Here is a 288358-nt window from a genome sequence, read left to right on the forward strand (position 1 = left end):
CTCAGATTAATAGTTTAAATCAATTTACTCAATGTCAATTTGTGTCATCCTGGTTTTGTTGGTAGCGCTCTTGCCTCTGAGTCAGAAGGTTTGTGGGTTCAAGCCCCACTTAGTGCTGGAAGTGTGCTGGATTGTCAGAGGTGCCATCCTTATGATGAGATGTTAAACTAAGTTCTCAGCTGCCTATTCAGGAGGATGTTAAAGATCCTGGGGTACTAGTTGAAAAAAGAAGATTGCTTCTCCTGGTGTCCTGACCAAAAAATCACCAAATAAAATTGATCACGCACTCCATGACTGTTTGAGGACATTGTTGAGTGCAAATTGGCTGATACATTTCCCACAAAGAACACCCGGTTACACTAGTTTACACTGTATCCTGTGAAGTGCTTTGAGAATGCTTAATATCTCAATGAGGTGATAATGTGCTATATCAAATGTAAGGACTATTATTAAGACAGTAGAACAAGAGGGCATAGGATTAGAGTTGAAAAGGGCAATTTCAGGACAGATAGAAGGAAGTTTTTCTTTACACAGAAGGTAATTAATGATGAATAGGCAGCCAGGTTGGGTGATAGAGACTAAGGCACTGGACACAATTAAAAAAAGCAGCTTAATGCTGTTTCTTGAAAAAGGGTTGGTATTCCGGAAGGGTGAGATCACATGGGCCAAAAGGTCTTCTTCATCCCAAATAATCTTGTGATCTTGTGAATCCAAAATAACATTTTGAAAGAATCATGCTCTGAATGAAGATGGTATTAGCTTATTGAAAAATATTGATAGCAAGAAGCTGTAGCTAACTGGAAATCTGGATTAAATTAACAAGATAATGAACAAACTAAACAAAGTCAAATGGACAAACAATAGCTTAGAAAATGGCCACAAACATGTCTGCACAGAGTGGAGTGGAGTTCTGTTGCCTGCAGGGAGTTTCCTTCAGACCTGATTCACTTGGTAAGAATTTCTGTTAAGGCCGTATTCAAATGTTCATGGATAATTGGAAACATGCAAATAAGAGGCTGTAAAGCGGCCCTGAATATCAATGTGTGCAGGCGGGTTATCCAAATATATCTAATGCAGTTGAGCTATGTCAATAGAAATTAACCGGTTCCAGAAATTTTAAAAATGGAATGTGCTATAAGCAGGTATGCTCCAATGCCCTCTTCACCTGTCTCCCTAGCTACACTACCCACAAATTACAACTTATTCAGACCTCCGCCACCTGTTTTCTGCATATGATCACCTCCTTCTTCCCCCTGACTTGGCAACAGGCTCTGACACTGTTATGCTGCCTCATGTGAAGGGCACTATATAAATGCTTGTTGTTGTATGCTGTTATTTAGGCACCTGAAGACTCTAATGTTTGCTGCTTACTTGGAGATTGCATCGTTGATTGTTGTTCAAGTGAGGAGAGCTAAACTTCTTCTGACATTCTCCCGGGCTGTAAAGGCCCTTACTTTTAGCGTTAACTGGCATTAGACATTGATCACTGCAGGGCATGCATGACATTCATTTCAGTGACTGTTCTGCTCTGAAGTGCATTATAGCAGAAATCTGATAAAATCCATTTCTATTTCCCAACACAAATGTTCATCTGATCTGAAATTTATGAAATGTGTTTAAACATTAACTTGGATTTCAGCAAACAAGAGGCTTTTTACCTCATAAATATGCACCTGAATGCTGATGCAAGTGTAAATGTATTGCATATTGGGAAGGATTATGATGAGCAGATCACTTGTGAAATGACAAGCAGAAGCACTCACAGTTTTACCGCTTGTGAGTAATGTTATCTGTGCAATGTTGATTTGTTTTATGCAATCCACTCTGTTTGGATGTGTGTTCTTTTATTAGATGACTGGGCATAATTACACTTGAAGCAAATAGATCGTCAGCGACCTTGAACAAGTCAAGAACTGACTGATGAGGCAGCAAATAATGTGAGCCTATCATTTAATTTTTTATTGTCTCATTAACATTTATGTCTTCTTGGAAAATGGGAAGAAACATATCTGGTTACAGTTAGACACAAGGTACAACAGCTATTAGAGTTACATTAGCTACATATCATTACAAATGCATGATTTCCATTACATACAGGAAGCCTGTAGATAGACAGTGCTGTGCCTTCAAGCTTGGCACCAACTACTACTCATTTTAATGAAAATCACTTTTTGTTTTCATTTTTTCCCATCACTTTTTAAAGAAAATATATTATCTCTAATATATTTTCTAATGGAATGCCATAAACAGGCAGGAAAGACACATTCACTGAGGCAGTAGATGTAATTTTAAATATATATGTATATAAACTCCTTCATTTTTTTTACTTGTTTTCTTCAATACATTTCCATTCTGTGCTCATGAACATGATGGATAGATGGATGAATAGTTGTCCTGGCTAAAAACGCAACAAATATATGGAATTCAAAATGCCATTTAGACTGGCAATTCTAACTCTCTAATTCAAAGATATTTTGCTTTCATGGAATCATGCAGTACATCACAGAGATAGGGCCTTTGGCCCATCAAGTGTACACTGTTTTTTTCTCCCTATGAGACACCTAGCCTAATCCCATTCTCTTACTCACTTTCCATACCCTATAATCATGGATTCTTTTACTCTCTCTTTCCTCTCCTCTCCACTCTCTCCTCTCCAGATTTGTTTGGATGAAGAAGGAAGGCCCTTCGGGCCATTTGATCTCATTACAGCATCAAACTGTTTATTAAATGATCCCAGTGTCCTGACCTCCCTTCCTGGTATCCTGTCCCAATTACTAATTATCCTCAGAAAAAATGAAATAAACCTCATTCTCCCATTCTTATTCTCCAGGCTGCTCCATGTCTCCCACCCGACCCGCCATACCATCGGTGGCCAGGATTTCAGCCTCTCTGCCCCCATACTCTGGAACTCCATCCCACAATCCCTTCTCCTCGCTTCCTCCCTTAAAAACTTTGAGATGTCCTCCCGACATGAAAGGTGATATACAAATGTAAATTTGTATTATATTGTACCAGGTATAGCCAGTAGAACATTAAATTACTGGGAAATTTCAAATTATGTCAATGTCAAATTAGTTGGTTTCAGGACCTCACATGAAATATAAAAGCTGCTTGAAATAACCAGGCAGATTACCAGGCCCAACATTTCACTTGGTCTAAGCCTATAAACCTGTGAAACTAATTTGTCTTAAAAATTATCGATCCCTTAATTGTAGAAAATTCTTAAATTCTGTGTTAATTTTTCATAGAAAGTACAGCTCAGAAACAGTCCATTCAGCCCATCCAGTCTGGCGAGTGCTTATACTCCACACAAGTGCCCATCCTAGATCCAAGTTTTGAAGTTGGGTTTCTACAGTTCTTATAAAGAATGAATTTTTGACTTGACCGAATTTTCCACTATTCTACGTCATCTTAAATTTTAAGATAAAATAACCCCACAGGTGCCATTTTGGGTCTCACGTGTGTTAAATTAAAACCATTTAGCAGCCAAAGCAACATTCCACACATTCTTGTTTGCAGTACCATTAACTCAAACAGCAAGTACAATTCAGCCCTGGTGGTCCAAGGAAAACAAAATTCAATAATTCAGAAAATGTATCTACATCTCCATTGAGTCATACTGTCAGACCCTATTACACTGATTTACCAGCTGTTCTCCCATTCAGTTCATCATTGTGATTTTACACAGCAGTCTATCCATTTTGCAAAACATCATCCTTAGTGATCCAGCCAGTGAAGCAGTGCTAACGCCTGCATTCCACAATGATTGCAATGTGCTTTGTAGAGCAGGCAAGGTTACTTCTCGTGTAATGACAAGGCATGTATGGAGTTGCTGATTCCTACTGACATCCGCAATGTCACTGAATCTGAATCAGGTAGAAATAAGGCCTTGGCTCAGCAATTAATCTTGGCCGGCCCATGTTTTAACAGCCATAATATTATTTCCATCTCTTAATAGGTTAAAAGCAAAGTTTCTGTGAACAAGTGGGAAAACATGTATAGTGTGGAGATGCTCTTACAAACTGACAAAGACAACATTTCTTAAGTGCTAGTTGTTTACAATTTACCATATGGGGATGTGAGCTCAAAGTATTGACCTGAAAATACAGACAGTACATGGGGAGAACTGCACTATCAGCCTTCAGATAAGAGATTAGGACTGAAGTACCATTTGCTGTTTCTGTGATTGTTTAAAGATCCCATGACCTTTAGAATATTTGTCCTCTGCCAAACAATCCTCCAGATAAATTGATCATTCTTCGCATGGCTGTTTGTGAGACTTTAATATCACAAATAACTGTTGTTTGCTTACAAAACAGTCACTACATTTGATAGTAAATACTTGTGAAACAAATAATTGTTTGAGAGACAAGTAACTTCAATGCAGCAGCCAATTTGAACACATCAATTTCCCACAAACAGCCATGAATTGAAAGTTTATTTCTTTTATTTGGGGGATTGCTGGTTGGGATACAGGAATTTCCCTTCTCTTTTTGAATAGTTCCATGAAATCTTTAACATCCACCTGAACAGTTGACATCAATTTAATGTTTCATCAAAAGGACAGCACCTCCAACAATACTGCACAAGAATATCAGCCTGGACCCAAAAACTTGAACCCACAACCTGGGTATTTAGGAGGGTCTGTAGAAGATGTAGCATGACTAGTCTTTTCTCGTACTCTTCTTTTTATAAATATCAAAGATATTTTTGTAGCAAACCGAGTCACTTCCCAGCGTGAAGAGTTATATAAATGCAAGTTGTTGTTGTTGATTTTGTTGTACATCCTTGTGTCCATAGCACCATTCAGACATTTCTACTATTCCTAATGAGTTTCATATAAGGACCTGGATAAATTTTTGCATATCTTTATCTCAAAGGCACGTGCCAAAACTTGCCACACTTTCGGTCAGCTTTCCCCTTCCCAGCCTCTTCAGTTCTCATCCCAACTTGGTGCTCAGGCAGCAGTGTGAAGCGCTTTGACACATCCTCCTGACGTGAAAGTGCTATATAAATTGTATTGTGATCTATTTCCTTGCTTCACAATGTTTATTGAATGCAAAAATGTCATGTGGCATTTTAAACCATTATTCACTAGCACATCTATTTTCACTTCTCTAATGGGTGTATTTTTCATCTTCATGCCAGGAGGACACCTCAAGGCAATCATGGCTTGGCATCCAAGCTGGGGGTAGGAGCCTAGGCAGATGGGAAGGGTAAGACAACCAAAATTTATGCCTATTACCGAAAGCCAATGCCATAGCTTGAACTATCAGCTGAACTTGTTGGACTATGTAAACTGCATTCAAAGCACAATGGGTACAGGGTCCCTTACATGGTAAGGGATAGATGCTCACCTGATAAAATAAGGCAGTACATTGAAATTCAACCTATTCTTATCCTTTAGAAAGATTATGTCTTAAAATTTAGTAATGGATGGAATTGTGGAAAATTCTTAAATTCAGTCTTCATTTTAGAAGATTTTTTGTGCAATTCTTAAACAGAACCAGTTTCTAAATTAAGAGTCTTTTTAAGAATTTTCTACGACTGAGGTTAAATTTTAAGGCAAAAAGTCTTCCATGCTAAAACCTGGATGGAATTTTGGGCCTTATATTTCTGTAAAGCAGATTGCTTATAGAATCATAGAATCATAGAATTAAACAGCATCGAAGAAGGCCATTCGGCCCATCATGTCTGTCCTGGCCCTTTAAAAAGAGCTATCCAATTCATTCCAACTCCCTCGCTTTCTCCAGCCCTGCAAACTTGTCCTCCCCAAATAAGTATCTACTCTCTTAAAAGTTTTTATGGAATCAGCTTCCACCACCATTTCAGGCAAGGCATTCCAGAACGGAAACAACTCGCTATGGAAAAAAATTCTCCTCACCTCCCCTCTGTTTCTTTTAACAATTATTTTAAATCAGTGCCCTTGGGTTACTGACCCACCCACCAGTGGAAATATTTTCTCCTTGTTCACCATATTGAATCCCTCATAATTTTGAAATCTTCTATTAAGTCTTCTCTTAACCTTCTCTGCTCCAAGGAGAATAATCCTAGCTTCTCTAGCCTCTCCTGATAACTGAAGTCCCTCATCACTGGTGCCATCCTGGTAAATCTCTTTTGCACCTCTCCGATGCCTTGACATCCTTCTTAAAGTGTAGCACCCAGAACTGAACACAGTACTCCAGCTGAGGCCTAAACAATGTTTTATAAAGCTTGATGAAGGTTATATTATCTTTCAAGGGGGATAAAGATAGATTATCTATAAAAGAGGAATTTGCATATGAATGGGGAAAAGGTAATAAATAGAACTGAATTGACTGCTCTTTCAAAGAGCCAACTAACTCACAATGGACTGAATGGCCTTCTTCAATGCAATGAATGTAATTCTGTAGAGTATTGATTAGAGCACTCGCAAGCAAGAAGACCCGGGTTTGATTCCTGGGCAGGTCAAAACCTTAGGCAAGTTTCCTTACTCCATGTGCTTTTTTACCCATCAATAGGTAGAAAACCAGTTGTTGTTCGATTGCAGATCGCCTTTTGAGGTCATAATCCCTTAAAAAAAATTGGGTACTCAATCCATGACTGTTTGTGGGATACTGCTTTGTGCAAGTGGCTGCTGTCTTAAGCCTACAAAATATGCAGCCAATTCACTTTACAATATATTCTGTGAAGCGCTTTGATATGTCCCAACGGCATGTTAAGGTGCTATATTAAATGCAAGAATTATTATTATTAAATGTCTGTAGTTCTAGGTGTCTGCCACAGTCTTGTATGAACTGTCATACTGCTTAAAGTGATAATAATCCTTGCTATAATGATGATTTATATAACCTCATCTCCTGTCCTTCACTGTTCAATGAAGGTTGGAGATTTACAACATTAGAAGACCCCGTTGAGTCTTTTTAATATCCAAAGAACTACAGCCACATTGTTACAGATGAAATATTACCATCAAATAACGTTTCATCAAACTGAATAAATACTAATTACCAAATGGGACCACTTATTTTGGTGGGAAAATTACAGATAACAACCCAGTTAATAATTGTATCATGTTTACATTCCTGTCAGAATAAGAATTATTGATCTAGGGGATTCTTTGGTTGGATGTGTATGTGTGTCAATTGTAAAATAAAGGCATTGACACATGTGGAATTAGAATAATTGCACCAAGGAACTTTAGCTTTAAGAAAGGAGCTTTGTTCTTCTCATCTGCCTGTGATGAAACTTGAGTTCCAGAGGTCTCAGGTATAATGCCTATTACTGAGATTGAGGAGAGGTTGGGGAGCTCTATTTTGTTGGAAGGATTAGATGTGACAGCCAAATTGAACTCAAAACCTAAAATTCTGCAATAAAACTGGACTTGGGAGTCTGCTAATATCCCAGTGACAAAGTGCACATTGTGATATAGTACTTGGTTACACACATTCCCAAGAGAGCATTGCATGTTTGTCTAATGTATTCTAATGAATTTAGCAGGACCACACAGAACTTTAATAGCAGAGCTGGGCAATTTAGTTTACAATGAAGCCAAGTTATGCATCTTCATCACTAGCATATTTATCCTGCATTGAAAGTCAATTCTCAATGCAGTTTGGTGGATAATTTCAAAACCTAGTAAAATTCTCGTTGCTGCAGTAGGGATGCTGGCTGTAATGAAATCTACTACACAGTCGCTCAAGGCATGACAAGGTCAGTGCGAAGTTTAAAAACTGTCCCCCATTTTTTTACACATGGTTTTAATGGTTTAAGATGGTCATGCTTTTTTTGTTGTATTATGTAACCCCAGAGCATTATTTTGCAAGGACTGCTAGAGATACCCTGGTGCTATGAATAGTTAGATGATAATTAATAAAGTGATAAAATAATGAATAATCCTTGCATTTAATATAACTCATTTTACATCAGGAGCATGCCCCAAAGCACTTCACAGGATTTACTGTAAAGTGTGGTGACTTTATTTGATAGGTGAGCAAGGCAGCAAAGTTGCACAAAGCAAACATGAAATGAATGATCAGGTTTATTTTGGGGTATTGTAGTGAGAAACACCATTCTCTTTTTCAAACGTGCTTTGGGATCTTTAACATCCCCCTGAAAATCTAGACAAGACCTTGGTTTAACATCTCATCGAAAGAACGGGTAATGTTGGTAAAGAATTTGAGTCCTGGTATTCAAAAACAATTCTTAGTGTTAAGACCATGTTTTGAAATTGAAGGCTGTCCAGAATTTTTAAGAATTGCAGAAAACTGGCTTCTAAATTAAGATTTATTTCATCCATTACTAGAATTGGAGATAGGGCAGACTATCATAGCACTATTCAATGTAGCACTATGCCAATTATAGGGCAGTTATGATGTCACAGCATAAAAAATACTTTATTGTGAGATAGGGGTAGTAAGTTAGAAGTTAAAGATCCCATGACATTATTACAGAAGGGAGTTTCTTTAGGGGTCCTAACCAGCAATCCTCCAGATTAAATTGGTCATTCATTTCATGACTATTTGTGACACACTGTTGTGCAAATCAGCTAATGAATTAGTCTACAAACACGCAGTCACTACATTTTACTGTGAATCCCGTGAAGTGTTTTGATGACTTCAAGGATTATTATTTTATTATTACGCTTGGTGGGAGAGCAGAATTATTGATGATAACTTGTGCCATGGAAAGCTATGAAATTATCTCTCCTGCTGATAACAAGCTGAAATAATGTTTTTGCTGCAATATTATTCAAGACTACACTTACTTAACATTAGATTGATCTGGACTGTGAAGGTGCTCTCATGCTAATCACACTCACTGCTGTCCTAACCTCATTAGTGCTTTGGAAAACATTTCATGATCAACTCAACCGAAAGCTTGAATTTGTTACATTGCAAAAGTGCACAAGAGATTGTACATTATTCCTTTCTAATGATGCCTATCCACCTGCAAATTAAACATTTTACCTCAAAATAAAGAAAGAAAATGATTGCAATGTTCCCATTACATATTTGGGTGTAAAAGGTAATTCTTCATAATAGATTCATGAGCTGAATCTATTTCCTGGCTAACAATATCCGGATAAATTGGTCATTCTCCACTTGGCTGTTTGTGGGATATTGCTAAATGCAATATTGACTTCAGCCTAGGTCTCCACATACAATATAATTTACATTCATGTAGTGAATTTCACATTGGGAGGACATTTCAAAGCGCCTGACAATGCTGCCTGGGTAGCCGAGCAAATGTGTAATAACAATCTACGGTAAATACTACAAAGCGCTTTGAGACATTTTGATCTTATAGTCACTATGCTAAATGCAAAAATCATAATATATTTTTTAAAAATTAGGAAGAAATTTCATCTGGAACTAGTTGTACTCTTTTTTTAAGCATTTCAGAGCATCCAGAATTTGGTAAATTGTAAAATTCGGAGAGAGAAGGTGCAAAACGGAGGGGTTTAGGGAGAGAGATCCAGAGAGCAGGGGTAAGTTGGTTAACGGCTTGCCCACAATGGTGGGCGGAGGGGACATTAGAATGTGGAGCAGGCCACATGATGTGGAGGAAAATATTAATTGATTATTGTGGAAGATGAACATAAGTCTGTTTATGCCAACATTCCATAAACCATGTAAGATGACATGCGTAAAGCAAACGAATGCCCTCAGTTCATTCTAGATATCATCACTACTTTTCAATCAGCAGTATTGCGTCCTTACATGCCTCACAGATCTCAAAACAATCAATATTAAGTGATAATCCCTGAACGGTAATGGGAACTAATGGTTTGACCAAACACTTATTCAAACATTTTTACTTATTCCTTGATGTGTAGCTAACTGAGGTGACAGGAAAATGGCCCTCGAGTGCATAGGTACATGGAAAATAACAAGGCAGGAGCTGACAATAAAAAAATATCAGATCAAAAACGAACGAGGGCTGGAATGCAATGAAATAACTGGACCATTAAAAGAAGTGAAAATAGACAAATGGTAACAATAAAACATGACAAGGAATAGGCTTCACTGCACCAAATGAGTCCCTACATTAAATGATTTTGCTTCAAATTAGAACAGATAAACTGTCATCTTACTATCATCAGCGGTGGCAGCCCAGACTTGGAGTTTGTTGCAATCTGGCAATTGGCCAGAGATCCCCTGCTCCTTTGACCTCATTCCCACCCAGCTGCTGACCTCCCAAATGCCTTTACTCCCCCTACTGGTGGACACAGTTAACCTGTCCTTCTCCCCCAGCACCGTCCTTCTCCCCCTCATCATCCAACTCCTCAAAACACCCAACATTGATCTGTCAAACTTCCCCAACTCGACCCAACTGTTCTTACTTTCTAAAGACTGAGAGATCCACATGTGTATGGTGCCTACGCTAGGAATTTCCCTATCCTTGGAATAGAGTAAGCACTTTCTCCCTGCAGAGAGATACACCTGCTTACCCAATTCTAGAAAGTATTATATTTAGGTTGGCAACAGCTAAGACTTGGGGACCCCAGGATACGGGTACTGCTGGAATGTAATCAACGTAAGTGACTTGCTACTGTATATACTGCCACTATCTGAATAGCCTCCCACTGTATCCAACCAGAATCAAAGTACATGACTTTGGCTTTCATGGTTACAGGACTCAGTGACTGGTTTGCCCTCTATGTCCGATGACAAGTCAGGTGGACTGATCTGTCGATCAGCTTTGAAATACTGTACATCGGACCTGCATGGCTCAAAAACTAGACAACCGAGTCTACCACAGTCTTGATGCTGATATTCTATTGTCAAGCTTGTCATGACGTCCCAAAGTGCTGGATATTCAGGGATTAGGATCTGAGTAGAGAGGAGGGTTGGGATCAGGGAGGGTGGAGGGCAGAGAGGGTAGGAGAGTGGCCGAAGGCGCAGACAAAGAGGAGGGTCTGGAGGCATGCCTTGAAGGAGACCAGGAAGGAAGCAAGATGAAGGGAATGTGGGATGGAATTCCAAAGGGTGGGGTTAAAGAGGCTGAAGGCTTGACCGCCGATGGTAGGGCAAGCCGGGCGGTGGACATGGAGCAGGCTGGAGCCTGCTGAGTAGAGGGAGCATACAGGTTGATAAGGGTTAGCAGGTTGGAGAGGTAGAAGGAGGCAAGGCCATGGAGGGCCTTGAAAGTGAGGACGAGAATTTACTTTAAAATAGAGGACTTTACTTTGTTGGTTCATTTGTAATGAGTATTTAGCCTTTTGGTTCCTGGAATTTCTTCGATGGTAAATGGGTTGTTAGAGGCACAGTAGTTTCTGTTGACGTGATATTTGTTACCTTCCCCCAGAGATGGATTTAACATTTTCTCTGACATTTTAGAAATGCTCAATTTCTTATTCTTAGCATTTACTTTTCTCCAATGTCATTATACAATTTTTCTTGAAAATGTTGCACCCCATAAATGAATATAAGATTTTCCAATTGTTTATTAGTCCATACATTAATACATAAATGGCATTTATCTAAGATCAGATATGAAATCCAATTATAAGCCACTTTGTTTTACTATTAACAAAAACAGAAGTCACTAGGAACACTCAGCAGGTCAGGCAGCATCTATGCAGAAAAGAAAGGAGTCAATGTTTCGGGTCCATGACCCTTTGTCAGAACTGGGGCATGTTCACACCATAACAGCTCACCTTCCCCCTCTTCTGTGACTATTACCATATCATCTGGGTCCCAGACACACCTTTCTCTCACACTACTCACACTAATAAGGTCAGTACAATTTCCAACCAGTGAACATTCAGATTTGCTTGTCTACCACAATTGATAAATTTATGGTCAATCATATAATTATACTCAAGATCACCAGAGCAGAAATTTAGTCTTTTTTTCAGAGCGTTATTAATTTCACATAATCATGATAAAAAATGTAATTGGTCCTTATTTATGTGTGAGCTGCTGACCAATGTTGCTTTACTCTATGAATTCCATCAATTTAGACTGTTTTAAGACCAGCGATATTTTATGGTTGCTCGCTGTTGGCACAAGCACGTTACGGGCTGATGTCGAAGGAATTAACATGGTGATTGGACAGCAGGTACAATGGGTAACATGATCCTTTCACTAAACCATTCTCTCTTTTAAGAAAGATATGATGATGTAGAAAACCTGAAGCTTACCAAGAATATTAACTACCTCAGGTGACCACCCCATTGCCACCTTTAGCCACTGTTTCATCTTTATGAATTCTGAATGCTCACTGCTTAATGGCTTCAGACTTGAGAGAGGCTTGGACATTGCTTTATGACTCACCTACTCCATTGATCAGCATTTATTACAGAAAGGGAAACCTCAACCTTCAAAGAACTGTTGCAGTTTATTCGTCTCATATTGGAATAATGAGCACACTAATTGTTGTAAACCTACCATATTTCCACTTTTAAAATGTTTGTGGTGGCGAAGTGATGGGACAATTGGTTTATCGCCACTATTTATTGTTAATGTGGCAACATTTTTATATCTGTGTAATAACTTGTAATTGTTTATACCCTCCTTAAGAGGAAGATTCTCCTGCTTGTGAGATGTTGCTGTGTGCAAATGGGCTGCTGCATTTGTCAACAAATATACAGTCAGTACACTTCACAGTAAATCCTTTGAAGCACTTTGAGATGTCCTCCTGACGTGAAAGGGCAAATACTAAATACAAGGATTATTGCATATTTAAGAATGCAAATTCTATCAATCTGTTAATGTTTTCCTTTCTGATGTCTTCACAAAAGCAAATAATTATAACATTTTTGATTAGGAGCTTCTCTCCTCTGATCCAACTTATCATAAAGCTTTATCAGTCCCAAGTCCACAAACAAATAAAATGTTATTTCCCAGGTGTTTCATCATTCGTACTGCAGCCTTGCATCAATGAAATGCACCTCCCCTTAATAATAAAATAATCCTTGCACTTGATATAGCGCTTTTCACGTCAGGAGGACGTCCCAAAGCGCTTCATAGAACACACTGTAAAGTGAATTGACTGTATATTTGTGGGCGAACGCGGCAGCCAATTGCGCACAGCAATGTCCCACAAACAGTTGTAGATTGAAAATGACCAATTTATTATTGTTTTTGGTTTTGGAGGGATTATTATTAGGCTCTGTGTGGAGTAAGGAAACCTGCCCAAGGTTTCGCCCTCTGCCTGGAATTGAACTCAGGTCTCTCGCTTGCAAAGCGAGTGCTCTAACCACTGAGCTACAGGACTCCACAACTCCCCTTGCATAACGTGTGGGTGCAGTGACCTTGTTGAGCTGCCTTAATTACAAACATGAGGTTGACAACAATAATAATAATAATAATCCTTGCATTTGATATAGTGCTTTTCACGTCTTCTAGATTTCCCAAAGCGCTTCACAGAAAATACTGTAAAGTGAATTGACTGTATATTTGTGGGCGAACGCGGCAGCCAATTGCGCACAGCAATGTTCCACAAACAGTCGTGGATTGAAGTGACCAATTTATTATTGTTTTGTTTTGGAGGGATTATTATTAGGTGTGTGGAGTAAGGAAACTTGCCCAAGGTTTCGCCCTGCCTGGAATTGAACTCAGGTCTCTCACTTGCAAAGCGAGTGCTCTAACCACTGAGCTACAGGAATCCACAACAAGCCAACAATTGACATATCTATTCAACAGTTATGCATCAGGCATCAAGTCTTTTCTTGTATTTTGTACAGGAGTGCAAGTGGAGTGTTGGAAAAGCCCTCCTGGATACTGGGAGAACAACAAACAACAACAACAAAATTATATTTGTATAGCGCCATTCACGTCGGGAGGATGTCCCAAGCATTCAAAGCTCAACAAACTTAATTTTGATAATGAGCTGCTGACGGGAAAGAAAATATTTAGCATAAGAAGGAAACTAAGTTTCTTGGATGCTGTTTTGATAATGTTGGAGATGTAGAAATTGAGATTGAAATCACAGGTGCTAGTGAGACTAGGAAAGTTGATCAATGAATAAGATTGAAAGTGGAACCATCAAGGAAAAAGAATGGCATAAATATTGGTTAGGCTTGCGAGATGAAAAGATGAGAAGATGAAATTATCTTATCTTAGCATTATCACTGGCCTTTGAGTAACTGCACACAAGATAGAAACTATTGTTTTCTTAAACCTATCAATATTCAATGGTTTTCAAGTAGTTGTAAACTGTTACATTTGGAGTTTTAAAAATAATGACTATTTTTGAGTAAAATAGTGTCTCTACTCATTCAAATAAAGTTCCATCCAATGTAATTTATGTGTATGAATAAGCTCAATTCTCCTTCCACTCGTGTGCTATATCTGTTACCCATGATTAGAAGAATTCCATCAGGCCTTACTTTGATTGCCAAAGACAGATTCTGACATCTTTCAGACTTACACTAAGTCAATTCTGTACACAAAAGGTAAATGTGAACTTCCCGCGCTTGAAGTTGAAGCTAATTTATAGTCAAAAGAAGCCTAGATGCTTTAGAGATGTTAATGAAAAGAAGATGTCTCACCTTCTGTGTGTGATAAAAATAAATGGGAGCCAGCTACTATAAAACACTGTGTACAGCACTTATGGATTCCTGTGTTTCTCATTATTTTTTTAAAACTTTGCCCCTCTTCCTTTTTCTTACTCTTCCCCTTCATCTTCATCCGCTTTGAGATGTCTTCCCAAAGTGAACAGAATATATATATGTAAATTGTATTGCATCCAACCTGAAGTTCATGCTTTTCTTACAAACAAACATTTGCAGTAATTCAAAGTAAACTAAAATGAACTCATGCAATCATAATAAAGCGCGATAATTGTATTGGCTTTATACAGCACATTTCTCTCAGCTTGATTCATGGTGAACAGAGCTTTAGTTAAGTAATAAGGCATGATAATAGATTTTGGTAATAAGGACCTTTTTGTTTAATTTGTAATCCGCATTATCTCTCTTATTCATATCTTTCCTTTGCTGATTGCCTGGATCTCTCACAGGAAGGTATAATTGACAAAAAAGCTGGGCAGAAATACAATTTTCCTCAGCTACTGCAGCCATGGTAACCAATAGTGGAGGATTGACTGCAACCAGGGGTCAAAGTCCAACACCATGAATCCATTTTCTCACATTTTACTGTTCAGAACATTATGGGGGGAGGAGGGGGGGGGGGCGTGGTGCGAAGGATCTGTGTCTAGTCCACCACCATCCTCACCACCACATGGACCACCAATGTGATCCCTTCAGTTGTTAGAGAAACACAGAGAACAATGATAGAGTCTGCACTGACTGGAGGCAGTTAACTTTTCCACTTGTAAATTTATATTGTGTTATCAAATGCATGTTTTTTTATTTAAAAACGCTGCAGGTAAAGAGAAAGGAAGCAACTACATTCTGGATGATAACCATAACATTCCACTGGGTTTCAGACACCAGCAAATGCTCACTGTTGGTGACCTATTGACACCAATTTACCAACATCTTAAGTTGAATATGTTTCAGAATCCTTCCAACAATCTATCTCTGGAATTTCCATGTGTTGGTGGGATACATGGAAATCTCACCTTGGCTTGGATACGCTCTTGAGCAGGGTGATGGGTTTCCACATGTGTCAGACACTTGGCTGACCCCCCCACAAAAAAATATTTTTTAAGACTTGAACTTACACATTGAAATTAGGTTGTTATATGGAAAGGATTGCCAAGAAAAAAATTACAGCAAACAAAATAATTGATTTTATGTAATGCCCAAGTTGGACTAATAGCAAGTTATTTCATTTTGGAGGGCCTGGACTCAGAGGAGGCAGTACAAAGAGCTCAACAGTGTGTGCTCCTTGGACAGATCATTGGTATTTGAAATTCAATAAGGTTAAATGCAAAACACTTCATATAGCAACCAATAATAGGAGGCATATTTACTCCATCTGCATCTGACCCAAAGGAGCAGTGAAAAGGGATCCAGCAGTATTAGTTGACTGCTTGCTCATCATGTTAAACAATGCGAGACAGCAATAAACAAGGCCAAATTATTGTGGGCTGTCCAGTCCTGAATAACAGTATGGAGAGCAAGAAGGTTGACCCCTCATTTTATAGGGAGGAATGAGCTATAAGAACATTTGGATAAGCTAATATTCTTCAGCCTTGAAAAGAAATGTCTCAGAGGAGATCTTATAAGATGCTAAATAAGATTGAGAAGGTAAACCGAGAGCAACACATTCGGGTTTGACAGGAGCACTCAGGTTCAGGGTTCTGAACAGCAATTTTTCGCAAGTCCCTACGTACATTTTTCACATGGAGGATAATCAACATATAAAGTAGGCTAACAGGAATAGTGGTTGAGGCCAGGAGACTGGATTCATTTTAAAAACAATTCATCCTAAAATGAAATGATGATAGGTAAAGTATTCTGGAAGAATGTGATCAAATGGACTGAAAGATCATCTTCATCTCAACCTCTCTTGTGATCCTGTGTATCAGAGGGGTGATATTTTGCCTTCAAAGTGCTCCGGGATGCTACCCCATGTGAAGGCTGCTATATAAATGCAAGTCGTCGTTGTTGTTTTATTTCTCCTAGTATTAAATTGACCTGTTAAAAATGCATGCATGTTAAGGGTGAATACATTTTCTTACACTCCACCTTCATTATAAAGCTCTCATTGTGTTATAATAATAATAATAATCCTTGCATTTGATATCGCACTTTTCACATCTTCCAGACGTCTCAAAGCGCTTCACAGAATAGACTGTAAATTGAATTGACCGTATATTTGTGGGTGAAATGCGGCAGTCAATTGCGCACAGCAGTGTCCCACAAAGTCGTGGATTGAAAATGACCAATTTATTATTGTTTTTGTTTTGGAGGGATTATTATTAGGCGTGTGGAGTAAGGAAACTTGCCCAAGGTTTCGCTCTGCCTGGAATTGAACCCAGGTCTCTCACTTGCAAAGCGAGTGCTCTAACCACTGAGCTACAGGACTCCACTTTGGAAAGGTTATCTTTGAAAAAGGCTATTGCATTATGCCTTCTAACTTTATTATCTATCTTGAGAAACTCCATATCACACAGACTTCATTATGTACATAAAATATTTGGCTTTGGAGACTGCTTTTAAACAAATGAAATCTTTCTCTTTAAAATCCTTGGGCTTTGATTTTATTAGTGTGTAAAAAATTATTAGTGTGTAATAATTGCTCTGTGTGTAGGAATAGGTTAGATAGTCAGAAATACAAATAGAAACTTTGGTGACTTTTTGGTCTCCCGATCAATATTCGCTCTCTGAATAATAAATACATCTGATGATCGCCTCCACACTTTACAGTAAATCTTGTGAAGCACTTTGTTACTTGCTCCTGACATGAAAGACGTTATATCTAATGCAAGGAGAATACTATTATTTGATGCATATTCAATGTTCAGTTATTTGACATTAGCTTTATTCACATTATAGTCTAGGAACAAGCTTTGATGGCTTACTTGTTTGTGGTTAAATCAGGAAAAAAATTCCTCTAAAATATTGATATTAATCAGCATGAACAGACGGTACTCCTGATCAGTCAAACTCTTGCTTTATATGTGTCAACAAGTATCAACTATAATTAGATGGTTATTGACAGGCTATGACTAATTAACTATGTTGAACTAATAGCACTTCTCAATAACAAGCTAACTTATACACTAACAGTGGTGCTGTCATTGTTGTAATGTGTTGGAAACGTTTGTATTAATTTGTTTACTTGCTATGTATGCTCTGTATCGAAATGCATATACGGTTCGAGAAGACATCATAATAACCTGACGCTCCAGTGCACTGCTCGGGGAGCGCTGCATTGTTGGAGGTGCTGTCCTATAGATGACATGTTGGACCAAGGTCCCTTCTGCCTGTTCAAGTGGACATTAAAAATCCCACGGCATTACTTGGAAAGAGAAGGGAGTTTCTCCTGTTGTCCGGGTTAACACTCCCTCTAATAAAATTGGTGATTCACTTCATGCTGTTTGTGGGATATTGCTGCGCATAAATTGTTTACTGTGATCACCTGCAACAGATACAGTCGCTACACTTTACAGTATATCCTGTATAGCGTTTTGAGACATTCTCCCAATGTGATAGGCGGGGTCTCAAATTTAGGGATCGTTATCTTATTCTATCATTTGCTTTTAATGTCACTAGAACAAAATTGAATGTTGCTTTTCTCTCATTTTGGCAACATGTATTAACTAAGAGAGGCTTAAGGTCCAAAATTCTGTCTACTCTTGATTTCTAAGACCATTTTATCTTAACATTTGAGATGCTATGGAATTGTGGAACATTCTTATGCTAACTTTTAACTTTGGAGACAGTTTTATGCAGTTCTTAAATTTTCATCCAAAGTGCTCTTACAGGCGGAGACTAGCTGAAAATTTGGACCTTTTAGAGCTGGCCAGGTTGTACGGCAGCTGTGCAGAGTTATAAGACACAATAGTGGAGATTCCTCTGTGCACTTATTTTTAGTAACAACGTTAAAGTGCATAAAATGAGGTAAAGTGTTGGTCTCTCAGAAGGCATTCCACTGCAAAACCAACCAAATAAAATCTTTAGTGAAAATAGTGAGAACTAATTCATTTTGCTTAAACAAAAACAAAAAAGGGGTGTTAATAATGCAGCTGTTAATATTAACACATCTTTTTCCATTTTGTTGCAATCTCCCCTCTGTTTTGCATCATTAACACCACTTTGATCTATCATTCCCTGTCCTCTACCCCATTTTCTCCTTTGTGTTCCTTGCCCTGCCTCCCCCCTCTCTGTTAGCCCTTAAAAACCTCTCCCTGCCTAGTTCTGACAAAGGGTTGTGGACCCAAAACATTGACTCACTTTTGTTTCTCCATAGATGCTGCCTGACCTGCTGAGTGTTCCCAGCGACTTCTGTTTTTGTTTCAGATTTCCAGCATCTGCAGAATTTTGCATTTTGTTTCCATTTTGCTTAAAGCCTAGTTGAAGACTATTTACAAGGAATTTGTGCAATGCAAACCTGAGAAAGTCACATCAACAGCATTGTTGGAGGTGCAATTTTTGGTCAGAGGTGGCTTCGATATAACAATGAGATAAAGTCAATTTTTTGTAGGGTCAGCTGTGCTAGCGGATTCCAGAATGTGTGTTTGAGTACCACTGGAGTTTACCAGCTAAAACACATATCTAGGGGCAGTTAGGCGGAGAAAAGAACAGGCCAGTGTTCCTGAACAAAGGGAATGGTTGGGCCAGTATGTTTGAAGGAGGTTGACAGGGTAAAACAGTTACGTGGATAATAATAATAATCTTTATCCTTGCATTTGATATAGCTAGCGTCTTATCACATCTTTGAGAAGTTTCACAGCGCTTCACAGAATATACTGTAAAATGAATTGACTGTATACTATATCAAATGCAAGGATTATTATTATTATTATTTTTGTTGGCGAAACGTGGCATCAATTCCACACAGCAGTGTCCCACAAACAGTTGTGGATTGAGTGACCAAATGGTTATTATTATTTTTGAAGCAATTATTACCCTCAGAAAAGCAATCCGCCAACTAACAACAAGGTTCCTATTTATTGCTTGGTAAACAGAAGTGTGTTGAGTAAGGAAATTTGCCCAAAGTTTCTTCCTGCTGGGAATCAAACCCAGGTCCTCTCGTTTGCGAGGCGGGTGCTCTAACCACTAAACTACAGGACAACAGAACTTTCTAAATCGTAGGAATTTTCAACTCCATTCCAATGCCTTATATTATGAGCAGGAATACTCCAATAGGGAATCATATGGAAATCTATCTGGTTGAAATACGGGACTCTTTGTTTTATATTGAGGAACCTAGGTGGAGTAGTCTCAGCAAATCTCGGATTGAGGGAAGTTCTGGCAGTTTTTGTTACTAAATTCAACTTGAGTATCGGGCACAGTTGGTTTCAAACAAAGCAGTTTGTTGAGATGTTTCTTATAAAAAAAAAGGCCAAATGCCCCTTGTGGGATGTAATCTCAGCAGTATAGAAGATCAAACCGATTTCAAAAGGTTCCGCTTTGTATGTGGTTAACAAATCAATTTCAATCAAGAAAATACCAAGTTGCTAGCAGCCCTGCTGGATTGTTACTGGTGTTTAAAGCTTCCCAACAAGGCTAGAATCCAACTCTACTCGTCACCAAGAAAATACAAAATGAAGATTATCACTAGGACAAAAAAGGAGCAGAGTAGAAGAATGGCTTTATTGTTATTATCCTAAGGGTTTCTAGAATATGGAACATGTTCCTCCAAATGGCTGTTGAAATTGAGTGAATGGCTATTCCACTCTCAGTCTAATTTGAATACTCTTAACCATGGTGACTTCGATATAACAATGCGATAAAGTAAATTTTTTGTAGTGTCAGCTGGGTGTCTGACATGTGTTTGCTAGACGTGTCGGATGTGTCAGACACCCAGCTGACCCTACAAAAATGGGCTTGATCCCATTGTTATATCAAAGCCACCTCTGACCAAAAATACATAATACTGTTAATGTGACTTTCTCAGCTTTGCATTGCACAAGTTCCTTGTAAATATTCTTCAACAAGGCTTTAAGTATTGGGGAATTGGAAAAACATTTGGGAAAAGATGAATATGGGCGGGAAAAGAGCAGGGGAATAGGAGTAGCGCAGAAAGCTCCTTTGGGAAAATTAGCAGAGACTCAATAGTCTGAATGATCTTCTGTGCTATAAACATTGCATGAAAGATTATGCCAACCACTGTGTGTTTGAAGAGAAAACCTCACCATGTTGTATTAGGTTACTCAGATAACAATCCTACAGGTTGCCAATAGCAAAATTAACACTCCTAAAACTTACTCTTTTCCAAATGCTCAAGTAAAATGCAGCCTTGCCAAGAGAATGGGAAGCCATATGATAAGACATCCATCACCAATGATAGTATTAATTATTTCAGTGGTTTTTTATGTAAAAATAATGCTTAACCCACATTCTCCAGACTCCTATCACAGCCTTGGCTTTAAATTATTTGCAGATTGTAGCTTTGAAAACATTACTTTCCTTCTATATTCACCATCTATCCAGAGCATCAGAAGCCTGAACGTCCATCCAGTCTTACCCTTATTGATTATTTTATATACATATTAGCTATAGTTTTACTACATTGAAATCTTATTGCAAAGGAAGTGCAGCTGTGTTTTTACGACAGTATTATACAGTTTACATTTGTAAAGTGTCTTTCATGTTGGGAGGACATCTCCATACCACAGCTGGCTGGAAGCTGATGGGTGTGGGAAGGGGAAGGATGCCCGAAAGCCTATGAGAGAGGTACCTCTTGTAGTGATGGAATCTCTTTACTGCCTTTATTCAGCTGTACACACACTAACACTGCATTGTATTTCTCTTCTAGCAAATTGGGAAGTCTTCCCGACATAAAAGGTACGATATAAATGAAATTTATTGTTGTTAGTAGTAGTTGTCAACAAGACCGAGGACCTCATGTTTAGCTCCTATCAGCCCCTCCACACCTCAGGCACTGGCAGCATCACCATCCATGGATGCACACTCCACCTCACAGATCCAGTCCAGAACCTTGGCATCTTGTTTGACCCTCAAAAAGGACAATTTTACCCCACATTCATGCCATGACTCGTTCTGCCTTTCCCAACCTCTACCACTGCCTCTTCCCTCAGGCCACTGAAACCCTCATCCATGCATTATTACATCTAGGCTCGACAACGCCAAACCTCCCTGCTTGTTGGCCTTCCCAATTGTCAGCCTCCACAAGCTGCAGATTATCCAGAACTCTGGAGTTCGTGTCCTCTTCCGCACCAGGCTCCGTGACCCCATCACACCCACCCTCACCCGGCTCAACTAGCTCCCCATCCTACAGTTCAAAATCCTCGTCCTCAACTTCAAGGCCCTTCATGGCCTTGTTCCTTCCTACCTCTGTGACCTGCTCACCCCATATCAACCTGTCCACTCCCTCTGCCTAGCAGGCTCCGGCCTGCTCCACTTTCCCCCACTGGTCCACCCCACCATCACCTTCAGCCTTTCTGCTCCCACCCTTTGGAACTCCATCCCACAGGCCCTTTGCCTCCCTCTCTCCTTTGCCTCCTTCAAGGCATGTCTCAAGACCCTCCTCTTGGACCACGCCTTCGGTCACCCTCCTACCCCTACCCTCCCTGCCTTCCACCCACCCCTGATCCCAACCTCCTACTTGGGTCCAAATCCTGACTGTCCAGCACTTTCGGATGTCCTCCCGACACGAAAGGCGCGATACAAATGTAATTTGTTGTTGTTGTTCTGCTTCTAAACTAATGCTTGTCACTCTTTAATTCAAATCAGTTAGAAATAGTAGTTTTGCTCCCGATCTTCAGCACTAGCTGGTGGTTAATGAGAAGCTGCGAAGAGACAATGCTTTTGCTCCATTCTTATCAGCTTTCTTTTCGTCAGAACTAATGAAAATTCAGGAACAGATCAAGTATCTGTAAGTCTTCAACATTTCTTTTCTTATCAATAAAAAAAACTAGTTTTATTTTTTTAAATGGCCCAAGTGACAAAAAATGACTTTTCAGTTTTATTTATTTTTAAAATTCAATGTATTGATACAACATCTCAGATAATATATTAAGTATCTAATATCTAAGAATAGTAGAGCTAAGCACTTCCACCTACCTAAGTACCTTTCACTTTGTGTTTGTAGCTATCACCTAGTGTGTGATTCTGGTATCACAGGTGCTGGGCTATAATACAAGGAGACTGCATTAATCTGAAGGCTGCAGTGTCTCCACCACCAGAGAACAGTCATATCACAGCAGGCAGGGTGAAGAGAACAAGAAAGCAATCAGACCAGGATTTTTGAGCTGGTAACCTTAGCTTTGAAGTTGCTGATAAGATAATAATTAAAGATAGTTGTGCCCCGTGGTTTTATGGTTTTCAATTGCAGTCTTTAATCCCTCCCTGCATGGAAACAAATTCGAGATGTTAGCGGATTAGAGGTCTTAAAGTATTGTTATCAACTTGCAAAATCTCTTGCAAGACAGAAATTGCACGGGCCAATTCAGGATTCAGAATCTAACACTTTGCTCTTGGAAAACGTACTCATTCTCATAACAACAACTTTATCCTTGGACAGTTGGCAGTTTACACTATACTGTAATGTTTTAGTGCTATTGATTGGCACAAAAGAGGCATTGGGCCTCTGAATTCATTTTAAATTTAATATTAAGTATATGTTGTACCTATTAGGTAACTATAATTTGGTTTAATCAGGTCAGATTGGTATTATATGTTCAGTAACTATAGTTTGGTATTTTAAAAAATTGCATAGGCTGACCCTATCTTGTACATAATTCTTCAGTGAGAGAGGAACCTTTGAAAATGAATCTACACCTGCCTGCATTCAGAGTCTTATTTCTTATTTCTTTTGCACTTAAATCTCATTCATCATAAAGTACCTTTTCAGGAATGAAGCTTTAAATAGAGGACACCATAATCACATTTATGTTAATTTATGATAATAGAAACAACAGGGAAAATAAAGTTTGAGGTCTGCTAAGCTGTTCGCTTCCACAAAGCTGACTTTCTATATCGATTATTATCACTGTTATTTTTGCTTGTGGCAGTGGTTCTGTGGATGAACTATTTCATCGCACAATTGCATTCGCACCGTTGAAATAAAATGCTGCTGAAGACAATACATAGAATTGCCGTGCATAAATGTGAAATGTGTTTTTTAATCCCTGCTGGTAAACAGAATCATAATTCACTTGTGCATTTGTCACCTCCCTGTTATTCAGATCTGTCCAGCGCCTTGAGAAGTCCTCCCGACATGAAAGACGTTATATAAATGTAATTTTGTATTCTATTGTATTTCCTCACTCATAGACGAAAGCTAGCCTTTGAGCATTCTTTGAATACCATAACTTCGACACATTAATTAATCATACTACAATTATATCTAGACATTTGTCCTCTGTAAGTGATAGCTCTTAACCGGTGTGAAATCTGAACCTCCAGAGTCTTAGCTTGTACAATTGTTTTGTCTTATAATAATAATAATCCTTGCATTTGATATAGCGCCTTATCACGTCTTCAAGACGTCTCAAAGCGCTTCACAGATATACTGTAACTGAATTGACTGTATATTTTGTAGGCAAAATGCAACAGGCAATTGCACACAGCAGTGTCCCAGGGATTATTAGCCCTGGAAAAGTGGTCTGCCAATCGACTGACAACCGGGATCCTAATTTCTGCTTGTTAAACAGAGGCATGTGGAGTAAGGAAACTTGCCCTACATTTCGCCCTGCTGGGAAATGAACCCAGGTCTCCCACTTGCAAGGTGAGTGCTCTCACCACTAACAACAACAACAAAATTACAATTGTAAAGCGCCTTTCACGTTGGGAGGTTGTCCCAAGGCACTGAACAGTCGGGGATCAGGACCTGAGCATGGGGAGACAGGGTTGAGGTGAGGGAGGGCAGAGAGGTAGGAGGGCGGTTGAAGGCATGGTCGAGAAAGAGGGTCTTGAGACGTGCCTTGAAGGAGTGTGCATTCGAGAACGAGATGATATTGGAGGCACTCTGAGATGCTACGTCACACGAAGGACACTTTATAATTGTAAGTTGTTTTTGCTGATGCCGATGATATATTTTGTTTGGTTGCATTTTTCATCTCCATCAAGTGCTGCTAAATTGCAATCTGATAAATGGAGCTCTAAAGCTGCACTTCACTGAGGTACAGTCAAATGAGTTAGCACAACCATCTCTCCCATTTGTCTAATGCAACCAGTGGCCACTTTCTTTAGCCCTGCTGGTTTATTGACTCACTTTTCAGGGTGTCATTGACATGCCTCAGAGTTTAGTGGGAGTCTACACGTGAGCCCACAGAAATATACACTTAGAAATTCTACACACATCAACAAACCCTTACTCAGAGACCACTTTTATATAATAATAATATAATAATAATCCTTGCATTTGATATAGCGCCTTATCACGCCTTTGAGACATCGCAAAGCGCTTCACAGAATATATTGTAAAGTGAATTAACTGTATGTTTTGTGGGCGAAATGCGGCAGCCAATTGTGCACATCAGTGTCCCAGAAATAGTTGTGGATTGAGTGACCAAATTGTTATTTATTTTTTATTCTTCTTTTGAATGGGTTATTAACCCTGGAAAAGCGATCCGCCAATCAACTAAAAACCATAAAAAGGCCACTTTGGTCCAGTCCCCTGAGCGGTTGCTGAAAACAGGTTTAACTGTATTTAATACAATGAAAGGAATTGACAGGTTAGAGAGTGGATGATTCTTCCCTTTGGTAGAGGGAACCTTTCCAAGGGGTCTTAACTTTAGATTCAGAATTAAGTCAGCGAGACATGAGGTTAGGAACATTTTTTCATATGGGGGATGTGAAGACATGGAATGTTTTGCCTCAGAAAGTTGTAGAGGTGCAATCAATAGATATTTGGGCAGAATAGATTAAAGGGCGGAGCATTGAGATTAAAAAATATTAAACATGTAGAACAGGCTCGTTGGGCTGAATGCATCCTGAAAGAAGAGGGAGAGGGAGTGCAGGAGGAGACGGAGTTTGAGAGATTGGAGTGACCGTCAAAGGAGGAGGAGAGGGAATGTGGAAGGAGGGAAGGGGAGTGTGAGAGGAGGAAGGATTGGTAAACTAGAGAGTGAGAGAATGTGGAAAGACAAGAGGTAGTTTAGATAAGGAATAAAGGAGGGAGAAAAGGGGAGGATAGCAAGTATGTGAATGGCTGACTAAGAGTGAAGAAAAGATGAAGGAGTGACTGTATGAGAGGGAAGTGACTGTGAATCAGACACAATAAGAGAGGTAAAAGATAGAGAGAAAGAGTGACTCAGTGAGAGGGAAGAGAACACGTGTGATTGAGCATGATCGCACTCCTCTCCTCAGTGTTCACATTGCTCTTCATGAGGTACACTGTAAATTCAAGTTGTGTTTTGTTCTTCATATGAAAAAGAACCAGTGTAATAAACAATGTTGAAAACATAGACTTCCAGAGAAAGACTGTCAAGAGAGAGGGACAGATAGTGATGCACACAAAAACTGTGTGAAACACACATAGGGAACAAACCCACAGGAAGATATAATAATAATAATCCTTGCATTTGATATACCACTTTTCATGTCTTCTAGACGTCTCAAAGTGCTTCACAGAATAGACTGTAAAGTAAATTGACTGTATATTTGTGAGCGAAAGATGTGATATGGATGGAGATTTTCCTTGATCAGTTGAATGTCTAACACATGCAGAAACCCATCACCATGCTTAAGAGTATCCAAACCAAATGTGAATTCCATGCATCCCACCTACACATGGAAATTCCAGAGATATTTATTGGAATGTGTACTCTCTCTGTGTAGGGATGCATCCTGCTTTCTCAATCCATAAACTATTAGGCACAGGTTGACAAGAGCCAAGGCTTGGGGCCCCCAGGGTGTATATTGGGGTACTGTTGGAGTCTAACCAGCTAAAACCGCATAGTTTGCCATTGATAGGGAATGATTGGGAGGGAGGAAAAAATGGAAAGAAAGCTATGTAGACATATGAACACAAACTGAAGACAGAGATGTCTTCACAAATTACACTGATGTTTGTTCCCAGCTCAATTTCTGCCACCCATCCTGGTATAGACAGCTTTATGAGTTACAGTACATTAGCATTCATAAAGTACCACAGTAAGGTAATCATTAAAATAGTAGATGAGTATAATTTAGGTCAATTTTTGAATGGTTGACTTAATTCACTGCTAGTACTAATTCAAGATTTTACATAATAGAATTCACAACACTTTTCACACAGCTGATAAGTTTAATAAAGTAGCATGAGGTGTTCAAACCACCCACTTAATCTCTTGTAATTTCCTTGAATATTAACTTATGTTTCCGAAGCGGTGGGGATGGCAACAAGGAACCCTGATTTAAGCTGTTTAGCCTTTCTCTTCTTAAACTCAAATTTAATTTCACACAATGGACAAATTCATGTTTGAGAAAACTGTTTGAGTCTTTGTTGATATCTAATACTTTACTCTTCTGACCTTCTTGCGTAAAGTAACCCTCCATCTCCCATTACAGTGAACATTTCAAATTATAGTGAACAAAACTAGCAATGTCAGACCATCCCTCCCTATGCCACTGTTTAATCAGAGGAAACAGATCAGAGTTAGACTATTATAGATGTATGAAAAAGAGTGCAGAGAATGAGTTCTGCAGTCAGAGACAGACTGAGAGATAAAACCAACAGCCTGGCGTAAAAAGGATTAACATCAAGCTGTGCTACAAGCTTTTGTTTATGCTTGAAACCCTGGAGTGATTTGCTGTGAACCATGCTGTTTACATTTTCGGGCTTCTTGATTGACATTGTGTGTTTGCTTGTGTTTGCTATTTTCAATGTGATAACAAAATAAAGGCTGCTAACTCCTTTTTGCTTCTGAAATGGCTCTAACACCAACAAAATATTGAGTCAATAATAAAACAAACATTGTAAAGCAATGGTGCAAATGACCGAAGTGCACACACTAAACAGCATTCAACAAACAGCAAGGTTTTAAATTTAAGTAAGGCAAACTTTGAAGGGATGAGAAATTAATTGATCGCAGTAAACTGGGGTAATCTGTTAATGGGTAAAGCCAAAGACAAACAGTGGGAAGTATTAAAAGTCATATTTGGTGCAATACCAAACCAACACATACCCCTAAACTGCAAAAACTCCACTTCTGTAGTTAAGTAACCATGGTCTGCAAACGTTTTTTAAAATATATTAAGAGAAAGATTGGTAAAGGGGAATGTGGGCCCATTGAAGACAGATGTAGGTGGGACTAAAATAATAATATTATTTTTTATAATAATATAATAATATAATATAATAGACAATATGGACATGACAGACTTGTTAAATGAATACTTTGCATCCGTTTTCACAGTAGAGGAAGAGGATGAAATGCCAGCGGTACAGGAGAACCTAAAAAGAAATCAAAGAGAAGTATTTAATGGATTTAATATAAATTTTAAAATGGTAATGGAGAAATAATGAGACTAAAGAAAGACAAATCTCTAGCACCTGATGGTTTCCACCCCAGGGAATTAAAAGAATTAGGGGAGGAAATTGGAGATGTCTTACTCATAATTTTCCAAGCTCTCTATATTCGGGAATTGTGGCCTTGGATTGGAAAATTGAGAATGTCACTCCATTATTTAATCTCTCATCAGGGACAAAGTAACTGAGCACTTGGATAAGTATGAATTAGTCAAAGAGAGTCGGCGTGGATTTGTGAAGGGTAGGTCATGTCTGACAAATCTAATTGAATTTTTGGAGGAGGTCACTAACATAGTGGATACGAGAGTGTCTACGGATGTCGTTTACATGGAGTTTCAGAAGGCATTTGAGGTTATTAGCAAAAATCAAAGTGCATGGAATCGGAGGAGGTTTGGTAATTGCTTGGGAGGCAGGAAACAAAGAGTAGGAATAGGGGAAAGCTCTCTGATTGGCGGTACGTGACAAGTGGGGTCCCCCAGGGGTCTGTCCTGGGGCCTCAGCTTTTCACCGCATACGTATATGACTTGGATGAAGGAAAAGAGTTTTATATCCAAATTTGCAGACGACACATTGTTAGGAGTCACAGTAAATTGTGTCGATGGGAGCAGGAAGTTACGAAGGGACTTGGATAGATTAAGTGAGTGGGAAAAATTGTGGCAGATGGAGTTCAATGTGGGGAAGTGCGAGGTCATCCACTATGAATCCAAAAAAGACAAAACAGAATATTCACTAATGGTGAGAAACTGAAAACTGTGGAGGAGCAAAAGGATTTGGGTGTCCATGTATGCAAATCACTATAAACTAGCTCACAGGTACAAAAAGTTATCAAAAAGGCTAATGGAATGTTGGCCTTTATATTAAGGAGGTTGGAATATAAAGGAAAGGAAATAATGATTCAGCTGTATAGAGCCTCGGTCAAACCCCATCTGGAGTACTGCATTCAGTTATGGGCATCTCACCTCAAGAAGGATATATTAGCTGTGGTACAGATTCACCAAAATGAAACTAGGCTTAAAAGGTTGAATTATGAGGACAGGTTGCATAAACTTGGTCTGTATCCCCCTGAGTTTAGAAGGTTGAGGGAGATCTGATTGAGGTGTTAAAAATAATAAAGGGATTTGATAGCATAGCTACGGCAAAACTATTTCCTTTGGCTGGGAATCCAAAACAAGGAGCATATTCCGAAAATTAGAGCTAAGCTGTTTAAGAGTGAAATCAGGAAGATTTTTTCACACAAAGAGTCGGGGAAATCTGGAACTTTCTCCCCAGAAAAGGTTGTGGATGCTGGATCCATTAAAATTTTCAAGATTGAGGTGGATAGATTTTTGTCAGGTAGGATATCAAGGGTTATGAGGCAAAGTCGGGGAAATAGAGTTCAGTTACAAATCAGCCATGATCTTATAGAATGGTGGAACAAGCTGGAGGGGCTGAATGTCCTACTTCTGTTCCTATGTTTCTAATTTAGTTCTGCTGTCAGCTTGGCACATTTGGCACTTTTCTCACCTCTGCTGCAGAAGGTTGTGGGTTCTAAGCCACACACTAGCACATGAGTTCATAGTCCAAGCTCGGGGAGCACTGCATTGCCCTTTGGACCAGATTTGAACGTGAAGCCTGTTCAAGAAGAAAATTAAACATCGCAAAAAAATCTCGCCCACAAATATACAGTCAATTCACTTTACAGTCTATTCTGTAAAGCGCTTTGAGATGTCTAGAAGATGTGAAAAGCACTATATCAAATGCAAGGGTTATTATTATTATTAAAACGCCATTTGAAAGAGCTTGAAGTTTCTACTCGTGATCTAGCAAATCTTCCAGGATAAATTGACCATTCATTTAATAATTGGTTCTGAGAATTGGTGGTCATATTAGCATACAAATACAATCACAACATTTGCCAGCAATTAGTTGTAAAGTAATTTGGACGTTAAGGATGCTTTATCAAATACAAGAATTGTTATTCAAACCAATTAAACGCAAATACCAATTTAAGCCGATTCAGATCTATAATAGCTCAACAGTCTAATTGAGTCTAAAGCCACAGGAGCATTTGTAATTCAAGAAAATGGTGATGAGCATTTTAAAACCAGAGTTGAATACTCAGTGCTTTAACAATTGCAAAGTTCCAGAAATTTTAATGTGAGCAGAGTAGTAATAACTCCGACACTCACAATTGAGCTTCAGGAGTTATTAAAGATATTTTATTGGTGATTTCTATTTTGGGTTACATTCATGGATACGATTATGTATTGCTTGCAGCAGTAGAGTGGATGGGTGTAGAAAACCAGATGTCCAAAATGGCACTGGCGAGAAGAGAGTGTTGTGCTTATGTAACTAAGCATGTGCAGAGCTCTCCTGCGGGGTGCTGAATCCTGGTTTGTTCTTTCATGTTGTTCAAGAGCTACAGGATGGACTGTAGCTAAGGACTGGAACAGGTTGTCAGGAAGATGGTTGAGGCCAAGTCACTGGACTGGTTTTAAAAATAGCTTGGTGCTGTGATGGGAGTGCTGTAGAGGGATAATCTAGAGCAATGGGCTTTCTTCAGTCAAACCAATCTTGTGATCTTGTGACCTCAAATTTAATTTTATACTTTACTTTTCACATTGTTAATAAACTGGCCAATTAAATGATTCTTGTGAGCAGGATTTTCATTCCAGTCCATACCGAAGAGAGGTGAATGTTCATTTAACTACGAATTTGTATTTGTATTCCAGTTTGGGGCTTCTGATTTCTATCCTCCAAGCCAATTTGAAATCTAAAGATGAGGATTGCAGAGCCGAACACTCAAAATTCTTACCTAAAGCGTTTTGAGACATTGTGATATGATACAGTGCTATACAAAAGCAATTTATTTCTCTCTTCACATTCTTTGCCCTAGGTAATAACAAAAGAGAAGAAGAAAAGATTTTTAAAAAAGAAATCTGCGATTTAATCTCGGAACAAATTGACCTTTATTCCGGTCCTAATGGCTCAGTTGCACCGATTTCTCGTGCATTTTCATGTCTCTCATACGTTACTTTCCAGTGCCTTGGGACGTCCTCCCAACGTGAAAGGCGCTATACAAATGTAATTTTGTTGTTGTTGTTGTTACAGCAATAGCTTTAGCATCCCTTACTTTTGATGACTCCACTGTTAATCCTTCATTCATTGACATGTTTGGCCTCACTGTCATTTCTGATTTCAACTGGCACTCCCAAATATATTTATTGCTACAATTGCCTCAAAAATATTGATTTCCTTTTCTGAGGAACATTTTCTTTCCCCTCAGCATCCCTAAATGGTCTAAGTCTCAAGGCTGTCCAAACTAAAAATACCACTGCTGCCATATCTGGGGGAGAATAATCCTGGACCCGGTACAAGATAAAGTATGTTGTTCAACAGATGCTTCTTCTCTGAACTGCAGCTGCAACCTTTCTCTTTGTCTTTAGTCACAAGCTTTCTTGTCTTTCTCTCAATGCTATCATGATCATCTGAATGTCCTTTTTGATTTCTTCTATGCTCCATATACTCTGCGTCTATTACATCAACTTGTTCCTTACTGTAGATTTGTTTGAGATGTCAATGTGAAATGTAAAATTATTGTTATTGAATTTCTTCATAATCTATGTGCTGACATCTTCACATGTTGGAAGTTCTGGAGCCAAAATGAGTGAATTAAGAATTTGGATATATTTTTATTTGTGAAAAATGATGTGAAAAACACTTATTCTGGAACTTCTATAATATTTCTTTCTTACCCATTATTTAAGAGATCAATAAGAAACGTTAGGCAAGTTTCCTTACTCCACACGCCTCTGTTTACCTAGCAGTAAGTAGGAACCCAGTTTTAGTCAATTGACAGATCACTTTTCTGGGGGTAATAATCCCTTCAAAAAATAATAATTTGGATGCTCAATCACCGATTGTTTGTAGGACACTGCTGTGCACAATTGGCTGCCGCGTTTCACCCATAAATTATACAGTCAATTCAATTTGTAGTACATCCTGTGAAACGTTTTGAGATGTATCAAAAACATGATAATCCTTGCATTTGATATATATCAAATGCAAGGATTATTATTAATGAGATGTTTGAGACATCTTTGAGACATCTCGAAGGTTTGATAAGGCTCTATATCAAATACAAGGATTATTATTGTAATAGTCTGTAACAGGGTATACAGTCAATTCACTTTACAGTATATTCTGTGAAGCACTTTGGGATGTCTAGAAGACGTGAAAAGCGCTATATCAAATGCAAGGATTATTATTATTATTATTTACAGCTAATTTAGCTAATACAAAATATTTGCGTTTCTCTTGCTATTTTTTGCTATCTACTTTTATATTGTTACTTTACTTCAACTAGTGCCTCTAAAACTACATTTTATGGGACGTAGACCCCATTTTCCCCCTATATTACTTAAAGACTTTTAAAATATTTTGGTTTGGTGTCCCAAGTTATTTTTGACCTCCTTATTTAGCCAGTTGGGTTTTGATCTTACAAATCTTATCTTTTCCCTCATAAGAATGTGTTTTTGTAGCAAGTGAATCTTCTGGCCTTTCATCCCAGAAAGCTGTTTCCATTTTAATTTAAAATTCCTCACAGTCCAGAAAAGCCATTTACAGTCTTATGCGAATGAAGTCAGTATCTATTTCAGTAGAGATATGTGCTGCTTATTGTTTATATAATTTAGAACATTTCCAAGGATTACATATTTCTCTCATCACTCCAACAAGTCAAAGAAATTTTCATTTTCATGCAGAAAGAAATTCAATCATCATAAACTAATCAATAACATTATGAAGTAAAACACAATGAGCAAACTGTGGCCCTTGCCAACCAGTGCCTAACATGCTCTGGAATTAAGTAAGCAGAGTAAATCTTTCCAGGAAGAGAGTGCGCATTCCATTCCAGTTACGGAAATTTCTGGTTTGGATACTCTTAATACTCATAATTACGATTTTAAATACCCGACTGACTAAAAAGTTAAAATGTCATAAATTTTGACACTATTTTTCACAGTTCTTAAAAAGGAACCGCTTCCAAATTAAAGCTGGATTTTCCCTAATTCTGTGGAATGTTTAATTTGTGGACTGAACTACTAAACCAGGTGAAATTTCAAACTCTCTGGTTGGCATTCAATTCAATTTTAATGTGATTTCCAAACGTTAAAGCAATTCTATTCTTCAAAGCGATTAGCAACGTAGCCTCAACATGCTCAACCTCATTTCACTAACAAGTGATGAACTGCCACGCAGCACAGTAGCTTCTGCTGGTTCCATGGTTATGGAATCGGCTTTTCTCGTTTTGTGTTTTGTTACATTCTTATAGTAATAATTGTTACACTTGACATAGCCTCTTATCATATTATCAATACATCTCAAAGCACTTCACTGAAATTTCTGTATCCAGTAGTGACTGTGTGTTTGTAGAAGATTATGTGAGCTAATTTGTTCACAGCAATGAAGCCATGAAGTGAATAACCAATTTTATCTGAAGGATTGTTGGCCAGAAGAAACTCTCTTCTCTTTTTGAATAATGCTACGGGTTCTTTATCGTTCACGTGCACAGGCTGCCAGGAACTCGGTTTTAATGTCTCATTCAAACTATGGCACCTCTATCAATGGAGTGCTCTCCCAGCAATGGCAGTCTCGACTATGAGTTCAAAATCTTAATGTGGGGCTTTGCACCATACCTTTTAATTCAGGAGTAAGAGTGCTACCAACTCTCATTGTCCCTTCTATCCTCCTCTTGATTGGAAGAAACAATGAGGGGTCAAGAAGTCAGTGAATGCAGGTAAAATGGAAACCATTTCTAAAACCAAAGCGATTTTAGAAACATTTGCAGAGTTTAGGTTAAAGGTCTCTTGTAAAACATGCTCAGTTTCAATATAACAAAAATAATGTTTACATTTGATAATAGTGCATTTTACATCGGGAGGACGTCTCAAAGTGCTTCATAATGGAGTCCTGTAGCTCAGTGGTTAGAGCACTCGTTTTGCAACCTGAGTTCAATTCCAGGCAGGGCGAAACCTTGGGCAAGTTTCCAAACTCCACACGCCTAATAATAATCCCTCCAAAACAAAACAATAATAAATTGGTCACTTCAATCCACGACTGTTTGTGGGACATTGCTGTGCGCAATTGGCTGCCGCGTTCGCCCACAAATATACAGTCAATTCACTTTACAGTGTGTTCTGTGAAGCGCTTTGGGACGTCTTCCCGACGTGAAAAGCGCTATATCAAATGCAAGGATTATTATTAAGGATTATTGTTATCATAATACCGATAGCTTCTTGCTGTGAACATGAATTGCATTGTTCCATGTTGTAAAATATTTTGTTATGAAGTTTTTTAAAGACAAAATAGTCAAATTATAGAGGACATGGGACCATAAAGAGGTGCAACAGCATTTTATCTAAAAGCATCTGTGAAATGGAGCATCTTGCACACTGGGTTTGACAATTTTTACAGGTATGCTTCGAGTACAAAGTAATTTAATGTGACTTGAAAAGATTCTTCAAAGAAGGAATCATTGTTTTATGGTGAAGCAAACTGTACAGACTGTCATTAGGTATAAGAGCAACATCTAAAAAAATGCCAGACTACATCAAGGCTTTAGAAGGATAAAAATGGAATATGCCATCAAAGTAATTCTATTATTTTGAGTGCAAGGAAAAAGCATTCATCAGTTCAGGCGTATAATGTCTTGATCCTGGAAACTGAGTCTTACAAAAAATTCTGATGTTATTTTGTGGTTTTAAGTTGTAATTACTTTTGTTTTCAATTTTTGTCTTTTTGCTCGACTGTGCAGTATTTGATGTTACTTGCTTGCCTACCATTAAATTCCATCACTGCAAGGTAAGAGTATCTATAATATGATGTTACCAAGGTGCTCGGCCTCAAAATCGTTTGTAGAAAAATTCCTCATACATCATAGGGGTGAATCATCAGCACTTTATTTCCATTAAATCACATCTACACTTGTTCACACTGTGCATGAACAGAATACGACCTTGTTTATCTCCTATTTGTTCAATACACTGGAGTGCAAGGAGAGAGAGAAAATGTATCTCATCCAAACATGCCAGATTGCTTATTATGTTATCAGTTTCACATTCAGATGTTCTGTGACCTGCTCCACGGAACATTCTGCATTTTACCATTCTGTTTACCTGCTGACATTTTCAGTCAGGAATGGGAAAAGAAGCTCTAAGAAATGATTGGACTGAAATTGTGTTTTAGTTGAAAAGTACAGCTGGCCTGTCAAACCATTAATGTAGATTTGTTTGCTAGTCCAGGACATACGCAAAAAGGGATGACAGAAAATATTTTTCATGCAAATCTTCATTATCATAATCAGATCTTTCTTTAGCAATTTAAATTATTTTAGTACCTGAATTTCAATAATTTAGTGCAAAAGATCTGAGCTGCCAATAGGTATTCCAAGTTACTTATTTAATAAAATAAAAAGATTAATGTGTTCCTGTTCAGGCTGATGTTAAAGATCTCATGGCACTAATTGAAAAAAGAAGGGAATTTTTCCTGGTGTCCTGGCCCACAATCCCCTAAATAAAATTGGCCATTCACTCCATGGCTGTTTATTGGTACATTTATGTGCACAAATTTGCTGCCGTGTTTCAACAAAGTAAACTGTCACTGCACTGCAGGGTAAATCATGTGAAGTGCTTTTGAGACATACTCACAATGTGCATATACTTGTTACATAAATCACTGGGTACAGTGTATTTTGTTGCGATTTACTGTACAAATTACAATAAATTTTTGCAAAAAAAGTCTAAAACTTAATAATAATAATTCTTGCATTTGATATAGCGAGTCATCACGTCTTCAAGACGTCTCAAAGCGCTTCACAGAATATACTGTAAAGTGAATTGACTGTATATTTTGTGGGCGAAACACAAATCTTGTTTGAAAAGTGCAATCTTGAAGAGATGATTAAAGTTCTTGGGCAATCCTTGTTAATATTAATAACATTAAAAGACTAACATTGATTAGTGCAACTCTTTGCAAATACTTTGCTTTGCAAATGCAGGCTTCCCCTCAGCCCTCAGTGAAGGCAGTTGGTAACAGTAAGTGAAAATCAAGTTCCCTTTCTGAACGCACTGCTGTTTGAAATTTTATTGCTATGTTTTAAGCAATAAAAAACAAGTTTAAGAAAAATATTAGCACAGTAAGGGCATATGATCCAGTCCCCAAATATGCTCTCTATAGTGATAAATAGCATGTGTATAAGCTTCTAAGAAGCACCATGAAGAAAACACCGTTGGTACTTCAGTTGAAAGGTAATGTATTAGGAGAAGTCTTAGCAGTTCTGTAGGCCTTCCAAATGTGGTTTCTGTTTGCAGCCTGAACTCAGAAAAAGTAAAAAAAAAGTTTGCAATGCTCTGGAGATTACTTTGGAAATGGGTTCAGCTTTTGAAACAAGATACACACTGCCAATAAAATCTCATTTGTGAGTGTTGGATATCATTTAAAGATGGTAAATCTAAACACTACCTGACAAGGTTGTAGCAGTGAATCAGACATTGTAACACATAATCCATATTGATGTGGTTAATTTATTGCAAACAGGATGGATTGAGGTCTCCCATGATATACATGGAACAATGAATGGATAGGTTGGAATTACAAGGCACTAATCAGACTAAAGCTTCAAACAGCATCATCAGTGGTTGAGTTCAATGACTGTGAGGTAAAGATTGAGACATTCTGTTATAGATTATCACATTAAATCTATTATGAAACACCAATTATTTCCGGTCATTCCTACAGACTCTCTGGGGACACAAGCGATTGATTGCTTTCATGATTTGAAAAATATTAATGCCATCTTAGACATTGGGAAAGCCAGTATACATTGGTTAGGCCTCAGATGGAGTATTGTGTCCAATTCTGGGCACCACACTTTAGGAAGGATATTAAGGCCTTGGAGAGGGAGCAGAGGAGATTTATCAGAATGGTACCAGGGATGAGGGACTTTAGTTATGTGGAGAGACTAGAGAAGCTGGGATTGTCTCCTTACAACAACAACAACAACAATTTGAACTTATATAGCGCCCTTCATGCAGGACAGCATCTCAGAATGCTTACCAATGGCGGAGCCTGACTACGAGCCAGGGGCGGGGAGGTGACCGTAAACACGGTCGAAAAGGAAGGTTTTAACGTGGGACTTGAAAAAGGGGACAGAGGGGCTAAGGCGGAGGGATTGAGAGTGTTCCAAAGTTTCGGGTTGTAGTGGCTGAAAGTGCAACCTCCAATGGTGGAGCGGAGGGTGCAAGAGACAAGCAGGAGGTCGGTGCCAGTTGAGCGGAGGTGTTATGTGGTGGATTGCGGAGTGAGGAGGTCAGAGAGGTAGGAAGGTGCCAGGGGTTGAAGTGATTTGAACATGAAAGTGAGGATCTTGAAATCGAGCAGAGAAGGTTAAGGGGAGAATTAATAGAGGTGTTCAAAATTATGAGGGATTTTGATAGAGCAGATAGGGAGAAACTGTTTCCATTGGCAGGTGGGGTGATAACCCAGAAACATAGATTTAAGATAATTGGCAAAAGAACCAGAGGAGAAATGGGGAGAATTTACGGTCTGGAATGCACTGTCTGAAAGGGTGGTGGAAACAGCTTCAATAACTTTCAAAAGGGAATTGGATAAGTACTTGAAAAGGAAAAAAGGTTGGGATGATATGGGGAAGGAGCGGAGAGTGGGACAGATTGTGTAGCTCTTCCAAAGAGCCGGCAGAGGCACGATGGGCTGAATGGCCTATTTCTGTGCTGTAATATTCTATGACTCCAAACCAATAAAATCTGATTTTTCTTTGTAACAGTCACAAAAGGACTCCTAAAGAATAATCCCAAGAGCAAGATTATTCAACTCAAGTCACAGATGTGGTAAAAAGAAACAGCTTTTATGGTTAAATAAAAGTTGGAACTAGGGATATAGCATTAGTGACAAAGATAGTCTGTTTAGTTGAAAATGTCACATGGAGGATTTTTATCCTGGCCCAGACACAGAAATGTTATCATTGGAATCAAGCTTCTTCTCAGCTTACAGACAAAACCTGTGCGTCTGGCAACTCCCCCGAGTGAAAGGAGTGTTGTGATTGTAAATAGGTGACAATGGCGTTATCTAATCCTTGTCTGAAATGCTATGATCAATGAACAGTTGGGTACCAGAGTTTGCTGCAGAATCAAGCATTCAATTCTCTTGTTCTATCGACTGAGGTGTTTTGGACTCAAAGTTTGATATCTGTTTGCCTCTAGTCATGATTCTGTTTAATTACTACAGATAAATACTTTCAATCTGATCTGTTCGTCATATTCCCACACATAGGAATGAATGAGGGAAGAAAGAAGTTTCCCTGACCATTTCACAAGTTTCAAGCTTAAAATTGCATTGTGGAAGATCCTCCTATAGCTCAGCTGTTAAGTGCACGATTCGGTGTGGTATTGAGCAATAGTCCCTGGTTTGATCCCCAAGGTAGGCCTGTTGGATAATCTCAGCCAGAGTAATTCAGAAATAATTTTAATGTTAGGTTTGTCAACCTCTATGATTGGGGTGAAAAATGCGACATGTGATGCGAGGCTCAAATTTATTGACAAATATCCTTTTGATTATTTGAAATGATTAAGAAATTTGGCAATTTGTTTCAAATTGGTTGCTTAAAGACTGTTTAGTAATCACAGATTTCCATGCCGTTCAGTGCAATTCCTACAATTATTATAAATATCTCTAAACAAATACTTTTGTGTACTTTACTCTTCTCCATACCAACCCCAACCAAAAAAAATTCCCACAGAGTTCAAATCGAAAAATAGATTTCCAAATTTGTGAAGCTTTCATTTTCAAACTTACTTGGCACACTGCTTGGAAAGTGAACAACTTTTAACAGTGAGCAGGTGTTGCTCATTGGAGGTTGCAAACACTGGTAGCAAACAGGATGATTGGGCAGATAATGTATAATCGTACACAGAGTCAGTCAAACAACTTTGCATTTAGCCAAGATATTGAGGGGAAGCCTCTGAAGTATTAGTCTTGTTACATTTCTATGTATGTTGCCATCGGTTTTGCTTACAGGGGTCCAGATATCTTAGGTCCAACTCCAAGTCTTTCAAACTGAATTTGTGAGGCTTAGCAGGTCTGATGCATGGAAAACAAAGTGTCATCAATTTCTGCACAATTAAATTATTGGCTCACTGATAATACCCTGTAGATCCTGGAAATAAACTGAGCATTTTCACATGCCCTATTCATGTTTGATAGAAACACAGCGACAGTCTATTTCCACTGATGAGCAAATCAATAACAAAACAACAGCAACAATTTGACAATTTGCATTTATATAGCAAAGAAACAGGAGTATAGCAACAGTGCAGAGCTCGGCACTGAGCCAGGGAGAGGGGTGAGGTGACCATAGATATTATAAATATAAAAAAGAAAGGTATTCAATTGTGATCTGAAGATGGGGAACGAGGAGGCGAGGTGGAGTGTGGAGAGATTGAGTGAGAGAGTTCCAGAGTTTCGGCATGTAGTGAAAGCACAGGCGCTGATAGTGGATCAGAGGGGACGGGAGGAAGCCAGCCAAGCAGAGGAGTAATGAAGTGGGGGGTAAGCAAATTAGAGAAGTAGGGAAGTGCTAGGGCATGAAGCAATTTGTAAGCACATCAAATTTGTAAGCAAGACGGCACAAATTGAGCATTACCACCAGAAGAAAGAACCAGAATGTTAGAAGATTTTTTGCAGTGAGAATGCTTCAACAAAGATCATTGTTTCAGACAAGTTCACAACAACATTTAAAAGGCAATCGATTAAACACTTAAATAACCTTAAAGGATGTGAGGAAAGAGAAGCTGAAATGGGAGTGGATAGCCCCAGTTGATGAGTTAATACTGGCACAGAAATGATGTGCTGATGGCCCTCTTATGCACTATAACTATCCTCTTTGACTCCCTAAACGGGGGGAGAAGGGGGAGAGATAAGCTGGGTCTCCTTTGAGCTGAACTGGTTCCAAGGTGATGTGCTTGGCAATAGAATACAGGAGCTAGCTAACTCTCTGTGGTGGTTTCAGTAGTCAAGTTCCTGAGCCAGGTGGGTCTACAGTATTCCAGGCAACTGCTACGATACCTTAGCCAGACTAGCTTATCAGTAGGAATTAGAGAAGCAGACCACCCAGCTCTTGTTAACCTTCTACATCAAAGCCCTGAAGGCCGGCCAGTGCTCTAATGGCAGGCTATTCAGTTTAACCTGGTTACATTTCAGGTAAAACTGAATAGTCTGCCATTGAGTGTGTGTCTTTCTGGTGAGTGTGTCTCTCTGGGTCTCTGAGTATGTGTGTCTCTCTGGGTCTCTGAGTATGTGTGTCTCTCTGGGTCTCTGAGTGTGTGTCTCTCTCTATGTCTGTGAGTGTGTGTGTGTCTCTCTCTGGGTCTCTTGAGTGCTTGTGTCGCTCTCTGGGTCTCTGTGTCTGTGAGCGGTGCTGGCCCTGACAGGCAGGAGATGGTGAGCTCCTGTATTCTTGCTGGTGTGTATCCCCGCAAAAAAAAATGTCCACCCAGTTTTTGTTCAAGAAGCAATTAATTTTTTTTGCAACAATCTAATATGTGTTATTTCCTTAAGTTTAGTTTTTATCAATAAAGTGAAAAATGTAGCAGTACAATGTATCTCAATAGCACCAATCGACCCCTGCAATTTCCCCACAAAATTTAGCAAAGACCTCCACAATTCCCTGCAAGATTTGCTAAGCACTCCGCAATTTTTGCAAATATGTCTGCACTTTTCTATTGGCCCAGCTTATGAGCAATGGTTGGACAAGCTAGGGCTTTTCAGTCTTAAAAGGAGATATCTCAGAGGGGGCCTTATGGTGGTATACAAGATTTTATGTAATAATAATTATTGCATCGGCCATCACAAGTTTTATCTCTTTGTTTGATATATTCTCATTTTCATAGACTTCTCATTGTTAAAAGCTGAAAATGTTGTCTCTTGGTAATCTTTCCAGAATCAATTGCACGATCACTGTATGCGAAGATAATTGATAACATTTTAGAAGAAATAGCCATCCTCTTGTCAAAATTATAATAAACGCAATTATGATATATATAATGTTAATTCTAATACTTGCTTTATTAACAAACTATTTTCTATTTCAACAATTCTTTTTACATTACCTTTGACGTTTTTTGTCCTGAGCTATTAGTTCCATATTCTGGTATTGATCTTGGTGATCACTAATAAAACATACAGGGTTTGGAAAGCTTTTATTGAAATTACATGGAAAATTCATTTCCTCATCACAATTTAGACTTGGCTAAACTACTAATAGTCTGCATTAATCCCGCGGACTTTAACGGTTAAAATGTACAAAATGTTTCCCTAATTTTATTGTGCTGTGAACATTTATAGTGTAGGTCTATAAAGGCAGGAATGGGACATTATGGGAGAAAGTTAAAGCCAACACGACAAATCAATTAGCAAAGGTTTTTCTTTGAAAAATACCCTACAAGGCTGCAGTGTAAACTCAATGCCCAGACAAACACTAAACAAATAAATGGCAGCCATAGTAACAACACAGATCTTTTTTTTAGGAATTATCCTAGAGGACATTAAAAGCTTCATTGTTACGCACAAGGAAGATCTAGAAATGGCATTGTAGTGCTGGAACTCATCCAACCATTTGTAGTTTGTAGTACAACAGAGGATGTAAACATGATATAAAATACGACTGAAAAGTCAACATGGGGGCAAAAAGAAAACTTTCATTGTGTTTCATGCAGTGCAACAGCTTGGGGAAACATGAATTCAGTTGTGCTGTGGTAAACCTTAAAAAGTAAAACAGTTAAAATTGATAAAGTTATCATGAAAAATTACATTTAAGGATGCTACGTTATAAAATGCATAATTGAGCTGCACGTGAAGGTGTGTGGTTATTGTAGTTTCAGTACATCTTAATTCAGTTTAATACCTGGTTTTATCTCAAGTTAGAAAGAAACACAGAAGAGTGAGCTTCGTAAAAGCCGTCACATAGCCTCCCGAACACACAATTCGCTGAGATGCTCAAAAGCCAAGCTTGTGTCATCTGCAATTTCGTTCCTTCTAATATTTGCAAATAATATTTGACAAACTATTACAATAGAGATACACAGCGCTAAAGCAACAGGTTCACAAGACACCGTTTACAACCCTATAGTTGGGTAGATACACCGAGGCAGACTGCGCAACTGTGATGACAGGTAATGAAGACAATAGTCACAGTGTCCCATTGTGTGTGTGTGTGTTTTCATTGTACAGGAAGAGATTAATGTACATAGACTTTAGGTTAATGCCCTTACGCACATTTACAGACTATTCACAAAACATGAAAACATTACATGAAAATACTGCGTAGAAAGGCTGATTTTATGGATATCTTGCAGCCCCTGTACATTTCTACAACACACAAAACAAAACTACTCAGATAATGATTGTAATAATTTCCTTAAGGGAGGATTGCTTTAGTTCTTCTTACTGGACAAAGGAGCAGCCGTTCAAAGTTCAGTCTATATTACAGCAGAAGCAGTCTTAGTTTCTTCGAACACCGTCTGTTTCCATGATTATCACTGCATAGTTCCCTGTTTGAATTATTGCAGTACTTTATTATTATTTTCAGTTTGGTCATGTTCATTCCTGCACAGAGGCAGTTCAGTAAGGAGCGAATAGGACTGGGGTGTGTGTTGCTCGTATAGGTCCAGGTGCTGGTCGGAGGAGGGCTGGAGGGAGGCCTGCTGTTTGGAAAAAGGTGGCTGCCGGGCTAGGGCGCAAAGTGAACTGTGAATTTGCAGCCACGGCGGCAGCAGCAGCAGCAGCAGCAGCCAGAGGGTTGGGTAAAATCCGAGCTGTCAGTGGCTTCGCAAATTCCTTCTGAAATGCCAGTTTTACCTGCAAAAAAAGCACAATGAAGCAAATTTGTCCGTACAATTCAAGGGTTTCCCTACAATATTCATTACCGGCATCACAAGAGAATTGTCAGCACAGAGATGTGCTGTTATATATTTTGCATGATTTGTGTCATTTTAAATTCTTGGGTCATCCTCCCGACGTGAAAAGTGTTATATCAATGTAAATTGTATCGTATGTCATTTTAAAAAAGATTTGTATTTTGCACAATATACACAAACAAATCAATCATCATTCAATCCTCCAGAAGTTATCCCTAACCTGTTCAGTTCTCTGGTCAGGCTACACTAGGGGCACTGTGTATAATTTTGTTCAATAATAAAAAGAATACTTTACATTTGATATAGCAACTTTCATGTTGGGAGGACATCTTAAAATGCTCATTCTTTCTCAGGTCTCATTCTTTCATCTGCATGTTCAGATAGACACTGAAGATCCCAGGGCAATATTTGAAAAGAGAACGGAGTTTCTCACTATGTCATGGCAACCAATTCCCCAGATAATTTGGTCAATCACATTGGGGATATTTGTGGATATTGCTGGGCACACATTGGCTGCCACATTCACCCAAAATATATATAGTAACTACATTTTACAGTATATCCTGTAGAGCTCTTTGATATGCCCTCTTGATCTGAAAGGTACAATATCAAATGTAAGGATTATTTATTATTTAACAACTTTGACCATACCAGTCTTATCAGGTGCACCTGCCTGTACAAATTCTCACTCCACGTTTACATTTCCTAATGGCAGATTTTTTAAAAGAAGGATGACTGATATCCAAAACAAATAAAACAAATTGTGCAATTATTTGTGTGATGTTAAATAATGTAGCATGTATCACACCTGCTACACACTGCTGCATAATCCAGTAATAATGTGATGAACAATTTATAAACTTCACAGCTTTTATCAAAACATAATTACACTACAATAATCAAATCAACCCTTTGAAGGGATTTATTACATGACCTGTGACTTCAGAGCTGTTTATTCATGCACACTCCTTAGCAAAGAGGTTAAGATATGTTTAATCCTTAGACTGTCAGGAGGTCTGGGAAAACTCTACAGAAACTCCTGTCTCCAGGGGCCTGTACATTTTCAGTTTGTGTGTTAACATGCTTAAGCAATGGTAACAGCTGGGTCCTGTAGCTCAGTGGTTAGAGTGCTTGCCTCACAAGCAAGAGGTCTGGGTTTGATTCCCAACAGGGCGAAATGTTGGGCAAGTTTCCTTACTCCACACGTCTCTGTTTACCTAGCAGGAAGTAGGAACTCAATTGTTAGTCGACTGACAGATCACTTTTCTGGGGGTAATAATTCCTTTAAAAAACGTAATAATAATAAATTGGTAACTTCAATCCACGACTGTTTTTGTAGGACACTATTGTGCGCAATTTGCTGCCTCGTTTCGCCCACAAAATATACAGTCAAATTCACTTTACAATCTATTCTGTGAAGCGCTTTGAGACATCTCGAAGACGTGATCAAGGGCTATATCAAATGCAAGGATTATTATTATTATTATTAATAATATTACAGCAATGAAGCTTTATAAAGGACCAAAAAAAGCACAATTACTATATTAACTTGAACCCACTCAAATATAAAAGAACATCATTTTAACCTAAAATAAAATTTGAAAAATTTATATTTTCTTTTACTTTATTCCTGGTCTGTCTCTTTGTCCTCTGTAAGCTTTTTTTTCTTCTTACACTACTTCTTTCTACCTTCTCTAGCCTTACCTATGACCAGGATACACTGAATGGAAAGCTAAAAAAGATTGATGATTGACAGGTATGAATCCCAAATGCAACTTTATCAATCTGTAGCATGACTTTAGGAAGTGGAGACCACGAATGAAGATACTGGTTGACTCAACAGTGAACTCATCCATGGCTCGTCAAGGGATAAATGGCTTGTATACACTTCACTTCTTGTTGTGCTTTCTAGAATCCCAGAACAAAATACATTGCATTAATCAATTGGTTACATAAAGCCCCCGTTGGAATTATCAAAAGGCTGTTTACAATGACAACCAATGTGCAAGCATGCAACATTTTACAACAGAATTACATTGAAACAGAGATGCCATTATGATCACTTGAGAACAGCAGGGTTTTTCCTTCACCGAAAAGCAGTTGATGCTCAAATTTAGTGCCGAATATTCATGAAAATAGTTTGTTCCATTATCTTCCTATGATATGTTTCACCGTTCTATAATTATTATGTTTTCTCTTCCCCAACTCTCCCTCTAGCCTTCCTCCCCTTAAGATAATGACTCATGCTGTGCTCTGTTTCACAGGTTAGCAGCAGGTACCTCTCCCGTGCGAGGAGTCTTCCTGTTCTGGCATCCAGTCCCTGATAACTGTACTCATTCCTGTCTTCACACAGTCTCCACACACATACTCTTCCAGCAATGTTTCCTTGATAGTGATCAGGTGCAGGGACTCGGACTGATTTTGCCTTCTAGAGCCCAGCAGGACTGAGGGCAAATAACTGTTTGATTCACCACTATCCTAGCTAAGATCAAGTAACTCAAGAGAGATCATTGATTTCCTGTAGAGTCCTGTGAAGTCCCGTAGCTCATGGTTAGAGCACTCACCTCGCAAGCGAGAGACCTGGGTCCGATTCCTGACAGGGTAAAATGTTGAGCAAGTTTCCTTACTCCATCCGCCTCTGTTTACCTAGCAGTAAGTAGGAACCCTGTTTGTTAGTTGATTGGCAGATTGCTTTTTCTATTAAATATAATAATAATAAATTGGTCACTTCAATCCATGACTCTTTGTGGGACACTGCTGTGTGTAATTGGCTGCCGTGTTTTGCCTACAAAATATACAGTCAATTTACTTTACAGTATATTGTGTGAAGCGCTTTGAGATGTTTTGAAGACGTGATAAGGCACTATATTAAATGCAAGAATGAACATGGGAGTTTACAAGTGTATGGTACAGTGTCACATTACATATTTAGCCACTGAGCTTTCAGGGATTACTTGCTTAATTCCAACAACAGTTCATGTTTGGAAGTAATAAAGGCAATGCTGCTGAACTAAAAAATGTTCTCAACCACAGGGTTTGGACAAAAGAGGATTGGGGAACTTTTGATGATTTTTTAAATTGAAGGAGGTCAATATTTATGTATTTTGTTGCTATAAAATATAGTGAGTCACATACAAATAAAGCAAACAGAAAAAAAAGTCTTCTGTGTTGAAGAAAAGTCATAATATTATAATCAATAGAGGCCACATCCAGGCAATACTCAATTGGAATATTCACAACATTGCCTGGCTCTTACAGAGGCGACCCAAATGTCTACAGCCACGACCTTGAAGGATAAAGATTGTCCAATAGATAGGTAGAGATTCAAGTTAACTATTTCTGTTAGCTGTTAATCATGCTGCCCTTCACTCTTAAATGTATCTTGTCAAATTTTCTATCTCAAACTGCTCCCAGTCTAAGGCGGTTGAGTCTATTGCTTTGCAGATGCATTGAATAGAGTTTTGTAACATCAAAAGGGCAAGAGAGGTCATCCTGCTTTCATTATGTCAAACTATTGGTGAACTTGACTAACTTCACTGAACAATTGCTGCTGTGTTCAAGCCCATATATTGAAAGCAGCCATATCAGCAAAGGAAATAATACAATACTTTGGTAAATTTCCAATGTAGGAATAGAAAAGGCAGTCAGCGGAGGAGTTGGGCAGAGTGTAAACCCATTTTCATCACTTTGCTGAAAAAAAGCCTGCTATTACCATTGTGTCATCATCATTATTGGGTCAATATTGTAACATTTCTTAAAGAACTTCTTAATTATGATCTACTATTGGAGTAGGGTTCCCTTGAGTTGGAATGCCATTTGGAGCTATTTCCAGTTGAACGGAAGGAATTTGCCCTTGGATTTCTTAATCCTGGAATCATGTTTAAATTAAGAAATCCTGCAAATTTGACCCCTGTACTGTTTTCTCAGCAGCTATGCAAAATCATCTTGCATTAGATTTTTGCCAGCTATTACAACATGAACATATGCATCTCTCTGTCAGCCTGGAGCAGGCACTGAATATGCAACATACCTTTCCCATTATGAGTTTTGGTATAAGTGCCTGAGCTGTGTTGATCATGCATGCGCTTACCGCAAGTGCATTGGTACCCCGTTGGAGTTTGTTGTACGGGCTGTATTTAGGTTTAGGAGGTTTTCCTGCAGCTCGGTCCTTGTGTCTTCGACTGCTTATGTGCTGTGTTGAAATAAACAGATCAAGAAACTTAATACAGATAAAATTCGCATTGGTCTGATAAGTGCACAGCAACAGTAGAGCCTTTCAGAGGCCATTTCGAAGGATAATCCATTGTCTTAGAACTAACCTGTTTTAGTTGTGTTTCAGAATTGACATGCACATCACAGATTTCACAGTGAAATGTCTTATTCTGCAGACCAGTAGTAATTCCCTTGTTAGTGGATACTTTGCCTTTAACGCCCGGTCTGGGGAATGCTTTAATGGGGCCCCCACCATTTTGAGCTTCCAGCATTGTTTTGTGCTTAGATCCTGTAGAAAAAGCATGGAACACATTACAAAATTGGAACCTAGCTGCAAGCATTGAAACAGAGCAATGCAAAGAGCCCTTACAGAGTACTGAATCCTCTGATTTGCTTTGGGGGTTATATAAATTTGTTATGCCAACTACACAAACAGAAATTTACAACCTTCTTTCAGCTGTTAAACATACAATATTTTGGTAACCCTACAAATTGAAGAACCAACCCAACACCAAAGTTCAACTGCTTTTCCTGTGCCACATCTCAATTGAGTTTTTCATCTCAATTGTAGTGCTGTTCCACAAATGCAAAACTATAACTAAAAGCATGAAATATACAATACATTGATAGATAGCCAGCTACTTTACAACAAGACAGCCCCAACCACTCAGATAGAGAACGCAAATGAGACATGCTGGCATATCATCCTGTCTCTTATGTCTGCTAGTCTTTTGTTCCAATGCAATGATTAACGGAGAGGTCACCTGCGACACTTCACAATCAAGAGAATGTCATGTGGTACATGAAAATCTTAAGGGATGCAGAAAATAATATGTACATAGGATAGAGGTGGGGGAAAGGAAGAGGAAACCTGTTCATTATTTGAATTGAGAAGCACCTGAGGCTAAACCACCAGCAAAACCAATGGATGAAAAGGAAGAAAGGCACCAAATAGAAATGAGTTTGGATAGTCTAAATTCAGTTACTAGGTGGCAAGGGGGCATCTCATTATCAGCTGTCCTAATTGAAGGTTTCACATCATGATAGGGCGTTATATCAAGTGCGATTTATTATGTAAATTGAGAAAAGCATTTGCCTGACATGACAGCGAAAAAGTCCTCAGGTTTGTTGCTTAAGAATTCCTTGCTCAAAGACATGTCTCTGACTAGCTGTAGCCTAATTTCTATAAAAAGGTCACACATATGTTGGTGAAGTTCTTAGGTAAAGATACAATGGGGAAAATATTACAGTGGAGAAATCAGTGGTCTGAGATGCTATGCTGAATAAAGAGTACTATATAAATGCAAATTGTTGGTTTTCTTAAAGGGATTCTTTTACAGGCATTCCTATTGATGGAAATTCTGCTCCAGAGGTAGATCACCTGCAAACTGCATGTTAAAGCAATAACAATAACAGCAACTGGCATTTATATAGAGTTCTTCTTGCAGAATGGCCTCTTAGAGCGCTGTACAGTGGCAGGGTTGGATGTTGAGCAAAGGGAAAGGGAGAGGTGGCCAGAGGTAAGTCTTAAGGAAGGATTTAAAGATAGATAATTGTGGTGAAATGCAGGGATTGAGGCACGGAGTTCCAGGGGTATAGTGGCTAAAGGCAATGATGGCACAGAAGGGTCGTTGGCCTAAGTGAAGAGGCTGGGCAGAGGAGTGGGGTACGAGCAAGTCAGAGAAGTTGGGAGGTGCTAGGAAACAAAGGGATTTGTATGTGAATAGGAGGATCTTGAAGTGTATCCATTTGGAGCTGGGGAATCAGTGGAGCCTGGAGAGGATTGGAGTGATGGGCATGTGGCGTGTGGTCTGGGTGAAGATACGGGCATCCGTGCCATGACCTGCTCTGCCTTCCCCCACCTCCACAACATTGCCCGACTCTGCCACTGTCTCACACCGCAGGCTGCCAAAACCCTCATACACGAATTCATAACATCCAGGCTTGACTATGCAAATTCCCTGCTTGTCGGCCTCCCCAACTCCTCCCTCCATAGGCTGCAGATCATCAACTCTGCAGCCGGTTTCCTCTTCCGCACCAGGCTCCATGACCCTATCACCCCCATCCTCGACTCCATTGGCTTCCCATTACACAGAGGTTACAGTTCAAGATCCTGGTCCTCAGCTTCAGAGCCCTCCATGGCCTTGCTCCCCCCCTACCTCTGCAACCTCCTAACTCCCTACCAACCTGCCTGTTCCCTCCGCTCAACGGGCTCTGGTCTGCTTCAAGTCTCCCGCCTTGCTCGCCCCACCATTGGTGGGCAGGCCTTCCCCCACTCTGCTCCCACCCTCTGGAACTGCATACCACAGTCCCTATGCCTTGTCCCTTCCCTTGCCTCCATCAAGACCCGCCTCAAGACCCTCCTCTTCGTCCGTGCCTTTGATCACCCTCCTTGTCCCCTGCCTTCCACCCTCCCTGATCCCAACCCCAAGCTCGGGTCCAAAATGCTGATTGTCCCACACCTTGTGACGTCCTTCCTCCTGACATGAAAGGCGCTATACAAATGTAATTTTGTTGTTGTTTTGGGGAACAAATAAAACAAATTACTTTTTGATTCTTAGAAAAGAAGCACTTACATCATACAATATATTTTATAATCAAACAAAGAAAACAAAACATTAGACTGTGTGTCTGACTGTCCTAGAACCACAGAACCATATAAATTTATAGCATAGAAGAAGGCCATTCGGTCCATGTGTCTCTGCTGGCTCTTTTAGTACCAATCCTTGCAGTTCCCTTTACCTGCCATTTCTCTTAAGCCTGTATCTTACTCATTTTTAAGGTACTTATCTAGTCCCCTTTTGAAGGCTAATATGATCTTAAACTCAACCACTGCTCACAGCAGGCCATTCCATATTTCTAACTGCTCTGAAAAAAATCCCATTTGCTCATTTGCTAGCTATCTAAAACTGATGACAATGTGATAAGGCACTACATAAAATGCAATTATTTGTTATTAAATCTCTCTGCTTCTTATTGCGTTTCTTTTTCCTCTGGCTGGTTATCTGGTCTTAATGGCTGTCTTTCTCACTTTCTGTGTATAATAATCCTGGAGGCGAAGAACAACCCCAGGCTTCTGTTTTCTACCACATCCCGACTCCTCCGTCCCCCCCGCCACACCGCGCAGGTCATCTCCTCCAACCTTCACTGCGAGGAGATGCTGGATTACCTTGAATCCAAAATCAAGGGAAATCGCTCCGCAGTCACTTCCCCTCCAACCTCCACCCACCCCCCACCCCCTCCCTCCCACACTCCGACTCCTACCCATCCTCCCCTACACACTTTCGTACCCGTTTCCCCACCCTCTGTCACCAAACTCATCCTATCCCTGAAACCCACCACCTGCTCCCTTGACCCCATCCCCACTCCACTCCTTATCTCCCAGCTCCACCTCCTTGCCCCACATATCACAGAAATCATCAACCTGTCCCTCTCCTCTGGCTCTGTTACCATTCCCTTAAAAACTGCCACCATCACTCCCACTTTGAAAAAATCCTCCCTTGATGCGTCGCAGCTATCAAGCTACCGGCCCATCTCCAACCTCCCCTTCCTGTCCAAGGTCCTGGAACGAGTTGTCGCCTCCCAGCTGCGCTCTTTCCTCCCCACCCATTCATTATTCGAACCCCTTCAGTCAGGTTTCCGTGCTGCCCATAGCACAGAAACTGCCCTGGTCAAGGTCACGAATGACATCCTGACCATCTGCGACCAGGACTCCCTCTGCCTCCTCGTCCTCCTCGACCTATCGGCAGCATTTGATACGGTCGACCACGCTATCCTCCTCCACCGCTTGTCCTCCCACCTCAACCTTCAAGGCCCTGTCCTTGAGTGGTTTACGTCGTACCTCTCCCACTGTCTTCATTTTGTTTCCACGAACGGCTTTTCCTCCGGCCCCCGCACTGTCTCGTGCGGTGTCCCTCAGGGCTCTGTCCTCGGTCCCCTCCTCTTCACCCTCTATATGCTCCCCCTCGGTGACATCATCCGCAGACATGGGGTTAACTTCCACATGTATGCGGATGACACCCAACTCTACCTTTCCTCCTCTACCCTCAACTCCACGACCACCGATGTCCTGACAGCCTGCCTGTCCGACATCGAGTCCTGGAAGAGAGACAACTTTCTTTAGCTCAACGTGCGTAAAACTGAGGCCCTCCTGATTGGCTCACGTCAGCGCCTCCGCACCTCAGGCGCTGACAGCATCAGCATCCAAGGCTGCACTCTCCATCACCTCCGGAACATCGCCAGACTACGGCACTACCTCACCCCTCACGCTGCTGAAACTCTGGTCCACACCTTTATCACCTCAAGGTTGAACTTTGGGAACTCTCTCCTCGCCGGCCTTCCCGGCACCTCCCTCCACAAGCTGCAGGTCATTCAGAACTCTGCAGCTCGTGTACTGTCCCGCACCATGCTTCGCCACCACATCACTCCCACCCTCGCTCGCCTCCACTGGCTCCCCATCCCCCAGAGGATCGAATTCAAGATCCTCATCCTCACCTACAAGGCCATTCACGGCCTTGCTCCCTCCTACCTCTCTGACCTACTATCCCCCTACTTACCTGCTCGTACCCTCCGTTCCTCTGGCTCCGGTCTGCTCCACATCCCCCGCCCCAACCGCCCTACCATCGGTGGCCGGGCCTTTAGCCTCTCAGCCCCCAGGCTCTGGAACTCCATCCCCCAGTGCCTTCGCCGCCTCCTCCCTTTCCTCCTTCAAGGCTGGTCTCAAGACCTTTCTCTTTGACTGTGCCTTCAGCTCCCCTCTCGACTCTCTACCCCCTCCTCGCCCCCTCCCTTCCCTCCCCTCACCCTGACCATTTCCCCCCTGCTCGGGTCCTGACCCAACTGTACAGCGCCTTGGGACGTCCTCCCGACGTGAAAGGCACTCTATAAATGGAATCTTGTTGTTGTTGCTGTTGCTTGCATCTGATATATGCCTTATCACGTCTTTGAGACGTTTTGAAGTGCTTCACAGAATAAACTGCAAAGTGAATTGACTGTATATTTTGTGGGCAAAACGTATGTCTCAGCCACAAAATGAATGTCTCTCTCTGTTGACACGCATTCCCCAACGTAAAAGGCATTATATAATTATAAATTATATTGTGTTGCCTGTCTATGTCTTTATGGGTATCTCTCTCACTCTGACTTCTCTTCTCTGACTCGCTCTGTCTTTCTGTTTCGGCCTTTCTGTTTCTGCCTTTTCCAAACTTAATGCATTTTCCTGTTCATTCCTCTCACGTGGCTCTATCTTACAGCAGGGTGCTTTTGTCTCAATGATTGCAACTCTCAATCTATTCATGGGATTTGAACATGATGGCTATAATGAATGAAAATTGGCAAAACAAAACTCTGCCTCAGGTACGCAAAATAAAAATTCAGATGAGAAAGTAAAGCATCTGGAGAATACAGGCTCCTAATCACGATCCAGTATTTGTTGTGGGTTTGTGGGTGACCGCTTGTGTGAGCACTCAGTCAGACTTGGCTATGATGGTTTCCACAGAGGAAAAACCTACCAACACTCATTTTCTGAGCTAGCACCTGAAGGAAATCAGGTATTGGGAACGTATCTCGGGAAAGGGAGATCCGGGTCGACATTCCTTCAGATAAAATTGAACATTAATTTCATGGCTTTTTTTGTGACATTGGTGTGTGCAAATCGAGCAGGTACGTTGGGCAGTGAGGGTGGGGTGGGAGATTGCTGCTATTATCTATAGAACTAAAGTCCAAAATGAGTCCATATCTTCAGGAGGAACAATCTAGGTAAACATCTTTGGGTGTATGTATTGACTGCCACTCCAAACCCAGGCTCCCATCTATTTCCCCCACTTTTATCCTTTTTCCTTCTGTTCACTTTTTTTCTCTCTCTTTGAATTTTCACATGTTGCTTTACTACCCTGGAAATTTAGATACAAATGTAAATATGACATGTCCTGGCTAATATTTCGTCATTATTTTGTCTGTCGTGGTTAGAGCACTCGCTTTGCAAGTGAGAGACCTGAGTTCAATTCCCTGCAGGGCGAAACCCTGGGCAAGTTTCCTTACTCCACACACCTAATAATAATCCCTCCAAAAAAAAATAATAAAACATTGGTCATTTTCAATCTACGACTGTTTGTGGGACATTGCTGTGCCCAATTGGCTGCCGCGTTTGCCCACAAATATACAGTCAATTCACTTTACAGTGTGTTCTGTGAAGTGCTTTGGGACGTCCACCCGACTTGAAAAGCGCTATATCAAATGCAAGGATTATTATTATTATTATCCAGACTCACTTCAATATTTCAGATTAATGGATCTTATTTATGTCACTTTGCTGGAGTAGATTGCCTGCCACATTTACTGATAGCACAACAGTCACATTAACTATTTTTCGTTGAGCACATTTAGATGTTCAATGATATTTATTAGTAACAGACGGATGGACACAAGGAAAGATGGGTGAGCGGGCAGGCAGACGGACAGAGAGACTTGTTTGATAGCACTCGCCTCTAGGTCAGAAGGCTGTGGATTCAAGCCCCCTGTTGGGACTTTGAGCTCACAATCTGGGCTGACACTCCAGTGCAGTGCTGAGTGAGTGCTGAGGAAGGCAGTGTCTTTCAGATGAGATCCCATCTGCCTTTTCACGTAGATGCTAAAGATCCTATGGCACTATTTGTAAAGAGAAATTAGTTTCTCCTGGTATTCTGGCCAACAATATCTGAGACCAGGGGTATCCAACCAGTCGCTCGCTGCTCGGTGGAGTCTCGTGTAAAAAATAAGAAGGAGCAATATTTAACCCAGTTTAAACAAAAATGTTTATATTTTTATTTCCAGATGCATAAAATACTTTATGCAATTGACTTCATTTTCAATTGGACTAAATATTTTCCCAGTTCTTTTATTCCTTCCTCATGCTCGAGACCACTACCTAGCAGAGATTGACTGACTGGAGATCCCTGCCCTAAGCAAATTGTTCATTCAATTCATGGTTGTTGGTTGGACATTGCTAGGTGTAAATTGGCTGCCAGTACACTTCATAACAACTCCTTATGAAGTTTTTAAACATTTCAACATTATAAGCTCCATATCAAACGCAACAGCAACTTGTATTTATATAGCGCCCTTCATGTCGGATTGGGTCTCAGAGTAATCAACTGCAAGAATTATTACTATATTTTTTTGGAAGTAAGGCACATGGAAAAAAACACAAGCAAATGGAATTTAAAGATCTGCCATGAATTCAGAAGATGGGCTGAATAGCCTCCTCAGAAGGGAAAAATATGAAGGAAACATACACACCTCAGCAATGGTCATTTGGTTTGCAATGCTTTCAATCACACTGATACTTTGTCATATACTTGCAGCCACGACTGTCATCTATATGTTAAACACTGAATTATCATGCGCTGCATTCCTCATTCTCTCTCTCCCTCTCAAGGCCTTGTCACAATCTCTTTACAGGAGACTAAGGAAGCACAGGATTCTTATTTTAAGGACTATTGCTCAATGAGAGAAATCTGTTCAGAGACAGATAATTATAGATTTGCTGAAAATTGAATTTGCATGTCTCACCACTGTTGTGTGCTTCCAATTGTGAGGCTGAATTGACAGCCACCTTGCACAGAGAACAGTACAGCAGCCGTTTTGCCTTTTCTTCTTCTGTCTCCTTGGGAAGCGATGTGTTGCAGCTACTTGACGTGAAAGACTTCTCTGCCCCAGGGGTAGTTGGGGTAGTTTCTGTTGTCACACTATCACTTGCTGCCACCGTTGTCACTTTTGATATTGTTGCTGTCCCTTGAGTACTCTCTGGAGTAAAACAAAAAGAGGCATAAAAAAAGGATGGAAAAAATATCTGATAAACTGCGTGCCTCACAACACCAACATATGCAGTAAACCAGGGGACACGAGAATAAGATAGCGACCGGGATCTAAAAGAGAATTTAGGAGGAACTATTTCACACAGCTGGTAATGTGTGAAGTAGTAGTCGAACCAGATAGTATAGATGTGTTTAAGAGGAAGCTAGATATACACATGAGGGAGAGGGGAACAGAAGGGTTTGGGGGCAAGGAGTGGGTGGAGACTCATGTGGAATGTAAACACCGTCACTGACTGGTTGGGCTGAATGGCCTGTTTCTGTACTGTATATGCAAATCTATGTGCAAGATGGTATCAATGCTATCAAAGGAGTTCAGGCACCATAGGGAACAGTCAATTTTGATTTGGACACAATAGGCCATTCTTCTCATATTTACATGAAATTATATGAAAGAAGGTAACTAAACTGATGGATATAACTGATCTAATGGATGAAATTAACTGGATTATTATATTGCATTTGATAAAGTTCATATGCGAGACTTAATAAGCTGAGATGCCATTTTCTATCTTGGCAAATGATAAGACAGGTTTCATTGAAATCAACTGAAAAGAGTTTCTCATCATAATAATAATCTTTGCATTTGATATAGCATCTTACCACATCTTCAAGACATCTCAAAGCGCTTCACAGAATATACTATAATGTGAATTGACTGTATATTTTGTGGGCGAAATGCAGCAGCCAACTATGCAGCAGTGAAGGAATTATTACCCCTGGAAAAGTAATCCGCCAATCAACTAACATCCGGGTTCCTATTTACTGCTGGGTAAACAGAGGTGTGTGGAGTATGGAAATTTGCTCAACATTTCGCCCTGCCGCTTATCGAACCCAGGTCTCTCACTTGCGAGGCGAATGCTCTAAACACTGAGCTATAGGACTCAATTGAAACTGCCACCCAACCCCACTCCCACCCTCATGCATCTATGTATCTCCCACCTCAGACTGAACTCCCACTTTGTCTCTGTAAAACGTTCTGAGAAATTGAGCACTTTTTCTTTTCCAATTTTTAAGAATAAAACCATGAATAATTATGGCCAGCTGACTTTAAAAAACCTGTTTATTTTAGCGGAAATGAGTAACTTTGAAATTGATGGAGTCTTTCATTAGATAAAACTACAAATTGTGTGTATTGTCATTTTTTTGGGGAAAAAAACAATTTCTTGTAATGTGCCATTTGAAAGCTATTCTTTTTTTACCTCTGCACTGGTCCTTCAAAATGTGTCATTGATTTTCTTCCACGCCCCCCATGACTTTTTAGTCTTCAATTCTTCTTTCAGGTTATCTTTACAAATGTAATCAGAGAAAAGTGACTGATAGCAATTCACGCTGCTGATAGCCTTTTGGTGTCTGCCCCAATGTAAGGGCAAATGGAAAGTAGCAGACATGTTCTCTTGTCTTGACCAGTTTGGGAGTAAAAAACAGCTGAATGTCAGTTTCCTGCAGAAGTAAAATCACTGCATGCTTTTTCATCCAGGAACAAGTCAAGTCTTCCACTCCAGATCTCGGAATCATCATCCTTTGTAATATTCCCAGCATGTGGTGCTGAAAATTCATAGCTCTCTGCTTGCACAAACTATTTCCATATGATTCACAAAGGCCCTGCGATAGTATTTTGCTCTCACAAAAAGACAAAATTCCACTTATTTCTTTTGATTTCAAAGGGCACAATGGAATCACCAGTCTCGCTGTATATATTAATATTCAAGCCTTTCCATACAAGAGCTTTTTACAGAATAAAGTTTCGATAGTGATGAGTTGCTGAGTGATAAATTATTAATTTGACACAAACTATCATAAATAAAAACTTGACAAACCTAAGAACAGCCACCAAAGGGTTTGAGGAGAGAGTAAGATTATTACTGACATAGCTCAACAGAAGCTCTCAGGGCAGGGAGTCACCAGAGCCTAAAATGTAGCTTTTCATCATGTAGATGAGAGAGAGAGGTTCTGTGTTAAATTGGGAGGCACTTCATTCAGGAAGTTACACCTGAAGCCGTATGCTCCGATTATAGTACACGGCAACCAAGATGAAATATGGCAGATATCAGAGAAAGACTGGCTGATATCTAAAGAGTATTCAGCTATTTTAATGCCAGCTAGAATTAATGTTTGGCCTCCATATATCTTCCCTTTCTGGATCTCTCTTAAACTGATGCCTTTGAAGCTAGGGAAGCCAACTGATGAGTGCACAGGAGGATTTATTATTGATACCAACAATCACAGCAGTGCTATTACTGCTAATGTGGCAGAGGGCAGACGGTGTTGGGAAGTTGTGCATCAGCCCTGGCTTCAATTGTGTTCTGAGGAAGAGGTTAACTCCAGATCGAATATTGGCAGTCTTTATATTTAACTTAGAACAAAATGGAAATGGTATTCATTATGACTTACTCCTTTGGCCTGATACAATGACACTGAGTGCTTAATTATCAATTTTACACAAATTACCATGAATAAAATCTTGGCAAACTATGAGCATCGAGGACACCACTTCCTCTAACATGGCTTTCACAGGGGAGTTGTCAATTGCTCTTTATTAAAGCCACAAATAACTCAACCCTTTTGATTTGAAGCAATGATTAATATATATAATACTAATCCTTACATTTGGTATAGCGCCTTATCACATCAGAAGGATGTCTCAAAGCGCTTCACAGGAATTATTGTGAAATGGAGTGACTGTCTATTTGTAGACAAACGTAGCAGCACAATTACAAACAACAATGTCCTACAAACAGCCAAGATATGAGTGACCAATTTTATTTGGAGGATTGTTGGCCAGGACACAGAGAGAAACTCCTTTCTCTTTTTGAATGGTGTCAAACGATCACATCAAACTCATATGTAATCATTTTACACTTTTGAGAACTGTTATCCACTTAATAACTGTTGAGGAATGAAAACTGTTGCAGATGTTTTGTTTGATAATTTGGGAAAGCACTTTCTGGCTTTCTGACAGTGTAAAATAAACACCAAAGAGTTAAAAAGAAGCTAGGAGTTCACAGGCAGCTTTGCAACTGATCATAACTGATCTATTATGGATATGGATATGGAAGCAGTGCCGACAAGAGATCATCACACAAAATACGAATTTGCTGCAGTACAGGGGACCTCATTAAAACATGGTGTTCTGGTTCAATTGATCAGAGAATGCTACATTTCTCTCTTTTTCTCTGCCTTTCTTTCTCTCTCGCTCCGAGTCTCTTTCTTTTGAACTCTCCCTCTGACTAAATTTCTGTGTGATTCTGACATTTTATCTCTGTTGTTGATTTTCTATATCTCTATGTCACTGACTTTATCTCCCTCTTTCTCACCCATTCTGATTTTCTAAATCAATTTATTTCTATATCTCTCTATATCTCTCTAAATTTCAGTCTCTGAGTCTCTTTTGTCTGATTCTTTCATACACATTTATTCTGCCTCTCCTTCCCCATTTATAAATTCTATCCTTTATTTATAAAATTTGCTCAGTGACATTGTTGTATCACACTAGTTCTGTTACCTAAAATGGGGACCTGAGAATCTCACGCGTATGTACAACTAAAAATGTTTTTTTGACGGCATTGTACTTCCATACCGAAGCCCAATGCCAATAAATGGACATGCAGATCCGGCTTGCATTCTCCTCTAGATCTTTAATAATGTTAACATTTGCCTTAATCATTAAAGTCAGTTACACCATATTAAAAGTTATACCAGACATATAATGGCAGCTTGGATTTAAAGAAGTCTCAAAGCACCTAACTAATTGGGAAGAAATTCCACTTGGGTCTAGATTTACCCCATGTATAGATATTTTCGAATGTCCAGCATTTTATACAAATAATAATAGTCTAGCATTTGATATAGTGCCTTATCAGGTCTTCGAGTCATCTCAAAGCGCTTCACAGAATAAACTGTAAAGTGAATTGACTGTACATTTTGTGGGTGGAACACAGCAGCCAATTGTGAACAGCAGTGTCCCACAAACAGTTGTGGATTGAGTGACCAAATTATTATTAATATTTTTTTCAAAAGGTTTATTACCCCTGGAAAGCGATCCTCCAATTGACTAACAACCGGGTTCCTAGTTACTGCGAGGTAAACAGGTGATTGGAGTAAGGAAACTTGCTTGATGTTTCACCCTGCCTGGAAATCAAACCCAGGTCCTTTCGCTTGTGAGATGAGTGCTCTAACCACTGAGCTACAGGACTCCACAACTTGCCAAGAATTTTGGCAAATTCTTAAGTTCAGCCTTAGTTTGAAGCAGGTTATCTGTAAACTAATTTAAGAACGACAGAAGGACTGTTCGCACTAAGGTGACTCATGCTTTGTATTTGTATGATGTTTTAACTTCCTTCATGGTGCAGTGAGTAAGGTATTCATATCTCAAAGAATACTGTACAATATGCACACTGCAGGGAGTGAACAATGAAGACAGAAAAAAATGAAGACTCAATGACTTCAAAGTTAAGACTGAATTCAGCAACTTGCCATATTCCATATGTTCTAAAATGCTAGATAGAGCAAATCTATACTCAGGTGGGATTTCTCCCCATTTGGATGTCCTCCTGACGTGAAAGGCACTTTACAAATATAATTTTGTATTGTATCCTTCATGCAGGGTAATAATAATAATCCTTGCATTTGATATAGCATCTTATCATGTTGTTGAGACATCTCAAAGTGCTTCACAGAATATGCTGTAATAATAATAATCCTTGCATTTCATATAGCATCTTATCATGTCTTCGAGACATCTCAAAGCTCCCCACAAGTTATGTTGTAAAGTGAGTTGACTGTATATTTTGTGGGTGAAAATAGTAGTATCTCAGAGCACTGAGCAGAGAGCAAGCAGTAGAACAAAATCATAAGAGCAGAAGATATGGGGTGAAAATATCATATCTATATTTAAAAATATATTTAGCTACTGTAAAGTGATAAAACCAAAGACGCTACATATATTCTTTTTGTGATATATTTATGAAGCTTTTTAAGGATCAAATGGATTTGTATTCAACCTTGCCAGTGTTCATTTTGTACAGTATTCTTTTGAATAGCTTTTTCATCTTCTCACTGCACCATAAAGGGAGTTCAAGCAACATACAAATACAAAGCATAAGTCACCTTAGTGTGAACAGATTGTGTAGCACGGGATACTGCTTTCCCATTGTGTGCCAGGCTGCTATAATAACAAACTTAGTTTCTAGGAGCTCCCTAGGTATTAGTGACAGGGCAGCACGGAAACCTATGCGACAACCTCCATCTGTGACACAAGGACAAATAAATCTAAGCCCCCAGAATCGATGGAGGGTAACATTTTATTCTGAGAATAGTCTTGGTATAATATCTAGTTATACAGTTAAAATCCTTGGCATTGGAACTAGGTCAATGGGTTTAAAGCCCTGTTTAAAGTGTACGTGATGCACTGATGTCGACCTCAAGATCCTTACATTCGTGTTCAAACCCATTCGCTCCCTGGCACCTACCTACCTCCCTACCTCCTCACTCCCCAATCCACCACCTGGTGCCTTCGCTCGACTGACACCGGCCTCCTGCTCGTACTTCGCACCCTCTGCCCCACCATTGGAGTTTGCACTTTCAGCCACTACACCCCAAAACTCTGGAACACTCTCCCTCAATCCCTCTACCTTGCCCCCTCTCTTCCCTCTTTCAACTCCTACCTGAAAACTTTCCTCTTCAACCATGCTTACGCCTACCTCCCACCTCTCATCGGCTCGAAGTCAGGCTCTGCCCATGTTAAGCGCTCTGAGACGCTACCCTGCATGGAAGGTGCTATATAAGTGCAAGTTGTTGTTGTTGAAAAGTTACACAGCGAGCACCATTGGCAGGCATTCATTCATGATATATAATTACTGGATTCATAGACAAATCTTAACATGTGCATTTCGCAAACTTCACAAATTGCATTTAAAGGAGTATTTCAAGCAACACGTTACAATTTTTTTTGAACAAGTTCACTGAGTTGCCCAAAATGTGTTTTTTTTTGTTTACGCTTTATTGTAACAAAATAAGAGTAGTTCTGAAGGTTTGCAATGTATTCATAAATCTTACAGTGCTTACTGTCATCAGCTACTTTTCATCTGAGCGATCACGCTCAAAACAGACATCTGTTAATGTGCCAGCACCTTGCACTCCCTGCTGCCTCCTCTCTTTGATGCAGCAGCAATTGCAAAGTGTCACTATATCATCCAGCAAATTTTGCATACATCTATTCACACATGAGAGCACACTTGATGTGATATATCATCGCCATCTTCATCTGTCCTTCAGCAAAAATCAAGTTCAGCACCTCAGCCCATCTCCTAGTCCCGTTTCCCCACACTCTTAGTCTAGTTGTTGCATAGAACTCTGAGTTTGGTTTGGCTGCTCCTAAGCATGCGTCAGACACCCAGCTGACCCCCACAAAATTGTCTAGTCAAATATGGCACTGTCCAGCAATAACAATAATGCAGTCCAAAATGCTGATTGGGCTAACAGCTCATTGGTAAAAATCTTCATATCCATTCTGGTGCCCTCAATAACCAATAATGAAAGGTTTGCAGGTCATTATGTAATCCTTCTTATTGCTTAATTACGTTTCTATGTTCTTGTACATGATTAGCCCATGAGCTATGAGCCCAACCCATATGTTGAACTCCAATGTCAATCTGTGGTGCAATGAGTAATCTAAAGATGGACATGACTGTTTAGAAGTCTTAAGTCCTCACTTTAAATGATGGCAAAACTAGCAACCCTCTCTGCAAAGAGATGGACTGTTGTTTGACAAAATGTATTGAGACAACCATCTTCTTTATTTTATTTTTGCAGGATCAATTAGAGCATATTTTACTACATATAATTATTAATTGTACACTATTTATTAATTCATTACTATAACATAACACAGCAACAGGCTGTTCATATGCATGGTGCCAGTTAAGCACTCTGGGAGCTCCCTGCGTGAGAGGTCCTATATAAATGCAAGCTATATAAATCCTCACACTCGTGTTCAAATCCTTTCACTCTCTGGCACCTCCCTACCTTTCTAACCTCCTCACTGTCCACTCCACCTCTCGGAGTCTCATTGCTCATCTCCGCTGGACTGGCACCGGTCTCCTGCTCGTCCCTGGCACCCTCTGCTTCACCATTGGAGGTAGTGCTTTCAGCCACTACGCCCCAAAACTCTGGAACACTCTCCCTCAATCCTTCCGCCTTGCCCCCTCTCTCCCCTTTTTCAAGTCCTGCCTGAAAACCTTCCTCTTCTTCTGGCCACCTCCCCCTTCCCCCTGGCTCAGAGTCAGGCTCCACCACTGTTAAGCGCTTTGAGACGCTACACTCCGTGTAGGGCGCTATATAATGCAAATTGTTGTTGTTTTCATTATTCGGTCCATCTAGTCTGTGCTCATGTTTATACTCCACATGAACCTCCACATCACATACCTACACCCATACCTATACCCATTATCTTTTCTCTCATGCAGTGGAGTATCATTGCTCATCAGAGCAGAGCATCTCATAATGAAACTTTGACACAAACCTACCCTCTTTCTCACGTGTACCTTGTTACTCTAGTTGAAGAAAGGAAATTCCAATCAAAACTAGTAGGGCCAGTCTTTCCCCCAAACAGTTCACCTGGGTTGAAAGTATGGTGCCAGTTTTAATAACTTTAGTATCCCTGGAGGCGCATTAGTTAAAAAATAAAATAATAACAACCTTCGTATTTGATATAACCTCTTTTACATTGTGAGGATATCACAAAGAGCTTCACAGATTTTGCTGTAAAGTATAGTGACTGTATATTTTGTAGGTAAGCACGGCAGCCAGTTTACTCAGCAATGTCAGGTAAGCAAGCAGCTATGAAGTGATTGATCAATTTTATCTGGGGAATTGTTGGCCAAGACACCAGAAGAAACTCATTTCTCTTTTCAAATAGCGCCATGGGATCTTTAATATCCACTTGAACAGGGGACCAGGACCTCGGTTTAACTTCTCAACTGAAGAATGGCATCTTACAATGCAAAACCTCCCCCAGCACTCTATTAGTGATACGATCATCCCTGGAGGCAATGACTACGGTAAACTGACTTAGTTTATCATTTCTTTCTGAAGACAGCAGGGTTAATAATTTATCCAAAGGGTGGCTGAAGGCATGGTAGAAGAAGAAGGTCTTCAGACGGGACTTGAAGGAGACAAGAGAGCGGGTGAGACAGAGGGATTGCGGGATAGAATGTGGGGGCAGAGATGCTGAATGCCTGATCACCAATGGTGGGTCGCGAAGTGTGGGCTGGTAAGTGCGGGTGACCTGAAGCATGCCAGTGTTTGCCGAGTGGAGGGAGCGGACAGGCTGATATGGGGTTATGAGGTTGGAGAGGTAGGGGGGAGCAAGACCCTGGAAGGCCTTGAAGGTAAGAATGAGGGTTTTGTACTCGATTCTCTGAGGAATGGGGAGCCAGTGAAACCGGGCAAGAATGGGGGTGATAGGTTCCCGAGCCTGATGCGGGAGAGGGCATGAGTTGCAGCTTGTGGAGGGAAGAGTTGGGAAGTCCAGTGAGCAGGCAGTTGGCGTAGTCAAGCCAGGACATAATGAAAGCATTGATCAGGGTCTTGGTGGCCTGCGGTGAAAGGCAGTGGCGGAGACGGGCAATGTTGTGGAGGTGTGGAAAGGCGGAACGGATCACGGCATGAATGTAGGGTTTGAAGGATAGCTGAGGGTCGAAAAGAACACCAAGGTTTCAGTTTGGCTCGGTGAGGTGAAGAGTGCAGCCATGAATGTTGATAGTGTCACCGGCTGATGTTAGGAGGCGCTGCCAGGAACCAAGCAGGAGGGCCTCTATCCTGCCAACATTGAGCTGGACATCAACATTGTCCAAGACTTGATGTCAGACAGACAATCAGTCAGGATATCAACAGTCCTGGAGTCGAGGGTGGAGGTAGCGAGGTAGAGTTGGGTGTCATCCGCATACATGTGAAAATTGACCCCATGCCTGCGGATGACATCACTGAGCGGGAATCTGTATAGATTGAAGAGGAGGGGACAGAGGACAGAGCCCTGAGGGATGTCACACGTGGCAGTGCGGGGGCTAGAGGAGAAGCCGTTGGTGGCCACGAACTGCAGGCGGTGGGAAAGGTAGGATTGGAACCAGGCAAGAACAGAACCATTGAGGTGGAGGTGAGCGTTCAGGTGGTGGTGAAGAATAGAGTGGTCAACAGTATCGAAAGCGTCCAAGAGGTCGAGAAGGACGAGGAGACAGAGACAACCCTTGTCGTAGGTGGACAAAATGTCATTTGTCACTTTGACCGGGGCTGTGAGCAGCACAAAACCCAGATTGGACGGGTTCATGGAGGGAATGCAGAGAAGCGACGACTCATTCCATGACCTTTGATAGCAGAGCAGAGATGGGTCAAGTTGAGGTTTCGGATTGGCTTAGTGAAGTAAAAACATGTGGAGGGAGGAATGGAAGGGGAGCAGATGGTGGGGGGGTGGGGTGCCGGTAGAGGGGCTAGAGGCGGCAGAGTGGATCCCCTCGACTTTGAACTCGAGGGATTCCATCATCTCCTCGCATTTAGGTGTTGGAGGAGAGGATGGCAGAGGCATGGGAGGGTGGACAGAGGAGTTGGTTTATGGTAGAAAAGAGGAGTCTGGGATTGTCCTTAGCTTCCAAAATGATTTTGGAATAAAAGAGTGATTTAGCTGAGGTGAGGGCAGAGCGGTAGGTCTTGGTATAGACCTGCCAAATCTGATGGTGAACCGTTAATTTGGATTTGCGCTAGGTTCATTTGGCGGAGCCACCTGTGATTTGAGGGAGCGGAGGCGGGTAGTGTACCAGGGGAATTTGTGTGAGTAGGAGGCGGTACTGGAAATGATGGGGACAAGAGTGTCAAGGATGGCTGAGAGGGAGTTGTTTAGGAGGTTGATTAAGGTCATTGCAGGAGGAGGGTCAGAAGGGTAGCAGTTCAGATGCCTCCAGGGCAGCGTAGAGGGCATGGAGGGAGATATTTCTCCAGGGGCGATAGGAGATGCACATGGAGTGGGTGGTATGGAAGGGGATGGAGGAGTTAAGGGAGATGAATTAGTGATCTGAAATGTCTTTGTCAGTGATGGTAACATCAGAGATGGTAAGGCCCCGGGTGATCACCTGGTCTAACAGGTGGCCATGGATGTGAGTGGCAGAGTTCATGTGGAGGGAGGGGTTGTGAAAGGAAAGGAGGGAGGAGAAGTCAGCAGATGTGGAGCAAGAGGGGGTGAAGTGGAGGTTAAAGTCATCCAAGATGATGAGGCGTTCAGTCCTATTAGCTTTCGTTTATTGATATTATTAACTATATTTCAGATAGTGCAAAGTGATATTTAGCACCAAGCAGTCAGCACTTATATAATAGTTTACCTGTCTTCTGAAAATTCTTATTGTGATATGGGAAGCAACTGTGATGTATGTATCGGTGCAATAAACCCTTTAATTACGCCCAGTTAACCGCGTATAAAGTTTCAAAATGTTTCCTTTTTAGGCAGAGATTGACATGCGTGGGAGGAATTTGGTGGTGCAAGATGTAGCTTACAAAGGGGTGGTCTGGGAGGATGAGAGCTGTAGGATGGTCACTCGCTTATAAAATCCGGGTTCACACAATAAATCAGCTTGATTGTGGGAAGTGTTCTGAGACATCCTCTCGATAGGAAAGGTGCAACATGAATGTAAAATTGACGTATGTTACAGCCTTGCAAAACCCCTTGCCCACACATCGTTGCTAAGTTTGTCCACCTTATTGGGCTCACTGACTACCTTGTCAGAGGGCTACTTGGATGCCAGGCTATGATTAATTGTGCCTCTTCCTATTTGCTGTTCTCGGCAGTGAGGGCCATCCATGGAATATTTCTACATCACTGAACCAGCTCAAAGCAAAATGTACATTTCCTTTTACTCTTTAACCGCTTGGTTCCCAGAATTTCTCTCCCTTTCTCTGCAAATAAGTTGTTGTAATAATAGTAATAATCCTTACATTTACTATAGCGCAGTGTGGCCAACCTGTGGCCCACGGGCTGTCAAGAAACAGCCTCCGTGAACATTCACAGTCTAGGTAAGAGTTAAGGTAAGTCTAGGTAAGTCTGCGTAGGATTGGTAATGTGGTTTCAGTTTTTTCTTGATTGAATATTTCTTGATTTATGGCACAACAAGAAATATTCAATCAAAAAAATTCATTTTGTTGGCCAGCCATAAAGGTTGTCACTTTTCAAATCAGGAGGATGTCCCAAAGAGCTTTACACAGCATTCGGTAAAATGTAGTGACTGTTTTTTCTACGAGAGAAGCTGTGACAAAAGAGCAAATGAGCAGGAAAAGTGCAAATTTGCTGTAAGCTTAAGTCTTCACGAATACACAACAAAGCAGATGGAAGATAGTTTCCACCTGAGCAATTTTATCGAGAAGAGGCTTTTAGAGGATTGTGCCAAATACCCCCAGATTAACATGATGTTCAGTGCCTGAATTGAATATTGTGAGGAAACCATATATTTGTGTAAAGTCAGATTAAAACAAAATGCCCTTTTAAATCACTCTCCCTCAGATAAATAGCTGACAATGCACCTTTTCATTTCCTGAATAATCCATACAGAACAGCTATTGTGACACCCGCACTTACTTTAATCCTTATGGAAAATTCAATCCATTTTCATTACTTCATTTAATTAATGCAATCAGTTCCGAGCGAAGCCTCACAATGAATGCTGTCCATCATCTCCCTGCTTCCGACGAGGAGTAAGAATAAGAGCCCTGATGTTACACTTTCATGTCTGTAGAAAGGGCCTTTGTATTTCAATTCCTACCGCATTACAGTACTCTCCAGAGAGCCATCCAATCTATGTGTTCCTAATTATCTGCACAAAGTACAGCCACTCGCATTTAAAATTCCACTGAAATCCTTAATGTCTTAAATTGTCAGAGATTTAAGAAGTTATTTTGAGGTTCAAAGTTTCGGAAGTCTTATTAATTGTGATTAATTTTCGTCTAATTTCCAGCTACAAATCTAGACTTTCATGCACATGTTTTGTTTCCTTATCTGGCTCATGCTACTGTTACAAAGTCTAGAGCTGGATTATATAGTCATACAAACATAAAAACGTTAACATTACTGATCCCTCTCCACGAGAAAGAATGGCTGGTGACATCAAATCTTTTATCAGTAAGGGAAATCCCATTAAATCATACCGACTAGTGAGACATAAGATCCCAACCAAACTTGCCTTGAAACTGAAGCCTCGCAACTTGTTGTGACGTATCGGGGTTTTCTGCAAAAAACGAATTTACATCACAAGGCATTTTTCCAGTGGCGGGCAGCAGTAACATTAGTGATATATTTTTGAACGCCATAGTTCTACTTCTGCAGAATCAGAGGACGTTCTTTTTTTAAGAAATCTAGGTTCTTCATAGTCAATTACAGTCTGTTGTAGAATTTTAGGAGTAAAAAGTGCAGTAAATGATGCGATATTACATTAGAAACTAGTAGCATTTATCATCCTCTGAAACCATCAAATACTCTCACTGTTACAAGACATAAAACAATTCTTTAAAGCCTGGAAGTGCCAAGTGACAGGAAGGGAAACTTGGAGCAGTTATAAATGTAAACACACCTGTCACAAAATATAAATAGGAAAGCTGGGAACAAATGGCAAAGTAAATGTTTATGAAAAGTAAATATTTGAGAGTGTGATCAAGGGTGTAACATGCTCTGGGGGAACAAATATTTGTATAACATTTGCTCTCTTGTGGTTCACGGCATAATTCAAATTCTTTCAAGCAGCTCCAGCTTTCTAATTTATTAATTTACTCCCGGCCACATGCTAGAATCTGGATAACGTCGTTTTGTTTTAACAAGTAAAAGAAAGTCAAAAAGCACAGTTTTCAGATTATTGGCAAAAATGGCTCCTTGTTCTGTTGTTTTCAAGTTCCTCACACTTGCTTTTAAATGGCACCTCCTTACCTCTCCGACCTGCTTAACCCCCAACGAACAACCCGCTGCCTCCGCTTGACTGGCTCCAGCCTTCTGCAACTCAGCCTGGCTCCATTCCACCATTGGGTGGTCGCACTTTCAACCACTGCACCCCGAAACTTTGGAACACTCTTCCTCTATCCCTCCACCTTGCCCCTTCCTTTTCTGAAGACCTTCCTATTGGACCGTGCCTACGATCACCTCCCCCTTCCTCCATCTTGGCGTCGCACTTCGTCACTGACAAGCGCTCTGGGACTCTAACGTGCGTGAGGGGCACTAAATAAATGCAAGTGGTCGCTGTTGAAAATCCTTTTTTTAACACCAGAGTCTTGTCATTCTGTGCTTACCAGGATTACGGACAGCCCTGATGAAGTAATGGAAGTAGCTATAGTGGATAGAGCTATAGTGGATGTGACTTTAGGGGATGTAGCTATAGTGAATGTAGCTGCATCTTATGGATAAAGAGTTCTGTGATTCAAATCGCAGTCAGTCCATGCTGAGTTTGCTGGGCTCATTTGGGATTGCACGGGGATGTTAAATTGACCACAGTCTTCCCAGACTTCAGGAGGAAAAAAAACAGCCAGAGTTCCTGCTGTTGGTGCTTTGCAAATTCCTCTGCTCGTTGTGTGTGGCAAACAGATGGGGAGAGGTTAGGCTTAGCTGGGATAACCACTGAGACACCCTCTATGGTTGAGTGGCTTGCCGATGCTCATGCGAAGGCTCAGACATGACAACTTTGTCAGGGTATAGGGTAGTCAGTAGCTGTGGAAACCACACCCCGGAAAGAAGAGGCCAGACCAGAAGGAGAGAGGCATGTGCAAATGGGGAGAAAATTAGAAAAATATTTGAACCAATTTTTTTTGTATAAAGGGAGAAGAAACTTTCCAGGATTTGGTGCTATATCAAATGCAAGGATTAGTATTATTATAACAGGGTGCATCCATCCAGGGGGCACACTTCATTGAAACAGAGTCCTGTAGCTTAATGCACTTGCCTCGCAAGTGAGAGGACCTACGTTTGATTCCCAGGCAGAGCAAAACATTGGGTAAGTTTCCTTACCCCACATGTCTCTGTCTGCCTAGCAGTAAGTAGGAAACCGGTTGTTAGTTGCTTGGCGGATTGCTTTTCCAGAGGTAATAATCCCTTCAAAATTAAAAAAAAATTTGGTCGCTCAATCCACAACTATATCAAATGCAAGTATTATTAGGATTATTATTACAAATGGAAATTTCCATCATATATGGAGCTCCGATTAGTTTGATTTGTTTATTCTTAAGCATGGTGATGGGGTTCTGTTTGTGTCAGATACCCGGCCAAAAGAAAATCCCACAAACTGCCACCTCCAGTGGTGATAAGACTTGGTGGCAAACTCTGCTGTCACAATAGTAATGTCATTAGATTAGATTATATCCTTGCATTGCCTTATTACAGTGGAATAGTGCCTTATTACATCACTGAGACATCTCAAAGCGCTTTACAGAACATCCTGTAAAGTCGATTGACTGTGTTTCGTGGGTGAACCAAAAAAAAGTGTTGTTATATTAAAGTGCTGCTGGCAAAGGCAGAGAACAGGGCTGTTATCAATAGCAGTACTGTCAAATAAATTAGGTATTAATCTAGGTAATACATAAACATTTAATGTTACTTTAAATAATTATGACTTGTGGTTTAAATTGTATATGTTTTCAATTGTTTATTTCAGTGAGCGTTTGTAACTTGTGCGAGATAATAGTAACTACTCAATGAAATAGGTTTCCACTTTACACCTAATGACCATGTAATAATGCTCACATGTCCTGCATGTGCAAGTTGTTAATGGATTTGAGGCAGAATCAGAGCAACTGCAGAGCTATAAATGGGTGCGGAGTTAATCACTCTGACAGCTTTCCAGAGTAAAGTTCCCCACCTTTGGTTTTGTTCAGAGCTGTGAAGCAGGAGGTTCATATCAGGCTAAGACAATCACTTCATGCAAATATCTTGCAGGTTTAAACTGAATTAAAAGTCATTAGAATGAGTCAGGCAGGCAATTTAATTTAGTTTAATTTAAGACCTTGCAGCACATAAATTGACACGGGGGACAGTCCTCAGTGTTAACCCGTATGGGGATGATATTCACACATAGCTTCAAGCACTGCTGTGACAAACAATTACAGACTCGAGTAGTTTGAAATATAGCCAAGGTTCCTGGTCACTCACAGCACAGGTCAGCTGCAATGCAAATATTGTTGTTCCATTAGTGGATGACTGAGACCCATCTGACATTTCCATTTGCCAAACTGCTATTTGTTATAGACCTATTGAAATATTTTTGTGGTTACTTTGAGAAAAAAATATTAAGTTAGTTCCATAGTTTTTAATTAATTACGTTGTTCAAACAGAAACAAAATCATAAGTGCCACAGTGTTACCCAGCCTCCTATTTTCTCATTGGCTAACCAACCCGGGCTGGGAAGAGTGGGAGGCATATTTTGCAATGATTTAGGCAACACAAGGCTATTTCAGGATTTGGAAGGAAGAAATATTAATTATGTACAAAAAATATAAATTTTACAGTTTACCGCATAGAATGTGTCTTATAGCTTTCAATTGAACTGTTACACAAAACTTTTCAAATCTGCAAATCTTCACCCACAAAATATAGTCAATTCAATTTACAGTATATTCTGTGAAGGCTTTGAGACGTCTTGAAGATGTTTTAAGGCCCTATATCAAATGCAAGGATGATTAATCGGCAGTTTCCTAAGAATTTTTCCACAAATGATTCCAGGCTAAAATAACCATTTACATGTTAAAACATCATAACAAAGAAATTCATGATCAACACACATTGGTCTCAACAAATGAAACAGAGTGTTACAATGAATTTCTAAAAATAACCTTTTTTNCTAAATTCGTGGCAAGTTACCATATACAGTAAATCTCATCTGGAAACATCCGTTTCTAAATACAGTTATCACAGAAGCTAACTTGAGGAATACAAACGTGAATCCATCATTTCACTACTGGTGTGAAAGGCAATTGAGAATGTGCTGGTGAGACATGGAACGTACCAGAGATATCAAAAAATGTCTTTATTCAAAATTATCCTTACATTTGATATAGTGCCTTTCTTGATATCTCGTCAAGATATCTCAAAGTAGGATATACTGTAAAGTGGAGTGACTGTGTATCAAATGAGGTAGTCAATTCGCACATAGCAATGTAAAAGCCATGAAATGAATGACCAATTTTATCTGTTGGCCAGGACACCAAACAAAACTCCCTTCTGTTTTCGAGTAGTACCTTGGGATCATTAATGTCCATCTGAAAAGGTAAACTGGGCCTCGGGTTAATGATTCATCTGAACAGCACCACCAACACAGTTCCTACCATTGCATCGGAGTGTCAGCCTAGCCTATGTGAGCTCAAAGTCCCAATGTGGGGCTTGAACCTACAGTATTCTGATTCACAGGTGGGAATACTACCAACTGAATTAATTTACTGTGTTAAAAAAAAATTGAAATATACCCAGAGCTTAGCTGAGTACAGTTTGCCAACAGTTGGCAATGAAAACTGCTTGTCAGCAAACATATTGGTTCTCAGTGTCACTTGTATATGGGAATATATGCCCTAGGACACTACTAACCTGCACAAGAATATAAGTCGGATTCATAATGTGTGCTTGTGAATCGGGTAACAATGATATCTGAGCTTATGCCCAATTGCAACAATGAGAATTTCACCCAGTGACCATTAATAATACTAATCCTTACATCTGATATCACGCCTTTTTCATTAAACTTACTGTTGTAAAACGAAGTGTATTTTTAGGCAAATATGGCAGCCAATTTGTGCATAGCAGTGTCCCACTAATAGTCATGAAATGACTAGTCAATTTATTTGGGGGAAGAGTGACCAGAACACTAAGAGAAACTCTTATTTTTTCAAATAGTAACATGGATAATGCCACTTGACCAGGCAGACAAGACTCAGTTTTGTGTCTTATCAAAAGACAGCACCTCCGACAATGCAACTCTAACGCAACACTGCTCTAGACTGTCAGCCTATACTACGAGTCCATAGTCCTGATCAGAGGCTTGAATCCATAACCTACAAACCTAAAGTATGCAACTGAGCCAAGTTGACATCATTATGAGTGTTAGTGAAAAACACTCTCACATCACACATTAAAACTTTAAATGTGCCAACAGGAATTGAGTATCAATTTGAGTCTTCACAAGTCAGAACTGCTGCAGGGTTGTGGACCTGAAATGTTGACTCACTTTCCTTTCTCCCTAGATGCTGCCTGACCTGCTGAATGTTCCCAACGACTTCTGTTTTTGTTTCAGATTTCTAGCAACTGGAGTATTTTGCGTTTTGTTTACAAATTCATCTGTTCATTGTAAAAATCTGCTTCTCGTACAAACTAATGGTAATGATCATTATCTATAGAGATTGCTTTAACTCAGAAATCCAACTTAATACCAGCCTATGCCTATTTCTTACATAAACAAGGTGAGAACATCTATCCATTTGGAAGCAGTAAAGAAATGCTGTTTATTTCTCTTGACGAACCCTTCTCACCACCTAAGTATCCTAAAGTATCCCAACAGTGGAAAAAGGACAAGAATTCTTAAATCCAAAGGGAGAGACAATTTCAAGTTCATATGAGAAGAGGAACATTCTTTAAGACACCCACTCAATGGTCAGGGAATCCAAAAACTGAAGCTGTGTGCACCAAAGAAGTGGAATTGTTTGTCATCCCTTCAGCTGGTTGGTTAAATAACGGAATAAAAGGATATTCAAATGCAGAAGCTTGTCATACTTATGGGAATGGCCAACCCTGAAGGTAACATGGAGCCAAATAATCCCACACAGACAGTGTAGTAGAATCCACTGATGTATGTCTAAGGAAAGACACACAACAAGCGAAAAATAGACAAAATGTAATCAATGAAGTGGTATTCATTAAGGTGGCTAACTAGGCCAAACCTTATCTTCAAAAAAAAACTATATTACTGTACATAATAAACTACTTGAAATGACATCTCAAAAACATCTTGAGTTGCAAATAAAGAAACATTTTATTTTCCTCTTCCTTTCTTTCCTCCCGAAAACAATCATGTGGGAGATTAAGGAACACGGGAATTCATAGGACCTTGAGCTGACAAGATACAAAATGTACAGAGGAATAGTTGCTTCTCTAAGATGTGGACAAAGTGCTGCTGGACAGATTGCTCTGAGAGTTAAACCCTTGCGAACAAATGTTTGAATTTGGAGCAGAGATGAGGCATTAACTGTTAAAGGGACAATCTTCTGAGGCAAAAAACTGAGTGAACACTCTACGTCAACTGCTGGTGAGAAGTGAAGTCCTTATGGACTGAGAAGAGGGACTGAAACTATAGAAGGCAATGGAACAAGATATAAATAGTGACCTACTACAAAACCAGAGGAGCAAGCCAAGGACAAATTAAAGGAAGATTTGGATAATATGGTTGCAGAGACATACACTGTCTGTTATCCTTCAGAACAGAGGTATGTAATCAACAGAGGCTGTCCGGGAGATGAAAGGAGACTTATTAATCAAGTAATGGAAGAGAGGCAGCATTATAAGTACAATATATGATCAGTGGCCCCCATTATAAACTGTACATGGAGAGGAAGTAAGGAACAGACAGTTTGAAGTTGGAAAGGATGAGTTAACTGCAAAATTAGGAGAAATAAAAGCACAACACAGGCAGCGCTGAATAGTTCGGAAGGATGACATCTGTAGAAAAGAAAGTTATAGACTGTGGAGACCAATTAAAATGGCAATCAAAAGCTTACGGGCAGACAAACCTAAACATAGAAATAATGATATATTCTCCGCAGGAAAGAAAAACTGAAAATGTGAAGAAATAACAGTCAAGAGTTTTAAAAGGCAGGAAATGTAACTAGAGGGTGTAAATTTGGGTAATCATATAAAGTACACAAACTGAGGAAGAAGAAAAGCAAAATTCAAATGGTCTAAACAGCAAGAAGAAAAATGGAGGAGGGATATGCAACTGAAGATATAAATGATGTTACGATAATCAAGCCATATGGGAAATAAGTACACTCACCCTCTAAATCCAGATAGTGAACAGGAAAAACAGCAGCACAGCTCCTCTCTTGGCCCGGATGACAGCCAGGTTTGTGAGATCTGTGGGGATCAAACGGCCAGAGGACGAAAGGAAAGTAACCCAACTTATCTCAATGACAAGTAGTTTGACTTGGGAGGAATCATCCCTCCCTTAAGTATGCAATGCCAGTTTGATAATAGTGTTTAGATTTAGAAAATTACCCAAAGAACAGGCAGGCTTGTCAAGATCACCACATGGCACCAACATTGACAACATATAGGAAGTGAAGAAAGCTTGGGTTTTCTTTGTTACAACCATTGTATTCCAAAGGCTAAATGATCCAGAATAAGCGAAACAGTGTTACCCTGGACAAGAACAGGAGGGACCAGGTCAATCTTGGAGTTAAGTCAAATCAATAAGGCACTGACATCTTCCATTGAGCTGTTTAAATAATCTGGTTCAACCAGAAAGCTTATAGACCCAATATATCTCCACAGCAATTTTTCATGCTGATTAGACAGGAAACTTGAGGACAGAGTTTTCTAAGTAAAATGATCAATTCAAACTCTGAAGACCAAGTAGAAATAGTTGAATAGGCATATATGGAGCAGGAAATGCTGTTTTATCACTCAAGCCAAAGGAGGACAAGAATCCACAGAAAAAGCAATAAACAGTTTTCTTGAAGGGACTGAATGAGTTACAATAAGCATCAGCCTTGGTGCCATTCATTGAGTTTGTTAATGAGACTGGAGCTGTAAATAACGTGACATGAAAAGCAGATTAAGAGGCAATGAGAAATGAGAGGGATCATCTCATTCACAGAGAGAGATAGACAAGATAGAGCTGGAATGTAGGCCAGAGATTCTGAAAAGGAAACTAAAGCAAAGCAAAATGTCCTCTGCAAGGACAGGCTGATGAATGTTTTTTCTCAGACTGATAGCCCCTCAAGGTTAACTTGGAATTAGAATATCACTTCCCAGATAAGCAACGTATTCAGCCATTAAGCTATCTAAGAGTACAATGTATGCCTCCAGGAAGAGCGGAAGCAGGCAAATTTTAGACATGGTGCTTGAAGATGTTTCCCACTATGTGGTCTCAGCTTGGTTCAGTTGGTAGTACTCTTGAGTCAGAAGATTATGGGTTCAAGTCATACATCAGGACTTTCGAATCATATAGTTTAGACTGACACGACAGTTCAGTACTGGGTGAGTGCTGTATCATTGGAGGTATCATCTTTCAGTTGAGACATTAAACTGAGGCCCAATCTGCCTGTTAAAGTGGACACTATAGATCCCTTGGAATTATTTGAAAAGAAAAGAGAATTCTCCCAGTGGCCAACAATTCCACAGATGAAATTGATATTCACTTTATGGCTGCTTCAGGGACATCATTGTGTGCAAATTGGCAGCTAGGTTCACCTGTAAATAGAGTCACTATAATTTACAGTAGATCTTGTAAAGCACTTTGAGACATCTCAACAATGTGATAAGGAGCTATATCAAATGCAAGGATTATTATTACCCAAGCTAGCAACATTGAAGGCTTCATTATTTATCAATGAAGCAGTATTTCAAAGACCTTTTAAAAATTTAAAATATTTTAAATATGGAAACAAACATGTTCAGGAACACTGCAATTTTTACACATCAGGAGATAAACAAACTGCTGCTTTACCTATTATTCTCCTAATATTCACTTATCTGACAGTAACTTGAGATGTGCCCATCTCATTCCATATCTCACAACTGAAGCAGCTGAAACCTTTGTCCATGCCTTCGTCACTTCCTGGCTGGACTATTCCAATGTTCTCCTCTCTGGTCTCCTCAGCTCCACCATATACAAAATCCAATTAATTCAAAATTATGCCGCCTGGATACTCACACACACGAACCTCTGTACCCGCATCAAACCAGTCCTTGCCAGGCTCCACTGACTCCCAATCACCAAACGGAGGGATTTCAAGATCCTCTCACTCATTTTCAAATCCCTTCATGCCCTCGTACCCCTCTACCTATCCGACCTGCTTAGCCTCCACTCCACCACCCGCTGCCTCCGCTCGACTGGCTCCGACCTCCTGTTTGGCCCTCGTGCCCGCCGTTCCATCATTGTTGGCCGTGCCTTCAGCCACTACGCCCCGAAACTCTGGAACTCTCTCCCTCCATCCCTCCGCCTTGTCCCCTCCCTCCCTCCCCACCTTCATATCCCGCCTTCCTTGTTGATCATGCTTACAATCACCACCCACCTCCCTCTCCGCCTGGATCATTGTCAACTTCCGCCACTGTGAAGTGCTCGGGAGGTTACCCCGCGTGAAGTGCACTATATAAATGCAAGTTGTTGTTGTAATGCTAGATAATATCAAGATATATTTGATCCTGCTAGGTGGAATTTATACAGAAATGGCATTATTTAAAGGATTATTAGCAGCATGTGATAATTCAATGTATTGAGGATCATTATACTCCTTATTGAAGGGGTACTGTCTTATCTCAATTTGAATCAAGGCAGTATCCCATGAATAAGGCCAGAGAGTCCATTTTTCACACTCACAGTTGACAACAGAGACCTTCAGGTCCAACTGAAAGACTGTATTCAGTGCTTGAGTATTATCTTTGCTAAATTCAATTCAGGATAACAGTGCCCAGGACTTTTCAGTTAAGTTTTGGGCACTACCATCATTGTGAAACTGAGGGTATTTAAAAATACATTTTAAATAAGGAACAGTTTTTCTTTTGAAATACTGCAATTTTCAACCCGAGAACGTAAAATAGAAAAGGGGACAGTGACACAAGACCATGATGGTGAAGGGTAAGAATGGAATTCCTTAAGGTTAATAGTGAAACTTACAATGACTAACAATGCTGTAAAAAAATCAGTAGTTGTAGTGAACACAGTGTAGGAGGCTAACATAAGCAATTGGTAGATGGTAGCAGAACCTCAAGACTGAACTATAATCTGAAGCTCTTATTTATTTGTAACAGTTAATTTGCTATTATTTGCTTTTATTATTCAGAGATCATTCCTGAGCCAGGTTGATCCACAGTATTCCAGGTCACTGCTGATGACAGCACAGCCAGGCTGGCTCATCAGCAGGAATTGGAAGGGCAGACCAGTCACTGGGGACAGGGACTCTTCCCACTCAGCTCCTGTTAACTCTGCAGGCCAAAGCCCGAATGCATAGAATGGTCCTAGCTGGATAAACAACGAGAAAGCTTGGCAGACAGTGCTATCAATGGCAAACTATGCAACTTTAGCTGATTAGAATCCAGCAGTAGCCCAATACACATTCTGGGGTCCAAGCCTTGGCTCTTGTCGACCTGCGCCTAATTATTTCCGCAATTAGGTTAGCAGGATGCATCCCTTCAGGGAGAGAGTGCACATACCATTCCAACAATCTCTCTCTGGGATTTCCATGTGTAGGTGGAATGCATGGAAATCTCAGCTTGGTTTGGATATTCTTAAACGTGGTGATCGGTTTCCGTATGTTTCAGACACACCCGGCTGATCAAAAAAAAGACGTTATCACAGAGAGGTATGTGCAATAAGAATAAATGTGATTATGATCTGTAATCTGACACTACATTACTATGTGACAAAATCAATAGTATTGAGATACAGTATCAGCAAATAAACTTGCATGTGCATATTACTCAGCCATCTAAAATTGCATGGCTTGCAATTCAGAGCAGTGTCTTGAACACTTTCTGCTGCTTGGCCAGCTAGAACTATCCTATCTGCTGGGGCTTTGGCTTGCATTGTTAACCAGAGCTGAGTGAGAATAGTTCCTGTCCCCAAGTTACTGGTCTACCCTTCCAAGTCCTGCTGATGAGCCAGGCTGTCAGCAATGCCCTGAGTACTGCAGACCCACCTGGCTCAGGAACCAGACTACCGAGACCACCACTGAGGATTGAGTCAATTCTGACTTATTGTCAAACATGTCACCTTGGCACCAGCTCAACTCCAATGAGACTCCACTTACCTCCCACCAAGGAGCATAGTCACTAGTTAGTCATTCAACAAACCATTGATAAATAGAAACATACATATCTCAAACCTGTATCATATATATCAGTGAAACAAGATGACAACATGTAAAATTAATGAATAGAACCAGTTAAAGGAATGCTATAATATTAACAAAAAGTAGAACATCTTACCCTCTACACTGACATTTTCTCGAAGAATATAATTTTTTTTGTATTAGATAATCAACAATTTCAAAGAGTAACAAATAATTCCAGCATGCTATGAAATCAGATTAAGCAGATTAACAGTCCCTTTGCCTCGCCCCCTCTCTTGCCTCCTTCAAAGCCTGCCTCAAGACACTCTTCTTCGACCATGCCATCGGTTCCCTCCTAGCCGTGCACCCCTCCAAACCCCAGCTCGAGTCCAAATCCTGACTTTCCAGGCCTTGAGACATCCTCCCAACATGAATTTGTTGTTGTTGTTGTTGTTGATTATGTGGCTTGCAAGCTAAATTTCTGAAGGCAGGTAAACCAGCAGTTTAGACAATTACTGATGTCCGTTTGAGGCTGATACATTTTTTGTCATTAACAGTTTTGAAGCTTTCAGTGAAGATCACACATTTGAACCTTTTTATGAATGTATTGATTGTAAAAACACGGTAGACTTCCAAATCTACAACATCTTGGTTATTTTTACGAGTTTTTTTAATTGATCAATTGCCGTTAACATTTCTTCTCTCCCGCTGTTATTTTTCCTTGTCTTTAATGGAGGGCTAGGAATATAAAGAACTATAAGAAACATTCTTCTAGGTTAGCTAAAAAGAACGTCAAGTAGAAATGAGTCTGAAAGACACTTAAGCCTGCCATTTAGGCTTTAAATGGGAATCCAATGTTGTGCCATAGCTATAATAATAATAATCCATGCATTTGATATAGCACGTTATGACGTTTTCAAGACGTCTCTAAGTGCTTTACAGAATATAGTGTAAAGTGACTTGACTGTATATTTTTGCGGGCGAAACAGGGCAGCCAATTGCGCACAGCAATGTCACACAAAGGATCATGAATTGATTGATTGATTGATTGATTGATTGATTGTTTGATTGAATTATTACTTCTGGAAAAGGGTCCGCCAATCGACTGAAAACCAGATTCCTACTCACTGATAGTTAAACAGAGTCATGCAGAGTAAGGAAACTTGCCCAACGTTTCGCCCAACCAGGAATCGAACCCAAGTCTCCATCACTGATATTGTTATGCACAAATTAGCTGCAGTGTTTGCCCACAAAAAATGTCACTACACTTTAAAGAATATCCTGTGACATACCTTTGGGATAACCTCCTGACATGAAAGGAGCTATCCAGATGTAAGGATTATTATTTGGATTGTTATTACCAAGAGACCAATTCATATTGTTTTCAAATCTCCAATTCCTGCGATGTATGCTTAAAGAAATATCTACCTGATTAGATAACATTGCACCTATAAATATTATATTGCGTAACAGCCAATAAAAAAATACAGAATTATACCGAAATAGTTCAAGTTTGAACATAAGAAAAACAACAGATAAGCAAAGCTCCATCAAACCTCATCCCTCCATTGCCCTATTTTACCAAGTATAGAATTCTACTTAATTTTGATCAACCCAAACATTTTTGCCTCTAATCTATGTGGAATGTTGTTCTAAATACCTAACACAGGCTGAGGTCTGTCCCACACTGATTGATAAATGAGTGTTTCGTTTTCATTGTCTGTTTTTGATGGGATTTCCCATTGTTTTCTTATTCCATCAAAGTGCATTCTATTTACCAGCATGTGGAAGAGAATCACTCTCCCAACCATGGTCTGATCAATGTATTTAATGTATTCAGAGACTTGTATTCTGCTGTTCTAGTTAAATGTGACGGTTTTCTTTTTTCTTGTTGAATTAATTTTCCTATCTTTTGTCTATCTTATGCTGACTGCCAAAAATGAACATAAGAGAAACAAAAGCCCCGTCAAAGTTCTCATGTCCCACATGAAATAAATACATAGAAATTTGTGAAAATAAATGTTAGTAAAAACACCTTTGCTCAAAGATTTGTTGAATATGCCCGGTAAGGTTAAACAATCAAGAACTCTTGAATTTATTCAAACTGCAGTGAGGTGCTATACTGGGAAATGTACTATATTTGGGGCTGAGTTTAGTAGGATATATAGTCCTTTCCCATCCCTGAAGTTTCTTATATTCTCAGAATAGGAGGAAAAACACATGACAAACACTTACCTGTTGCTATTTGAAAGAAATGAGGAGGCTAACAATCACTCCTCATCCAAATTCACCCTAAATTCAAACTACTCATCTGAATATTGTTTGCAGGACATCACTGGTGCAAATTAACTACTGTGTTTGCCTCCATAAAAACATTTACATAAACGCTGGCAGAATGCACGGCTTGTCATTTACACATTAAGAATTTTAAGTGCCATCAAGGTAGAAAACATTCTTCTTAAAAAATAGGCGTGAGCCTTGGATAGTGCTGACAGGATACTGATTATACTCCACTGAAAACTGAAGACAGTTCAGAATAGAAAACATTTGAAGGATTTTAAACAAGAGGCAGGCTGACTGACACATTCAATTCCCACAACTACCAAGAAAAAAATAATAAAAAAAATTGCCAAGCCTAAGTAATAAGAGACAAGAGGCAGACAAAATCAAAAGAACAAAAATATCTCTTAACCTGCTTTCTCAGAGCTGGCAGTGATGGTGGTGGTTGTGATGGATGTGAAGGTGGTCTTTACGCTGTCCTTGGGAGTAACAGTTTTCTGCTTATTTTTCATGGCCTCCAGTGCTTTGAGCTTCTTGGCATGTTTAGTGCCTTTGTAGTGTGCCCCGGCTTGGCTCTACAAAGGAGAACAAATGAACCATGCAATCAGGCTCATTTCTTAACTGTCATCCTCTGTATTGGTAAAAATACAGAACATCTTTCAATAACGGGCACCACAATCCATGGCGGCTGGAAAGTCCACTAGTTACTTTGGAAGCAAGAGTGTACTGAGGAGCAAGGCAACTCACCCACATTGGTTTATCAACAACAGGTGCCCCTTATTGAAAGAACTTTTTAGACAGTGTTAGTGTTCATCAGAAAAAAAGAAAAAAAACACACACAGGACAAAAGCACATGCATGTTACTGATACTGAAAATTAAATGACATGAAACATCACAAAGACACTGACAGGTAGCATTGTAAATTATAAAACGTTTAAGATTTTAAAGTACAGTGGTTAATTTGTGTTAAACTTCACATAAAGATCGTGGTAAACTACAGTAAATTACTCTGTCTATTCCACAAGTGTACAAATTCTGATAATCTACTAGTGAGTCACTGGATGAGATTTGGTTTTAGGACTGGAATAAACTGAATATTACATTGTTCCCAGCTGTGTATTCCATTTATACCATAGAAATGGGGATACATTTGCTTTAAATAAAATGGTCTATGTCTTAGTTTTGATGAGGAATATTGGAACTCTGTAACTGCTAACCCAATGCACTTTCATTCCTATTGTGTTGTGTAAGTTCTTTCATTACCTGTCTCCAATAAAATCAGCTGTAAATATAATTTTGTCTCACTCAGATTTAGCTCCATGGTTTCATGGAAAAATGAAAAGTGGATTCATGAAATAATTCATATATTGGTGAACGTGGAAACAAAAGCTGTGTTTGGTACCCTAAATAGCAGGCTGCAAGTGTGGTATCGTTGCCAAAACAGATGAATACAGTCAATTTAGGGCAAAGGCAGCAGAAGTAGAAATAATTCAACTTGAGATGTTACAGGAAATAATCACTTAATGTTATAGAAAACATCTCAATAGCTTGGATATAAACCATAATAAGTATTATTTGTATATTATGGAGTCCTGTTGAAACACACTTAAAATAGTTAAAGCTATATTAAACTAAATAATAATAATAATCCTTGAATTTGATACGCCTTTCACGTCGTCGACATGTCTCAAAACACTCCACAGAGTGTACTGTAGAGTGGTTTGACTGTGTATTTTGTGGGCGAAACTCAGCAACACATTTATGCACAGCAGTGTCCTACAAACCGCCATGGAGTGAGTGATCAATTTTATTTGGGGGATTCGTTGGCTAGGACACCAGGCGAAACTCCCTTCTCTTTTTGAATAATTCCATGGGATCTTTAAAGTCAACCTGAACAGGCAAACAGAACCTCAGTTTAACATCTCATCTGAAGGACGGCACCTGCGACATTGCAACACCCCCCCCAAGTGCTGAATTGGAGTGTCAATGTGATTCGACAATGTGATTCCAAGTCCTGAAGTGGGGCTTGAACCCACAACCTTGTGACTCAGAGGTGAGAGTGCTAACACTGCACCAGGCTGACACATATATGAAAGTTATTCATGTCCAGTGACAATACATGTTATATCAATGGCACCAAGAGACATCTAGGTAAATAAATCATGTATCTTCCTATGTATTGTCATAAAAAAAAGTTACAAGTCAGAACTTTTTATTGAAAAAGGGAGTAATGTCCATCATTCTAGGCAAGATATTACTGCATTCTGTGAATTGCAGAGTGTAAAAAAAGAAGAGGAGGGGTGTGAAATATTGCATAACATTGTGTAAATTCCACCCCCTCCCACCCTGCCTCCACACATACACACCTCTCCCACCACACCCCCCACTCCACATAGCTTAGATTGGTTTGGATGATGAAAGTCCTTCAGTCCATCTGATCTCATCTTTTCAGAATACTCACCCTACTGTCCCCCAATCACAGCATCAAACTGCTTTTTAAATGAATCCAATGTCCTGGCCTCAACCGCCTTTCCCGACAACTTGTTCCAGTCATTGATTACCCTCTGAGTAAAAGTCTGTACATCTTTTATAAATCACATATAATGTCAGAACGTTTCCATGATGTGTTATTCTTAAGATACAGAAGGTAATTTCACCGTGTTTTTAAAATGTTGCAAGAATTTGGTTGTAATTCAATTAAATTTATGGAAAGCTTCCTCGATAGTTAATTATTGTTAGAGTTTATCAAGCTGACTCCCAGTTGTAACAAGGAATTAAATGAAAATGAAGGGTGCACAGGTTTTGATGTATAAATCTGATTTGGAGTGCCCACTTTAATACAAACTATATTACTGTACTTTAATACAAATCAAGTAAACAATCAAATTCTGCTGAGTAAATCACTGGACAATGTAATTGATTTGATGAAATAAAATCTGAAAGACTATTATTCTGACGTTTGGATTTGACAGCTACCCCTCTTACAAGCTTTCAATGTTTTGTAACTTTTATAGGATCTCACCTTTTCTTCTGAAAGTTTCTTGCAAGTTCTTAAGTTGCGAGTGTGGTGTTGGGAATGCTATAAAATACAAAAAAGTGTTCAGCAAACTTCTCATCTGTTCGCTCTACATGAAGGATGCTGTATAAATACAAGTTGTTGTTTATAAATGCTATAAATCATAATGCAATTGACCATTGTATCACGTGTTTGGGATGTAATTGCAATAAAAATGACAGATTGTTGTTCTGATCATTCTCCCTTTCCAGGCAATCATTAGTCTGCCAAAGAGATTTTCACAAAGCCAGTATATCTATGTCACATCCTTTTATACTCTTGAGTGTACTTGTTCATCTGTAGCACTGAGAAATCACTTTACATGAATATTAATAGCAAAGTGGGAATAACACATTACTTTATATGCTGGGAATATAAATCTATTCCTACATACTGTAGCTGGGTGAATAATGTACAGTGATCCTACCTCCTTGCAAACACATTACTTGTGTAGATGGACTAATGATGAACAATTAGTACAAGACTTTTACTCGAAGGACAAATGTTATTTTCTACTGGATCAAAGCCAAGGAAAGAGTTATATTGACTACAACCCAAATTGACTATGTTTACATGAGATTCCTGTTGCATAGACACTAGAATAACTAACATTAAATACATACTTGTATACAAATGTAATGTAGTATTCTCGGAAAGTGGGTGAGGAATGGAGTATGTGATGTAACATGTATTACTGGTGACATTTATCACATCACTTATCTCATGTTCCCCTATGTGTGCACTAAAGTAATTTTATTGACAGACTTGTTATCTGAGATCATCAAAATATAATAATAGCCACTTTATATGTATAACCAGACAATGAATGTTATCGACACTTATTGTCATAAAATTATTTCCAAATGTTAAAATTCAGTCGTTCATTTTAGGTTTGCTATTTTGATAAAACTCCTACACAGCACTGTATGTCATTGTATACAAGTGTAATGTTACTCTTACTTTACATATGCATCTTAATGTGTTATCTTCTATACATAGCTATACATTAAAATGTTACATGCCTACTCAGTAATGTTTACTTTCAATTTTTTAAAAAAAAATTGATTCATATTACAATTATAATATATTACAATTAACCTAATTAAACACAATTAATCTGAATATTACACATACAGGTTGGTCTTATATGCTGAAATGTGAGCTAATATTTTAAAAGAGACAACGGCAGATAGAAATATTAACCAAAATTCACGCAGAACCAAATGTAAGTTCTTAAATGAACAATTATATATCCTTTATGAGCCTGACAACAATGTAGAACAACGTTTAGAACAGGCAGGGTATTGTCTACAGAACGGTAAAGCATGGATTGTTATTTTAATATTTTTTAGTAATTTAATAATGTTTTGGGATTGACTCCAAGTCACTGGTAGAAAAGTAGAAACAACTGCACTTGTGAATATGCATTTGTTCCGAGGGGATCTGATGTACTCTCATTGCTAAAAATAGTGATATTTTTCAGGCTTTGGGAAAATATGCCAAAATTGGCCTAATGGGTTGGCTGACTGCAAGCACACTCTTTATCATGCTGCCCTAGGAGTTCTTTCCTCTGGAGATACAATGTAGACTCCAATCGATGGTCACCGTCCCTGGAGACAACATCATTGTCACATTGGTATTGGTGGTGAAGGTAATGATTTAACATGCAGGACACTTGCCAACTGATTCTGATATAATTGTTTCATAAAGCATCTCAGCCTGCTGGATGGAAACACTGTAAACCAGTGTCCAGCATGAGAAGAATTTATTTTGATGCAAAATTACCTTGGAGTGTGGATACAGAAATGTTTGCGTTTTAATTACCAAAAGGACTAACAACGTGCAGTCCATCTCATACTTGGTCAGAAATTTAGAGCAACAGAGGAACCTTTGTTGATTGGTTAAAGCTTTATTTCAACTCTACATGAAATAAGTATTCTGAATTTTACATCCTTCTATATTGTACAGGATATAAATTCCTATCTGTTGCAGTCAAGCAACAAACACATAGAGGAATTTATTTTAGAAATAGAACCAAAACTGCATATGCTTGAAACCTGAAATAAATCTCTCCTACCCCCAAATAATAATAAGAATTCTTGTGTGTGATATAGCGCCTTATCACGTCTTTGAGATGTCTCAAAGAGCTTCACAGAATATAGAATCATAGAATCATAGAATATTACGGCACAGGAGGAGGCCATTCGGCCCATCGAGTCTGTGCCAGCTCTTTGACAGAGCAACTGACTTTTATTAACCCCACTCACCAGCTTTCTCCCCATAACCCTGCAAACCTGTCTTCTCCAGATACCTATCCAGTTCTCTCTTAAAAGCTGTTATCGAATCGGACTTCGCTACCCTTTCTGGCAGATCATTACAAATTCTAACAACTCGCTGAGTGAAAAAAATTTCTTCTAACCTCCCTTCTGCTTCTTTTGGTAGATATCTTAAGACTGTGACCACGAGTCACAGACACACCTACCAGCGGAAACAGCTTTTCCTTATCTAGCCTGTCGAAACCTTTCATGATCTTGAAGACCTCTATCAGGTCCCCGCGTAACCTTCTCTGCTCTAATGGGAAAAGTCCTAACTTCTCCAGCCTGTCCTCATAGCTAAGCTTCCCCATTCCTGGTATAAATACACCATAAAGTGTATATACCGTAAAGTGAATTGACTATATTTTGTAGATGAAATGATGGAAATTCACAATAAATCGCTCAGCAGCTGAATGAAAAGAAGCTATCATTTCAGTTTTGACCTATTCATAACAACAACAACACAAGTTGTACTTATATAGCGCCCTCCACCCAGGGTAGCATCTCAGAGCGCTTAACAGTGGCGGAGCCTGACTCCAAGCTGGGGGGAAGGAGAGGTGGCCGTAAGCACGATCGAAGAGGAAAGTTTTCAGGCGGGACTTGAAAGAGGGGAGAGGGTGGGCAAGCAGAGGGATTGAGGGAGAGTGATCCAGAGTTTTGGTGCGTGCGTGGCTGAAAGAACGACCTCCGATGGTGGGATGGAGTGTGCGAGGGACAAGCAGGAGGCCGGTGCCAGTCGAGTGGAGGCGCCAGGTGGTGGATTGGGGAGTGAGGAGGACGGCAAGGTAGGAAGGTGCCAGAGAGTGAATGGATTTGAACATTAGAGTGTGGATCTTGTAGTTCGGTGATGGGGAGCCTGGCCAGAACTGGTGAGATGTGGGTCTGGAGTTTGGTCCGGGTCAGTATGTGGGAGGCAGAGTTTTGAATGAGCTGGATCTTGTGAATGGTGGAGCTGGGGAGACCAGAGTAGAGTGCATTGGAGTTATCCAAGCAGGAAGTGACAAACGCATACACGAGGGTTTCGGCTGCACTGGAATAAGGTACGGTTGGAGACGGGCAATGTAGCAGAGGTGGAAGAAGGAGGTCCTGGTCAGGGACCGGATGTGGGGGAGGAAGGACAGCTGGGAGTTCAAACCAGAGGCCGAAGTTGCGCACTGGTTCGATGAGTCTGAGGGAAAACCCAGGGAGGTTAAGGAGTTTAGATCCGCAGGCGTGAAGATGTTGACGGGAGGCAAGGAGTATGGCTTCCATATTAGGTCACGGATCTGGGGGCGAAGGATTTGCAGCCTTTTCTGATACTAGTATTCGTCACTTCCCGCCTCAACTTTTCAAATGCCCTCTTCGCTGGTCTCCCCAGCTACAGAAAATCCAGCGAATCCAAAACTCTGCTGCGCGGATACTCACCCACACTAAACGCCGTACGCCCATCACACCATTTCTAACCAAGCTTAACTGGCTCCCAATCACTGAACGGATCAATTTCAAGATCCTTACCCTCGGTTTCAAATTCCTTCATGTCCTGGCACCTCCCTGTCTCTCTGACCTGCTCACCCCCCAACCCACAACTGGCTGCCTCTGCTTGACTGGCTCCGGCCTCCTGCATGTCCCTCGTGCCCTCTATTCCACCATTGTTGCCGCATTTTCAGCCACTTTGCCCTGAAACTCTGGAACATTCTTCCTCTATCCCTCCACCTTGTTCCCTCCCTCCCCATTTTCAGGTCACGCCTGAAGACCTTCCACTTCGACCGTGCTTGCGGTCACCTCGCCCACCGGCTCAGTGTTGTGCTCTTCCACTGTCAAGCTCTCTGGGACGCTACCCTCTGAGAGGGGCGTTATATAAATACAAGTTGTTGTCGTTGTTTATAAAGGCTTTTTTACTAGTTTTTAATATTACACACCAAACTACATGTAAACCAAGGCACATATATTTTTTGTCGATTAATCATTGTGTGATTTTTTTTGTCTGAAATTAATTGCTGAAATTTAGTGAAGAGAAACACGTGTTTTAACTCACCATTTTCACCGTCTTGTCAATTAAAACTCGCACACAAGTGACCAAGTGACCGATGGCGAGGGAGTGGCCGGAAAACAAGTGGCCGGTCTAATGGGAGCAGTGGAGAGAGCAGGGATTGTCCAATAGGAGCCTTGAAATAGGTGGGCACCATTCAATAGCAGCGCAACAGAGATCTGAAACTGTCCATGGGAGCGGGCTCAGGCCCTCAAGTTTTGTTGGTGTCCAGGTCAGGTTCTGTTGGTGGTGGGGAGGCACATTCTGTGAGCTTGGGGAGGCTTAACCACCCCCCACCTCCCCTCCACCCAGTCCTAATCAACTCCATCTATGGGGTTCAGGAAAAAAAATAGAACAACAACTTGTATTTATATAGCACCCTTCACATGGGGTGATTAACACTGGCAGAACCTAACATGGAGCCAGTGGGGAGAGAAGATGTGACATGGTCGAAGAGGAAGGTGTGAAAAGCGCTATATCAAATGCAAGGATTATTATGATTATTATTATTATTATAAGCTACTGTCTATCAAAGCTATGTTTAATATTTTAAATACAACAACAACTTGCATTTATATAGCGCCCTTCACACGGGAAGCATCTCAGCATACTTGTCTCAAATCATATTCGAGATAATTCCAATTCATTATTTTATTAAAATGATTGTTTTAAGGGGAGGCATTTACTGTAGGCAATTGACACGTGTCAACATGCGGCTTCATGTTAATAAACAATCATAATAATAGTATTGATATAGCACCTTATCACGTTGGAAGGACGTGGAAACAAATTCAACTTTAAACTCCTCCCAGAGCTATACTTGCAAGCATTGGGAGAGGTCACAGTGTAAGGGCAGATACAAAATAGAGAAAGCAGATTGCAAATGTGAGAAAAAGAGTGGTGCAGGCAAGGGGCTGAGAAGCACTTATGTACGATTTGAAAATAATTTGTTTTCAAATTTCTGTGGCAACATCTGCTTGATTATCTCAGCTATGGCTGGCTGAATAATTAAATGCTGTGCCAAAGGCTGGTGCGCAGAAGTTTTGAACACAGCTGATGTTTACCATTAGTTGCTAGCATCTGTGTTTTAATGAATTCTTTGAATTCAAGATAATGGAATATCTATTTGGAAGAATTCTTTTTATCTTGGGCTAAGGTAACCCGTGTGAATCAATTATCTATGATCCCTACTGAGCAATTGCTGGCTTCATAAATAAATTGTGTAAGTGTATAGGGGGAAGAGCTCTCTTATTCAAAGAGTAAACATATGGAAAATATTACTTTGTTTTTTTTCTAAATAATTCCTGATATCTCTTTCAGAGGAATAGTGGCCTAGGCGTGGGAAGATTTGTTTTTTGCAATGATATAATATTAAATTATTACCAATGAACAGTCGTGTTGAAAATAAATTTTGTTGTGAAAATGTCCTTTTGCCACTTGTGTACCATATGATTGTGCCATCCTCCATCCCCTGAATAGCGATGGTTCTTAGTTAATAATAAATAATAATAATAATAATCCTTGCATTTGATATAGCGCTTTTCACGTCGGGAGGACGTCCCAAAGCGCTTCACAGAACACACTGTAAAGTGAATTGACTGTATATTTGTGGGCGAACGCGGCAGCCAATTGCGCACAGCAATGTCCCACAAACAGTCGTAGATTGAAAATGACCAATTTATTATTGTTTTTAGTTTTGGAGGGATTATTATTAGGTGTGTGGAGTAAGGAAACTTGCCCAAGGTTTCGCCCTGCCTGGAATTGAACTCAGGTCTCTCGCTTGCAAAGCGAGTGCTCTAACCACTGAGCTACAGGACTCCATTATTTAACAATGATGATCTCCGCCCTTTAGTTGAGACATTAAACTGAGGTCCCAGTGTACTGGCCCAAAACCCTCCAAATAAAAAAATTGGTCATTCACTTCAAGCTGTTTGTGCGATATTGCTGTATGCACATTGGCTGCTCATTCACCTATAAGATACACAATAATTCCACTTTACAGTATATCCCATACCATGCTTTGAGATGCCCTCCTGACATGAACAACAATAACTTGCATTTATATAGCACCCCTCACGCAGGGTAGCAGCCCAAAGTGCTTGACAGTTGCGGACCTTGACGCTGAGCCGGGGGAGGTGACCGTAGGCACGGTCGAAGAGGAATTTCTTCAGGCGTGACCTGAAGATGGGGAAGTAAGGAGCAAGGCGGCGGGATAGAGGAAGAGTGTTCCAAAGGTTTGGGGTGAAGTGGCTGAAAGTTTGGCCACTGATGGTGGAATGGAGAGCATGAGGGATCTACAGAAGGCCGGAGCTAATCGAGCGAAGGAAGTGAGTTTGGGGGGTAAGCAGGTGGGAGAGGTAGGGGGGTGCCAGGGCATGAAGGTATCTGAAAATGAGTGTGAGGTACACCACAGGTGACTGGGTGGGAGGAGAAACCATTTGAATAGATAAAGCGAAGGTGATTTGTTAGGTAGGGCTTGAACCAAGCTAGTGCAGGCCCACTAAGTTGGATGAGGGAGGAGAGGCGGTGGACGAAGGTGACGTGGTCAACTGTATTGAATGCGGCGGAGAGGTCCAGAAGGACAAGGAGGCAGAGGGAGCCCTAGGTCATCATTTGTGACCTTGACAAGCGGTGTCTCTGTGCTGTGGGTAGGGTGGAAACCAGACTGGAAGGGCTCGAGGAAGGAGTGGAGGGAGAGATGTGAGCAAAGCTAGCAGGTGCGATATATCTAATGTAAGGATTATTTATTGCTATTATTATCTCTATTTAGGTGGTTCGTAACTACTGATAGTCAGTACAGGCTGTTAAAACATAGACAGTGAAATCCCAGCAAAACTATAGTCAGTTAATTGGATTTAATCTTCAGAAAAGGGTTAGGTCCAAGAGGTAGATTCAAGGGACCTATATATCTCCTTGAGTGGAACATTTGATAAAAATGCTTTCAGCTCACATAGCGACATTGAACAAACATGCATATTACAATAATAAAACATGTTAAATATCCAGAAACATCTAACCCAATTATATAAAACATTTTAAAAATTCACAAACAATTTAAATAACTTTATTCTGTTTACTTGCCCTTTTCTCCCTATTCTCTCTTCTTTGATAATCTTTGTCTAATGTTTAAAATTTATTTTTGTTCCTGTCTGCCAGGATTAATTTGGAGATGGAATCAACTTGACCTAAAACTGGCTTTAAGGATATTTTTCAGCTAATCAAAAGCCAGAACATTCTAATTATTATTTTCCTCCCCTGGCAAGACTGATGTCTCTGCTTTGGTTTGTGGAGCATTCTTGCCTTTTGTTTGGATAACTGTGGCTCCAAAAAACCCATGTCACAATTTGAGCTCCAGGCTGACACTCCAGTTGCACTGCATTGTCAGAGTTGCCATGTTTCAGATAAGACATTAAACCAAGGCCCCATTTGCCTGTTCTTCAACTTGAATGGTAAAGATCCCAAGGCACTATTTGAAAGGGAAGAGAGTTTCCCCTGTTGTCCTGGCCAACATTCCTTCAGATAAATTGATCATTCCACTCAGGGCAGTTTGTGCAACTTTGCTGTGAGCAAAACGACTGCTGTGTTTGCCAAAATACAAAGTCAACACACCTCAGAGTAATTACTATGACACATTCTGAGGCATTTTGGCATTATAGATGCTATAAAATGCAAGTTCTTCTCTGCTGAAGATGTTGACCCCCTCCTGCAGTACAATTCCAAAGACACTGAATATTCTTTAATATCTTTGTAAGCTTTCTTGGTCATTGCTCAAACTAGTAGACTTTCTGTGCAATGTTTGAGATCAATGACGGGTATAGTAATCTGTCCATCTATGTTATTCATTGCTTGATTAAATTCCAGTCATTCCACAGTGTGACCTTGAGGTTCCCTCATGCCTTGGTTTCTTCAGTCACAGACAAACAGAACAGAATCGGATACCAGAAATAGCAAACAGAACTCTATTTCTGTGGGTTTCTTAGCACCTGGAACTGTAGACTGTGGGCATGGCAATGGGTTTCCACAGGCCCATCCACATAACTGCCCCAAAATAATGGAGGCTCATTGAAAATGTTAAAATAAGCCTTTCTTATTCAACTACAAGTCATTCCCCCCTTCCTTATACAGCTCCAAAATGGTTAGCAGTGGGGAGGAAAGGTTTACTCCTACACTTCTTGTCAATTTATTTTCTTTAGAGCTGGAAATCATTTATTGCATGTGACAGAATCGCTTTATCGGGGTCCCTGATATACTACAATGATAATAATTGTTATTAAACATATGGGAATTATTTTCCGGTATAACTTATGAAATGCTTTGAGACAAAGTCTCTACGTGGAAGGTGCCATATCAAATATAAGTATTATTGTTATTTTCAACCTAATAATTTTCAGCCAGGTAACTGGACTTTGCATGGAATAGCACCAGTTCATTATCCAATGTTACAACAACAACTTACCTTTATATAGTGTCCTTCACATGACTAGTTTCTTAGAACACTTAACAGGGATTAAGACCCCTTAACAGGGGTTTGACGCCAAGCTGGAAAGGGAAGGGAAGTGACCGGAGGCACAGTTGAAGAATAAATTCTTCAAATGTGATTTGAAGGTGTTCAAAGAAGGAGCAAGATAGAGGGATTGAGGCATGGAGTTCCAGGCATTTGAGGAATAGTAGCTGAAAGCATGGCCATCAATAGTGGTACAGAGGGGATGAGGGACATGAGGAAGACCAAAATCAGCTGAGTGAAAGCGTCGAGTAGAGGAGTCATTTCCAGCTCTCTAAAGTTTTTACTCTTTGTTTGAGTAGTAAATGTTTTCTGGATTTAATTTGCTAAACTGTTCTTAGCAGATTATTGGGATGGAGTATTCCAATCAATTTAAAATTAAAACTATGCACAAAATCACAAAATTGGTTTGGATGAAGAAGGCCCTTCAGTCCATCCAATCTCATCCTTCAAAAACATCCATTCTACCATCCTCCCATCACAGCTCAAGCTGCTTTTTAAATGAATCCAGGGTCCTAGCCTCAACAATCTTTCCTGACAACCTGTTCCAGTCATTAGTCATACTGTGAGTAAAGAGAAATGTTATGGTATCTGTCCTGAAATTGTTCTTTACAACTCTTGTTCTACTGTCTTGGTGCATCCTATTGATCTGGGTTTACTTTTTCAATCCCATTTAAATTTTGTACATCTCTATGAGGTCCTCTCTGAGTCGTCTTCTCTTGAAACTGAAGAGTCCCAGTTTGTCTAACTGTTGCTCATATCCTATTCCTCTAATTCTTCAACTAGGAGTGGAATTCAGGCTCACTGAAAGGCATTCCACAAAGGTGTCAGGAGTAAAGGTAGAAAAGACAGAAATTCAATACTAAAATAAAGAGCCTTGTAATGAAGATTGAGGCATAGCTGAATCCATTTTTCCTTTTCTGAACCTTTCCTTCCCTTTTGAAATGTAATTTTAAATTCAATGTGTTTTCATATACAATTTCACAGGAGACAATTCCAGAAAAACACTAAACACTTTCACACATTGCTGAGTGGTATCATTTCAAAATACAAATATTTTTTATGTTCTTATCACCTCATAACTGGGAATAAGAGTAAATACAGATATGTACACAAAAACCTCAGGCATAAAATAAAAATTTCTTTATATATTCGTGAATAATGGTACAATCCTAACCAACATAATACCAAATTAAGGTAATAGCCAGGACTTGCAGTTCTGTATGAAAGAGAGACATGTGAGTCATACAATTCCAGAAAGAGTTTATTTGGCACATATCAAACTACACAGCCAATCTGGGACTGATCTGTTACTTCATATGAAATGTGAAGCTGCCTTGGTGAACATAAAAAGGCACAGGACCAAAAGAAGGGTTGATTCGAGCCTTTTATTCCAAAGAGCACAGAAATTCTTCATGATTTTTAATTTTTTTAAAACTCATTCATTGTTATAGTTGTATTACTGCATATCCTTCAACCATCAATACACATACACAAACTAATAATAAATCTTAGACGGAGTTATAGTTTTGAACAGTTTTTAAAGTGCTAAAGTATGACATTCGTGGTCCAACTTCAAAATCTGGAAGTGTACTTTTATTAAAGTTTAAACCATGAAGGTTTTGTGGTATTTAACTGATAACAGCTTCTTCAGACATAGCATCTCTTTGGTACAAAGCTGACACCTCTTCCTCCAAGATCGCTATTGCTTCTCTAGTCCAGTGCCTTGGGATGTCCTCCCGACGTGAAAGGCACTATACAAATGTAATCTTGTTGTCGTTGTAGTGTGTCAATATGGATATGCTGGAATTATCTGTGGAAAGATGAGAAAAGATTTTGTTTAATTTATGCTGGATTATCCATAAATTGAGGATGATGCCTCAAGATATTGGAAGAAATAGGGCTGCACTGAACTTAATGAGAAAGCAAATGTTTATTGATCAAGACATTCATGTACGTTCTAATGGACCTGCATATAAATTATTGCAATGCATGTTATACAACATGTAGTAATAATATCTCAGACTGTTCCATATGAAATAAACAAAACTCACCAGAATCAGTGGAGTCAGAAGAAACGCTGGGGTCCCTGTGGGGGGGCCACCCTTTCTTCAGCCCATGTTAAAGTCTTCTCCCGGTGAAAACTGATGCTTGGGAAATTGATGCTCTTGTTTTATTTTAAGTAATTTGTTTTGCCCTGCTATATACTGCTGATCATGTATGCAGTTCTGATAGTCCCCAGAAGCATGTATAACTCTTAAAACCTTGATCACTATTTTTGCAACTGCTTGCATTAGCCTACACCCTAGCGTGGCAGACATTTCAAATTTTTGGTGCCGGTAAATATATCTTGGAACTTGTTAAAATGTTTGATGCCAGCTCTATCCGTTCCATTCTGTAAACTAAAAGGTGTTTGATGAAGTCAAACATAGCAACCTATGTCAAAGTAAAGCTCCCATTTTAACCCATTTATATCAAGTGCATTGTATCCTAGAATCAAAAATTGATGTTGAAAGATAACCTGTTCCTTAAAGATTATCAAACATGGCAGATAGTTCAAAAGAATAATTTATAATGGAATTGAACATAGCAGATTCATAGTCAGAAAAAATATTGTGAGGAATCTGTGAATAAGATAGGACAATACGTTGTATGAAGCCCAACTTTTACAAAATAATAATAATAATCCTTACATTTGATATAGCACTTTTCACAATGGAAGCACATCTCACAGTGCACGTCTCATAGTAAAATGTCCCACAAACAGCCATGAAGTGAATGACCATTCTTTTTATTCAGAGGATTGTTGGCCAAGACACCTGGAGAAACTCACATCTCTTTTTGAATAGTGCCACAGAATCTTTAACGTTCACCTGACAGACAATAGGACCTCAGCTTTACATCTCTTCCAAAAGACTGCACCTCCAGCACCACCCCTGGCACTGCATTTTGGCACCTTCCCCAATTTCAAAATAAAAGCATGACTTTACTAGTCCAATACCAAATACAAAGCACTCATATTATTTGTCTAATTTATATTTTAGTCCAGTTACAGCCTTCCATGAAAGTTGTGTTGAATAATCTACAGAGAATGTGAAATAACAATGATCCTTGCGATTGATATAATGCCTTATGATATTGTCAAAAACTTAAATGTCCTTCATGGGAATTACTGTAAAGTGTAGTGACTGTGTTGTTTTTGGTGAGCTGGAGTGAGTAAACAGCACAGAACGTGTTAAAGCTTAGACTTCCTCTTCATGGATTAGATAATCAGTGGCAAATGTGCAATTAACAACAACAACTTGCACATACATAGCGCCCTCCACACAGGGCAGCGTCTCAGAGCGCTTAGCAGTGGTGGAGCCTGACTCTGAGCCAGGGGGAGGAAGGAGGTGGCCGTAAGCACGGTCGAACAAGAAAGTCTTCAGTTGGGACTTGAAAACGGGGAGAGAGGGGGCAAGGCGGAGGGATTGAGGGTGTTCCAGAGTTTTGTGGCGTAGTGGCTGAAAGCGTGACCTCCGATGGTGTGGTGGAGGGTGTGAGGGACGAGCAGGAGGCCGGGGCCAGTTGAGCAGAGGTGCCAGGTGGTGTATTCGGGAATGAGGAGGTCATAGAGGTAGGGAGGTACCAGGGAATGAATGGATTTGAACACGAGAGTGAGTATTTTGAAGTCGATCCGTTCAGTGATGTTTATTCATCTTACTTGCATTGTCGTTTTATTTTGTTTGTTTAACTTACATGCAAGCAAGATAAATAAACAAACAAAAAACACAGGTAAATATTAATTGTATTTGAAATAACAACAACGCCTCATACAGAGCAGCGTCCCAGAACACTTGAAATAGCTCCTTGCTGCATTGTCACAGCATCTCAAAATACACAGGATACACGATAAAAATATTGTGACTGTATTTTGTAGGCAAATGTAACAGCCAATTTTGAGGACAACAATGTCCCACAAACAGTCATGAAGTGAATAATTCATTTTATTTGGGGGATTATTGTCCAAGATACCAGGAGAAATTCCCTTATCTTATCGAATAGTGCCATGGGATCTTTGACATCCCCCTGAACAGGCAGTTGGGATCTCATTGTAACGTCTGATCCAAAGGACGTCACTTCTGACATTGCAGTGCTCCCCTTGCATTGCACTGGTTTATGAGGCAAGATTATGAATTCAAAGTCCTGATGTGGAATGATGCACTTTTGGGTTGAAAGCAAGACACCAACTAAAGCAACACTGACTGATCAATATAGGGTTTCATTATCCCATAAACAAGGTTGCTTATTTCATAGAATGCAAAAGAACTTTTGCTTTGATTGATGACTGTGAGAGATTTCTGGCGGTCACACTTGGTGCAGATGTTAATTACCTTCAAGCTTGGGTAGCTTCTGCCTGGGTGCAATTTGACACAAAGAATAAGACAAATTGCAATGTTTAGTAATTCTTCATTGGTGGCTGAGAACGCTAATAGGAAAATCGTAGGTTATGAGGGAACCACTTAACCCTTCCGATACTTCATTCCCAAATTACTGGAGCAAACTTCCTGCTCATCTGTTTGTGACAATTTCATCATTAAGTTGCAGATTTGTAACGTACACCTGAGCAGGTAGCTGGGACCTCGGTATAGTATCTATTGCAAAGAACAGGAACATGGAACAACAACATCAACGACTTACACTAATAAAATGGTAGAGCAGGCTCAATGGGGTAAAATTGGAGAAATAAAAGGATAGAATATGTAGCAATAAAACAAAATATAGGAAAAGCAATGTTACGTTTGCCTTCATATTACACGCTCCACTTTATGCTAAATCCTATGAAGAGCTTTGACAAGTCTGACATAAAAAGTATTATATCAAATTCAAGGATTATTTAATAAAATAAATAAAAAATAATTTATTTAGATTATTTAAAATAAGGACGAAGGGAGAATAGAGAATTACAGAAAATAGAAGATAAAACGTCATGACAGGACAAGCAAGGACTTTGAAATATTTTATTCTTATTTAAAATTATATTTTAATATAGCTAGGTTCAATATTTACAGCTATAAAGATATTCTAATGTTTGAGAAGCTTTATTACTGTAATGTTAATATTTGTATCATCATAACAGTGTGTGAGCTGAAATGTACGAAAACAATCAATCCACAGACAGAGATAGAAGTCCCTGTAGAGCTCCTGCCAGTTTTCGGGTTGAACATTGCAGTATACGTATATGCTGCAGTCAAACTGAACTTTGTAATTGATACTGTGCAACCTTGTACAACTTATTCAAACCAAACATGCAATGCGGTCAATTTCTCTGAATCTTAGAATGTGGTTGCTGGTTAGACCCCAGAGAAATAGGTTTTGCATCAGCAGAAGTGGAATTGGATTGTTGCAAGATTAGGAAACATTAGCCGCAGTGCACCACACAGGACATGCTGACATCCAGCACTCTGCAGCCTGTTTCCTCTCCCACACCAGGTGTCGCAAGCCTCCCACTCCCGTCCTTGCTCAGCTCCACTCAGCATCATTGACTCTCCATTCCTCAGCCGGTCGAGTTCAAGATCCTTGTTCTCACATTTAAATCCCTCCATAGTCTTGCCCACCCTACCTCCTTCATCTTTACCATCCCAGCCATCCCCTTCGCTTAGCTAACACTGGTCTACTCCGCATACCCTGCTCTAACCATTCCACCATCGGAAGGCAGGCTTTCAGTCACTTGGTACCTGTTCTCTGGAACCTTAATTCTGGATCCCTCCAACTTGCTCTCTCCCTCCTCTCTTTCAAGATACATACCTCAAAGCATACCTCTTTGACTGTGCTTATGGTCATCTTTGCCCTCCTCATCTCCCTCAGCTCCTATTCTCAGCTTTAGTGCCCAGCTAGAATTGTCAAGCAATTTGCGGCATCCTCCCAACATGAAAGGTTCTATACAGATGTATATTATATTGTACAAATTAACAGTGATGATTTTTATACAATGTTACAAACTTTAACTGATGTTTGCAGTGCCTTGCGATATCCTCCCAACATGAAAGGCACTATATAAACTGTTTGTGTGGCACTGCTGTGCACAATTGGTCTTACAACTGGGCTGCCATGTATAGAGTCAATTCACTTTACAGTATATTCTGTGAATCACTTTGAGACGTCTTGAAGACGTCATAAGGAGCTATATCAAATGCAAGGATTATTATTATTATAAATTTGTTGCTATTGTTGCAGCATGTGAAGACTCGTCAGTTTCATTGAACTATTTGACTACAACTGTTTTGAAATTACTACATTGCCAAACTTCTGGGAAAAAAACAGGTCAAAAAGTTATTTGTGATAATGCCAATTATCTGACAGGGGAACACATGATTGAACTAAATCACACCCCATTAGTTTCCTCCTGTAAAGATTGAAAAATATCACATGATACTGCCTCTTCTGATAGCTATTCCTTCCGCCTGTTAACTCTGAATCCATCTCCACTGTCTCACTGAACAGTGCTACATACGTTTTCTGCGTTCTGTGCAAATAAATTAAATTGAAACTACGTGCTTAAACTTTCACTCTTCTGAGCTTGAGGCTGTGCTCCCTTATTGAAAACAACATGCCTGTGTTGTCCCAGTTTAGTTTTATTATCTATACAGAACTCATTATTCAGGCAATTTAAATTTCAGTTCTACATAAACCAATACCGGTAAACTGAATATTTTTATGGTAATCTGCTGTCACAGAAAGATCCTAAGGCTCACAACCCATCTGTTACAGGAAAAATGGACGTAACCAAAGTGCATTAGCATTTATATCCCTCAGTGCTACGTTTACCAATACACTGAGTAAAGTCAGCAAATGAATTTTGAAGTTAAATAACACAAATGTTCTAAAGAGAATAATAATAATCCTTACATCTGATATAGCATCCTTCACGTCAGGAGGACGTCTCAAAGCGACTCACAGGATACAATGTAAAGTTGAGTGACTGTCTTGTGGGTCAACATGACAGCTAATTTGTGCACAGCAATGTTCCACAATAGTCATGAAGTCAGAATAAGTCATGGTCAACAGAAATATATGATATCTGCACCTAAGAGGCTGACTATAAATCTGTTTATATTCTTGGAACTAATTTTACCAATGAGTATGCAGTTTGTTTCAGAAATACATTGAATCCAATCCAATCTATACTAATAAATGTCTGTGTATCTGTGTATCTGCTAAGAACTCAATAACCGATTAATTTAGAAACATGATTTATATCTCATTGGAAAGGTCTTGCAACTGGGAGTGTCATGGGTATATTTTTATCGGGGATCTCCTATCGTTGATGAGCTATGACCTAAACAAGCTCATCATACTTGTAAGGCAGTTTTGCTTAACGTGCAACATAGTGCTGCAGTTACACCTCGTGGCCAGGTCGACTCCCAATGGTGCTGTGGCATCGTGAGTCATAGAACACTCAGCCGAAGCCAGGTGGCGTGAACAAGATGGCAGTGGTAAGGTGGAAGTTGCCCGGAGCGGCGTTGCCGTTTGGCTGCTTTTCCTGCTGCTCATGGATGGCCCTGGGCTGGGTGGCGCCATGTCGGAGATGGGCTGGTGGTGGGTGACGATTGGCTCAATGAGGCCGTGGGGTTTCCAGCTTCCTCCGTGCCATGGCCTGGCAGCGACTAGCCAGGGAGGGTGAAGCCTGGGGCTCAAGTTGGGGCCTCAGCGGGGGCTGGGGTTTAGCCCCTCCTCCTTTCCCTCTCCTTATGTATATAATTCCAGTGATCCACCAGATGCCAAATTCAGGTCCCCGAAAGTTGTGGGACCATTGTGCACGATATAGCAGAGCTCAAAACCAAAGCTTTCCCGAACAGCTACACAAATCTACATTTCATATTGGATCCTTTGGTTGCAAGCGTAGCTGCAACGGGTGGGTACAGCTAGTCTCCTATAAGCTGAAAACAGTAGGCTCAGGTTTCCTTTTGGCACATCACTGCAAACTGATTAAAGTTTGCTTAAAGCTTGATTTACTTTGAGACATTCTCGCCTGATACACTGTGCTAGCCTATCACCGCCATGCCCGTTGGGCTCAATTGGCTCCCCAACTTTTGATGGGATCAAATTCAAGATCCTTCCTTCCACAGTCACACTCCACCCTACCTCTGTGACCTCCTTCAATCCCCAGCTACTCTCTTCGCTCAGTGAACACCAGCATGCTTCATGTCGCCAGGCTTATTTGCCCCACCATTGACTGGCATTATTCTGCCCTCTCTCTGCAACTCCATCCTCTGACTCGGTGTCTTTCTCCTCTCATTCAAGGCCATCTCGTCAGGAGGACGTCCCAAAGCGCTTCACAGAACATACTGTAAAGTGAATTGACTGTATATTTGTGGGCGAACGCGGCAGCCAATTGCGCACAGCAATGTCCCACAAACAGTCGTAGATTGAAAATGATTCATTTATTATTGTTTGCCCGTTGGGCTCATTATTATTTATTATTATTTATTATTGACTCCATGTGGAGTCCTGTAGCTCAGTGGTTAGAGCACTCGCTTTGCAAGTGAGAGACCTGAGTTCAATTCCAGGCAGAGGGCGAAACCTTGGGCAAGTTTCCTTACTCCACACAGAGCCTAATAATCCCTCCAAAACCAAAAACAATAATAAATGAATCATTTTCAATCTACGACTGTTTGTGGGACATTGCTGTGCGCAATTGGCTGCCGCGTTCGCCCACAAATATACAGTCAATTCACTTTACAGTATGTTCTGTGAAGCGCTTTGGGACGTCCTCCTGACGTGAAAAGCGCTATATCAAATGCAAGGATTATTATTATTATCTCAACAAACCTCGTTGACTGCACTTTCAGTCACCTTTCCCATCCCCAGACCCTTCAGCTGCCATCCCAGCATGGGTGCCCAGCCAACGGTATTAGGTGCTTTCATACTTCCTCCCAATGTGAAAAGTGCTATATAAATGTAAACTATTATATTATAATTGGGGTTGTCAAACAAAGTGTTTATTAATGAACTTCTTTATAATATCTGAACTTTACAGCTCTGGGAATGAGAAATTGCATCACTTCTGTTATGCTTTGAAACCATTGGTTACGGGTGTCCTGGGAAGTCCTGAACAGTCTTTTTCAGGGTTATTTTCCACTAGTCATTTAATTTACTGATGAGTCGTTCGTGCAGATTTCTCTCTGTGGCATCATAAGTGTAGTGGATGGGGTACAACCCATTGTCCTAATTCATTGTAATGTCCTGGTGAGATCAATACCCAATCAGACCAATACTAAATCATAATATTCTTATCTTTGATATAGTGCCTATCATGTCAGGACGTCTTAAAACGCATTACAGGATATACTGTAAAATGTAATGATGGTGTGTTTTGTAGGTGAATGCACAACAATAAAGTGAATGGGGTGTTTTATTTGCCACGACACTGAGACAAACTCTTACACTTTCCCAATAGTGTTATAGGATCTTTAACATCTACCAGAACAGATACAAAACAGGACCCTGGTTTAGTGTAACACCCGACGGATGCCACCTTCAACAATGCAGTGCAATTGCAGCACGGAACTTAAATCTACATCCTTCTGACCCAGAGGCAAGCGTGCCAGCAACTGAGCCAAGCTGGCACACTGAGACGGACTTTGGCAGCATATACCATGTCAAGGAACTGAAATGTCATGGACATCAACATGTGTTTTGGTCAGCTGGGTGTCTGACACATGCGGAAACCCATCACCGTACTTAAAAGTATCCATACCAAATTGAGAATTCGATGCATCCCACCTAAACATGGAAATCACAGAGATATATGTTGCAATGGAATGCACCCTCTCTTTCTGGAGGGAAGCATCCTGCTTTCCTAATTTCAGAAAGTAATTATGCACAGATTGGCAACAGTCAAGGCTGGATCCCCAGAACATGCGCTGCACTGTGGTTGTGCTGGAATATAATCAGCTAAATCTGCACAACTTGCCATTGAGAGCACTGTCTGACAAGCTTCTCATTAGAGCTAACCATTAAGGCTTTGGTTTGAAAGATTAATGGGAGCAGAGTGGGAAGGAACCTTGCCCCTAACAGCAATAACAATCGAAGCAGGATTTACAGGGGGCATTTGGGTTGAGTTGGAAAATGATCTGGAACCTCCAAACCATATATAAGTCCAGTGCCAACAAGTATACAAAAATATCCAGTAGGTACTGAGGTTTCCCTCAGTCAAGCAGCTCCAGATCAATTCTCCAATTGGCCTAAAACACTCATTTATCGTAAACACAATGAAGTCATAATGTGGCTTGTGCAGTTGCATGTGAATCCCAGGTGCAATATTAAACCAAGGATTAGCTAATTTTGGGCAAGAGCCGAGCAATTATAGTAATATGATTCTTGCATTTGATATAGCAATTTTCACATCTTCTCGACGTCTCAAAGCGCTTCACAGAATATGCTGTAAAGTGAATTGACCGTATATTTGTAGGCGAAACGCGGCAGCCAATTGCGCACAGCAGTGACCCACAAACAGTCGTGGATTGAAAATGACCAATTTATTATTGTTTTGTTTTGGAGGGATTATTATTAGGCGTGTGAGTAAGGAAACTTGCCCAAGGTTTCGCCCTGCCTGGAATTGAAGCCAGGTGTCTCGCTTGCAAGGCGAGTGCTCTAACCACTGAGCTATAGGACTCCAATTGAAGTGTGATTTTTGACTATTTCTGGTTTGCATTATTTTGGAATAAAAAAGATACCCTCCAGATGTTGCATTCCTCTTTACTAAAGAAATAATACTTGCTGACTTGCAGGGAATTGCAAATTGCAGTGTGGAGTTCACAAGGTAATGAGAGAGATTTAAATGAAGAAGGACCTTGGCCTATTTGAACTCCTATCCTACCATCCTCCATTATAACATCAAGCTATTGTTAGCCATTGCATGTCTATAATTGTTATGATGTATCCAAACAAGATGATACTTTTATTTAGAACTTCAATCTTGCGCAGAGTCAATTTTTAACCTTCCAAAGCCCAGATGGCTGGATACCACGAGTACATAAAATAAAAGCTGTGCAGATTTCCAGGCGTGACCAACTGAGGACATGAGAGGTTAAATTGCTTTCCACAACCCAAGGGGATATTATTTTGCACACAAGCATCTGTGTGATGCTGCCAATAGTAGTATCTCCTCTTTGATGCATACATAATATTATTATTATAGATGAGAGAGAAGAGAATAGAGGGTTACAGGAGAGAGGAATAAGGGGTGGAAAATCTTGTGGAGCATCAACACCGCATAAACTGGTTGGGTTGAATGGGCTGTTTCTGTGCTAAGTAAACAGAGGCATCTGGAGTAAGGAAACATGCAATGTTTCGCCCTGCCCGGGAATCGAACCCAGGTCCTCTTGCTTGCAGGTAAGTGCTTTAACCACTAAGCTACAGGAAACAATAGCATAGTGAACTGCGCCTAGTTAACAACTCAGTGTAAGCTAACATAAAGTTAAGGATGAAGTTTGCAGCATTCCTTAACACATTTCTTGTGGTAATTAACACAAGAAATTATTATGGAAAAACAATAAACTTTACACTTAGAGCTACCCAGCTAGCATTGTTAAGCACTTTGACACATCCTCCCAATATGAAAGGTGCAATATAAATGTAAATTTGTATTCTGTTGTAAATAGTAATGATCATATTCCCCAAATCTATTAACCATCCTTTAAAACTCTATTTTCTCTGTTTATGCGACATTACACTTCCAACTGTCTATTTTGCTGAGTGTCTTCTATATTTAATAGCTTCTGCACACTTACAAAGCACCAAGAACTCAAGGGAGTCATTTAAAGCCTGATACACTACAGGGCTATCATATTTACTGTTCGAATAACATAATGGTTGTAACATTCGTTTTTCTCTTAGATTCTTTATTCAGGGCTGCCTTGTGCTATTTCTTTTTGCTCCATCTGTGATCACTATTGGTAGTTATGACCAGAAAGATTAATCAGAAACACGGGAGCCAGCTGCTGAATGAGGAATGTTGTGACCTGTAATTCAATAGCCAAATATTATTACTTTATTGTTCATTTTTTGTTCATGATCCAAAGGCCTATTTATTTCATGAACATTTTCTACCGTGTTTTGTTCAATGGGCTATTCCAATAATCCTTGATATCACAGTCACAGCTTTCCAGTGAATAGAATTGAACCAGTTATTTGAGGCTATTTAAATTACCAGAATATCAGTGAGAACCCAAGCATTTATTTTGCCAAGTGGAAGTTCAAGAGTTTCCAAGAGACCATTGTTTAATAGTACCAAAGAGCTTGTTCTGTCTCTTCAATAAGATTAAAAAAACAAATACTGTAAATATGAATTCTGCACATGAATGGAGCTCTTAGCTCTGGCCAATGCAACTAAGAATGAAAACTATAAATCCTCTTCTCCACTCCTAATCGTTTTACGGCTGAAAGTGATATAAACAATGCATTACAATAAGATTTCAATTTTTCTCCCTGGACTCTATTTCTCCTCAATGGGTTGTCTGATGTCAGAGTTTGGCTCTATGGACCAACAGTTCTCCATTGCCTGAGTCAAGTGCCAATTCTTTACGTACAAGTTTAAACAGCGAGTGTCAGAAGGCCTTTCAAATGGTACACCAGGGGAGCGCAATATCACAGCCAAACCAAATATTGTCCTCAGCTGATATCCCCACAGACACCTACTATGCCACTGATAACATTAAGAAGCAAGAACACTGGCTGTTATTTTTCTTTCCTAATTCAACAGCAACAACAACTTTGTTTAGCGCCATTCGCATGAGTAGGGTCTAGGAGCACTTAACAACGATGTGGTTTGACTGTGAGCTGGAAGGAGAAGGGAGGTGACCCAAAGCACAGTTGAATTCTTCAGATGTGATTTGAAGATGGGCAAAGAGGGGGCAAGGAGAACGATTGAGGCAAGGAGTTCCAGAGATTTGGTGCATGGTTGATAGTGCAAGCACTATGTGCTAATAATCAAGATTATTCTGAGACATTATTGCCCTTCCTGAGGTTCATGAATGGCTTAGACTTGGAATCTTTCTGGTGTGTGTGGCTCAGTACCACATGCTTTATACACAAAGCATTTACCCGCAGACCATCAGGGGAACTACTGGTAGAAAGCTCTGCATGGATACTCCCTGATCTCCAAATGAGATAAAACATCCAAATATTTCTCCATTAGCACCTTTTCAATATTCAACCTAATCTTTTTGCCTGCACAGATGACATATCAGGGTCAAATTTACGATATTTGTAAAATAAGTTGGAAGCCGTAATTGTGGCTTTTGTTTTAATTTAGGGTAAAATAGGTAATTGCGATCTCCAAACATTATCAACAACAAACAACAACAAATTACATTTGTATAGCACCTTTCGTGTCAGGAGCAAATGAGATGGGTGTTTTATTATTGTTTTCTTTTCCACTTTACCTTTTGGAAATCACAAACACCCATTTGGAGAATATCACAAATTAACAGAAGTCACAATTTGGGCTTCCCATCCTTTTTGGGGAATATCACACAAGAGACCTCAATGTCCCTTTAAGTTTATGTTCATCTCAGTCTGCACCTATTCCGAAGCACCTTGCGGTCTTCATCCTACTTGAAAGGTTCTATTATAAGTGTAAGTCATTATTCTCACGTGCTCAAACTCGGGAGTTTGTTCCACTATGGCAAGATAAAGAACATTTAATCTTTAGTCTTATATGAGGATTATCGATTTAAACATTACATCTTCTCATTCCATGTGATCTAAATCAAATATAGTAGACACGATCGAATTACTGGGAGTGTATTCTCACTCTCCCTCACCACCACCCCAATCGAAACGCTGACTTAGAGTAGACCAACAGACTCTGAGTGCAGCTGCCCCTTTACATCTGTGGCACAGAATTGAAATGCAGTCCAGACAGATGGGATGCAAACACTCTCTCAGGATTAGATAGAATCAAGTCACTTCCTAATGCTTTCAGACCCACTATACAGAACAGCTCACAATACTGGCACTAAATTGTCAGACTCACTCTGAAAATCCAGAATGATATCTGGAAATGGGCTCAGAGAATAAGAGAGAACTTCACTTTGCATCTAGTTGTACCAAAACTGATCTGGTAGCATTTGATGCTGACACATGATTTTGTTTCCTATTTGTATTACTTTCCACAACATTTTAAGCCAAGAGGCATATTAGTCAGATAGCATCATGCTGCAGAATCAGAATTTATTACTGAGGTGCAGTTAGTATGAAATAAGTTCCCATGACCATGTGTGCAGTGAATGAACCCATCTCAGTCACAATGCCTAGCTCAGTCGGTAGCAATTTAGCATTAAGTGTCACTGGCTCAGATGATAGCATTCTCACCTCTGAGTAAGATGTTTGTGAGTTCATCAACAACAACCTGCACTTATATAGCGCCCCAACACAGAGTAACATCTCAGCATGACAGTGGCTGAGTCTGACCCGAGCCAGTGGGTGGGGAGTGGTGACTGTAGGCATGGTTGAAGATGAAGGGCTTCAGGCGCGACCTGCTGATGGAAAGGAGGGGACAAGGCGGAGGTATTGAAGGAGAGTGTTCCACAGTTTTAGGGTGTAGTGTCTGAAAAGAACGGCTGCCGATGATGGAATGGAGAGCACTAGGGACAAACAGGAGACCAGAGTCAGTCAATCAGAAGTGACGTGTAGTGGATTGGGGAGTAAGCAGGTCAGAGAGGTAGGAAGATGCTGGGGCTTTAAGCTGAGTGTGAGGATCTTGAAATCGATCCATTCATTGATAGGGAGCCAGTGGAGCCTGGCAAGGATTGGTGCGCAGGGGGTATGGAGTTTAGTGCTAGGAACGTCCTCCCGACGTGAAAGGCACTATACAAATATAATCTTGTTATTGTTGTTGTATTGCGGGTGATTATTCGGTGTCACATTGGACGTTGAACTCACATAGTCTAGGTTAACACTCCAATGCAATGCTGGGGGTGTGGGTATTGTTGGTGATGCCATCCTTTGAATGAGTCATTAAACCGCGATTCTGATTGTTTATTCAGATAGGCATTAAGATCCCATGGCACTACTCAAAAACAGAAGGGAGCTTCTCCTGGTTTCCTGGCCAACCATCCCCCAGATAAAACTGGTCACTCACTTCATGGCTGTTTGTGAGATATTGCTGTGTCCAAATTGGCTGCCATGCTTGCCTACGAAATACAGTCACTACACTTTACCGTATATCCTGTGAAGTGCTTTGAAACAAATGCCTCCATAAAATATATCAAATGCAAGGATTATTTTAAGATCCAGTCATCACTTTGACCCAAAGTTAGTAAAAAGCCCCAAAATACATGTAAAATACATGTTCTAAAGAAAGTGCAAACTTGCATAGATTTGTGCCAAGTTTTTGAGTTGATACACCAAAATTACACGGCAGTATTATCGGGAAAATCACCTTGTGTAACATGGCAGTTTCTGCTGCAGTTACTACTCCTGCAGTTACTGATTTTTTAAAATGTAAAAGCAATCGCAAAATGCTGACCCATTTTTTGACGTGGAGTGCCAGGGCTAAATGCTCTGACTCTAAAGAAATAAAATACATCTTGCAGTATGTGGGCAGCACATCAGGTCCACTTTGCAGTCTTTTTTGCAGTGAGAACTGGAGCTCAATGAAAATGCTACAATGCAGTCAGTTTGGGGGAGGCACAAATACAGTACAGTACAGGTTCATATGTTGCCTTTGGTGTCGGGAGGACATTTCAAAGCACTTAAGGAACAGGAAAAGGAACAGAACAGCAAATGCACCAAAACATAATCTGTATTGGGAATTCGAACTGCCTAAAAAATACTCGCTGCTGCATGATAGAGAATTTTGACCAAGCAATGCATAGTCAGGTGACATCAATTGTGCACAATTGGCTGCCGTGCTTCGCACAAAATACAGAGTCACTCCACTTTACAGTATATTCTGTGAAGCGCGTTGAGAAGTCTCGAAGACTTGATAAGGCGCTATATCAAATGCAAGGATTATTATTAGTAGTAGTCTCATAGTGAGTATCCGTGTCATTGAACTGATTATAAGATTATACTATTGGAATAAGCAGTTCAGTTCTCTTATCTTTCCTGGAAAGAGACATGATTTTTCCAACACATTTCAAATCTGAAAGCATATTATTACAATAGCAGACTCTTTCTTATTTGCACTTGAAATAGATTTAAGAGCGTACTTTTGCATGAATAGGTGCAGAAGAGTTAATGCATTTTTGAAATCACTGATACCGGCACTGTCAGCTGTCACATCTATTTTCCTACTGATTCCTTAGCAGCTCATATCAGATGTGATATTGAATCATGTGAAATTGTAGCTCTGTCTTTAAAATACCTGGAAACAGCTAACAAGAGTGTGTGATGTGCAGCGATACTCTGGGGAGAGCTATTTTTGGAGCAGAATTAAAAATAAATTCTTTGGCAGGCAGCACATATGTGGTGTATATCAAATGGTCTTTAACTACTTATCAACAATCCTTTATTATTTTAAAATACATCTGACACTGATGCTAATTTGAACTCAGTTACATCATAGTAAAGTTAACAAACACAAGCTGGATTACTGTTTGTTTATTTATAGACAGTGCCCAACAGTGTGGTGAATTCCCTTGTTTGTCCCATCACTCAGGAAGACCTAAGAACTTAAAGCTTGGCTATAAAACTCTACCCCCTACCACACCTTGTATAATGAATGGGCTGTCCACACAACAGGTGTTGTGTACGATGTACGATCACATAATTTAAGATATTGTTTATTTTATTGGGTGTAATTGTCAGCATGGTAATGTTTCATATGTTACATGAGATGTATCATGCTTCTCCCCAGATATAACAATCTGGCCTAATGAAAACTCTCTTGGTAGGAATGAAATACTGATCTTCAGTCAAGTTTTGCCACCAAACACTACTTAATTCCTGTTTAAGTCATGATAATCATGTCAATATTTAACTCCATAACTTCATATAATATTTCTTTACAAAAAATACATTCTTAAATTCACCCCTTCATGCACTTGAGAAAGACACACTGCTCAGAATTCATTAGGTCTGTATTGCGGCTCTGTCAAGGGATCATCAAACATTGCAATATAGGCAGGGGTCAGCCAGTATTTTCGGTTCCTATGTTCCACAGTTTGATAAATTTCATATCTGCATCCTGATAATAGATTCGAAAATGCAGCATTTGCATACCAGAAGTTTCTGTGCCATTAGCGACTTGAATTCGCAGTTACAATTGCTGGATGGATTCTTTATTGAATTCACCAGAAAACCAAGCAAAAAAAAGAGAAACAAATCATAGTCCTAAAGTTCAACCAGCTAAAACTGTAAAGCTTGCTATTGAGATCATAGACTGGCAAGCTTCCTACTAACTGGAGCTGAGTGGGCAGAATCCCTGCCCCAGCGACCATCTCTCCATACAAATCCTTCCAAGGAACCAGGCTGGCTTGCGTGTCATTAGCAATTCTTTGGAGTACAACAGACATGCCTGGCTCAGAAACTAGATCACGACACAGGAATGACTCAACTGTGACATTCCATTGTCCAGCACATCGCCTTGGAGCCAACTCAGCCCAAGGAGACCCAGTTACCATCCCCTCCATAAAAATGAGAAAGCTGAAATGCATTATATCCATGCACCATCTTGAAGTCCAAGGTGCACTTGCATCAGAGCTGAGGGTTCATGAGTCAGTGTGCCGTACACAGGATTCCTTGAATGAGGTGCAATTGATGTTACAAGGTACTATTATTATTATTACTATTCCTTCAGCAAAAACCCAGGAACACTACCATTTTCAAGAGGCATGTTTTTAGAACCGGTTAAGTAAAGGCCCTAAAAGGTACGGTGGTCTTAGCTGGAAAAGCAGTGGGAAACTTGCCAGTGATTTTATTTGCAAGCTATGTGGTTTTAATTGGTTAAACATCAGCATTGTTCCAGTGGCTTTTGCCAACCTGCACCTAATACTCTCCAGAATTAGGTAAGCAGGATGTGTCACTCCAGGGAGAGAATGCGCATTTGATTTCAGACACAGGGAAATTTCCATTTGTAGCTGGCATACATAAGTAGACATTTCAGTTTGATTTGCATTCTGTAAAGCATGGTGATGGGTTATTGCAAGTGTCAAACATGAAGCCGGCCAAATAAAATTAACGTGTGACTGTCCTACTACTTTGCTGCACTGACAATCATGTATCTACATGTGTCAAATTCCCACTGACCAAAAATAAATTGAGTGCCATAGCCAGTGAGTCTGTCTTTGTTCACACCCCAATCAGGGGATTCTGATCTGGCTCAAACGTGGGGATCCAACATGGGATTTAAATTTAGGAATTCCTAAAGATTGAATGCCAATTTTTTGGAAGCAATTACCCCTCCCGTTCCAACAACCACAAAGCCTTGTTTACAATGGCATCCAGAATGGAATCTGCACCATCTCCCAGAGGGCCCCCCCCCTGCTTTTTTAATCCCAGAAAGTATTAGACACAGTTGACAAGAGCAACCCAAAGTATGCCGGAGATTATGTTGGAATTTAACCAGCTAATACTGTGCAGTTTGCCAATTATGTCACCAAATCCACATTTTCATCCTTAACTTTAACACACAAAATCTCCTCTCAAGTAAGTTTCAGACAAGGTATTTTGGTGTGATACTGTATTTCAGCCCAGTTACTCTCCCCTCTCCCAAAACATCACTTGAACTTTAATGCAAATCTATATACATTTAACCTGCTTTAAAGGGCTTGTAGGATATCCCATGGTGTTTATTAAAGATAAAATTTCATTGATTAGGTTGATGTCACAAAATCACAAGATTAGTTTGGATGAAAAAGGCCCTTCAGCTCATCCATCCAGAATGCTGCCCTACTGTTCCCCATCACAGCAGCAAACTGTGTTTTTTAAATAAGTCCAGTGTTCTGTTCTCAACCACCCTTCTTGGAAATCTGTTCCAGTTGTTAATCACCCTCTAAGTAAAGAGAAGACTTCCTGGTATATGACCTGAAATTACCCTTTGCAACTCTAAACTGATCTCCTCTTGTACGATTGTTGTGGTACACTCTAAAGTGGGTTTACATTTTCAAACCTATTTAAATGTTTATATAGCTTGATGAGGTCCCCTTTGAGTCGTCTTCTCCCAAGACTGAAGAACCCTAACTTGTCTAATTGTTGCTCAAAGCCCATTCCATTCCAAAGCCATTTGTGGAGTTCTGTAGCTCAGTGGTTAGAGCACTCGCTTTGCAAGCGAGAGACCTGAGTTCAATTCCAGGCAGGGCGAAACCTTGGGCAAGTTTCCTTACTCCACACGCCTAATAATAATCCCTCCAAAACCCAAAACAATAATAAATTGGTCATTTTCAATCTACGACTGTTTGTGGGACATTGCTGTGCGCAATTGGCTGCCGCGTTCATCCACAAATACAGTCAATTCACTTTACGGTGTGTTCTGTGAAGCACTTTGGGACGTCCTCCCGACGTGAAAAGCGCTATATCAAATGCAAGGATTATTATTATTATTGTTATTCCTCTCACATTGAGGATCATCTCCTTTGCTCTACTCTGCATTGCCTCTTTTGCCTGGGCAGCCCTGCATGTGGTGGTGACCAGAACTATATGCAGTACTCTAGGTGTGGCCTGACCAGAGCAATGTATAGCCTGAGATTGATGTCTGGGGATCCAAACTCAATTGATGTAACAATCTGGCCCAGCATCCTGTTTGCTTGTTTATTGCTGCCTCACACTATTTTGACATAGTGAGCAATGAGTCAACTAATACCTCTAGATTTCTTTCAGCGTCACCCTTCGAAAATTCTAGTCCATCCATGGAGTACTTGTCTTTGCTATTCTTGGATCCTATATGTAGTACCTGCATTTGTCTGTATCAAACTTCATTTGCCAGTTATTAGCCCATGTGCATACCCTATCAAGCTTTGTTTGGAGGGCCTTTCCAGCCATTTCTGATTTTACAGGCGCATCCAATTTGGTGTCATCTGCAAACTTAACTTTCTTACAAGGAATCTGCCAATCCAGGTCATTAATATATACAAGGAGCAAGAGGGTCCCAGTCCAAGACCCCGAGGAACTTTGTTTAATACCATGTCTTGCTCTTGATACCCAGTGACCACAGTTTGTGAAGGAAACTTCATGAGGTACTTCGTCAAACACCTTTTGGAAGTCTAGGTACATTATATCTTATTGGACTGCCATCTCCTCAAAAAAGATGACAAGACCTTCTATGAGATTGTCCAGACAAGACCTAATCTTTCACAACCTGCGTTGGCTGTCAATTACAAAATTATTCTTATATAGGTAATCTTCCATTTCCTTTCGTTAATTTTTCCAATTATTGAGGTCACGCTCATGGGTCAAGTATAGTTTGTCACCTTTTATGAATATGGGAAAAATATCTGCTTGCTTCCAGTCTGATGGAACCTTCTCATTCAAACCTCCTTTGTTTTCACTTGTTTTGTTAAAAAAAATTTGTTTAAGGTTTTACTTAGAACTCTGCATTGTCTTCTCACAAGTGTTTATAATATCAGGTTACCTAATCCTTTCCGAGACTTGATCTCATTTCAACATCTGATAAAAGAGATGATCACAGTGTTACTGGATTAGCTGCCTTCATGCTTTATGTCATTTCTAATCACTAGGATTTAAAGGTCTATTACTGGATAAGAATCCAGCTGTAATTTGGTCTCTGGAAAGCTCACCAGACAGAAGAATGTAGCTGCGCTAAAAGCAAAAAGTTAATATAATGCATTCTGCAAAGCAGTCTAAGTAGTAGTCAATCCTTTTGGTACTTCATAGTAACGAGGAACAGGGGAACTTTTGATGTACTGCATATTTTCTGAAGAAAGGAGATTCCATGTTGTCAGAAAACCATGTTCTCAGAAATTCCTTCCTTTCTACCAAACCCTGTGTTGTCGGCAGGCAGTGACTTAGAGACAAGGAAGCCTCCAGCTAACTCTAAGCAGCTGTGAGGATGCATGCAAGAACAATCTCAACAAATATTCCAGTGACAGGCAATAGATAAATGTAGTCTTCTGCTTTCTCTGGGCCTGTGGCATTAACTGCAGTCACCATAGTTACCAATGAATTGGTGGCCCTGGTTGTCAGTTTTAAGCTATATCATTTTTGATTTAAAAGGCTTTTACTGAGTCAAGACAGAGCAGGTCAGTCGCTGATGCCACTGGACAGATTGTTGCTGAACAGCCTGTGCTTGAGAGTTTGATGTGTGAAGAAAACACAAGACAGTAAACAATGATTTATAAAGTACACCTGCGTTCAAGTACAATGTAAAAGTGACATTAATATTGTTTTATGTTGCAGTTCCTATTACCAAAAAATATGAACGGAAAACAAAGTGCATTTAAATGTCTATCGAACCTCCAGGAACTGCCTAGCATTCCATGCAATTGTGGACTTCCTCATTTTATTGTGTAAGTATAGTGATGACAAAATATTTGCAACCTATGAACATAGGAATTAGGAACAGGAGTATGCCATTTGGCCCTTTGAGCCTGCCCAGCCATTCAATAAGATCATGGCTGATCTTCTAACCTAACTCCATCTGGCCGCCTTATCCCCATATCCCTTAATCCCTCTATCCTTTAGAAATCTATCAATCTCAGTCTTGAATACGTTCAAGGACTGAGCATCTACAGCCTTCTAGGGTAGAGAATTCCATAAATTCACTACCCTCTGAGTGAAGAAGTGTTTTCTCAACTCTGTTCGAAAGGGCTGTCCTTAATCTTAAAACTGTGACCCCTAGTTCTAGATTCTCCTACCAGGGGAAACAGTCTCACACTATCTACTCTGTCAAGCTCGATAAGAATCTTATATGTTTCTATAAGATCACCCCTAATTCTTCTATATTCTAGGGAATATAGGCCTAGTTTACTCAACCTCTCCTCAGAGGTCAAACCCCTCATCCCAGGAACTAACCTAGTGAATCTACGCTGCACCCCCTCTCAGGCGAGTACGTCCTTTCTTAAATAAGGAGACCAAAACTGCACACGATATTCTAGGTGCGGTCTCGCCAAGGTCCTATGCAGTTGCAGCAAGACTTCCCTACTCTTGTACTCTAACCCTTTTGCAATAAATGCCAACATGCCATTAGTCTTCCTAGTTGCTTGCTGTACCTGCATACTAAGTTTTTGTGACTGGTGAACAAGGGACACACAAATTCCTAACACTATCTAGTCTCTTCCCCTCTAGAAAATAATATTTTTTTCTGTTTTTACTACCTAGGTGAATAACTTCACACTTCTCCACATTATATTTCATCTGCCACCTTCTTGCCCACTCAACCAGCGTATCTATATCCCTTTGCAATCTTTTTGTGTCATCCTCAGAGCTTACTCTCCCACCTAGCTTAGTATCATCCGCAAATTTAGATATTTTAAGTTCTATGTCCTCATCTAGATCTTTGATATAGATTGTAAATAGTTGAGGCCCAAGCACTGATCCTGTGGCACTCCACCAGTCACATCCCGCCAATCTGAGAAGGACCCGTTTATCCCTACTCTCTGTATTCTTCCCGTTAGCCACTCTTCGATCCATGCTAATATATTGCCTTTAATTCCATGGGCCCTAATCTTGTGTAGCAGCCTCTTATGTGGCACCCTGTTGAATGCCTTGTGAAAATCTAAATATACTACATCAACTGATTCCCCCCTATCTAACCTGCTTGTTAGAACATAAGAACATAAGAACAAAAGAATTAGGAGCAGGAGTAGGCCATTCGGCCCTTCGTGCCTGCTCCGCCATTCAATAAGAATGACCTTCTCACCTAATTCTGATTACCTGCCCTATCCCCATATCCCCTAATCCCTCTATTTTTCAAGAATCTATCAGTCTCAGCCTTGAAAATGTTCAAGGACTGAGCATCTACAGCCTTTTGGGGTAGTGAATTCCATAAGTTCAGTACCCTCTGAGTGAAGAAATGTTTCCTCAACTCTGTTCTAAGAGGCTGACCCTTAATTTTAAGACTGTGACCCCTGGTTATAGATTCTCCTACCAGGGGAAACAGTCCTTCTGTGTCTACGTTATCCAGCCCTTTAAGAATCTTATATGTTTCAATAAGATCTCCCCTAATTCTTCTGTGCTCTAGAGAATACAGCCCTAGTTTATTCAGCCTATCCTCATAGGTCAGTCCCCTCAACCCAGGAACTGACCTCATGAATCGACGCTGCACCCCTACTCTTATATTCTAAACCTTTCGAAATGAACACTAACATGCCGTTCGCCTTCTTAGTTGCTTGCTGCACCTACAAACTAACTTTTTGGGACTGGTGTACAAGGACACCCAAATCCCTTTGAATACTAACACTATCTAACTTCTCCCCTTCCAGAAAATAATCTGTTCTTTTATTCTTGCTACCTATGTGAATAATTTCACACTTGCTAACATTGAATTCCATCTGCCACCTACTTGCCCACTCCCCTAGCCTATCTATATCTTGTTGCAATCTTTTTGCATCATCCTGAGAGCTCACTCTGCTACCTAGTTTAGTATCATCTGCGAATTTAGACACATTACATTCAATGTCCTCGTCCAGATCATTGATGTAAATGGTAAATAGCTGAGGCCCAAGCACTGATCCTTGTGGCACTCCACTAGTTACATCCTGCCAATTCGAGAATGATCCGTTTATCACTACTCTCTGCTTTCTACCCGATAGCCACTCTTCTATCCATGTTAATATTTTCCCATTAATCCCGTGGGCCTTGATCTTGAGTAACAGCCTTTTGTGTGGCACCTTGTCAAATGCCTTCCTAAAATCCAAATATACCACATCTACTGGTTCCCCCTTATCCAACCTGCTGGATACATCCTCAAAAAATTCTAAAAGGTTAGTCAAGCATGACTTCCCTTTTGTAAAGCCATGTTGACTCTGCCTAATCTTTTTATGGTCTTCCAGGTATCCCATAACTACGTCTTTTATTAAGGACTCAAGAATTTTCCCTACAACTGACGTCAAACTAACTGGTCTATAGTTTTCCCTATTTTCTCTCCCACCCTTCTTAAATAGTGGAGTTACGTTTGCAATCTTCCAATCAATGGGAACTTTTCCAGTATCCACAGACTTTTGGAAGATTATAGACATGCCATCCACTATCTCAGTAGCCACCTCCTTTAAAACTCTCGGATGCAGGCCATCCGGTCCAGGGGATTTATCGGTTTTAAGACCCGACAATTTACCTAGAACCATCTCTTTACTAATGTTAATCTCCCTAAGTTGCTCGCTAACATTGTCTTCTTGGTCCTCTATTTTTGGTATGTTTCCAGTGTCTTCTACGGTGAAGACTGTAGAAAAATACTTGTTTAATGACTCTGCCATGTCTTTGTCCCCTATTATAATTCCTCCGGTCTCTGCCTGTAATGGACCCACATTCACCCTCGCTAGCCTTTTCCTCTTTATATATTTGTAAAAACTCTTGGAGTCTGTTTTTATGTTCTTTGCTAGTTTGCCCTCGTAATCTATTTTCTTCCTCTTGATCAATTTTTTGGTCCTCCTCTGTTGTTCCCTAAAGTTCTCCCAATCCTCGGGTTTACTACTCATCTTCGCTGTTTTATAGGCTTTTTCTTTTGATTTGATACTTTCCCTAACTGCTCTAGTTAGCCATGGCTGCACCACCTTTCCCATGGCCTTCTTATTCCTCAAAGGAATATGTGCTCGTTGGGAATTTTGCACTATCTCCTTGAATGTCTGCCATTGCTGGTCTACCGTCAAATCTTTAAGTTTAGTCTCCCAGTTTATTCTGGCTAAATCCTCTCTCATATCAGCAAAGTTGGCTCGATTTAAATTGAAGACTTTTGCTTCAGACTTAACTACTTCCCTCTCTAACTTAACGCTAAATTCCATCATATTATGATCGCTTTGCACTAGAGGAGCCTTAAGTTCCAGTTTGCTGATCAGCCCTGTTTCATTACACAAAACAAGGTATAATATGGCTTGTTCCCTGGTTGGCTCCTCAGCATATTGATCTAGAAAGTTATCTCTAATACATTCTATAAACTCCTCTTCTATGTTACCTTTCCCAATTTGGTTGTCCCAGTCTATGTGCAGGTTAAAATCACCCACAATTAGTTACATCCTCAAAAAGCTCTAAAAGATTCGTTAAGCATGACTTCCCTTTTGTAAAGCCATGTTGACTCTGCCTAATCATGTTATGATTTTCTAAGTGCCCCACAAAGACGTCCCTAATTAAGGATTCTAGAATTTTCCCTATCACCGATGTCAGACTAACTGGTTTATAGTTCCCCATCTTCTCTCTCCCACCCTTCTTAAATATGTTGTTACGTTTGTGATCTTCCAATCAATGGGAACTATTCCAGAATCCAGGGAATTTTGGAAGATGAAAAACAAGGCATCCACTATCTCAGCAGCCACCTCCTTTAAAACCCTAGGATGCAGGCCATCAGATCCAGGGGATTTGTTATTTTTCAATCCCAACAGTTTCCCCAGTACTAATTCTTTACTGATGTTAATTTCCCTAAGTTGCTCACTAACATTAGCTTCTTGGTTCCCTCTATTTTTCGTGCAGTCACCATGGTTACCAATGAATTGGTGGCTCTGGTTGTCAGTTTTAAGCTATATAATTTTTGATTCAAAAGGCTTTTACGGAGTCAAGACAGAGCAGGTCAGTCGCTGATGCCACTGTGATAAGAATACGTTTGACATTCACTCTATAACCAGGTGTTGGAAGCGGAGAGTAAGAGATGTGTCTGATTGTCAGATGAATTTTGCCCCTGTCCAATTTTGAAACTATGCTAAAATGATTTGGCTTTTGGCATTCACCAAGAAGAGTTGTAATGGGGTTTGTGTATTCTGCAAATATTGTGACCTCATTGCAATATTTACAAATGATGGCACGAGGGCATGGTATGTGACCGGTCAATTCAGTACTGATCCCTTTCAATGTCAGGTCAGTTCTTCTGTGTGTGGAAGTCACAGAAGATCAGATTCAGAACTGAGTTTTGACAGAGCAGGAAGCCAATCATTTTATAAAACATTTGACTTTGGATAAGCTTTGGAAGTTTCTGTGCTGGAACCTTGATTAAAAAGTGATACTTTAGGCCTCTTAAATTGAAGAAATAGTCTTTGTTGCCTGAAAGAACAATGGTAAGTATTTTGTATTAAATCTACATCAGGCAGAAATTTCACAATTTATGACATATCACCTGTGTTACTTGTCTTATCTTCATTGTAACGTATTGCCTTTCACTCCATGTTTCAGTTTTCTGGACTCTCTGGATGATTTTTCCGATACTATAATAATCTCAGACACAGATTTGTGAGTGGGAGACCAGCAAACAGATGTGTTATGGTTCCTGAAATCATGCCAGACTGCCTGTCAAACAAAGTGCTTCCTCCTGCAGTACTGTGACGATAAGAATCTTGCCAGGAGAGAGTAATTGGCAGCTGAGACACCAAAACATCCCAGAATTTCCTTCTCCAGCACAAGCAGTCTGTACAATACAGGCATATCACTCACTATCTTTTCATTATGTCTGTTTTAAGAATAGAAAGCATGCTAATAGCATGCTAATCAGTCATTTCTCTCAAGTGCGTTGTCTTCACACACCGGGTTCACTTTGCCCAATCTCATGCTCAATTTGACAAACAAGTGCCATGTTTATCTTATTGATTGGCCTTTGCAACCAATATTGTAAAATGGCCTACCTCGCACTGATGCAATGTACAACCACATCCTGCAGCGAGTTCAGTTTTTGTTTTCAGTCCCACATGTCGCAGTTGTAGCGGAAAACTTTCACATGAACCGAGTAGTACCACCATGCATGCATGTGTACTGCTGTTATTCCTTCAACGTTGGCACTTTGGGGTGTGCAACTCATTGCACAAACGTCAGGAGCAGATTAGCGGATGAAATTTGCACTTAGCCAAAGCTAAACATACTGGGGTGCAAACTGAACCTGCGCATTAAAATGTTAATTAGTCCATTAGTGAAAATTCTGCCCTACCGATAACAAAGGCATCACCTGCCCAGAGACTGTGACACCCAAATCTCTCCACTCTGCCCCAACGGATGGGCCCAAAGCTTCTCGTGCTGTACGTGGTCTACTAGTTATCGGAATACCAGCTGTACTCAGTCTTTTGTTCTTGTTGAGATAAGACAGAATCCCAGCTAATTCCAGGCTGATTTTGGAGAATAACAGTTGTGATGGAGTGTAGGGATGGTGTGGTGGGGAGGGGGGAGATTCAAGACAGAGCAGGTCAGAGCAGATCACACCCACAGCCTAATCGTTATCTTCAGATATTGACTGGCTAAAACTTTAATGATGTTTTAATTAACATGGTTCATTTTCACCCGGTCAGCTGCAGCATTTGCAGCCCTGATTGTCAGAAACTCTGCCTATCCTCTATCTCTAGCAGCTAAACATTTCCTAAGGGGGGGCAACCAAGCTCAGATTGCAGTTTCATCTGTGTCGAACTCGCAATGTTCACTGCTGAATTTCTTGTTCTACGAACTTAAACTCCATCACGTCTCCGCCCGTGAGACGAATTTGTCTTAAAATCATGTCGAATTGTGGAAAATTCTTACATTTTATCTTAATTTGAAGTCTTTTGCTTTAAGAATTAAGAAAACCAGCCTCCAAATTAATGCTGAATTTAAGACTTTTCCACAAGGTTAAGACAAAAAAGTCTTACAGGCTAAAAGTTGGTGGAATTATGGGTCCAGTGCAGACTCCCCCACTACCCAAATGAAAAACTGAAATCTCTTCCTAGCCTTATAAGTAAACAGACAAAATTACCAGGATATTGAACCACTCTTACAACCAAGGCTTTCATTCTATAAAGTGGGAACTTGTTTCTGAGCACAGGAACAAGAGAATGTGATCATCTACATCTATTTTGAATAGGCAGAAAGATATCTTAAACATGATCAATAGTTTGAGTTGAAAGTCCTTGAAATAAACGGCACTCCCCACAGAGCAGCTAAAAACAAAATGTTTATTTATTAGCCTGACTGCCAGGAGAAATCACAAACGGCATCACTGGCTGGCAGTCTGCTGAAGTGCCGTCATGTTGGGTCCCAGCCAGAAGGCAGCCGCACTGATACATACAGTGAATGCGTCACTGAGCTGCTTTCCATTGTGAGAACATACTTATCCTCGTCCTATATCCCTAGAGGTGTGCAGCCTGGGGGTAGGTAGCAGTTTTGAAGGTACAACATTTTCTTCCAAAGTATGGTCCAGCTTCATAAAAATTTAGACCATTTGGCCCCTTGTGTCTGTGTATCTCTTATAAAAAGCAATCCTCTCTGCCCTCATTCACCTGCCCTTTGCCCATACTCACATAGCTTACTCCCTTTTTGATATTTATCTTGTTCTCTTTTGAAACCTGATCTTGATTTGGCAAATTCTCTTCTTTGTAAAAGAACAGGCACCAAGTTATAAATAGAAAACATAGAGCTGTCGAAGAACACATGATCATGTATGCACAACAAATAAGCTTAACACAGGCCTAATTTTACCACTCACGGATGATCTCACTGCATCCACTTGTTAGATAAATATTGTATTCGTAGTTGTGCTATAACTGTCCATCACCAGCTGCAGAGTGCAGTCTGATGCTATGTTTAGGGTCCTGGAAACAGTGTAGGGGAGAAAGCTGATCAGCACTCCCCACTCGACATTGCTGTGTATCTCTCAGCTTAGCACTTGTCCAGAACTTTGACACTGTGTGAAAAATGTTAATGTTCCAAAGAGCCAGCAACACAATCAGCTCTTTAACAATTAGCAACGTTAAAAAACAGTCCATTGAAAGATCTTGGGTCATCTATTGAAAGCCTTGAGATACCTCAATGGGGCTCAGTTAGATTCACGCCCATTATGCTTATATCCCTCTATCCCTCTGCCTTGTCCCAACTCTATCTATCTTTAAGTACCACCTCAAAATCTACCTATTCAACTGCACCTATGGTTACCTCTTCCTTCTTGGTCAGCAGCCAACCCCACCATTGTGAAGTACTCTGAGATATAATTTTACATGAAGGGTGCTATATCAACTCAAGCTGTTATGATACAGGTAATGTCAGGAGAAGGACTCCAGACCCATTCACACTGGTTGAATTGCCATATTTCCTTCACGTCTGGTAACAAAATGCTGTGAAGATTTACGTGGATTTCCATTAAACAGGCAATATAAAGAGAACATTAGACTCTTTCACAAACTATTCACACTCACACTGATCCATTGCAGCACCACGACTGATTTACACAGCGATCAGCTTGTCAGGCTCCACCAGACAGCAGGAACGAAAAATACTAACATTCATCTTATGTCTGATGTATCTACTTATTGATTATGAGGTATTTTTAACCTCTAAGAAGAAATGCTCTGAATCCCATAAATACTCAGATATATTTCATTAATGCCAATTTGTGGTTACACATAATGATCAGCTTTCAAATTACTCAGATAAATGCCATTGAGCAATCCAGGGCCTGATGGCTGTGTACACATGAAGGATAAGCCACACACTGAATTCTGACACTTCAGTGATCAGACACATCAGTTTAAGTTGTTATCTCCTTTCTGAAATTAACAAATGTGCTGCTCATGACCACATGGTCAGAATTGGATGAAATTCCATTCAGTATCATGCACAATACCTTTGGCACTGTTAGACTTTAATTAGATTTCCTATTATAGTCATTCATTGCTGAAGGCATGACGCTGAATGGAATTTCACCCAAGTAACTTTCAACTCATGATGCAGAATTTAAAGGGGTTGATTTTAACCAGATACCAGCTTCATTTTGTTTCCCATTAACATGATTGTGGTTGATTTAGATATACATCTGCACAACTGTTAGGATATGGTTCAAAAACAGGGAGAGCTGGGAACACTCAGCAGGTCAGGCAACATCTATGGAGAAAGGAAAGTGAGTCAATATTTCAGGGCCACGACTCTTCGTCAGAACTTTTCATCTAACCGGACTAAACATAATAGGAGACTGACACCTGGGTTCAATTCCAGGCAGGGTGAAACCTTGGGCAAGTTTCCTTACTCCACACTCCTAATAATAACCCCTCCAAAACAAAACAATAATACATTGGTCATTTTCAATCCACGACTGTTTGTGGGACACCGCTGTGCGCAATTGGTTGCCGGGTTTCGCCCACAAATATACAGTCAATTCACTTTACACCATATTCTGTGAAAGGCTTTGAGATGTCTAGAAGACGTGAAAAGCGCTATATCAAATGCAAGGATTATTATTATTATAAAACAAAAGGGGGTGGTGGGTTGAAACAATACTGGAGAGAAGAGGTGTTAATAGTGGAGAACAGGCAACATACCAGAGCGAGACAAAGAGTGTCTGGGGTGATGACTGTAATGATAACAGAAGATAACTCTTCTGGTAACAGAAAAAGGGGGAGGGGGAAAGGTGAGCTGTTATGGTCTGAAGTGGCTGAAATCGATATTGAGGCCAGAGGGCTGTAGGGTCCCCAGCAGATAGACAAGATGCTGTTCCTCAAGCTTTCGTTCATTGGAACAGCGTAGGAGACCATGGATGGAGAGGTCAGACTGTGAATGGGAGTGTGAGTTAAAATGGCAGGAGACCGGAAGATCAGGGTTGACCTTGAGTACAGAACGGAGGTGTTCTGCAAATCGGTCACCCAATCTGCACTTAGTCTCCCCAATATAGAGACACACCGTGAGCAGCGGATACAGTATACTACATTGATGGTAGTACATGTAAACCGCTGTCTTACATGGAAGCTGTGTTTGGGGCCTTGAATAGTGGTCTGGGAGGAGGTGAAAGGGCAGGTATTACATCTCCTGCGCTGGCATGGGAAGGTGCCAGGGGAAGAAGAGCAGTGGTAGTGCTGATGGCGGAATGAACTAAGGAATCCTGGAGGGAATGATCCCTTCGTAATGCGGAGATGCCTCCACTGGCTCCCCATCCCCCAGAGGATTGATTTCAAGATCCTCATCCTCACCTACAAGGCCATTCACGGCCTTGCTCCCTCCTACCTCTCCAACCTACTATCCCCCTACCTACCTGCCCGTACCCTCCGTTCCTCTGGCTCCGGTCTGCTCCACGTCCCCCGCCCCAACCGCCCTACTATCGGTGGTCGGGCCTTCAGCCTCTCAGCCCCCAGGCTCTGGAACTCCATCCCCAGTGCCTTCGCCTTGCTTCCTCCCTTTCCTCCTTCAAGGCCGGTCTCAAAACCTTTCTCTTTGACCGTGCCTTCAGCTCCCCTCTCGACTCTCTTCCTCCTCCTCGCTCCCTCCCTTCCCTCCCCTCACCCTGACCATTTCCCCCCTCCTCTCTCCCTCCCTTCCCTCCCCTCACCCTGACCATTTCCCCCCTGCTCGGGTCATGACCCAACTGTGCAGCGCCTTAGGACGTCCTCCTGACGTGAAAGGCGCTCTATAAATGGAATCTTGTTGTTGTTGTTGTTGTTGTTGAGAGGGGAGGGGAGGGAAATATGTTTGGTGGATGAGTCATGCTGGAGGTGCTGGAAATGTCGGAGAATGACGTGCTAAATATTGAGGCTGGTGGGGTGGTAGGTGAGGACTAAGGGGACCCTATCACAGTTCCGGGATGGGGGGGAAGGGGTGAGGGCAGAAGTGCGGAAAATAGGGTGGATACTAGTGAGTAATAAAACTAGAGTTATACTAGGAGTGAGTAATATAACTGCACTTATACTGGGAGTGAGTAAAATAACTACACTTATACTGGGAGTTAGTAATATGACTGCACTTATACTGAGAGTGAGTAATATAACTGCAGTTATACTGGATGTGAACAGATTAATTTACTGTGAATTTATTATTTCCCAGGGTGGAGCACCAGTAAAAGAACTCTCGACATACAGTACGCATATAGAGAGAGCTTCACTAATGAGTGGTGAATTCTGTTTATTTGTTTAAGATATCAAACAGCCAGGCTATGACTGGTTCTTTAACAAGGTTAGCACATATCAGCATGGGCAAATGGACAGCACAGAACCTTTTCAAGTTACTTTGTTTTACATTTCAAAGTTATCTTTGCAACTGCTTCAGTAAAACCAGACCCATACTGCAACAAACACTATCCAATAGCTTCTCCAGGAAATGCTATTGGGAAGAGGACTCGATATTAAATCAATGTCAGTTAAACCTGAGATATACATGAAAATGTTAGCGTCAGTTTGACATGGAAAGCAAACAAATTGCTACTAACTGTATAGCACAACTCTTCTTATAGAACAATGCGTCTTTTTAGCATTGTTGACTTCAATCAAATCACAGTTTGTCTGATCTTAAATTTACAATTTAAAACCATATAGACTTTTACAAGGAAACATTGGCAAGGGACCACTTACAAAAACGTGCATAAGTCCAGCACACATCAAAATGCACCATTGTGTCACAGGCACACTGTGACAAAAACAATTTTGCCTGATTTTTTTGGGGAACACATTTGCCTCTTTACAAGAGGAACAAACCATTGTGAGCGATTAAAGCAATTCACCTGTGACATCAGTTTTGTCAGAAGCCTTTAAAACTTAGCAGTATATGATCTTTGGTAAGTGGGAGACCTGGTCAAAAAAGCCTGTGTTTGAAACTGCTTTGCAGGTAGAATACACTTATACTGCTGACTGGTGTGCATTGCACAAAGCCTGGCACTGCGGCATCCTTCATTTTAGGATGTTTTCTTAAGCCTCCAGGTGCAACATTTTTCGCACCGGTGGGTCTGAACAACAAATCAGACCTTCTGCTCATCCATGACAGACTGTGATTGATGGCTAAGACACGATTCTGAATGGGTCAAAAGATTCTTCATCCGCAAAGTAATTGGTATTGAGAGTATGTCAGAATCTGTTTCTTTCAGGGACCCAAACCTGAATACGGCATTCAGGATTTTAACGTTGCTTTTCTATAGAAAACTAAAGCAACATATCCAATAACAGTCCTTTGCTACAAAATGACTAGAACAATTAGTAACTAATATAAAACTAGCTATCAGCTGTAAAACAAATGCACATAGCACAATCCAGAAAGATGGTCATGTGGATTAGTGCTTCAATGCCAGTGTAATGCATTCATTTTGCAATAGCTAATAGTTGCTCAAGTATTTCCGCTTTTCTGTCACCAAAGTGCACCATTGTGTTTTATGGAGATATCTGCAGTATTGAGTTGTGGACTTGAATGTATCCCTATCCCTTGTACACTCACATCAGAATTAAACCTCAGCTGGCAGATGTTGCATGAAATTACTTGTTTTCTTCTTGGAGGAAGAGGAACCCCAAACGTGTGATTTATCACTGCTTTCTGAACTGGGTCCATCTGTGAAAAAGAACAAGAAATTAATTCAATTATATCTCTGTCTCCTTCAGACATCACAGTCTGAATTGCTCTTTGTTCATTGTACTGGGGTCTAAAACATTTAAACTGAGGTCCTGTCTGTGCCTGTTCAGGTGGACATTAAAGATCCCATTACACTTTTCAATTAGAGAGATAAAACTGCTCATTCATTGCTGTTTGTGGGACACTGATGTGCGGAAATTGGCTGCCGCATTCGCCCACAAAAAGACACAGCCACTACACCTCACAGTAAAATCCTGTGAAGTCCTTTGAAATGCTTTGATGACGTGATAAAAGAGCAATATCAAATGCAAAGATTATTTAAAACATTACCTTTGCAAGAAAACTTGCGAATAGCAACTCCTGTTGGTAACCAAAGGTACATCATATCAATTTACATGAACTCTGCTCCAGATATGGATCCAAGTGGTTCCTGCAAGTAGCATGATGTATGGTCGTATGCAATGTCAACCTTGTTAAGAACAATTTTAAAATAGCAATTAAAATGTGAGCATTTTACATACCTTTTCCCCATTGTCTTTTCTTCTCCATTCTCTCATTTGACTTTAATATTACTTTTGGATTCCTAAGAGAGTCTTACATAGTCAAGTGTAGAGAGGGAATTAAGATATGTGGAGGCTTGTGTGTAGATTAAATACCTCCTAGTCTATTCTCCCATTCTGGTTAAGGGGCTGCTCAGGCCCTAGAGGCAGGGCAGAGGAGAACAAGGATAATCCTCATTATTAGAGGAATGAGCTATGACCAGAATCAATAGAAAATTGTGGAAATATTTGCCAAAATTGTGGGGAAAGCTGACAAATTTGTGGAGAGTTAATTGGGGTTATTGAAAGGACATTTCACTTTATTAATAAAAAATAAACATGAAGAAATAATGGTCTGTTTCCACCCTGCACTACATATGAAGGCCTGGAGTTCTGACAACACCCAAAATTCCTTGCCAAGCTTGCCAGCGTCCTGACCGCGGAGCTCCAGGAGGTCACCACCTCCTGCCTCTTGAGGGCCATCATCACACATACAGAGGAGAGACACACAGACAATCTCAACAGTGGGGCCTTGAGGCAAGCAAAGCCCATTTCCCGCTCGCGCAGCACCATGCACGCGGGTCCAGAGCTTTCTCCGCCCAAAGTAGCATCAAGCAAGAGGCCCGGGGTGAAGTACACTGCATTTTATAGGTTTTCAGTGGAGGAGGGTGTTTGTAGCGGATTCCGTGGAAAAATTGCAGCAACACTTTTCTTTTGACCCAGGCTATGACCAATGATTAGACAGCTGGGTTCTTCAGTCTTGAGACAAGATGATCGAAGGGGACCTCATAGAGGGGTAACAAATTTTAAATGGGATTGGAAAAGTAAACTCATTATAATACTTTAGGATGCACCAAGACAGACAGTAGAACAAGAGTACATAGCTTTAGAGATGCAAAGAACAATTTCAGGGCAGACACTGCAATGTTTTTCTTTACTCAAAGGGTAATTAATGGCTGGAACAGATTGTCAGGAAGAGTGATTGAGGCTGGGACACTGGACTCATTTTTTTGAAAAAAACAGCCTGATGCTGTGATGGGAGATGGTAGGGCAGGTATTCTGATGGGATGAGATTAGATGGCCCAAAGGGCCTTCTTCACCCAAATCAATCTTGTAATCATGTGAGATCTATATTTTAGCGTTTGCCGAATTGTGACTCAGAACTTAGCTTTTACTCCTGCTTCTGAAAGCTGAGAACTGTTTGATGTGCCTGTATCGCTGCCTCCAATCCTCTAATAAAATATTTATTGCTCAGCTTGCGGAAATATGATTTGGACTTTATAACGCTCTGTTCCATCACTTTGTTTTCATTGTGTTTCACAATGTTTGCTACAAGAGTGTATTAAATCCAAAACTCTCAGCAACAACATTTCCCATTGCAACATAATATTTTGTTATGATGGTTAAAGGCTTAAAAAGAGGACATCTATGGCACTGGATGATACATTTAGAGGTGACACCAAATAGGGGGTAACTGGAAACAGAGGAGAGGGAACAGATCTAACAAAGAGATCTTAACAAAGAATGCAACTATGCAGAATGCACAGACTGCAAATGAAGCTGCATATAGCAAGTGAAAACTTGTAATCCATGGGTAGCATAGAAGTTGCCAAGGGGGAAGCTGAAAGAGATCTAGAGGTGTTCAATATGTCGAAACAGTTTGACTAGCAAATATTATGTCAGAAACAAGGCAAACAAGATGTTGGCAATATTATCAAATCAGTCAGGTTCAGATCTTCAGAAATCATTCTCAAGCTGTCGAGTGCTCTAGTCAGGCCACACCTAGAATACTGCATGCAGTTCTGGTCACTGTGATATTAAAGGGCTCCTTAATGAAATTGAGAACAATGAAGTTGATCCCCAGTGTCAGAGGGATGAGTTACAAGCTACAAATAAATAAGACAGAGTTCTTCAGCTTTGAAAAGAGATGTCACAGAGGGGGCCAACAAGAGCTATAAACGATCCTAATTGAGATGGAGAAAGCAAATCGAGACCAATACTTTCACATTCTCCAAGGCAGCAGGACATCGATTTGCACTTATATAGTGAACTTCAGGTGGGGTAGTGTCTTGGAGCACTGAACAATGGTGTAGTTTGCGACTGAGCCAGTAGAAAGGGGAGGTGACTGTAGACCCAGTCGTAAAGGAAAATCTTCGGGTGTGATCTGAATATAGGGAAAGAGAAATGGGGTGTGAGCAGGATGGAGAGAAGGCAGATGCAAGGGCATGAACTGATTTGTAAGTGAGGGTGAGGATCTTGTAATCGATCCATTCTGGACCAGAGAGCCAATGGAGCCTGGTAGAAATAATTATATACATACTGTAGTGCCTTTCACATCGGTGGGAAATTCCAAGGCACTGGACAGTGCAAAGATTGCACCTGAGCTGGCATGGGGGGCTGAGTGGGTGGGGAAAATGACCAAAGGCATGATTAAAGAGGAAGGTCTCGAGGCCGACTGTGAACAAGGTGAGGGAAGGGGCAAATTAATGGGACCTTATGGAGTTCTAGAGAGAAGGGGAAAATAGGCTGAAAGCCAGTCCACCGATAGCTGAGGTCATGAAGTAGCCTGGTGCCTGCTGAGCAGAGGAAGTGGGTGAGCTGGTTAGATTTGAGAAGATTGTAGTGGTAGGGTAAGGCAAAACCATAGAGGCAAGGATGTTGAATTCGATCTACTGAATATAAGGAGCCAGTGGAGCCAGGATAGGATGTGGGTTAAAGGCTCATGGAACCTAGTGTGGGAATGGACATGGACTGCAGTGCTGTGGATAGTCTGCAGCTTGTGGAAGGAAAAATTGGGATGTCCGGCCAGCAGCGAATTGGTGTAGTCAAGCCTGGATGTGTTGAATGAATGAATTAGCGTCTTAACAGCCTGAGGGGAGAGGTAATGGCGGATGTGGGCAATCTTCTGGAGGTGTGGGAAAGATGAGTGAATCAGAGCATGGATGTGTTTAGAGGACCGCTGGAAGTCGAACGTATCAAGGTTCCGCACTGGCTCTACAAGGTGGAGTGTGCACCTATGTAGATTGATGTTGTCAGTGACTGGCAACGACTGGGGAGATGCGCAGTTTGGTATGAGTGAGGAGGACTCTGGTTGAGATCGGTGAGATAGATTAATGAAAAATAAGCAAATTTGTGTGTTGGCTTAAAGGTTGACCACTAGAGGGTGATAATTCATTTACATAGCTCATTAGCTGGCTCCAATGGCAAAAATGAAACACAATTATGCAGTTGTGAGCAGCAGCGCAGAATTGGAATATTTTGTTCCTGGAAAATATCTTGGGTTTATCACTGAACAAAAAGTCTCTTTGCTACATCTTTATAAGATGTAATGGAAAGATCGTTATCTTTATAATAATAATAATCCTCGCATTTGATATAGCGCCTTATCACGTCTTTGAGATATCTGAAAGCGCTTCGTAGAATATACCATGAAGGGAATTGACTGTATATTTTTAGGGTGAAATGTGGTCTACCAAATATACAGCCAGACATCAGTGTAATCTGTGTAAGAAAGAATCCACTGTCAGGCTCTGTATCTTTCTGAACTTTCACACTATCATTTCAGACAGTGGCAAATATGGGCAAGAGCTACTCAGTCTGCTGTGAGCCTGTGAGACAATTCACCCATCTCCCATCTCCTTGGTGATTTCCATAAATTCATGGAATCCAGAATGAAAGACAGTTACAAGCAAGGAATTCCCACAAACGCTTGTTTACTGTGGCTATCTCAGAGACTGGAGTCAACAGGTGGTTGCATGCATCGCATACTCAAATTATGTTAATAGACAACCTGAAGAGCTTGAGGCATTCATCCACCTGACAAGCTTTTTCCCTCTTCTTGCCTGATGTGCCTCTGTAAAACACACTGCTGCTTTCTGCTGGAGCATTGAAAGATCACATCTCAGCCTCTGGGCTTGGTCAATTCGAGAAACTACACTTGGTTACAGAAGTTAATCCAGCATAATGTAACAACAACTAGCAGTTTATAGTGCCCTTCACATGGTTGTAGCATCACAGAGCGCTTACAAATTGAGATGAGTGACTTTAACTGGTGCCTGGGCTTTTTGGAGCAAGTCTAGTTTATGCTAATGAAACCACTACTCTCACTGCAACGGAGCTAGGTTGTCAACCTAGATTATGAACTCAAAACCCCAAAGTGGGGTTTGAACCTACAGCTTTGTGATTCTGAGGCAAGAGAATTACCAACTGAGCCAGGCAACGATCCAACTGAGTTAAGAAAGAGTGTGTGAAGAAAGCAGAGATAATCTACACCCCACTGGCTAAATTCAGACATGCTAACAGATAGTGAAAACTGATTGGTTACAGCCTTCAAACAGACACATTCCTCACACATATGTTCAGATCATCTAATTGTAAATGTTCTTATCAAAACTACTCTGTCTATTTTTGATCGACACAACCTTGCTGGTACCCCAAAGCCCACTGCAACACTTTTGGGCAGTCCAGAGTGCTGTATAAACTTGCGTTTATACAGTACTCTTCAAAGAGAATAACATGTTGTGCCAGTTTACAAAGGCAGGCTGGGTGCTGAGCAGGGGAGAGGAGGCAAGGGAACAAGTAGGTGATCATATGTGGGAGAGGACGCAGGTGATAAGAGTTTTGCATAAGTAGAAGCTTATAGAAGGTGGATCTTGGAGACCAGCAAGAACTACGTTTGAAAATTCCAGGTGGGAGGTAACAAAGGTGTAGAAAAGGGTATTGATGGCATTAGGTGTGAAACAGACTGTGCGCAATTGGCTTCCGCGTTTCACCCACAAAATACACAGTCAATTCACTTTACAGTATATTTTGTGAAGCGCTTTGAGATGTCTCAACAGCAGCAACGACAACAAATTACATTTGTATAGCACCTTTCACATCAGGAGGACACCACCAATGACATGATAAAGCGCTATATCAAATGCAAAGTTTGTTATTATTGTTATCTGAGACTGTGGTGTCAGAGAGATAGAGTTTGGATATCATCAGCTCACATTTGCTATATCTGACTTTGCAGAGGTGGATGATGATACTAGGTTCCCAAAGTACAAATGTGCTCTATTCCCCAGCACTTGATATCGTCAACTGATGAGCAAAAAACCTCATTCCTTCTCTCCCACCAAAAAAAAACTCAGAACAAAGGAGCCACACATAGCAGAGACCATGATTTGGAATTTATTTTTGTCGTGTACATTATGTGTATCTTTAAATACTTACAAGAAACTAACTACTGACGATATTATTCTCAGTCTCGGTGGCTGGAATGGTTTGTCAGACTTGCTCATTCATGCAGCAAACAGCATGAATTCAATGAGAGCTCTGGGTCCATCAAAACTGATCTTGCAATCAGATGAAAGCTGGGCATAAGGCTGGTTTGGTTCAGGGGAGAAAAAATGTACAAATCTGTAGTGTACCTTTGGCTGTTGTTCACTCAGCTGATCACATTCATTCTGAAGCCAGCCCTCACTGTTAAGCAACACTGATTGTAAATCAGATGAAAACCAAAAGTGGTTTCAGGTCACCCATGTTACAGGCACAGCAGCCACATGTGCAGGCTGAGGGGTAGGCAACTCTTTACTCTCAGCAGCAGATGTTTTATAATAGGATGAAAGAGTCCAAGGCACTCAAGCTGACACCGCACAGGCATATATTTGATTGTGGGCCAATAGATATTACAGTATAGAACTTCACATAAAATCCTTGAAAATAAACACCTGCCAACCTAATCCATTTCCTTCTGCTGCATGCTCCACTTTGTTCCCGATTTTTCTTTCTATCTCTCCCCTCTATCGACACACACACACTCTTCCTTTCAATCTCTTTACACGTGTACACATTTTCTCCTAAACTCTGTATGTCTATTGCCACTCCACTTCTGCACATCTTAACTCCCGCTTTCTCCATCCATTTCAATCTTACACATGCACACATCTCTCTTTTCCCAGTTTTTCTCTGTCACTCCCGCATTACAATATGTATATTCCCTCTCTCTCTTTCACACACACACTGTCTTTCTTTTTATTTCTTCATACATACATTGCTCAGCTGCCTGAGAAAGCTCAGTGTAAAATGGATCTCTTTCATCCACTGCAAGGCAGTCAGAATTCAGAATGAGTCTGCAAATCAACAATAATTGTCCCTCTTAAGCTGCATTCCATCTCAAAGATACTGAGCTGTGTGTTTATACAATTAAATACTGAAAACAAAAAGCAGACATCAAAGATAATTGCATCACTTGCCAGGAGACAAGCCAAATGTGCTGTTCAATTTGGACAAGACAGCTAATTTTGTTCCAATATATTGATCTGTCACCAGTTTTAGGCAAAAAATCAACTCAAATTATCAGTAAGTTTAAAGTAATGGATTGCTTTATGTTAGGACTTTACCTCAGCATATTTTATTGGTAAACAAATGATGTACAAAATCCAATCACCCCTCTTGACAGTATATCTCATGAAGCATTTTGAGACATCCTCCCGACATGAAATGTGCTCTACCAAATATAAGGATTATTAATTAATTTAAACAAGAATGGTGTTGGGCTAATCGTCATGCAGACAAAGCCACACACATGGTCACAGGTTGAATCGTCTTGCTCTGCTGATCTTAGCCAGAGCAGGAGTAGGGGTTATTGAACCATCTGCCAGTGGAAACAGGTTCTCCCTATCAACTCTATTAAAACCCCTCATACATTTTAAACACCTTTAATAAATCTCCCTAATCCGGTGAAGGGAAGAAAGAAGGGTTATATTGTGTTCGCCCATTCAGTGCGCTAATGTATCACATGGATTACAAACATTGAACCTATGATTTCCCAACATAGACTTCTCAATGGACTCTGCCGAAACCACCACATTCCAAAACCAGATCTTAGACTTACTCTTTATTCGGACCATCTTTAATGTCCCAGTGTTCAGTGAGTCTCAGAAGCAAAGGAAACTTGTGGTGGCTCCTGGGTAAATTGGCTTCCAACGTTATAGCTGGTTTAAACCATCTCTTTAGTAACTGGTATTTGCTATTTGTAGTGCTTAGGAAGATTGGAACCTATAATAATAATCCTGGCATTTGATATAGTGCCTTTCATGTCAGGAAGACATCTGAAATTGCTTCACAGGATTTACCCTAAAGTTTTTTTACTGTATTTTTAAGGGAATACACACCAGCCAATTTGTAGGCAGCAAGGTCCCACAAACAGTCATGAAGTGAGTGACCAATTTTATCCTGGGGACTGTTGGTCAGGACACCTGGAGAATCTCTCTTCGCTATTTGACTGCGCCTTCAGTCATCTTCCAACCCCAACCCCTCTTGGGCTCCATCCTTCCTGAGTCCAACACCTGTTTTGTTGTTGTTGAAATGTGCCAGGGGATCTTTAACATCCGCCTGAACAGGCAGACATAACCTTAGTTTAACATCTCAACTGAAGGACAGAACCTCTGACAATCCTCTGACCCATCACGCACTGTATTTTAGTGTCAGCCTAGACTATGAGCTCCAATTCTGACGTGGGCTTGAACCCACGGCCTCTGATGCAGAGGCAAGAGTCGGGCTGACACTAGCATCTTAAAAAGAAACTGATTTTCCTCCTGGCTTTATTAATGTGCAATACCTTAGGGGCCTTTCACCTCCTGTATTAACTTCAAATTTTAAACCTGTTTTTCCAAGGTTACATTTTAAAAGGTCTTTTGCCTTTCATAATTGGGCTTTCTTTGTTAAAATAATATGTAGGTTTTTTTAAAAAAATGACTTGGTATGAAGCTAATTATAAATCACCTAACCTTTTGACATGAAGTCAGTTACAAAAAATATTTTGGCCAGACTTTTTGAATATTTTTCACCTCTGGTGCCAACACTCTTCGCCCCCAGTTGATCTGCAGCACAAAATGAGAAAGCCACACATGTTTTTAATAAGTATGATTTAGATTTCTGTTACTGATCACTTTGTGCACATAAGCAACTTGTGGTTACATCATGGTGCACATATTTAAATCATTGAGTAAAGATAAAAATATGTTCTTTGTCTTTAATCTATAAATCATTGATGGCAATAAAATTTAATTAACAATGAATTTGGGGAAATTGTTTCGATTAAATAAGGTTCAAATTCCCCCTTGTGGTTCATGTTATCTTACTTTACTGCATGAATTTAAATCTTGCTCTGAAATAGTAAAACACTGAATTTATATATTTTTACACTCTATTCAGGCTTATCACCTGACTGTCAGAGTGAAGCCTTCTGACTGTGTGAAGTTCTTTAAAGTAGAGAAAGATGACAAATGTATGTGATGTACACCATTCCTCTGTGGTATACACATCATTCCTCAGTTGTGTACCAACATTTTTTGCGGTGTTCACACCATTTCTCTGCAGCAAAGCGGCTCACTTTAACAGGTTACTATATTGCGCAAATAATATTCCTGTTTAATGTAACATCTTTTAAACACAATTATTGCTGTGCAATCAAATACATTGCATACACAATATTCTTCTGCTGTGCAACATGCACAAAATGTACACAACATGTTACAGCCATGGACTTAACCCAATGAAGCAGAACTGAAATGCTGCCTCAAGACCTAAAGACCTGACTGAAGTATCAAAAAAATCAAAGGTGACATCTTTTGTTTTCAAAAGATACAAAATGGACACAACCAACAGATAGATGTTCAGTAATGGGGGAGTGGGGGTTATTTAGTTAATGACATCCTTTAAGTTGGCATTTTGGAATGTGTTAATGTGATAACTCCATCCCGGAGTCCCTCCGATCCCACACTTTTTAACTATATTCCTGAGGAGTTATATTCCATGTAACAGGAATCAGAAGTATTATACAATCAACAATTGCTCACTCCTGAAATAATTGAAATGAACTGGCTGTGTGAATACCCAGCTGCTCTTATGTAGAAATGATTCACAATGCCAAGCAATGCGGTGAAAGAAACTCTTTTTTTCCTTTTGTTTTTCGCTTCTCCTCTGAGGTCTATTTTGCGCTGATCGCTAAAAATAGAAATACTTTTCCTATGAATAATAATTAATCTCATTCCAAAAATGGAGCAAAAANGAAATCTAATTTTAGAGGCAATGTAAATTAACTCCTTTTCCCCTTCACCAGCTCATATGGAGGTATTATTTGGGGCTGTCCTGTGGTACTTTACTGAATGACTGTACACAATGAAGTAGTGAGTGTGGCTCACCCTATCCTCCACAATTCACACTTTACAGCTGAAGTTACTGGATAACTATGAGCAGCAATTCATTTTCTTTCTCCATTGCCAACCCCAGGAGCACTCAGGCTGATGGTAGCGATACTCAGCACAGACCAGGGATTGAATCTGAGTCCGTGACTCACAATAACAACAACTTGCACTTATATAGTGCCCTCCATGCAGGGTAGCATCTCAGAGTGCTTGAAAAAGCGCTTGACTCAATAATACACTCAGTGGTGCATTTACATGCTGAGCCATCAGGGTATCTGTCAAACAGCTTTCTAAATTAAAGCACATCGCATTACACCTGCAGAGGTGGACAGTGTGTTCCCTGCAGAAAAGGTGTAAGCTGCTTGCATTACATTATAAAATGATAATTATTCTTGCATTTGATACAGAGTCCTATCATATTGTCAAAGCATCTAAAAGAACTTCAGTGCATTTACTGCAAAGTGATTCATGACTGTGTATTTGTAGGCCAACAGTCATGAAGCGAATAACCAATTTTATCTGGGGAATTGTTGGCCAGGACATGCTTATCAAAGCATCTCAACGGGTGACCAGAGAAATGAAGTAGTGGGGCTTCATGGGAGGGAAATTCGCATGTAAAATAAAGACAGCATGAAAGTTTTATACATGTTCACTGGAAATAATACTGTTTCTTCTTTGAAAACATAGCACAGCAATCTTCTACAAAGACAGTGACTCACAACCCCATCAATAGTTACTGTTATGATCTATTTTGTTTTATTAACACCAGAACATGCTTGTGTGGTGATTTGCGATTGTCACCGTCCTCCTCAGCCTCAGTGATCTTAACACTGTACTGTTTCACTGAACAGTGATCGCGGAGCCTTTGATGTTACCCACTCCACATGTTTTTATTTTGGATTGAACACTGCCTTTCCTCTGATGAAACAGCACCGCACCACATAGTTTGATCCACAATAGTACGGCTATACCTCAGTGAATGATGTTCACATTATTCGTTTTGCCTCTTGGAGTAAGGAAACTTGCCCAGCATTTCACCCAGCTGGGAATCAAACCCGGATCTCTTGCTTGTGAAGCGAGTGCTCTAACCACTGAGCTACAGGACTTTATGATACAGCTCAGCATGAAATGCGTAAGAGCATTGCCATCATCCTCCTGTCCACAGCTTGGCCATTCCTTCCCATTGAGCGTTGGTTCCACCCATTGGAGGTGCATAGCTTAAAGTAGCAGCTGCTTGCCTCTCTGCAGGCCAATCAAGGTGGATTCCAGGGGCTGGATATATGTTACCTTAAAGCATGAGGGCTATTCTCCAGGTAACGCCTTAGACTGCCTTGGGTCGTCCTTCCAATATTTAAGGCACTACATAAATATAATATTTTGTTGTTGTTGTTCCAGTAGCTGTTGCCCCAAGACTCAGAGTTTCCTCATCAGCTATCTGATGGACATGCCTCACCCCCACTTTCAATAGGGATATTCTAGGTGTCACTATCGAACCTTGCATAGATCTTGGAGCTAGAATATACATTCCAGATAAAATCCAAAATGTGGCTATGTATTCCTAGGGTTTCCAGTTTCATCATGAGGGCTTCGTGAGGCACTAGGAAGAAAGCCTTTGTGGATTAAAGATGCAATGGATAATTAGCTTTTGGTATCTATTAAATGCCCTAATTTTCTGATCAATATATTTACCAACTTTGACTGTGTGAAGATACAGCAGATTTTCCCATTAATAGCTCAGGCTGCCAATATCAGTAAATGTACTGCCCAGTGGAGAATAAGCCATGCTTGCTTACGATGGCAAATTAGCAATGATCGGTAGATTACCCTCAATATATTCACTAACTGCTATTTATCACGAGGCAGAAAATTGCAACTTCCATTTAACATAAGCACATTCATGCCCCCTGGAGCTCCAATTTTCCTCCTGTCATTATTAACGTGCTAATTTTAGCACCAGGAGTAAAATTACCCCCTTAGTTATTACATAATGTCAACTAGCATCACCTGAATCAACACTGGTTAGTCAGTGAGGAGGTCTGTGCTGTTGTATCACAATATTTCATGATTTTGGGAACAGTCCAAGAAAACAAGGCGTCAAAGCTATCACCAGAAGATTAGTTCCACTCCAGCACCTTCATGTAAATAGGGTAATTTAGTCATAATAGACTACAGGTACTCTCTGCCAATTGCCATTCAGTTTCTTTGCATTAAAAAACATGCAATAGTTTACTTTGCAAGTCTATTTTCTGCAACAAATTAAAAGCTAAAGAATCCACACACACAAACAGCTGGGGACTCACAGCGATGTGTTTTTATATAGAAAAGCATTGCTTTCTCAAATAGATCCAAGAAAGTGCTAATGTTCATCTGGCAATTCAATGGGAGGCTCATGCTGTGAGGAGAATAACCCTCATGTAATTGTACAGAAGTTATAAGAGGTAGCAACCCTGCTAAAGTTCCCTGCTAATAATCTATTGTAATCTAATAAAAACATTAGATTTTTAATCTGCTAAATGTGGAAAAAATTCAAGGAAATAGTCCAAAAGGAGTTTTTTCTTTATATATTAGATGAAGCATCAATAATGTACAGCTGGACACAACCATTATAGCAGCAGATGTTTCACAGATGTGATCCATGGAAAAGTCAAAGGTTGTCCACATCCTAGTGATTTTTTTCACTATCTCTCACCACTAAGTGTTAAATCATTCTGTGTTATGTCCAAACCCCCAACATTTGAAACTTATTTTAAGCCTACCTTTTTGACTACCTATTCTGGCACCTATTCCTCCTTCCACCCAACAACCCCCTCACAAATCTAACAACCATTATAGGCTTGCAATCAGCTTGTAAAGTGCTGCGAGACATCTTCCTGATGTGAAAGTAAGTTGTTGTTACCAGTTCTGAGTGCACAGAATAAGGTCAGGTCCTGGCAGTATTTGACAAAGAATTCACCACCAGGAGACATAGCCAGTGGGGCGTTTGTTCCAATGTGCATGAATTTTGTTGACAGAAAGCTAAGGTACAATTACTATAACTACAACTTGCACTTATGTAGCACTTTTCATGTATTCTGCAACATGATTGGGATCATCGAGCAAGAAGGAATGTGTGTATGTGTGTGTGAAGGGAGTGGGGGTGGATTTAAAGATGTTAATCAAAAGCATGATCAAAGAAATGTGTTTTTAAAGAGAATTTTTAAAGTTAGGGGGGAAGAGCAAAGAAATGTTGGCAATAAAACCCTTATGTTCCTGGCAGGTTTAGTTTAAGTGCTTGTGTACTGACGACACTTAAATAGTCAGCTTCAAATAAACAAAATTTAATATACAACAAGAATCTACAGTTAGAGAAAATGAACTTTGGAAAGCAATTGGTCTTACAGCTCATTCGTATTCTATCCATCTGTCACACAATAGACGACTTTTGTTCCTACCTTTTATATAGATTAACCTCTTATCATGACTCAACATCCCTGAAGTCTATCACAAAATTTCCCATTAGTTTAAGCTGCAATTGTTTCAGTATATTCTTGGAGAAAACCAATGCCCCATCTTTATAATAATAATAACAATAATAATCCTTGCATTTGATATAACACTTTATCACGAGACTCTCAAAGCGCCTCACAGAATATACTGTAAAGTGAATTGACTGTACATTTTGTGGGCGAAACGCGGCAGCCAATTGCGCACAGCAATTTCCCACAAACAGATGTGGATTGAGTGACCAAATTATTATTACCCCCGGAAAAGTGATCCGCCAATCGACGAACAACCGGGTTTCTACTTACTGCTAGGTAAACAGAGGCGTGTGGAGTAAGCTCCACCTCCTCGCCCCACCTCCCAGCTCCATCTTCTCTCCTTGCCCCACCTCGTCAACCTCTCCCTGTCAACTGGCACCATTCCCACTCCCCCTAAAAACAGCTGTCATCACCCCTCTCCTAAAAAAAACCTTCCCTGGACCCATCCCTGCTCACTAATTACTTTTTATTTCCTTTTAGTTTATTTTCCCCTTAATCTATTTTACCCGTAACAATTTCTGAGTATATATGTTAACAATTTATTTTGCACCTTTTGTCCCTACACCCATCTCTAACCTCTCTTTCCTTTCCAACATCCATGCAAGAGTTGTTGCTTCCCAGCTTCAATCCTTCCTCTCTTGCCACTCCCTTTATGAATCCCTCCAATCTTGCTTCTATGCTGCCCAAGCACGGAAACAGCCTTGGTCAAGGTGACAACCAACTCTATTGCTCGGCCTCCACCCTCGACCCCAGGATCACTGATGTCCTGACAGAATGTCTGTAGACATCAGATCCTTGAGGAACAAACTTTCTAAACTTTCACACTTTCGTACCTCGGGCACTGGCAGCATCATGGATGCGCACTCCATCTCACCAAGCCAGTCAGGAACCCAGGTGTCTTGTTCAACCCTCAACTGTCATTTCTCCCCCACATCCATGCCATGACCCACTCTGCCTTCGCCCACCTCCACAAAATTGCCCGACTCCATCAATGCCTCACCCCTCAGGCCACCGAAACCCTCATACATGCCTTTGTTACAACCAGGCTCGACTACGCCAACTCCCTGCTTGTTGGCCTCCCCAACTCTTCCCTCCACAAGCTGCAGATCATCCAGAACTCTACAGCTCATGTGCTCTCCCGCACCAGACTCCATGACCCCATCACACCCACCCTCGCCCAGCTCCACTGGCTCCACATCACTCAGAGGATCAAGTTCAAAATTCTTGTCCTCACCTTCAAGGCTCTCCATGGCTTTGCCCCCTCTTACCTCTCTGACCTGCTAACCCTTTATCAACCTGTCTACTCTGTCCACACAGCGGGCTCCAGCCTGCTCCATGTTCCTTGCCCGGCCTGCCCCACCATCGGCAGTCGGGCCTCTGCCCCCACCCTCTGAAAGTCCATCCCACATTCCCTTTGACTCGTTCCCTCCCTTGCCTCCTTCAAGTAATGCCTGAAGCACATGCAGAAGCAGGGCATTACAGGGTACGGAGAAAAAACAAGGAATTGGGATTGGATGGTTTCTTGGAGGAGCAAGCACCAACACAAAATAATGGGGTGAATTGCCTCCTAATATGTCATACATTTCTATGGTTCTATGTTTTGACATGATGAGGTTCAAATTTTAACAACTGTTAGTCTGCCTCAGTAAAGAGCCACATCGCCACTGGATGAAAGGTTGTGGGTTCAAGTCCCATGTGTAGAATAACACTCCAGTATAGTGCTGGTGTGCATTAATTGTTGGAGGTGTTGTTTTCTGGATGAGATTTTAAACTGAGGTCCCATCTACCGGTTCAGATGGACATCAAATAATCTGTTGTATTATTTGAAAAGAGAAAGGAGTTTCTCCTCTCTTCCTGTGTCTTGATGAATAATTCCACGGATAAAATTGATCACCTTTGAGGCAGTTCTACTCCAAAGAAACCCTCGATATTTGTAGAACATCACATTGTGCAAATTGGCTGCCGCATTAGCTTACAAAAGACATTGATATACTCTACAATATATCCTGTGAACCACTTTGAAATTTTTCTGTGACGTGATCCATCACTATATCACTATATTATTATTACTATTTTATCTTTTTAGTATCTTTGTTTCTTCAGGCCTGCCTTCTTGTCCTCTTGAATCCTATAAATGAGTTTCTTTAGCTCAGTCACTTAAGTTCTAATGACGGGTCAGAGGCAAAATATTGGCCTATTTTCTATCAGATGCCACTCAATCTGCTGTCCAGTGTTTTGTGTCTGTTTTAGAACTGATATTAATTAATTAATTATCTTCCTGGTTATGGGATATTGAACAGTCAGATTCCGTGAAGCAAAGAATGATGATAAAACAATGCTTTTCCATTTATTATGGAACATAAATCAAAGTGGAGGAGATGTCTTGGCGAATCAGTTCAGCTGCAAAGGGACTGTAAACTTTACAGAGAGAATTGTTGGGAAATGTCACTGATTTTTAGGTATGATTAATCACACTCCCAGGTGCATAGAAATATCTCAGATTCAGGCAAGGAGAATTCAAATTAACAGAGAAAAATGAGATTCCATTTACTTTTGCCAAAAATTTAAAGTGATTTTCCAAGCAATTTATTGCAGTGAAAGCATAAGTTACACATTTGCATAACATATCAAAGTGTTTGTAAAAGCTTTAACAGCTTTTATTATACTCCTAATGATCGACTGAATGGTTCTGATTTGGTGCTTATCTAACACACAAGTGGAAAGGTAAGCGTTCTTTGAAAGGTTTATAAAACTTGGGAGTTTTAGAGAAACTCTGTGCTACAATATTTTTTTTCCTAATATTCTGTAAAACGTGCTTTACCTTTCTCACGTGAAGTTCCCTGACCATTTAACCACTCTTTCTTAAATCTCTCTTACAAGATCACAAGAGGTTGGATGAAAAATGCCCTTCAATCCATTTGATTTCATCCTTCCAGAACACACACACTATTGTACAAAAACTAAATTAGATATTTTTTAATTTATGAGACATGTTGAACACTGGTTACCAAAAATACTAAGGATAAGGGGTACGGGGAAAGAGCTGGAAAGTGGGATTAATAAAAGAACAATGATTTAGAAAAATAGGTAGCAGTGACATAGATAAAACAGGCTAAATGGTTTTCTTGTATCTAGAACACTAATCACAAATTTGACTCTGTAGTGTGCAGTTTGGAGCAATCAGTCTTGGAAATGACACAGAGGAACCGGCAGGGGAATCACAGAAGAGCAAAAAGGGCGATGCCGGGTCTTAAAGCTCTAAATTATGAGAAGAAGTTTGCAGAGCAGAACTCATTCATATTATGAGAAAAGATGACTTAGGAAAGATGTAATCTAGCTCTATAGATGACTTACACACACAAACAAACTCCCTTGCTCCTCTGAGTTGAGGGTTGAACTGCATCGTTAGAACATTAATGCATAGGAACTTTGCTGGTTATATTGCATGACTGCCAATGCCTTGTTCTGGTGTGTACCTGTACAACAAGGATTATTATAAATGGTTACAATACTCATGTTTCATTACTGACCTAGCAGATTGGTGCACAGTCTTGGTCTTGATTCATTTTTATAGTTAGGCTTCTTGTTTCACTTTCTGCCATGTTATCCAAAAAGGAAAACCTTGTAGGATGCCCCTGCTATTATAATTTATACATTTTCATCTATTACCCAAATAAGGGTAGCAGAAGAAAAAAAAGGCAGGGAACAAAATCATCTGATATTCATCTCCTGAATCCACAACTGTTATACAACACAATTTACATTTATATAGCCTCTTTCACTTCAGGAGGACGACTCAATGTGCTTGACACTGCTGGCTGGGCACCAGAGTTCTGGGTGGGAGTGATAGGAGTGGGGAGGGGAAAGATGACAGAACGTGTGGCTAAAGAGGTGCATCTTGAGGTTGGTCATGAATGAATGAGTTACTTGAATAGTGGAGGTCTCAAAAATATCTGATGACATTGTGAACATGTGCAAACATCTAACGTCATTGTGACGTTCACACTTATGGAGATTGTTATTTCCGACAAGTGTTCTTTACAAGGCTGGAGGCAATGTGAGAGCAGTGTGGACTCAGAACTCGACAGTTTGCTGTCACATTTTGAGTTTGCAGAGCCACAATATGAAAGTGGCCATGAGTTTAATTCAAAACTCATTACATAATCTTGCACTCTGACTCATGGTTCCCCCGGCTGTCAAAACTAATAAACTCTTCACTACTCTTCATCTTCACTTCCTCCTACAATGGACGTGCTTTCACAACCATACTCGGTGACACCAAACCACTATTATTTCATTTACCTCACCCTAGCTGCAACTGTTTTCAACCTTGCTATTATTCTGCATTGGGGAACCCTTTATCTAAATTTGTCAATATAAAAATAAAAATGTAATTTCAAATATGTATGAATCCCAGTTCCAGTTCTTGAATGCCGACTGAACAATCTGCACGCATGATTTACCCGAACACTGTATATAATTATGTTCAGCACCTTGCATCCTTCAAAGTCTAATTTCATAATAATTTATGTCCCTGTAACGGTTGGAAATATTAAACATGATTTGTCCCAGGTTTTCTCCACTGTTGCCATAAAACACAGTTACGACATTTTAGAGTAAACCCTGTGAAGCATTTTGAAATGCCCACACAATTTAGAAAATCGTTGTCTCAGAGACCAAAATAATTGACCGTCTGCCTGTCCAGGCAGATGTTAAAGGTCCTATGGCACTATTCACAAAGAGAAGGGAGCTTATCCCGGTATCCTGATAAATAATCCCCCAAATAAAATTGTCCTTCACTCCATGGTTGTTTGTGGGACATTTCTGTGTCCAAATTGGCTGCGTCATTCGCCCACAAAATACACATTACTTGGGTTGGGCAATTGATGAATGGTATTGTCCAAGGTCGCTGGCGGCCGATTTGCATGTGCTATTATTGTGATGGAGCCAGCAGGGTGGGGCAGCGAGCCATCAGAAGGCCATGGCTCCTAAGGACTGGAGAGGAAGGTTGAGAATGCTCTCAGCCAAAACAAAAGCTGGAGTGTGAACTGAATAACTGACCTCCCACAACAGTGTCCCGCAGCATGCTGGAGAAGCACTTCTCTTCCGATGTGATGGTTCACATGTTCCCCCACTGAGAGAACCAGCTAGTGCAGCTCAAGGAGATATAAAGGGCATTCCTGCTGACAGGAACACCGAGTGTGGATAGGAGAGTTAGGTGAAGTGCACGTTTGCTTAACCTTCCCAACCCGTGGAGTCATGAAATGTCTTAAAACAAAAGCTCTGGTTTTGATCTTAAGGTGGTTAGATGGTTTGTACCCTCAAACCCACAACTGCTACAATATGTATCAGCAAACAAGTGGGAAACGTCTATTGAATGGATTGCGTAAAAAAAACGGCTTTCAACCTCTGCAGCTACTAGAGATGCCCTTCACGTCTTTCGCTGGAAAATCAATTCCTCTTCTGCACAATTCTGGAGGAGGTCAGAGGCCAAATAACTTCAATCTCAAATAACTAGTTACTTAGAAATCCAAACTTCATTCTGAAGGGTGACCTCTGGTGAACACTCCTGAATTATCAGTGTGAAATGGGTCACGTTTTATGTTGATTTCATTTTGACTTCAAAAACAGCCTAATTTTCTACTGAATGTGCCAGAGGCCAACATGAAGTCAGCTGCCAAACCCACTGAATAGATCAGGAAAATAGGTCCTGACAGCAGCAATTAGCTCTATAGGGTAAATGTACCAGCTCATTCAGCACCTAGTTATGAGCAACGTACTGAATTACAGACATTTAACCTTTACAAACCACAGATGATACGGTGCCCCCGTAATCACCAATGTTTACAAATCAGAGTCTGTAACCATTGGGACCATCTTAAACAAATTACCATAGAAAAGACTACAATTTCAATCCAGAGAACGCGGTTCATTCATTCATTCGTGTTATTCAGTACCAGTTTGTAGAGGAGTGATTTTATTATCCTTGCTACAATTCCATACAGTAAAAAAATTACTCCCAGCATTATGAAGAAGATGCATTGCTACTTTTATATTAACCCTTAATCTGCTTCAGAGGAATGTTGTCATTTTCATACGAGAAGTCGGGCAAAAAGAGACTAGACGTTCAGACCTCATATTGAGCTATGAGCAACAAGACAAGCTGGAGACAATGAGACAAGCTAGGACCCTTGCACCTCAGAGGAGATCCTACAGAGGTATATAACATTTTAAATGGAATTGTGAAAGTAATCTCAGAACAAAACTTCCGGAAGCGTCAATTCAGCAGGACCAGGGGGACATAGGTTTAAAGTTGCAAAGGACAATTTTAGGACAGAACACCAGGAAATTTTCTTTACTTAAGGGCAATAGTGGCTAGCCTTTATGGTGGGCCAACAAAGTACATTTTTGTGATTGAATATTTCTTGATTTATACTATAAAGGGTATTTAACGATTGGAATAGGTTACCAGGAAAGACCGTTGAGACCAAAAGAAACAACATTAGGGATGCTGTGATGGGAGGGTGAGAATTCTGGAAGGATGAAATCAAATGGGAACTTCTTCATCCAAACCCCTCTTGCAATCTTGTAACTGGTTATTGCCTTTTTAAATGCTGCTACACTGTTGATCAGAAATGCAAAGATAGATTGTTGAATGTGGAGCGCTGTCTTGTTCAATAGCTCTATTATTCTATCATGTAATCAACACTGTCTCACTGGCTTGTGATGTGGAAATCATGATGACATCTTTTGGCAACAACTGTCATCCTTGTAACCTGCAGACAATGCACAGGGGTCTGTGAAGGGCAGTGAAAGCATCAAGGGCAAGCGTATTAACAAACTACAAGCAGCATGTATTCCTAATGGCACTCAATTACTATGCAAATACCCCATAATTACACTCATCAAACATGAAGCAGAAAACTAGTTAGTTGAATGGTTTCCTATTTGTATTTGAGAAATGGCTACAACTCTAGACTCTAGACTGTATTATAAGAAAAAAATAGTTGCACCTCTGTCTTGAGGTGACGTACCAAGACATTGTTAAATATACCAGTGTCAAACAACAAACACTTTTGAATAATCTAAATTGAGCCAGTTTTCTGATCAATCCAGATCATTTAGAACACTTATTTTTCTTTCACTCAATTATATCATCATGCTTCTCCATCAAAGACTCATCAAGCGAGTTAATGATGCAACAAATTACATTTATAATGTAGATTTTATACAGCTGTACTGCTAGCTAGGTATAAGTACTGTTAAGCTAAATGATATTAATGGGCTGTCCCTAACAATCCCGAAGTCTATCAGTTTCTATTCAATGCCATGGTTTCCCAGATTCTATTTTTATAGTGGCAAAATGCTGTTTATTGGCTTTCATGTTATTTTTGAACCTCAGTTTATAAAGGGATCGAATTTGTGATACTCATAAGCAGGATTTGTTGTGGAAGTTCCAATTTCCGGTTTGGAAAATTCACATTTGGCAAATTGCAAGGCAGGAAAGTTTAAGACATAGCCTGTGATCTGTTGTAAGAGAACAGAACTGGAATCTCAATAATGAAAAGTGATTGAGGTCAGGACCATGGACCCACTTAAAAAAAAGCATCTTGATGCTATAATGAAAGGACAACAGGGTGGGTTCTGGAAGGATGAGATCAGAAGGATCTTCTTCATCCAAACCAATCTTGTGAACTTGTAAGTCTGTACACATTAAGGTTTGGGCTCCTGCAACATAGATGGCATTGGCATGAACTAAAAGCAAATTTTATAATATTCACTAATATCATAACCAACAATAATAATAATCCTTGCATTTGATATAGCGCTTTTCACGTCGGGAGGACGTCCCAAAGCGCTTCACAGAACACATCGTAAAGTGAATTGACTGTAGATTTGTGGGCGAACGCAGCAGCCAATTGCGCACAGCAATGTCCCACAAACAGTTGTAGATTGAAAATGACCAATTTTATTATTGTTTTTGGTTTTGGAGGGATTATTATTAGGCGTGTGGAGTAAGGAAACTTGCCCAAGGTTTCGCCCTGCCTGGAATTGAACTCAGGTCTCTCGCTTGCAAAGCGAGTGTCTAACCACTAAGCTACAGGACTCCACTTTATTATTATTATTATTATAACCAACAATTTACGGTGATACGTGCCAAGCCAAAACTGTCAAGCACCTTGGCATGTCCTCCCAATGTGAACAACGCTTTATAAATTTGGGCTATTTGTATTGTGTTGTATATAGTGGCTTTGGGAGGACGCCTGAAAGCACTTCACAGAACTGACTGGGAACCCAAACTTGTGTTAGCAGGGACAGAGGGCTAAGTGGGAAGGAAAGATGGCTATAAATATGGCTGAAAAGATAGGTCCTAAGGTGTGCTTTGAAGGCAGGAGGGAAGGAACAAGTCAGAGGGCCACCAGCATGGCAATTCTGAGAGTGGGGACGGAATGGATGAAAACTCACCAATTGATGGTGGAGTAGGGTGATCTGGGGAAGTGAAGCAACAACCATAACAACCTGCATTTATAATAGTGCTCCTCATGCAGGGTAGCGTCCCGGAGTGCTTGAAGCAGGCTGGTGTTTGCTGAACAGTAAGAGCAGCCGGGGTAGTAGTTCACATTAGATCATAGATAAAGGACTACAGGAGGAGAAAAAGTGAGACGCGGGGATAAAAACAATTGATTCTTACAATGAAATGGATCTAAATTGCTCAATTATGTTTACGACTCTGAGTAGCATCATGTTTCATCTGCATCAGGCCCAGCGCATCATCCATTTCCTAGACTTAAATCTCAAAGAAGACTTGATCATTTACCTCCTATTTCTCCCAAGAGTTGTAGTTCTGAACTTGAGTCATTATTCGTTCACCCAACTACTATTCTACTTTTCCAACTTTTTTGAAATATACTTATTTTCATTCTATTCTTTTATACCAGTATCCTATCCCAAAATTATGACATAAACTCTCAAATTAAACCGAGATCCGGTCTGCCTGTTCAGGTGGATGTTGAAGATCCCATGACACTATTTGAAAAGAGGAGGGAGTTTCTCTTGGTGTCCTGGCCAACAATCTCCCCAATAAAATCGGTCATTCACTTCATGGTTGTTTGTGGATATTGCTGTGCATTCATTGGCTTCCACAATCTTCCACAAAATACAGTCACATCACATTGAAGTAAACTGTGATGCACTTTGAGACACCCCAGCATTGTGACAAAGTGCTATATCAAATGCAAGGTGAATTATTATTATAGATTACATTTGTTCTTTTCAAGGTGCAATGGCTGAATGACTAAAGCTTGATGTCTCCTTGCCCTTAGATGAATATTGATGATATTTTTTCTTTCAATTCCCCAAGACATAAAAATAATTCTCTTATGAGCGTTAGCATTCTTATCTTTGGTCGCTCCATCCTTACTCCTTTTTTCTACTGACAGTCTTCCTTTACTATCTCCCCAATCTCAAATGGAATTTCACATATCTGCTTCATTTCAAAACCTTTATGATAAACATTCAGTCTCCACTCAGTAACTCTTAGCTCTCGAAAAAGCTTGATTTCATCTTTGTTATTTTGTCTAAAACTGGAATACTGCTGTTAACTAAGCTTGTCTATCACCTCTCACATTCCAAGATACAAGGACAGTGTGTCTGAAAGGTGATCATCCTGCTCTCATCTCCAGCCTCCAATCTCTATTTTACCACTACAGTATTAGTACCCTTTCCTACGCATTCATCCTCTTCCCTGTGTTTAAAAACAGAATTATTCTATCATGTACTGAAATTCACTCACCTCAGCAGTACTGTGGAGTTGCTTATGTCCTTCAGTCTCGCAAAAATAATTATGATACTCAGGTTTGGCAACACTTCACCACTGTTTTTAAATATATCTTTTGACCTCCCCTTGATTCTTTTGAACCCCTGTGGCTTTCTAAACTATCAAATTATGTAAAATGCAAAGGATTCTAAATGATCAAATGTAAAGGTTATTGTACTTATCAATATTTATAATAAACTAGAAGCTTTATTGTTTCACACCAGATTTTATTAAAAAGAAGACCAAACCGCATTGTTTCAAGAATCATAATAATATTAATAATAATCCTTGCATTTGATATAGCGCCTTAACACATCTTTGAGACACCTCAAGGCGCTTCACAAAATATATTGTGAAGTGACTCAACTGTGTAAATGTCCCAAGGTTTTGGTACAAATCAGCATACTAATTGCTTGCAGAATAAAACCACCAGGTTTGGCATTTTTATAAATTCTGTACAGTGAGCCAAAAAAGTCATGTTATTGCTGTCAGGTAACACGATTTATCAACATCTGTGTAATTTAGTTAAACATAAATAACAAGTTTTCTTCAGCCTGGAACAGTGTGTTCTGACAGTGTGGTTCAAGTGTGTGTGTTGGGGACCTGCTGGAGTTTAACCAGCTAAAACTGCAAATTGCAGCTTGCCATTGTAAGCGTTGTCTGGCAAGCTTCCTGTTCCTTGTTCAGCTCGGACCACCCTAGAGGCTTAGGACATCAGCAATCATACGATTGATGTTAATGAAATAAAAGCTTCATTATGTGACCACTCTATCTGAATATACACAAAGGCCCATTCAATTCAGGCAAATTGCATAGGAAGGGATGAAATCCCTGCTCTCCAAGGCCAAAAAAATTAAATGCCATCTATCAGCCCAGAGGCTTCTGGCCTAGCCCACTTGGATGCTAAAAGTGAACTCTTACTCTACTTTGGCTCCAAGTTCTGGTTTGTGAATTATTTGTCCAAGGTTCATCTGCAAAGTAGAGCCCCCAAACCTGCTCCACCACACCTAGGAAATGCCAATTTACAGGCCACCAAGGCAAACAAAAATGCAAATGCAAACATGAACAAAAAACAATCCTGGAGACCAATATATGGCTGAACATTTACAAAGCAGATCATTTTAAAATTTAAATAAATTGACAAAATCGCTCTGTGCTTCTTGTCCCCCACCTTCCCCTGCTCCCTCGCCCGCTCCCTCCATCATCAGGTGGGCTTTCAGACCATCTGACCCCGCTCTCTGGAGCCCCTCCAATTTGCTCCCTCCCTCACTTCTTTCACAGTCTACCTGAAGACCGACCTTTTTGACCGTGCTTTCAGTCATCTCTTCCCTCCCAGCTGCCACTCCCAGCTTGGGTGACCAGCCAGGGCTGTGAAGTCTTTTGGGACATCCTCCCAATATTAAAGACGTTCTATAAATGTAAACTTGTATTGTTTTGTAAAATAAAATTATCAGAATAAAAACAAAATGGATGTGTTAGAGCCCTGAGTGGAACAAACCACTTGGAGAGGAGCACCACCTGCTGGTGTTACCCAAAGCGTTTCTTAAATAAGAAACAGAACACATTTAGAAATACCGCAATTTGTTAACCTAATATTATTATCATTATTTATTATGGACTAGTCAGAATAAAAGAACAGATTATTTTCTGGAAGGGGAGAAGTTAGATAGTGTTAGTATTCAAAGGGATTTGGGTGTCCTTGTACACCAGTCCCAAAAAGTTAGTTTGCAGGTGCAGCAAGCAACTAAGAAGGCGAACGGCATGTTAGCGTTCATTTCGAAAGGTTTAGAATATAAGAGCAGGGAAGTCTTGCTGCAACTGTATAGGGCTTTGGTGAGACCGCACCTAGAGTATTGTGTGCAGTTTTCGTCTCCTTATTTAAAAAAGGACATACTTGCCCTAGAGGGGGTGCAGCGTAGATTCACTCGGTTAGTTCCTGGGATGAGGGGACTGACCTATGAGGATAGGCTGAATAAACTAGGTCTATATACTCTAGAGTACAGAAGAATTAGGGGAGATCTTATTGAAACTTATAAGATTCTTAAAGGGCTGGATAACGTAGACACAGAGGGACTGTTTCCTCTGGTAGGAGAATCTATAACCAGGGGTCACAGTCTTAAAATTAATCTTAGAACAGAGTTGAGGAAACATTTCTTCACTCAGAGGGTAGTGAACTTATGGAATTCACTACCCCAGGAGGCTGTAGATGCTCAGTCCTTGAACATTTTCAAGGCTGAGACTGATAGATTCTTGAAAAATAGAGGTATTAGGGGATATGGGGATAGGGCAGGTAATCAGAGTTAGGTGAGAAGATCAGCCATGATCTTATTGAATGGTGGAGCAGGCATGAAGGGCCGAATAGCCTACTCCTGCTCCTAGTTCTTATGTTCTTATGTTAATGGACAAGGCTGGAAGACTAGTAGATTCCTGCAGATGCTCTAGTGATGGTTTAAAGGGGGACATTGTTCACCATTGCAGGTTCATACTGGTGGAAAACAAGTAGTGCACATTGCTGCTTCTATAGTTTGTCGTATGGAACATGCAGCATTTGTTGATTGCATTTAATCTCTGGCTACTATATGTGTTATGGAAAGGAAAAGAAAATAGATACATGCTTAAAAAAGAGAGATATTAAAGTAATGCGGGGAGCCGGGGAGAAGAACGTGCTTAAGTTCTTGGCTCATGTGGAGAAAAACATGATACAGCCGCAACTAAGGATGGGAAAATAAGAAATGTTCTTCATATATTCATTAAAAAGTAAAACATGAAATTGGAAATTATAGAGAAGTATGTCTAACATCTGTGATAGTGAAAATATTTGAAAGTACAACAGCAACAACTTGCATTTATATAATGCCCTTCACGTGGAATAGTGTCCCAGAGCACAGCATGATTATGTACCAATTCTCATCTAAAGAGCACAGAGGCTCTGCACAATGACAACAGACAGTAGCAACAATTTACAAGTTTTAAATATCCATCCAGTTTTAAACATCTGGAACTACCTGAGGATGGAACTAAACCAATGGATGAAGGAACAGATATAACTTACTTGAAGCTATTTGATAGTGTTTCACTTCTGAGTCTTCTAAATGTTAATGATATTCTCACGAGCTGGGTTGGAAAATTGTCTTAGCCAAAGGAAGTAGATTCAAACGATAATTAGAAAATATTCTGTCTAAGGCAGTTCCTCCAGGCAAATCTGGTTCACATGCTGTTCAAAATATTGATAAAAATAATGCAAGAGAATGGGGTAACATTACTTCATCAAATCTGTTATGAAATTACTGACTCAGACATAACACCAGTGGCAAAATTGAGTAGATTACATGTGGATTCAATGATCTATTATGGATACACTTCCAACGCTGTTCCATATACAGGACCTCCTCAATTATAACTCCCAAATTAATCTACTTTAATGATTTATTACAATCTCTCACTGTGATTGTAAATACTGAATATAGTTTAAAATAAACTGTTGAGAAAGTAACTGCTGGAGTGCAGAACATGGCACTATCTATGCTTACAACATTTATTTATATTCTATGAAGGGTTCCAAATAAACATTTAACTGTCAGTTCATTAATGGGTTTAATCTGCCAGGGTCACGAAAGGATTTGTGAATCATGAATCTTGCTGTTGTCAAGATGTGCTGCAGACCAGCTCTCTGGAGTTCCAGTGGGTCAGTCTGAGACAAGTCTGAGTTACTGCAGAGCTCAGTAGTCACATTGTAAACAGAAACTTGTCCTTAGATCCCAAACTCAAGCGAGGGGTGAAACAGAAGGGAAAATATGTCCTGACTCCAGCAAGCAGATGGAGTGGAAAAGACAGCAGACCTGACAACCGACTAAAGAACCAGGTAAGAATTGAACCTCCCTCCTGATGGGCCAATAAGGGACTGGGTGCAAGCAACTAAGAAAACCATCAGTGTTGACTACAGCTAAAATGGATCACATGGGTCATGGGCGACTTGTGTTATGATAAAGAATGACCAATCAATGTAAAGTGAAGCAACCCTAGCGCAAAGGATGGTTGTGACAGGGTAAATGTGACTAAAAGAATATATAAGTAAAAGAAGGCTAAATAGCAATGGAGAGCAACGGAGAAACAAGCTCCACAGTAAGCAACTGTGACAATAATAAATAATAATAATCCTTGCATTTGATATAGCGCTTTTCATGTCTTCTACATGTCTCAAAGCGCTTCACTGTAAAGCGAATTGAGTGTTTATTTGTGGGCAAAACGTGGAAGCCAATTAAGCACAGCAGTGCCTCACAAACAGTCGTGGATTGAGTGACCAAATTGTTATTTTATTTATTTATTTCCTTGAGAAATAAATATTTATATTTATAAATAAATATTTATTTATCTCCTTGACAAGAAGGAGATCTTTCATCAACATTGATTCCGTCGCTCGCTAATTCCACAGTCCAGCACTTTTGCTCTCCCGGTGTAGGTAACTGAGCTCCACTGGACTCCGAGCAATACGTCGCCATTGTATATAATTATATAACAGTTAAATTGTCACTTTGGCTTTAGCCAATAAACTATTTGATTTGTGTACTTGAGAAACCTGGCCTTGCATCTCTGTGTTATAGCATGAGAACTTTTTACAACATATTTACACAGACTTGGCTCAGTTGGCTGTTCTCCCACCCTTGAATCAGAAGGTTGTAGAATCAAGGCTATCGTTGAGACTTTGAACTAACTATCTTGATACTCCAGCACAGTTCTGGGGGTACACTTCATGTCAGAAGTGCCATCCTTCAGGTGATACGTTAAACTGAGGTCCCACCTATCTGTACAGGTGAACATTAAAGATTCTATGGCAATACTCAAAAAGAGAAGGTTACAGGTTAAAAGGTTTATTATATGTGAATACATTTCAAAGAAAAAAAATGGCAAGTAAATGTGGTATGTGTGGAATTTGACAGGAGTTGTTAAATTATTAAAGTACTGGTGAATCTTTCCACAGTCGACAGCACAACAGTGAATTCTGTTTTCAAAAGTTGAAAGTACAAGATGAGAAAAAAATGGCCTTTTTGAACAGGTCAGCACTGTATTAAACATATTTGATAAATCAATGAAGATTTGTTGTGTTTAATAGGTTGATGAGTTAAACTATGCAAGTGTCAAGGAGAGGACAAGTTTAATTACTTGAGGATGAGTGACTTGGTATCAGATCTCTTTGGACTGACAAGGAGAGATGAAAGAACAGTGTAGGTAATTGCTTGAGGGTTTTAACCGTAACCAAACAAGATACTACAAAATCACTAACTGTCTTCAGACATAATTGTTTCTGTGCCACCGGAGATAGCCAGATGATGTCTGTGAGAAGTGTTTGTATCTCCTACTTGCCGAGATCAATTACCTTCTTCCTTCTCAAATGATGTTAGAAACCCGCTACCCAGCCTTCACATTCTTGCTCTAAAGCACAGACTTTAAGTAGATAAGGCTAGACTGTCAGCAAAGATACCTGTCTATATTCCTTCCGAACACAAATTTCCAAATTTCTTGCAAGGAATGTATAAGAACTGCTGTCATCAGCAAATCCAATTAACTTGCTCACAATCGTCTTCTCAAGATTTTGATATCCATTTTAGGCAATACAGTGAAATTCCATTGATTAAAAACTCAATTTAACAGCAACATTTATTCAATAAACTGAACTTTTCATCTAACCGGACTAAACATAATAGGAGACTCAACTCCCAGAGCTCTAAATTCTATTCAATAAACTATTGTGAAGTCCTGTAGTTCAGTGGTTCACTCGCCTCACAAGTGAGAGACCTGGGTTTGATTCCCGGCAGGGCAAAACCTTGGGCAAGTTTCTTTACTCCACACGCCTAATAATAATCCCTCAAGAAAAAAATACAATAATAAATTGGTCACTTCAATCCACGACTGTTTGTGGGACACTGCTGCTCAATTGCCTGCCACGTTTCGCCCACAAATATACAGTCAATTCACTTTACAGTATATTCTGTGAAGTGCTTTGAGACATCTAGAAAATGCGAAAAAGCTCTATATCAAATGCAAGGATTATTATTATTATAATTATAATTATTATTATTATTATTCAATTATCCGAAATTCAATTAATCAAATTTAATCGATTGTAGCCACAATCATTCAATTGTCAACAATTCAACTGTTATGATGGGTCTCCAAGCATCTCGCCATTTAATAAAAATCCTTGTATTTGATATAGTGCCCTACTACATTATTGAAATGTCTCAAAGCACTTCACAGGATATTACTGTAAAATGTAGTGACTGTGTATTTTGTAGAGAACGCAACAGTCAATTTGTGTACTGCAATGTCCCACAAGCAGCCATTAAGTGAGTGATCAATTTTATCTGGGGGATTGTTGACAATTTAGTTTAAATTGAACTTGGACCAAATGGCCAAAAGGGATCCAATATTAAGCAGCTGTGTTGATGTTAAAAATCACAACACAAGCATGCCTATGACTCATTGGATAATATTCAGAAGGAGAAAACATCACTGATATTTTACCCTACATAGTCCAAAGCCCAGTTTAGCAACTTTTCTCACTACAATTGATGCTATCAGTTAGTGATATTTTTATTGTAAACATTCTGAACGCCTGAACAGTTAGTTTTACAGAGGATATAAAATGTTATGAAGAAAGAAGAAAGATGCAAGAAAAGGTAGGCATTTCACAAGTCAACTGAAAAAGTGCAGTTGACCCTTCAACCTTATCCCTTTTGAATATTATCTACAATTCATCCTAGTAAGCATTCCACCAAATGGTTGAATTTCCTGAGGTAACACTTCTTACAACATACTATTTTTTTTCTCTCCCTCTGTGAATCCTGAAGGCAATCCAGTGAAAATGGTGAACATCAATCAAATATTACAGCCTATGTTATTTATTATTATTTCATAGATTTTGAAGCTGATATGGTTAACACCTGATAAAGCATAATCCAGTCCTCCATGGTTGTTAAGCAGTTCAGAAAACATAAGAAGCTAGAAACTCATCCAATAGAACTAACATCTCTAGCCACTCGGGATAGACAAGGAAAACTGATCACTTTGCACTGCTATCTCCTCTCTGCTCTCTCTTCTCTCTGACAGGAAACTGGAAACATAGAACAGCACAGCAGGCCTAACGTCATCTGAAAAAGGAATGTTTTGGCTGACCGTTCATCACAACTAAATCAAATGAGAATGAAATGGGTCAGTCTAATAGGACTAATGTGTTTATCTCTCGTTCAGATACTGATAAATCCTTTCTTCCCTTTCAGCATTTAATTTTTACCACAGTCACTACATCTTACTGTAGTTTCTCCTGGTGCTCTGGCCAACAATCCCCAAATAAAATTAGTGATTCACTTCATCGGTGTTTGTGGGACATCACTGTGTGCAGATTGGCTGCCTCATTCACCTACAGTCACTACACTTCACAGTGTATCAAGTGCTTTGAGACATCCTCTCAACATAAAAGACTGTATACCAAATGCAAGAATTATTATTATCACTATTTTCTATGATCCGAACTTCTTACAGGAGACAACTTCAATACCAGAGCAGGCAGGCTTTATATTTGCAAGGTTACCTCATCTACATATATTAACGATGGTAGCTGGGATAAAGCAGTGGTGATGAGTTCCTGGCAAGTAGTGCCAGGAATTTGAACCCTTGGGTCTGTACAGAAAGAGCTTCAGATCTTGTCTGTATATTCAAAGCAGCACTATTACATGGTGACTAGATGTGTTCTGACAAGGAGGAAGGGTAACTGGTGAGCAGATGACCCTGGGCTACTCTGGTAACTCCCATTGGCTGATGCTTAGTAGAGCTTGTGTCTTTGTCTCTCTACCAGAGAGCAGTGCCTCATGTAAGAAAACTAAACAGAAGGAAAGAAAGTCATTTAAAAATAGAGGGACCAAATACCTATATATGTTTGTTTTTAAATAAGCAATCCTAGCTAGAACAAGGCAATAAAAGTACCAACAAATATAAACTGTTTTGTTGAGTAATAAATAAGTAGACCATTCCTTGGTAACAAATTAAAGAAACATATGATCCTAACTTCTACAGGAGATAAAGTTAATTAATACCAGAGCAATTTATGGACTGTTTATGGACTGGTTTTCTTTTTATAAAAACACCTTTACATTTATTTCAAATATTAGTGCAAATCTAATAATAATAAATGGAATAATAACAATCCTTGCATTTAAATATAGCTCCTTATCATGCCATCAAAATGTCTCAGTGTGTTTTATCTCATTGTTACTGTGAAGTTATTGTATTTGTAGGTGAACTCAACAGCTAATTGGGGCACACCAATATCCCACAAACAGTCATGAAGTAAATGAGTAATTTTCTCTGGAAGATTATTGGCCAGAACAACAGGAGAAACTCCATATTGTCATGGAATCTGTAATGTCCACCTGATTAGGTAGACTGTACCTTGGTTAAAGTGTCATCTGAAGGGCCATACCTCCAACAATGCAGCGTGTCCCCAGCACTACACTGTCAGCCTAGACTGTGAATTCACATCAAGTGTTCATGCAGGTTATGCTTGGGGGAGGAAGAGGGGGGAAGAGGAGAGAAAGAAGTATATGAAGTCTCTTTTGGGCTAGAAATCCAAAATGATGATGAATCAATTGGAAAATCGGAGCGAATGCTAAGGAACAAGGGGTGAGGAATTGTCAGTCAGTGTATTATAACAGATTTATTGTGAAGCTAGAAGCGCTAGTACATACAAAATACTGCTAATTGTGACACAAATGAAAATCACTACTTTATGGAACACTTAAGGAATACTGCACATTTTACCACACTGAGTCTTCCAATCGTATTAGAGAATTAACAACAACACAATAGTTGCATTGTATACAACGCCTTATCACAATGTGGAACCATCTCAAAGCGCTTCACAGAATTTACTGTAAAGTGTAGTTGCTGTGTTTTGTAGGCAAAGATGGCCTTGAACTTAAGCTCTGATCATAGAGTGCCATTTTTCCTCATTTTGTGCATCATAAGGACAGGATTCCTCATGGTTTCCGTTATTTTATAAAGGATAAAACCTTTTCATCCGACTTCCTGACAATAAATCCTGTGTTCATTTTGTGCAAAGGAGCATCTGATATCTCTTAAAACCTTAATTTCTATTAGATGCTGTAAGTTATTCAGTGAGTGCATATGTTGTCCCAAGACTCACAACAACGTACACTCGCCAGTGAATGAATGAAATTAATTCTGACTCTTCGTAACAAAATATGAAATAAAAAGGGCTGTAGGAAGATTCTTCTTTAAGCGTTAAGAGTGTTAAGAGTGTGGAATGAATGTTTTACATACAATGGTTGTTAAAGTTGAATTCATAAAAGCATTCAAAAGGAAATAGAATAAACACTTGAGAAAATTAGCATGATATATTTAGTCAACTGAGGGAAAGCTCTGTGAAAATACTCGCCAATCTACAAAGACAATCAAGTGTTCATCCACCTCTGCATATCCAATGTGGAAAACTATCCTCATGTTCCCCGCAAATGCACTTTCAACAAAAATACAGAAATATTCTGTACCTGGTGTTTTAATTCATTGGAGGGTTTATTTGTAATTAATGGTTTTAAAAGAAAACATAAAAATACTAATTTTTATTACTGAATACTAATGCGAAATTCTAAGAAGCAGCATTTTATATTTGGTTAAAATCAATTAAATACATGATATTCAAAGATTATGCTTGGTATTACAAAAGCACATGTTTGCTTTGTTTAATTTAACGGCACATATTAATTATGTTGTAAAAAATTAACTTGGGCCTTTTTATTTATAGCTTTGAGCAATTCCATCCAGGAGCAGAAAAAATGCCAAATGTGATGTGATGAAGCATATCATTTTGTTAAAAAAAAACTCCCGAAGGAATCATCCTTTTGAGGAATGGAACTGCTGAAATATTTAGTTATCCTGTTGTGTAAGGCTATGTAGAGTCAGGGGATGCAATATTTATTTGAATGGGGGAAAGAACTTGAGCTAAATATATCCAAAACAAAATTAAGTCCCTGGAAAACTGAACAACAACAACAAATTGCATTTGTATAGAGATTTTCATGTCAGGAGGACATCCCAAGATAATGGACAGTAAAACGTTTGCACCCAAGCTGGGGGTTGAAGTCAGGAGGTTTGCAGGGCACAGGATGGCAGAGGTGGTAGAATGATGGGAGGTATGATCAAAAAAGAAGGCTTGAGACAGGCATTAAGGAACCAAGGGAGGGGGCGAGGTGGAGGGACTCTGGGATGGAGTTCAAGAGGGTGGGGGCAAAAATAACAACAATAGCTTGCATTTATATAGCATCCTTCACATGGGGTAGCGTCCCAGAGCCAAAAAGGCTGACTACCGATGGTGGGGCTGGCAGGGCACATGGAGCAGACCAATGCGTGCCAAGCGGAAGAGTGGGCAGGTTGGTAAAGTTTTAGTAGGTCACAGAGGTGGGGAGGAGCAAGACTGTGGAGGGTTTTAAAAGTGAGAGCAAGGATATTCAACTCAAACCTCTGGGGGATGGGGAGCCAGTGAAGCTGGTTGAGGATACAATACAAAATTACATTTATAAAGTGCCTTTCACAACGGGAGGACGTCCCAAGGCGCTGATCAGTCAGGGATTAGGACCCAAGCCGGGAGAATCATTGGGATCAGGGAGGGTTGAGGTTAGGGAAGATAGGAGGGTGGCCGAAAGCATGGTTGAAGAGATGGGTCTTGAGTCGTGCCTTGAAGGAGGCAAGGAGGGAGTGAAGCAAAGGGAATGTGGGATGGAGTTCCAGAGGGTGGGGGCAGAGAAGCTGAAGGAACAACCGCCGATGGTGGGGCGGGCAGGGGGGGGGACATGGAACAGGCCAGAGCCTGCTGAGTGGAGTGAGCGGACAGGTTGATAAGAGGTTAGCAGGTTGGAGAGGTAGAAGGGGGCAAGGCCATGGAGGGCCTTGAAGGAGAGAACGAGAATTTTTAACTCTATCCTCTGAGGAATGGGGAGCCAGTGGAGCCGGGCGAGGTGGGTGTGATGGGGTCAAGGAGCCTGATGTGGGAGAGAACACGAGCTGCAGAGTTCTGGATGATCTGCAGCTTGTGGAGGGAAGAGTTGGAAAGGCCGATAAGCAGGGCATTGGCATAGTCGAGCCTGGGTGTAATGAAGGGTTCTGGGTGTAATGAAGCATGTATGAGGGTTCTAGCTGCCTGAGGGGTAAGGCAGTGGTGGAGTCGGGCAATGTTGTGGAGGTGGGGGAAGGCAGAGCAGATCATGGCACGGATGTGGGGGAGAAAGGACAGTTGAGGGTCGAACAAGACACCCGGGATACTGACTGGTTTGGTGAGGTGGAATGTGCATTCATGGATACTGATACTACCAGTGCCTGGGGTGCTGAGGCGCTGCTGCAAGCCAATCAGGTGAACCTTGGTCTTGCTGATGTTCGACTGTAGAAAGTTGATTCTCATCCAGGATCTGATGTTTGACAGACAGTCTGTTAGGACATCAGTGGTCCTGAGGTCGAGGGTGGAGGCAGAGAGATAGAGTTGGGTGTCATCCACGTACATGTAGAAGTTGACCTCATGTCTGCAGATCATGTTACCAAGGGAGAGCATGTACAGGTTGAAGAGGAGAGGACTGAGGACAAAGCTACAATGTTTTAATTGATATAACTATAGAATTACTCCCAATGGATACTCTGAGATCCCCAGGTGGACTTTTGTCAACCTTGGCCAGGTACTTTTTTGGATTAAGTAAGCAGGGTGCATCCCTTTGGGGATGAGAGTGCCCTTTCCAGATAAGGAGAATTTTCTATGCATATGCGAACTCTCAGTCATTTGGTTTTGACGCTGTTTAACGTGGGGGTAGGTTTCTGTGTGTGTCAGGCCCATTCCCAGTTGACCAAAAACAGGTCAGGCTTGAAGATCCACTGCACAAACACTGATAGGCACTTTTTCTGGTGGTTGTGGCATGTAAGTGTTGTACGAAACCGATTCGGAACGTTGTTTATATTGCCAGCATGTTATTAAGAGAAGCTCAGAGTAAACAGCTCTTATCATGTGTTCCGTTGGCCCAATAGCTGTACCTCCTGCCGACCTACATTCACAGCTTAACTTTGTGTGACACTGTTCATTACCATGCATCTCAGGACTCTGATTTAACTGTTCCGATGTGAATTATTTTACCTGCATTTAGTGTGTAATTTAATTATGACTGTCACTCTCTATACTTAAAATACTATGATTTCAATTATCTGATTATTTTGTTAGACACTACTCAAGGTAAATTGAACATGGCATCAAATAAATACCAATTCAGAGCAAGTGTTTTCTGCTAAACTTACCATGCTGGGCAATAGGCAGTGGATACCATTCACATCCAGAGATTTGATTTGCTGATTTGCAAGTTGCATATCCCCTCTGCAAAACTCTCTTTATTGATGGTTCTTTATATCTGTCAGATCGGTAACATTGTTTCATTCATTTTTTGGTAGTTTTAACACCTTGGTCCTATTCCATACTCTCCAGGTACCAACTCATCTACCACCTACTCTAATTCTCCACGTTGCTGGCACAGATTGCCACCTTCCAGCTTTGCTCCTTACTTGACTTCCACACTCCCTCTTCGAACCCCTCCAATCTGGTACCCAACCCGTCCACAACGCTGAGACTGCTATAATTAAAATCATCAATGACATTCTCTCTCTCTACAACCAGCCCTACCTTTGACTCCTTGTTCTCCTCGACCTCTCTGATGTCTTTGACACCATCACCCACTTCATCCTTCTCCACTCTCTCTGCTCATCCCCATCATCACTTGGTTCCATTAGCTGCCTATTCTCCAATGGATCAAATTCAAGGTCCTTGTCCTCATTTTCAAATTCCTCCCCCATCCTACCTCTGTGACCTATCTCTTATCTCCTCTAGCTGCTGTAGTTTTTCAATTTTTAATTTGATAAAGAACTAAAGTAAAATCACGCCAACCATTTGGAAAACATGAAAGCACAGACTTTCCCAGAAGATAGCATGAAGCAGGCCATGTCCTGCAAGATAGTGCTGCCTCCAATTAAACAACAATGGATAAAGAAAGAAGCAAACAGCGGCAAAGGACTTGCCGCCTAAAAGGAGCCAAGTCAAAACTGAATTGTTCCCTTGAGTTTATTAAATGTTCTTATTGTTGACTCTCATAGCAAAGAGAGAAGCCAAAACACAAACTCAAATTAACATTGATTTCTCCCAAACCTTCCCTGCAGAGTCGCTTTGCTCAGATGCCGACTCATTTTCGCTGACATTGAGTCCGATAGCTTTCACACAAAAGCAATGTCAAAAGGTGAGTTAGCAGAAGGAACAGGTAATAAACTAAAAGAATTGCAAGTCATTCCACAGAATGCAATCACATTTCTCCAGCTTAACTGCTGGCAGTGAAAAGACAGAACAAAGTGATAAATGATCACTTTCACTTTCTTTGAAGATAAACTTTTTAATTAACTTTTAAAAAGTTGAAGCAAATTGGCTATACAAAGAACTAATGTGCATGGCAACAGGCCAGTCATATTCAGTAAATGTGACTGAAAATTGTACTCAAATTTTATGTCACTGCTAAACTTGGCCCACAGTCTTATCAGTATCAGGTAGCTGTTTAAGCATTATCAGGGTATTAAATAAAAAGCATGTGGAATTTTAAAAAATAAAAATTCAGTTTATCTAGCAAGGCAAAGCCATAAAGAGAGGAGTGGTGGCGAGGAGTGGGGGAGAAATAAACCTTCTTGTGCTCATCAAGGTTTTAGAACTGCTAAAAGTGTCAGCTTCAAATACTCTCAGGTCACTATGACAAGAGGTAGATGCCCCAACAGGTGAGAAATTCCAACATCTAACCCAATACGTGACCAAATTCCCTTCAAAAGACCTGTTTTATCCCGACTTCCTGCTACACTTCCTCACATAATTGTGTAACAAACAATACTCTGTTATTTTGTTCAGTGAGGAACAGTCAGTCTTTGTCTACAGTCCTATTGGTTAGAGCACTCACCTGGCAAGCAAGAGGCCCTGGGTTCGATTCCCAGGCAAGCAAAATGTTAGGCATGTTTCCTTACTCCACACGCCTCTATTTTCACCCACTACACTCTGAACCTCTGGAACACTCTCCCTCAATCCCTCCGCATTGCCCCCTCTCTTCCCCTTTTCAAAACTTTCCTCTTCGACCGTGCTTATGGCCACCTTCCCTCACATCCCGCTCCGCCCCCCCCCACCCCTGGCTTGGGGTCAGGTTCCGCCACTGTTAAGTACTCTGAGATGCTACCCTGTATGGAGGGCGCTTATAAGGGCAAGTTGTTGTTGTTTATCCAGCATTAAATAATTGCCCGGCTGTTAGTTGATTGGCAGATTGCTTTTCCAGGGGTAATAATCCCTTCCAAAAAAAATGTTTTAAAATAATAATTTGGTTACTCAATCCATGACTGTTTGTGGGACACTGCTGTGCACAATTGGCTACTGAGTTTCGCCCACAAAATATGCAGTCAATTAACTTTACAGTATATTCTGTGAATCGCTTTGAGACATCTTGAAGACCTGATAAGGCGCATATCAAATGCAAGAATTATTATTATTATTTCAGCAGAAACCTGATGTACCTTTATTTTGCTTTATTAGACAATTGTGATTCTCCTGAGGTCCCAGATAAATAATGAGTTTGCAAAAGCTGGCAAGAGTTCTCTTGTTCCTCAGTTATTTCGAAATTCAGGGAGTTAACATCTATCATTTCAAAATGCCACAGAACAAAATAAGACATGGACTATTAGTCACTAAAACTTGACTGAATAATCTCAGAGACTGGTTTGATTATTGACTATGTGCAAGCTATTATCATTTGTGCTGGTTCATTGAACAAGGTTGAATGTACTTTATGGAGAAAAGAAAGAGCATAATTTATCCTGAAGTTTGATTATGTCCTGACTATCAGCACTCCCAGGTATTCATGCTTAAAAGCAAAGCTATATATGTTTGCAGGCTGCACTATAGGGGCATATCTGGGAATTAGTTTTGAATGACCTATAACACGTGCCATTTCTGCACACTTCTTGAGTTCAACTTTAATCCCGACTTGCTCTTGTGCAGAATTTTATGCTTCATTAATATGGCTAGAAGCAAAGTGATATGCATAGAACTCTGAAATTAAGTATCTTTTGAAGAGATATTATTGAAGAACCAGTCATATAAAAAATCCTTATGGAACTGTGGGGAAACAGAGCCAGATTCAATTCACTTTCCTTTCTGCATTCATGTTGTGAATACAAGAGCCTCCTGAAATTACTTCCTTAAGGTGGTGTTAGCAATGGGACATTATCGACATTCACTCCTGACCTGCAATGTTCAACCTGATTGATAGTGTACTTTCACAGTGAATTTAAAGCAGTAAAAAACAGCAATTGATTTTTTTCTTTCCGTTCACAATAGCAAAGGACTGAGTTGCTTACACTTGTAATTATTTTCAACTTCAAGCTGTCTTCTCCCTTGTTCAAAAATGTAAAATATAATTTTCTTTCCACATGCCATAAATTATCCAGCATATTGGGACATCTTCCCAACATGAAAGGCACTATATAAATGTAATTTGTTGTTGTTGTTATTCACTTACAAAATACACAGTCACTAAATTCTACAGTATATCATGTGAAGTGCTTTGAGTTGCTTCAAAGATGTGATGAACAAAGCAATTTGTCCCTATGGTACTGTCTACTTCATGACAGTCTTTAGGAGGTGCATGGCAGTGACTCCTTGTACTTACTCTCCCCCTCCCCCATCACAGACCCTTTCCTACAATTCTCTCCCCCTTCTTGCCTGTTGGAAAGTAGTGTCCATCAATACGGCATAAATGGTACAAATTAACAGGTGAGAAATTGTCAATGTAAATACTTTATGTATTCAGATCTCATTAGGATTTATTCAAACTGATAATTTAGGCGTTGAAATGAAGGAAAACCTGAGCCGTGTTTGTTCTTGGCTCTAACTGATCCCTACCACAAGGCAGCCGCTCACATCACACCTTAAAATAGTGTATGGTCCATTTTCTGTCTGTAAATGTTTCCAGTGCTACCCCTTCCCGCTCCATGTAATAGCTCTCAGCCAAACAAGCTTGAAAGCCTGGCGAGAGAAATAGTTCCTGTCAGATGTTTCTAAATTTGAGGTTTAAAATCCATTGTGAGCTTTGAAGATCCAACATATGGTAGCAATCTATGGTTTGTTAGGTAGATAAGTAATGCAAATAATGTGAAGACACAGAGACAGAAACACACTCAACGATTATACCCCTGACCTCTGGAACTTCCTCTCTCTGTCTTTAAATCTCGCCTTACAACAACAACAACAATAAACAACAACAAATTTAATTTATATTGCGCCTTTCACGTCAGGAGGACGTCCCACTTCAACCTACCTCTTCAACCTTTGCAATGTCGTGATGTGAAACATGCTATTATCAAACACAAGGATGTAACTTATTTTGTTGAGAGCAACAAGTTTTAAACCTACTTTGTACATATTTTGTCGATAGAAGAAAATAGGATTATATCAAAATAGACAACAACTTAATACCAGAAATATGTGAATGTCATAAATTTGAAGTAAAAGCAGACCATGCTGGAAATGCACAGCATCTGAAAGTGTTGGGTGTGACCCTTCATCATATAGAATTATATAGAATCTATAGCATCAAAACAGGCTATTCAGCACAAATATAGCCCATATTGGTGTTTAGACTTCATATGAGCCGCCACTGTTCCTAACCTCTTCTCTAGACTCTCTGAATATCCCTCTATTTCCTTCTCCCTCATGTGCATTAGAGAAATGTGATAAAAAGACTGACATCTGAAGTGTCTTTCGCTTACCCATGTTCGTTGTCATGTTGTGCGTTTCCAGCGCTTCTTTTTTTAAACATTTAAATGGATTGTTTGACATCATTCCTATGTTTAGATCTTTAATGCCTAAAAGCAAGTCCCATTTTGCTGTAAATCCCAAAACCTTGAATAGAATATCTTCAATGGAATATATGGATTTTCCACCCGCTCCTATAAGTCTGTTTATTTTTTAAACCATAACAACGACAACAAAATTACATTTGTATAGCGCCTTTCATGTCAGGAGGACATCCCAAGGTGCTGAACAGACAGAGTTTTGGACTCAAGCTGAGGGTTGGGATTGGGGAGGGTGGAGAGCAGGGGGGGATGCAGGGAGATCGAAAAGCATGGTTGAAGAGGAGGGTCTTGAGATGGGTCTTGAAGGAGGCAAGGGAGGGGGCTGAGGTGGAGGGACTGCGGGATGGAGTTCCAGAGGGTGGGGGCAAAGCGGCAGAAGGCCTGCCCGCCAATAGTGGGGCGAGCGAGGCGGGGTACGTGAAGCAGGCCGGAACCTGCTGAGCGGAGGGAGCGAACAGGATGGTAAGGGGTTAAAAGGTCACAGAGGTAGTGGGGAGCAAGGCCATGGAGGGCTTTGAAGGTGAGGACCAGGATCTTGAACTGTATCCTCTATGTGATGGGAAGCCAGTGGAGTCAGGCGAGGATGTGAGTGATAGGGTCACGGACCCTGGTGCAGGAGAGGACACAGGCTGCAGAGATCTGGATGATCTGCAGCCTATGGAGGGAGGAGTTGCGGAGGTTGACAAGCAAGGAGTTTGCATAGTCAAGTCCCGATGTAATGGAAGCGTGTATGAGAGCTTCGGTAGCCTGTGGAGTGAGACAGTTAGGCAAGGTTGCAGAGTTGGGGGAAGGCAGAGTGGGTCATAGCACATATGTGGGGTAGAAAAGATAGTTGAGGGTCCTATAAGACCCCAAGGTTCTGGACTGGCTTGGTAAGGTGGAGTGTGCAACCATGGATGGTGATGCTGTCAGTGCCTAAGGTGAGGAGGCGCTGACGGGAGCCAATCAGGAGAGCCTCAGTCTTGTTGACATTCAACTGAAGAAAATTAGCTCTCAAGCATAATAATGATACTCCGCGGAAAGGAACACAATGTAAGACTAATATAAATGGGGCAGCATTATAGGTCTTTATTGAGGTACTCAATGGTATTCATCATACAGTTTAAGAAGTGCTTAGTACCGCAAACCATTATCACCTTGATACAGTGCCTCTTATCAGTTGCAACACAGTGACATTTGGCTCTACACAGACCTTAGTCTGGTAATAAGGACACCTTGGACCAATTTAGCAGATGCCATGATTTCCAGTGACCCATATAAACCAAACAACTGAAGGGTTTCTGTGCCTTTGGAGCAGGGCTTTCATGTGCATTTTGTGCTTTATTTCTTTACAATTGCTCCTTTCAGGGTGTGTGTGGAGGGGTTTACATTCTGTACCTAGAGCTTTAACTCCAGGTGCAGTATGTAACCCACCCCCTGCCCCCCCACTTATAGGAGCAGCGATATTGTGTGTGAACCGTGAAACGCATTCACATTAAATTATTCATCCGGCAGTGGCTAATTCTACATCATTCCACCAAGTGAACTACGCTTAGGAGCTCTGGGATTCAGATTCATTAACATTATACACTGAGAGTGGAAACAAAATTCTGTTCAGACTTTCAGCCCCAATAAAGTAATATCTTTATTAGAGCACCTGGATGTGAAAATGCGACTTGTTCAGTAACTTCAATTATAATCCAGCCTGATACTAACCTGATCATAATCCTATGTGTTTATTGCACATTTTATAGCAATGGAGTGTAAACAAATATAGTATGTAATAATTAAAAAGAGTTCTTGCATTTAATATAGATATCTTCATGTCAGGAGAATGTCTCAAAGCGCTTTACAGGATTTACCATAAAATGTAGTGACTGGGTATTTTGCAGACGAATGGGGCAGCCAATTTTGCACATGGCTGTGTACCACAAAGAACCATGAAGTGAATGATTATTTTCATCTGGAGGACACTGGCCAGGACACCAGGAGCAATTCCTTTGAGTTTTCAAATAGTGCATGGGATCTTTAAAACTCTGTTAGGTCATGTTAGGCAGACATGACCTCAGTTTAAAGTTTAATCTGAAGAACGACACATCTGACAATGCAGTAGGTTCCCTCAGCACCATATTGAAATGTCAGCCTAAACATGGGGTTTAAATCCATAACATTCTAACTCAGAAACTAGAGTGCAACAGAGTTTGAACATAAGTTCGATCTGACTGTTATCGCACAACTGTGCCATAACCCATAAACGAGCATACATCTCTAATCTGCTCCACATGCTGGTCTGTCAAGTAGTGTGCTCTGTCGCTACCTTTAACTCCTTGTTGTAATTCTTAACTTGTGTGAAAACAATTGTTGCAAAAATGTAAAGCAAATATAAGGAGGTGTTTATGTTGGCGGTTGCGTTCATTTCTAACATATTTCAACAATGTTTCATTTGCAACAGTACACATTGGAGAGAAGTCTGTGTCTAAAATTAGGCAACTTATTCCTTTCTTCAACAAATGTTATCATTCCTCCTTCTGTCGCTCTGAGGAGCAATTACTATATTGTAACAGGCGACTGTTATATGTATGGCGACTATTTAGCAACAAAAACATTAGAGATTTTAACTCTAGGCTTCAAAGGTAAAAGGGCTCATCCTCCCATTCTCTGCTAGCTTCGATATGTCAAGTTAAAAGGGCTCATCCTCCCATTCTCTGCTAGCTTCGACATGTCAATTTATAATGAAGGAAGTTAATGAGATCACATGTATGTGATCTCATTAACTTCCTTCATTATAAATTGAAATATCTGGCTCTTAAACTATTGGTGTGTGTAACACAATTGCAATATTGGGATATTTTCTGCCTTTACTGTTCTACGGTGTTCCTTCAGGCATGTAGCTCAGTTTTACATGTAATTAATACTCTTTGGCTTAACTAGTTATTATAATATGTCTTTCTTCTCAGCATGAAAGGCAAGGCTGCCTTGTCTAAATCTACCTTGGTTGTTATAGTCACATAACCTATATACTGACTATTACATCCACAATACCTCCATAAGGATGGTGGCAAATAAATAATTATGTTGGCCGATTTCAGCCATTTCCAACATATTCCAAAAAGTACTTTGGTGTATACGTTTTTTCACACTTAAGAGTGCCAACAAGAAACTGTTCACTGCCGTACAGACAGATGTGTGGAGAAGAAGAGACACACCCCATTAATGCTAAGGCAAAGTTACATAGTAATGGTCAGGCTGAGTTTATATTAAGATTAAAAATTACTAACATTTGTATTTAAGTCTAAAGTTACTCAAATCTAAAGTTAAATAATAATAATAATCCTTGCACTTTCTAAAAAGAGAAAAGTGTTTCTCCCAGTGTCCTAGCCAACAATCCCCCAAATACAAAAATTGGTCACTCATTCCATGGCTCTTTGTGGGACATTGCTAAATGCAACTGGCTGCCACGTTACACTCACAAATTACACTGTCAATGCATTTTATAGTATATCCTGTGAAGTATTTTGAGATGTCTCAATGATCTGGTAAGGCACTATATCAAATGTAAGGATGTTATTACCATTAGGTGAACCAGATATTATGAGGGTGAAATTATGCTCTGATATTGTAAAGCAAATAGTGATAATTCTGATACTATACTTAATGAATAGAAAGTGCATGATTTTAGTGATAACATCACATTCAGAGCCAAACTTCTAAGCACACTATATCTCTATTCTGGTCTGTCTCTTTTCTACGAACATAGATTTTCTGCAGATGTTAAATCGGTCACTGCCTTATTCAATGCACCACGTGCAGTTGTCTGACTTATTTTCACTTTACGGCCTAATTTTTACACATTCAGATGATCTGAGCTTCTCCTGCTCCACATCATCGACTTGTGAAACAATTACCCTTTTGTGGTAAGCTGTCTCCTGTTTGCGCAATCTGCAAGCTACTGGTACTGTCAGGCACCAGTAATTATTCATAGTTCATATCCTGGTTTCCGTCATTCGCAATGTTATCCAGGATATGACCGAAGTGTTCTGCACATTATAAATCACCAGTCGGTTGTCGTGTTTATAAATGGATTTGAGACACCTGTACATTCGTTACATTTTCCTCCAGGCTTTCCAAATCACAGTACTGTAGATCACCAGGTCAAGAGCCAAGGATTGTAAGCGTGTATTCATTTCAACTAATCCATCATTGTCACTTACAGCATTGCTCAGAAGCACCTATATCCTGCTTTTAACGCTTTCACTGAAAGAGAAATTATCTTTAACATTTAACAGGCTTGTATTTCCTTCAGAGCTTTCAACTTCTAAACCTGCTCCTCACCATTATGTTCCCGAATCATGTCACAAACCTCCTGTTAGATTTCATGTATACAACAGGTAGACACTGTTGTTGCTATTTCTACAAAAGAATGACAAGAATAGTGCATGATCTATTATATGTATATCTAGCTCTTGCTACATCTGACCTGGAAGTGTTAAAATTCTATCACTGGGTGCAAAGCAAGGTGATTGAATTCTATGTCATACATAGGCATCTCCTTAATCTACAGAAATTTCACATTTGACATTTTTGCACAATTTCTTTGAATAAAAATTTTTTTTTTTAGAGAACTTGGCACATTGCTTCAATTGTGTCCTACAGTAATTTTCCACTAGGCACCTATAGGAAATATATAGGTTTCCTTATTTCTTAGCATATGCATAGTTTAGAAGTTATTAAACATTTGGTGCTCTGCAGGTCAATACCCACAAATTGGGGACTATATACAGCAATCATAATGGATTGTTTAATTGGGAAAAGCTGAACTACGTTACACTGACTTGCAGGAACTTTGCCCAGACTCGCTCCACTTTTGGAGTGGATTTCCTGCAGGTCAGTGCGACATGCCTGATGCACTTCTAACTACTAGAAGGTGACCTTACCCTGATTCCATAAATAAGAAATGAGGAATCCTGGAGAGAAATTTTGCCTCAATCTAGATTTACTTAGTTTGAGCATTTCAGAATCACCAAAAAAAAGCATTTGGCAGCCTTAAATACAGCCTTAATTTTGAAATCAGTCTTCTTTCAGCGCCTTGGGACATGCTCCTGATTGTAAAAGGCGCTATACAAATGTATTTTGATGCTGTTGTTGTTCAGTCAGTTTCTTTTAAGAGTTTAAGAAAACTGATTTCAATATTAACACTGAAATCAACAATTTGCCTTTTGAACTTGAATTCAACAAGTTCTGGATGGTCTTATATGCTACATCGAGTAAATATAACCCAGGTAGAATTTCTCCTCACCCCATATTCCTTAAATAAGAATTGTGTGAGAAATTTGCGCCAAGGAGATGTCACTGTTTCAAGTATAAAAAGTACAGATTGAACCCGTGCATTCAGATTCCCATACAACATAATCTTCAGCGAGGACTGTTCTGCAAAAGTCAATATATGCCACTGTAAAAATATGTTCAGAGTCCCATGTGGGAAAAGGCTTTGTGACCTGTGATTGTTTCTGTAAACTCTAGGGAACCACTGAAGACAAGCTCTGCAGCAGCTGCTCCTAACGCAGCTCACATTCAAGCAAACCAAGACGTATGTTTATCACCAGAGTCCAATCATAACTAAAACTGACAGAGATATAACGTTTTATTACAATGGGCACATTCTGAAGCCCTTGGCAACTTGCCTTTCTCTTTATCAACACAGTGTTTGCAGACTATTCTCAAACCCTCTCCCTCCCCTCATTCCTCGAAGTTTGTTCTTATCAACCATTCACAGTAGAAACAAAGGACTCACCGCATTAAAATTCGGGAAAAGGCTGACCGCAGCAGCAGTGTCCAGTGGAAATGGAAGAAATGGTTTAACATCCAAAGCAGGCTGCATAGCTGGGACTGCCGGCCGCATTAAGGCAGAAAGAGCATTGCTTTGGCATGCGCTGCCTGCAGAGAAGAGAAATAAGTCATCGTTTACTTTGGTATGTTCATACAATGTGTTTTTTTTAGCATTTTGCGACGAGCTGAAGATGCAAGCCAACCGTTTTTTGTTCTCGGATAATAAATATTAAAAGACAACACAACAAGAAACTGTTTCAGCAACCCATTTCAGGAAAAGCGTACCATCAGGATTACAGTGCAGTTACTGACAGAAGCACAGAATGAATAATAGCACAGACAGACGCCCATTGCTGATTAATCCGTGGCACACCGAAAAAAAATATTTTGGATGGTTGTGCTCAGAGCAGCGTAACTCATTTGAGGTATACTGACAGACAAGCTGATCTCTGTTGATAAAGCTGCACAGACTGCTCCCTACCCAGGGGTGAACTGAGACCTAGAAGCAGGAACGATTCCAAATCTGTGATGATCCCCACTGAAATTAGGTTTTTTTTACACATTCTGTGGGAACAGTATGCAAATGAGCAGGAAATCACAATACATACTAATGAGCGGCAATGTGTTTACATAGAACTGCAAACCGTACATTTTGTTCGGCTCTTGCCAGAAGGCACGGTAGTATTCTCTCCGTCAGCTGCCAAGAATCGAGAAATGGTCACAGCCCTAAATAATGCAGCGGCTTCAATTCTTTTCCCAAGTATCGTCTCAGTATTAATCAAACACCGACCGAGTCCAACGTATAAGATTCAAACAATGACAAGCAAGACTGTAAAAGTTAACAACCTCCGTATCTGGGATGTAAGCAGTGAACTGTTAAAAGCTGCTGGTGATTTTCCAAGGCGTATCAAACTTGAATTGTGATGAGATATTTTTTACCACAAACACATGGCTAGAATGTGAGACAACAATTTGGCTTGCTGGCTTGCTTCATTTTGTTTTGCTTTTTGCTGGTGATTCTGATTAGCCCGAGCAGAACACAATACATGCAATGAATAAGTACCCAGGATTGCATTCAGCATCAGTGATGGCTACAAAAGTAATGCATGCTCCTCATAACATGTTTAAGGTACACATTCCCACAACATGTACAGCATATTTAAATAAAATAATCCTTGCATTTAATATACAGTAAACTGCTGATAATTTGTGTTCTGCAGGTAAATGGGGCTGTCAATTTGCACACAGTAATGTCCAACAAACAGCCATGAAGTGAGTGATCAATTGTATTTGGGGAATTCTTGGCTAGGACACCATGAGAAACTCCATTCTCTTTTTGAATAGTGCCATGGGATCTCTAATATCCATTTGAACAGGCAGACAGGAATTGAATGCAGATGGGGCCCTAGCAACTGAGGCTGGAGCTGTGTTGTGTGCAGACCAAAGTGAGGGACGTCAGTAAGGGGAATGGAACACTTTTCTCCATTTTGGGCATCTAGTTTCATTGCCCCAAGTTCGGTGTAAAATGACTAGAGGCAGAGCAAAGGTTCTTCTACTCTTTTTTTACTCTAATTTGCAATATTTCTTAATAAGAAAAATATAATTTTCAAACCACTAAACCATTGAATGGGCTGACAGATGCATTATTGAATTTCTAAAACATTATTGAATGTATCCGATGTTTCAGAAATTCAACAATCACATATTTCCTATTGAGAATCTGTTAAACCACAACGTTTCTTAACCTCTGGCTCTAAGAAATCACCTCTGCTACATGTGTATGGCATTTCTATTTGCTTTTCCACACCTGCCATTCCTGTGGCCTCCCTCAGTGTGTTGCCAGTTTTGTGTCAGGGCTGAATGATAGTTAATTTGGCGCTGTGAACTCATGTCTTTTAGCTACTGAGACAAACTTTCCAGCTAGCAAAGAGAGGAAACTTTCAACCCAGACTGGGTTGGAACTGATTCCAAGTCCCAGAGGTCAGTGGATATTGCTCTGAACCAATGAGCCTCCCAGCCCTCTATGGAAATACTGTTTAATGTTTTGATGTTCTCAAATAAAAAGTGTTAAAATAGCAGACCTACATCAAACATTGAATTCATTTCCAAGATGGTGACATTTCCAGTCAGCTGTATCCACCGTGTATATCAACAGCTGAGATGAAAGGTTGACTGACTGATCACTGGTTCTCTGACGCACCTCGTCCCAGCTTGGCTTGCCCTCACTATGATGCTTCCCACTCCTCCCTGAGGCTACTGCCTCTCTCCCCCTTTCGACACACGGTTACAGCCACTGAGCTCCGGGTTATCCTCAAAGACTAACTTCACTAATGCTACACGTTTGTTTCAAAACTCCAAAATAATCAACAATAACAATCCATGCACAAAGGAAATAAACCAAACCAAGGACCTCAGTGCTCACAGTGACTTTAGTTTAGTCTGTTTCTTTTCCCTCCTCCCAGAAGCTGGTAAGCAGGAGCGAAATAAACTGGTTACCTCCATATTACTGAACCTTAGCTCTGCTGGTAACTGCTCCAAGATGTTACCCCACATGAAGCGCACTATAAAAATGCAAGTTGTTGCTATTGGTGTTGGTACATCTCAAGTATAGGAAGCAAAGATCCCTAGGGACATGAGGAGAATCATTTGCAATCCTCTGCACACAAACAACTATAAAGTATGACATGAACATAATGTTACTTCAATTACATTATACAGAAACGTATCACAGAATTTCTCTCCACAATGCAGCTTCCTCAATAGTGAAAACCTCATGTAATGGTGTGAGGGGTGTCAGAAGCCAATATGCCAATGGGCATCATTTCTCATTGTGTTTTCAGTTTCTTACTGGTTTTCTGCTGTCTCTTCTCTAGACTCCAGATGGCATGTAACACTCACAGCCAGGAGAATGGCAGCTGCCCTGACTGGGCCTCAGTGCCACTGGTACATACCAGCCAGCAGAGAGGATGTGGGAGCAACCTGCACATAGCACGTCATTATTTTTCTTCAATCATTTCAGCAATGGACCACACAATGGGCCATAGCAAGTATCGACATGTATGTTAATAATCCTTACTTTTGGTAATAATAATAATCCTTGCATTTGATGTAGCACCTTATCACATTACCGAGATGTCTCAATGCGCTTCACAGAATATAAAGTGAAGTGACTGTATACTTTGTAGGCGAATAGCACCTTTCATGGCAGGAGGATGTCTAAATCGCTTCACAAGATATACTGTAAAGTGCAGTGACTCTGTGTTTTATGGGCAAACATGGCAGCCAATTTGCACACAGCAATGCCCCACAAACAGCCATGTTGTACCATGTTGTAAAAGCATAGATCAGAAAAGTTAAACTCTGAAGGGAGCAACTTTTATTTCAGAGGACTATCCTCCTGCTAAAAGAAGATTTGCAAAAGAATTGTTCGAGGGATCAAATCAGTCAGTGACAGGCGTGTTGGTATCCTCATCAAGCACATTGGGGGCTAACTATCGCTTTTCGTTAAATATCTGACCTTTGGCAGAGAATATATATGATCTCCATTTGCCAGTAAAATTAAACTCTGGCAGTTCAGGATTTTGCAGCCCTGATAAAATGTGTAAAAACGAACAAAAAGACTCACGAGTGGTAAAGTTTGCGGCATTTCAAAACTAATATCGGTGTTAACTATCGTCCACCAGGTGGCAGCGCAACCTTTCAGAACCCAGCGCCCGCCATATTTTTAAAATATTAATCAGACGATGTTTGTATTGTAAACCGAGGCCCAGGGTTGCCACTGTTATTTTTTGTGTAATGTTTATTTTTCTGCCGAGGGGAGGATAAATCCACACCCTCCCAGACAAAAATTATATTTTTGCTGATCAAACCCAATGCTTCAATCCAATCAGTACAAAAATAATACATAATGCTGCTGTAGTTTTGAAACACCATGATTGATTAGCTTAGAATGTTTTATTCATGAACTTGATTCAAATATAGATAATAACCTTTGATTACTCTCAGGATACTCCGCAGGATACGTCTATTAGGATTGTTTTTACTAGGTTAATGAAAAAGACATTCTACAATTTGTATTTTTGTTTGTTTTTGCACACATTTGGGAATGAAGAGTCTTTCAAAAAAGACAACCTAATAATAATAAAATAATAATCCTTACATTTGACACAGCACCTATCATATCAGGAGGCGTCTCAGAGCGCTTCACAAGATTCACCGTAAAGTGTATTTTTAGTCCCAGAGTTCAATTTCCTTTTCTTTTCAGTGCTGTGGGTTGAGAGGATTTTTTTTGGTAAGCTGGGTGTCTGACGCATGCAGAAATCATCACCATGCTTAAGAGTATCCAAACTAAACTCAGAATTCCTATAGAGATTTGAGTGCACCACAAAAAGCACTCAATCCAAAACAATTGGTCCACTGATGAAAATCTTGCTTAAAGAGCAGGATCTAATTTGTGTTATACCTTAACCAGAGTTCCTAGTAAGGAATACAAGTAGTTCAAATGGAGATTCCCAGTAATCAGAAGTGCATCACACCGACTTGTGTGAAAGCCGCTCTAATCTATTTTCAGGGCAGAGCTGAAGCAGAACAGTGCGAATTCCAAGGGAATTGCTTTAACAAGAAAATACTGCAAGTTAGTTCTCAGCATTAAAAGTACTGAAGATCAAACATGTGCAGTGTTGTCTAGGAAAGACAGCCCACACATTGCAAAATTCTCTCAGTGAACTAACCCTGTAAAATGCTGACATATCTTAAAGAAATAATCCTACAGAATGGAGTCTTGAATTTATAGATCAACCTTGCTTATTGCACAACTCTGCCTGAATACAACTGATGGAATGGTGTTTGTACTTACTACAGTTAACATCCATTCATGTTCTGACCTTGAGACAACACAACAATTGTCACAAGAATGGCATTCCTTTAGAAGACACGCCTAATAATAATCCCTCCAAAACCAAAAACAATAATAAATTGGTCATTTTCAATCTACGACTGTTTGTGGGACATTGCTGTGCGCAATTGGCTGCCGCGTTCGCCCACAAATATACAGTCAATTCACTTTACAGTGTTCTGTGAAGCGCTTTGGGACATCCTCCTGACGTGAAAAGCGCTATATCAAATGCAAGGATTATTATTATTATAAGGGATCAATAATGCAATTGAATCTCCTTCCAGCAACCAGTTTTATCCACAAAATATACAGTAAATTCACTTTACAGTATATTCTGTGAAGCTCTTTGAGATGTCTCACCAATGTGATAAGGCGCTGTATCAAATGCAAGAATTATTATTATTATTATTATTATTATTATTATTACCAGTGTCAGCCTGGCTCCGGTTGGTAGCACTCTCGTGCCTTGGATAGAAGGCTATGGATTTAAACCCACATTTGCCTACAGTCGCTTACTTGAAAGGAGCTATACCAAATGCATTTAACATCTGTTAAGTGTCTAAAAAAAATGTAGAGAAACTCTTCATTGAATAATTGACACATAGTTCCAAATGAAGAACAGGACAAATCTCTTAATGCAAGTAATAGTATCAACATGAGATAATAAAACAAAAAAATGATAAAGTAGTTGTGAAAATACAGGGGATTTAATGATTGTAAATGTTTTTTGCTTGGTGGCATCATCCAGAGTTAAATAGTCTGTGGAATGCCTCCAGAATACAGTATTATAACAGCAGATTTGAAAGGGAACTATAATTTTACTGTTGAGGGAGAAATGAGTTCCAAGGATAGCTGTGAATAGCTTGCTCTGAAAGCTCTGTTCACAATGTACAGTATTGAATGCCAGGCTAGGTTAATATTGCAGCAATTTTTTTAATAATAATCCTTGTATTTGGTCACCCTCCTTCCCCCCTGCCCTCCACCTTCCCCAATCCTGACCCCCAAGGTAAAGTGAATTGACCGTATATCTTTGTGGTGAAAGGTGGCAGCCATTTGCGCAGTATTCCATAAACAGTCGTGGATTGAGTGACCACACTTTTTTAAGGGATTATTACCTCCAGAAAAGTTTTATATACTTATGCAGAACAAGATCTTTAATAATAATAATCCTTGCATTTCATATTGATATAGCACCTTCTCATGTCCTTGAGACGACTCAAAGCACTACACAGAATATACTATAAAGTGAATTGACTGTATATTTTAAGAATGAATATTTCCCACAGATGTGTGTTGAAGCTAAACAATTCATAGAACATAATCAGCCAGTGTGAATATAATCATAGAACATAATCACTTTCTGTGCTGACCACATCAAACGACACATGCTGTTCACAACCATACTGGATAAAGCTTTCAAGGCAATCTCTTTAAATCTCTCAATTTAAGTAACGAAAAGTAAAACCAATAGAAACCGCTAAACGAGTCAGGAATTATTGCTATCAGGAAAAATTTAACTGCATCAAGTAGAACACTGAGCAAACGAGGATCCACTGTATTGTGAGCAATTCTAACAATGCTGAACAAAAAGTGTCTCAACCATATAATATAATTGCAGCCGATTGACTGTGAATGTCACAGAACATTAGTTTTTAGAAAAAGGTCAAACTCAGATCCCAGCAAAATCCCAGTCACGTGGCAGTTTGCCAGGATAAATGTGCTCTTCAGCAAATCAATGTCTCATTAGATCATTTGCATGTGGAAAGCTCGAAAACACTGACCCAGAAACTGCTGCATAGCGCATGTGTTCACAATTGTCTTTCCAGACAATTTACTGACTGCCCTGATTAAATACAGGCATTCTAATACTCTTCTGTGCACTCAGACACATTAGTTTGTGAGTAAATAGAGATCACCCTATTAATTTACTCTTTTACAACAAGTTGCATTTACATACTACGTTCATGTGGGATAGCGTCTCAAAGCGGTTTTATTTTACAACAACAACAAAATGACATTTATATAATGCCTTTCACGTCAGGAGGACGTCCCAAGGCGCTGGGAAAGATCATACAGATAAGTTATAACAGCAAAGGAAATACTTTTTTTTTCTCTGGTGATGAAAAGAGAAGTCAAACTTATATATTTTTTAAAGGGGAAGTACAATTTGTTAATAATTCCTTAATTCATTGTTTTCAGCAAGGAGGAGGAATATGATTTGAAGAACCCGGAAGTAGCACCATCAACTAGTCAAAAAGACACCTCACTGCTGCACGATGTTTAACTACAAGAAAAACACAAGGACTAAAGGCCACTTGTAAAGGGAATGCAGTTTTGTATGATATCAGACAGTCCATCACACCGTTAAGTAGGAGTGATGTCTGGGCATGGAATTTGTCCAATACATAATGTGCAAAAACATATATATTTCAGTCCATTCAGTCCATTGAACCTATACTGGTGCCTGCTCCTCCACTGGAGCTAACGACTATAATCCCAATTTCCAGCTCTTTATCCACATTCTTCAAATACTTATTGAATTGCCCTTCAAAATAAACTATCACTATACTTTGCAGTAAATCAAGTGAAGCACTTTAAGACGTCCTCCTGATGCGAACTGTGTTCTATCTAATGCAAGGGTTATTTTTGTTATTATTATCAGGGTTATTATTACTTTTTTAACATTCATTCCCTTAGTATTATTAGAGTTGTTATTATTTTTATTATTATTATTCAATCCCTGTTAAATATAGTTATGGTCTTAGCTTCATTAATACTTGCGGCAAGGCATTCTATGTTTAAACAGTCACAAAATGATCTTATATACAAAATGATCTTGTAACTTCTCCTTTAATTCTGCCAGTGACTATCCTGTATTCATGTCTCCTTGTTGTCAATTCACCAATCAACAGGGCAATATTTCACTTTGTAACCTTTTTAACCTTCTCCATTCAAGTGAACTTTAGTTTAATGTTTTCAAGTCTATCCTCATAACTGTAGCCTGGCACTGTTGTGTGAAGTGCAAAGAAAAGCAAATTAGCTCCTCATGTGCAATATCAGGCTGTAGACACGTTTTCCCTGAAGCCGAGGTCAATGGATGTGTCAGAAGAAATGCTCTCACTAGCCTGGAGTCAATCACACTCACCGCTGGTACCACGGTACCAATCCTTTTGGCAGTAATCAGTTTCATTCACTTTCTTTTTCATTGTACCAAACTAGTGTCCAAATCAGTTATCATTTCAGTTTACAATACCATAAATAGCACCTTTCATGTCCGGAGAATGTCTCGAAGTGCTTAGCCATGTTGGCTGGACACCCGAGCTGCAGGTGGGAGTTGTTTGTGGACGGGAGGGGGTGGGGGAGAAAGCGACTGAAAGCATGATCAAAGAGCTATGCTTTGGGGGTATGTGCCTTGAATGAGGGGAGATGTGACTCTTGTAGGTGGTATTCTTCAGCAAACCTTGATAAGTTAAAGTTTTTGAATGAAGAAACTTTGTCCTTGGTGGGACTTACAGTGGCTTAATCCAAACATGAATTCACTCACTCAACCTAAAGCCTTGTGGCTACAAATGACTCAATTACTTATAAACATGTCAACTAGAGGAACCCAGAAAGCTAACATGAAAAGAAGCAACATAGATGTCATTTAAGCTCTCTTTGAAGGATCTGGCATTGCTACAGTAACTCATCAAAGTGACTGCTGAAACTCATTAAATTCATCCTTTTTTGTTTTTATATGTCATAAAGGGCATTTCTTTTAAGTACTGTACATTGCTTGTGACACCTTATAGCATAGCACGAGGATCTAGACCAGTTTCAAGCTACATTCAAACAGATATTTAGGAAGATCCTGTAACACAACTCATTGAACAGCAAGTGACAAAGCATCTTTTACAACAATTATCTTCATACAGTCTACTTGATTTGCTGAGCATTTTGCACAGAGGCTTCTTTGGACAATCTGCTTCTCATTGTTTTTTAGATAGTGTATATTAGAGGTTCTATGGCATCAGATTACAACTTCTTCTTCAAATATACCTTGCATCGTTGGTATTGCACTCTGGCAGAACAATTCTATATGATCCCTGGATCAGCTCAAAATTCATTATTGTGATACAACAACAACAAGATTGCATTTATAGAGCGCCTTTCACGTCGGGAGGACGTCCCAAGGCGATGGACAGTTGGGTCGGGACCCGAACAGGGGGGAAATGGTCAGGGTGAGGGGAGGGGAGGGGAGGGAAGGGAGGGAGCGAGGAGGGGCTAGAGAGTCGAGAGGAGAGCTGAAGGTACGGCTGAAGAGAAACACAATGGCTAAACAGAAATTGACATTCACTGTAGTTTGGTAGATAAATATGCCACATGATGTATCACTAAGTCATGGTGTCTAGAAATATTTCAATCCAGGTCTATGCTGAGTGAGCTGACTTCAGCAAGGGTGTTGTAAGACTACTACAGTGAAAAGCATTATAATCTAGTGTTTGGGATCCATAAAATCCCATAAAAGTAAAGAAATACTTCCAAATGTGTCCTTCGTAATCCTGAACTTGTGCCCTGTTATCTTGCTTGTCTTGCCTTCAGTCATATTTCTTGTAGTGTACACATGAAAAAGACATCTGCTAATTCAATCTAATGATTCATTGCATTGGTTGAATATCCAGATAAACCAAAATAACTTTTTGCAGCTTAGTTGGAGTTGTTTTAAAATGACCAAAAAACATAGCTATTCCACTGTATAGTATATCCTTTGAAGCACTTTGAGATGTCTCGGCGATGAGATAAGAATCTGTATTAAATGCAAGGATTATTATTATTATCTGAAATCTTTTGGTGAGGAAATTTTTCCTGCAAAATAAAGCTACTCATTCACTGCTGATTACAGAGGGCATAATATTTATCATAACTTCCCATTACTGTGGGACTTGTACGTTAGTGTAAGAGTGTTCACAAGATATTCATTGTCCCACAACTGAATGTCACAGCTAAGTAATATTCTTTTGGACAATGCACAACAAAGGGAGTTTACTAATTATTCTGTAGATGTCTTCTGGGAACTAATCGTGTCAAGTGGACTTGAGAGCATGACAAATGAAGTGATTACAGACCATTTAGTGAGGCAATCACCTTGTACACCTTGTATTTCTGAAGCATCACTTCTTAAGAAAGAGTATTAATGACTGTCTTCGCAGCTTGAAGTGGCCATTAAATGAGATCAAGCCCATTGCTGGAGGTGATCAATTTGATGAGACTGGTGCTTTCCTGTTAATCAGCATTAAAATGGTAGGATCTTCCTACTCCCAAAGAGAAAGTGACAACATCTAATGGGTTCATTATGATATGGAGTTTGCATTGTATGCACAATACACAATAATTCAAATTACATTGACATAGCATTTTTCACTGGGTAGGGGGAGGGGTGTGACAGAAGAGAATATGGTGGGGAGAGGGAAGAAAAGAACATCAAACATGAGTTCAAAGTGTTAAGTTTTAATTCAAGCTTTTACAGTGGATCATGAGTGGTGAGATGGAGGATACCCCACGTAAAGTTCAAGAGAGAGGGGCAGAATGGTTGAAAGCTCCCCCACCATTGGGGTGGGTAGGGTGGGGGTACATGAAGCAGGCAGTAAAGGAAGCCAATGTACGCTGATCAGAGGAATGACCAGGTCAGAAGGGCTGCAGGAGGTCGCAGAGGTAGGGTTGATGAGGCTGTGGAAGGATTTGAACGTGAGAACAAAGATCTTAAATTCAATAGCTCGGGAATAGGGAGCTAAGCGAGGATGGGGCTGACGGGGTTGCGGATCCTGGTGCATGTGAGGATAAGGGCTGCAGAGTTCCTTAGATTTTGCATGAAGTTGAGCATCAGCTGGCTATTCTCTAATCTTAAAAATTTACTGGTAAGTGGAACTGCTCGGAAGATCACCCTGCTCAGACATTGGGACGTCACCAGTATATGTATGCTGTGGGCCACATCATTATGCTGCACTTTGACATGATGCCTGAAGTATAACTGAGACAGAGTATTTTCACTACAAACCTAATTAGCAAATGCTCTAGGTTATGATAGAATCATAGAAATTAATGGACAGGAGGAGGCCATTTGGCGTACCAAGTCTAAATTGGTACTAATTTATACGCTGGCACTAACTAATCCCTGTTCTTTCCCCATAACCTCTATTTTCACTTCAAATTTGTATCCAAATCACACTTGTTTGCAACATTTGTTTGGAGGTCTTAAATCTACCTTTATTGGAGTCCATTTAGCGACTTCGCGTTCCAAGACACCACCCAGCATTAACAATACTGTGTAAATGTAAGTTTTTGCTGTTGACTAATGACATTGAGATCCACAGTGAGAGTGAGATCCAAATAGACAGTGAGATCCACAGAGAACTGAGCACAAGATATTCAGTGTGAAAAGGTCCTGGGATATCAGATTTTTTGTTCACAATAAGCTTTTGTGCATACCTTATTATAATCTATTATACAACAAAAACAAAATTACATTTGTAGAGCGCCTTTCATGTCGGGAGGACGTCCCAAAGCGCTGAACAGTCAGATGTTGGGGCCCGAGCATGGGGAAGGGGTGGTGTAGGGGTAAGGGAAGGCAGAGATTTGGGAGGGAGACCAAAGGCACGGTCGAAGAGAAGGGTCTTGAGACTGGCCTTGAAGGAGGCAAGGGAGGAAGCGAGGTGAAGGGACCATGGGATGGAGTTACAGAGTGTGGGGGCAGAGAGGCTGAAAGCCCGGCCACAGATGGTAGGGCGGGTCGGGCGGGAGACAAGCAACAGGCCGGACCTTGATGAATGGAGGGAGCGGGCAGGTTGGTAGGTTGTACATTGTACATTGGAATTTGACTATCATGATTTGCTGTTATTACTCAATACTTTCACCATTGAGAGCTGCACACAAGATGAATTAGTAGGTGACACAATCATAGAGTAGGCTTGGAATCTCAGATGTGCTTCACGAAACCTTTGTTCCTGCAAAAGCTTTGTCACTTGGGGTCGATAACAACTAAGTCACAAAATCTGAAATAAATTAAGCCTTCATTCCTGAGCTCTGACAAAAGATAGGCTGTGGCACACGGATTCCCAAAAGTACACTCACTATTTCTGTTGCTAATGCATACCCCACAGAGCAACCTGTTAGATCACATTCAGCGAGAATATATTTTTGGTTTAATATTTAATATTTCTCCTCTGGAAGAGACATGCCTTTTCTCTGCTCAACTGAAATGTGGACTAACAACAAAAAAAACAACTTGGATTTATATAGCGTCCCTCACGTGGAGAAGCATCCCGGACGCTTCACAATTGTGGAGTCTGACAACAAGGCAAGGGGAGAGGGAGGGGGTTATTCACAGGCTCACTCATTCTATCCCTGAGCCTGTGAATTTGCTAATGGGATCTGACTAGTTATCAGCACTCTGGCAGACATTTCTGAAATAAATTTACCCAGTATGGAGGTGTAATGGGATGGGAATTTCCTATTATATGCTGACAACTTTAATAACTAGCTCAAGTTCACACCCTCTATTTGTAACATCTGTATGTTAGCATTCGGCTCCTGTCAGTTGGGGCTCCAAAATTTTAGTTGTGCGTTCGTCTAAAGGTAAGAACTTGCATTTTATGGTGCTTCATGATCTCAAGACACTTTACAAGTCATCGATCGCTTTCAAGTGACTTTTGTTAGGTTAACAACACAGGCATTTTGGGCACAGCAAATGCTCAAAAATCAGCAATGAGTCAAGTAATCAATTAAACTGAGGATTGTTGGTCAGGACATCAGGAGAAACTCGTAATAATATCAAGGGATTTTTATTGTCCAGCTGAAAATTTGTAAATGGTTTAATACCTCAGCTGTGTTTTTGATGTCTGAAAATCAAAAAGACTGATCATGTCGTGTTACAAACTGAACATACTTGTTGAATGAGAATCAAAAGACTTTCAAGAAGTACATCACTCAACTTCACACCTAATGAACAAAGTGATGTACTTCAACTCACATTACTGTACTATTCACTGCAGTACTAGTCCTTTGAATGCTCTGTTCGTCAGACTCCCCAGCTTGTGTCCTCTCCGCACTAGGTTACCCGAGCCTATCAACCCCACCCACAGTCAGTTCCATTGGTTCCCCACCCACCAGAGGATTGAGTTCAAGATCCTTTGCCTCATGTATATTTTGTGAGTGTTTCGCCCACAAAATGTACAGTCAATTCATTTTACAGTATATTTTGTGAAACGCTTTGAGATGTCTCAAGGACATGATAAGGCACTATATCAAATTCAAGGATTATATTATATGTTCAAACCCCTCCATGGCCTGTATAACATCTTAGACCCAGAGTATTCTGGCCATTCCTGCCTGTTGGCTCTGTGAAGCACTTTGAGATGTTCTCCAGACTGAAAAGGCACTATATAAAAGTAAAATTGTCACTGTTGTACTAACTCTTTTTAACTGCCGTGTCACTACTTTAATGTTACCAAGGAAAATACTCCATAGATTTATTGATGTGATTATCCTGTCTTAGGATGTTTACATGAATGACTTCAAACATTTTACTTTGAGTGTGCCTAGGGTTACATTTGTTCCATTTTCACAGTAAAATGGATATGTTTTGAAGACAACTCAGAGCGAACCTCGTAGAGAGGTGTATAAAATTTTAAATGCAATTCAAATGGTAAACCCAGATCAGTACGTTAAGTTGCAACAAAAGACGGAACAAGAGGACATCGATTTAGAGTTGTAAAGGGCAATTTCAGGGCAGAGCATAAACTGAGTCATCAAATTATTATTATTATGATTTTTGATTGGATTATTACCCCTGGAAAAGCAATACGCAAATCAACTAACAACCGGGTTCCTACTTACTGCCAGGTAAACAGAGACATGGGGAGTAAGGTTTCGCCCCGCCCAGGAATCAAACCCAGGTCCTCTCACTTGCAAGATGAGTGCTCCAACCACTATGTTACAGGACTCCACAAGGGCTCTAAACATCTCCTACTCCAAACGTTTTTCCTATTCCTTTTGGTACTCCAGGAAACTAGTGAAAGTGTATGTTGGTTCTCACTAATTATGTTTATACATTACTAAATGTATTAGTAATGTATATACATTACTAAATACATTACTAAATGTGAGGAAAGATTAGGCAATATGCACAGAATATTGCCTGAGCTCTGAAACCCAAACCACATTAGTTGACAGAACTTTATTGAACTCTCGTAAGGTTTGATGTTTTTGCTTACTATTTGCGCACTTTCCCTCTTCCATTCATAGATAATGTGCAACGGAATGAATGATAAGAAGGGAGGTGCTATGATCCGTGGTGTCTTTAATGCCAGTTGAGTTATTTTACTAGACTTGCAAAGTCACATTCATAGATGCCAAAGGGATGGCTGGTAATTCACAAATGAGTGGGTTTAGACTGTTAACTTACCATTACGTTAGTGAGGAACTTTCAGTTCAGAATTATAAAATTTGCTGTGGTACTGAGCATATAGTAATACCCGCAACTCTTCAAAAGAGAGTAATGATCATACTTTTGAGTCATCAGGCTACATTAAGGACTGAGAATTCTCACATACTACTTGAAGGCAGAACAACATGATTGCAGTGACTTATACTGCAGCTTGCTCCTTTGCCAGAAGGTGCATGGAATGAAGTTACTATTGATATAGTGAATTTGCCACATTTGATCGTCACTGTAAAAATAGTTTGGTAGGTGTTGATTGAAAATGACTTGAGGTTGCTTTTGCTTCAAAAGTTGATACAATCACTGTTTTCTGTCTTCAGCAGAAAGTGATATCCAGCCATAGACTTTCAGATAACTGAGGTTGTTTGTACCATAGCTGGCTTCATGTGGAAATTCAAATGACAGAGGAAGCAACCATTTCTGCTTGCTAGTGCATTGCTGCTACATAAATCGTGCAACGAAACATTCTTGCTGTATTATGCTCTTTATAAGCTGCATCTTCTCAAGGCTGAAGAAGAAATATTTGTTCCTAAATTCTTGATGAGATGAGCCACAGTGTTACTCCTCATACGGACAGATATGTTTCTATCGTAACTTCTGGTATGTAACTGAATATAATGTTAAGCATCATAAACCAACTCTTACAAACTGAAATAAAAGTGAACTGTGTGATAGAATGGGGCAGAAAAAAAGAGAGGAAAGGATACATTTCATATATTATCCCTTCTCCCCGAGGGAATGAGTGAGTAAGTGAGTGAATGAGTAAGTGAATGAGTGAGTAAGTGAGTGAGTAAGCGAATGAGTGAGTGAATAAGTGAGTAAGTGAGTGAGTAAGTGAATGAGTAAGTGAGTGAGTAAGTGAGTGAGTGAATGAGCGAGTGAGTAAGTGAGTGAGTAAGTGAGCGAGTGAGTAAGTGAGTAAGTGAGTGAGTAAGTGAGCGAGTGAGTAAGTGAGTGAGTAAGTGAATGAATAAGTAAGTGAGTAAGTGAGTGAGTGAGTGAGTGAGTAAGTGGGTGAGTGAGTGAATGACTAAGTAAGTGAATAAGTAAGTGAGTAAGTGAGTGAGTAAGTGAGTGAGTGAGTGAGTAAGTGAGTGACTAAGTGAGTGAGTGAGTGAGTAAGTGAGTAAGTGAGTGAGTAAATGAGTGAGTGAGTGAGTGAGTGAATGAATGAATGAATGAATGAGTGAGTGAGTGAGTGAGTGAGTGAGTGAGGGAGGGAGTGAGTGAGTGAGTGAGTAGTCACTCCTGAGAGTTCTCGCCCACTCATTATTCACACTCATTGCACACCCATTGCATTCAAATCCCTTCATTCATTTCGATCCACTCTTTAACTGATGATATTTCATTCAACATTCATTAACTTCTTTCAGACTAAATGGTCTCAGTGCGTTCATTCTTCTCTCAATGCATCACTGAACCTTGATCCCATCCATGTTCTTTGATGAAGCAATGCTCATTTATTTTGATTCTTCATACAGGTTATTCATGACCCACTAAAAGCAGCTAACCATCTTATCTGGCAGCTGTGCGTTCAGCTACTATACCCTCAATCTCTGAAACTCCTTGCCTTAATTCCTCTGTCTTGCCCCCTCTTACCCATCTTCAAATTACACCTGAAGACTTTCCTCTTCAACCATGCCTTCGGTCACCTCCCCTCCTTTCTACGCGGCTGTTAAGTGCTCTGCAAATGCAAATTGTTGTTGTTATTATGTTATAATAACAGTATTTGCATTTGATATAACACCTTATAACATTGTCGAGATGTACCAAAGCACTTCACAAGATGTATTTAAAGTGAATTGGCTGTGTGTGCTTTGTGGATGGATGCAAAGAGCCGTATGACTTACCATGGAGAAATATGTTAATGCCTGCTTCATGAAAGTGCTGCAGTTCCAGTGTGTCCACTAGGTAGAGTCCTGCCCATCCTTGTGAAAAGTTTGGATTCACTTCCTGTGTTTTACACTTGTTAGAATAGAGTGTATTGGATGAATCCCTGGTACATGCATAATGTCTGTCTGTTCCAGGAATCAATGTAAAGAAGGCATATTTATAGTTTGCTGTTTTCATTACTTTAACAAGGGACCAATTGTGGACTGTAAAGCAAATTCCAAATGTGATGTATTTAAAGCCATAAACTATGCACAAACCTAATAACCTACAATATTTCTAATCCTTTCAATTGCAACAGCCTTTTTACAATAATCTCATGTATCACTGGGAAAGCTTCAGTGGACAAGTTAATCTATCACTGGATTTAACTCACTGCTTAGGTCTAACGAGAACCATTACTTGTATCTTTCAGAAACGTGCCAGTATCTTTACACATGTGCAACAGCCCTTTAAATTCAGCATGTGCCTGAGAGAAAGATGCTTTCTATTACATTAGAGAATAACCAAAGATATTTCTTAAATCAGGGAAAAACTGAAGCTTGAAATGCCACCTAATCTCAATTTATCTTAAAATTTAAGAATTATGAATCTTAAAGTGCAGAATTGTCCAACATTCTTAAATTGAGTTTGAATTTTGGACACTGGCTTTCCACATTTCTTGAAAAGACCCGTCTTACAAATTAAGACTAAGTTTAAGACTTCTCAACAGTTCTACAGGATTTTAAGTAAGACAACATGGAGTTTCAAGCTATGGTGTGATAAAATTTGGGGGCATAGGACTGTAAATTTTGAACAAAACATCTACTAAGTGCAGCTCATTAAGGAGCAGCATTGTTCAGGACACTTGTTCCAGGGAAAGAACTAATCACCATCCGGGTAGATGGAACAATTCATTCACAAACACTGCAACTTTGCTAAAGAAAAAGAAGTAACTCGAGAAACACTTATAGACCTGTGTTCTAAGACAAATAACTGCACAAATGTGTATATATGTATACATATATATACAACACCATCAACACTGAAAGTAATTACATTCAGTTACTGAATGTCACTCTACAGTGTTCAGTTTTCTACATTTCAGTTACCATTGAACAGTTCAAACACTTCATAAAAAACAATACAATTTTCACAGCACTCCTCTCCCCCTACTCTCTCCCTCTTTACTATTTATTAACTGACTAAAGCAAGATTGGCCTTAGTTAAACAAATATAAAATCTTGCACCGACCAAGGAGACAGCCAAGAAAGTGTTGCCTTCTACAGAGTATTGCTTTGTAGGCAAACATGCCTACAACAGATTTATTTATGCCTTTGTCAGTTAGGGTCAAATGACTTGATCACTTGTGAAGCTTTAAAAATACTATCCTGAAAATTTAAAGAGAACAAAGCTTAAGGTGTTATGAACAGGTTGGGCATTGGGATTAAAAGATCTGCCAAGATAGAATAAACTAGCTTGATGGGTTGAATGGTCTCCTCCTATTTCTATGTCCTGCTATTTTCTGAGGATGAGTAGGTGAAAATTGCAAAACTTAATGTGATAATATCACCAGTAATAATTATCACATCACTGAACATTGTGGTCAAACCAGTTGATAATTATAGGTGGTGTCATCAACTTTGGCTAGGCTTGAGGCCAGCCTGAGGTCTTCATGGCAGCTATTATTATTAGTGATAATAATAATTATAATCAATAATAATCCTTACATTTAATATAGTACCTTTCATGTCCAAAAGTGCTTCACAGGATATGTTGCAAAGTGTAGTGACTGTGTGTTTTGTGGGCATAAGCAGCCAATTTGCACACAACAATGGCCCACAAGCAGCCATGAAGTGAGTGACCAATTTTATTTGGGGGATTGTTGGCCAGAACACCAGCAAAACTGCCTTTACTTTTTGAATAGTGCCATGGGATCATTAATGTTCACCTGAACGGGCAGATGGGACCTCAGTTTTCATTTCATTCAAAGGACAATCACTGGAGTTCCAGCCAATGGAGTGGCATTTGGCCGTTGTTTCATTGGATGTACTATGATCCTGATCCTTTATCCAATATTCCATTGGATAAAATAATCCTTACATTTGGTATAGTGCCTTTTACGTTGGGAAAGCGGCCTAAAGCGCTTCACAGGATTTACTGTAAATCTTTGCATTTGCGTTCGAACGTAGAGATGAAAGTTTCTGTGGAATTTAAATACTGACATAGACTATTTGTGGACTGTTTCGTCAACGTAATTCTATTGCAATCCTAACCAAAACATGCTCCCTACATTTGTGAGTAACAGCAAAAATGTATTACTGTTAATATTTATTAATATTTACAGGTCTGTGAATTTTTGAGGGATTGTTGAACATTTTATTAATACTTTTTATTAAGAGATTTAAATTAGAATTACATCACTTCCAAAAAGGAGTTTTTAGGTAGCAATACTCTCAGTGTCTTAAATTTAGCATAAATGACAACCCCCACCCCCACCACCACCACCCCCCTCCCATATTGAACGTTCAGTGTAAAATGCTCGGGGCAAGATTTGAGTTTTCCTTTGCTCCAGTGCAAAATTTATTAGTGCCACAAAGTGTTTTACTTAATCCAGTTAAATTAAAATGTACATTAGTCTCAGTGCAACAAACTGCTGCTGTGGCAATTTTGTGAGAGAAGGTTGGCAGGACTCAAGAGGAGCTATCGCACGGAGCTCCACAAGGTACATAAATAAACCAGAAATTGTTTGAGAAGAATTGCCCTTTCTGGGTTATCTTCTCACTTGAGCACTGAATTACTCTGAATCAGCCTCTCTTCAAAATATTTTGATATATTTATTTACAATGTAAATTAATTCTACACACTTTTACAGCAATTGTACAACTTTTTTTAAACTGGATTTTATTACATACTTGAGCAAAAAAGCAGTCAAAAGCAAGAAGATAGTTCTCGGAGTTGTCCATTTCTTAACATTGTAAGACTGCAGAGTGAAGTCAGTGGGTAGAAAGACAGATTCACAACATAGGTCAAAGCTGCAATTAAACATAATAATAAAGATTCCCTTTTGTTCAATAAACCTAGGTTATAGCGTATAAAAGAACAACTGACTGTAACTCTGACTATTAACCATTGTCCTCAAATGTCCAAGAAGTGTTTCAGCTGCTGACTATTATAATGTGCCCACTCTCAGTTATTCTTTGAACAACATAAAATGCACAGTAATATGATTTACTGGTGTCAACTACAATGATAATCTTTGCATTTGATTTAGTGCCTTATCATGTTGTTGATACATCTCAAAGCGCTGCACAGGATATACTGGCAAGTAGATTGACTATGTATTTTGTGGGTGAAACGTGGCGCGAAATGCAAAACAATTATTTCTCTCAGTTTCAATGCTGGATTGAGAAGACTTAATCATTACGTTGCCATTCCACTCCAAAAACACCAATATTGGTGTCACAATATTCCAGTGTTGAGTTTAGCACTAAGTGAGTGCCTGGGCATAAACTTCCACTTAAAATCGTCCCTCTAGCATATAGGGTACATCTCAGCAATAATACAGTGCTTCAGTTCAACTTAACTGGGTGCAGTATGCACAGTTGTTAACTTCTGGGAAATGTTAAGAGTGGCATTTATGATCAACTGCAGTGACACAGGTTGTAAACTTCTTTCAACACAAGAAAAATATTTTTTTAATAAAAAGTAACAGGCATTAAAATAAATGAAATATACTTCTCATCACTCGTGTTACTCATAAATAACAAGTCTGAGCTGATGCTTTAAAGACATATAACAAAATCCCCCTTGATACTGATGATAGAAACTTCTATAATGTATCTTTCCTGCAGCTGCTATCTTTATCAAGGAATATTGGAATACACAGGACCAGAAAAGACCAGTGGGTCCATATGGGTGGTCCCAAAGATTATGAAGAACGTTATACTGTGGTCTGGTGACAGCTTAGCTCAATTGGTAGAACTCTTGCCTCTGCATTAGAAATTTGTGGAGTCGTGCCTCAAGTCAGGACTTAGTCTGACACTCCAATGTCAGAACTGGACAAGCACTGCTTTGAAGGTGCCATCTTTTGGATGAGACGTTAAACTGCATCTGCCTGTTGAAATGGATGTTAAAGATCCCATGCCACTATTCAGAAAGAGAAGGGATTCCTGCAAATAAATTGGCCATTCACTTCATGGCGATTTGTGGGCTGCTGTGCCCAAAAAATAACTGTGGTAACCTACAAATACAATCATTATGGGCAGTAACTAGAATGTGAAGTATTTTGAGACAGTGTCGTTTTTATGTATTATATCAAATGAAAGGATTATCATACCATTATTTATATCTCATGCCCTTCAATTGCTTCTTTTACCAAAAAACCTGCCCAGTTGCAGCTAGAGAACTGTGCTCCGACCCTTACGTCTTTCAGGCCCAGCGATAGTAACAAGAAAACAGCTACAGCTGAAAAAAACATGCTGATCATTCCTTCAGTACAACAGTTACCATCCCTATACCAAAAATCAGACTTCAAACCTTATGTCATTTTTCTGAGATGACCATTCAAAGGAATACCAGGAACATGCAGCCAGAGCACACTTAATGCCTGGCATTGTAGTCCTGCAGTAGGCAACCGTTCACCTGCACGACTCCCTCCTCACCTCCCACCCCCCCACCACTGTTTATCATCACCCTGGTTCAGGTAACTGAGTAAAAAGTGCATTACCTCTGGCAGCAGTACTCATTGGTAAGAACAAGGAAACAATGGCCTTACTGTGCTTGGGATTTAATAACCTGATGTCTGGTAAATGAAACGCTGCTGACAAATGGTTGCCCTTTGGCATGGGAGGGCTATATTGTGTTCACAGGTAAATATTAGCGTGCGCACGCACACAGATAGAAATAAAGCAAGGCAGCCTAACTATGCAGCACACAGATGAGAAACTGGTGGTTAGTTGTGCATCCAGCCCATTGTGGAACTTTAAAGAAATAAATCTGATTTTGAGCACTTTGAGTGTCAGGAGTAAAATCAATGACCTGGTCACTGTACAATTAGTCAGCGACACATTATATGGCTTTAGTTTAACGGGGCTTGCGATGAAAAGATATGCAACACACCATGCAGAACTACACCAATCAAAAACAAACAGCAAGCAGCAAGAAGTCGGGTTCTTCAGTATACATTTCGTTTGTGCAATGGGCCAAAGTATTCGGAGAGCTCTATCATTGAACACTGTCTACATTTCTGTGAGCACTAGCCTCAGTGAGTTGTGCAATCCATGCCCGCCAAGAGAAGCTTCAGATCTCGGTCACTCGCCAGAATTTCTATTTGTACACCCTGTACAGCCGACATAGAGACATGATACTATAAACACAAGAAGCATACCAGGGCTTTTGCTTTATGAGGTTTATACCTCAACAGGCATCAAACTGGGATGTCTAGACTTGTGTTTGTGCACTGAGACATCACATTCCTTTGTTATGTTTTTTTTGCCAAAGTTACAATTCACAACCACTGTATTAAAATTGAAATTTACATGGAATACCTTGCTGATACATGAATGTCTTTCTTAAAAAAATTAACCATCTGTTTGATGCTACCACCATCTGACCTTGTGGCTTGTGCTGGGAGATGAAATTACACATTTCATTACAATGTCTCTAGTTAGTATTTTATGAATCCATCACTGAAGATGACAGATGGCTTGTGCACTACACCTCAGAACTATGCTAATAAGGTTACAAAATTTGAGCTGAAGAAAAGTTGAAAGAGAATTGTTTCCATGGTAGGGCTCTTGCACTTTACTGTCTTGCTGTCAAGGTAGCGTGCAGCGACACAACACCCATTACGTCTCCAATCACCTGATAATAATAATAACAATAATCCTTGAATTTGATATCCCGCCTTATCACATTATTATTTGTCACAAAATGCTTTACAGGGTTTTACTGTGAAGCGGAGTGCATTTTTGTACAGCAATGTCCCACAAACAGTCATTAAGCAAATGAGCCATATTTTATTCCATGATGGATTCAAATACTCTGGATTACCAGTCTGAATACTGTCCCTGTCAGATGAATTTGTTTTTTTATTTGTGGCTTACTCCAGAGATAACAGAATGACAGGTTTTTGAACACTGTGAACAATTTGACAGTAACTTCCGGCCTTTAGCCCGCGTCAGAGCTGATCATTCAGCAGAACTTCAGTTCCTTATCCACACCATATCCCAACAACATAATAGGCATTTTGAAAACTGAACAATTGGCTGCCCGGCCCAAAAACCTCCAAGGTGTTGGAGCCTTACTCCCGACAGCCATCATCAAGAAATAATTAAAAAAATGCTTTATTCAGTAGTGACGAACCTACTCCTTGCTCTCGTAGTAAACCACTCCTCCTCCTATAGACTTGTACCTATCCACTCCCGAAACTGAGTGAAATGGGGCCTCGTGGTCGACCACTCCCATCTCTCTCCTAGTGACCACCCTCTCTCCTAGTGACCACTCTCTCTCCTAGTGACCACTCTCTCTCTCCTAATGACCACTCTCTCTCCTAGTGACCACTCTCCCTCCTAGTGACCACTGTCCCTCTCCTCGTGACCACTGTCTCTCTCCTAGTGACCACACTCTCTCCTAGTGACCACTCACTCTCCTAGTGATCACTGTCTCTCTCCTGGTGACCACTCTCTCTCCTATTAACCAGTCTCTCTCCTAGTGGCCACTCTCTCTCCCAATGACCACTTCCTCTCCTGGTGACCAGTAGGAGTCTACACACAGGTGAACCCTATATCTCTATCCGGATAGCCTTCCGTGGCCAGAGATTTTGACTTAGTTCAGTGGAGGCCAACAAAATAAATTTTCTTGATTGAATATCTCCTAGGTGACCACTCTCAAGAAATATTCAGTCAAGAAAAAACTCATCAGTACAAATCAGTACATTTACTGACAGAGGCTTAACTCGACATTTGCGAATGTTGGGGGGGTGTGGGGGGCCATTACTTGATGGCTTCGCAGGCCACTTTCGGCCCATGGGCCACAGGTTGGTCACCATTGTCTTAGTTAAATCCTACAAGCAGAAGATAGCTTATCACCACCACAATGACGCTTGTAGGTTTCAAACAATTACAATGCCAGTGCCGGCATTTACTGACAGTTTTCAGCACTGATAAAAGGCGGTGCCGATAAAAGCTGATAAATGCTGGTACCGGTATTGTAATCACACTTAGCTGGATATTCTGTTTCGCCAGACCAGATTGATCTCCCCCCATTGGTCCAACCAGCTAGGGGTGCATTGGGATCTTTAATGTCCATCGGAATAAACTATCTTTTAGTACCTATGTTTTTGTTCAAGTAACTAAGATTTAAAATGAACAAAACTACAATAACATTTAGATTAGATTTGGGTAAATGCAATGTCTGATGCAGCAGGCAATATCACAGTGTTTAAACAGTACAGAGCCTGAGACTTGATTGAGAACTTCCCAGTATCGTGACACTGATCGTTTGGTGCCTACTCTTGAGTTATGATGTTGCTGGTGGTAGGGAGACGAGAGCACAATCACTGACATAGGCCTCACAGTCTCCAGTAGCCACAGACTTTCTGTGTTGTTATCCTGCGTCATTGTGGCTGATCACACAGCCAACAATAACTGGATTTCCTACTCTTGGATGGGGATTATCAATATTGTCACCAGAATGAGTTCATCAAGTTTCCGTTGCTTAGACTAGAAAACCTCCCCATGGGTGTGCAAACAAAACATTTGCTACTACCAGCCAATAGTGCATGATAACCCCCAATGTTGTCCAAAACATGTTTGAACAATGCATCCACAGAGAACAGAGTTAATTTAGATCACAGAGATTTTATTGATAACTACCTCTTTATTTCAGTGAAGGATTGCCAAAGGAACGCTACAACCACTTGGCAACAGTCCCATCTCAGTCCCTCATACCCATTACTTTGTCTCAGGAATTTTCACTTCCATCATTTGGAAATTGCTTGCATCCTAAAATAACGACACACGGCCAGTAATTGAAAGCGCGTTATAAATGGATTTTTATGCTGGGGGCGGCCGATCAGTTAAACGTCGACGCTGTTCTTTCTTTGTACTTACTGAAGGATAACAATTAAATGTACCCTGAAATAGAACAGACAAAAAAAACTTCCATTTTAGTCTTATCTATGCTGTTTTTGCACTGCACATTTGGCAGCATTTTGCTGCCAAAATCTCATCGATTCAGTGTCCACAGTGCAGTATAAATTAAGTGTAAATCGCGCTGGAGCCTTTCTTTCAACAGCACCTGGAGGAAGCTGTTTCAGGAGTCGTGAAAGATGCAGCCCCGAGCTGAAATGTAAAGCCATCACCATGCTTAAGAGTTTCCAAACCAAGCTGGAATTTCCATGCATCCCACCTACACATAGAACTGCTGGAGTCTAACCAGCTAAAGCCGCATAGCTTGCCATTGATATTGCTACTCCACCGCTTGTCCTCCCACCTCAACCTTCAAGGCACTGTCCTTGAATGGTTTAGCTCTTACCTTTCCCACCGTCTTCACTTCGTCTCAACGAATGGCTTCTCCTCCACCCCCCGCACTGTCTCATGTGGTGTCCCTCAGGGCCCTGTCCTCGGTCCCCTCCTCTTCACCCTCTATATGCTCCCCCTCGGTGACATCATCCGCAAACATGGGGTTAACTTCCACATGTATGCGGATGACACCCAACTCTACCTTTCCTCCTCTACTCTCAACTCCACGACCACCGATGTCCTGACAGCCTGCCTGTCCGACATCGAGTCCTGGACGAGAGACAACTTTCTTCAGCTCAACGTGCGAAAAACCGAGGCCCTCCTGATTGGCTCACGTCAGCGCCTCCGCACCTCAGGCGCTGACACCATCAGCATCCAAGGCTGCACTCTCCACCTCTCAAAGCCAGTCAGGAACCTCGGCGTTTTGTTCGACCCTGAGCTGTCCTTTCTCCCTCACATCCGCACCACAACTGGCACCGCCTTCCATCACCTCCGGAATATCGCCAGATTACGGCACTACCTCACCCCTCACGCTGCTGAAACCCTGGTTCACGCCTTTGTCACCTCAAGGCTGGACTATGGGAACTCTCTCCTCGCCGGCCTTCCCGGCACCTCCCTCCACAAGCTGCAGGTCATTCAGAACTCTGCAGCTCGTGTACTGTCCCGCACCAGGCTTCGGGACCACATCACTCCTACCCTCGCTCGCCTCCACTGGCTCCCCATCCCCCAGAGGATTGATTTCAAGATCCTCATCCTCACCTACAAGGCCATTCACGGCCTTGCTCCCTCCTACCTCTCCAACCTACTATCCCCCTACCTACCTGCCCGTACCCTCCGTTCCTCTGGCTCCGGTCTGCTCCACGTCCCCCGCCCCAACCGCCCTACTATCGGTGGTCGGGCCTTCAGCCTCTCAGCCCCGAGGCTCTGGAACTCCATCCCCCAGTGCCTTCGCCGCTTCCTCCCTTTCCTCCTTCAAGGCCGGTCTCAAAACCTTTCTCTTTGACCGTGCCTTCAGCTCCCCTCTCGACTCTCTTCCTCCTCCTCGCTCCCTCCCTTCCCTCCCCTCACCCTGACCATTTCCCCCTCCTCTCTCCCTCCCTTCCCTCCCCTCACCCTGACCATTTCCCCCTCCTCGCTCCCTCCCTTCCCTCCCCTCACCCTGACCATTTCCCCCCAATGCTCGGGTCATGACCCAACTGTGCAGCGCCTTGGGACGTCCTCCTGACGTGAAAGGCGCTCTATAAATGGAATCTTGTTGTTGTTGTTGTTGTTGCTGTCCTGCAAGCTCTCCCGCTGCTTTTCCAGCTAGGTCTACCGTACTCATTAGGGCTTTGGCTGCAGGGTTAACAGGAGCTGAATGGGATGACTCACTGCTCCCTGTGACTGGTCTGCCCTTCCAGGTCCTGTCGATGAGCCAGGCTGGCTGTGCTGTCATCAGCTGTGCCCTGGAATACTGCCATTCGACATCCAACAAGATGGGTTTAAGCCCTCATTAGTTGGATGGTAGGAACAAAGGACTCCCTGTGAGCCACACATCTCAGCATGAAATGCGTGAGAGCATTATCACCGTCTTCCTGTCCATAGCTTGGGCTCACACCCCTTCCTATCGAGCAATGGCTTCAACAATTGGAGGTGTGGAGTTTAAGCAGCAGTTGATTACCTCTCTGCAGGCCAAGCAAGGTAGATTTGAACAAACATGTACGCACGAACTCAGACTCCAGGTAACATGTAAATATGATGGGTACGAATCACCCTGGGTTTGTTTGCTCTACTTTGGTCTTGTCAATGCTTTTGGAACACAGAAGAACTTTCATCCAACTCAAGAATGCATCCCACAAATATCTCTTTAAAGTTACATTAACATAAACGCTCTGCTTGTCGGCCTTCCTGACTCCTCCCTCCACAGGCTGCAGATAATCCAGAACTCTGCAGCCCGTGTCCTCTCTCGCACCAAACTCCGTGACCCCATCTTCCCCACTCTCGCCCGACTCCACTGGCTTCCTATCCTGCAGATGATCCAGTTCAAGATCCTTGTCCTCACATACAAAGCCCTCCATGGCCTCGCCACACCCTACCTCTGCAACCTCCTAACCAACTCACCCATTCCCTCCGCTCAGCCGGCTCTGGCCTGCTCCACGTCCCCCGACCCACCCGCCCCACCATTGGTGGGAGAGAATTCAGCCATTCTGCCCCCAACCTCTGGAATTCCATCCTCCAGTTACTCCGCCTCGCCCCCTCCTTAGCCTTCTTCAAATCCTGCCTTAAGACCCTCCTCTTCAACCTTGTCATCAGCCACCCCACTTCCCCTCCCCTCTCCCCCCCCCGACCCCAGACCTCGGATCTGAAATGCTGTACACTGTCCAGCACCTTGGGACGTCCTCCCGACGTGAAAGGCGCTATACAAATGTAACCTTATTGTTGTAGTTGTTGTAACAAACCTTACACCCAATCTTGGTGTTGTGTGTGAGTACCGAGCCGCACAAGTATAGCACACTGAAATTAAATGTTCAAACAATTACAATGCCAGTGTTGGCATTTTCTGACAGTTTTCAGCACTGAAAAAAANCGGTGCCGACAAAAGCCGGTAAATGCCAGTATCGGCGCTGTAATCACACTTGACTGGAAATTTTGGTTCACTAGACCACATCTCTCCCCAGTTAATCCAGACAGCCTTTCCATTTAAAATAATAATAATAAGCCTGGCCGAGGTAAGCAGTCGCTGATTCGGAGGGCGGAGAGGAGCATCTGCAGAAAATCAACAAGTGACATCAACCTGATGTCATGCTCAAAAGACAGAACCAGAAAAAAAACTAAGAAAAACTAAAACTGTAGCTCAGTGGTTAGAGCACTCGCTTTGCAAGTGAGACACCTGAGTTCAATTCCAGGCACAGGGCGAAACCTTGGGCAAGTTTCGTTACTCCACACGCCTAATAATAATCCCTCCAAAACCAAAAACAATAATAAATTGGTCATTTTCAATCTGCGACTGTTTGTGGGACATTGCTGTGCGCAATTGGCTGCCGCGTTCGCCCACAAATATACAGTCAATTCACTTTACAGTGTATTCTGTGAAGCGCTTTGGGATGTCCTTCCGACGTGAAAAGCGCTATATTAAATGCAAGGATTATTATTATTATTAAATAAAAACCATAATCCAGAGTGAGAGAGAGAGGAGAGAATGGCATGGCAGGTGTTGTGCGATGACTGCAGTATGTGGGAGCTGATGGAGGGCAGCCTGAGCCCGGACAACTACATCTGCAGCAAGTGTCTGCAACTGAGGAAGCTCCAGGTTAGAGTAGCTGAGCTGGAATCCGAGGTGCAGACATTGCGCGGCATCAGGGAAGGTGAGAGGTTCCTGGATAGTTTCATCCAGGAGACAATCACTTCCCTGAGGCTCAGTAAATGTATGGATCCTGCTACTACTCAGGGACAGGACAGGGTAACTGACAGTCAGTCAGGCAGATCCTGGGATCCGAAACTGTAAAGCGCTCTGAGACGCCGTCCAGCGTAGAGGGCGCTATATAAATCCAAGTTGTTGTTGTAAGGGGACCCCAGAGAGAATGGTGGAGAAGCCTCAGGCATTAAGCTTGTCCAACAGGTACGAGGTAATTGTAACCTGTGTGGACAAGGAAGTCTGTAAGGAGGAGGATGGGCAAACTGACCCCAGCAGCTCTATACAGGAGGCCACACAAGCGGGGGGAGCAAAACGGAATGTAGTTGTGATAGGGGACGAGACAGTCAGGCGGACAGACGCTCTTCTCTGCACCCGCAACCAGGTGTCACGAAGGCCTCTGTTGCCTTCCTGGTGCCAGAGTTAAGGATGTCTCTTCAGGGCTGGAGAAGAATTTGAAGCAGGAAAGGGATGATCCAATTGTGGTGATCCACATAGGAACCAACAATATAGGTAGTGGCAACTTGAGGAGTGAGTTCAATAAACTGGGAATGAAATTAAAAGGAAAAACTTCCAAGGTGATAATCTCCAGATTACTACCTGAGCCACTCACAAATTGATACAGGGATAAACAAATGAAAGAGTTAAATGCGTGACTGAGAGAGTGGTGCGGGAGGCAGGAGGTTCGTTTTATGGGCCACTGGCACCAGTATTGGGGGAAAAGGGAGCTGTTCCATCGAGATGGCCTCCGCCTTAACCGGCTGGGACCAATGTCCTGGCAAAACAATTAAATAGGGAGTTAAGCAGAGCTTTAAATTATTAAGGGGGGCGATGAGGGAAGGTTACAGCTACAGTTAAACATAACCCGGCATTGCAAGGAACAGTCATGGCTGTAGAGCAGAGTAATAATAATAATCCTTGCATTTGATATAGCGCTTTTCACATCTTCTAGACATGCCAAAGCGCTTCACAGAATATACTGTAAAGTGAATTGACTGTATATTTGTGGGCGAACGCGGCAGCCAATCGCGCACAACAATGTCCCACAAACAGTCGTGGATTGAAAATGACCAATTTACTATTGTTTTGTTTTGGAGGGATTATTATTAAGCGTGTGGAGTAAGGAAACTTACCCAAGGTTTCGCCCTGCCTGGAATTGAACTCAGGTCTCTCACTTGCAAAGTGAGTACTCTAACCACTGAGCTACAGGACTCCAGAGTAGCGACGGGAGTTAAAGAACAGAGTTTGTCAAGAGGGACAAAAAGCTCAACAAAGGAAATAGGGCATTAATGAGTAGGGGAAATAGTAAGAGGTCAATATTAAAGGTGCTATATCTGAATGCACGAAGGATTCGTAACAAGATAGATGAACTAAGTGCACAAATAGACATAAATGAGTTTGATCTAGTGACTATTACTGAGACATAGTTACAGGGAGACCAAGTTTGGGAGCTAAACATTCTGGGGTATTCGACGTGTAGGAAAGATAAGCAATGTGGAAAACGGAGAGAGGAGGGCTTAGCCCTGCTAATAAAGGATTAGATAGAAGCAGTAGAGAGGCAGGATTTTAAATCAGAAAATCAGGATGTAGTGTCAGTATGTGTGGAGGTAAGAAACAACAAGGGGCAGAAAACACTAGTGGGAGTAGTTTATAGACACACAAACAGCTCTTACAGTATTGGGCAGGGTATTAATCAGGAAATTAGAGGAGCATGTGGCAAAGGGAATACACTAATAAGGGGTGATTTTAATCTTCATATGGACTGGGAAAACCAAATTGGCAAAGGTAAATTAGAGGATGACTTTATAGAATGCATTAGAGATAGTTTTCTAGAGCAGTATGCTGAGGAGCCAACCAGGGAACAGGCTATCCTACACCTTGTTTTGTGTAATGAAATAGGGCTAATCAGCAATCTGGAAGTTAAGGCTCCTCTAGGGCAGAGTGACCATAACATGATGGAATTTAACATTAAGTTAGAGAGTGATATAGTTGAATCGAAGTAAGGGTCTTAAATCTAAATAAAGGCAATTTTGCAGGTATGAGAGAAGATTTGGCTAAAATAGACTGGGAAATTAGATTAAAGAGTATGACGGTAGACCAGTAATGGCAAACGTTTAAAGATATAATACGTAATTCCCAGCAATCACATATTCCCTTGAAAACTAAAAATACCACGGGAAAAGTGGTTCAACCTTGGCTAACTAGAGAAGTTAAGGAAAGTATAAAATTAAAAGAAGAAGCCTATAATACTGCCAAAAAGAGCACTAAACCTAAGGATTGGGAGGGCTTTAGAGATCAGCAAAGGAAAACCAAGAAACTGATTAAGAGGGAGAAAATGGAATATGAGAGTAAACTAGCTAGAGATATAAAGACAGATTGTAAGAGTTTTTACAAGTACATAAAGAGGAAGACACCATCAAAAGTGAATGTGCATCTATTGCAGGCGCAGACAGGAGAAATTATAATGGGGAATAAGGAAATGGCATTAATGAGTCATTAAACAAATATTTTGCTTCTATCTTCACATTAGAGGACACCGAAAACTTACTGAAAATAGAGGGAAACCTGGAGGCTAATGTTAGTGAGGAATTTAAAATAATGAATATCAGTAAAGCAATAGCACTAGAGAAATTGATAGGATTAAAAACCGATAAATCCCTGGACCTGATTGCCTGCATCCTTGGGTTTTAAAAGAGGTGGCTGCAGAGATAGTGGGCGCTTTGTTTTTGATCTTCCAAAACTCCCTGCATTCTGGAATGGTTCCATTGATTGGAAGGTCGTAAACATCATGCTGATATTTAAGAAGAGTGGGAGACAAAAAATGGGGAATTATAGATCAGTTAGTCTGACATTGGTGGCAGGGAAAATTCTACTGTCCTTAATTAGGGACGTCGGTGTGCGGCACTTAGAAAACCATAACATGGTAGAGTCAACATGGCTTTACAAAAGGGAAATCATGTTTAACAAATCTTATAGAGTTTTTTAAGGATGTAACTAGCAGGTTAGATAGGGGGAACCAGTAGATGTGGTGTACTTGGATTTCCAGAAGGAATTTGACAAGGTGCCACATAAAAGGCTGTTACATAAGATTAGAGCCCATGGAATTAAAGGTAATATATTAGCATGGATTGGAGAGTGGCTAACAAGAAGAGCCAGAGAGTAGGGATAAACGAGTCCTTCTCAGATTGGCAGGATGTGACTCGTGGAGTGCCACAAGGATCAGTGCTTGGACTTCAATTATTTACAATCTATATCAATGATTTAAATGAAGAAATAGAACTTAATATATCTAAATTCGCGGACGATACAAAGATAGGTGGGAGAGTAAGCTGTGAAGATGACACACAAAGAATGTAAAGGGAAATAGACAGGCTTGGTGAGTGGTCAAGAAGATGGCAGATGGAGTATAATGTGGGAAAGTGTGAAGTTATTCACTTAGGTAGTAAAAATAGAAAAGTGGATTATTTTCTAGAGGGAAAGAGACTAGGTAGTGTTAGTGTTCAAAAAGATTTGGGTGTCCTTGTACACCAGTCACAAAAAGTTAGTATGCAGGTACAGCAAGCAAATAGGGAGGCTAATGCCATGTTGGCGTTCGTTGCAAAAGGGTTAGAGTACAAGAGTAGGGACTTCTTGCTGCAGTTGTATAAGGCCTTGGTGAGACTGCACCTAGAATATCGTGTGCTGTTTTGGTCTCCTTATTTAAGAAAGGACATACTCACCTTAGAGGAGGTGCAGCGATTCACTAGGTTGGTTCCTGGGATGATGGGGTTGACCTATGAGGAGAGGTTGAATAAACTATAGAAGAATTAGGGGTGATCTTATAGAAACCTATAAGATTCTTAAGGGTCTTGACAGGATAGATGCCGTGAGACTGTTTCCCCTGGTTTGAGAATCTAAAAGTAGGGGTCATAGTCTCAAGATTAAGGGTCAGCCTTTTCGAACTGAGTTGAGGAAACATTTCTTCACTCTAAGGGTAGAATTTGTGGAATTCTCTACCTCAGAAGGCTGTGGATGCTCAGTCCTTGAACATATTCAAGACTGAGGTTGATAGATTTCTAAAGGATAGATGGATTAAGGGATATGGGGATAGAGCGGGTAAATGGAATTAGAAGATCAACCATGATCTTATTAAATGGCGGAGCAGGCTTGAGGGGCCGAATGGCCTACTCCTGCTCCTACTTCTTATAGTCTTAATATTAATAATCCTTGCATTTGATATAGTGCCTTATCATACCTTCTAGAGGTCTCAAAGCACTTCATAGAATATACTGTAAAGTGAATTTACTGTATATCAACAATGACAACAATTTGCATTTATAAAGTGCCCTTCATGTGGGTTAGCATCTCAGAGTGCTGAAATATGGCATAGTTTGATGACAGGCTGTTGAGGTAGGGGAGGTTACTGTAGAAGAGGAAAGTCATCAATGAGATATCAAGATGTAGATATGGCCTCAGCCCTAACAAACAGTGTAGTACAAGTTGGATAATATACCTTGAATCATATTAATCCTTTATACTGATAACTTGTCTACTTACTATTAGGTAAGTGAACAAAACAATCAGGTTATTATACAAAGCAGACCTACACAATTGAAGATCATTGCACCTTATAGCTTATAAAATATACCTTTCCTTTGTTTTAACCAAAAACTTGTATTTATATTGTGCCTGTTACATTTCAAACCCAATTGGGAATTCTTCACAAAGACCAGTTGGCCAAAAGCTGAATAAAAAATAATTTAAAAAATACAGTTTTAATGTTAAGAAGTCTTTCTCGGGTATGAGAGTCAAAAAATCAGCTCTGGTTAATACTTAAACGATGGTTAAATTGTCATAGAGAAGCCCAAGGGAGAAATCAATCTCCCAAAGTCACGCATGTTCAGTCCCAAACCTATCATCAGTGTCAACCTGCTCAGTCAATAGCGGTCTCATATCAGTCTTTGCTGACATGCCAATTCAGTACTGAAGGAATATTGCATTGCTGGAGGTGATGACATTCAGAGGGAACATTAAACTGAGGCGCCATCTGCCTGTTCAGGTAGACATTCAAGATCGTATGACACTATACAAAAAAGAAAGTTTTCTTCCAGTTTTTTGCCAACAAATCCTCAAATAAAAAAAAATGTCATTTACCTCATGGCTGTGTTGAATATTGCTGTGAGCAAATGGTCTGCTCTGTTTGCCCACAAAACACACAGTCACTACATATATCCTGTGAAGCGCTTTGAGGCATTCTCTTGACATAAAAGATGCTGTATCAAATGTAAGGATAACTATATTATTTATTATGAAAGAATTTTCAGCAGTTATCGTGTTGCTTAATTATCCCCTATGTAATGTGCTTGGCACTGCAATTCTGACCCCATCACCTTCGACTATTTTATTAGAAGCTCCTAAGTTTCTATGAAAACAATGAAAAAACTTATCACATCAAAGGGTTTCACAAGTAATTCACATCAAGTGTAGTGACTGCTTTTGTATCCAAATGTGGGAACCATTTGCCCCAGGATGAGATGACTAACCAATTCAAATGGAAGCAAGACAACCAGTATACCAGAGGAAAACACTTCAAATTGGGTCGTGGGTTTTTAAAGGTCCATCTGAAAACTCGCTGATGGGACTCCAGTGTCACCTGAAGAATTGGCACCTCCAAAAATATAGCAGTTCCTATTATTGCATCCGAGTGTCAATATAAGCTTATGTTCACAATGAAGGGTTTGACCCCATAACCCTCTGACAAAGAAGCAAGAGTGCTACCAAATGAGTCAATCTCATAAGCAACGTTATCACTCAATCATATTCCCAATCATTTTAAAGCTTGTAATCAGTAGCAAAATCAACTCTCTCTCTCGCCACCAACAAAAAAATTAATTTATTACTGTGCAATAAATTACATCCATTGATATAAATTGGAGAGAGAATTCATAGTTGTTATCTTATGGATGCACAATTCTGTTACTTGATGCGGCACTGGCGCCTTTGAAAAATGTTTTAACATTCTTTCACCTCTGCTTGGATCCAGAGAAGAGCCAGAATAACCATGAGTTATTTGTGTCATGGTAACATTAACACACAAGTAATGGGGTAATTTATGTTACCGTATTGTGCCGTTGTAAGTAATTGAAAAAAGCTTTGTCAAACATTTTCTCATGGAGAGGTTCGCCCTCTAAAAGGATCATTAAAGAGTCTTTTATGCCTTACATTTCACACAAGGGAAAAAAACACTTAGAAAAGTAAATAATCCACAAGAATTAATTTAATTTTCTTCAGCTTCAATAAACGATGTCCCCCTGCCTCTACAAATATTACCATGTCGGTTGAAAGGTCAGGAGTACTCAAATTGTTTTCTTCAAAGGTGAAAAGATATATAGTGTTCTCATATCCGTCTGTTACTATGAGTGCTGAAGTCCATTTACAGTGTAAAAAATTCATTTTACGCATAATTTTCAGCCCAGCAAACAATAAAGAAGAATCTATGAAATGACAAGGAGAAAACATAGTAGATATCTTTTCCAGTACAACTTTCTAAATAACGTGAAGAAACCTGGGGCACCAGATGAATGCTATCAGATCTCTGAGAGTTAACAGCACATGAAATACTGCAATGGGCAAAAGGATAAGCATGTCATGAGAAGCCATGCGGTCAGTGTTTCTCAGATTGTGAATCTAAAGTAGTACATGTACTGAAGTATTCATTGGTAGTCTGTCCAACAAGTCTGTGAACCACCTCCTCCCCTTAGGATAGGAAATCTTTGGGAATCCCAATTCTGTACAGCCTGACATTGGTGTTGTACTAAAAATAATTTATGGTTATTAAACTCTGCATTTGACATAATGCACACTACATGCTCAAGATGCATTGCACTCGTACTGAAATGCAGGCACCACAATTATTCCGACAGCACACATAACAGACAGCACAGTCCTTAGTCCTTTCTGCTCCTGCAGAATAGCTGAACGCTCGGTTTAAAAACGTCAAGCTACTGTATAATGTAGATGATTGCAATACACTTAAATTCACAACGCAAGGTAAACACTTACCAAGATACATAATGGTCTTCATTAATCATACTTTTGAAATCCCACAGTTTTTACGTCTTCCAACCAGCACGAGCACCGACAACCACATCAAATGCCAGAGTTTAAATCTGCACCATCATTTCTGCACTTCAGACTCAGCACAGTGCTTACATCCCATGCAGAATCCTTGGATGATTGGAGTCGACTCTGTTAGCACACAGCGCTGCTCATACAGTACTTTGTGAAATCTGACTCCTCCTTATGATGATCTTGCTGTGCCTGTGACATCAGTGCTGAGAGAGCCTCACAGGTTCCTTCTCATAGATTAGTCTGTCCTATGAAGCTTGAAGTTTCCTTCCTGATCAGATTAGAACTAAAAGCAGCTCTCTTTTTGAAAACCGTGCTCTTTTGTACAGATCAGAGAAAAGAGGGCTCTCTACCTCCTATTTTCTCTTCACCTAATGCAATGACCTGTTAGTCTCAAACGTTGGGAAATTACACAGAGATCAATAAAACCCCTTTCATTGAAGTTCATGATTGTGTCACTGTTCATAAATCACTAACTGCACACAGTTCAGGATCTACAGGGGTTTTCGTTGTTCATTCCTGATAAAGAAGCTGTTGTAATATATGATGTGTGGATGTAGCTGGTAATAATGTAAACTGATGGTGTAAAGTCATGCCATGACAAGAGGTGTGTTTAACCCACTCTAACTGTCTACATAAGCAGCTCTCTAACTCAGCAAGGGCACAGTAGGGAGAAGAGAGTAACTGGTGATTGAGCTGTAGTAAGCAAGGTAAGGCCAAGGGCTGAGGTTCAAATTATTCCACTCTTGCGCACCTCTTGGTGTCCACTTAGAGAACTGCAGCTGTCTGGAAACAGTTTGCCTGTCTCCCCTCTGCCTTGACAAGGAAAGACAGCAGGGAGGCAGGCAAATTAGTGTTTGTGTGTGGGGTGGTGGGGGCGGGGGGGTGCGTGGGTCAGGGACTAAAAGGGGGAAGAAAGAAACTGATCAAATTCTGGTTAGTCGATTTTTTAAAAGACGCACATTTTGTTAATATTTCTGTAAGTATGATTTCAGCGCTTGTATTGAAGGATAATTATTTCTGGAGATTTGAGGCCGTTAACTTGCTCCTCCACCAGCTGCAGTAGAATGAATACGGCCACAATGAACTCCAAGGCTCGCAAACATTTTACTGTAGGAAGGATTAGTTTGTCACCTGGCCAAGCCGAGTGCTAAAACAAAGAGTGACATGGTAAGCCCTCGATTCACTTAAATTCAAAGTAAAAAGTGATCAGCGTAGGTCAAAAATGTAATTTAATGGGGTTCCTTAATAACTACTCCAAGGGAGACATTCCAGTGACTGCAAGTCAGACACATCAGAGAACCATAGAAATTTATGCACAGAAGGCTATTCGACCAATCATGTCTGTGCTGGCTCCCAAAAGAGCAATTGCTTCAGTCCCATTTACTGGCCCTTTCCTCATACCTCTGTAGTTTACTCTTGTTGAGTATTTGTTTAGTTCTAAGTGGGACACTCCACTCCAGAAATGGAATTGGAAACTCCCTCCAGGAGCTGGCGGCTCATAGTGGATTTCCGGGTCCCAGAAGGAGTGATTCAGTGTCCTTGTTAAGGAAGACCAATTGCCATCATTTTGGCCTCAACATTTGAGTTATGAAAAATGCTAAAAACAAACTGTTTATAATCTCGAACAGGAAAGTAAGGGAGTTTTCAGATGGAGTTCACACTTGGGTTGAGAGCGTGTTGCCCCAACAGTGGGAAGAACTCTTACTGCGATGTATGGAAATAAATTATAAAATCAGCATGAGCAAGTGTGGAGGTTTTACAGGCCTATTATAATAAATCAAAGCATTCATATTGATTCCACAGGAATTTCATTACAACTGACAAAGGATCATGAGAGTAGATTGAAATATCATAATCTAATGGAGTCCAGTAGCATATTGGTTATCGTGCTCAATTTGCGAGCAAGAGGACCCGGGTTCGATTCCTGGGTGAAGTAAAACCTTAGGCAAGTGTACTTACTCCATATTCCTCTGGCTCCACCCAGCAGTAAGTAGGAACCTGGTTCTTAGTCGATTGACAGATTGCTTTCCAGGGTAATTATCCCTAAAAAAATGTTGTCGCTCAATCCACGACTGTTTGTGGGACATTGCTGTGTGCAATTGGCTGCTGCGTTTCGCCCACAAAATACACAGTCAATCCACTTTACAAAATATTGTGTGAGGCATTTGAGATGTCTCAACAGTGTGATAAGGTGTTATATCAAATACAAGGATTATTATTATTATTGTTCTTCCAGTAAATCACTAAAGATATCCACCCTTGGGGGATGGTAAGAAGGGTCTCCTTGGAGCTGAATTGCTCCAAGGTGACATGTTTGGCAACAGAATGTTGGAACTGAGCCAACCTCTGTGGTGATCTCGGTAGTCTGGTTCCTGAGCCAGGCGGGTCCTCAGTATTCCAGAGCACTGCTGATGACAGCACATCCAGCCTGGTTCATCGGCAGGACTTGGGAGCGCAGACCAGTCACTGGGGACAGGGAATTCTCCCACTCAGTTCCTGTTAACCCTAACAGGTAGGGTGGTCTTAGCTTGTCAAACAGAATGCTTGACAACATGAATGCTTACCCGACAGCAATATAATGGCAAGTTATATGGTTTTAGCTGGTTACATTCCAGCAGAACCTCAATGTGCTCTGTGGGGTCCCCAAGTCTTGGCTCTTGACAACCTGCACCTAATACTTTTTGGAATTCAGGAAGCAAGTGCGCATTCCATTTCAACAATCTATCTCTGGGAATTGCATGTGTAGGTGGGATGCATGGAATTCTCAGTTTGGTTTGAATACTTTTAACTCATGGTGATGAGTTTCCACATGTGTCAAACACCTGGCTGACCCAAAAAAAATGTCCCCCTGGATAAATGCACCACTTGAAGTGACCCCAGATCTATATGGAGTTAGGTAATCTCAGCCAAGGTAGTGATGGAGCTATTATAATTGGCTTTAAGTCCTAAATTGGTGGAAGGGGCGGGAATCAGCCAGGATTTCTCCTCCTGATAACTAGACAGTGACCCCTGCTGGATGGTGCATGAGTGACATTGCGCTTCAAATAACAAGGGCTCCGCTTTAATTCTCTCCTTCCTACCCTCCCATCCCCAAATCCTGTCCCACATTAAATAGTCAGTCAAGGCTCATACTTGACTGAGGCCACTTGACTGAGGCAATATATATCCTTAAGTTCAGGGATGAGAAGGAGATTTTTAAAAAATCACTGAAGAAAATCTTTAAGATTACATTTTTCTACCGGTTTAAAGACAAACATATGAAATTATTATAACCTGAAGAATCTGAAAACTAATGCAGGAAGCTATCAACCTAGAGTTACTAAAGTGCCTAAAACTGTCATAATTCCTAAAGCCATGAGCAACTTCCAGACTCAAAGGCATTAATTCAACTTAACTAGCTCCCAACTAACATACACTTTAATTGTAGTTTTTTACAGGTATATTTAAGAAAGGTCAATCATATTTCATATTAGTGAATAATTGAGAATCGAAAGGCCAACTGCCACTCTTTCACTGATAATGACTTAATAATGACTGCTACGGAGCCGAAGTATGAGAGGACAGGAAAAGAGCAGCAAATGGGATTAGAATAGATAGCTCCAAAGGTAGAGCTTGGACTAGCACAGACATTCATTAATGGGGTGAATTGCCTCCTTCTGTAATGTAAACATTGCATGATTGTATAATAACAATTAAATAGCGGTTATAACATGCTTCACCATAATATGGGAACTGTACCATGGAACATTACAACAACTACTTCCATTTACATAGTGCACTTCATGCGGCGTAGGGTCTATAGAAACACTAGTTATCCACAACCCTTATGGGTATAATCCTGTCTTTAAAGTCTTCTGCTGCTTCAGTGTGCAACCAGTGTCCCAACATTGTTTCAGAAAGATAAAACATTGTTGCACTGTGATAGCATTATGACCAGAGTCTGGTAACTGAACCATGCTTTTCATAGCTTAGGAAGTCACAGAGATAGGGAGGAGCAAGGCCATGGAGGGCTTTGAAGGTGAGCAACAGGATCTTGAACTGTATACTAAATATTCCCTAATCTGCAAAGGTTTTGAACCAAAACTGCAGAATATCTATCCATCCCCCATATCCACTATTCAACATCAGCTTACTTTTGTTCCAGTCAATCTTCCCACCTCTTAATACCACAAACCCATTGTGCCCAGCACAATATGTGATGATCTCAGTTTATACTAGGAGAGTACATCAAAGCAACCATTATCAAGGAGACCCCACTTTCCACCCACCAAGGAGGAAAGTCACTACTTAGCCATTTGATATTCAACAAGCCCTCACCGGGTGGATGAGGGTTAGGCCTAGGGCTAGGATCAGGAAAAGGAAGTTAGGAACTCCTTGCAAGCTTCCTGGTGGGCAACTCAGCTCAGCATTAAATGTGTGAGAGCACAAAATATGCCCACAAAATTTACAGTCTATTCACTTTACAGTATATTCTGCGAAGTGCTTTGATACGTCTCAAAGACGTGTTAAGGCGCTATATCAAAATGCAAGGCTTATTATTATTATTATTATTACTATTATTATTGCCACGACTTTCCTGCCCACAGCTTGGACACACAACCATACCCACAAGCGATGGTTTCACAATTTGGAAGTGCGGAGCTTGAGCAACAGCCTCTCTGAAAACTAATCAAGGTGGTTACCACACCCTGGATATATCAGCGTGTGTTCACAAACTCAGATTCCAGGGAACACCTTCCAGCAATTGTTGTCTCAAGCCTCAGAGTTTTCTCACCAGCTGTTCAATAGACCTAGAAGCATTACTTTAGAAGAAGGATTATTCTAGAAGAAGCATTTATCTAGAGGAAACGTCACCACATTCAACTGCAATGTTCTTGATCTTGGACCCAAAAATCTGCCTTTTCCAATGACGTTTCTAATTTTGAGCAATCACCCAAACCTCGACAAACTGACATTTTGTTTGGTTTAGTGACATTTATTTTATCTGTAAATGTGTAAAAAAATTAATAAATTCTAAGAACTTGATTCATTTTGACAATAAGCTGGATTTGCTCATAGACCTAATAAGAGGGAAGTGTCATTTTTGAAATGATAACACGTCCAAAAAAGCAATTCATAAATGAAAGGAAAATAAACTTACTCGGTTTGAAGGCGTACAATTCATTGATGCTCCTCAATTGCATCAAATTGCTAAGTGTGTTTTTTAACCTTGACTCAAAAGTGTCAGTTCTCTAAACCTGGAGTATTTGTCACCATGAATACCATTGAACTGATCCTGCCCCAGAGGAGCTCTGCAGGGCCACACGTGAATACAACTGGTGAAACCTAATTAATCTTGCTGTCATTTCAATGGTGAGTTCCATTGCTTATGTTGCTATCTGATCAAGTGTTTTTGTCTGTATTAGGTAAAGCTTTGCACAGCATTTTGAAACAACTAACATTAGCTTCCTTTGGGAGGCTTCATGACTGTTTATGGTATCCAGCAAAAACTAATTCACTAAGATGATTTTGTTGTATTGCATAATTCAGCTTACTACAAATTTAGTAATATGGCTCTACATATCTGATTTTTATGGTCCAATTTCAGGTTATAAAATAATACAGGTTAAGGAAGTTAAGGAATCATGTAAAACCCCAAATAAATTATCAGCATCCCCAGCTCAGGTCCGAAATACTGATTGTTCAGCACCTTGGGATGTCCTCCTGATGTGAAAGGTGCTATACAAATATAATTTTGTTGTTGTTGAAAGGTGTAATATCAAATGAATGGATTATTATTATGGTTACTAGATACGGCTTCAAAGTGAAAGACAAAACACATTTTATTGTGATATTTATAAAAAACACAAACTTTGCAAAGATTTTCCTGAAAAATATCTTCCTGTGGGATCTTTCTGCTCCAAGTGCAAAGAGCTTGCTGAGTGAACTAGACACTTGTACCCATAACACTCAAAATGCTGCATGCTAAAGCCATCTAATGGCAGCTAATGGATGGTACACTTATTCCTCTGAGATTCAGGGGATTATGTACATAGAATCTACAGCACCCAAACAGACCATTCAGCCCAACTAGTCTAATATCCCTCTATTCTGTTCTCTCATGAATTGTGGTGAGTCATTATGGTGCTGGGTTTGTTCCTTTGACATGTGTGTCAAAATGAGGAACAGATATTTACAGCTTTGCAAATACTCACTATTGCAATTTCCTCTCTTCAGACACACCTATAGTTTATACTGTCACTACTTGCGTCCCTCTTCAACCATGCTTATGGTCACCTCCTGCCTTGCCCCAGCTCGGCATCAGAATTCACTAATGTTAGGCACTCGGATCCGTCGCTCTGCATGCAGGGCACTATATTGTTGTTCTTGCTGTTATCAAATCCACAAGGTAGTTATCTAATCCAATAGTGCCTAGCTATTTTCACTGTCATCTGCACACAAAGCAAAAAAATGACCCTGGGGGAATGTAGCCTTCTTTGGTGAGCCATCCTTCTGATGAGACATTAACCTTGAAGTCCTGTCACCTGTTCAAGTGGATATTAATGATATGAGTCCAGATGACTCTGTGGGGGCATTAATGTGCACAGATTGGCTGTTGCACTCGCCTAGAAATACAGTCACCACATTTAATAGCAAATCCTTTGACCCCCACCCCCCATAAAACTTCTCCATGACGTGATAAGGTCTATATCAATTTTTAAAAAATCTGATATTCAGCTGTTTGTGATTTTGGATCAACTTTGCAGATTAGTTTGCTATTCTTTGCCAATGAGATTCTATTTTACAGAATTGCTCTTAACTGGGTAAATGGCTCTATTGGGTTACCAAAATATACTGTGTTGATCAGTTAAACATATTGTGTCAATTAAATACATATGTTGTGCTCCCCATTGGATCAATAATTAAAATCACTGCCTAATGGGGAACAGATCTATAGTTCAAGATGGTCCCACATTTGTGCTGAGTTATCTGATCTCAGGTGCGGTGGCAATAAGGTTGTTACATTGGGTTCAATGTTCCAGGACTAGGGAGAGGAAGAAAGGCAGCCAGGATACTTGCCCTCCATCACTATCCAGTGACCCTGTTGGACTCGAGGTTAGGGGACGGGCAGAATTGAATTTGTCTGTAATAGACTCCAAAGACAAATACTCATTCCCTTCCCAGGGTCAGGTTCCTATTTGAACAATGAGCACTTGAGTGAGCTTTGATGGATAGTTCGCACCTGTGATTCTTAAACCCTAGCTTGAAGCAGGAGAGAACATGGAAAGAAAATTGGAGAGCAAAAAGGAAAAATATCTCCTTTTATTTATGTGCAGAAATCACTGTAATGTATTTGATGAGTGATCGATCCTTCACATTTATGATTTTTATGCATATGTGTTTGCTCCACATTTTCAGCCATTTACCCATCTAAGAGCAATTCTGTAATATAGAATCTCATTAGCAAAGAACAGCAAACTAATCTGCAAAGTTGATCCAAAATCACAAACAGCTGAATATCAGATTTTTTAAAATTGATATAGCGCCTTATCACGCCATTGAGAAGTTTTATGGGGGGGAGGTCAAAGGATTTGCTATTAAATGTGGTGACTGTATTTCTAGGCGAGTGCAACAGCCAATCTGTGCACATTAATGCCCTCACATAGTCATCTGGACTCATATCATTAATATCCACTTGAACAGGCGATATACAACTGATAGGTCACAACAGTACTCAAGGTTATTTTAGCAGTGTAAAAAAAGATAACCGTCACAATAACACCCAATGAAAGCAAAATTTATAAAGGGAGATAGACAAAATGGCCAGTCATTTTGATTTATAACAGCAATTAGTTAAACCAAGTAGGACTGCACCAGTGCCAATGACTGACTAGCAAACATGGTCTAAACTTAGACCTTTCCCTTCAGGTGACCTCAGTTATTTTCTGTCGGTTTATAGCCTGATGGCAGTAACCAGCCATCACAGCCACCTGCTATTATTAATAATGATATTAATCCTTGCATTTGATATAGTGCAATGTTATGTGATTGATAAGGTGGGTGCTTTATAATAAATAATAATAATAATCCTTGCATTTGATATAGCACTTTTCACGTCTTCTTGACATCTCAAAACTCTTCACAGAATAGACTGTAAAGTGAATTGACCGTATATTTGTGGGCTTTCTGCAAATAGTGGGAGAGAAACAATAGGTTTCCTTATATTGCTCTATTTGTTGTTGTTGAAACATCTCAAAGTGCTTCATAGAGTAAATTATAAAGTGGATTGACTGTGTATTTTGTAGGTGAAAGGGTTTCCTTTGGTTTATTTTATTACACATAACAGAAAGTGGTATCAAGAAGAGGGAACAACAACAAAATTACATTTGTACATTTGTAGAGAGCCTTTCACTCGGGAGGACATCCCAAGGCGCTGGACAGACAGAGTTACGGACCCGAGCTGAGGGTTGGGGAAGGGTGGAGGGCAGGGGGGGGAAGTAGTGAGATCGAAAGCACAGTCGAAGAGGAGGGTCTTAAGGTGGGTCTTCAAGGTGGCAAAACGGAGGGACTACGGGATGGAGTTCCAGAGGATGGGTGCAGAATGGCGGAAGGCCCACCTGCCGATAGTGGCGCGAGCAAGGTAGGGGACATGAAGCAGGCCAGAACCCGCTGAGCGGAGGGAGCGAACAGGGTGGTAGGGGATTAGGAAGCCAGTGAGGTAGTGGGAGCAAGACTGTGGAGGGCTTTGAAGGTGAGTACCAGGATCTTGAACTGTATCGTCTTTGTGATGGGAAGTCAGTGGAGTTCGGCAAGGATTGGGGTGATAGGGTCATGGAGCCTAGGGGCTGCAGATTTCTGGATGATCTGTAGCCTGTGGAGGGAGGAGTTGGGGAGTTGCCGACAAGCAGTGAGTTTGCATAGTTGAGCCTCGAATGCAATGAAGGCGTGTATGAGGGTTTCCGGGGCCTGCGATGTGAGACAGTGGCAGAGCCAGGTGACGTTGCGGAGGTGGGGAAAGGTAGAGTGGGTCATAGCGCAGATGTGGGGTAGAAAGGATAGTTGAGGGTCAAACAAAACCCCAAGGTTCCGGACTGGCTCAATAAGGTGGAGTGTGCAACCATGGATAGTGATTGCTCTGAAGTGTGAAGGCGCTGACGGGAGCGAATCAGGAGAGCCTCGGTCTTGTTGATGTTCAACTGAAGAAAGTTAGCTCTCATCCAGGACTTGATGTCTGACAGACATTCTGTCAGGACAGCAGTGGTCCTGGAGTCAAGGGTGGAGGCAGAGAGATAGAGTTGGGTGTCATCCACATACATGTGGAAGTTGACCCTCATGTCTGCGGATGATGTCACCAAGAGGGAGTATATAGATATTGAAGAGGAGGGGACCAAGGACAGAGCCCTGAGGAACACTGCATGAGACAGTCCGGGGCTAGAGAAGCTGTTTGAGGAGATGAAGTGCAGACAGTGTGAGAGGTACGATCTGAACCAATCAAGGACAGCACCGTGGAGGTTGAGGAGAGAGAGAGGAACATGAGAAGATAAGGCGGGTGCTTTCTGAAAACAGTGGGAGAGAATAATAGGTCTTCTTGGATTGCTCTAGTGTGGGTTGCAGAGCAGCACTGATAGAGCTCTAATAGCGAAGCAGGGTATTTTGTTTGTCTTTTCTAGCAGGGAGGAAGCCAGCTAGAGAGTTCAACGGGGAGAAAGTTACATAGTATATGAACATGGGGTGGGGGGGAGAAGAGAATTAAACAAATCAACAAAAACAAATAAATAGATAAATGAAAACATGTCATCCAGCACTAATCTCTCAGCTTACTTTTGATGTGACAAATATTCCATCATTTTGACAACATATTTGATACCATGGTGTGTCCAGCCTCTGAACGTTTCCAAAAATCTTTTCTGTATTTGGTTCTGTGAAAATACTTGACTCAATAAGGAGCCTCATCACTACACATAGCAAGCATCCATTCCCATTGGTAACATCGAGATGTAAAAAAAAGTGCTCAAGCATAACATCTCAAGCTCTGAAATCCCAGGAAGTCTCTTTGTTACATGAAACGATCTGAGTAATAAACATTTTCATCACCTGTAGGAGAAGCTCACAGGATAACAAAATGCCTCAGCCTATTCCAAGCATAGTTCAAACCATTTGATGATTCTGCTTCGGGTGAACACTGTGAGCGCTTTGCTGGTGGGCTAGCCTGTATGTGATGAGATTTCAGCAATAATTATTTAATCTAAATCATTCCTGTATGTTTATTCATTTAAGTGGAACTGCCCACAGCATACAGAAAAGAGTCTGTTGAATGTTGAATGAAACAATAAAAGTGATTACCATACTCTACACGTTTTAATAGGAGTTTATATTTAGAAAGAAAAACTGCTGAACTTTTTAAGAAGGTCCTTGTGCAAATCAAATATCTTACCCAGTGGCTGATTTGCATTTTAATGGCATCATTTAAGGTTACTGCAGGGCTAACTCTTCCTTCCTGTCATTCATATACAGCATACTGCAGCTTCATTTTTTTTAAACTTACAGACCTTTGCTTTTATAAGCTGAAATGAAAATCACCATAAAATTAAAGTTTTTCTTCAGCAGCGTGTAATTCAGAAAGCCAATGTAGTGCAATGAGTCATTCCGAATGAGGAAACATATTGCAATTCCTAAAGGCAGTAATAACTTTAAAAAGCCATCAGCTGAACAGATTCATGCAGCCTATAGCTAGTTAATTGAATTGTTTCTCATCGCCATATTTGTCACTAAATAACATTCTATTTCCTTTTATTAAAGGATTGTTTTCTGAGTTACTACATCTACATTGCAGTACATTGATTCAAAGCTGGTTTGGTTCATCTCACTAATGAGCAAAAATCCAATTTGCCTTTCATAAGGAAAAAGTGAATCTGTATCTAATGATTATCAATTTTTCCAGTTAAAGAAATGATCTTTCAAGTATTAAATGCCCCCAAAACATTAAAATATGCTTATGTTAACTTGCTGTCTTTTTACCCCTGCTTCAGATCCAGGATAGACTGGTGGGATTCCCTTCTCCACTTCTGTAAATTCAGTGTGTTTATGGTAGTGAGGCAGTGAGTTCACTATACCAAAGAGATGCTTAATTCAACATCAATCCAGCAATTCTGCTCAAATAGGTCTCTGAATTCTGTGATGTGGGAAATGGAAATTGTTGCTGAAAAGTCACACAAATGGGAAACAATAACACAAATGGAGCCTGGTGCTAGAAAAAAGTGCCTCAGGACCTGTGTAACCTCCAGGGAATGTCATGAATACCATGCCAACAATAACAGCAACAACTTACATTTATTTGGTGCTCTTTAAGCAGAATAATGTCCAGGAGAGCAACAAACAAAATCTCATCTCTGGTCTGTTACAGAGATGAGCGTCTCTGCCCCCACTCTTTGGAACTCCATCCTGCAGTCCCTTCACCTTGCTCCCTCCATCCCCTCCTTCAAGGCACGACTCAAGACCCTCCTTTTCAACTGGGACTTCACTCGCCCTCCTACCTCTTTGCCCTCCCTCATCCCAACCTTGCCCCCACACGCTCAGGTCCTGATACCCGACTGTTCAGCGCCTTGGGACATCCTCCCGACGTGAAAGGTGCTTTACAAACATAATTTTGTTGTTGTTACCACTTCAGACCTGAGGTCTTGTGAGTCAGTATGACATACATCAGTGGGGTTCCCTGGCACTTTACAACCTGAAGCGCTCTTACTGACTCATGTTATCACTAACACTTGGTTTTCCCATTTGAGTGTTTTTCAAGCCCATTATTATACTGGTAGAGTCTGGTGTAGTTGTGAGGTTGTGATTAAACCACATTTTGTAGGATGATTAAAGGGAGCTTGACTGTGTGTCCATCCCACAGTTTACCTAAGTGTTCAAAGTTGACACAAGGTGCAAAGTAAATTATATAAATTATTTTCCCCAACTCGGCGATCCTTCACCTTGATGAGCACAATAAATTAAACCCTACAAAAAAAAGCTTTTGAAACGCTACAAAAATGAAATTCTGTCTCTCCCGCAAATTGTGCTGCCAGAAACACATCTGAACTGTGAGGTGATTTTAGTTGATTGCACTGCGGTATCATTCATAGATACATAGACATTTTCAGCACATTTGTGGCAATCAATCCCAAACCCTAACAGCCCTCCGCGTGAAGATATTACTTTGCTTATTTATTATTATATTATAATAATTGTCATACATTGTTAATATTTTATGGATTTTACTGTTAGCCTCCGAACAGTAATAATACAGCTTTGTCCTTCTTGTTTCCACAAACCAACACTGTATGCTCATGTTATGTGCCACTGAGAACTAAACAAAAACTAACAATGAAAGAAGTAAATCTGTTTTGCTCATTAGAACTGTTCAAATTATTCCTCCCATCAATCAAGTGTATTAGCTCGAAAGCAGAAAACAGATCGCTGGGAACGATAACAGGCATGAGATTAGATTACAGTCACAAAATCACTCCCTGGTATCTGTTTAGTTTTTAAATTGTATAATAAATACACTTTTAATTTCATGTGTGGTTAGGTTCTTTTGTACCAGGGGCTGTCAGCGCTGATGGCAACTGCATTTCCAAGCTGTACGCATGAGGCGATTCACATCAGTGCATTAATAATGTGACATTATTACTGCGACATGATCAAGAAATAATAAGCAGGAAAGTCTAGGTCTGGTATATGTTGTGAGGAGGATATTTTGACAATTTATAGTGCATTACCACAGGACATCAATGCAACTGAGGCAATAAAAATGACACCACAAATTCGAGTGATTTGTTCATCGGATGAAAAATGAGATTAGATTATTACCTGCAATGCTAAAGCTATTTTTGATACCATGGCCTACTGTAATCCGCTGGACTGCTGGAAGGTAAAGCTGGATGTTGCAGGATACCAGCTATGACATTGTGATACCAGACGTTAGTGTAGCACCTCAGGATATTAGCCTTTTGGACGCATTCGGATAAACATGGCTTATCAATTAAGCTTGTTTTCTGTTTAATGCCAAGACAGTAGTACATCATTTTGGGGTTGCAAAGAGAAATTTCAAAGCAGACGCCAGGATGTTTTTCTTTTAATTAACAACTGAAACAGTTGTTCTGGCCTTATCCACTCTTTATCAGAAAGAGTGGATAAGGCCAGAACACTTGACTCAACAACAACACGTTGCACTTAGATAGCACCCTTCAGGCAGGATAACATCTCAGAGTGCTTAATCGGATGAAATTTACTTAAAAGAAACTAACTTAAAAAGTAGTTTGATACTGTGATGGAAGCTCGGTTGGGTGGGTATTCTGGAGGGACGAGATCAGATGGGCTGAAGGGCCCTCTTATCTGAACCAATCTGTGACAGTTGACATCTTCTGTCCTGCAGTTCCAACCTCCTCAACCTATCCAATCTGTCTTTAAGACTCTCTGAACTTGTGCGCAACTTAGGTGACAGGTTCGATCCCCACATCCAGTCCCTGGCCAGGACCGCTTTCTTGCACCTCCGTCACATTGCCTGTCTCTGACAATACCTCATTCCACAAGCTGCCGAAACCGTTTTCCATTCCTTCGTCACCTCTCGGCTGGACTACTCTAACACACTCCTCACCAGTCTCCCCTCCTCTACTATTCACAAAATTCAACTCAACCAAAAATCCACCACCTGAATTCTCACCCGCACTGAACTCCACACCCTGATTGCCCCAGTCCTTGCCAAACTCCACTGGCTCCTGTCACAGAGCAGATCAACTTCAAGATCCTCACTCTAGTGTTTAAATCCCTCCATGCTTTGGCAACTCCCTGTCTCTCTAACCTCCTCTCTCCTCATAGCAGTACCCGCTGCCTCCGCTCTACTGGCTCCGGCTTCCTCCTTGTCCCTCGAATCCTCCGATCCACCAACGGCGGCCGTGCCTTCAGCCACTATGCCCCGAAGCTATGGAACTCCCTCCCTCAATCCCTTCGCCTTGCCCCCTTTCCCCCATTTTCAGGTTCTGCCTGAAGACCTTCCTCTTCGACCATGCCTATGGTCATTTTCCCCCTCCCACTGGCTCGGCATTGGGCTCCACCATTGTTGATGTTGTTGATCTGGTGGACAGCCATGATGTGAATGAGCAAACTTTATCTGAGGGATTGTTTGCCAGGAAATCGTGAGAAACCCCCTTCTTTTTTTGAATAGTGCCATGGGCTGATTAACATCTACTTGAATAGTCAGAAAGGACCTTGGTTTAACATTTCATCCAAAGGACGACACCTCCAACAAGTGTCAGCCTAGACTGTGAGCTCAAATTTCCGACAAGAGTTGAGAGATTGTTACTAAATAAGGCAGACTGACATCCTTTTAAACACCCATTTAAACAAATGAAACTCTCATTTTCATACTGCAATATATTATGCCAATAGCATGGTTAGTTTTTATATTGTTCTGTATTATAAATAAACATAGTGCTTTTGTTTACGCTACAAAGTTATGCTCGATCCATGTTTTGCGGAGAGATTGATAGCAGGTGCAGAAGCAAGTACAATTCCAGGATGTACAATAATTCACTTTGGTAATTTTTAACATCTGTAGCCCCACTCAGCAAGGCTGATAAACAGAAGCTCGGGCTCCAAATTTCAATAATAACAACCAAATTACATTTGTAGAGTGCATTTCATGATGGGAAGACGTCTCAAGGAGCTGGACAGTCAGTGTTTCGGACCTGAGCTGAGGGTCGAGATCGGGGAGGGTGCAGAACAAGTGGGGAAGGAAGGTGACCGAAGGCACGGTCGAAGAGGAGGTTCTTGAGAAGGGTCTTGAAGGAGGCAAGGGAGGGGGCAAGGCGGAGGGACAAAGGATAAAGGTTCTTCAAGCAGGAAATATAGTTTGTCTATTATGAGTGGTGAGAGCACTAAAAATACTACATTCCCAATTATGGAGAATGGTGGATTTGACCTAAAAATAGGATACTGACTCAACTCAGCGTATAAAGCAGCTTCAAATGCTGTTTCAAAGCTGATAAAAATCCACCTGAGTCTAGCTTTATTCTATTTATGTAACAATTCAGACTTTGGCAAACCATTGAATTTAATATAAGCTTTGGAGTTGCTTTTCTGCCGTTCTTAAAAGAACTGACAGAAAACCAGCTTCAAAATTAAAATGTATTTACGAATTTGCCAAATTCTCAACACGCTTAAAATGCTACATATTTGAGCAAATCTTGACTTTCTTCCTGGTACATTTCTTTATTTGCCCACAACAAAAATGGTGGCCAAAGTTTTTTTTTATCTACAGAGAAAATCGTTGTTCCAAAGCCATGGTTCTGTGATAAATTGTGATAAATTCACACCTATAGAATGTTGCAGCATATAAACAAATCATTTATTTTAGCCCATCAAGTCTGGTAGGTGTTATCACCACATAAGCCACCACTCAAATCCTTCTCTTCCCTTCACTCCCAACATCCTTTATTACTCCTCCTTTTCAAACATCCAACCTTTTAAAAGAATTCATGGACTCTGCCTTGGTAGCATGTTTGTGACAGATAACTCTATATTCTAACGATGTGTACAGACATTTTCTCTAACCTTCCCTTTAATTATTTTCGCAATTATCTTAAATCGTGTTACTGACTTGCCAATCATAATGTATTACTATTAACCCTGTTATAACCACTCATACGTTGACGATCTGCATCAGATTTTTACCTATTTACCCTGAAACTGTTGAGACAAAACATGTCTGAAAACTTGGCAGGGCAGCTGAGACCCATTCCATGCACATTGTGTGCCATGTGGGAACTCCAGGATGGTTCGTGTGTTCTGAACAAACACGTGTGTAGGAAGTGCAGTTAAAGGGATAGACAGGTGTTTCTGCCATAAAAGGTGGGACTCGCGCCTGGTATGCTGCCTCCCTGGGGCCAGGGTGCATGACGGCACGGAACGGGTGCAAAATATACTACAGGGGGAAGGGGAAAATCCAGAAGTTGTGGTCCATGTCGGGATCCATGATGTAGGTGATAAAAGGGCTAAGACCCTACAGGGAGAATATCAGAAGCTTGGGAAGAAGCTAAAGAGAAGGACCTCAATGGTGGTGATCTTGGGATTACTCCCAATGCCTTATGCAAGTGAATACCAAACCAGGAGGATCAAACACATGAATGCCTGGCTGGAGAAATCGGTGTAGGAAGGAGGGCTTCAGGTTTCTAAACCACTTCTGGGGCAGATGGGACCTGTACACGAGGGATGGATTACACCTGAGCAGGGCTGGGACCAATGTCATTGCAACAAGGATAATAAATGCTGTGGGAAAATTGATTTTGAGGGGGGATGGAGATCACAATGTAGCATCAGGGAGGGGAAATGAGTTACATCGTGGACGAGGAGAGACAAATAGAAATGAAACAAGGAATAGTCCAGCAAAAAGTGGAAAGAGACCGGGGAGAAATGTAGAGTGGATTAAGCCGGTATTGGAGTGCATGCGTATAAACACACGGAGCATGACCAATAAGCTTGGTGAGCTGCAGGCTCAAATTGCCACATGGGACTATGATGTAGTGGCAAGCAAGGACAGGAATGGGAGTTGAATATTCCTGGCTACAACCTATTCAGGAGGGATAGGGAAGGGAAAAAAGGAGATGGGAATACTCATTAGGGACACGGTCCCTGTCCTGGAAAAGGACAAAGTGTTAGAGGGTCCAAAAACTGAATCTATTTGGTTAGAGTTACAGAGCAGAAAAGAAGCTGTTACTCTGTTAGGCATTTACTAAAGACCTCCAAATAGTGGGAAGGAGATAGATGAGCAAATCTGCAAGCAGATTTCAGAGAGACGCAAAACCGATAGAGTAGTGATAATGGGGGATTTCAATTATCCTAGCATAGACTGGGAAGCACACAGTGTAAAGGGCAAGGAAGGGGAAGAATTCCTGAAATGTGTGCAGGAAACCTTTCTGGATCAACAGGTTTCCAGCCCAACGAGGAAGGAAGCAGTGCTGGATTTAGTTCTGGAAAATGAAGTGAGGCAAGTGGAGCAGGTTTCAGTAGGAGAGCCTCTGGATAACAGTGATCACAATATCATTAAGTTTAGAATAATTATGGAAAAGGACAACAATCCATCAAAGGTAAAGACCCTCAACTGAAAGCGGGCTAATTCCAGTGAGCTAATAAGGGACCTGGCCAAGATAGACTGGAAAGAAAGATTGGCAGGAAAGACAGCAAATGAACAATGGGAAACCTTCAAGGAAGAGATAATAATAATAATAATAATCCTTGCATTTGATATAGCGCCTTTCACGTCGGGAGGACGTCCCAAAGCGCTTCACAGAACACACTGTAAAGTGAATTGACTGTATATTTGTGGGCGAACGCGGCAGCCAATTGCGCACAGCAATGTCCCACAAACAGTCGTAGATTGAAAATGACCAATTTATTATTGTTTTTGGTTTTGGAGGGATTATTATTAGGCGTGTGGAGTAAGGAAACTTGCCCAAGGTTTCGCCCTGCTTGGAATTGAACTCAGGTCTCTCACTTGCAAAGTGAGTGCACTAACCACTGAGCTACAGGACTCCCTGAGATAGTTCAGGGACAGAGCAAATACATTCCCACCAAGGAGAAAGGTAGGACAGTCAAACCTACCTGGATGACTAAGGAAATTGGGATTAAAATAAAACAGAAAAAGCAGGCTTATGACAAAATGTCAGGTCCAAAACACACAGGATAATCAAATAGAATATAAGAAGTACAGAGGAGAAGTGAAAAGGGAAATAAGAGGGGCAAAGAGATTGTACAAGAAAAGATTAGCAGGAAACGTAAAAGGGAAACCTAAGGTATTTTATAAGCATATCAAGAGTAAAAGGTTAGTCAAAGGTAGGGTGGTCCAATTAGGGACCCAAGTGGAAATCTTTTTGTCGAGGCAGAGGGCATGGCTGATGTACTAAATAAGTACTTTGCAACTGCCTTCACGAAAGAAGATGATGCAACCAATGCCACAATATCGCAGGCATGTGAACAGAAATTGGAAATGATAAAAATCAACAGAGGGGAGGTACTAAAAAGGCTGTTGGTGCTCAACATAGATAAGTCACCTGGTCCAGACAGGATGCATCCTAGGTTACTGAGGGAAGCAGGGGTGAAAATAGTGGAGACTCTGGCCACAATCTTTCAATCCTCTTTGGACACTGGAGTGGTGCCAGAGGACTCGAAGGTTGCAAATGTTACTCACCTGTACAAAAAGGGGCAGAAGGATAAACCTGAGAACTGCACGCCAATCAGCCTAACATCAGTAGGAGGGAAACTTCTGGAGACAATATAAATTCTCACTTCGAAAAATATGGTTTAATAAAGGACAGTCAACAAGGATTTGTTAAAGGCAGATCGTGTCTGACAAACTTAATAGAATTTTTTGATGAAGTGACTGAGAGGGTAGATGAAGGTAGTGCAGTAGATGTAGTTTATCTAGATTTTCAAAAGGCATTTGACAAAGTGCCACATAAGAGATTTATAAACAAAATAGAAGAGCACGGTATTAAAGGGACTGTGGCAACATGGATCCAGAACTGGATAGGAGACAGAAAGCAGAGAGTGGTACTAAATGGTTGCTTTTCTGACTGGAGGGAGGTGTGTAGTGGGGTCCACATAAGCAAATCTCTGAAGGTGGCAGGACAGGTAGATATAGCTATTAAAAAAGCATATGGGATACCAGGTTTTATATATAGGAGCATAGAATTCAAAAGTCAGGAGGTTATGTTGAATATTTATAAAATGCTGGTTAGGCCTCAGTTGGAGTACTGCGTTCAGTTCTGGGCACCGCACTTTAGGAAAGATGTTAAGGCATTGGAGAGGATGCAAAAGAGGTTAACCAGGATGGTACCAGGAATGAAGGACCTTAGTTACAAGGAGAGGTTAGCAAAACTAGGATTATTCTCCCTAGAGCAGAGAAGATTAAGAGGGGATTTAATAGAGGGTTTCAAGATCATGAGAGGATTTGATAGGTTGAACCGGGAAAAACACTGGCATGTGGGTCAGTAACCCGAGGACACTGATTTAAGATAGTTGTTAAAAGAAAGAGGGGAGGTTAGGAAAATGTTTTTCACTCAGCGAGTTGTTCAGATGTGGAATGCATTACCGGAAAGGGTAGTGGAAGCCGATTCAATAACAACTTTTAAGAGAGAAGTAGATGGGTTTTTGGGGAGAACGGGATTGCAGGGCTATGGAGAGAAAGTGGGCCAGTGGGATTGAGTTGGATTGCTCTTTTAGTAGCCGGCGCAGACGCGATGGGCCGAATGGCCTTTTTCTGTGCTGTGTGATTCTATGATTCTCGATGACAAACTGACATTCCGAGCCTTCTCATTTGTAACCTAACATGCAGTACATCTTGAGATATTAAACTGATCCAACAAAGATGAAGGTCTCAAAAATATGCCACAAAAGGAAGAACATGGAAAACCTGTGGAATTATACTATATATGTCAGTAAAGCAAATTTGATGTAGAAATAAATCTAATTTTATCTTAAGGATTCAAATTTACTGCACAGAATGTCTGCTGTACTGGCTGCACAGAGGCTATCAGCTCTAGCAATTGGCTGAGACCAAAAAATTCACCAACTAACCTTTGTTGCGCCATTTGCATTACACTTTTTTCACCCACATCCTGAGATCACAATGTCATTGAAGTTATTTTCAAAATGAGCTGAGAATTTAAAGCAAAAGTCAGTCACAAGCGCTTGAATGACTGGAAAGACACAATATCACCACACAACTAATCCTATCCAGTAATGGGAATATGAGATATAGAAAATGTGTTTGTTGGCTGTTCACATCACTGGGTTGCAAGAGAGGTACGGATGACAAAAGCTGTTTGACCCATTTGATCTCATTCTTCCAAAATACTCATCCTAAAGCATCATAGCATCAAGCTATTTCTTAAACGTGTCCAGCATCCTGGCTCACCTAGACTCTACAGCACGGCAATAAGCCCTTTGATCTAACTAGTCCGTGCCAGTGTTAATGCTCCTCCACTCACAACTTACTCCCTCTCACATCCCTCTGTTCTCCTCTCCCCCATGTGAAGGTCTAACTCCTCCACCGCTCTTGAATCCAACCCCCAGCTCGGGAACAAAACCTCGACCATCCAGCACTTTAGAACACCTTCCTGACGTGACCAGGCACTGTATAAATCCAATTTGTCGTTGTTTCTCTTACAGCAGACACTATCTTCTGCAATCACCACTTTGGACAAAGAATTCCACATTCTCACAACCCTCAGCATGATGTAGTTCCTCATAAATTCCCTTTTCAAATCTCCTAGTTGCTATTCTATATGCTATTTGGCTTGAACCACCGTTCCTGATAATCAAATGAGTACACAATCACTACACCTCACAGTAAAATTATTTGAGGTGCTTTGAGACATCTTGACAGTGTGTTAAGGTGCTATATCAAATGGAAGAATTATTATGTAATCCATATAATTACTTTGTGAAAAAATACTTTCTGGCATCTGTCTTGAAATTGCCTTTCACAAACCTGAACATGTGCCCTCTTGTCCTGTGCCTTGGTGTATCTGAAAGTATTGTTCTGGCTTCACATGTTATAATAATAATAATAATAATAATAATCCTTGCATTTGATATAGCGCTTTTCACGTCGGGAGGACGTCCCAAAGCGCTTCACAGAACATACTGTAAAGTGAATTGACTGTATATTTGTGGGCGAAAGCGGCAGCCAATTGCGCAGAGCAATGTCCGACAAACAGTCATAGATTGAAAATGACCAATTTATTATTTTTTGGGGGGTTTTTGGAGGGATTATTATTAGGCGTGTGGAGTAAGGAAACTTGCCCAAGGTTTCGCCCTGCCTGGAATTGAACTCAGGTCTCTCGCTTGCAAAGCGAGTGCTCTAACCACTGGGCTACAGGACTCCACTCAATCCATTTAACATTGCATATAACTGAATAAGGTTCACTCTGATACAACCTTATGCAAAGCTGAAGAGCCATAGCTTATCTATTTGTTTTCAAACAGTTCATTCCAAGATCACTGGGAATCATCCTCTTGCTCTCCTCTGCACCGTCTCTAGGGTAACACAATGACCAGAATTGACAAAGATTTCCAAATAAAGTACAGCACGAAAATAGGCTGTTCATCCCAACCAGTCCATGCCGATGTTTGTACCTCACATGAGTCTTCACCCATTCCTTACGCCCTCCCATATCATGTCATGTTTCCCTCTCCCTCATGTGAAGATTTAGCTTCCTCTTCAATGCATCTTTACTATCTGTACACAATCTCTAATTGCAGTTTAACTGCAGAACATGATCTTGACCACTACTTGAGCATGGTATCTGGTTCATTGGTAGGTCTTGGAGGGGCAGAACAGTCACCGAGAGCAGGGTTTCTTCCCACTTAGCTTCTGCAAAGCCCTAACAGTCCTCGTTGGACAAGCAGCAGGAAGCTTACCAGATAGTGCTCTCAATGGCAAACTATGAATTTTCACCTGTTTCCCCAACACATACTGTGGGGTCCCCAATCTCTGATTCTTGCTGATCTGTGCTTAATACTCTCCCTGATTAGGTAAGCAGAGTACATCCTTCCAGAGAGAGAGAGAGTGAGCATTCCATTCCAGACATCAGGAAATTTCCATGCATGGTAGTATACATATGTGGAACTCTTATTCTGGTTCTAATGCTCATTTATGATGATGGATTTCTGCATGTGTGAGACAATTGGCTGGCCAAAAAAAATGGCATCTGGAGATCTGAACGCAACTGATTTGTAGTGCAGTATAGACCATCATCCTATACACTTTGCTTATAACTGACTCATACTGTTGTGAGTAACAAGTAACCTATCACCCTAGGTCTTTTTCAACTTCCCCTTCCCTCTGCTAACCCCTTATCAACCTGTCCACTCCTTCCACTCAGGTTCTGAATCATCATTGGCGGTCGGGTCTTCAGCCTCGCTGCCCTCACTCTTTGGAATTTCATCTCACATTCCTTTTGCCTTGCTTCCTCCCTTGCTTCCTTCAAGTCATGTCTCAAGACCTCCTCTTAGACCATGCCTTCGGTCACCCTCCTACCCTCCCTGCCCTCCACCCTCCCTTACCGCAGCCCCCTTCCCTGCTTAGGTCCGTGACTGTCCAGCGCCTCGGGACATCATCCCGATGTGAAAGGTGCTATTCAAATGTAATTTTGTATTGTATAATATTTTTATAGTATAAGCTACAAAGTGCTTTAGAATGTCTTCCTGATGTGAAAGGCACTATATCAAATGTAAGGATTATGATCATTATTATTATAATGATATGGAGACACTGCTTGGTGAAGGTAGCTATATAAATACAGGTTGTTGTTTTTGTCATTGTTGAATAACAATTGTCAGGAACATTTTACATCAGCAAAACCTCAGTCTGACATCACAATTGATGAATTTCATTATCCAAAGTCAATCAAAATCACTATTCGCTATCAATGTTGTGTATCTAGCTATTTTAACTCTGGTGGAAATTATCATGTAGTTAATGGGGCATTAATAGAAGGACCAGCCTGAACAATGGAATGAAACTGCAAAAGCCAAGAATAAAAATGAAATGAATTAAATTATCAGCAACATTTTATGTGTTCCTAATGAGTTGACATATACTGGAGAACTAATGACCACAAAAGGAGTTAGCTCTTTCAATGGAAAGCACTGGATTTCTGTTGTGTTGACAATTCACTCACAATAACATCATACATTATGAGAAGCATTGAAAGATCGAGTACAGAAACATTTGTTCACTGTTTTCCAATATTATCTCATTTTCAGCATTGTTTTTTGCTTTACAAATCTGACTTAAAGCATTCTGCCTACTGAAGGAATCCCATTTGTTTAACAGATGTGCCCAATATTATAAAACACAAGTAACTGCATTGTTTCTGCATGATTCACTTAGGTCTATCCATTGGCAAAGTAGTTTAATCCTAAAATAGATTCCATTGAAGTAAAGATACCTCCTAGTGAACCGACTTTATGATAAGGATCTTGAGACGGGTCTTGAAAGAGGCAAGGGAGTGGGCAAGGGATATTTGTGAGACACTGCAGTGCGCAATTGGCTGCCCGTTTCGCCCACAGAATATACAGTCAATTCATTTTACAGTGTATCCTGCAAAGCGCTTTGAGATGTATCGAAACTGTGATAAGATGTTATATCAAATGCAAAATTTATTATTATCACAGCATTAAGCCTCAGCCACCTTCTTAGCAACCTGTTCCAGTCATTAATTACATCACATACTAGCTCCTAAATGCTGAGATGCTTAGAGTGACACTTTTCAATTCATGGCAAATCGGCTCAATTGTTTCAGTAACTACCTTTTAGAGAAAGTTGAGGACCTGGTGGTGTTAACAACTGAGATATGGCACTAATTCTAATATTGAATATCACCCCAAGTGGATTTTTTAAAAAACTTTAAGACAGGAGTAAAGAGACAGCCAAGAATCTGTGCCAGTGCATACCTAGTTAAACCTAATTAATAATCCATCAAATAATGGACTAGACCAAAATTTGTGAGCATATTTTACATCATAAATTACAGTCATTCTGTACTCAGTGGAAAACATGATGATTTAGAGCAAATAGTGTCAGCTGTTTTTTTTTGTTTCATTCTGCTGCACAGTTGATGTCAAAGTGAATAAAACCACAGTAAATTGAGATGGAAGGACACTGAGTAATTAAAATGTGACATTGGCTCCTTCTTTCCAAAGATGAGCAGGACTGACTGGTTATCTGACAACTTATTTTATGATGGCAGCATCTGGATCCAAATTTTTCCAACGAACAGCTGGCGTTGGTGATCAAACTTGTAATTTCATTGACTATGGTCAATGAATGTGTATATTGTTATTACGGTTTCATGCATTGCAGAGATATTATTCCCTGCATGTGAACCAGCGTGAACCAATGCATTGACTGGGTCTATTTCTACAGGTAGCATTGAAAAAAAGATCAAACACAAATTGTTTGATGTGAGAATGCTCTACGTTCCATTGCCAGCCACTTCCAAGCTGCCATTTCACATCAGTAAAAACATTCAGATGTCAAAACAATTATTCGAACCCTGCCTCTACTTTCTTACAAATGTACCCAACTGGAGATAGATGACATTGATTGTATAACCTGCTGGATTATTCAGATTCAAATCACATTGCACAATTTTTAAAACATAATTTGTCCAGTTGTAAAAGACAGACATACCTCAGCAGACTATTTAAAAAGGGAATTACAGAAAGCTGCAAAAGATGGTCTCCTGATTCTAGCTCTTGACTCTAGCCAAGACCACCCATTACCTCAGGAGAACATTTGCATATTCTGTGGATACTGTATATCCCATTCACATAACTGGACAGAATTGATTATGTGGCAACATTATAATATTAAGCCTTATATTCTGTAGCCCCCTTTATGTCAGGATGATGTCTCAAAGCGCTTCTTAGGATATAATGTAAAAAGGAGCAACTTTGTATTTTATGAGTGAACACAATAGTCAGTTTGCACACAGCAATGCCCCATGATCAGCCATGGAGTGAATAACTAATGCGGGATTATTGGCCAGGCCACCAGGAGAAACTCTCTTCTCTTTTTGAGTAGTGCAATGGGATCTTTAAAGCCCCCTGAACAGGCCTACAGGACCTCAGTTTACAGTTAACAATATAAACCATACTCACTTCATTGGAGCATCAGCCTTGACAATGTGAGTTCAAAATCCCAAGGTGGGGCATGAACCCACAACCTTCTGATTCAAAGGCAAGAATGCTGCCAACTTAGCTAGGTGACACACATTTACTTTTCCAGGAAAATACATAGTCAACACAAAAACAGTTTGCATTAAGCAATGATGGCATCACCTCCACATTTTAAAAGCTCTCTTTCCTTTTTTCCCACTCAGCCCAGACTATTATTTATTTTTCTGCAACCTTAATAATAATCCTTGCATTTGATATAGAGTCTTATCACATCTTCGAGACATCTCAAGGTACTTCACAGAATATACTGAATTGACTGTATACTTTTGTGTGCAAAATGTGGCAGCCAATTGTGCACAGAGTATCCCACAAACAGCTATGACCAAATTATTATATTTTTAAATTGTTTTTGAAGGGATGATTACCTCCAAAAAGCAATTCACCAATCAATTAACAGCCAGGTTCCTACTTACTGCTAGGTAAACAGAGGCACGTGGAGTAAGGCAACTTGCCCAAGGTTTCGCCCTGCCCAGGAATCAAACCCAGGTCCTTTTGCTTGTGAGGTGAATCCTAGCCACTGAGCTAAATTATAGACTTCAGAAGCAGAGAATCCCGACCAGACCCAATACTGGTGTCAGATCTCTCGATCCTCTACAATAAATACTTCCAAACCTTAACTAATAATAAAAATCCTTCCATTTGATACAGCGCTTTATCACATCTCGGAGATGTCTCAAAGCGCTTCACAGAGTATACTGTAAATAATATAATAATAATAATAATAATCTTTGCATTTGATATAGCGCTTTTCACGTCGGGAGGACGTCCCAAAGCGCTTCACAGAACACACTGTAAAGTGAATTGACTGTGATTTTGTGGGGGAATCTTAAATTTTAAGACAAAATGATCACACTGAGTGGACTGGGTGAAATTTGAACCTTAAAAATATAGTTATTTTACAATGTTAACATTCATATTGTTTCAGACAGTAATGTGGCTGATAAAATACAAAATTGACATTTAGTTTTAAATGTCTCATATATATGGTTAGATATATTTTAAACCTCTTAAAATTAAATGCACATACTTTACCTAAAAATACATTGCAAACATAAGAGCAAAAATCAAAAGGAGATGATCCAAGCTGAGCAAATTCATTACCCCACAAAATAAATGTAGGAGTATTTAACAGAACACAAGATTTTATAAGAACAGGCAAAGACCATGAGTTCAAATAATCCTGATTCAAATTTATCATCAGTCACCATTGACGTTCTCTCTATCTATGACCAGGGCTTCTTTGCCTCTCATTCCTTCCGATCTCTGCTGCCTTCGACACTGTTGATCATTCTATCCTTCTCCACCACTTCTTCTCTCAGCTCCAGCTTCACGGTTCTGTTCTCTCCTGGCTTCATTCTTGCCTATCCCAGCATCTTGATTTTGTCTTCTCAAATGGCTTCTCCTCCTGTCCTAAACCATCATGTGTGGCGTTCCTCAGGGCTCTAACCTTGGTCCTCTCCTCTTTAATATTTATAATCTCCCGCTCCCGTTATTTTCCCCATCTATGTGGATGACACCCAACTTTATCTCTCTGCCTCCACCCTCAATTCCAGGACCAATGCTGTTCTGACTGATTGTCTGTCAGACATCAAGCCCTGGATGAGCTCAAACTTTCTCCTGTTGAATGTCAACAAGATGGAGGCTTTCCTGCTTGGCTCCAGTCAATGCCTTCTCATCTCAGGCTGACAGCATCAAACTACTTGGTTGCACATTCCCCTCGCAGAGGTTGTGCAGAAGCTCAGTGTTCTGTTCAACTCTCAACTGTCCTTTAAACCTCATATCCATGCTCGGAGCCACTCAGCTTTCCCCCACCTCCGTAAAATTGCCCGCCTCTGCCACTAACCCTTCCCTTGGTCTGCCGAGAGCCTAATCCACACATTCATGATGTCCAGACTAGATTATGCCAATATGAGGATTTCCAATGGAAAATATTTTTCTGGTTTGAATAAATACAAGTAGTTTGCCTGTTTAGCTATGTATTTATATAATTTGCTTCAATAGCCATACCTGGTAACTTATTCCATAAGTCTATTACCCTTTTTGTTTCACAAAATACCAGCCAACTTCTCTTCAGGGTCGTAATGTTCTCATTTTTGTTTGAACTACAAGATAGAAATATATAGAACTGTAAACCTACTCAGCAAACCAACATAAAATGTTAACTCATCATCTTCAGAACAAGTTAACATAAGGAGCTGTCAAATTATATGACAATCATACAATATTGTGAGAGAACAGAATGATCTAGTATAAAAACATGTAAAAAGAGAGTCCAAAATAACATCTGCGTGTGATAGAACTAAAGGCCAAACTAGACAGATCTGGCAGACAGTTTGCTAATTAAAATAGTTCAGAGGAAGAGTACATATTAAAATGAGCATGACCCACCAAAAAGCACATCACTTTCCACGCTTTCACTCATCCAATTCATTGCATAACATTATTGATATTCAACTGGATGCAACATTATAACAGACAGACAATTGTATTTGTTATAGTGCCTTTCAAACAAAGGTATTTCAAAGCATTTTACAGGATTGATTGCAAAGTATATTGACTGTGTGTTTTGTAAGCAAATGTGTTATATATCAGTAGATGAAAAGTTGCAGACTGGTTCTTGCTCAGAGATCAGCAACTTGTTCTATCCATCGTGTTGTCAACTTCTTCTTTAAATAATCAATTCTTACAGTACTGGATTGTTCTGCCATTTGACTTGTTGATCAGTTCTCTGGTTTCTACCATTTTCAAGCGTGTTTTGGTTATGACCCTATATCTGTTCACTGTCCTATCTTCAGATTACTAATACATTATTAGCTGATTGCTAATACATTATTAGCTGATTTAGGACTGATCTAAATCAACCTAAATCGTAGGACCTATTTAGATTGATTAATTCACACTTACTTGTACATTCAATTTTGATCTTACAATTGAGATTGACACTCTAATGTAGTGCAGGGGATGTGCTGCAATGTCGGAAGTGCTGTCCTTCATAATAGGACGTTTAAACCAAGGTTCAACTGTCTGTTCAGGTGGATATTAAATATTCCATGGCACTATTCGAAAAGAGAATGGAGTTTCGCCCGGTTTCCTGACCAATAGCTCCTCAGATAAAATTGGGTATTCACTTTATAGCTGTTTGTGAAACATTGCTGGGCACCAATTAGCTGCTGCTTTCGCCTTCAAAATAAAGTTTTACTACACTTTACTGTGAATCCTGTGAAACACTTTGAGATGTTTGATGACCTTCGTAAGGCACTACATCGAATGCAAGAGTGATTAGTTTTGTACACATTTAGTGCATTTATTTGTCTTGTAACAAAATGCAGTCTTGTTAGGGATATTTTATTATAATTTGAAATTGACTTGTTACGATAGTTTTGGACTTTGGATAAGCATTTTTATTCCAGGTTGTAAACATTTCAACTACTGCAGTTATAAGTCACAACATTCGTTTTAATCACAGGACCAAAAAATGATTCACCACTGTTATATTTCTCATTTTTGGCGAGCAAGAGAATAAAGCATAGCATAAAATCAAGTGTTTAAACAGGATGAGGTACAGTGCATCTGATAGCCAGCACATTCAGGTCATGGTGCACTGATATCACCATCAATGACATAATCGAGCTGTGTTACACACGTGTGCAGTGTGCAGAAAGCCGGGAGGGTTGCATGCTATGTGCAGGAGTCCAACTAGTCAGTGCCAAAAATGTACCGCATTCTGGTGTACCATAGCTCCAATAGTATGTCTGTGTTATATCCATCCAGCCACTCTCCTCAGGCAGGCAAGAACAATGAAGGCTGTGGAACGCAACTAATGTCATAAAGTAGGGGAAATGGTGGCAGACATTGCCAGAGCAGTATGTTTGGTAATGGGAAAAATATCACTGGCGATAATAGATCAGTGAGGAGGAATTGCACCTCAACCTGGATTGACTCTAGAATTACTCAGGGCATTCAGAACTTGGCAAATTGTTGAATTCAGTTTTAATTTTGACAATGATTTACTTGAAAAGAAAACCAGCTTCAAAGTAAAGGCTGTGTTTAAGCATCTGCCAAATTCTGGACGCTCCTAAATGCTACATTAACAGAGTAAATCTAGATGTAGGTGAAATTTCTCCTCATGCATGTCACAATGTTCACTCTCATAGAAATAAAAACAAGAAAAGAAAGGATATGAATCTCTCTGAGCCATATATTACATTCAGAACATTTTAAGCCACTCTATTACTTCAGCCAAAGTTTGTTACTGGCAGATTAAATAATTGAGATGAAACCATTAAAATTCTTCAAGATCTAGGGCCAGAAATTCTTCTGTTTGTTTATAAAATGAGCAAAAAGCCTATTTCAAAAATGTTCCAAAGTAATGCTAATAAAATTGCATGAGCGCTTAATGGCTCTCAACCCAGTTGTAAGAATTGCAATTTCATTGGTTTTAACATAAACGTAGCTACCAACAAGAAAGCGCCTTCAATGATCAGCAGTTCACATTGCTAAAGTACCCTAAAAATCCCATTTAGCCTTATAAAATGCAAAGCGTCCATTAATCCAGCTGTGGTAGTGAATTGTTTGAAGGCAACAGAGCAACAGTAAACTCATGAAAATCTGCTTAAAAAAGAAAAAAAAATAAGTGAATCGCAGCAGGAGAAACAAAGCTATACATTTTAAAATTCAAGGAAGCGCAGTATAGCTACAATCTCTAATGAAACTTCATATCAGAACATTTTTAAGAATAATAATCCTTATATTTGATATAGTGCCTTATCAGACGATTGAAATGTCCCAAAACGCTTTACAGAGTTTAACGCTAAATGTAACTGAATATTTTGTAGGCAAACCTGACAGATGTCTGCTGACTCGCTTGTAATGCTCCAGCCTCCAAGTCAGAAGGTTGTTGGTTCAAGCCCCACATTAGGACTTTGAACTCACAATCTGATGCTTCAGTAAAGTGCTGGGGAACACTGCATTGTTCGAGGTGCAGTCCTTCAGATGAGACCTGATACCTGGGTCCCATCTGCCGCTTCAGATTAACTATAAAGATCCCATGGCTGTATTTGTAAAAGTGCATTTCCCCAGTGAATGTGACCTACAGTTTGTGCAGAGCAACGACTCACAAAAAGTCATGAACTGAATATAGCATTTAGTATCTGGTATAACTTTCATAGCACTTTTCATGGAAGGAGAACATCTCAAAGCACTTTATACAAACACTGAATGGGAGTCGGGGGGTGGGGGGGGGGGGGGTGAGGCGGTGGGGGTGAGGGATGAATTGGCCAAAAATGTAGTCAAAGATAGATAGTTTTTAAAATTGTTTTTGAAAACTGAGAGGAGGGGTTTGAGCAAGGTGGAGGGTCTTGAGAATAAAATTCCAGAGAGCAGAGGCAAAGTGGCTCTAAGTTCACCTGCCCATGGTGGGGTGATGTGGGCGGTCGGTATAAAGCAGGCCAGAGTTGGCAGAGAACAGGGAATGGCTACGAGTTGGTTTGCAGGAGATCTCTGAGGTAGGATAAGGCAAGGCTATGGAAGCATTTATATCATTTGAGCTGAAGGCCGGTCGCCGTTATGCTGAACGGCCTTTGGCAATGTGTGATTTTAATAAAGAAATTCCATGAGCAGCTGATGTCACCAAATGCTTTATATATTTATTTGGTATTTGGTATGTATGGTATTTCAGCTCAATTCCCTGTTCTGTGCCCACCATTGTCTTCCTCAAGTGTCTTGAGACTTCAATTTAAATGAAAGGAGCTATATAAATACAAGTTGTTGTTGCACACTTGGTGATGATGTATCTCTGTCAAAACACAGCATCACTCCTTTCACACAAACCAACATCTATAGTGACACCTCTTCAGAAGTACACCAGAGGAACGCACGTAAAGCTTTACCTCAAAATGGAGTTACGAAATGCTGCTAAAATTAAGAACTTAAGAATGTAAGTTTAAGGGTTGAGTCAAGATATTCAAATGAGGTGCAAATTCTGAATGAGCAATCCATTCTTTCACTGTTCATACTCAGAGAACATTAAGCCATCCACTCACAGCTTTCTCTCCCTATCTTTGCATTTGCCTAAAAAATACACTACACTTTACAGTAAATCCTGCAAAGCACTTTGAGGCATCCTCCTGATGTGAAAGGTACTATATCAAATGCAAAGAATGTTATTGCATGCACTTATTTTATGGTACAATATTTAAGTGCAGAATTTAGTGTCCTGGTCTTGTTGATGACCTGAAAATATATTTAATTGGTTGTATGTACACATGAAATTCAGAGAAAAATTGCTGGCATTAGCTATCAAGACTAACATCTTGATAGATTAAATGGAAGATAATTTCCCACTAAAGCAGACAGCATTCCATCTTTTATGCATCTAGCTCATGGCGATGAGCATTTGAAGTCTAATTTTGGAAATGTTTCAAAAGGCACAAAGCTAAATTCCAGTTCAAACGCAATTTTTTAAATTGATTAGCTCTGAAATAAAAACTCAGAACAAGACAAAGTTAAAAATTTATATCACAATCAACTGAACTTAATGGGTTGAAATTCCAGTTCATTGAACTCGAAAAAGAGTGCAACAGATGATGTTTCGCAACACATTTCTTGTACTAATTAACACAAAGAACACATTATGAAACATCACAAATTTCACCCCAACATGAGGCTTAATCCTACCACAGCAGTATGTCTTCACGTATTTACTATCCCACCAACATCTGTACTTACAGAGCACACATTCATCTGTCACCTTTCTAGCTGCTTTCTGAATATATGGCATGTATACATTCACCATTGGACCTACTTTCTGGATATCCAGAAAAGTATTAAACTGTTTACTGATATTTTCCAAATACTTTGCACAAATAATCAATCGTTGTTTACCAGTGCTTCTGTGACCACAGTGTACACATTCATCTGGTCAACTTTTCAACTAACACCTGCAGTTTTCACAGTCACCCATTCAACTGCTCCAACCACTTCCTCCCTCTACAGCATACCATCCACCTTTACCAATAGAGTCTGGGATTGTAGCATAAATTCATCTCTTCATCCTTCCTGCTACCTTCTGCATCTACCATGTGAGCATTCATTTATTCATCATTCCAACTGCCACCTGTCCCTAACCTAAGTATTAACTTGTTCACTTCTAGCTGTCTTCTATGTCACCGTGCAGTATTCATCTCTTTAACATATTTAAAGCATGAGCAATTGGGCATTTTCCATGATCTGCTGTGGCTAATCGAGAACATCATCCATCATAACCAAAGTTAGTATCCTGGATATGAAAATTCAGAGCAAGACTGGCAGGCAATAGCTATCAAGCCTAAAGTAAAATCCTGTAAAGCACTTTGAGGTGTTTTGACAGCTTGATAAAAGATTATTATTATTAGTAGTAGTATATTTATATTAGAAAGTCTAAACAGAAGATAATACTACTTTATGGATTTTAGGGCACACCAACCAACTGTTCACTTGCACCTACCTCTTGAGTCTACCACAATGTGTACATATTTTGCCATCCAATCTATTATTTACATCTGTAAGTGCTCTGACATGTTATTCTATGCGAAGGGTGCTATATAAATGCAAGTTGTCCTTGCTGTACAGAATGCTTCATTCCTTAGTTGAGATGTCTGAGATGTTAGTTGAGATGTCTGAGAGTTAGGGTCTCTCTTTTACCATCACAGCTATCTTGCATTCTGTATTCTGTTGTCATTCTTGGGCAACCATTCTGTCTCACATTTACTCAGTTCACCTCTTCCCAAATACATTCTGAATCTTCACTAAATAGCAACCCTTTCACTATCTTAATGATGTACTGTGCTTCAACTGTAATCCTTTCATCTCCCAATTACCTTCTCTGAGTTCACTGTACAAGGTGGTTTCTCCATTCTGTAGTAGTCTGCAGAGTAACTTGCCCCAATAACAACTGTAATGATATATAAACTGTGTTAATAACAGCAGGAGCATGACAGTAAAAAAACATAAAATTACACAGAGTGTACTGCACCAAAAAAGGCCATTCTACCAAATTAGCCATGTCAGTGTTTATACTGCATTATGAACCTCCACCCCACCTAATCCCCTATCCCTTCCCGCATACTCTCCTATTTGCTTCTCCCTCTTTTATGCAAAACACGGTCATTGAAGTTTAATTGGGTATTTCGTCAGCTTTATGCTGTATTAGGAATGGGAAATGGATTTGAAAACTAAAAAAAGCAGATAATTAAAATCAAACACAAGATGTTGTGTGTTTTGACTTTACAATGTGTAACATTTCCCTGCAGCAGGAGCAGCATGCTAAACCATGCCCAGATTGTTTTGTGAAGACTCTGTGAATTCAAAACATACACTAACCCATTCTCCTTATTACACTGCAAACAAATGCAACACATTTAGATATCATACAGATTTCCGAGAAATTCATTCCCAGTTATTGTTTCTTTTCCTATTTCCAAAAGTAATCTCACCGATAAAGATTATGCAACACAGAGCAACACAGAACCTCTGGGGTATCAGTCATTATCAGCTAGCACAGCAGAACAGCTGCTCTCAGGAAAGATAAACCCCAGTGGAAGGACTGCTAACCAGATGAAAATCGGGTTAATGATTTCTCGATGAAACATCTCATTATCACTACAGCAGCCAAGCTGTTAGACTTCACTCAGTATATCCCACTCTCAACCATCAGAGTAGTGAGACAGTTTTGGGAGCTTTTTTAGCTAATTTTCTCCCTGCTTCAATCCTGTAGGTATATTTAGTTTGGCCAGTTAGATATCTGACATGAGCAAACTCATGTTTAAGTGTATCCAAACCAGACTGATAGTTCTGTGCACACAGCCTACAAGTGGAAATTCCCGTCACTGGAATGGACTGCACCCTCTCTCCCTAAAGAAACAAACTCAGAACTTAACAGCACAGAAGTACACCATTCGACCTATTGTATCTGTGCAATCCTTTCAGTCCTATTTATTTGCCCTTCCCCATACTTCTGTAGATTACTTGTTTTTAGATATCTCCAGAGGGATAATTGTGTTTACTTAATTCAGGAAAGTGTTTACTTAATTCAGTAAATTAATGTACTTAATACATGTCACCTTGGAGCCAGTTCAACTCAAAAGAGGCACCACTTACCTTACCAACTAAAGAGGGTAAGGTGCATCTTCCAAATAAAGATAATACAAGAGCAAAAGCAGAAGAATGTTGTCTTAGCAAAAGGGTAATTGGCGCCTAGAACAAATCACCAATATAGTTAGTGGAACAAAAAGGTATACAAGGATCCAAAAGGAACCAGTCAAATTCCAGCCGATTAAAAGGATTCAGAGTTATTAGATTTAGAGGCAGATACAGTGAAGGAATCTTGTGTAAAATTGCATTGGTAGGTAAAATGGATTGATATTATTACTCGGGTCAATTTAGTGCTGCATGTAAGATTCAGTGCTTTTAATGTAGAACAGATCAATGGGCTGAATTCAAGCCTCTTCCTGTCCCCATCTAGTCCAAACTGAGGAATATCTATTCAAATTCTATTCCTTAATTTCTCTGGATGTAATTAAGGAATAGATGCAAAAAAAATTGTTTAAAAATGTTCTTAAAGCATGCGACCAGATTTATGCTGCATACTTTCTGCAGCCTGCTCCTTCCCCATGAGGCTTTAGTCTGGCCATTCCAATGCATTTCCAATGCAGTTCAGGACTAATTTTCACAGATTAATCCCTCTAAAAACAAAGCACAACTTTAATATTAATATTAGTAAGCAAATAAATGCATATTCAATACCTGATAACATTTACAAGCTTACAAAGATTTTTACTTATTTTTAAATCAAGTTCAGGAAAATTTATGCTGACCGTAATATTTTCAGCTATTACCTTAGCATACTGTGCCTGCAGAAATCCCCCAAAAGGAGTGTCCGAAACAAATTCTTGTGAGTCAACATTATATTCTGGGGTGCTTTTTCTGGCATGAGGCACCAATTACACTGTGATTTCCTGACAAGTGTGTTTTTCAACCCCAAATTGTGAACTACATCATTTTCCAGAGTCAGTCTGGAACTAAGCCAAGTATAATATGCCCTGATCCCTATTAAGAGATTGCTCATTGATGCATTTAAGAGGAAACTTGATGAATACGAGGGAGAAATAATAAGATAATAAACCCCGCATTTGATAAAGTGCCTTTAATGTTAGACGCACATATCAAATCACTTTACAGGATCACTGGAAAGTGTAGTGACTGTGCATTTTTGTAGGTGAACCAGTAGCAACTTTGCACAAAGCAATGTCCCACAAATAGTCCTGAGGTGAGTGATTAGTTTTATCTGGTGGTTTGATGACCAAGACACCAGTAGAAACTCTCTTCTCCTTAGAATAACACCATGGGATCTTTAACGTCCACCTGAACAACCAAGCGGGATCTTGGTGTAATCAGTCACATGTGAAGGACAGCCTCTCTAATAATACAGTGCACCCCCAGTATAGCCTTGTAGTGCCAACCTAGACTATGTGAATTCAAAGTCCCGATTTGGAACTTCAATTCATAACCTTCTGACTCAAAGGCAAGAGTGCTACCAACTGAGGAGTATGACTATGATAATAATAATATAATAATCATAATGATAATATATAATAGTATATAATAATAATATAATAATATAACAATATAATAATAGAATAATAGAATAATAGAATAATAGAATAATAATCCTTGCATTTGATATAACGCTTTTCATGTCTTCTCGATGTCTCAAAGCGCTTCACAGAATAGACTGTAAAGTGAATTGACCGTATATTTGTGGGCGAAATGGTTTAGGATGGGTGGAACTCATGTAGAGTATAAATACTGGCATGGACTAGTTGGACTGAATGGCCTATTCCAGGCTGTATTCTATGTAACAGACTTTGACATGCACGGAAGAAGAGGAAAGAGCCGATGACACACAGCCAACCCTTGGACCGCAAAACACATGGTATTTACAAAGCATTAATGACTTCTTCAGCACAGCCAAATAGAGTCATTCCCCATTGATTTAATTTACTTCAGTTAGATTGGTCAATACTTGACACAATATATGCAGAGCTGAAGTGATGCTATAATTACTGTGTGCGCATGAAGACTGTACATACACTGCATTTATCTCCTGTAAAATGTAATCAATTGAAACCGAATGACAGTGAACATTCAGAACTAGTCTCCAGCACTGATAAATTACAAGTTATCAAATAATGCGCCTTACACGTCAATATGTTAGTGAGTGCCACACCTTGTGAACATGTCTAACTCTCAGGAAACAGCACTGACATTTCTCACCATTATTGATTTTTACGGATACAGGAACTTTGTCTATTCAGTAGAAAGCATATCATCATTCGCCTAAAATGCAGTCACTTGATTTCACAGTAAAAATCCTGTGCAATGCTTTGAAATGTTTCGACAATGTCATAATACTCTATATCAAATGTAAGTGTTATTATTATCATCATCATCACGCTTCCCTGAAGCTTCCTCCATTGAACCAACCTTTAAAACTGCCACCTGCAGCATTTCAGCATTTCAGGGGGGCTTCACACTACTGCATTTGAAAATAATTGGTCTCCTCAAATGTCATTCAGTAAGGTAAAGAGCAGAGCAGCCAGAATTGATCCCTGCAAAATTCAACAAGTTTATGAAAAGTTACTATGCAGTCAGTGGTGGAACACAATCATCAATAAGATAACCCTTTGATCTGATAAGAAGATCAAATTCACCAGTCTCCATAAAGCTTGATTGCAGAAATACTCTGCTTGTAACTTTCTTGGTTAAATTTCCCAAGAAAATAATTCTTCTTTATCTCCAGTTATCGACTGAAGCTGATGCTTGTTAATTGTGCAATAAATGCACTATGGACAAGATTTTCTACAACTGACTGCAAATTAGAGAAAACCCCAGGTCAAGAAAACATATCTCAGTCAATGCACAGGAACTAATACATATCTCTGTATGAGCAGCATAAACAGCAGAATAAAACGGAGTTGAACTTCTCAACGCCAGCTACAGTAGATGAAGATTAGAGATTTCACACAGATATTATGCATTTCAATTAAGGTTTGTAAATTTGCACAGACCCTTCATTTAAAGAAGTTGTCAGGCATATAGTGACATATGAATGACTCACATTGCTGTAGCAACAAGTAGAGTACATGATGTTGTTAAATGGTTTAAGTACCCCATCTGACAAAAGGCACCCATGGGAAAAATTGATATAGGTACATTATATATAAGGGAACCAATGGGGTAAATAATGCGTTGCTTGCTGTCCTAGTGAATAACACATTAATCTTTGAGTCACCAAAATGTTGGCTTAGATGTAATGTTGGAGGAAATATTATACCAAAAAAATGATGTAGTTATAATTACGTAGTAACTCATTCTGGGAATTGTAAAGATCATTTCATACTAACTCCAGCCATATTTTTTAACCTTCAATCTGTAATCAAGAAGGCAGATGCAAATTAAAGTACAGACTCAGGATTATCAATAACTCTTTGGGGAAGGCTAGACCTTGAGCATAAAAGTGGTATAAATGAATAGTAATAGCCTCGCTCTTTTCTTGAGTCAACAGGAGTTACCTATTTTGTACATTTTCCTTCTCTGGCATATGTGAATATGGAAACATCTGTCTGTCACACTGGCACCTATAATTGGCAGAATAGAAAGACAGACACTCTGTGTAGATGCTAAATTGGGTTTAGGTTGCAACAAGTCTTTATTGCAGTCTTTATTGCCCTTATTTTAATACACTCGGAACTTCATTGTTCACAATATTTGTGAACAAAAATATTGGCAAAGATATTAACAGTAGAATCAATGCATCTGAAGATAATGCCTGGCAAAATGGAACAGTGGGACGTATGGAAGAAAGAAAGAAAAATTCAAGAGAGTTTTACCAACTGCTCAGATGAATTGCAAACGGCATTTATTGTTGAGAAATTTAAAGAACAAAGTATCTGTATATGTTCATATATAAACAAAATTCAAGAACGAGATTTCAATATTGTATTTGATGAAACATTGAAACTTATCAAAACGTGCAGTGGCTTTTACAGAGAGAAAAGAATATATATATATGTATTTGATATAAATAAAATAGAATAGAAATGTGCTGATGTGATTCTGACACTATAAAACAGCATTGAGGTGACAAGTGAGCACTTTTATTTATCATATTTGTAAAAATATATTAGGAGTTATGTTCTGGTCACAAGGGATTTTGCATTACAAGCACAAAATACAATGTTGCTACTGCAGGGGGAACTGGGCAAGATAACCCTTAAAAAGGTAGTGAAATGGTTTGGCAGCAAAAATGATTTCAGGCTTTAAATCATTGAACTGTGATGAAAGGCTAAGGAAGTTAAATCTGTTCTCATTAGAGAAAAGAAGATTAAGGGAGATATCATCCAAGTTCTTAAAATAGTGAGTGCCGCAGGGAGGTATTTTATATAAAGCCATGACAGAAAAACCAGAGGATATGCTGATAAGCTAACCATGGCATACCGAATAACTATTTCATACTTAGAGACATCAGAGTATGGAACAGATTGGCACAAAAGGATGCTGTGGCTTAGCTGAAACGTTCTAGAAGCTGAATCAGTTCTTGATTTAAGTAAGAGCAGAGGGACACGGGGTTGGAATCTTAAAAACACAGCAAACCAGTCAGAATAGGCTGGCGATTGAGCAAGCTGAATGGACTGGTAGAATTCAGCCAAACAGTCATGTGCTAATGTTTGGCATTCTCCACTTGTGTACAGTGATATATTTTGTATGTGTTTGGATGTTTGGGTATGTTTGTGTTATGTATTTGTATGCTTGTATGTATACGTTTGAGGGGATGGATGTGTGTATTTGTACGTGTATGTTTGTGTGGGTGTGCATTTGTGTATGTTTGTGTGTGTATTTGTCTATGTTTTTGTGTGTCTGGGTGTTGGTGTGTATTTATATACATGTATGTGTGTATTTATATACATTATGTGTGTCTGTGTGCGTGTGTATGTTTATTTCAAGTCCTGTAGCATGTTGATTAGAGTACTCACCTTCCAAGCAAGAGGATCTGGTTCGATTCCTGGGCGGGGTGAAACCTTGTGCAAGTTTTCTTTCTCCACACACCTGTGTTTACCTAGCAGTAAGTAGGAACCTAACTTGTCAGTTCCCTGTATTGTTTTAAATGCCAAAATCAATTCAGCCCTGAAACTTCCTCCCCAACGTTGTCAAATATAACTCAGCTTTATGCAGCATCAGAGCAGAGAAGGGAGTCTCTCCTGGTGTCCTGGCCAACAAACTTCCAGATAAATTAGTCATTCACTTCATGGCTGCTTGTAGGGCGTTGCTGTGCACAAATTAGCTTCCATGTACATCTACAAATACAGTCACTACCTTTGACAGCTATTCCCTGGGAGGTGTTTTGAAATGTTTCAGTGCTATAAATGCTACGTCAAAAGCAAACCTTGCTTATATTATTATATCCAGTAATGACCTTCCTCCAAGGCTAATGTATCCTTCCTAGTGAGGTGCCTAAACCCAAACATCAGTATTGTACTGCAAATGCAGTATAAATAGTAGTGTATTCAACTCCAATCACATGCATTTCATGCTTACATTTTTTATGGTCAAACAGGTTTCTGACAGATGTGGAAACCCATCGCAATGTTTAATACTGTATCTAAATCAACAATACTGTATCTTAAAAATAATAATAACAATTTGGTCACTCAATCCACGACTGTTTTTGAGACACTGCTGTGCGCAATTGGCTGCTCTGTTTCGGCTACCAAATATAGTCAATTCAGTTTGCAGGATATTCTGTGAAGCACTTTGAACTGTCTTGAAGACGTGATAAAGCTTTATATCAAATGCAAGGATTATTATTATTATGATAAAGATGGACCCATAAATGCCTTTATTCATCCACCCTTCTCGTGCTTCTACATTTAGAATGCATGTATTATTCTTATGTCCCAAATATATTAACTCACACTTTTCCTATTTTAAACTGAATCTCTTGTCGCTTAGTTTGCACTTTGGTAATTGAGATAGATTCTAGATTCCCAAATCCCACAGTACCTAATCCGGTCACTATTTATGTGCATAATTGCAGCAGATGAATATTAAGACAGACTATTAATTAAAATTCATATTACTTTTGTGAGGTGGATATAAAGATGATTTGTATGGCTCCCAAAACTGGGTCCCAAAAAATTCTCACTACAATACTGGGCTTTTTTATACTAATCCTCACCTGACAGATATTTCACCCTACAGATTAGCTTTGATGTTTGTTTTCTTGGTTTACCACATTTCACATGAAAACCTCACGTGGTGGATATAAAGAGCTGATGAAAATAAATTAAACCCGATTCTGAGGTATGAGGAGTATCTTTTCAAAACAGCTTTCCTGTGAATGCTACAATCCCATCAAAGTGCCATTCCTGGAGAACGCCAGCACAGAGAATCTGACAAAAGGAGAAGCTATTTGTTTTCCAAAACAGACCTGTCTTTTGAGATTTCATTCTAATAAATACCAACAACATTAGTTCATGTACATTTTGTACCATAATGTGTCTATTCTCAATGAAGTAAAAAAGACACAGACTCTTGTTTTGTAGCAGTGAGGAATCTGTCCTAAGAGCAATGGGATCTCACAATACAATTAATAATAATATGCCCTGCAGAGTATTCGTCATTGATTTTCTGAGCAGCATCGTATAAGAGCAGGCACTTTTGGAGCAATACACCTAGAATGCTGTTTGAATTGCAGCTCAGTTGCAGTATGAATACAATTCATAACTTATTGAAACGTAGCACTTTTTACAGACACAGCCTAGTTCATTCTTTTCATATATAATGGGATTGGTGATGTGGTCCATGACAGTAACCTTTTGATAGTAGCAGTTTACAGGACATATGGGCAACATTTGTTATGACAAATGTTTCCTGCTGTTACATTAGCTGACAAAGGGATCAGTAAAATGTCTTTTTGGTGTGTATTTCTAAACATTTGTACCAATCACAAGTATTCCAGCCTAGAACTTCAAACTGCCCTAAAATTACAAGAATATAAACTTGCAAGATTATACAAAATCTCAAGAGAATTTTGGATAAAGAAGATCCTTCAGGCCACTTGATCTCATGCTTCCAGCAATCCTACACTCCCCATCATTGTCTTTTGTACCCGAAAACCTTTATCCTTTTTCCTGCTGGCTCGGGTCATCCCAAAGTGTTGTTCTGAGTTTACATTCTCAATCCCATTTTATAATGCAATTTCTGTGGAAGATCAACAGAAGGTAGTGTATTTGGCAGTTAAGTTTGAATACATTTCCAATAACAATGTTTAACATTTGTTTTACTAATTGCTACAAAAATACATATGCTTATTAGAACAAATAAACTTAATGCTTAACATTATTTGGTTTTTATTTGTAAGAGTAGGAATTATATTTTCATAAATTACAGTGTTAAGTGTATATCATATGTTTACTATATCATTAAACGATTATATTGACCAAAGAAATATCATTCAGTTACAGATATAAACATGTTGATTTGAATATAACAATATACATTTTTTGTTTAAACTGCATTTTTATCAAGACAGACAGACAAAGTAATAGAAACAGTAGCTTTCAGATAATGTATCATTCTATCTATAATAATTGATTATTATTATAATTAATAAATTCTAATTAATGAAAGTGTCCTGGGAGTAAGTGAAAAACCAACAGATCTGAGTTATGGTTAAAGCACCATTTTACAGATTTTCACCAATCAATATGTTTGTTTCAATGGAAGTTAATTGGGAAATATTGCTTTCATGTGAATTACATTTTTATAAACAAAATTTGGCTTTTTTCGCATATGTGGAGTCCTGTAGTTCAGTGGTTAGAATACTCGCTTTGCAAACCTGGGTTTGAATCCCAGCAGGGTGAAACCTTGGGCAAGTTTCCTTACTCCACATACCTGATAATAATCCCTCAAGAAAATAAAACAACAATAAATTGGTCACTTCAAAACCACGACTGTTTGTGGGACACTGATGTGCACAATTGGCTGCCGCATTTCGCCCACAAATATACAGTGAATTCATTTTACAGTCTATTCTGTGAAGCGCTTTGAGACGTCTAGAAGATGTGAAAAGCGCTATATCAAATGCAAGGATTATTATTATTATATATCTCTGAGATGTCTCCTTTCAAGACTGAGGAGCATCAGCTTGTAGTAATAATAACCCTTGCATTTGATATAGTGGTTTTTACGTTTTCTAGATGTCTCAAAGTGCTTCACAGAATATCAAGTGAATTGACTGTATATTTGTGGGTGAAATGCAGCAGCCAAACTGCACACAGCAGTGTCCCACAAACAGTTGTGGATTGAAGTGACCAATTTTTTTTGTCTAATCATTGCTCATAGCTCATTTCTCTAACACTGGAGAGCATCCTCAATGTTCTGCTCTGCCTCTCATGCCTGGCCAGCCTTTTTATGTCATGGGGACCAGAACTGTATACATTACTCTAGGTGGGAGGGCTTGACCACAGAATTGTACTGGTTGAGCATGATGTCTGGGGATCTGAACTCAACCAATTTCGCAATAAAGCCAAGCAACCAATTTGCTTTGTATATTGCTGTCTCTCACTAATTTGACATCGTGAGCAATGAGTCAATTCACACTCTAGATCACTTTGAGATGCCCCCTTGGCAAGTTCTGTGCAATCGACAGAGTACAAGTGTTTCCTTTATTTATTTCCTATATGTGACACCATGCATTTAGCAGCACTAAACTTTATTTGGCATGTTATCAGCTCATGTGTATGCCCTACCAAGCTCTCTTTGTAATACGTTTGCTGCCTCATCTGAGTCTACATAGCCTGGCCATTAATAAACACAAAGGACAAGAGGAGTCCCAGTAAGTACCTTTGAGACATCCCCATTGATACCTCCTGCATTCTTAGCTAGCTCCCATAACAACAACTCTATTTCTCTTCCCTTTCAGTCAATTTTGAATCAATGTCAATGTCTACATATACCACATCATATGGCTTTCCACAATCAATTTTGGGTTTCACCTCCTCAAAAACATCTTTGAAGTTGGTCAGACAAGATCTACGCCTTCTGAATCTGTGCTGGCATTATGTTATTATGTTATTTTATACAGGTAATATTTCATATCTGATGATTTGGAAAATTGTTTTCTAATTATTAGATCAGACTAATGTGTCCGTAGGTGGAATGGTTCTGTCACCTTTCTTGAATACAGAAACCATATTTGCCTGTGTCCACTCTGCTGGAATCTCACTAATGGTGATTGACTTCCCTCATAATGCCTGTCAATGCTTCACAAGTAGCTCTGTATTATTATTATTATTATGCAGAGGGGAAACTTTAGGCTAAAACAAACACATGTAGTAAGATTAAAATGCATATACTGTTGATGTAATAAATTAGCTAAACTTATATAAATGATTAGCTAGACCGTAGTTAGAAAATTATGTCCAGTATTGGTCACCCCATTTAAAGAATGTTGTTAAGGCAGTACAGCGGGTGCAGAGGAGATTTACTAGAATGAACCCAGGTAGAGACGTTTGGCCTTTGAGCGGAGACCGGAGGGACTGGGATTTTATTCCACTGGAACAGAGAAGGTTGAGGGGTGCCTTGGTAGAGATCTTTAAAAAAAAAATGTTTCTTTTCGTTTTTTGGTCAACCAGGTGTCTGACAAATGCAGAAAGCCAGCACCATTCTTAAGAGTATCCAAACCAAGATGAGAATTCCATACATCCCCCTACACATGGACATTCCAGAGATAAATTGTTAGGATGGAATGCGGACTCTTTCTCCCTGGAAAGACACAGCCTGCTTACCTAATTCCAGAAACTATTAGGTGCAGGTTGGCAAAGCTAAGGCTTTGGGAACCTCAGAGTATGCGTTGGAGTACTGTATTTGTATCTACCCTATCAGATCCCTTTATTATTTTAAAAACCTCACTCAGATCACCCCTCAACCTTCTCAACTCAAATGAATAGAGACCAAGTTTATGCCACCTCTCACTTCAGCACTAAGGAAACCCTGTTTATCTGCTCCCCAGAGGATATTCACTTGTCGGTCGTTCAACATCCAACAAGTGTGGGTTTGAGCTTCATTAGGTGGATGGTAGGTACAAGGAACTGCCTCCGAGCTTCCCATCTTTAAAATTGTGAGGGGTTTTGATAGAGTAATAAGGGGAAATCATTTACATTAGTCATTGAGTCAGTAACTAAAGGGCACCAATTCAAGATGGTTAGTAAATGAACAAATGGGTAGGTTAGGAAAATAAATTTCATATACAGAGCAGTTGGGATATTGAAAGCCCTGCCAGGAGCTATTGTTGAGGCAGAATCCATATTGGCCTTCAAGAGGAACCGGGAAAATGCCTTGAAAAGAATCAGCTACAGTGGGAATGACATTGAAAGGATTGGTCTTGAGGGAACCAGCACAGACATGATGGGCCAAATGGCATTCTTCTGTGCTGTAAATGTCTATGGTTCTAAGCATAATTTATCCATACTTGTGACTACCGCTTTTTTAAAACATATTGCACAGTTTGCCAGTTTGCATATTGGGAGCAATCCTGGTGTATGCAACACATCACATGACGTTGTCCGTCTGGTTCTTGGTAGCTGCTGGGTTGTCAGACCTAGCTTGACAAGCATGATCACACAGAACACACTGTAACCCCACTTTCCCCAGGAATGAAATTCCTTGTGCGCTTTGTGTGGATAACATGCAAATTGCTGAAGGTGAAGAACTGGAATTAGCAAATTTCTTCTGTGATGTGATTGCCAATTACGCATTAACAATGACATAAATTATTACTCGAAACACGACATTGAATAAATTTATAAAAATTAAATGTGCTTTTACATTTACGCAAACACAAATCACACAAATACCTTGCTGCTAAGCTAACCTGGTAGTGAAGCAATAGATTCACTTGAACTTTTAAGTTCAAAACATCTGATCATTTAAGTTGGTTTCTGGTTCCAATAGGATTGGACATGAGAATAGAAACCTCAAATGATTTGGATCAGATTTTAAAAATCCGTCAGCTGGTTCGTTTTTCTCTCCAATACGCAGCAATGTAACCTAATTCAAAAGCTCTGATACTGATTTCAATCGCAAGAATTACAGACAGTAAAAGACCCCAAAGAACCAATTGTTTATGCAAATAAAGGAAATAAACATCCAGTTTGATTTTTGCTGCCATATGTGGAGACCACTAAAGTCTGGTGTTTGATATAATATTTTAAAATCAGCAATTGCACTGGTAGCCATGATGTTAAAAATGCTTAATTGAAATGAACATTCAAGAATTTTTCCCAGAGGAGCATGCACAGTGCGATTCATACCCACTGTATTTATACTGCTGGGGAGGTCAATAGCGCTGAATCCACCTCCTCCATTGTGATTAATATAGCTGGATACCCTGTTTACTCTGCATCTTAGGTGGTGAATGACTGCCAAAATCGAGTACAGTAATTCATAACCAAACATGCAGCGTAAACTCAGAAGTGAACCAGAATACAATCAAACATGTATCAGTCTGGCTCTGTTGGTAGCACTTTCACCTCTGGTTCAGAAGGTTGCGAGTTCAATCCCCACATCAGGTCTATTTTAAGCTGGTATTCCAATACAGTGCTAGGTGTGCGCATTGTCGGGGATGCCGTCCTTTGGATGAGACAATAAACCAGCATCCCCTCTGCTTGTTAAAGATCCCATGGCACTATTCAAAAAGAGAAGTATTCTCATAGTGTCCTGGCCAATAATCTTCCCAAATTGTCATTTACTTAATGGCTGTTTGTGGGACATTGCTGTGTGCAAATTGGCTGCAGTGTTTGCCTACAAAATACAATTGCTACATTTTATAGTAATTCCTTTGAAGTGCTTTTTGAGACGTCTCAACGAAGTGATAACGCTCTATATCAAATGTAAGGATTATTATTATTAGAACAGAACAGAAATGTACTTTCATCAAGGTGTGCTCTGGAAACAGGCTGCATTTGCTGCTGATTTGCACTCATGGCTGAAGTGAAATCACACTTCAAAGGCAGGGTAAGCACCTGATTTATTTTTTTAATCATATAATGACCAGATGAAAAATAATGTTGAGGCAGAAATGGCTAAAAGCTTTTCCAGAATTAGTTCATAAAATTTTAACTTGGATTAATACGTTCTCTTACGATTTGTGACTATACACTTTGCTCAATTTGCAACTCAGTGCAGTAATAAATACATTATCCACACAGTGCCAGCTCATACACTTCCATTTATTATGCAGAAAGTTGTTGCAGTAAAAATATTTATAAAAATTGAACCATTGATATTATCCATGTTTTCTACTGAAATATGACTTTCTCAGAGATCTTCTTAGGTGCACTATGTTCCAAAAACCCATCACAAATGAAACTTAATTGTACCCCAATCCACATTCTATGATCCTTTGCCTTGGCTCTTACCAACCTGTGCCTAAAACTCTCTGGTATGAGTTAACCAGGGTGTGTAACTCCTGGGAGCAATTGTGCATTCCATTCCACACACAGGTGTTATGCAAATATGGAATTCTTAGTGTAGTTTAGATGCTCTTAAAACACAGTGATGGGTCAGACTGACTTGTGCAAATGGAGACTCTTTCGATTTATTATGCAGAATATTGTTGCTAAGAAAATATTTATAAGAAAATACACTTTACCTGCTGTGCTTATTAAGTAGATCATTATAAAATATTTATCCTTATTCCATTATAACAGATTGATGGCCTGAAGTCAAGATCATGATCTGCCATCGGTCTAACCTGAAATTAGGCCAAGTAGCACTCAAATAGCGTACAGTTCTTTATGACACTCATACCATATTTAACGACTCACAAACTATTTAACATCATCTATTAATTTATAAGGTGTAAAATGGAATTGAGAAAGTAAATCCAGAACAATACTTCAAGATATGCCAAGGTAGCAGTACAGGAGCGTACAGGTTCAGGGTTGCGAACAGCAATTATAAAATGGATACACAGAAGTATTTCCTTATACAGAGAGTTTATAACAATTGGAATGAGTTATCAGGAAGGACAAGAAAGGGTAGAAGGCACAACCTGTTTAAGAATGGACAGAAAGAACAGCATTCTTCATCGAAAACTCTAATTTCTCTTTTTCCCCTTTCCCACCACTTATCTTTAGTCAGTTATTTTCTTCTGCGCATCCTCGGAATGTGTCCAACTGTCCAACTGAATGTTATTTGCTCAGCTAAAAGCTGCAGAAGAACAGTTTGCCTTAACTGTGCTCAGCACCTCGATTGTCAGTATGGTAGAATCATGCTCGAGCCCCGAAACCTGACTGTCCAGCGCTTTGGGATGTCCTCCCAATGTGATAGGCACTCTATAACTATAATTTTGTTTTTGTTGGTGTGTTGTTGTTGTAGCTCAGTGGTTAGAGCACCTGCCTCGCAAATAAGAGACCTGAGTTTGATTCCTGACAGGGTGAAATGTTCACGTTTCCTTACTCCACACTCCTCTGTTTACCTAGCAGTAAGTAGGAACCTGGTTGTTGGTTGATTGGCGGATCACATTTACGGAGATAATAATTCCTTAAAAAAAATTGGTCACTTCAATCCACAACTGTTTGCGGGAATTCTGTGTACAATTGGCTGCCGCGTTTCACCCACTAAATGTACAGTCAATTGACTTCACAGTATATAGTGTGAAGCGTTTTGAGACATTTTGAAGACGAGATGAGGTTCTATATCAAATGCAAGGATTATTATTATTATTATCACTATGTGTTAACAATGCCTTCTGCTGGGTTGGACAACATTCCACATTGTGGTTATATTGGCACCATATGATAATTAACAACAGCAAAATTACATTTGTATAGCGCCTTTCACATGGGGAGGTCTCCCCAAGGCGCTGAACAATCAGTGTTTCGGACCCGAGCTGGGGGTCATTACCAGGAAAGGTGGAGGGCAGGGGGGGTGAAGGAAGGTGACCAAAGGCATGGTCAAAGAGGAGGGACTTGAGATGGGTCTTGACAGAGGCAAGGGAAGGGGTGAGGCGGAGGGACTTTAGGATGATTGTGGGAACATTTCAGCTTTTTTTAAAAAAAAATGTTTAACTCTTACAGCTTCTCGATCTCCGTGCTGCACACAAAGCAAGAACTGGACAAGAATCCTGCTCCTGGTGCTCCGGTAATGTTCTGAAACTAGTTACTGGAGAATGTGAAAGGCAAGCCAATTACTGATTGTGTCTCTGGATGTCTCTCCCTTTCTGTGAGGAGGCACCTGCTCTCTGTTTGTCAGCTGGTATTTGGCTTTCTCACACCAGCACAAAACAACTTTCACACTGGGAAGCCAAACTGATCACTGCAGCTTAACAAGGGAGTGTGAGTGACAACAACTTTATCTGTGCTGTTCTATTTCTGAAGATTTAATGGCAAGATACTAAAGCCTGCACATCATGAATAGCTCTAAAACAATGATTCTACCCAATTCCACATGGATTTACTGAATTACTTATAATTCAGAAGACAATTAAACCATGGTGCGCTCACCATGAGCAATGTTATTGGTTAGTGTAGCAATGTGCTAATGCGATATACTTTTTATGGCCTGGAATTGCACTTAACCTCAGGCAGTTAAAACCATTCTAGCTTAAAAATTAAAATCACACAGAATTGTGAAAAATTGTTACACACTCTTAATATGATAGCCAATTCAGACCTAAGGAGAGGTTTACATTAAGTTGCTTTATTTGTTACCCCTATGACTGTTCCCCACATTGAGATAGTGTCCAGAGTTCAGGTGACTGACAGACGTGATAGATTTACTATTCTATTCCAGTACTACATTATATAGATATTAACAACAATAAATCAAGTAGATCTAAAAAGGAGCAGCAGATCAAAGAGAGTTTATAGGAGGAACCTCTATATGCAGAGGGTGGTGAAAACATAAAATTCACAGCCAGAAACTCTGGTTGAAACAAAAAGCATAAAAATATTGAAGAGGAAACTTGAAGCATATGTAAAGGGAATAAAGGGGATCAGGAATAATGGAGGCTTGTGTAGGGTACAATCACAAGCACAGACTAGTTGGTCCGAATGTCATGTTTCCATGCTGAATCATTCTATGTAGCTCTATGTAAATAGGAACTTGTGTGTATATTTGGGTGAAAAATGCAATGTTTCCTCACCAATTCGATAACCATTGAGCATGTTATTGAACGTGTTATGAAATATTGCATTTTTCTATCTATCCCTAAAGAAAAATGTCCTGTGGCTGAAAACTCTAAACTCAAACTGACAGAATAATAACCTGCAAATACAACAACAACTTACATTTATACAGCGCCCTTCATGCGGTGTGGTGTCCCGGAGCACTTCACAGTGGCAAAGTCTGACCCCGAACCAGGGGGAGAGGGAGGGGGAGTTGACCATAAGCATGATCAAAAAGAAATGTCTTCAGGTAGAATTTGAAAGTGGGGAGGGAAGGGGCAAAGCGGAAGGATTGGAGGGATGTGAATTGCAGTTTTAAAAGCCAAAATTTTAATTGATTCAGATACTTTGAAACAGTTGCATTCATTATGAATAACAGCTGACATGTACTGGTAATCCAATGAATAGGAGTAATTATTGACCTGTGACATCCTAACCCCCGACCAACCTGTCCATTTCTTCTACTTCATGTCTCTTGCCTTGCCCGGTCCACCATTGGTGGGCAGGCCTTCAGCCTCTCTGCCCCCAACCTCTGGAACTCCATCCCACATTCCTTCCACCTCGCCCCCTCACTTGTCTTCTTCAAGACCTGTCTCAAGACCCTCCTCTTCGACCGTGCCTTCGGTCATCCTCCTACCCATACCATCCCAGCCCTCCTGATACCAACCACCAGCTTGGGTGTAGTTCCCTGACTGTCAACTCCTTGGGAAGTCTTCCTGATGTGAAAGGCACTATACAAATGCAATTTGTTGTTGTCGGGAGGAGTCAACCTGTATTGAAAACATACTGAGATGTTGCCATTAAAGCAAGCATAGCATGTTTTTGTTTCAGATCCATCAAGTACTGTTAAGTAACTCAATGTCCAATACTTTGAAATGGAATACCATTGTCAATCTTAAGGGTCATTCATCCCAATTGTTAATTTATATCTGTATTTGTGGGATGTGGTGGACACCAATTTTTGCTTGAACACTGTACTTTTCGACTATGCTGAGAAGTAGGAAGGTCACTCAGATCATTCTCATCTCTTGTCAATAAGAGCAAAGTTCTAGGACTTGGTTTACAGCATAACTCATCCTGAAATGCATGAGAGAATTGCCACATTCTAGTACCCACAGCTTTGATACACATACCTACCCAATGAGCAAACGTTCCACCAGTTAGAAGGGTGAATAGAGCTTGAGTAGCAGCTGCTTACCAGTTAAGTTAGATACCAAGCCCTGGATATTTGAGTGTGTGTTCACAAACTTGGTCTCCAGGCAATGCCTTCCAACAGCGATTATCTCAAGCTTCAAAGTTTTCTCATTAGCGGAGATCTGCATAGTAGAAGGACCTATAAAGGACAGCTTGTGTTGTGCCAGCCACCTTGGTGCTCCTGAGGTCCAAGATCAACTCTACATATCAGGTTTATTCAACACAAACTGCTTAATCCAGGTCCTCATGTGAGAGTGTTGACACTGAATGGATTTAAAGCAGGACACAAATAAGAAAAGAATAAATAATTGTGTGACCACATTTGTATAACTAGATAGAAAAGCACCTGCTCAACAACAACAACTTGCATTTATATAGTGCCTCTCACTCAGGGTAGCATCCCCGAGCGCTTGACAGTGGCGGAGCACGACTCTGTGTTGGGGGTAGGAGGAAGTGACCGTAGGCACGGATGAATAGGAAGGTCTTCAGGCATGACCTGAAAATGGGAAAGGAAAGGGCAAGGCAGAGGGATAAAGGAAGAGTGGTCTAGAGTTTTGGGGTGCAGTGGATGAAAGCGCAGTCAACAATGTGGAGTGAAGGGCATGAGGGACTTGCAGAAGGTCGGAGCCAGTCGAGTGGAGCTAGCAGGTTGTGGGTTGGGGGTAAGCAGGTCGAAGAGTCAGGGAGATGCCAGGGCATGTAGGGATTTGAAAACGAGTGTGAAGATCTTGAGATTGACCCGTTCATTGATGGACCGATCAACAATGTCCCAGAACCATGTCCCTCAATCATCAGAAACAAATACCATTACATTGCAGTGCTGGTGGTGCGCTTCATTGTTGGAGGTGCTGTCCTTCAAATCAGAACTTAAACTGAGGTGCCATCTGCTTGTCCAGGTGGACTTTAAAGATCCCATGACACTATTCAAAAAAAGAGAAGGGAATTTGTCATGGGGTCCTGGTTAACAATGCCCCAAACAAAATGGGTCACTCAATCCGTGGCTGTTTGTGTGATATAGTTTGTGTGCAATTTGGTTCTCACGTTCGACCACAAAATACAGAGTCAGATCTGTGAAGCACTTTGAGATGTCCTCCTGACATAAAAAGGTGCTATAACAAATGCAAGGATTATTATAGTTTTTGTTATTGTAATAATAATTATTGTTATAATGATATAATGATTGTGTTGTTATAATTATTATTAAAATAACAGGATGGGATAGTTATTTCTGCCATCAAGATGAACTAAAATTAAAGTTTAAGAAACATAAATGGAGTCATATTAGTCCTTTATTAATTATGATAATAACATTTAAATTAACATTGTTGGCCCCAAGCAGCCTCATTTTGTGCACATTTGAATTCAGATTGCCCAGAATTGAAATGAACTTGATGTCGTTGGGTAACTGAATGTGCATCCAAGGATGTACACTTCACCTTATTAAGCCAGTCCGGAAACTTGACTTCTTGTTTCTCAACCATCCTTTCTACCCACATCTGTGCCATGTCCCGCTCTGCCTTTCCCCACCTCTGCAATATCACCCGACTCTGCCACTATCTCACACCGCAGGTCGCCAAAACCATCATAAATGCATTCATAACATCGAGGCTTGACTATGCAAACTATCTGTTTGTTGGCAACTCCCCAACTCCTCCCTCCATAGGCTGCAGATCATCCAGAACTCTGCATCCTGTGTCCTCTCCCGCACCAGGCTCCGTGACCCTATCGCCCCCATCCTCGCCCGACTCCACTGGCTTCCCATCACACAGAGGATACAGTTCAAGATCCTGGTCCTCACCTTCAAAGCCCTCCATGGCCTTGCTCCCCCCTACATCTGAGATCTCCTAACCCCCTACCAACCTGCCCACTCCCTCCGCTCAGTGGGCTCTGGCATGCTTCATGTCCCCCGCCTTGCTCGCCCCACCATTGGCGGGCGAGCCTCAAGCCATTCTGCCCCCACCCTCTGGAACTCCATCCCGCAGTCCCTCAGCCTCGCCTCCTCCCCTGCCTCACCTTCCTTCCCCACCTGCCCTCCACCCTCTCCAATCCCAACCCCCAGCTCGAGTCCAAAACACTGGCTGTCCTGCACTTTGGGACGTCCTCCTGACATGAAAGGCGCTATACAAATGTGATTTTGTTGTTGTTGTTGAATCCTAAGCAACGCTTAACCTCAGTGTGAGAGTAATAAGTGTCATTGTGATAGGAAATTCAAAACAAAAGAAAAAGAGACTGGGGTCTGCACACTGAATGCATCACGCACAGACTGTTGCTTCCATAGCAGATCAATTAATAACACACTTGAAAAGTCAGGAGGATGAGAGTTGATAAAAGATAACATAAAGAGCAGAAAATTAAAATCAATAATGTTCAGATTACAAAACTCTATCATCCCTTTCCCATTACATAAACAAACTACACTTCCAGATTTAATATGGACTCCAACTCACCAACAGAATGCAGCACAATACATTGCACAGTGTGGCCTCACACCAACTCAAACATACAGCATGATTGTCAGTGGTGCTGACATCCATTAAGAATGAATAGCAGCATGAATTACTAACCATATGTGGGTTCAATATGGGCCACATTCAATACTTCACATTTGAGTTCACCTGTTCCTGTAAAAACATTGTGAGTGTCTTCAGGCAGTGGGAAAAGAAGCCTGCCACCTGCGAATGTATTAATAAAAATAATAATGATTACTCTTGTTTGCAATATAGCGGCCTTTCATTTCGGGAGGATGCCTCAAAGCGCTTCATATGATTTTACTGTAAAATGTATCGACTGCATATTTTGCAGACATGACAGCCAATTTGAACACAGCAATGTCCTACAAACAGAATGAAGAAAATGATCAACTAAAGGTTTTGAAACTATAGACGGCACTTATAGTGCCTTCACTGGCCCAACAAAATGTATATACAATTACTTTCAATTTCAAGAACACCTTGCACTCGTTTAACCTATGAGCAAACACGAGAAGAAATGGGTCTATTTTCACTGGAACAGAGAAGGTCGAGGGGAAACCTAGCAATGAACTTTAAAATGAGGAGGGGTTTTGATAAAATAGATAGGGAGAAATTATTTCCTGTGGTTGGTGAGTTGGTGACAAGAGGGCACAAATTTAATATTGCTAACAAAGTAGTAAAGAGGGGGATTAGGAGGATGGTTTCCCCACAGAGTTAGGATTTGAAATGCCCTTCCAAGTGCGGTATGATGCATACTCGATTTTAAGAGGAAATTAGGTAGATATTTAAAGAGGAACCTGCAGTGTTATGAGGAAAACTCAGGTCAAAGGGACTGAATGGATTGCAAAGAGGCAACAAAGACATGATGGGCTAATGGCCTTCTTCTGTGCTGAAATTTCTACGGTTTCTATGTAGTGCTTTTCGTGATAGGATGAATACCTTGAAGCACTTGATGATAGAGGTCAACCTGTTGCAAAAGAAGGAAGAAAGGAGTGTTTAACATATTGGCCAAACCTACAGTCAAAGGCATAGGTTTTAAAGAGGGCTTTAAAGAATTTTGGAAGAGAGTTCCAAAGAGTGGGACATAGCAGTTAGGGACTTGGGCATGACAAGGTAGAATAAGTGAGAGACTAGAATAAGTGAGAATGATCAAGAGGCCAGAGTGGGAAGTGATGAGTATACTGGAAGGAGAATAAGCCGGAGCACAATGCAAGGGTTGGGTGGAGCATGACTCTGATGGGGTTTGAAGGTCAGGACAAGGATATTGAAGTCAAATCCAAATTTAAAGTCATGAAAAATCTCAGGCCTCAGAAGAGTCCAGGGTTGAAGAAACATGCAGCACAGGAGTTAGGATTGGAGGTGAGGGAGACGTCCAGAGATTCACTGGCTAACTGGTAGGTCAGGGATATGGGTAAGCTTTGTAACAATTGTTCAAGGTCATTCATCATGATGATGATCAAGTATGCATAGTATGTATTAAGTCTATTATTAAATATATTCATGCTTTTTTTTTCAACTACAGCTTCCAGCAACAAATTCTAGCAAGTTGGAGTGAAATTTCAGTTGCCACTACATGCAGCAATTTGGACAATTTTCCCATTGTAAGTGCACACAGTCAAAATCGCTGCGCTTAGCGGCAGAGGAATATCTAGCCCAGTTTGTATATCATATCAGTAATGGTTTATGTTAAAATACATCCTGAGGCAAGAGTATGCATTATGTTCCAATCCATCAACACGGTTTGGTGTTGCTACAATATATACCTTGACAGAAGGCTAGATTTATCTCCAGGCAGAAAGCCCTGTTGTAGTATTGGGAACCTTCATTCACTGCAGGGTAAATTTTGCAGCTTATTTCCGGTTTATATCCCATTTTTAAAATCTCCTGTAAGAATAGCACTGTAATGTTAAACCAATGACTGGTGAACAAATTACAAAATCTTGTTGAGTATTAGCTTGCCCGTATTTATTTTTTTGATTCACCTCTAATAAAAATGGAACTAATCAGCTCAAATTGAACTGTGGCATGCACAACAAATTTAAAAGATGAATTGTAAAAATTATACCATGAAACCTTGAGTTGTGGAATTGTTATACAGTTATCAATTTGGCCATTTCATCAATAGAAGAATGAAGTAGAACCCACAAATTAATAGTGATACAACACAGAAATAGTTGGTCCATCTGGCCATGTCATTCGGCCATAGTCCATGCCAGTCTTTATATTCCACATGGGTTCCCTCCCCCTCTCTTCCTCTCACCTATATCCCTCTATTTCCAACTCCCTCAAGTATGCATAGTATGTATCAAGTTTATTAATAATAATAATTCTTGCATTTGATATAGTGTCTTTCACGTCTTCTAGACATCTCAAAATGCTTCACAAAATACACTGTAAAGTGAATTAACTGTATATTTGTGGGAGAAACGCCGCAGCCAATTGCGCTCAGCAGCGACCCACAAACAGTCGAGGATTGAGTGACCAAATCATTATTGTTTTTTTTGAGGGATTATTATCCCCAGAAAAGCAATCTGCCAATTGACTAACAACTGGGTTCCTACTTACTGCTTGGTAAACAGTAAGGAAACTTGTCCAACATTTCGCCGTGCTGGGAATAGAACCCAGGTCTCTCGCTTGCAAGGCAAATGCTCTAACCACTGAGCTACAATATATTGAGCTATTATATATTTAAATATATTGTATTTAATATAATGTATTGTACTGAGCTATAATATATTTAAATATATTGATGCTTTTTTTGCTTGAACCACAGCTTCCAGCAACAAATTCTAGCAAGTTGGGGAGGTTCACTTTAGTCACAACAGACACACTAAACTAGATCCTAATTTGTTCTTTATTGCAGCTGTTAAAAAGCTTGACTCTCCAAGACTTGCAGATTTTGATCAGATTTTCTGACTTTGATGCCCTGCCACTCAGGATTAAATGTGGACTGAATGTGGACAAGACAGAAGCCATACTCCTTGGTTCCCGTCAATATCTTCACTCTTGCAGATCTGAACTCCTCGATCTCCCCAGCCTTTCCCTCACTCACTGAACCAGTGTGCAATCTAGGCGTCCGGTTTGACCCCCAGCTGTCCTTCCTCCCCCACATCCGGTCCCTGATCAGGACCGCCTTCTTCCACCTCCACCACATTGCCTGCATCCAGCCGTATCTTACCCCAAATGGAGCCTAAACCCTCGTGCATGGGTTTGTCACCTCCTGCCTAGATTACTCAAACACACTCCTCGCCAGTCTCCTCAGCTCCGCTATTCAAAAGATCCAGCTCATTCAGAACCCTACCGCCTGCATACTGACCCGGCCCAAACTCCATACGCACATCTCACCAGTTCTGGCCAGGCTCCACTGGTTCTTCATCACTAAACAGATCGAGTTCAATATCCTCACACTCGTGTTCAAATCCATTGACTCCGCGGCACCTCTCTACCTCTCCGACCTCCTCACTCACCCAATACACCACCCAACGCCTCCACTCAACTGGTACCGGCCTCCTGCTCATCCCTCACACCCACCACCCCACCGTCGGAGGTTGTGCTTTAAGCCACTATACTCCGAGACTCTGGAACACACTCCCTCAGCTTTACCCCCTCTCTTCCCTTTCTCAAGTCCCACCTGAAAACCTTCCTCTTCGACTGTGCTTATGACCACCTCTCCCCACCAACACCTACTCGGAGTCAGGCTCTGCCACTGTTAAGCATTCTGAGACCCTGTGTGGAGGGTGCTGTATAAGTGAAAGTTGTTGTTGAAATTCTGCACTGCACAGCTGTAATGATACAAGGTTATTTTCTGTGCATAAATTGCCTTATTGCAATACTTGAGATATTCAATTCTTGCCATTAGACAGTTATTCCGATCAACTGGCCCCTAACTTAACATATAACTGATAGCATCATTGTGGGATTTGGGGCACCAACCCACACTCCATCTGTAAGTAACAGGATTAAAGCTCATTCTCAATGATCTGATGTCGATATTCTCCAATCGTAAAATATTCTGCACAAATATATCAAGTGTAAAACACAGAAAGACAGAGATTCTGATAGCAGCAAAAGTTACATAAATGATTGCAATGACACTGAATAATGATAGCATAAAATCCATAAGTGCCTGTCAAAGATTCACGTCATTTGTTGAGGTACAATCTTTTGTTTCTAACTTGGTTTCAATACCTCCTTTGAACAGACCTCTTTGACAATGTCTTTGGTCAACATCTTTAAATATGTTATTTCCCTCTTTGATGTCCACCGCAGAGTTGTGCAATGTTCTTTTACATGAAAGACACAATATAAATAAAACTTTAGTGGACTAATTTAATGAATAACAAATCCCTTAAAACTATTGGTGACATTCAATGAAGAGCAGATTAGCTGCAAATATTCCATAGCTTTGCTGCAATTAATCCACTGCAGTTTACCTCTATTTCCTCATGGTTGGAGTAGGATGCTGGCCAAGACTTCTGCTGAACATGAGTCTGATTTTTTTTTGTCAGCCTTGCACATGCAGAAACCCATCACCATGCTTTAAGAATATCCAAAACAGACAGAATCCACATATGTAAGCTACCTACACATGGGCATTTCTCTATGTTTGGAATGGAATGCATAATCTCTCCCTGGAGGAATGGACCTCACATATCTATTACCTGACAATATTGCGCACAGGTTGGCATGGGTTACCATCGAGAGCTCTGTCTGACAAGCTATCCAGGGCTTGTGGAGCTAGGACCACTTTGCCTGTTCAGGCTTTGGTTAACAAGGTTCACAAGAACCAAGTGTGAAGAATTATTGCTCTCAGCCTACCAATGAGTCAGGCTGGCTGATCTATCATTACCAGTGTCCTGGAGTAATGCAGACCCACCTAGCTCAGGTAATAGTGTTAGAAAATAATAGACAACCAACTTAATTAGACTAACCCATTGAAATCTAACTCAATTTCATTGGACGAGTACACTGAAATCTGTCAAACAAATGTAGCAATCTAATTAATCCCATAAATCCAATCCAATCAAATAATGAATTGAAGGCACAAGATTTTGCTGTTTTCATTGTTACAGCTGCACACTAAAGCCTCACAATGACTAGCTGCTGTCAACCTTCAAACAAGTCAAACAAAATGAAACCGATAATGAAATAGGTATTGGGTATGAAATAAATCATAAACACCAAACACTGACATAATCATCCAACAAAGGGAAAATAATCAAACTTTTGCTAGTCTCATCGTACTAGGATAAGCCTCAAACAGAAAGGAAGGATTGGAATAAGTTACATTAAAAGTAGTAAGGAGATTTAACCTTGAATAGCATCAACAAAACGTTTTGATCTTTTTTCTGAGGGATTTTGCAAACAAAACTGTCTTTCTTCTGAAAAGGAACACACAATAACACAAAGGAGCCATATAATAACTTGCTTTATAAATTCTCAGCACTTCAGGGCCCAAACAAGCTGCAAATCAGGTCAGCGAGAAAGAAATCATAATCAATCAGTGGCCACCAATTATAATAATCCTTGTATTTGATAGAGCACCTTATCACGGTCTTCAAGACATTTCAAAGTGCTTCAAGGAATATACTATAAAGTGGATTGACTGTACATTTTGTGGGTGAAACGCAGCAGCCAATTGTGCACAGCAGTGTCCCACAAACAGTCGTGGATTGAGTAACCAAATTATTATTGTTTTTTTTGAGGAATTACTATCCCTGGAAAAGCGATCTGCCAACCAACTAACAACCGGATTCCTACTTACTGCTAAGTAAATCGAGGTAGGTGGAGTAGGGAAACTTACCCAATGTTTCGCCCTACTGGGAATCGAACCCAGGTCCTTTTGCTTGCGAGGCAAGTGCTCTAATCATTGAGCTACAGGACTCCACTAATGACAGAAGTCAACTAGGAATCAAACCTTACAATAAACTAAAGCTGTGCAATGTTAACATGAGGATCATACGATTGGTTCGGGTGAAGTAGGCTCTTCAGCCTTTATAATAATAATAATAATCCTTGCATTTGATATATACAGTCAATTCACTTTACAGTGTGTTCTGTGAAGCGCTTTGGGACGTCCTCCCGACATGAAAAGCGCTACATCAAATGCAAGGATTATTATTATTATTATTATACTGCTTTTCATGTCTTCTCGACGTCTGAAAGTGCTTCACAGAATAGACTTTAAAGTGAATTGACCGTAAATTTGTGGGCAAAACATGGCAGCCAATTGCGCACAGCAGTGTCCCACAAACAGTCTTGGATTGAAAATGACCAATTTATTATTGTTTTGTTTTGGAGAGATCATTATTAGGCGTGTGGAGTAAGGAAATTTGCCCAAGGTTTCGCCCTGCCTGGAATTGAACCCAGGTGTCTTGCTTGCAAGGCGAGTGCTCTAACCACTGAGCTACAGGACCCCACCACTGAGCTACAAGACCTCATCCTTCCAGAACACCCACACTGTCCTCTTCCCGGAGAAGCATCAAGCTGTTTGTAAATGATCGGTGTCCTGGCCTCAGCCACCCTTCCTGGCAACCTGTTTTAGTTATTAATTACCCTCTGAGTAAAGATGATAGGAAGGGGAAAGTGTAGAGCAAATTGAAAATAAGTTTAAAAATTACAAAAGGAAATTCTATCTTTTGTAGTTTTGACACAAGACATTTCTTTATATCAAAAAACAACAGCTGGAATCGATTCCCAGGACGGATTGTTGAGCTCAATTAAGAAACAGCTGAATGCTTTAATAGAAACATGGTGGCGTTGGTATTCTGAAAGAATGAGATAAAACTGTCTGAAATGATGTCTGCAGGTCTGATTGGCATTATTATTAATATTGCTGTATCAACAAGGCACTATCATCTTGGATATCACATGTACATCAGCTAGTCTCAGTTGATAGCAATCTCTGAGTTAGAAGATTGTTGGTTCAGTCCCCGTGTTGGGAAGTGAAACTCATACAAAATAATAATTATTCTTACATTTAGTATCACATCAGCAGGATGTTCTCACAGGTTATAAAGTGCAATAACTATGAGTTTTGTGGACAAATACCGTAGTCAGTTAGCACATAGCAATGTAACCCACAAACAGCCATGGAGTGATTGATCCATTTTATTTGGGGAAATTGTTGGCCAGGAAACCGAGATAAACTCCCTTCTCTTTACGAATCATGCTGTGGGATCTTTAATGTCCAACTTAATTGGTAGAAGGGGCCTCGATTTAACATCTCATCCGATCGACAGCAGTTCCAACAATGCATCACATTTACAGCACTGATTTGGACTGTCAGTTTGGTCTATATGAGTTCCAAGAACCCGATGTTGGACTTGAACCCACAACCTTCAAAGTGAGAGTGCTTCAAACTGAGCGAAGCTGACACATGAATGCAGTGCTGATGGTGTGTTGTTATGATAGAGGTGCCATTCTTCAGATGCGATGTTAAACCAAGTCTGCCTGTCCAATTTGAAAATCCCATGGCACTATTTGAGAAAGGACTTGCTATTGGAGTCCTGGCCAACAATCCCGCCAACTAAAATTAGACAATCACTTCATGGATGTTTGTGGATATAGCTATGTGCAAATTGGCTGTCACATTCACTCACAAAACACACATTTACTGTACTTTACAGTAAATCCTGTGAAGCGTTTTGTGGCATCCTCGCGATGTGAAAGGCGCTATATTAAATGTAAAGATCATTATTATTATTTATCAATGATAATCAAGTAAAGCAATAAATCTTTAGAAACAAGAATACTCTTGAAGTGTCATTTGAGGCTTACTCTAACTCTTCATCTGTGGTCTATTATAGAGACTGCTGCTCCATATCAATCTGGGCTTACTCAATGCCAGCTGGCCTAAGTATTGCAAATAAATATTATAGTTATATACACTGACATATTGGAATTTACTTTTGGTTGAACAGATGTGCACATTTCTAATAGGATAAACAAGTGACAAAAATATGGCTAATAGTCATGACCAGATCTTGTTAAAGCTGACTGACTTCAACATTAGCAAGCTTTGCATTGATATTCTTACTTTAATCAAATGTTGAACTTAATGTAATAAAATAATTCAACTCCTGAAGGAGAAACTTCCTCTCTCCTTCATATTACTAGGATTTCCAAGAAATTCTAGATCACGTGACAGGGTAATGCTGCAATTTCACTTCAACCAAAACTTCCATTTAAACATCACCTTTCACATAAAAGAACATCTCAAAGTGTTCCGCTATTCAAGTGGTGAACAGCAGAGGATGGAAGTAAGAGATATATATCACTTCTTCACTACTAGTGGTCGAAATTCCATTGCATGAACATAACAGCAGTAAAGGAGTATGGATGGTGCCACCATATTTTTAGTTGCACCAAAACAGTAACTTTGTTATCAAATAAAATAAGGTTATGATAACAACCTCGACACATCCATAACACGTAGAAGGGATTTCAACAGGAAATGTCATAACACAGATGTTTCTCCCAGCTTTTGGACAAGTCGTCAAAGGGTGAGTTATTGAGGAGAACTAGTCCTGGCTGAAGATATGCTGGAACGTAGACACTCTTTATTCAGGATCACTGGCAGCACTGTCCAGCATCGGCAAGGGAAGAGAGGGATTAGTTTTAAATAATGGTCCAGGTCAAAACTGCCAGTGGCACCTTATGTTTCTGTCTGCAAGAGAGAAGCACATTTAATGAGCGTGAAGTGAGTGCGGAGTTCAGATCCACAGAATCTGACGCTGTATAGGGCACTGCTCTCAAATATACTATTGTCTTCCCAGAAAAGAGGGGGAGGTGATGGTGGGGCTGGAAGGGGGTGTGGATAGCACAATGATATATATATTGGTATTGCATGCAATTGGTATGTGGCTGATGATATGATACAGCCATAGACATTTACAACACAAAAGAAGGTTATTCATTTCATTGTGTCTGTGCTGGCTGTTATAAATAGCAATCCTTTCAGGCTCATTTATCTGTCCTTTCTTGTTACCCCATTCCTCAATGTTAGATGAATGATTTAGGAGCGATGTTTAGACACAGACAAGATTGGGCTATTCAGCCTTGAAAAGAAACTTCTTAGTTTGGACCTTATTGAGAAAGTAACCTCAAAATACTTTGAGGTTCATAGACACAGCAGAACAAGAGGACATAAGTTTAGAGTTGCAGTGGGGAATTTCAGGATGAATATCAGAAAGAATTTCTTTAAGACAGGCAGCTACAATATCGCAGATGAACTGACATCTCCATCCCTAAAGCTACCACCACTGCATAACAGTCGAAGTGGGTAGCAGGCATTACATGTGCGGAGTGCTACACATGTCAGAGGGCAAGGTAGATGATGAGTTAGTACACGGTCCAACCCTAGGCACCAAGAGGTGAGAAGGAGAGAGGATGGGAAGTGTCAGTGTATAGCAAAACACCTTGAGTTCACGCAGTAAGTCATCCAAACTGCCTGTGTCCATTTACTTTACAAATGCTGACATATTGATTTTAGATTGTACATAATCTGCGGCTTTTTTACTCAATCCTGTTTCACAATTCTTATTTGATACACTGGTTGAACTCTCTCTTATTTGTCCCAAACATTTGGAACCACCTTCTTTTTCCAATTGTTCTGTCAGAGTAAATTGCTTCAAATAGCAGAGTAGAAATACCCAGCATCCAAAACCTTAATGTACCTAAAGTCTACCATGTGTATGAATTAGGAATGCATTTATGCCTGCATATTTCTTAAAAACATGCTTTAAAAAAAGACCCTTATATTCACTATCTAGCTGCAGCGGCAGAAAGCATTTATAATCTTTGAAGAATTGCAGGCAGATTGGGAACTGGAAGCTTTGCAGAGGAAGTTTACCAAAGCATTTAATAAGACTCTGAGAAGGTCAATGACTGGGAAAATAAAACTTGTAGAAAAGGATTATCAAAAAGTGCATGTACTTTGGTTGATCTACAGAAGCAGGCCAAGGGATCCAAGGATTTAAAAAAATCCAGCAGCAAGAGATGATTATATAGAGCTGGACAGAGATAAAGAATAGTCTACAGAATGCTGACAAAATCCATATGAAACTGAAATCCACTGATCTGTTGGACAGTGTCAAAGTCCCTGAAAAATAGATTGCACTAAGAACATACTATGCATGTGTTCACTTGGACAGATTTATTTCCAATGAAGAAAACTGGAGCACTTTAGAGAGTAATTCAAGACAGACAACTTCTCAAGGGAGACTGTAATAGTGTAATGTTTTATTTCTTGAATTGTTGGGCAACTAACACTCAAATCCTAGATGTGAAATGTTTCTGTTGCAACATATACAATATACACAATATGGTCACAATCAAAAATTATATTTTCTTTTTGTTTTCTCTGGTTATCTGGTATTGACTCTGCCTTAATGGATCATCACTATCCCTGCTCCAAGAAAATTAGTGCATCATTTCTTTTTACATTTTGGAATGTGTTTTGCAAGGTAATCATTCCACAACAACAACTTGCATTTATATAGCACCCTTCCCTCGGGTAGAGTCTTAGAGTGCTTAACAGAGGCAGAGATTGATGCTGAGCCAGGGAGAGAGGAGATGGTTGTAGGCTCGGCCTTCACTAATGATCTGACGATGGACAAGGAGGGCATAAATCAGAGGGATTGAGGCAGAGTTCCAGAGTCTCAGGGCATAATGGCCTCAGATGGTGTAACGGATCTAATCTTAAATCGGCTTTAGCGAGCTGCATGGCTAGTACCAATATATATTGTATTATTTTATATTCTGTAAATACAGAAAATAAGTTCTCTCCCTGTTACATGCGCATGTATTCCCACACATCAGGGAATTGCAGCTTGATGAATATCAACTATTTCATTAGTGGAATCAATTTTATAGAAAAGGAAATCAGACACTCATGAGTTAGCCATATTTCAGTCTGGCAGACACAGGACAATAATAAAAAGGTATCCATCAAAGAAGTAAAGAAAATTGGAAGAGCAAAAGTGATAGACAATAAGAAAACAAAGAGAAAAAGAGGGAATTGTTTGAAACCAAATTAAAATAAAAAAGAGGTGAGAATGGAAACGGATGAAAACAAGACTATGGCTAAGCCCGAGAGTGTAAAATAAAGCAATACAAGCTGTATGCAATCTGCAGACTATGTTGTCCTCATAAACTGTGAGAGCAATAGAGGAAGTCTGAGATTAAAGAAGAGCCTCCATCCAATCAGTTTTACTGGTACAGGGAACTCAGTCCAATGGTGTGAGTGAATTGATATAACATAACAGAGATGAATGATCGGATCCTAGTAGATGCTGATGTTTCCAATTTATGTTGTCGTCAGTTTACTCATTTGGAACACTGGAGGTGATGCCTTAAATTATTGTCAATTCAAAGGATAGAGAACTACTTAAGTGCAATTAAATAAATCTCATCCTAAACTGATACTTAATATTCTATCTTGAAATGGTTTGAAATCAAAACCTCATTAGATACCTGTCACATGTTTTCATGCTCAATTGTGCTTTGTCTTTTTATCTGATGCAAAAATGTCATCTGATATCCAAGAGTAACTCCAATAAGGAGTCATTTTCCAGCATTATCCATACCGAACTATATTTAAAAGAAATTAACTTTTTCAGAAATAATTTTACCACTAAATATACAATGTTCTTTTATGCCATTCATACTGCAGTGGGTATGTTGTTCTACTGTTTAGAGTATGAAATAAGACTTAAATTGATTGAACTAATTTCCTTGTCCCGCTCCTTCCCACAGTTGTCTCAATTGGTATCTTTAATCTACTGGCATAAAACTTTACTCCTGGCTCAAATCTATATTGGAATATGTGTTCAAAGCAGCTTTAATACCTGGGCCATCACTTTGTGAATGACAACATGCAAAATAGAGGCATTGAGTACAAAAGCGAGGAAGTTCTGCTAAATCTTTATAAGTCACTGCTTAGGCCTCAGCTGCAGAATTGCGTCCAATTCTGGCCATCACGCTTTAGGAAGGATATCAGGCTTTGGAGAGTGTGCAGAGGAGATTTACCAGAATGGTACCAGTGATGTGGGATTTTAGTTATGTGCAGAGACTAGAGAAGCTGCGATTATTCTCCTTAGGGCAGAAAAGCTTAAGGGGAGAATTGATAGAGACGTTCAAAATTCTGAGGGGTTTTGATAAGAGTAGATAGGGAGAAACTGTTTCCTCTGGCAGGTGGGTCGGTAACTAGGGCACATAGATTCAAGATAATTCACATAAGAACCAGAGGGGAGATGAGGCTAAACATTTTTTATAGAGAGTCATTATGGTCTGGAATGCACTAACTGAAAGGGTGGTGGAAACAGATTCCATAACAACTTTCAAAAGGGAATTGGATAGGTACTTGAAGAGGAAAATGTGCAAGGATATGGGGATAGAGCAGGGAGTGGGACTAATTAGGTAGCTCTTCCAAAGAGCTGGCACAAGCACGATGGGCCGAATGGCCTTCTGCACTGTAATATTCTATGATTCTATGATACAGACTTGAAAATTGTCAACATTCCACATGTTGACCCTAATTTTCTATAACATTCAAAAGTTATGAGGGGCTGTGCTGTGCATTCACTACAACAACAATAAAATTACATTTATAGAGCGCCTTTCACGTCGGGAGGACATCCCAAAGCGCTGGACAGTCAGGGGTCGGAACTCAAGCATGGGGGAAGGGTGGGGTAGGGATGAGGGAAAGTAGAGAGGTGGGAGGGCGACCAAAGGCACAATCGAAAAGAAGGGTCTTGAGACCGGCCTTGAAGGAAGCAAGGGAGGAAGTGAGGCGAAGGGACTGTGGGATGGAGTTCCAGAGTGTGGGTGTAGAGAGGCTGAAAGCCCGGCCACCGATGGCAGGGCGGGTAGGGCGGGAGACATGGAGCAGGCCGGAGCCCGCTGAACGAGTCTAAAGAAGCAAAGATCTAACATTTCTGGCCTCTGAAAGAGAGGCACACTGATATACCGGGCAAAAGATATTTTGTCATTCTAATAATAATAATAATTCTTGCATTTGATATCAAGCCTTTTCACATCATTGAGATGTCTCAAAGCACTTCACAGAGTAAAGTGAATTGACTATATTTTTGGGGGAAATGCATCAGCCAATTGTGCACAGTAGTAACCCACAAACAGTCATGGATTGAGTGACCAAATTATTATTATCTTTTATTAAAAATATTTCAATAGATTATTACCCCCTGAAAGCAATATGCCAATCAATTAACAACCGGGTTCTTACTCACTACTAGGTAAACAGAGGCGTGTGGAGTGAGGAAACTTGCCTAAGGTTTTGCCCTGCCGGGGAATCGAACCCGGCTCCTATCATTTTCGAGGTGAGTGCTCTAACCATCATACTATAGGAATCCACAACATTCCATTCAAGTGGAATCGTAATGACGAGTAAAAGTGGAGCCCTTTGAAGCTTAGCAATGCTGGTTTCTATGTAGAGGATAGTCTTCAGCTTAGTTGAAACTGAAGAGAATTGACCCAAAGAAACTACATCAAGTTGAATGTCTGAGAAATAACCCTATAAAAACATTCTGGTGAATAAGAACAACAAAATCACATTTGTATAGCGCCTTTCACATCGGGAGGATGCTCCAAAGCGCTGGACAGACAGAGTTTCGGACCTGAGCTGGGGGTTGGGATCAGGGAGGATGGAGGACAGGGGACGAAGCAAGGTGATCGAAAGCATGGTCGAAGAGGAAGGTCTTGAGATGAGTCTTGAAGGAGTCAAAGGAGGGGGTGCGAGGTGGAAGGACTGCGGAATGGAGTTCCAGAGGATGGGGGTAGAGTGGCAAGGCGGGGGACATGAAGCAGGCCGGAGCCCGCTGAGTGGAAGGATGCAAGCGCCTGAAGTGTGAAGGCGCTGACGGGAGCCAATCAGGAGAGCCTCGGTCTTGTTGATGTTCAACTGAAAAAAGTTATCTCTCATCCAGACACTCTGTCAGGACAGCAGTGGCCCTGGAGTCAAGGATGGAGGCGGAGAGGTACACTTGGGTGTCATCCGCATACATGTGGAAGTTGTATGCTAACAATAAGCTAAATACACTTGGAAGGTAAGGGCCAGCATTTGCATGAAGCAAGGGTAGAAATACAGATTGAATAGTAGAGACTGATTGTCAGCACCTCCACTTCTGGATAAATAAACCTTCCCTCTTGTACCTACGGCGATGGGTCAATCTTTCTACCTTCATAACCACAAGCTAAATATAACATAAGAGCATGAACATTCAGTCTCCTTAGGAAACTCATTCTTTCCATTTGCCTGGAGATTAGCCGTCACACGTCTGTGCCATTTTGAAATGTTGATTCTTAAAGGCATTACATTTATTCCCTTGTTCAAAGTTATAAGAAAGCTATTAGCAAACAGAAAGGTTTTGCATCTCTTTCCCTCTCTTGTACCTACGGCGATGGGTTTAAATATGCCATTCTCTGAAATTATCTGAGAACGGAATGCAACATCCACAGTGACATTATAAAGCCAGGAGATAATCACAGTGAGACAATAATGTTTCCACATGCCTGATCAGGAGTACACTTACTGTCACAAAGATAAATTTGTTTTTAAGTAAGAATCATTTATGAAAATAAACTAGCAGAAGTCAAGTGAGCCGTAATTGTGAATGTGACAGGACGCTGCTGAATGCAGGCTGTGATTTGCCATTTATAAAACATGAACCATTCCGAGCAAATTATCTCATCAGCTGAATATCTTGCTAATGTCACTTATGATGATTCAGGGTCAGAAAATCGCAACTTATAATTTGCTTTTCCTTGCTTTTAGGGAAATTAGAAAATAAATCCACAAAGTTATACTTGCTTTCGATGGATGGAGCTGCACCCTTTCTGCAGATCGATGGAGTTGACAGTGCCATGGGCTAACAGCAGTTAATATCATTCAGTGTCATGCCAGGCACAATGTAACACCACTTTACACAGAATGGCAGATAAAAAAACTCCTTATAAAGCAGTTAATAGAATAACCACTGCAGTCTTTTAAGGAAACTGACAGCACAGAATGGTAAATACAATACAATTTGCATTTATATAGCCCTTTCACATTGGGAGGACTTCTCAAAGCAATCAATGTGATATATGTGCAGTATATGTGAGACTATTCACTAATCACTGCAAATGTTACAATGCAGTTATAGTCCGGTTACAATGGATCCTCGTTTAATTTTTGTTTATTGCTGACGAAACATGCTTCTCTAAACATTGCTGAATTGCTGCCACTTCCGTGCTGTTTTATTTGAAGAGTCCAATTATAATGTTTTGTTTGATTGAAATTAATCACTTAACCAATAATGAATTGCAAGACAAGAGATATTTCGACGTGTTACGTGTCTGCGATCATTTTTATGTAAGCCGATGCTAAAAAGGAAAGTGGGAGGTAAATACTCCAGTATGTACTCTTTGCATTGATTATAAGCACCGCATTAGTCACTTGTAATGGAACACTTGGTGTCCCCTCAGTACAAACTCCCTTTTATTACTTTCACAAGTTTAATGTGCTGAATGCTTCCATTTTGGTATTGCACGTGATGTCAAAACATTTGAAAGCTTTCAGCTTTTGAGCTGTGTGCAGAGCTTTACAAATCTATTTACAAGTCATAAACTGATTTGTGAAGGATGATTCCTGGAAGTGCCCCTGGGTGTTTTGGAGACTCTGCTCTTACACCCAACAGCAGCAAACGCCTACTGGACCCCTTTGGCCACAATCCTGTTTAACAGAAGCTGAGATCGGACCAAAGTTTCAGTGGGTCAGACTCCAATACTTTCTGGTACCTGCAGTTTCACAGGTAGCATATCAGGCCCCATTATGAACAAGTACTTGACTAATGCGAAGGTGTCAATCTAGCTCACTTGGTAGCACTCTCACCTTCGAGTCAGAAGGATGTGGGTACAAGTCAGGGACTTTGAACTCATGGTCTAGGCCAATGGTAGCCAACCCTTTTGGTCTTCCAACAAAATACATTTTCTTGATTGAATATTTCTTGATTGATGCATAAATCAAGAAATATTCAAACAAGAAAAGAATGGAGCCAAAACATTAATTTAAAACACTCACCTACACTAGTGCGAATGTTTGACGAGCCACTTCTGCGAGTTGTCCAGCACTGGTCTAAGCTGATACTCCAGTTGAGTGTTTGAGGAGTGCTGTATTGTTAGGATATCATTGTTTGTATTATTGTTTAACAGTATTATTGTCACATAGTTAAAACATGCTTTTAACTGTATGAGAGTTGTCCACTGTACAATGCTTCAGATGAGACTTTAAACCAAAGTCCCATCCACCTGTTCGTGTGGATATCAAAGATCCCATGCACTATTTTAAAAGAGAAGGGAGTTTCTCTTTGGCTAACAATCCACAAATTGGTCATTTGTTTCAAAGCTGTTTGTGGCACATTTTAAAACATGCATAAATGTATGCATAAATTGACTGCTCCAATCGTCCACTTAACACACAGTCACACAACTTACAGTATATTGTGTGAAGCACTTTTGGACATCCTCCCTAACATGAAAGGAGATATACCAAATGCAAAGATTATTATTATTTATTATTTGTTGTTATTACAAAATGCACCCGACAGTTTTATCTTCACAGCATCAAGCTGATAAGACCAATGCCCGGATTCAACCATTCTTTCTGTGCTGGACTTGTTCCAGTTGTCAATTACCCGCTGAACATATTTCTGATATTTCTTCTGAAATTGGCCTTTGCAGCCCTAAACCTCTAGCTCTGCTGACCTGCTGCATCCCAAAGGATTGTTCTGAGTTTACTTTCTCAATCCCACTTAAAGCCTCATTTAACCTCTAAAAGGTCTACTCTGAGACCACTTTTTTTGAAGACTGAAGAATACTAACTCGTTTAATCATTGCTCGCTGTTCATTTTTATAGGTTCAGTCTGACAGGAACACTGGAGAGCTTGAGTATGACATCTGCGGATCTGAACTCAGCTGATTTGGAACTGTAGCCCAGCATCCTGTTTGTCTTGTTTATTGCTGCATCACACAGTTTTCATATGGTAAACAATGAGTCAATTATCTTCCCTAGATCTCTTTCAGCTTCACCTTGGAAAGTTCTATCCCTCCATGTGTGTGCCTCTTACCCTTACTTTCTAATTACTAGAATTATCAACAATTGAATATCACTTTAAAATTTCTAAACTTGTTCAAGCAGTTTTCAATAAACTGAAGCAGACAGGAATTCTTGTCAGCATGAACTTGTTTAAACTACAGTTACACTGGAACATTCCCCAAATGCCACATTTCTGTTCAGCAATCTCCACCAAATATTTTTTATTAGTTAACCGGATGAACAATGTCACTAAAAAAGGCCTTTTTTATTTTGGCATGGCTATTAAAACATGCTTTTAAATGTATGAGAGTTGTCAACTGTACACTGCATGCTGCTTGAATGTCAAGGAGGATTTTGTCATTCAAAGATTCAGAGGTTTTTTTCAATTTCTGAACAGTACTGAATTTAAAATGCTTCTGAAAACTAGCATAATGTGACTATCTTTTTTGAAAGATATGGCTTAAGGAAATGTTTTAAAAATAGTTTCTCGTCTCATACAAGGTTGCAAACCGAGGATCAGTTTCTCACACATAACAATATAAGGTTCATTGCTTGTAATTTGCCCATGGTTTAACCATTTCCTGATATCACGTTGTGGTAGCATCAAGTTAGAACACATTGCACAGTGATGAGATTGAACCATGAATTTGAACACAAGTTTAAGATTTCTCCCTTACATGACTGAAAAACAAAGTGAAAATGTCCAGTGTTATTAAAATGTTGAAGCTGATAGTGGATGTTCATCCCACGCACCAATGTAAATGTGGTGTAGTATATGATATTTGATTCACTGTCAGCTAAGATGTTTACTTTACCTTCTAAATAAAGGAATTTTATTCTGGCAGCAGACAAACACATAACACCTGCCTTATCAAATAATTGTTTCTTTGTGAAATGTGCATTTATAATCTGTGGGTATTTGGTAAAAGCAACAAAGGTGATAGGTATGACCATTCATATTATATTATAGGAACATCAATTGCATTTGCTGTAAATGTTCAAGAGATTAATTTATAAATAGATAAACATCAATTCATCTCTTTCAAAGCATATATAGCTAGAATTCTAGATTTCAATTGGAAAACTCTGGGATGACAGATTATTTTTATTAATCCTTTAAACACTACTCATGAGCTACATTTACCATATGTGATTCATGTTTATAGATTTAGAATTGGAACTTGCGAGGGAAGTCATAAAATAAACTTTGCACCGGCAATTTGTACACAGCAAGAACCCCAAAGAACCATAAAGTGATTGACCAGTTTATATGTGGGAGGAATGTTGGCCAGGACAAACTTCTCTTTTTGAATAGTAACATGGGATCTTCAACATGCACCTGAACAGGCAGACAGGCTCTTGGTTTAAAGTCTCATACAAAGGATGACATCTCCAACATTGTAGCACTTCCTCTGCATTGAATTGGACTGTCAGCCTAAACTGTAAATTCAAAGTCCTGTGGGATTTGAATCAATAACCTTCTCAAACTCAATGCTGAGTGTTATCAACTGAATCAGGCCCACATTCAAATTTAAGCAATGCAGTCACATGGCACAATAATCCAGCATCAATAGCCAGGTTAAAATTGTTAACAAATGCAGATAATATAGGATAGCATGGAACAATCAAAGAATATCCATGTATCCCATTCATTCCACAGATTATGTACAATCTAACACATCACACCGTATGAGATAGATTAGAAATAAGTATGCTGCAGTAAGAATGCTTAAAATAACAGCATTATTTTCTTGTGGGTGGAATGATGGTTTCCCTATGTCTTTTGCATGAAATGGAATATCAACTATGGTGATAATGGCAAACCAATACATTTATTCATATTTCTTCACTCTTATTCAAACAGTGACAAGCAGTCATAGATTGCTTTTCACTGTTGCCATTTTGATAGCCATCAATCACTGGTAGTAAAAGTATGCATATTGTAAATATGAGAGTGGGGATGAGCAATCGCCACAGCATCATTTCTGCTTTCTCACTGTTGAAATGGGAGCATTGAATAGATGTAAATGAATGTATCAAATAGGGTTGAGTGATGGGTTTTGAGAATTCCATTAGAAAAGGAAGATGCCCTATGTTTTGCAAGCAGTGTCCCTCCCTCTCTTTTGGCTTGGGGTCTATAGCAGGACACAATGGTGCCATACAGATCTGACACACTTGCATTGGTCCAAATTTGATTTTAATTAATTGGATTACAGCCAAAGGATAAACCTGCAGAAATTAGCATTCAAGCAGAGATCAGCCGGGTCACCATTAGACACATGCATTAGATCCCATTATTAAGAGACTGCCATTATGTAATTTCTGTAAAACAGACTAAACTATTAAACCACTACAAAAATGAACAGCATGTGATTACACCATTGCTCTGTGCTGTGTATGTTAATTGCATATTTAAGACAGAGTTTATTCCCAGTAAGGAATCTGACCTGTAACTGGAGTTTTGAGGCAAGTTTCATGGGAATCCTCAGTGTGCAACTCAGAGTTGTACCATCTTATGAGAGGCATCACGAGATGGCATACATGTGAATAGTGGGAAAGGAAAACTAGGCAGAAAAAAAAACTACCGTCTGAAAAAATTGAAGTCCACAATATAGAAAATTATTAAGGACTCTGATTTGCAAATAGGGATTCCTGTATGTAACCAGCAATACATATGAAGGGTATCCTTGTAATTCCAGACCAAGGCAATCTACTTTCAGAGCAGAGTACCACAAGACATACTCCTTGTTGTTGTTGTTACAGGAAAGAATTCCCTATTTGCGACTCAAAGTCCTTATTGATGAACTACGACGAACATTAATGATGGTGTTATATATAGCAAACCATGTCAGAGCTAAGTTAAAAAGGAAGTTCAGCATTGTATTATGAATGTAATGATTTAGTTGTGTTTGGTTCAGCTTGTTAGAAAGAATCCTTAATAGTGTTAATTGTACTCATTTGTACAACTGATCATTCTCTGTCTCCTTGTTTGTAATTGAAAACCCATCACCATGCTTAAGTGTATCCAAACCTTTTTGAGAGTTCCGCATATGTACGCTACTGACACATGGAAATTTTCATTATCTGGAATGTACACTCCCTCCTGGAGGGAAGCACCCTGGTTACCTAGTTCCAGAGAGTATTAGGTGCAGGCTGGTGAGCACCAAGGCTTGAGGACCCCAAGAGTGTGCGTTGGGGTACTGCTGGATTTTGACCAGCTAAAACTGTATAGCTTGCCACTGAGAGCCAGTGGAGCAGGCGATAAATGGAGTGATGGAAGCCAAGTACTGGAGATATGAACTATACAGTTCTGCCTGATCTGGAGTTTGTGGAGGAATCTGGGGAGACTGGCGAGTAAGGTGTTGGAAAAGTCAAATCTGAAGGTGACAAAGGCATGGATGAGGGTTTTGGTTGTTTTGGGGTGAGGCAGTGACAGAGACAGATGATGTTGTGGAGATGGAAGAAAGTGATCTTGGTCAGAACCAAGATGAAAGATTTGAAGGAGAGCTGAAAGTTGAAGACACCAAGGTTTCGTACAGGCTCCCTGATTTAGAGGGAGCTAAGATTGTTTAGATAAAGACACTTGGTTTATTATCATTCATCTCTTCTCAGTAAAGGTTACATTGAATCTCCATAACCACTATCAACAGCTTCAGGAAAATCCACATCATGTGACAGGAAGAGATGATGTTAACATTATAATTAACCAGGGGAAAATTGGGGTCAGATGCCAATGAGAGAACATACTAATAACAAAAACATTGTGTGAAGTGTTCAGTTTCAGTTCTTTAGGAATGGATTAAAACGCAATATTGCATTTTGTATAATAATAAGCAGTGCACTGACAGATGTTGCATAGAAGTAGTGGAATGTTAGGAGTGACTGCAGGTTTCTAATCACACTAAGATATTCAGATATCATTTCAAAAGAGAGTAGCCTTGAATAGTTTATAGATATCATCTGGTCCCAAATTAGCATTACATTCCTTGCTTTTGTACAAAGATAAGCAGAGACAAAATATTTCCCCATACATAGGGAGAATAACAGGGCAGTCACCAAGGGCCAGTCTCCCTTTCATCCTTGCTACCATGAGGCCAGGAAGCAGCTCACAAGGATATCATATTGCACTGACCCAAAGCTGACTAAACTGAATTATTAATGTCTTACTGATAAGAAATACTTTAGTGTGCAAAATGCAAAATTCCTTATCAGATTTCATGTGATTACTTTGAATGTTGCTTTTTAATCCATTCCTAAAGTACTGGAACTAAACACTTCACACAATGTTTTTGTCCAAAGCTTATATTCAAAAGATTTTGACACACGCTTGGGATCCTCAAGCTCTGCCAACCTGCATCTAAACCAAGATATTGGTTGCCAGCATTTGAGTACTACTTCACAGGCTACCAATTGAATTAAGTCTGTATCCATTTCTAGATGCATTTAAACTCTGATTCCAGCAATGGATTGGAGAAACCCTTTGGGCTCAATCATACCAGAAAGCAGGTCAAAATGATTGAAGGTTCTGTTCATACACACATGTGGACATCAGGTGAGAGCAGAAATTCAGTGGGCTGTGATATTTTATGCAGTTGAATAGGCTGCTGGTATTCATTGTCTAGTCTCATACATTAAGAATGTCTAAGAGGGTGAGGTGCAGCAGGGTTGTTGGCAACCAGAAGCCTGAAAACCAGCATAAATCCCCACTACCAAAAGAAAGGGAGAAAATTGGAAAATAACGTGGAACGATGTTATCTTATTTATTTCAAACTGTTTAATTAGACATTCACTCATTTTTTCATTAGTTGCCACAATATAAATTTCTTAATACTTCTGTAGTCTATGAACACAATTTGAAATAAAATAAGTAGACAGTAGTGGCCAACCTTTATGGTCGTGTAACAAAATAAATTTTTTTGATTGGGTATTTCTTGATTTATGCTATGCTATTTATGCTATAAATCAAGAAATATTCAATCAAGAAAAAACTGAAAACACAGTATTGATTGAACATGGACATGGACATGAATGTGCTAATATTCTGAGAGCGTTTCTTGATAGCCCGCGGGCCACCTCTGGCCCACAAACCACAGGATCGCCACCACTGAAACATACAGTGCTTTAGTTAAGTAAGTTTGACTCCTAACTGAGATGACTGAGGATTTTCAATCCTATAGCTGGTTCTTGTTGGAAGCTGCCTCTTGCCTCGGTTGGCTGGGCTTTATTAGTTCTCTTCTGGGCTCTTTGATGGAACACTATCAAAGAAGCCAAGCACTTAATAAGGCGAGCTGTAAGGTGGCACAAACACTAACCTTGCCCAGGTCATGGCTTCTGCTGGCCAAACATTCAGTACTGCAGACAGACAGTAAACAGTCCACACCATCCTCACAACTAAATATATACATAAAGATCAATACCAATCAAAAAGAGTACAAGACAACTTGAATAATTCTTACATTTGATATAGTGCCTTTCATGTCTGGAGGATGACTCAAAGCACTTCACAGGATATTTAGTATTGTAAATTTTCGTATCTGTAGGTGAAGGTTGCAATTTGGACTGAAACTGGTTTACTGCAGTTTCTTTAAGTAACTTGTAGAAAAAAGATTAAGACTCTTTAAGGATTTACTAAATTCTGGACATTCTGAAATGCTAAGAAAATAGAGTAACCTAGACCCAATGGAAATTTCTATCCCAAAATGTACTCCATGTAAGGCCAGGAGTGAAATTCAACGTCTGGCCATAACAAATTTGTAGGCAAATTCAAGATATTTTGGATGTAAATGCAAAGCATAACTGTTGATAACGTTTATTCAGCTGTTTTTTAAGTTTGTCAAACTGTATGTTCTGTATTGTATTGGATATTCTACTTTTTTTCAAACTGAAAAATGTACTGAATATTTTAACACCTGCCAATCACCGCAACATTGTAATAAAAGGGCCCAGTAAAAACAACAAAGCGTATCGTATTCTACAGAGAGCAAGTCTGTCAGTGTGTCCATCATGTTTATTATCTAGAATTTCCTACCATTATTAAAGGTCCCAGACTGAGTTTGGTCTTTTGAATCTTAACACCTCCAATGTTCAAATTGAATAGATATACTGATAAATTCACATGAAAATTACAGGCCTTGCAATTATTTTCAGCAATATAGCTTCGCTGTGAAAGGAGCTTGGCACAGTCATGTGTCCATATTATGTATAAGGTGTCCAATCTTTCAGATGCTGCTTCAGAACTTCTGGTGATTTATTGGGCAGGGGTCATGAAATGGAACATTGCTTACTTCAATTGAAAACAATTAACTTGGGAGTTTACTCCCACTACATGCAGTGCTTTTGCTGAGTTATATCTCACAGCAGACAAACCTCACATTCTGTCCCTTGTGTGTTCTCTTAGTCAATATAAATGCAACCAATCACTCAGTGGGACAGAAAGGCAGCTTGTTCAATATCCAGGACTGCTGTATAGCAAATCGAAAAACAATAAACATCGCAATAAAGTTCTGATTAAATCAATAAATTCCATAAATAATACGAATGATTGTCATTTCATTATTAAAACCATTTCCTTGTTTGAGAGGGTCTAATTTCAGAGAGAGACCAGATAACCCACAAATTAATTTCCTTTCTACGCAATATTAACTTTCGGATATCAGAACATTTAAATGAAACTTTCAGCTAAAAATAAATAATCCTTGCATTTGACAGCACCTTTCACATTAGGAGGATGTCTCAAAGTTTTTCACAGGATTTACGATAAAGTGTAATGACTGTATTTTGTAGGCAAACAGAGAAAGGGGAGGCATAGGTTTAAAGATAACAGTGGATTGTGGAAACAAAAATTGACAAATTCAATCAAACCCTGAAAAATATTTCTCAAAAATAATATTATCAGGGAATTAATGCAGTGTAACTGTGCTAAACTGCAATTTTTAAGTATAACACCATGAATAGGACCCCTGTGTTTTATACATCAGATTAATTTGTTGGTAGAGGGAAATAGCAATTCAGAAACTGAGTTGCCTTTAGGTAGGTAATGTAGCATTTGTGTACCTTAACAATGCAACACAGGGTAATACTATGGGCTCTGATTCCTCAAACAATAATGTTTGCCTTCTATAGGGACAGCTCGTCAATATTGATATTCAATGATATAGCAACAATCTGGCACCAAGTGCTGTGGTTCTCAGACTGGGAATCACTGGTACCATTGCTTATGTCTTAGAAGCCTCAACCATGTGACCGGCTTGACTTTGAGGGCTTTTTTGCCCAATGTATCATTGAAGAATCCTTGCACAGTTATTTAATGAGGTCTAAACTGCAGGATTTCTTCATAAGAAATCTCATTATAAGGTGAGCTGACTGGTGGGAACTCTAAAAAAAATCCTTGCATTTGATATAGTGCCTTATCATGTCTTCCAGATGTCTCAAAGTGCTTCACAGAATATACTGTAAAGCGAATTGCTGTATATTTTCTGGGTGCTGTAATTTTATTATTCAAAGATTGTATCCCCTGACTATTCTTCTCAGCCAGTGTTTATCCTTGTAACATTAATGTTTTTCTAAGAAGAAAAGCTTCCACTTATTTTTGAGACAATTGTTCACTACAGTAACAGCTGACTTCATTGGGAGTAGGTTTCACGTATCTATTACTCTTGACAAAACCAAAATTGCCCCTAAATTCTTGGCTCACTGTAGGATTGTTAATATTAACCTTAAATTGGTTTAAAGATCTGAATCTACCAATGAACGTTTTCCAATGAAAACATTGTTTGCTGTGCAAACCTTTCATCATACCCTAGAGTTGTAAATCCTGGAATCAATCTGGTCATTCTTCTCTGAACCACCTCAAGTGGCGAGTCTTTTTTTGCATAGCAATGCTATTTCTGGGTTATATTTATATTTTATTTCTGTCAACTTTAATTGAGGATGTTTAGGTTTAAGTTAATTTCTATAAGCGACACTTTGGCTGACGTGTGCAGTGCTTTCAATCAGAATCCTTCTCTACTTATTCCACGCTAAGTCTGTAATGTTTGTTCCTGTAGCACAGACTACAGTTGTCATTCCTCAGGGATTAGTCAGTCTCTGGCTTCCTTTGATCAGTGTTAATTCATTGGAGAATTGTGGCTCCAACGCTCCATCTGTTAAGATCTTCTCATTTGTAGTGCTCAGTTAAAATTAAGAGAAGATCGGGACGCAGTTTATTCTGATCCATAGTCGTGCTGATTTGAACATCACTGTGATGCCTAAAGTAATCATTTTGGATTAGATGGACTTTATGCCGCTTGCACAGATTAACAGCTGGTTGCTTTATCTAGTTCCATACTTATGAAACAGCTGTTAGACATTTAGCTAATATAATCCTGCCAGAGAAGGATTGAGGCTTGAGGCTCAGTCCATATACAGTATCTAACTTTAGACAGATTGACTGTTATTAACTGAACAGTTCCAATTAGATTCATTTATTTTCCTTTCAATACCTGATGAGACCTGGGAAGTAAACTAACGAAAGACTGGTAATAACCCAAAACTGAACCAACTCCCGTCCTAAAATACCAGCCAGTCATCTAATGTGTTTTATCTCTTGGATATGAATGCTCACAATTCCATGAAAAGTACATTGCAGCACAAAAACTGCTCTGGTTAAGGTCACAAATGATATCCTGACCGTGAGTGACCAGGGCTCCCTCTGCATCCTCATCCTCCTCGACCTCTCTGCCGCTTTTGACACTGTGGACCACTCAATCCTCCTCCACTGCCTCTCCTCTCCTCCACACCTCGGGGGCTGGAAGCATCAGATCCATAGCTGCACACTCAAGCTCACTAAGCCAATCAGGAACCTGGGTGTCTTGTTTGACCCTGAACTGTCCTTTCTTCCCCACATCCGGGCCATGACCGGCACTGCCTACCACCACCCTCTGCAACATTGCCAGACTCCGCCACTGCCTCACCCCATAGGCTGCCGAAACCCTCACCCACCCATTCGTCACATCAAGGCTCAAATATGGAAATTCCTTCCTCATCGGCCTTCCCAACTCTTCCCTTCACAAGCTGCAGATCATCCAAAACTCTGCAGCTCGTGTACTCTTGCGCACCAGGCTCCATGACCCCATCACTCCCACCCTCGCCCGACTCCACTGGCTCCCCATCCCTCAGAGGATCAAATTCAAGATCCTCGTCCTCACTTTCAAGGCCATCCATGGCCTTGCCCCCTCCTACCTCTCTGACCCGCTGACTCCCTACCAACCTGTCCGTTCCCTCCATTCAGCGGGCTCCGGCCTGCTCCATGTCTTCCACCCGACCCGCCCTACCATCGGAGGCCGGGCTTTCAGCCTCTCTGCCCCCACAATCTGCAACTCCATCCCACAGTCCTTACTTCCTCCCTTGCCTCCTTCAAAGCCGGTCTCAAGACCCTCCTCTTCGATCGTGCCTTCGGTCGCCATCCCACCTCTCTGCCTTCCCTCACCCCTACCCCGCCCCCATGCTCGGCTCCTGATCCCTGACTGTCCAGTGCCTTGGGACATCCTCCCGATGTGAAAGGCGCTCTATAAATGTAATTTTGTTGTTGTTGTAGGGTTTCCAATCAAATCATATTTGTCAAATCAACTGTGAGTATGGCACATTTAACAGCTAGTACTTTTGACTCTGGGTCAAAAGATTGCAGCTTCAAACTCCACATCGGGACTTTGAGCTCACAGTCTAGGATGACATACCAATGTATTATCAGAGTCCTATCATTCCGATTAAACAAACTAAGGACACATCTACCTAGTCAAATGGACTTTAAAAAGACAAAGGAATTTCTCTGCGTGTCATGACAAACAATTCTCTATTTAAAATTGGTCATTCATTTAAATATTTTTGTTTGTGGAAGACTGCAATGGTTGATGTTTGACAACAAATACACTGTTCAGGCATTTCAACGTGACATCAAATGCAAGGATTATTTTATTATTCTGAACATCAAATCTTCAAATAAAGGAGCAGATCAGCAGTCACCAATGGCAATTGGTCCCACAATCATTTCTGCTTCACAGCCCATTTCAGCAGCAATTCTCCACCTCCACAAGATACTGGATTATAATGAAGCAGTTTATATGCATAACAATCAAGATTAACATAAAACCTGCCTGCAGGAAAGACGTTTTATTTGATCTGCTGTTTATTCTATTTCTTTTCAACAAACTGCTCATTCGCATTCTGTGCCCCCTGCAGCCTTCCACAGTTATGTGTGATCTGGGAGAATAACGAGAGTCAGGGACACAGATTTCTCCATGATTGCCATTATCAATATATCAATATCAGTATGTTCTGTGAAGTGCTTTGAGGCATCTAGAACACGTAGAAAACACTATATCAAATGCTAGGATTATTATTACTATTATTATTATTATCAGAAATCTGATGCTGAGAAGAAAGAGGCTGTCTCTGAGTGAGGGAGCAGGAAACTAAATTGGCTGCCTGTAAGACAACCAGAGAAAGATTGATGAATTCTGACATGTGATTGGGAATAGTGTATCCATCTGCTCAGATACAGGAACTCAGAGCTCAATTGAGCACTTGGTCACTAGGTTCAGGCCGGGTTTGCCCTGCCAGAAAGGCCATCCTGTCACCTGAATTGCTTAGGTGGTCATGAAGAACTAGTTCAGGTCTGCATTGGCTTTTGACAATTTGGGGCTCAGAAGAGTTTGTGGAGGTCTAACAATATATTCTATCTACAAATAAATATATATTTTGTTTAAAAATAATGAATTGTTTTAGTCTAATGTATTTAATATTTAAGCCAACAGTGGGATTCAATAACAACAAGATTACATTTGTATAGCGCCTTTCATGACGGGAGAACGTCCCAAGGCGCTGGACAGTGTACAACATTTCAGACCCGAGCTGGGGTCAGGGGGGAGAAGGGAAGGGAATGGAAGGGTGAGTGACCAATGGCATGGTCAAAGAGGAGGGTTTTGAGGTAGGACTTGAAGAAAGCTAGGGAGGGGGTGAGGCGGAGTGATTGGGGGATGCAATTCCAGAGGTTGGGGGCAGAGTGGCTGAAGGCTTTCCTGCCTTCCTGGTGGGGCGAGTGGGTCAGGGAATGTGGAGTAGGGCAGAGCCAGCTGAGCGGAGGGAGCTGGCGGGTTAATAGGGGGTTAGGAGGTCGCAGAGGTAGGGTGGGGCGAGGCCGGAGGGCTTTGTAGGTGAGGACCAGGATCTTGAACTGGATCCTCTGAAGGTTAGGGAGCCAATGGAGTCAGGAGAAAATGGGGGGATGGGGGGATGGTGCGAGAGAGGACACGGGCTGCAGAGTTTTGGATTATCTGCAGCCTGTGGAGGGAGGAGTTGGGAAGGCCGGCAAGCAGGGCAACCAATTTAAGCAGGTACCAGCAGACATTTGCCATTTTTTCTGGTCTTAGTCTTAAAATTCAAGATTGTACAGACTTTTATAAAATTCTTAAATTCATTCTTAATTTGGAAGGTTGTTTCAAGAACAGGCTGTCAAACTAAAAACAAATTTAGAATTTTTCCAAATTCTGCATGATGTGAAAAGAATAGTCTTAAGACTGAGACTACGTCAGGGTCTCTGGAGCTAATGAAATACAGTGTATAAAGAGTTCCAACAAGAGTTGACTAACTTCATGTTATTCCACTTATCTTAGATTCTGTTCTTCCATAAAAATAAAATATTTATTTTGCTGCTTCTCGTTTCCAGGATCAAACTCCTGCCAGCAACAGAAGAGTTTATAACTGTTGTGCTATGTGGTGCATGCTTGTTGAGCTTTTTGAAAAGAGAAAGCTGGAAGTTGGTGTATACTGACAGTTACACTGCTGTAGTGTCCCGGGGAAAGAGCTTTGCCTCAGTTTTTTGTTTTGATTTTGTAAGCAGGATTAGGCCCCACTAGGCCTCCACTAAGCCA

General features: G+C 40.2%; 1 protein-coding gene across 8 annotated transcripts; it reads right to left on the reverse strand.

Annotated features, from left to right (window-relative positions):
* Window positions 1-41043: 41043 nt before the first annotated feature.
* LOC103179939 (zinc finger protein 385D) lies at window positions 41044-206756 on the reverse strand. 8 transcript variants are annotated; one of them, XM_007895476.2, is made up of 9 exons: window positions 206593-206756; window positions 171363-171505; window positions 125425-125535; window positions 83352-83408; window positions 80741-80903; window positions 54710-54943; window positions 47269-47450; window positions 46980-47141; window positions 41044-42890 (listed from the first exon to the last, which is right to left on the reverse strand). In XM_007895476.2, the coding sequence occupies exons 1-9, from the start codon at window positions 206612-206614 to the stop codon at window positions 42654-42656; spliced, it is 1311 nt and encodes a 436-aa protein (XP_007893667.1). In that variant the 5' UTR covers window positions 206615-206756; the 3' UTR covers window positions 41044-42653. The 8 variants fall into 8 exon arrangements, with proteins under 8 accessions (XP_007893667.1, XP_007893670.1, XP_007893668.1 ...); XM_007895479.2 differs by lacking the exon at window positions 206593-206756 and adding an exon at window positions 172047-172352; XM_007895477.2 differs by lacking the exon at window positions 206593-206756 and adding an exon at window positions 171879-171980 and having other exon boundaries at window positions 47040-47141.
* Window positions 206757-288358: the final 81602 nt, after the last annotated feature.

Source organism: Callorhinchus milii, unplaced genomic scaffold (genome assembly GCF_018977255.1).
Source record: "Callorhinchus milii isolate IMCB2004 unplaced genomic scaffold, IMCB_Cmil_1.0 Scaffold2, whole genome shotgun sequence".
Taxonomy (NCBI): domain Eukaryota; kingdom Metazoa; phylum Chordata; class Chondrichthyes; order Chimaeriformes; family Callorhinchidae; genus Callorhinchus; species Callorhinchus milii.

Excerpts from the sequence above, each read along its gene's own strand:
- LOC103179939 (XM_007895474.2), bottom strand. The coding sequence starts at position 171,960 with ATGTGTAAAAAAAACCTAATTTCAGTGGGGATCATCACAGATTTGGAA. Across the intron at positions 125,536-171,362 it reads TTTTCCCGAATTTTAATGCG|ATGGACCCAGTTCAGAAAGC; the intron begins GTGAGTCCTTTG and ends TCTTTTTCACAG. Across the intron at positions 80,904-83,351 it reads AGAAACTTTCAGAAGAAAAG|AGCCAAGCCGGGGCACACTA; the intron begins GTGAGATCCTAT and ends TCTCCTTTGTAG.